The 288,358-nt window shown below is 39.3% G+C and overlaps 3 protein-coding genes and 1 long non-coding RNA gene across 7 annotated transcripts; 2 read left to right on the top strand and 2 right to left on the bottom strand.

Moving 5' to 3' along the window:
* The first annotated feature begins 6,009 nt into the window (after nucleotides 1-6,009).
* Socs2 (suppressor of cytokine signaling 2) lies at nucleotides 6,010-11,191 on the top strand. Of its 4 annotated transcripts, none has more exons than XM_046419270.2 (3): nucleotides 6,010-6,229; nucleotides 7,656-8,016; nucleotides 9,726-11,191. In XM_046419270.2, exons 2-3 carry the CDS (start codon nucleotides 7,878-7,880, stop codon nucleotides 10,181-10,183), a joined length of 597 nt encoding a protein of 198 aa, XP_046275226.1. In that variant the 5' UTR covers nucleotides 6,010-6,229; nucleotides 7,656-7,877; the 3' UTR covers nucleotides 10,184-11,191. The 4 variants fall into 4 exon arrangements, with proteins under 4 accessions (XP_046275226.1, XP_058427287.1, XP_046275228.1 ...); XM_058571304.1 differs by lacking the exon at nucleotides 6,010-6,229 and adding an exon at nucleotides 6,326-6,863; XM_046419272.2 differs by lacking the exon at nucleotides 6,010-6,229 and adding an exon at nucleotides 6,939-7,237.
* A 9,723-nt stretch (nucleotides 11,192-20,914) lies between these two features.
* Nucleotides 20,915-25,776, bottom strand: LOC124075707 (uncharacterized). The gene is made up of 4 exons (XR_006846142.1): nucleotides 25,351-25,776; nucleotides 24,841-24,951; nucleotides 22,522-23,192; nucleotides 20,915-21,122 (listed from the first exon to the last, which is right to left on the bottom strand). It is a non-coding gene; the product is annotated as an uncharacterized LOC124075707 (long non-coding RNA).
* A 12,453-nt stretch (nucleotides 25,777-38,229) lies between these two features.
* LOC124075719 (uncharacterized) lies at nucleotides 38,230-41,655 on the bottom strand. The gene is made up of 2 exons (XM_058571303.1): nucleotides 38,883-41,655; nucleotides 38,230-38,355 (listed from the first exon to the last, which is right to left on the bottom strand). Exon 1 carries the CDS (start codon nucleotides 41,650-41,652, stop codon nucleotides 38,926-38,928), a length of 2,727 nt encoding a protein of 908 aa, XP_058427286.1. The 5' UTR covers nucleotides 41,653-41,655; the 3' UTR covers nucleotides 38,230-38,355; nucleotides 38,883-38,925.
* A 61,687-nt stretch (nucleotides 41,656-103,342) lies between these two features.
* Nucleotides 103,343-266,875, top strand: Cradd (CASP2 and RIPK1 domain containing adaptor with death domain). Its single transcript, XM_046419389.2, has 3 exons — nucleotides 103,343-103,495; nucleotides 104,671-104,974; nucleotides 266,156-266,875. The coding sequence occupies exons 2-3, from the start codon at nucleotides 104,677-104,679 to the stop codon at nucleotides 266,455-266,457; spliced, it is 600 nt and encodes a 199-aa protein (XP_046275345.1). The 5' UTR covers nucleotides 103,343-103,495; nucleotides 104,671-104,676; the 3' UTR covers nucleotides 266,458-266,875.
* The last annotated feature ends 21,483 nt before the right edge of the window (nucleotides 266,876-288,358 follow it).

The raw sequence follows: 288,358 nt of genomic DNA, 5'->3' as shown, positions 1-288,358 counted from the left end.
ATGAATCTCTCACATGACCTTCACTATGTACTATTGTTATGGGGTCAGACTCATGGAATTTAAGGAGAAACTCCAAGAAAGACAAGCTCCTCTTGGTAGTACATTGGAGTGCAGAGTGTAAGCCAAAGAGTAAGCAGAGAAGCACATCTAAGCATTTGAAGATGAAAAAGTTAAAGTTCAAGCCAAAAAGAAGGTGGTGAACATTTTCCAGTTTGCTTATTTGAGGATGCATTAGACTCACTCTTTCCTAATAATTTTATATGGGGTGCCTACACTGAGGAGATAATGAATACAACAAACATAAACCTTGCTTATATTCTGGTAAAAGACAATCAACAAATATCAAATGAATAGCTATTATAATGTCAGGTAGTAGAAAGTATTACAATGATCAGAGGCTGGGGATGTAGCTCAGGGCAGAGCACTCACACAGCATACAGAAGCCTCTGGATTCAATCCGCAGCACTGCAAAAACTAAAATCAAGTGTTAGAATGAAAAGAAAAGCAGAAGAAATAAACAGTCACTGACAAGAGCTGCCATTTTATATAAAGTGGGGGAGGAAAAACCTCTCTGAGCAGGACCTGAGTGAAGTGGGGGAGCAACACCAGAAGAATATTGGGGAAAGAGCATTCCAGAAAGAGCAAGGACACAGGCCTCGAGGCAGGCTGGATGTATTAAGAAACAAGAAGACCAGAAGGTTAGAGCACTGTGGGGGAGGAGAAAGGAGAAAGAAAACCATCTTGCTCTGGTGCAATAGTGTCCTTTCCTATACCAGAGCCTTATAATTGAGGATCCTCTGACTGCACAGCCTAATTCCAATACAGAGAGTCCCATAGGACCCTGAAGGCAGACTTCATCTTGCAAGAGGATTTTACTGAAGACCATCTACTCACTTAAATGAGGGTTGCCACCTGATTTCAATAGGCCTCTGGGGATCCAGTCAGCTTCAGATTGTCAATTAACCCCGAAAATCTGTGCCTCTTGAACATTTTTTTTCTGCAGAAAAAAATTTTAGGCACATAAATGTATATAAGCCCAGTTAGGAAAATAGAAGAATAAAATAAGTCAGGTGTGAGAACCCAGCCTACTAAACACAGAGGAATATTCTTCACTTCGGTAGAGAAATACTCTCTTATAGACTTTGGGGTCTATCTTTCAGTTGCCCACTTCTGGTAGACACTTGGATCCAGAGAAATATTTTTCAATCATAAGAAAAAGAATGCAAGGGTGACAAATAGCAAGTCGTGCTCAGTGTTGGGAGGCCATGGGGAGGACTGGGGGGAAGGGTAGGGCATGTGCCTTCTAAACGGGACAGCTACTACTACTGCCCGGAGGGAATGGGACAGGTCTTATGGTTAAGAAGAGAAAGGAAAAATGGGGTCTCTAGATTTTACCAGAATTTCTGAGAAATCTGTGACTTCTATAGCATGGATAGCCACTGTACTAGAACATGACTTCCTTCCACTTCCATTAGTGGAAAGACCATGGGCGTACCATCCACCATGTTTTCAGGTTCCAGAAGTCTGGGGGAAAGCCATCTGCCTTGCTTCTCCTTATCCTCATTCCTGACTCAGAGCACCAAAGCTAATGGTATCTGCTCTTCTCAGTCTTCTTTTGCCCACTGGTAAATGTCCTCCATTATGGGGAGGGAGCACGTAGGACAATGTAAAAAGGAGCTGGCACTGAGAAGCCCAGGTGAAAAGTAGGAGGTTTGTTAAAGTAGAAGGAAGCTCTTTTTTTCCTCTTTCACTTCAGCATTCCAATGCTTGCCCTAAATACTTCCATACTAATCCACTGTACCCGTGAGAAGGCCTTTGGTTACAAGTTATAGAAACCCAAATCAAACCAGGTCAGGAAAAAATAAATTCACTGGCTCCTGTATGAAGTTCAAGGGGAGTACAGCATCAGTCACACTGGATTCAAGTGCACGGGAATCTTTCCCCATCACTCAAGCCTCTGCTTTGTTTTCTTTTCTGTTGCCTTCATTCTCTGACAGGTTCCCACTAAATGGTAAAAAGTTGACTTACATGGCTATTACTGCTTGTCTTTTCAGAGGGATAAAACTACTTCTCTTGCAGCATTTACATAAGATCCTGAAAAAAAAAAATCAGTTGCCCATGCAGGTTTGTGATACTGAATAAAGTCTCGTATCTGAGGGCACAAAGCATTCCTATGAGCTAGCCTAGGTCATATGCATGCCAGAAGAATGGGTTTCAGAATCACAGATAGTCGTCAGGGTGCTGTGTGTGTGGTAATGGTAGGGAGATGGCAAATTCTAAGAGGAAGGGGTGGTGGATGCTTGAAAGTATTATCTTCTGTTCACAAGTGCATCAGATATAGTTGTCAGAGATCATGCTATTGCACCCTCACCTCATGCTGTTCACTCCCTCCAAAACAAAATACCTTCTGTGAAACTCAGCAGGAGTTCAGTGTGGAGCCCTTGCCAATTCCAGTATCCATCTGACATTGCAAAACCAAATGTGTCTGGTTCTGGTTTGGCACACCAAGGAGGCTTTCAAGCCTTGGCTAGTCTTTAGTGTAGGCAATAGAAAACACTCTTCAGCTTTGTGACAGCTGCCCTCCCTTTCCTCCTCATGTAGAGTGGCAGCTTATTTCTGCAACTGTGAACACGCCCCACCCAACAGGACAGATATGTTCCTGAAAATCTAAGACCAAATGGAATCACTCTGAGGTGAGCAGCTTTGCTTTGTCATGTGGTCCTGCCTTGTCACAGTCTCAAAGTGACCATAGGCTGAAACCTCTCAAATTGTGAGTCAAAATCTATCTTTCCTCTTAACCGGTTGTTTATCTCAGGCATTTTATCACAGTGACAAGAAGCTATACAGTGCTTATTGGCTTCCCTGATCCCCTTCAGATGTGATGCAGCTATTTGGGTTGGACCAGGAAAGGGATGTGAAATGACCTAGTTTAAACAGACTCACTGTAACTACTCTGTTAGAAAGAGACTTTGGAGGGATCGGGAGGCTTTTCAAGAGACTGTTGCAGTTACCTGAGCAGAGGTTAATGGGTGGCTTGAACTGGTGTGCTGTGGACACGTGGCAAGCACTTCAATTCTGGATTTATTGTGAAATAAGAGTGGAAGGATTGGCCAATGGGTGGGATGTGGGATGTGTGAGAAAGAGTAGTCTATGATGACTCTAAGGCTTTTGACCTGAACAACTGAAGAGTGAAACTGATGTTTTCAGAAATGGGGAAAAGTGTAGGAAGAACGGCTTGTCTTTGTTTTTATTTATTTATTTATTTATTTATTTATTTACTTTTTTGAGGGAGTCATGAGGTCTCAACTTTGAAATTAGAGATGTAAGAAAATGTCGGAAAAGGACCTCTATGAAATTAGAGATGCCTATTAGACATCTGAAAGGTGATACTGAAGGGCAAACTTGAGGCTCAAGAGAAAGGTCCTTTGAGGGGCTGGGGTTGTGGCTCAGTGGTAGAGCAGTCACCTAGCATGTGTGAGGCACTGGGTTTGATCCTCAGTGCCACGTAAAAAATAAATAAAATAAAGGTATTATGTCCATCTACTACTAAAAAAAGAAGGGTCCTTTGAGATGAGTTCTAAGTCCCACAAACTCCATTCCACTCCACTCAGTTAGAGTAACTGAAGATATTGTCTCACATGGGATTTTGGAAAAATGATGACTATCAAAAATAATGGAAGCAGTCAGGTGTGGTGGCTCACACCTGTAATCCCTGTGGCTCAGGAGGCTGAAGCTAGAGGATTGTGAGTTCAAAGCCCAGCCTCAGCAAAAGTGAGGCACTAAGCAACTCAGTGAGACCCTGTCTCTAAATAATATACAAAATAGGGCTGGGGATGTGGCTCAGTGGTTAGGTGCCCCTGAGATCAATCCCTGGTACCCCAAACAAACAAAACTGTAAGCATATTAAAGAAAGTCAAATGTAAAAATTCATCCAGATCCTGCCACCCTAAAAACAGCTGCTTTCATTTCTCCACATTCCCTTTGGTTTTGCCCATATGTGTACACAATTGCATAGTGTTGTAATCATAACAAAGACACAATTTCATGTTCTACTTTTTTTCACTTGCATGATCCCATAAACATTTTCCTACACGGCTCCCATATGTATTTCTAGAGGTCTGGAAAGGCCAATAAAATGCTGGGCATCGCTGAGAAACATTTTAGAAGCAAAAATTTTAAAAAATCCTGTTTTGCTACAAAGCGTGGTGTTCCCACAGCTGGAAGATTCATTACAAATGACAATTAAATGGAATTAAATGTTTTATCTTTGTAAAAAATTTTGGACTAGCTTTTAACTTAACACTACAAATATGTAGGCACATTCTTCCTTCGGGATCCTGTACCAAGGAAGGAGAAATCATCTAAAATACTTTAGAATTAGGTGAATCCTAGTAGATGCAGTGATTCTGGAAGTTTATTTTGGTACAGAGAGGGAAAATGATTTGTGTAGGATTATTCACCTACTTTGTAGAGGGTTTTAAGTAGGGCTCAATTAGCTTCACCTTCTCCACCAAATATTAAAAACAAAACATGGCTCCATGCATACCACTCCATTGTTTACAAACCCGTTGGTTAGCTAAAAAATGCCCCCCTCCCAGAACTCACGTGCATATCATGTGCATAGAGTTTTCTAAAAAGCAGAAAAAATATTGAGGAAAAACATTGGTCCCTGACTCCCTATCCAAAGGCTGGGAGCTGGTTCACTCTTCCTCTCAGAGCCGGCAGGGGGGGCACCCGGCAAGGTTTGCAAGCTGCGCCTCCCCCACACCATCTCTGCCTTCCTCGCCCAACTTCCCCATAGCCACCGCTTCAACTAAAAATGGCCATTGACCTTTCAAGCTTTTGAGCAGTGATGCAATAGAATAGTATTTCAAAGAAAAAATGGTTATCGAAAATTTGGATCCGGTTTTTGCAGTGAGTCTTAATGGTTTTTAAGAAGTAGCTCATATTTAAAGTAGGTCACATTTCGGAGGTGGGGGTGCAGGCAGGGAAATGAGTTCCATTAAGGCCAGGTGGTCTCCAACAGGATGGGAAGTAAGGGTCCCGAGTGGGGAGGTAGTGCCGGGATACTTCCTAAATTCTCGTCCCCGGGCACCCGCCCTTCAAAAAAATCACAGCAACCATCAATAGTTGGGCACAGAAGGCCCGTCACCCGGCACTTTCCCGGAGCGCAGGTAAGGGAGCCTCTTCAGCAGCCAGGGCAGGTGAGCCGGGAGGGCCATTGGGCCTCCGGAAAGAGGCGACGGAGAAGAGCAGAGGAGGAAGGGAGGAGCCCTGTAGGGTTGGTGCGGGAGACTGCGAGCCTAAGAGCCAGTGGGTGGGGACTGAGAGCAGCCCGCGCGCCTTAAGGAGGCGCCTTACTCTGCCTGTTGGCAGCCTTCTGGGACTTGGGGTGTGGGGTTGGGGGGCTGCCTCCAGCTAGATCCCTTCGGTCCCCGGGGGTGGGCAGTAGCCTGCCCCCACCTAATCAGTATGTCGTAGAGGGCGAGTGGCCAGTTTCCGAGGAACCCACCCATCCTCTCCAGTTCCCCGTCCCCCCCCACCCCCCGCGTGCCGCCCCAACAAAGCGTGGCTTGGAGGGTAAAGTCAAGGAGGTGCCAAGAGGGTGGAAAAGAGGAACCCCCTCCCCGCAGAGGGGCGAGAACGACTACTATTCGCTGGATCAGGGTGCCCAGCTGACGCGGGTGGGGGTATGCTCTGGCCGCCAAAACTGGGCTGGCGATGGCCGGGAACTTCTCCCGCTGGCCCCCCAAGGACCCCGAGGTGTGGGGTCACTGGAGGGCGGAGTCTCAGGCATCCGTACCGCCGCTGTCCGCACCCGCGCGCTCTCAGCGATTCTCCCGTGAAGCCTGCGCATTAGGGCCGAGCCTCTTTAAAGCGGTAGCGGGGGCTGTGGTCACATGAGCCGGATTCCTGGAAAGTTCCTGGAAAGCGGCCTCCGCAGCCGCCGGGCGGGGCTCGAGCGGAGCGCGGAAGGGGGGGGGGCAGGCGGGGAGGTAGGGAGGCGCGTCGGACTGGGAAGTCGCGCGCACACACTGCTCTGGGGACAGACGTTTAACTCTTGCCAAGTCTCGCCGCCGCCGCGGCTCGTGGGCCTGAGTTTCCCTTGAAGCATGAGCCTCTTCGCCCGCAGCCACCAGCGCTGCGCGGGCCGCGGACAGTACGCGCCGGGGCCCGGGGCGCACAGCCTCAGGATCCTTGGAGTACGGAGCACGGGCGCTCGCGACAGGTACCGGTGTGGGGAGCTCCGCCCCGCGGAGAGTGGCTGGGGCGGGCGGCGGGGCGCGGCCGCGTGCGCGGGGAGCGACCGGCGGCGTTGGCTTCCGCAGTTTAGGGCGCTTATAGAGAGTTCGAGCAGCGGCTCCCGCAGCCTGTGGCTAGTGCCAGCTCTCTCCGGTACCTTCCCGGTGTCGGGGAGTCTCCAGAGTTTTATTTTATTTTGTTTACCCCCCTAAACTGCTATTCAAATGTCTAATCCTCCTAATAACCTGATCGCCCTCTCCTCCCCTTCAGCCTGCCTCCGCCCTTGCTCCTTCCTCCCTCCCTTTCTCCTTCCCCGTTCCTTGGTCGCTGCTGAAGGGAACATCGGTAGCTGCACGGGGGCAGAGGGTGTCGAAGCCTGGGGAGTGGGGTCGGGGATCGAGGTGATGATCCCTAGGATTTTTGTCTGCCCTCTGCACAGAGAAGTCCAGCCGCCTCCGCAGAGCCGGTCTCATCCCCAGGCATCTCGTTCCCAAATTAAACGTCAACAGGGGAAACTCAGGCGGACACCCCTCCTCTCCCGGGCCCCTCCCGGCTCCCCCGCCCCATGTCCGCTGGGGAGGCTGCCTGGTGCGGAGGCGGCGGCGGCAGCCGTGGCCGAGGTAAGGGCTCGGCGTTGGTTGTTAGCAAGTCCCGCCGCGCTCGCTGTTGCGGGCTCTGTGGCTGCCGCGCTCGGAGCTCCTGCCGGGGCTGCGCGCTCCGGCCGATTCCTCGACAGCGCTCTGGGCGGCTACAGCAGCAGCAGCCGTCTCTGTCCCGGAGCGACCGCCACGGGCTGTCCCTCACTCCTGTCCCGAGCGCCTACTAGGGAGCTGGTGGAAGGGAGCGAGGCAGCCTCCAGGCTGGGATGCGGCCGCTAGTGCACCTCCACACCCCCGGCTGGCGTCTCGGGCCCCGGGAGCCCCTTGGCGCTTTAGGGCGTGGAACCAGCTTTTGCTGGGTGCTTCCTCCCAGGGGCCCTCAGACTGCGCGAGGTGTAAGATGGAAATGCCATTTTGGGGAACGATCCTGCTCTTTCCTTTTTAAAAATTTCTACTTGTCCTTGACAAGAGCCTGTCCCCACTCGTCCCGCAGGTGACTCTTTGCTTTTCTTAGACTGCCAATTTGTGATTTCAGCAAGCAGCTCTGGGCGGGAAGACTCCTGGTTCATCCTTATCCCGTCTCCCCACCCCCCTTTTCCTCAGCCAACTCGGTCTTGGATCCTTGCTCTCTTTATCCATCTTTTCTCCTGAGCTGGGCCAGGGCGGTAACTGGATGCTTGGGGTTAAACAGTGCAGGAGCTTAGAGGCGGCGGAGTCCCCGGGATTTTCCACGTCTCTGTTTCCCCACCCCCACCCCAGCCACAGGGGTCCAGTTCAGACTGACCCAACTCCCGCCCCACTTTCTCTTCACAGGCGATCTGTGGGTAACCGCGTCTGCGGGAGATTTTACCATCCCTCCTCTGGGACTTGGGGAGAAAGAACCAGCAGCTCCCCAACCCCTCCCCCTCCGCCACCATTTCGGACACCCCGCAGGGACGCGTTTTGGAGTTCCCTCTGACTTCCAGGAAGGACGCGAGCCCCTCTGTGACTCCAGCTCAGGCGGCCACCTGTCTTTGCCGTGCTGACCCTTCTTCCATGACCCTGCGGTGCCTCGAGCCCTCCGGGAATGGCGCGGATGGGACGCGGAGCCAGTGGGGGACCGCTGGGTCAGCCGAGGAACCAGCCCCCGAGGCAGCACGCCTGGCGAAGGCCCTGCGTGAGCTGGGTCAAACAGGTAGGGAGCGGACTGGCCACTACGAGGCTGGGAGGGGGCGCCTCCCCAAATTTGCTGCTGCGGGCTGCGCGGGCGGGAGGCGCTGCCGGGAAGTGCGGACGAGGTGGGAAGCAAAGAATGGGTTGGAAACATGTTTCTCGCTTCCAGTCCCTGCTCCAGGACTGGGGACCTCGGAGAGGGATGCCCGCCCTCGTGGCTTCGGGTCCTTGGAAATGTGAAAGGAGACTGGTTCTGGAGCAACTAAAGGCTTGGGGAAGGGCAGAGCGCGAGCAGGGCTTCTTGGAAATAGCCTCTTCGAGCTCTGAAACCTACACTATTTTCCGCAGCAGCTCAGGGGTGGGCGCGCAGACTCGAACCCAGGCCAGAGAAAGCGCCCGGTGCCTCCCTTTCCTCAGGGTGCAAGGCGAGTGGTTGCTGCGCTCTTGCAGCCCCAGCTGCGTCTGGCTCCCAGGCGGGGCCGCCACTGCAGCCCAGGATTTTGGAGACCAAGTTCGGGGACTGACAAGCTGCGGTGAGGGCAGTTGCCCGGGAGCTTGGCCTCCAGGAGCAGCGCACCAGGGAATGGCTTGTTTTAAGGGCAGTCCCGTGCAGCGTGGCTTACTGTCGTTTCTCCAGCATCTACAAGACATTTTTAAAAAATATGTGCAAGTTATTCAGGCTTTTAAAATCTGGATCCTAAAATCTTACGTTTGAGGCACAGTTTAAGTTTTGGATAGCAATAGGCCAGGGGCGGGGGACAGAGGGAAAAATTCCCTCCCTTCGTGTTCCGGTCTTTCCCTACGGGTCATGGGCTTTCCCTTGGCCGGAGAGACCCGCCGATTACAAGTATCCTGGTTTAAAAAATAATAATATTTTTTGACGGGGGCGGGGGAAGCACATTGTTCAAACTTCTTAAATGCAAAATGTCTTTGAGTCATTTTTGAAAATGGGATGGGCCGGGGAGATGGCCGAAACAGATCAAATGGAGAATGCGGAGGAGACCAACGGTTGTGACTGAATTTGAATCAGGGCAAAGTCCACAAGAGTTTAGAGAAGATTATAAACCTGAAGTATCAATTGGGACTTCCCATTTCTCAATGACTGATGAGATAGTTGTAATCAGAGCAGCAAGCAAAAGCTATTGCAGGATAGCTGTACTTTTAAAATAAGTAAATAGTAGTGCTTTTGAGGGCTTTGAACAAGGGGCGCAGCCATTTAGGAGATTCTTTGGGGGAGAGTATAGGGGTGGCACCAACCATTCAAAAAACTTGCTTCTGATTTTAGTCTATTGGAATTACTGGAGTTGGGTTTTCCACTTTTTAAAAATATGGCTTTTATAGCTAATATCTAATTTATTTCTAATCTTTGTTTCAATGAAACAGTAATCAACTCATCATGCTCTGTCAGCCAGTGAGTCATACTGCAAATTTTTTTTGGCTTATTAGAAGAAAATCTTAACATAGTTTAAAGGACAACTACAGAAAGTTATTTTGAAAAGAAATAACACTGGCTCACAGTTTGTGTTCATAAAATAAAACGGACTCACATTTTCATTAAATTCCTACCAAAGGTATTTGTGGTAGCCCCTGGTAAACTTCCACTCACACGTATTTTTTTTTTTTTTTTTTTTAGAGCTAGAAAAATTACTGGCAAGTACGTCCCCTATTCTAAAAATTCTTATAATAACTATTTTACCCTCTTTTCTTTTTCTTTTTGAACAAAAACCCCAGGATGGTACTGGGGAAGTATGACTGTTAATGAAGCCAAAGAGAAATTAAAAGAGGCGCCAGAAGGAACTTTCTTGATTAGAGATAGTTCGCATTCAGACTACCTACTAACAATATCTGTTAAAACGTCAGCTGGACCAACTAATCTGCGAATTGAGTACCAAGATGGGAAATTCAGATTGGATTCTATCATATGTGTCAAGTCCAAGCTTAAGCAATTTGACAGTGTGGTTCATCTGATTGACTACTATGTTCAGATGTGCAAGGATAAGCGGTCGGGCCCAGAAGCCCCCCGGAATGGGACTGTTCACCTCTATCTGACCAAACCGCTCTACACATCTGCACCATCTCTTCAGCATCTCTGTCGACTCACCATTAACAAATGTACCGGTACCGTCTGGGGACTGCCTTTACCAACAAGACTAAAAGATTACTTGGAAGAATATAAATTCCAGGTATAAGTGTTTCTGTTTTTCTAAACATCATCATATAGAGTATCTCCAAATGCAGCTATGTAAGACAACACCAAAACTTGAGCGACTGGATAACTGCACAGAATTCTAAAAACAGCTGAAGTCAACCTAATTTAAATGTGTAAAGAGGTAGCTAGGTATTTAAAATTCCCCTAGATCTTTTCACCTGAGTGATGCTTCCTTTCCTAAGGCTGACCAAGATCAGTTGATCCTTTTAACTAAGAAATAAAATGCCCCAAGAAAAGGCTGAGGGAGCATTTTATCAGAATGCCTTGTCTTTCTGAAGTTCCTTTGCGTTAGGTCCAAGCTCCAAGCGCCAGTAACAAAGAGCTCCAGTGGAGTACTGAAGAAGCAAAAGGAACCAAGCTGATGCAGGCTTACCTTGAGTTTATATGCCTGATGATCAGTATCTTTAAGGACATTTTATATGTTGCATTCTGATGTACGTAGTTTTGTCGAACACATCATGCTTGTGAGTATTTATCCCTCATTTTATGCAATTAACCAAATCAACCAAAAAAAAAAAAGTGACCATGAGATCCTGTATTTGTCTTTTTACTACAGGTATGAACTCTCCTGTGAATGAGTATTGTAGTAACCCATTTCAAGGGAGCCTTATTTCAGAAATATTTCAAACTGGTGCAAATGGAAAAGACTTTATCTTTTCCTTTAAGGCTAAAGACAAGAATGTCATGCTCTACAGGTGCAACTCAATCTCTGTTAATAAAAACTAGTGTAGATATAGACATTTTACCCTTTGAAGTAGATGTGCCCCAAACTGTTGCCATTGATTTTTTTGGAAATGGCTTTAGAAATTTCCCAGTCCTTGAATTGTCTAACCACGGACATCAGCAGTTGTCTCCCTTCTACTGTGTAGAATACCTTGACTTAATTTTCTTCCAGATATAGGGGGATACCTGCCTGTTTTTCAAAGTGTTTATTTACTGCTGTTACTATTTGATTAGAATGTATTAAATAAAGAAAAAACTGACTTTTGCCAGTTGCACTTTTTCCTTTGAGTTGCAGAGAATGTATAACTTTTGTGGTAATTAACAGGGGTTGTCATAAAAACTTTTTATCAAGTGAAATAAGCCAAGTACTCAGCAAGGGGTAGAATGTAACCTCCCCTTCTCTGAAGTTAAGGGCTTCATCCGCCCTTTATATTATGGAAAGCATGGTTTAGAATTGCTAAGCAGCCTCGTACTGATGCCTTTTTTCCAAAACCTGGTTCGAATGCTTCCAAAATTGTCTTATGGCCGGGTTTTTTACAAATTGAGTAGGCTAACACTAAATAAAAATCAAAACTTTTGTGGCCACTTTATGTTTTTGCTACACAGTCTCGAGACTGTTGCAAAGGTATCATCTTTTCTGGAGTGCAGATATTATTCACTTGCCATCTTTTAAATGTTGCCTGCATAGTTACATACTAGGGTGTGGGCATTAGAAAAGTCAACCTGGTATGTCACATGTGTACCCCGAATGAACAGAAAATTCAGTTACAAATTATAGTAGAACTTGCTTATTGCATATCTTACCTTATTTTTATGAAGATCTTTAAAATCACAAAACAGTTTTATGCCTGGAAGGAAAACATACTATGCATATCTAAAGAGCCGAGCTGGACTTTTAGGGTCTGGTCTTATTATGGGATGTATCGTTTTCATTCGGATCTTTAGATTCTGTGCTTTTTTTCACATCCTCTCTCCCTCCCCCAGCACACATACACTCTGGCAAAGTTTGTCTAGTGTTGGATATTTGACTTCTGGCAAAACTTCCACATGATCAGTGCCAAAGGGCTTTGAGGAATTTCTTTAAAGGTCTTTCTTGGCGTTTCTTGGCGTTTCTGTTCTGATTGTTTAAAACTCTACCACTTCTCAGTTACTGGGAGTGAGGAGGCAGTAGCAGGGCCTGAGTACTGTGGAGTTGTGAAAATTCTGCATTATTGCTGGCAAGTGACGTGACTTAAAGTTAGAGGGCAACCTAGATTTCTCTAGAGTATGCTGTGGAACTGATTGCGTTATGCTTTAATCCTTCCTATTTCAAGTAAGCTGATAAGTGTCAAGAGACACTCTTTTTTTTTGTTTTGTTTTTACAATTTCTAGGCTCATTTGTTTATTAAGTTCCTTGTGCACCCGGTTCTTGGCACTTTACGTGCATTATCTCCTTTCATCTTCACAAGGATTGAATGAGCAAAGTACAGTGATTATAGGAGGTAAATATTTCTCCACCGATCCAGATGAACAAGTTAGCAGGCTATAAAAGGAACCTGGCCTTTTTATTCCTGCCTCAGTTGGAAGAGTATGGATACCTTAATTAGCGTGGGCTCTTTGGGATTCTAGTCAACATGAGTAGGTGGTTTTTTTCCCCTGAACTCTCCTGGAGGGAAAGCCCATAATAACTGGCATGAGGGGTGGATGGGGAAGGGGTTTACGTTTTTACTTGATGGCTGCTCTGATGCCAGTTACCAATTATCAATAGCCCTATTTTATATGCAGTGGGACAAAAAAAAAAAACATAAAATGTAAACTTGTCTAAATTAACCTTAACACAGCCTACAAAAATATTCAGTATTCTCTTTCTATAGAGGACAGTGTGGCATTGGTAAAGATAATTGTTACTATTATTATTTTTGTTGAAGAATATCATATATAGGATTTATATCCCCACAGAGTTAAAACTTCTGAACTGAGTTTCTGTTCCAAGCAGAGATGAGGCAGTTTTTTGTTGCCATTCCAGTGGGCACTGGCAAATAGCTTTTTAGGAACATGAAGATGTTTTCAGAACTTTGGTGGAGAAAAAAGACAGTTTGGCTTCCATGAGCCCAGAGTTCTTTTTGGTGTGTCAGTATGAAAGTTTCAACCTCATAGTCATTATGTAATCCAAATAGGTAACAGAATGGAACGGTTCTTTGAGTGTTTGTTTTCTTGGAAAGGATTTTCTCTACTTTTAGAAAGCTGTACCTTGTCAGGATGGTAGGAGACAGAGACGTCATCAAATAATCCAAGGGATGGAATGTTCTGAGACCAAACCGTGTCCTTCTGGGTTGTGGGTTTAGGTGCAGGGCAGGTGGGGGCTGAGTGGCTATGGGTCTAACAGCTGGGTTGAAGTCACTATCTCCCCTTTCCAGCAAAAGAATGTTACTCTAGGCCTTTCATTTCCTAAGAGGCCTGTATTCTCCTCTCCCAAGTTTTAATTTCCTAGAATTTTAAAGCTTTAAACCACTATTCAGATTGTAGTTAAGTCCTTTATTTTACCAAAGAAGACTTTCAGACCCAGAGACCTTAAGAGAAGGGCTTGCACACTTGTACACACACACACAACCCAGCCAGTAACCACAGAGTCGGTATTCAAACAGATCTTTGCCTCTTACGTTTAGTGTTTGTAAATACGGCACAATTCCACCCTCTGTTAAAATTGTCAATACTCTTTTTGGCTCCAGTTCTCTTCACATCATATTTTTCTCCCTCTGACATTCAGAAACCATGCCATTGGAATACCATGATGGAATACTTGGAGTTCTTGGCTCCTTTTGCCCCACTTTGAAGAATCAGCCTCTCTTCTAGGTTTCATGATGCCTTAATCCACATTAGTTTTGCATTAATTTTAATTCCTCAAGGTTTCCAATTGTTTGCTGTTTTAAAATCCCAAATCTCCCTTCCACGCTGTATGACGATCTCATATCTGCCTCAGCCAGATGTGACTCACACACAGCTGTGGATACCCTGGTGACTGCCCACCCTTATGTCCTCACCAGTGGAACCTGGTCTTGCCTTTGCTGACTCTCGGGCATAACGGCATAGTTAGTTCATGCCTGTTTTTCTCATTTTTAAATAAGTTGCTCTTAGCTCATCAGACACAGCCGTATTGTGCACCAGTGAAAGGGGGTAATTACATTCTACTTGAGGTGAGTAATTGACTGATTTAAAGACCTTAAGATTAAATCTGTCCCCCTCTAACCCCTTTGGTTCCCCTCAGGTCTTGAAACAAGTAGCCAGCCCCAAATGGCACACTTTGCGTGCTTTTATTTTTTGTTATTTAAAGTATCAGAATCTTCTTTTTCACTGTTGTGCTTTGTTTGAAAGGAACATGGCTCTCCATTCCTTCATTTTCTGCTTGTCTATACATAGAAATGACACTGCACTAGCTGTTTCACTTTGAGACATGCATGCTTTCCTTGTATTCACAGCTTTGCATATTTTTAATTTTTTTCCCATTTCTCCTCTAAGTGGCTTGAGTTTGTCATTTCACATTGTATAACAAATAATGACAGCTGTTGCTTGAGTAGGTAGCCTCCAAGTCCTGTCATCGCAAATGGTTGGAGAGTAGGTCAGCTAAACTCATGCAACAAAGTGGGATGAGCCCTCCTAACCCTTCCCCTGCTTGGATCCAGGGAGCCTTGATCAGCCAAGCATTGTCACAGAGAATGGGGCTCACTTCAATAAACATTTAGTGAGCCATAAAAATAAAACTGCTTTTGTAGACAACTCTGACTTTGAACTCCATTCTTTACTTATGGAAACTGACTTGCCCTAGAGGAGAGAACATGTTTTGATGGATTACTGTACTCCTGTGGCATTGCCACCATTAGATGCAGAAAGAAGAGAGAGTCAAGCCAGAGTCTCTGAGAGCAAAGGAAATATCCCCAGCTGCCGCCTTCTAAGCATAGGAGCACTTTGCTATGGTGGAGACTTTTTTTTTTTGCTAGTTAAACCATCATAAAACTTAATAAAATTTCCCAGATTGTCCCAGTTTCTAGCAGTTTTAAGATAAATTTTTATTTTTCTTTTGCTAAATGGTCTTTCCTTTCTGTTGGTTTGGTATCCCTTTTCTTATTTAGTTGCAGTCCAGAATGATGCACTGATCTTAAACATTCAGGAAAATATTTTCCATGTTGCATCTACCCAGAGAAGTTGTTTGATTTCCCAGTTTAACATTCTTTCTGCCATCTTGGTGAACTTGACTCTTTTTGGGTTCTTGAGCACAGCTTCTTTCTGTATCCTTCGGAGTAATGACCATTAATCCTGTATTCGGTCAGAAAGTGTGCTTGTACTTTGCAAATTTGATTAGGTTATCTGTTCTCAATTATCTGTAGTACTAAGAGATTGAGAGAGTGAGTTAACTGAAACCAATACAAATCTAGTCCATTATTTTCAACTTCCTCCCTAGTCTCTTTTGCTAAATCACTGTCAGGAATATCACCTGCTTCCCTGTTCTCTCTATTTTCCTTGTCCTTCACATGATAAAGATATTAATAAGAAAGAAAGTGACTAAAAAGATGTCAAGTCTGACAAGAATAAGGGAATGGCACTTCCTTGAATGTCCCGAGGGGCTCCCTAGAGCCAATCTCTAAATACTTCGAGATTTTGTGAGCTGAATACTTATGGAGAAATTATTGGTAAAATCCAATCAGTTATGGTGCAAACGTTTACATCTCAGAAATTGGCAAGTGCTGCAAGTTATTAAGACTTCCTGTTTTTCCTAGATTTGGTTTGGCCACGTAGCACTAGTGTAGGCATTATGTTCTCTTCAGTTATTGAGACCCGGCTAGCATAAGATCAATTTATCTGCGTCCTCCTTTGTACCAAGCCTAGTGCTTAGAATAGACTAGGAATGCACAATTTGAAGAATAATATTTTTTAAAAATTGTGCTTGTCTTGTGTTGGGCTATATTACCTTCGACTGGTGGACCAGGCCATCTTGATTCAGTTGTCCTTTCCTAGTTACTCAGTGGTTATCAGCAGATACCTTTTCAAGGTTTCTCACTAGGGAAGAACTGGATGTTCTCAAAGTCATACGACTAGTGATCACACCAACTCCTACCTCTAATGGGGATCAGGGTCTTTCTTTTAGCTGTATTTGTTCATTCCATTCCTTTCCTTTCTCCTTTCCTCCCTCCCTTCCTTCTCATCTGCTTTTCTCCCTCCCTTTTTCTCTTTTCTGGCAACATTGGATGCCTACTATATAACTCAAAAGGAATACAAAGAAGAGTACTCTTGGGCTGGGGTTGTGGTTCAGGGGTAGAACTCTTGCCTAGCATTTGTGAGGCATTGGGTTTGATCCCCAGCATCACATTAAAAAAAAAAAAAAAAAAAAAACCTAAATAAGCAAAATAAATGTACTGTGTGTATCTACAAGTAAAAACAAAACAAAACAAAAGAAGTATACTCTTATGTTAAGGGAGCTCTTATACCCTATGGGAAGAGATGGAGAGGAGAGCGACTTACATTTATTAAACAACTTGAGGGCTGGGGATGTGGCTCAAGCGGTAGCACGCTCGCCTGGCATGCGTGCGGCCCGGGTTGGATCCTCAGCACCACATACAAACAAAGATGTTGTGTCCACTGAAAACTAAAAAAAATAAAATAAATATTTAAAAAAAAAAAAACAACTTGATATAGCCCATACTTTGAATAACCATGCCATTGAATCCTCAAAATAACCTAGTGAGGTATTTATTACCCTCACTTTTTGAAAATAAAACTGAAGCTTGGAGATATAAAATATTATGCCAGTAAGTAAGATACTCATGATTGAAACCCAGCTTCTGCATTTCAGGATATCATGTTGTGTAGGAGATATAAGAATAATAAATTGCAGAAGACAGTGATAATAGCAATAATAATTACCTTGTAGACATGGTGCCATTGACTTGTCTTGAGGAGTTAGAGAAGAGAAGGCTTCAGAGGAAGGGAACTTGTGTCTGAATGTGAAGGAGCAGAAAGGAGTCTTCAGACCCATTCAGTAAGAAAGATTTTTTTGTCTGTAAGGCTGAAGAAGAAGGTAGAGGTGAGGCTTGTGGAAAGGCTGTCTAGTGAGTTGGGGCAGATCTTACAGAATCTGCTGAAAATCTTGGAATTTATCCTGGGGCAATAGGGATCTGCTAGAAAGCTTTGTAAACGAGAACTAGGTGTGTGTTTTTTTGTCATTGCTCTGGAAGCCCCTTGGCTTGGGACCAAGCATGGGCCGAGCTAAGGAGACTGGCTAGGTGTGAAGCCCGTGGGAAGGGAGGGCAGGGTGCTTGTGTAGAGAGTAGGGAAGGCCATGCAGGTGCTGACTCCCTTGTCTGAAGGCTCAGATTTGTCCTGGAGTTTGGGGCTGTGGGTCTCACAGATGAATGCTTCCTTTTGAAGACTGGCTCCCACTCTGGGCAGTTTGAGGTAACTGGCACAGATTCCATGCTCAGGAAACCAGGAAATGGTGCCACAGTGGGCACAATCCTAAACCTAGGAATTGGAAAATGCAGGGTCCGTTTCTGGTTGTTTGACCTTAGGCCAAACATTGAATCTCTCTGTAAGAAGAAGAGCTTGGAGCCTTCCTGCTTTTTGATCTCTTCCAGGGAGATAACCTCATCTGCCCAGATATGAAAGCACATTAGGGAAGGAGTAGGCGGAGGAGACCAAGTTCCACATTTCTGTGAAGTCTTGGTTTTGACTTACATTATAGGAAGGATTTGACCTCCTTGCCATGACAAGTTTTCATTTATTTTGAAAAAAAATAATAACTCCTTCCTTAACTCTGGACTGTTTCACAGCCAGAATCAGCTGATTCTTTTTTGTTATCCTGGTTAGAAAAAAAAAATTCGTGTTTCCTCCTGGCTGTGGGCCTTTGTGTACCACCCTGTAAGCAAAATTTGGACTTGGGTTTTTAGATCTTGGTTGCAATGGAAAAACAGGAATCTAATGTGTGTTGGCCATTTTCATAACCACTCTTTGGATTAATTTTCATCAGAAAGGGACCTGAAGGGCTTTCTTTGCTTTCTGCAACCTGGTCAATATAGATTTCGGCAAAGGATATGTTTTTTTTGCAAGTTATTTTTTCCATCTGCATAGATTATTCTAATTTCTGATTGATCTTCAAAGGACGGGGATACTATTGAGCTTCATTTTCATCTGTCAAGCAATTAACTTTAAAAAGTCAAGAAAACAAAAACTTTGAAATGTACTAAGGAAATTCCTACGTGCTTTGGTGAAGTTAAAAGTATCTTGGAGCACGAACGATCCTGCCTCAATCTAGTCATCATTTGTATTTGGACTTTCCAGAATCTAACTGGTGTTTTAGGTTGCCCAGGTGGATCTAGAACTCCTAGCTCAACTGATGATCCTCCCACCTCAGCCTCCCGAGTAGCTGGGACTACAGACATGTGTCCCCAGGTCCTGCAGGTCCTTGGCTTTCTCTTGCTTCCTCTCTTGCCATGTGATCTCTCTCCCACCACACACTCACTTCCCCCTTTTGCCATGAGGACTTCACCAGAAGCTGAGCAGATACTGAGACCTTTCTTTATAAATAACCTATGCTTAGATATTCTGTAACTGAAATAGAAGATGGACTAACAATGCAACAGCCAAGGAAGAGAGGGGAGGTGTGCAGAATGTCATAGGTACATTGTTGAGCCTATTCATGGCTAAAGGCTCCCCCAAGAGCTGGTTTGCTAAAAGCTCCCCAAAGACCTGGTTTGAAGCTGTGTTGGGTAGGCCACAGCATCCATTAGGTTCTAGGCCATGACAATGAGGCAGCCATCCTACAACAGATCAACTCTGGCTTCCACAGGACTGGCAGAAGCTAGGACACGAGGTAATGTCAGGCACTGCACTTGACACTTTCCACACAGGACCTCATTGAATGTTCCCAATAAATCACTGAAGTCTCCACTTTGGAGATAAGGAGATTGAAGGTGGAGGTTGCTCTGGAGGGACATGACCCTAGATCATTCAGATGTCCCTCACTGTCCCACTGTCCCCTGCTCACTGGCTGGCACATTATAAAATGGCACTGTCCAACTACGAGAGGGCTAGGTGAGAACTATTCATGATTTTAAAGGGTGAGCTGAGGTTTGAAGTCAAGCCAGTGTGACTCCAAAACCCATGGTTTTATTTACTCTTCTGTCCATTTTCTCAGTAAGCTTACAAATGATTTTAAGCTCTGAGGCCTACAGTCAGCGTGTACCCCAATATTGTACACTAGTCATATGTAGTTAGTATTTAGTCACATGGCTAATATTAAGAGGCTTAGATTCTGTCTGCCAAATTTCTAATTATGACAGTATGAGGACTTTGATTTCAGAAATAATACAAGATCTGCCCAAAGGTCAAATATTCAGTTTGGATGACTCTCTTACAGCCGAATTTGTGTCTTTTCCTCCCATCTCATTTCCTTTTCAACTTTAACCTGTGTAACCAAAGCCATCAATGTCTTCCCTGCCACACCCTTCTCTTCTTTGGAGGTAAACTTTATAAATTTGTGTCAGTCAGAATAGGTTGGATTATGCTGCAGAACAAATATCCCCTAATACTTGATGACTTAAAGCAACAAAGGTTTGTATCTTAAAATAACTAAGGTTCTTATATCTATTACATGTCTCTCATATGTTACCAGCATGACTCACATCTGTCACTCAAGAATGACAGATGGCTGGGCACTGTGGCACACACCTGTAATTCTGTAATCCCAGCAGTTTAGGAGGCTGAGACAGGAGGATCATGAGTCCAAAGCCAGCCTTGGCAATTTAGTGAGGTCCTAAGTTTTCTTTTCTTTTTTTTTTTTTTTTAAGAGAGAATTTTAATATTTATTTTTTAGTTTTCGGCAGACACAACATCTTTGTATGTGGTGCTGAGGATCGAACCGGGGCCAAACGCATGCCAGGCGAGCGCGCTACCACTTGAGCCACATCCCCAGCCCCTAAGTTTTCTTTTTGTAAATATAAAAAAGGGCTAGGGATGTGGCTCATGATTAAGCACTCCTGAGTTCAATCCCTGGTACCAAAAAGAAAAAAAAAAATGAACACAGGCTGATAAAGCAACTACCTCCTCCAGGTCTGGGGTGCCTAGCCGATGGGAAAAAGAAGCCAGAGGATCTCTTGCCAGCATTCAGATGTCCCTCACTGTCCCACTGTCCCATGCTCACTGGCTGGCACACTATAAAATGGCACTGTCCAACTATGAGGGGGTTAGGCGGCACAACCCTCCCTTGTGTCCAGGAGGAGAAAATATTTGGTGAGCCACAGAAATCCCCACCACTTGTACCATGCCATATATTCTTGGTCCCTTCTTTTTTCTTCCCTAATTTGGCTAATTTGACCTCAGCTAAATTGTGTAGGACACACATAGCCTCTTTAACTCTGACCCTACTTGTCTTCCAGTTTTTTCAAGTACTGCAAGAAACTGTCTTTCCTTTGTGTGAGTCATTGGTGAGCCCAAAGGAAAGATCCTGTCTTGCAGTGAAATTGTACATTACTAAAGAGCTTCTGAAACCACCCGACGTTCTTTCTGATCTCCACAAACATCTCTCTGAGCTCTCTCTCATCCCGCTGAAGTTAAAGCTGTCTTTCCTCCAGTGTCAATATTCAAGATAAATAAATTAGTGATGGTCACATTCACTGCTATTTAGTTTTTTCCCTTAATTGGCAATGGCATTGAGTAGTACTGTTTTCTATCAAACATGAAACCTTTCTAGGCACATCACAAATTAAATGAACTTTCATGATAAATTGATTCCTAATCACCAATTTTAATTTGCTTTTCAGAGAGATTGTATTTTAAATTCTAGATAACTGATTTATAAACCCTGTTTTGGAATAAGCTCTATTTCTTGGTTTGGGGTCTTTTTCTATAGCAAATTTCTGTATACTCATAATAATAAAATAAATGTGGTATTTTAATGGACAATTATCCTCTACTTTATTCGTGGGGGGTTGCTATCTTTGAAAAAAAGTTACACACAAAATCTACTTAATTTACAACTTTATTGAACACCTTCATTCTTCATTTTCAGTTTTCTACATTAACCCAGATTAGAAACTTAGCATTATTCATACCTCCTTCTTCATATTGATCTCTTTCATTTATTTAGTTATACATCCATTGGTTTATTTACTCAGATATTCAACACATATTTACTAAACATCTACTGGTGCCATGCACAAGACAGGGTCCTGGAGAAAATAAAAAAAAAAAAATTACTGAATTGACCTGAAGGAGATTCTGTGTAACAGGAGACACTGTGCCAGCAATTTTAGGATAGTTGTCTCCCTTATCTTTGTGTGATACATTCCAAGACCCCCAGGGGATGCTTGAAACTGTGCTGAACACTATATATACTATGTTATTTTTCCTATATATACATACCTATGATACAAGTTTAATTTTTAGTCACAGTATGAGATTAACAACTAATAAAAGTTATTTAAAATTTATAGTAGAATGCTTACCTACTATGCAAAAAAAAAAAAAAAAGAAGAAGAAAAAAAAAAAAAAAAGAAAGCCCTGTTCGACCATCAGCAACACACACATACACTCCAGAAAAAAACTTAGGAATTGTTATTTCTGAAATTTTCTATTTAATACTTTCAGACAGCAGATCAGTGAAACTTTAGATAAGGGAGGACCATTATACCATAACTTGATGGCTACAATGGAGGTAGTCAGCCCTCTGTATCTGTGGGTTCTGAATCTATGGATCTAACAATCACAGATAAACAATATTAGCTTTGGGGCTTTTTTTTTTTTTTTTTTTTTGTAGCAGGAATTGAACCCAGGGGGGTAGTTGACAAGTGAGCTACATCCCCCTTTTTATATTTTTATATAAAAAATATATGCTCCTTTTTTATATTTTTTATTTAGAGACAGAGTCTTGCTAAATTGTTTAGGGCTTCCCTAAGTTGCTGAAGCTGGTTTTGAACTCACAGTCCTCCTGCCTCAGCTGCTGGGATTATGTGTGCCATCACACCTGTCTTTGTCATTATTTCTAAACAATAAAGCATAACAACTATTTACATAGCATTTATGTTGTGTTAGGTATGATAAGTAATCTAAAGATGATTTAAGGCACACAGGAAGGTGTGTGTAAGTTATATGCAAATACTAGGGTATTTTATTTTATTTTTTTTTAAAGAGAGAGAGAATTTTAATATTTATTTTTTAGTTCTCGGCGGACACAACATCTTTGTTTGTATGTGGTGCTGAGGATCGAACCCGGGCCGCACGCATGCCAGGCGAGCGCGCTACCGCTTGAGCCACATCCCCAGCCCATAGGGTATTTTATATAAGGGACCTGAGCCATGTGAGGACTTGGGCATCCATGGGAGGTCCTGTGACCAGTTCCCCTCAGATACTCCAGGACAACCATATGCCCATAGAGGAATGGACACAGAGAACTACCTGGGTCTGGTTGGGGAAGTCAAGGAAGGCATCAGAGTGGAGGCAGCTTTTGACCTGAGGCATAGAGGATGAGGTGGCTGGCAAGCTGGGGGCGTGTGTGTGTGTGGGGGGGGGGGGGGCAGCGGACAGAGCATGGAGGGCTTTGCCTCCCTTTCAGAAGAGTTTGTATTATACCTGGGAAGTGAGAGAGCCATTGAAGGCTTTGAGGGTAAGAGTGACAGCATCAGATCTGGTGGCAAGGTGGAGGTTGTTCTGGAGGGACATGACCCTAGATCAGAGCTTCTTAACTGGGTGCCTGGACTTGCAAGGGATCCATGGACAGAATGCTTGGGATCTGTGAGCTTAAGTTGGAAAAAAGAATTATATTGTCATTGTCACTATCCTGTGACTGAAATTTAGTATTTCCTTTAAATATGAGTCTAGGCAACAGATCACAGTGGAATTAGCAGAAAATGTGAATTTATCACCTATAAAAATTGGGTATTTTGGTATATCATTACAGCTATTGAAGATATCTCAAAATAACCTGCTACACTTTTACTGAACTTAATATAGATATTAGATCTTGTACGTCTTGTTATTTGATGAATTAATAAACCTATGTACTATGTCACAACTTGAAAAATAAGTTGATATTTACATTTTAATACAATTCATATTTTGTACCTTATTTTATAATCCAAGCACCTTATTGTGAGAAGAGTTCCATAGGATGGGAAGTACTGCCAAAGGGGTCAACAAATGTCAAGAATTCATGCACCAGAGGAAGGTTAATGGTGAGGAGGTCTTTGCAGCTTGAGGCAGTGTTGGGGAGGATGAGGATGAGGAGGAATCTGTGGGAGATTCTGGAGACAATGAACTTATTGATAGATCAGGGACATGAAGCAGAGGGAGAGGTCCATCTGTACCCAGCTTCCCCTATCCGGTTTCGGGCTGGAGCAGTATTCTTCCTATGCTTATTACATCTGTTCCTTCTTTCCCATTGCTATCATTATTTACCTCTTAAACTTTTATGTAAGTAAAACACATAGCACAGTTTCAAAAATCAACTACCATGGAAAGACGTCATGAAAAGCAACCATCCTTGCTCCCCTCCTCTCTGCCCACCAGCCTACACTTTTTTGAACTTTATGGCATTCCCTTCTCTAACTAGAATGCAAAATCTGTGCAGGCAGCGCCTTATAATCTATAATCCCTACTGTATTTCTCACAGTAGGGGTTGAATAAATGACTATTAGACTTATGATTCCAAGGGCACTTCCTGTTTGGGGGTCACTGTGTACATCAATTATCAGTATGCATACTTTAGTTACACAAGTTCTGCCAACCTGGCAATCAGGAAAACTGTTCTTTGACCTAAATCCCCACGTTTTATGTCATTTGCTATCTCATAAAATAATATAGTTGCAAACAAAAAAAAATTCATTTTCATGGTCTCTCTCTCTCTCTCTCTCTCTCTCTCTCTATATATATATATATATATATATATATATATATTCAATATATGACAGTTAGTTTAGTGTGATGAGGAGTTAAATAATGCTATGTAATCTTAAACCTGAGGCTGAGAAGGTTGATTTGAGATTTCCACCCATTACTTTTACAATTTAAAATTTTGTTTTATTTTGCTGTTGCACGTTCTTGGTTGCAGCAGTTAATGTCAGGTATTGTCACTATCCTGTAACTGAAATTTAGTATTTCCTTTAAATGTGAGTCTAGGCAACAGATCACAGTAGAATTAGCTGAAAATGTGAATTTATCACCTATAAAAATCTGGTATTTTGGTATATCATTACAGCTGTTGACGTTGTAGACTGCAGATGTGGTGTAGCTGAGCACTTGGGTTGGCTCACTGCGATTCCTTACCATGCTCCTTGTGAGGTCCAGCAATGTATAGTTTTGTGGTCTGATGCATTTTGATGGTTGCCAGATAAAATTGATGTCTGGCACTTTTTCTAGGAAAAACACATTTAGACGTTTCCAAGCTGATTTGTAGGAACTTAGAGTTATTAGAACTTTGTGGCAAAACTTTTTCTCAAGTGGCAGAAGAAATAAAGGAACTTCAGTTTTGAGGGCTGTTAACAGCACCCTCTCTGACTGCCAAAGCTGAAAAAGTTGAAAGTACTGGATTGTTAATATGGACTTTTCCACAAAAATAAGCAAGGATTTGGATTTTTTTTTTCCACTGCAGGAAAATACAATGTTTGCTACCGACACAACACTGGTCCCCAAATTATTACAAAAAGGCACTTTTCCCTCTTTATTATCTAATAACATTTCCCACTCTGGTAACCTACTATTCTGGGTTGAACCTTGAGGTTTGATGGCTGTTTACTGTTCTTGCTGTTTTTTAAAGGCAGGGAGAGTGGAGGTTAGGAGAAACAGGTTTATTGAAGAGTTAGCTTCCCAGTGGAGACAAGCAAATCACAGTTCTTTCCTTCATTCGTATTATAAATATTTGAAGAAATATTATGAAGAAATGAGAGAGATTACCTGGTAATAGGACGAGTTTTTTCTCTTTACACTTAACTTGCCTCTTCCTTAACACCACGGTCTGTGTGGCAGGTTTTTACTTGTTTGGCAGTGCAGTTAAGCCTCAGGATACTGTTGAGCAAAATGACGATTTAAAAAAAGAAATGCTTTCAGAAATATATTTCCAAGTTTAAAGGGGTAAACATGTGAGATTTGGAAGAAGTATGCAAGCTCCAGACTTTGAAATTCAACTTTTTCAAAAGCCTTGACATTCACTTGCCAGTGTCATGAAGCCCAAGAAGAGAAAAACAAACAAATAAAAAAAAAAAAAACCCAAAAACTTTGATGCTTACTAAAAGGCGGTACAAAACCGAGGCTCAGCACGAGACTGGAAGCGGCTTGACCTTGTTTTGCATACACAAGAGCAGAATGAATTAGCCCGGGTAGATATTTCTAGGAACTAGTTAAGGGAGAATGCAGAAGACCGGAGTGAGGGGGGGAAAAGTGAGTCTGCGGGGAGAGGAATCTCACTTATGGTTTCCATTCTTTCCACTTGGAAATGGTCAACCCGAGCTCCTGCAGGGGCTGGCTCTAGCGTCTCGGACGTGCGTCCTGGCTGTCCAGAGGGAAGGGATCCGGGCGCCACTGGGCGATGCAGCCGAAGTTCTTTGTTTGCTGCGGTGCTGGAGCCGGGAGCCCAAAGGGGCGGTGGCGTGGCAGCTCCTCCCAGGCGCGTCCGGACGCGGCGCGGGTCTCCCAGAACCTTATGTAAGACGGCGTTGGAAGCAAGGGAACGTGGACAAACTGACCCAGGCGACGCGGTTGGTGTTGGAAGCGCACCAGATCCGAGTGGTGTGGAGAGCCCCCGGCTGGGATCAGCCTTTTGCTGTAGGGCTCCTGGGTTAACCTCTTCACGTGGCCGTCCTTAGCCGGCCTTGTAGGAGAATGTGGCTAGGCTCTGTGGCTTCCACCGACTGTCTCCTAGCAGAGCATCCGTTTTGCAAATTCAGGGTAAATAAGACTTTTTTTTTTTTTTTTTAATTTGCTAGTTTTTCAGTTAGAATGAAAGCAATAACATGCTCACGGTTTAAAATCTAGTCAGTTCAGAAGGGTACAAAGTACAGAACAAAATTGCCAAACCCGTCTCCGAAGATAACTATTCTAAATTTCTTTTTTTAAATTCTTTCAGAATGTTTTAATTAAGCTTCTGTTTTAATCGTGTTTTTTTTTTAAGCACACACAAATAGTATAGCACTATACATTCTGCTCTGAAATTTGCTTTTTAATTTGTTGTTTTGGATCTCTTTCTCTCTGTATACAGATATATAGATCTATATATATATACATGCATTTCTCTATATATACATGTACATCTTTATACATATAGCTATATAGATACACATAGACATATATATACGTGTATATAAATAATAAATTAATTATTTGCTAATTAATTGCCCTCAAAGAGCTTTATATACATATGCATACTGAGATAGATATACATATATATATGTAGATCAGTGTGTGTGTATCTATCTATCTATCTATCTATATCTATAGCTATATGTATAAAGATATACATGTATGCATACCTTTATGGTAACTTAAAGCCCTCCCTAATTCCTTTCAATAGCTTCATAATATTTCATTGTATGAATGCATTATTATTGAATAATCCCCTACCAGGGACATTTAGGTCATTTCCAATTTGGTGTAGTCTAAACCTCTGTGTTAAGGCTGCTGTGTGCTTATGGGAACATATATGTTGAATAAATTCCTAGCAGTGAACTCTTTGGGTCAAAGGGTAGGTGCACTTAACATGATAATGGGTATTTCCAAATTACATTCTAATTTATTATTTTGGGGTTAATTAAATTACCATCTTTCAAGCTGTAAACATAACAGAATTTTCCTTAAAATACTGTTCATTTTTTTTTAAGAACTATTTTTTAGTTGTAGATGGACACAATATCTCTATTTATTTTTATGTGATGCTGAGGATTGAACCCACTGCCTCACAGGAGTGAAGCAAGCATTCTACCACTAAGCTATAACCCCAGCCCAAAATACTGTTAATTTTTAAGCAGCATATTTAGTAATGAGATTAAATAAGCTTGTTTATTTGCTAATTAATGATGGAGTTGACCTTCAATATTATTGTACTTTCATTTATATCTCTATTCCAGAAAAAATGTCTCTGGAGTATTTAATGCACTGCCAGGGCCTATGGAACTAGCTGGAAGGCTGGCTGAGGGAGCAGCCTTGACAACCTCAGTTCCCGCATGGCATCACCGTGGACATGCAGGGCGGTGGGGCAGACACATGGCTTCATGCCTTGTCTGTGGTTTCAAAGAACTGACACTCTTTAGAAACCCTAGAGTAGAATTGGAGAAACATTTTAATATGTAATAATATCGTCTTCAATTAGTTCTGTTCAAAAAACATTAAACACAACTAGGTTGATAATTTCTCCTTTTCCAACGTCCCTACTCACTATCTCTTTATGCTAGTTTTCTGTCATCTCATTTTCACTCTCTGCTTCTTTTCATACCCACCACGAATCTATCCTCTGCACTTATTCTTGATACCAGTTCTAGGAACAACAAAGTTGATTTCCTACAACTCAAATGTGATTCTGGGGAGGGAATAAGCTTTGGCCGTCGTTATTGCCACAGTGAACTGACTGTTTCTAGATCTGGTCCCCAAAGGGGTATTTCATCTGCTTCTGACTCCAAAAGCTTTAATCATTCCACCTACACAGAAAATTTTATCTTCCCATTTTTTTTCATTTAAATTTTTATAGATATAACTTACTGTAGGTGAAATCAGATACCAAGACATAAATCAAATTCCAAAAAACTTGTGGTTCAAGTTACTATTAAATTGCTTCATAAATGATCACAATAGCACTCCAGATTGCCTTTTAAGATTATAGCCTACTTTTCAGGAAGTTGACAAGTATTTTATTTCCTAAATTGCCTGTTCACTTTCCTTGTTCACTGTCCTTGTTGTTCTAGACAGAAAATGGCCCTTTCCAAATCCAGCTCCTTCACTTTCAAAACTCATCTTAAGCAAAGACTCAGTTACATCAAAGCAGGGTCTGGGTGTTGGCAAAAAAAGGGAAAAAAAAAAAAACAAGCAAACAAACTAAAATAAAATACATTTCTCACTTAAGGTCTGAATCTCCGTAGCTTTGTAAACCATATCATACACAGATTTATGCCTTAAAATAAAGAAAATAAATCAGTAGGCATAGGAAGCCTGCCTTTGCAAAGCTCTTAATTTCAAACAAGTGTTTCCAGTAATGATTTAGAAGCCAGCAGGAAGAGAGGAGGTGAATGTGTTGTTGCAGGGTGTTGTCCCTAAATAGCATGTCCCTCACAACTGGCAGGAAGCACCTGGGGGATTATTTGCTTTAGAAATTTGGAGATAAATCTTTTTTTTTAAATAAGTGGAAAATTAATTGGTTTCTAACTTTCAGTGCCTTTAACATTTATAAAAATAATCTGAATTCTGATGGTAATGGGTTCAAGGTAATGATAATAATAATCTGATAATAATAATGCAAGTTAAGTAAAATGCATATCAATGTCAAGATAAGAAGTTGAAATTAGACATTTTAGCTTTAACTCTGAATCTGCTTTTCTTACTTTGACGGAGTTGACCTTCAATATTATTGTACTTTCATTTTTACAGCTCTTTACATATTCTGTAAAAAAGCTTAAAAGTGAAACAAAAATTTTTTAACCATTAAAAATTGTACTGCCCAACTTTCTTCATTTTTTAAGTTCATTCAAGACTTTAGAAGATATTTTTTCCCCCAGTGTAAACTTTAATCAACAATTTACCAAGGGAGTTCATAGAAATTTTTTTTTCTATTTTTTGTTTTTCACAAGAGGAAATGTTTTGGCTCTTTTTATTATTCTTATCTTATTCCTTTAGATATAATGCTTCTTTTCACCTTGAGGAGCTAATATAAAATTAATTTATTGTAGAGAACTCTTATTGTTGTAACAGCTGATAATATGAATACATATTTACCCACATTACTAGAAAGAAGGCTTCACAAGGGTTGGCAGGGGACTGGTGGCGCTTGAACAACAGGAATTAAGGGAGAGATTTGAACTTGTATGTGATTGATCTTTGTGTTTTAAATAAGAATTAAACAAGAATTTTATGCTTATGTAACCAGTACTTGAAGCAAGTTTTACTACATTTTGTTCATATGTCAAATTGAATAATCCGGTCAGAAACCCAGGGTACCGATTCTTCTTGTCAGCAATACTTTGAAAGTAGGGATTTATTGAGACTTCTTTTATTGCCTCAGCTTTATTACTTTTGCAAAATATGTGATGGGTATTAAGCTTGGATTTACTAGGGTACTTAAAAATCTTGTCAAAATGAAACTGTTTGAAAGTATTTGTGAGAGGGGTTGCTTTTGCTTTTGGAATCTTATTCATTACTGAAAATAAAATATGCTCAACTTTTTCATTTTTACAGCAGTCATTTATTTTACTGATTTCAAGCCAATAGTTAACTTTAGGAAATGCTTCACATATTTTAACTAATTTTGTGATTTAGCTTTTTAAAAATGAGGCACATTTTCAGCTTTACCCCCTTTTAGATACCTGATGTACGTATTGCTGAAGATATGTTGCTCTCTTTGCCATTGTAAATTCCGTTGAAAGATCAATTTCTTTTTTCTACCACTTTGTTGTTCAGATTTTGGAATTTCAAGAGGGTTTGTTGTCAACTTTAATGTACCTTTTGAGAAATAAAAATTGAGTCTCACATTTCTTGCCTGTGTGTGCCCCTTGAGCTGGAATGCTTTTCTTTGGCCAACTGAAAGAGGAGCCTGCTCCTTCTCTCACAGATTAAATCTGGTTTCTCTCGTTTTAAATTCATTTGGTTCATGCCAAAAAAAAAAAAAAAAAAGAAGTACCCTCTCCCTCCCTCCCTCCCCGCCCCTCTCTTTAAATTTTAAACAATCACAATCTATAGTCTTGCTGTAGTCTTTGGGAGCTTCGAGTGTTCAGCTATTTTTTGACTGTGTGTTTGGTTAATGTGATAGAGAGCCTGCATTCTTCTGGCATTTGATTTGTGATTATACCTTATCGCTGTCTACAGAATTACCCAAACAACATGAGCAATCTTGCCATTTTAGTTTACCTTACTTTTTTTTCATGTCCTTTAAGCTGGAATATAGTTCTTCTAGCTACTTTCTAACAGTGAAAAGAGGGCATAGGTAGTTGTAGGAATTTCGTGCAGTTTGCCTCACTCCTGTGCTGACCCGTACCTCAGAACCTTCCCATTTCACCCAGCACAAGAACCTAGTTATGTAGTTGGACAGAATCATGAACATGAGCATCCTTGGGACAAATAATCAGCATATGTGGAATCATTTCATAGGTTTGAGGCTGTGCTTCTCGATTTTTCCTTGAGCTCTTACAATCTGCCAAGTTTTATGCCAAGTTTGTTACATATATTGATTTGTGGCTCACAACACCATGTCTGGATTATAATCACTCTGTCCTCATTTGGCAGATGAGGAAACTGCAAAGAGGTGGAAGTAGAAGGCCATCCCTTTACTTCCTGGCAGAGTTGGGATTTGAAGTTGGGTTCTCTGATTTGGATATCTGACTTCAGATCAGGGATCTGAAGCCTTGTTTTACAGGTTGAGTCACTGACTGGGAAGTTATTGTTACAGAGTCCTTAGGAAGGGCCACTAAGGGACCTGGGCTCACAGCATTTGTGGACTTGACTGTTCAAAGAAAACTGCAGTGTCCACAGGCCTTTCTGCCCTAACACATACAAAAGAGGAAAATTGCTTTTCCTCTCATGAGCCTCTCTCTTGTCTGATCTGTGAAACAAATATTATTTTAAGTGGACCACATATCTCTCATATATATATTTAATATTTTTTTAGTTGTAGATGGACACAACATCTTTATTTTTATTTGTTTATTTTTATGTGGTCCTGGGGATCGAACCCAGGGCCTCACATGTGCGAGATAAGTGCTCTACCACTGAGCTACAACCCTAGCCCATAGGTAGATATTTTTAAATTTAAAAGAACTATAGATTGCTCAGGAAGGGATGAAGATGTCATGGAGAAGGGCTGTGCTCCCTTCACCCAGTTCCCTCCAGTGGTTACCCAACAGGTGACTGCCCTGGCAGACCAGACCACTGACTTTGGTATAAAGTGTATATACAGTTCTGGTCATTTTACCACTACTGAAGATCTGGTGACCACTACTGAAGCCAAGGTGCAGGGCTGTTCTGTCACCACTACCTTTCGCGAGCCATCCATGGGCTGTGTGTGTGAGCTATGTGCATTGGAGCTATACGGGGGGACAGGCCTGGCCTTGCACGCTGGTTGGGCTGTGCGAAGCAAGTGCGCCTCTCCTCTTGCTCTGCCAGTGATCCCACACAGCACCTGAGATGGGTGTGACTTGCCAAGATGTCAATCAATCTGCTGACCACAAGACATCACGAAGTAAGACTCCACCTTTGAAACCTATCCCCTACCATATTTGGTGAAGAAGATCCCATGGAATCTCCTTGTGTGTCCTTCCTATAAAAATAAAGAGATTACAGGTGCACGCTCTCTTTTTCCAGTGCCTTTCAGTGTGGAAGCTGACACTTAAGGTCACAGAGCTATCCTACCCTTGACTTGAAAACTACTTCTGTGTTGGTGATTTCTCACCATTTTCTAAGCTTAATGTTGTAGCTGGCTCTTTTGAACCCAGCTCATCTCCTCTGTGCCGGTAGCTGGTGAGAACTACCCATTCACTGCCACCCCACACACCTCGCCTCTGGCAGCCACTGACTCCAACTTCATCATTCTGTCATCTCAGATCTCTCCTTTAAAAAATAACTGCTTTTCAGGGGCTGCGGATATAGCTTAGTTGGTACAGTGCTTGCCTCACATGCATAAGGCCCTGGGTTCAATCCCCAGCACCACAAAAAATAAATAAATAAAAAATAACTGCTTTTCTTTTATTATGAAATATCTCAGTCAGAAGAGTACAGGGAAAACTGTAACAATACTTATGTAATATTACCACACAGATTTCATAAATCATGACAATTAATAAATGCTGTTATATGTCCTTCACAGATTCATTTTAAGGCCTCTGTCCAACTCTCTGATCCTACTGATCCCCCATGTTCCCCAGAGACAAATCCTCTCCCAGAGTTTTTGGATACCTTCCTGTCCGGGTTTTCATCTTTTACCACATCACTAGGCGTCTATAAACACTAGATAGTGCAGCTTTGTTAAGTTCAAAATTTTGTATAAATAAGCAACAAATATTCACGTGAGACCTAGTATGTGATAGACTCCACTCCTGACCTTGGAATGTGGTGAATAAGGCAAAACCCATGTCCTAAATATACAGATATATGAATAAAGGTAGATTTCTGTGTCTGGGTGAACATGATGAAATAGGATATTGTGGTTCAGGTTGGCAAGGGAGATGGGGACAAGACAGGTATGGCAGGGTACTGAGGAAGGGCCTTGCTCAAGATACTGTTTCAAATCAAATCTAAATGATAAGAAGGAACAGCAAGTGTTGGTGCCCTAACACAGAAACGATCTGGGTGTACTCAGGGAAGAGGGTGATGTGGCCGCAGCAGTGTGGAGACCAGGGAGGTGGCAGGAGGTGAGGTCAGAGGGGTAGAGTGTGCCAGAAGGAATGGCTGAAGAGGCAGCACTAAGCAATTTGGATCTTATTATGTGACTGCAGAGGGAAGCCAATGAAAGGTTTAAACCGGGATGTGGCATAGTTGTGGCACGGAGGATGGCATGCAAAGGGTTTAGAATGGGGTATAGGAAGAGACTATTTCAGTTCTCCAGGGGAGAGAGATCAACAGGGGACGATGGGTAATGCTTTCTCTTGAAGTGAAAATCTGGTCCATCACCTTATCTTCCTGCAATTTGCCTAAGACTTACTTAGGTTGATACCTTTAGATAAAGCTCATTCATTTAAATTGCTATGTAAATTTCAATCTGTAAGTATATAACTTAAAATCTATTCGTTCTCTTATTAGTAGATGTTAAAGTTTGTCTTTTTGCTCCTATACACAGTTCTACCTAAAAATCTCTTTATTATATATAGATCCTGTGGATAGATCTAAGAGTTTCTCTGGGGTAGACATCTGGCCATTGAACTGCAGAGGTCTTTTCAACATGCTGCTTGTCGACTTTGCCGGAGAGTTCAAAATTGTTCTCCAAGAGAGGTTGTTCCAATTTATAAGTCCCTAGCTATACGTGAGAATTTCCATTGCTTGCCTCCTCAATAGTTAGAATATGATTTTTAACCATTACCATTCTGATGGATACAAAATCATATGTCATTGTTATAATTTGCATTTCCTGGTTACTACTTACTTTTTTTTTTGAATCCCTTTATATTTCTTTCCTGAGAATTTCTTCTTCTTATACTCTGTCTACTCTCCTGTCAAACTATTTTTTTTCTTATTGAGTTGTGTGAATTTATATATTCTGGACAATAATCCTTTGTTGGATTTTATGCATTGATATATGTATTGAAAAAAAAACACTGTTGAAGTTTATGAGCTGAAATATTTCCTTCTAATTTTTAGCTTATCTTTCACTTTTTAAAATGATGGTTTTCATTAAAAATTTCACTGTGGTCAGATTTACCAGTGTTATTCTTTAGGTGTTTTCCTACCCTGAGGCCATAATAGTATTTAGATTTTGCTTTTCTTTCTTTTTTTTTAAATTGACCTAGAAAATACTTTTGCAAATGAGTTGGAGTATAGACTTTATTTATTTTTTTGTTTTTTTGCTTTTCCAAGTGGAAAACTAACTGGCCCAATGCCATTTATTGAATGGTGTTATCCTTTTCCTACTGATTTTCACTGTTATCTCTGTTCATGGATCAAGTCTTACCATAAGCATGTGTCTGTTTATGGCTCTTTATTCTGTTCTGCTGTTGCATTTGTCTGTCTCCACGCCAGTGCCATTCTTTTGTAATTACTGTAGCTTTATAATAAGCTTGTTATTCAGTGTGCTGAATTGTCTTTGTTCTTCCATGTCATCTTGGTTATTGTTGTTTCTTTACTTTTTGATATTAACTTAAGGATTAATATCATTGTCAATGCCACCGGGGGCAAACATATATGTTTTAATTGTATTTGAAATAGATCTTTAGATTCATTTGGGAAGAATTGCCATCTTTGAGCCTTCCCATTCCATGCATGAACATGGTATAGCCTTTCATTTTTGGATCTTTTTAAAAATTTTTTTATAGTAGATGGACATAATACCTTTATTTTATTTTTATGTGGTGCTGAGGATTGAACCCAGTGCCTCACATGTGCTAGGCAAGTGCCCTACCAACTGATCTATAACCCCAGCCCTCATTTTTGGATCTTTTATGTGCTTCAATGAAGTTTCATTCCATAAATGACCTTATATTTCCTTTGTTAGATCTTTTTATAAGTTCCTGAAAGTTTTTGTTGCTATTGTTAATGGAATCTTTTTTTTAAAAAAATTATATCTTATCATTTTTTCTGCTGGTATACAGGATCACTATTGACTTTGAGATATTCATTTGTACCAAGAAACCTTGCTGAAGTCTGATAGTAGAAGAGTCCTTGGAGATACACACACACACACACACACACACACACACATATATCTTTTCACAGTCACATGGCCTGCACATAACTTAGTTTTCCCCAAGTTCCAGCATTTAGATAATTTCTTTAAGCTCCTTCCAAACTCTTGGATCCATGATTCTATTTTTTTTTTTTTTTTTTTGGTACTGGTGATTGAACTCAGGGCCACTCAACCACTGAACCACATCCCCAGCCCTATTTTTATTTAGAGACAGGGTGTCACTGAGTTGCTTAGTACCTTGCTGTTGCTGAGGCTGGCTTTGAACTTGTGATCCTTCTGCCTCAGCCTCCCAAGCCACTGGGATTACAGGTGTGCATCACTGTGCCTGGCTATGATTCTATTTTGTATGTGTGTGTGTGTGTGTGTGTGTGTGTAAGAATTAATTACGAATTCTTTTTTTTTAAATTTATTTTAGTTGTCAATAGACTTTTATTGATTTAAATGTGGTGCTGAAAATCAAACCCAGCGCTTGCTAGGCAAGCGCTCTACCACTGAGCCACAACCCCAGCCCCAAGAATTACTCATTCTTGGTACCTTGTATTGTATCTTGTACTGCAATTTTTCTTTATTCTTGCTTCCTATTGCCTTCTCTATTATTTTTACTAGGATATTTTCATAAAATATCCTATGTCATATATGTTATATGTATGTTATATATATATGTATATATATAATTAATATATATATATATAATGATAAAAATGAAAATCTTTAAGCGATTAGATGCCCTTCATCACTTGGTGATGACTATCAGCATGTGACTATAGAATCATTGACAACATGTGACTCTAGACTGAAACACATACTAGATCTGATAAAGATTGGGCCAAGAAGAGATGAGAGATAGGAAAAGAAAACTGTCACTCCTCAGTATTGGTAGCATGCACACTTATACAAACACACACATCATATGGTGCAACCAATGGTGTGTATGTTTAAAATCATTTGTTACACAATATATTGTTATGAAAGCATGCTCTTACAAATGAAAAACCCATGAAATGAATTCAATTTCTACTGAAGTTTCAAAGGTATGTGACATATCTATAAGAGGAATGACATATCTATAAGAGGAATCATCTCTTCTTAGATAAACCCTCCAGACAAGGACAAGTTCAAGTCTGGGTGTTCCTAGGATGATAGCCAGGCTAGTTCTGCAGGATGGTTTGTAGCCCAATGCCCCGTTGCTGCTCAGCTCCCAGGAAGGACTTGCCTGCCTCGGAGCCCTGCATTCTAAGAGGCTTGCCTTGATGCTCTATGGGTGGTGGTGAAGGAAGGGTCACCACAAGCCTGTGAACTCATACAACTCATAGCCAGTTTGTCACCTGGGCTTCTGCCATCTTTGCCGCTTTCTGGGTGAAACAGCAAAGGAGAAGGGCCTGTTCCTCTTGGCAAGCTTCCTGAAGGGCCTGGCCTGTTGAATCTGTTGGGCCTGCTTTTTTGGGTTGTCCAAACCTCCATGGAACGAGGTCTAGTCAGGATGTGGTCTGAGCTGAGAGGCAGTTACAAGACTGTTTAGTTCACTGCCACCGAATCTACTTGGTCAGAGACCAAGTCATAGCTGTTCTCCAAAGCACTGAGAGTAAACACTGCCTCCTATTTTTAGTAGTTCATTGCTTGCAAAAATAGCTCGAAATCCAGACCTTGGAGTCTCAGCGGCCTTTAGCTTAACAGACCATCCCTGTGGTAACAACAACCTCATCAACAACAATAATCACCACTGACAGTTACTTGGGGTCACCATATGTAAGGTGTTGTGCTAAGTATTCTGTATGCATTGCCTGGTTTAATCCTCACACGGCTAGTCATTGTTATTATTCCTTTTGTTTTTAGATGGGAAAACCAAGACTCAGAAAGTTTAGGCCACGTGTCCCAAGTCACATAGCCCTTCAGAAGGCAGAGTCTAGGCCTGAGTCTAAATTATCTTAGCTTGACACCACAATTCATGGGTTTAGCCACTTCTCTTTCCCACCTTTCTATGTTCCAGAATGACACTGGTGATGGAATGTTTATTATATGGGACCTGGCCTATTTCCTCAAAGAACCTTAACTGGCAAATTGAACTCAAGTTAAATAATTAAGAAATTTTGTGTTTCTTACTGGTTTTATTTGTTTATTGTTAAATCATTGGATTTACAAATGATCTTGTTCTTCCCATCACGTTCCCTTTTTACATAGAAACTCAAAGACATTTTGCCAACACAGTATTATTTGGGGGGTAAATGCTTGACAATTTAAAGGATGCCCAACAACTGTGAGGCACACAGTCTTTAGATGACCAATAAAACCATCAGAGTATGAGCAAGCTCCAGGAGTGGAAGCAGGGGCTGCCTCTTCCTTGCTGATTGCTCTAGCAGAAAAATCAGGTTCAGGATCCTGTGTTTACTGAGATGATTGGCACACATTATGAGAGTAATTGTACCTGGAGAATTTCTGACTTAAATCTTGATTTGGTGTCTGTGTGATTCCCAAATAAAAACACATGGAATACCCAGCTGGAGACATGTATTTATTTCTAATTTGACATTGCTAAGAGGGACCATGGTGGTACTGTCCATTTCCTGGTGAGTCCACATTGGGTACGTGAGTGTATAAACATTTCTGTCATTTTGTGGCAAGGTGGGGTGTTAGGAGGTGGGCTCACAGAATACCTTCACCAGGAGCTGGCCTCAAAAGGGGCCTCAGGGGGCTGTACCTGTGCAAGAAGGGGGCTGTCACTTTCCAAACACATTCTTTTCTGACTCTTCTTCTGAACTCATAGATTCTCCAAAAACAAAACAAAAGAAAATTGAAACTTTTTGAAGTTATTTCTCTAATGGTGGTGGTGGGGGGAAATGTGGAAAATAGATGCTGTTCTTTTTTTTTTTTTAAGAGAGAGAGAGACAGAGAGTTTTTTAATATTTATTTTTTAGTGTTCGGCAGTGTCACGAGCAGCTTCTCAGCCTTGTCTGGTTACCAGGAGTTCCCTTCCGGATATCTGCACTGGACCCCGGACCGCGACGTACGCGAACACCAAGCACGAACTCGATTGCCTTTTGAAATGCTGGTTTATTCGCACACCACACAAAGCAATACACGAGGTGACTGGCTCACACTGCACGATCTTACTTTCAGGCGATGAGAGTTGATTGTGAGCAAATACATGGAGTTTCCCTCGCGCTTATATACTCTATATGTTTACAACAAACTTGTTTATGTCTAACTTATCTAACATAAGCACACTACCTAGTTACATCATCAACTTATCTAACATGGGCATACTATCTAGTCATCCTATAACCAAAACATGTTTACAACTAAAAAGTCACTTAGTCACTGCAAAGTCCAAAACAAGTCCAAAACAAGTCCTTTTGCTGATTCATGTTGTTTATTCGTCCTTGATGTTTACTCCTGTCATTCCACCCCCTTGATACGGAGGCGCCGATGGTACTGATGGTGCCGATGTATCAAAGCGACAAGTACGGTCCCCTGTCTTAGGTCGTCCATTCGGAAGTTGCCCGTCCTCGGGGAAACGTATGGGCTGTCGCGGCCCTGCAAACCAATCTTCAGATTGGAAGATGCAATCCACGGCATCCATGCAGCCACCGACCACACAGGAGTGCAGAAAAGGCTGAAGCATAGCACGAAACTCACAGCAGAAGGGAGCTTTCACTCTTGGGACGAAAAGTTGTTTCAATCGTAAATAAAGGTCCAAATCCAAATCCTTTACTAGATCCAAATCTATCACCAAATTGTGAACTATCATAAATGGATAATTAACATCTTTTTCAGAGAACATCGGAATTGGAGTCATCCGGTCCTTCCTGAATAATAGGTCGTTCCTCAGCTTGCGTCCTAATATCCGTTTGATGATTATCTGGTCCACAGACATAGTTCCTCAAGAAATTCTATAATATTAACCAATCTTAGGTAAGTGTTGATGATAATCCACATAAGTCCATAATTTAATAAAGTAAGGCTTACAAATGTTTCTTAAACATATGTCAAATAAAGATCTAGGAACATATGTATTCCTTTGTCTGCATTGCGAATTGATTCTACATAATACATTATCACCAAATAATAATGATCTATTATAGTTAAGTGAAATAAGTCCATTAACATAAAAAGCACCTGCATTAGAGTGTAAGGTTAATAAATCATGATCAGACTTCATCACTTCAGTGAACAATCCAAATAAAGTCTTAACACACAAATGTATATTATATCTACAATAAACATCACAATGCAAATTATTATCAGAAATACAATTCCAAACATGATTCAAAAACACACACAAAGAGGGCACTTGGCCTTCCAAGGTCCTATCCAGTGGACACCATGGTCCACTGCGTAAGGTTACTAGTCTACATAAAAGAGAAAAACGTTCCTGCCCAAACAGTGTATATGCACTATATAAAAACCATGTATTTACATGAAATTCGATGCAAAGATGACAATTTGCATAGTGCAACTGTTCAGAATAATTCCTCGATCTTTCCGTCCTTCTCCTTCTTAGATTTGATTTTCTTAGTGCCTTTCGCTTCATGGTCCCTGTAATGTTGAAGTTTATCCATTTTAATGTAAGTTTTCTTTCCTGCAGACTTATTAATCTTTAAACAAACCTTAATACATAATACAAATAATACAAAACAACATACATATAGCAATCCTTCCTTAAGCCAATGGAAAGGGTTCCATCTCATAATGCAACTAACATCTGCATGAACCAATTTTCTAAAGAAACCTACAAAACTACAATCATAAGTATACTGAAAGTCACGCGGAATCAAGTATCCGGAATCAACCAACATTTTAACTTTATGAGTTTCTCCTGAGAATCTTTGGAGAAGTTCAGTAGTTTGATTATGTACTGTCTCAATTTCCTTTCCCAATGAAGCATAAATGGACTTAGCTGCCTCCGTCGCCTTCATCATATGTTTATATTCTTCCGACAGAGGTGGCTGGGGCACAAAAGTATGTAACCCAAAAGTATGATTAGACAAATAAACCACCTGAGTCAGGACTCGTACATTTCTCGTGTTAGTAAAATTCAAACTCCTAAACAGATGTTTCTGAACGGTCAAATTCATATGTTCCATCATCATGACATTAGTATGTATATGGCAACCAGCATTCAGACTCAAAGAATCACTATAAGAAATGTTTTGCCATCGTTGAACCATGTACGGTTCAGGATAACAAGACAACATATTAAAATTCCCAAGATCTAACAAAGTAGCCTGAGGCATAGATATAGTTATATCAGAAGTCCTAGGTTCATCTGAGAAAAGATCATAGGCTATAACAGTTGTTTTACCTATCGCATAAGTGGCTTCACTAGGCACATAATATGACATATTGTCCCATTTTAACCAATAAAACTTATCAAATGGTATTATCCAATCTTTACCAATTTTCTTCGGTATAGCCTTAGTTGGATATCCTATTACAACCTTAGATGTCGACATTTGCCATAAATTAATCATACAGACACCAGTTTCACACCAAGAATCCTTTGTAGGATCTAATATGGTTATAGCTGATGCAGTTTCCATGCCTATGCCAGTTCTAAATAACAGTCTTATTTCTTCTAATCCCGCGGTGATCATTGCTTGCAAATGTTCACACTCCTGAGTTGCCTCCAATTGTTTCATACGCACATTCCATGATGCATCCATGGTCTCAATCACCTTACTTAATGAATCAACATGATGTTTCAAAAGTTCCTGTTCTGCAGAAAGTCTTTCCATAAGTAAAGATGCGGAGTGCAGATTTTTAGATAATTGTGAGATAACAAAGTTCTGTTTATTCTGAAGTCCTCGCAGAGCTGAAATTTCCACTCGAAGTTCCTCCGTCATTGCTCCAGCGATTGCTGCCCCCAAAGCTGCTCCGGCCAGGAAAGCGCCAATCGCTGCGAACTGCAAAGGTCTCCGTCCTGCTGCATTTCTTTGAACTGAATAAAACAAATCTGGCAACACAGTAGACTCAAAAGAAGGACATACAGTTTCACCTTTCAACAAATCACTAACAGACAATCGTAACACAATTGGCTGTACTTGTGGTTGTATCAAAAATCTAACTGGCTGATGTAGTAAAGGTAAAAATCCTGGAGCCTCTAAAGTCTTCATAAAATTACCGTCCTTTTCCTTGCGTGGGAAGAGGACCGCTCTTGGGAAATGGGCAGTAACCCATCCCCTGGTTTCATTAAATCCTCCCCTATCGATTAAACAAGGATTCAAAGAGGTCGGTTCCATGTAGCATTTCTGCATATCCATCTTTGTACTATATATAATATGATTACCTGCATGTGCATCAAACACATCAGTATTATTATGTAAAACATCATGTGTTACAATATCATAAAGATTCCATTCATTATTACTTCCTGGCAATAACATATACCAGTAATAAGGTAATTTTCCTGGATATATTTTACTAGACCAAGTAGAGAAATCCATTCCTTGTGTCAACCACCATTTCAGAGTTCTTCTATCTGCTACATCCACATGGTATCTAATTATAGTATCCCAGAGCTGTGCTCTAGGGCACCCAGTCTTCAATGACCAGTAGTCATCAGCATTTACCAGGTAAGTTTCTGTTTTGTAATTCACTAAAGTAACTTCATCCAAATCTGGTGGTACAAATGCAAGAGAATATACTGTTGGATGTAAAGTATAATCCCTCGTTTGTTTTTCCTCATTGCCTAATACAACATTACCACCTTCATAATGTTTGGAAACATTTCCAGTTATATTTACATCAAGAGGAATATCATAGTACGTGGAATCATTATGCATAATAGACCTATGAATACCAATCACATATTGCCATGAATGTGGAAACCATCTGCAAATAGATTTTTCCATAGCTAAACTAACATTTTTAGTGTCCACATAATTAGAATCAACTCCCATCCGGATTGACATATTATGGACATTCACTCTGATTTTGTCATCACTCAAATTAAACACGGGAATCAAAGTCCCAAAGAAATTATCATAAAACTTAAAGGTACAGTCTTCGCATTTATAATAAGGCCACTTTGAAGATTCTCCTTTAGATCCATTATAAGTATAATCTACCTGCAGAAATGTAACATTATAAAAGTGTTTTTCCAAAATATCCTTAGGTGTGACAACCAATACAGGTTGCCAGGACTGATTATCAAACCTATGCCACGTATTATTCACCTCAAGATGCATATGAGAGGCATTCAGATATACAGCATGAAGAGGATTCTGTACACAATTTTGTCTGCTAAAATTATAACACCATGTCCAATTAAATATATTATAATATTGTGTGTAGTTTTTCCACACTGTCTGGTTAACAATGTATTCGTCCACGGTGAATTTATAATCATGTAACCCTGGACTATGCACTCTCTGTCCCAATTTCGGGCCATCCACAATCTCTGAGAGGTCCCATTCATTATTGGCATTTTTAAAGACATACCTCCTTGTTTTGTTTTCAAATAATAGCCATCCAGAGTGATTAAACATTCCAAATTCAGGATGTAATACCCCAGTCGTCCTGTAAACTGGACCCAGCCTACAGGCCTGTGTGTGAATCTTATAAGTTACAGATGAATAATTACCAATTTTATAATAATATCTATATTGGCACCACTTAAGGAAGGTTGAATCAACAGGGAAGCAAACTCTACCAATAAATGCTTGTCCCTGTGTTCGGTTAAGCATATCTCCAAAAATGCTACGGATACAAACATACCCGATTTTATCCTTTATTTTAGGAGGCGTGGCCACGGGTTTAACCAAGTTATGGGTAAATGGCTGTGGTAAAGGGTCGGTCAACACAACAGGTGATCGCCAAGTGGCGGTACCTAAGGTATTGACTTTCCACCAATTATCTATAGTAAGATAAGATTGGTTCCGTATTTCTAAGGATCTATCAGGATTCTGTAGAATCTCGAACTTTCCATATATAGGTAAATTAGGAAAATCCGCTACACAAGATACATAATGGGTATAATTCAAATGAGTTCTGCTTTGCACATCTTCAATATATATAGACATATTCCTTTGTTTAGTGCTCATGGAATCTAGATACTGCTGTAACTCTTTTGGACACCATGTCCCGTAGGGTTCAACTAAAACTTGCGGCCATCTAGGCAATGGCCTAGCTCCTTGTAAATGTCTAGGCAATCCTTTCCACTCATCCAACATTTTCTTAGAATCATTATATGGCAACAAATTTATCCCCAACGTAGTTGTTCGTGGGGTTGTAGTTGTAAATTCATCAGAACCTTCTTCCTCTCCATCATCATATGAAGAATAGTCATATTCTTCATATTCATAATCGAATAAATTATAATCATTCTGTTTGTTGGACACCCAAACCTGAAAAGGCAGTGATGCAACATCCTTTTCTGCTGCTTTTATACATGTAAAGTCATTCTCTTCTGTAGACTCCTCAAAAGTATATACAGTAAGGTTTGGATTATTAAGCACTGCTGCTGTAGCATTATAGCTCTTAACTAAAGGTTTGCCTCCAAGTTTCCTATAATAATACACAAAATGTGGCTTATAAGACCACATATCCATAATCCCAGGTACCAGATGACATCGGAGGGGGTTAGTTTCATATTTATTAGAATATCCTCCATCCGCACTAGATCTAAACATTGGGCTATATACCCCAACTGTATTGATGTCCCAAAAATGGTCACACCCCTTAGGTGCGGAGTATTTGTTATAATGGTGGCAAAATGCATAATTATGATAAAACAAGTATCTAATAGCAGTAAAATTTTGTAGGAATTTGTTACTTCTCCAATATTGTGGTATTACTGCACAAGAATTATTACACTCTTGAAGTGAATGAGTGAAATTAATATAATTGAAGATCCAATCTTTGTAAGAATGCTTGGTCAGGTTAATGTTCCTGATACCAAAATAATATGGAGTTATAGTAGTAAAAGTAGTGGGAGTTGTAGTTTGATTTCCCATTACTGAATAGAACTGCAGGGCTATCAAAAGTAGCAAAAATAGCAAAAGTAACAAAGTCCTAGGTGCCATTACCAGAAACATAGTGTATAATTAAGTACATAACAGGGTAGCAAATCCCGTACCAACAATTTATGATACGTTTGGTTCACGTTAATATGGGTACAGTCAGCACCGTTGTGAATGTGTGAATGATTAAAACAAGTAGAACCATTCAAAAGAGCTGTCTGCCATTCGTTACAATAAAAATATCCACCCCAAAACAAGCAAGAATATACAATCAGGATAATAAAGCATATGTTAAACCAAACACACAAACGTTTACCTAGTGACAACATCTTGGCTTTTTACTAATCTGAGGTCCCCTTTTCCAGTTGATACCCATAGGGTATTTCCTTGTCCGTGTGATACAATCTCACCTTTAATCACAGAGTTATCTTTTCTGTTACGTATCCACACCTTATATGGTCTTATATTATCTGGGTTTGGGTCCCCGTCTGCCTGCACATCGATGTCCTTTTGGAATGTTTCCTCAAAGGGTGATCTCCTGTGCAGTCTTTGCCTAGAATTAAGTTCAAAAACTGCAATCAGTATTGCCTTGTCAAATGGCACATCTTGTCCTATCTGCCACAATTTAGTCTTTAATAATCCATTGAACCTTTCAATATTTCCTGCTGCTTGTGGATTATAGGCCAAATGAAAATCCCAATTAATTCCTAAAACGTCAGCTAATTTCTGAACATTTCTACCAGTAAAATGAGAACCCTGATCAGAAGTCACATTCCAAGGACATCCATATGCTGCACACCAGCTCCAAATAGTTTTCATAGTAGAGCTTTGATCTGCATGTCTACTTGCACATGCATGTCCCAATCCGGTACTACAATCTACCATAGTACACACATATTTTCCATTCTGCAAAGGACCAATATAATCAATTTGTACCTTCTCATTAAATCCTCTAGGGGATGGTCTATTGTGGGGTGGATCTCTCCGGAAACGTTGCACCGAGGATGCACATAGTTCACATCCAGATATCGCACGCTTACATGCTCCCCAGGTAACTTTTATATTTCTGCCCTGAAACCACTGGAACATTCCATGTGTTCCAATATGTCCTAATTCCTTATGCAATTGTCGGATCTCATCCTCCGAAATATCAGCATTCAATTCAGGAAGTTTTATATGCCAATTTGGGTCACGTTTCAACCGAATCTTTGTATCTGTTCTATCTAATATATTCCAAGGTGCCTTATTCACCAATTTTAGCCCTTCGGAGTCAAATTTACTCAATTTGTCTGCCACATCATTAAATTTAGATATTTCATCTGTACGTCCTGTGTGAGCATCAACGTGCGCTATCTTTACATGTATAGGTGCCTCCGCAAGAAATTTCCAAATATGTATTCCCCATACATCTTTTCCATTAATTTTATAATCAGATTCCTTCCACTTTGCAGACCATATGGCAATACCATTACAAACTGCCCATGAGTCCGAAAAAACGTGTATATACTTTTTCTTTTCATGGATAGATTGTTCAACGGCCAATTTTACTGCACAGAGCTCTGCTAACTGTGCTGAGGCATCCGAGCCTTCCTTCACTAAGATCTTATTATCACTTGGTCGATATGCCACAGCTTTCCATTTAGTGATATTTCCTACTACTTTACTTGATCCATCTGTGAACCATGCATTTTTATGAGAAGCAACTGCCCCCCATCTTCCAATAGGTTGTGTCTTTGGTTGTTTAACCTCTACCGGTACTTCTACCATAGGCTGAGCAAAAACTAATTCTGATAACCTTAATGTCTTATTATTCCCTGACACTGTTGCATCATTAATTATAGTTAACAAATACCATTTCCATTTCAACACTTTTTGTTCCATGGGTAAACCTCTAAAGTCTTCCTCCTTAGTTCGTACCCAATCCAAAATTGGTATCTGAGTTCTTAATGTAACTACTCTATTAGTTAAAACAAAACCTAGACTCTGTACCGCCGTATAAGCTGTCCACACTGTTTTTTCAAAGAAAGAGTACTTGTTTTCGGAAAAAGGAAATCTTTTGGAGTAAAACCCAACTGGTTTAGTCTGACTATTACTTTTAGTATATATGCCCCAATTTCCAAAGTCATTGGCATATATTATATCAATTACAATTTCTTCACCAGGTTGAGGTACATACAATTGGGTATATGTCTGAACATATTCCTTAGCTAATTCTAATGACTTTTTCTGTTCCGGTCCCCATACAAAGTCCGCAGCTTTCCTGCATACCCTGTGTATTGGAGCCAGAATCATTTGCAAATATGGAATATGTAATCTCCAATATCCCAAAATGCCCATCACCTGCTGAGCCTCTGTCTTGGTTTTTGGTGACTGTAAAGCCAAAATCTTATTTATCACTGCATCCGGAACCTTAGGTCCTTCTGTAGTCCACACCACCCCCAGATACTTAACTGACGTGGCTGGACCCTGAATTTTATCAGGATTGATGGACCATCCTTTTGACTTCAATAATGTAACTACCTCGTCCTTTACCTTATTTAACTCGGTCATATCTTTCCCAGCAATTAATATATCATCTACATATGACCATAACTTAGTAGTTCCTTTATCTTGAAAATCCTTTAACGTTTCTTGTAAAGTTACATGTGCTATAATTGGGCTATTTTTATATCCTTGTGGTAACCTCTTAAACCTATATTGTACTGATTCCCAAGTGAATGTAGTCAATTCTCTACTCTTAATATCTAATGGGATAGCGAAAAACATATCACTCAAATCTATAGCACAAAAACAAGTAGGTGAAAAATTTCTAATTTGAGCATAAATGGACTCTACATCTGGGAGAGTACCTGGCATAGAGGGGGTTACTTTATTTATATTCCTATAGTCTACCGTCAATCTCCACTTGCCATTAGGTTTCATAACAGGCCATACTGGACTGTTATATTTAAATGATGATGCCTTTTCTATTATATCTTTTTCCAACATTTCCTTTATTGTGGTGCTAATCTCTTCATGTCCTCCTTTAATAGGATACTGTTTAGTAAATACTGGTGGAGTATGGGGCAATTTTACTGGATCAATCTTTACTTGACTTAAAATTTTTGTTTCAAAACACTTCAATCTCTTCAAAGGTAACCATTCACCATATAATAACCTGAGTTCCTGAATTCCTAATACTCCATGTGGAACTTTGCCTACCAATACTTGTATTGTATAATCCAAATCATATATTTTAAATGTTACCCATTCTTTTCTCATTTCTGCACTATGTCCAGATACTCCTTGTACTATAACTTTTTCCTTAGCTGGTTTATTATTTACAAAATCATCTCTGACTATTGTTACCTCGCTTCCCGTATCTATCAGGAAGGAGTCTGTATATTCTTGATTATCAACTATAAATTTTAATTGTATGAACGGCCGGGTGTCTGGCCGTTTTGCCATCTGGGTGTTCCAAACCTCTGCATTGTTAAACCAAACCTTCTTCTTTGGCCCTGCACCTGACTTCCTCGCGGTACCGGCCTTTGTGGGTTCATTCTCCTTCCTATCTGTCTGTTGTTTACAGCAACATTTCCTTGTGTCCAGGCTTGTCCTGGTCGCACCTTTCTCCAGTCTTTGCCATTTCCCAACATATTTCTGTTTCTTGGGAGGCTCCGCTGGCCAGGCGGGCCTCCCAAACGGAAGTTTTTTGTCTGGTAACATTTAATATTTCCGTTACCATTTGTTGGAAAACAGACTGGGTTTCGGGCTTTAGCTTGAAATGTCATTGCAGCTTGAAATGACATTTTGTGCTCTTGTTGTAATTCTCGATGTTGCTTTAAGAACTCAACTACATCCCATAGGGTGTTGGCTCCAGCTAGCATGGTTGCCAACATCATTCTATGCTGTTCTGGTGCCCCTTTTATAATTATTCTCCTAAGCGCGGCTGTTAAGTGAGCACTTAAAGGGGATCCTTGAAACTGATTATAAATTTTGCTAAAAATAGCTAACTTCTTTACTATCTTAATCCCTTCACTGGGATTCTTCCACTGTACCTGGCCTTCAAAGACACCCCAATCTATATGTGGGATGGCCTCTGCCCAGGCTATTGCAATCCAATCCCAAAGTGTGCGTACCCTGTCAGGTTCCTCTTGTATAATCTTTGCTAAAGTGTCCGCAACACTCGGATTGTCTATCTGGATATTAACCACCTGCATCTCCTTGCCTGCGAGTCTTATAGACTCGCCTCCCTTACTATGAATTGTAAACAAAAAGTCTCCGTCGGTCTGACCTTTCTGTGAAAAATCTTGCCTTAACTGAACCATTTCAGGTCTAGTTAAGTCCCTAGTTTCAATAACTTGTTCCAACCCATCTGGGCGTCCCCGTCCGGGTGTGGATGTTTTAATTACTGAAACTGGCATGCTGGCCTTATCAGGAGCTTCCAGTTGGTTCAATATATCTTTCAAAAATGGGTTATTACTTCCATTTTTAAGGGCTTCTTTTACTAACCTTTTGCCTCTTAGCCTGTCATCATCTATATCATCTATAATTTTACATAATATTCCCGGGATTTCTTTCTTGTCAGCCCGTTCCATTATGGGCTTGACGGTCTGAGGATTACTTAATGTTACCTCAACTGTGGTTCCTTTCTGGAACTCAGGCATCTTTGCCTGAACAATTCTTTCAATACCTCGCCATGGCGATTGAGATTTTAATTCCTTTTGCTCGAGCTTTAGTTATCCTATTCTACATTTCTGCCTAAATCTTTTTATTACTTCCTTGAAGCCCATGTTGCTATTTTTAAGAGGATCCTCAGTTTAGCTATATGAATTTTCCAAGCAATAAACCCGTTTGTTTCTATCTTATAAGGTATCTGACTTATTCCCTGATGCCAGCTATATAGTGCCCAATTTTCTATCCTTTCCTTAAGCCACCCCATGCACAGGGACCACCGTCCTCCTAAGGATTTTGGTGGGGGCACTCCCCTTTCATTCCACCTTCAGCCTAGACGCCGGACGATCACGGTCATTCTAGGTTTTCAGTAGAAGAAATTGTGCATTGCCATGTGGGTTATATTTACCTGCTCCGGAGCTCTTCTTCCGTATCCTGCCGACTACGCCAACTGTCACGAGCAGCTTCTCAGCCTTGTCTGGTTACCAGGAGTTCCCTTCCGGATATCTGCACTGGACCCCGGACCGCGACGTACGCGAACACCAAGCACGAACTCGATTGCCTTTTGAAATGCTGGTTTATTCGCACACCACACAAAGCAATACACGAGGTGACTGGCTCACACTGCACGATCTTACTCTCAGGCGATGAGAGTTGATTGTGAGCAAATACATGGAGTTTCCCTCGCGCTTATATACTCTATATGTTTACAACAAACTTGTTTATGTCTAACTTATCTAACATAAGCACACTACCTAGTTACATCATCAACTTATCTAACATGGGCATACTATCTAGTCATCCTATAACCAAAACATGTTTACAACTAAAAAGTCACTTAGTCACTGCAAAGTCCAAAACAAGTCCAAAACAAGTCCTTTTGCTGATTCATGTTGTTTATTCGTCCTTGATGTTTACTCCTGTCAGGCAGACACAACATCTTTGTTTGTATGTGGTGCTGAGGATCGAACCCGGGCCCCACGCATGCCAGGCGAGTGCGCTACCGCTTGAGCCACATCCCCAGCCCTAGATGCTGTTCTTTCATGGATAAATGAAGTATAAATTAAGAGTGGGGAAATGCTTGAAAGTTGGTATTCCGATAATCTGCATTCTTATGCTCTTGACCAAAAAAGTGATTTATTTTATCTTAATCTAATAGTCGTATGCTCAAAAGATTTTATTAATCACCTGCAAAAATCAACTATAATAGCTACAATTAAAAGTTTTTCTGTCAGACATAGAAACTTATAGGTACAGTTAGGATTACCAAATATACCTGAACTCAGTGTTTTTTGTTTTTTTTTTAAATTTTTTATTGTTGGCTGTTCAAAACATTACATAGTTCTTGATATATCATATTTCACAATTTGATTCAAGTGGGTCATGAGCTCCCATTTTTACCCCATATACAGATTGCAGAATCACATCAGTTACACATCCATTGATTTACATATTGCCATACTAGTGTCTGTTGTATTCTGCTGCCTTTCCTATCCTCTACTATCCCCCCTCCCCTCCCCTCCCCTCCCCTCCCCTCTTCTCTCTCTGCTCCCTCTACTGACATTCGTTTGTCCCCCTTATATTATTTTTCCCCTTCCCCTCACTTCCTCTTGTATGTACTTTTGTATAACTCTGAGGGTCTCCTTCCATTTCCATGCATTTTCCCTTCTCTCTCCCTTTCCCTCCCACCTCTCATCCCTGTTTAATGTTAATCTTCTTCTCATGCTCTTCGACCCTACTCTGTTCTTAGTTACTCTCCTTATATCAAAGAAGACATTTGGCATTTGTTTTTTAGGGATTGGCTAGCTTCACTTAGCATAATCTGCTCTAATGCCATCCATTTCCCTGTAAATTCTATGATTTTGTCATTTTTTAATGCAGAGTAATACTCCATTGTGTATAAATGCCACATTTTCTTTATCCATTCATCCATTGAAGGGCATCTAGGTTGGTTCCACAGTCTAGCTATTGTGAATTGTGCTGCTATGAACATCGATGTAGCAGTGTCCCTGTAGCATGCTCTTTTTAGGTCTTTAGGGAATAGACCGAGAAGGGGAATAGCTGGGTCAAATGGTGGCTCCATTCCCAGCTTTCCAAGAAATCTCCATACTGCTTTCCAAATTGGCTGCACCAATTTGCAGTCCCACCAGCAATGTACAAGTGTACCCTTTTCCCCACATCCTCGCCAGCACTTGTTGTTGTTTGACTTCATAATGGCTGCCAATCTAACTGGAGTGAGATGGTATCTTAGGGTGGTTTTGATTTGCATTTCTCTGACTGCTAGAGATGGTGAGCATTTTTTCATGTACTTGTTGATTGATTGTATGTCCTCCTCTGAGAAGTGTCTGTTCAGGTCCTTGGCCCATTTGTTGATTGGGTTGTTTGTTCTCTTATTGTCTAATTTTTTGATGAACTCAGTGTTTTAAGAAAAAAACTGTAGCAAGTATTTTAGAAAGTTAGGCTTACATTTTTAAAATGTTTGGTTACCCATTAACATAACCATAACTGGGTAAGTTCAGAATCTTTGCATGTTGGACTTTTTTTTTTTTTTAGGTTGATTTCTTACATACACAGAGTAAAATATTTATGAAACAATCAGCCATGCCCTTACGCCCTCCCTATCTGCCAATGGTCTTGGTGATGTTAAAGACTTATTTTAAGTTATCTTACTATTAATTTAACATTATAATTATAATACATTTCAAATACACAAAAATAACAGAATAATAAGCATCAAATGCTACCATTACCCAAGTTTAACAAGGATGATTGTTATGGCATTATTTCTTAAAATTTCTTATTTGAAGTTAATTAATTAATTACTACAATTAATTTTTAAATTATAGTTGGACACAATACCTTTATTTTATTCATTTATTTTTATGTGGTGCTGAGGATCGAACCCAGGGCCTTGCACATGGTAGGTGAGCACTCTACCACTGAGCCCCAGCCTCAGCCCTATGGCATTGTTTTTAATAGTCTCTTGAATGATCAGGTTTCCAAGTGACGATTAGAGTATGCAATCAACTTAGGTAGGATCAAAAATTATCCCAAATATATCATCTATTGTTTATGGATACATATACTTCTTAAGAGGGGAGGATACTCAGCCACTTTTGAAGATTCATTATCTGTTGGGAATTGGAAGGATGAGACCAGGGCTTCAACCCTATCAGTGATGCTTTAAAAAAAAAAATCATCTGAAGTGAATAGGGAAAATGTTAACACTCGTTGATTTCGTTGATTCTTGGAGGTTTTAGTTATAACACATATGGTGAGATAATCTGACTCTTCAACAAGAAACTGGCACCTCAGAAATGTATCCCCCCCCCGCACTCCTGGCACACTTATAATTAATGCAAATAGATTGTATGCAGTGATCATAGGTGGATGCCTTTTGCATATATATCTGTTTATGAATATCATATGATCCAGAGAACAGGGGCCAAGGGAATGTACTTCAAATTGCCTTGCTCCTAATTTTATTCTGATTGTCTGATGCTCTTCTTAGGGATGGTAGAGGTAGAATTCATAACAACCACCATTGTCATAGGTGACATTTGCTGAATGCTTTATAACATGTCTTGTCACTTGCCAAGCATTTTATATGAGATATTAGTTGGGATATAGTTTCATCTGCTGTAACAGAGGCTCAAACTAATAGTGGCTTTCGCATGGTAAAATTTTATTTCTCATTCATACAAGAGTCTGAACATAAGCAATCCATGTCTGATCTGATGGCTTCAGATCCAAGCTCCTTTTCTCTTGTTGCTTGCCACTCCAGGGCATTGTCCTTATACTCATGGCCCAAGATGGCTCCTGGCTCTCCATTTCAACCTCTAATTGTTGCTCATATTTCACTGGCGAGAATTGAATCACATGAGCATATCTGGCTGCAAGAGAAGCTGGAAAATTTAGTCTTTGCTCTGTGTAGCCATGTATGGCAGCTATAAAAATTTAGGTTTCTATTCTTATAGAAGGAGAGGAGATGGATATTGGGGACTATTGGAAGTCTGTGCTGCAAGTGAATAGCTTCTGCTTATTCTCACAACACTAGGAGTCCAGCACAAATAACCCCATTCAATACATGAGAAAAAGAAAGATAAAGTTACCTGCCGATGGTCACACAATGAGTTCTTTCTGAAGCTGCTGGATGTGACTTTATTGTAGTTCCTTTTTGCATTTGCATCTAGTTTGCTGGACTCTAATACTAGGATCAGGGCTGAGAATCCTTGGCCTCCTGGAGATTGCCACAGCTCATCAGTGCTTGATTTCATCACACTATTTATTTAAAAGAGTCTCCCATGAAGGTGCTTTGTGGCATGTCCTCATGTTCTTTAGAGTTGAAAGCAAGCACACATTTAATTTTGATCAAAGAATTCTATGACACTCATTGAGCAATGGTTATTCCATTTGGATGTTGCCTAATTAGACCTGGGGACCTAGACCAGGGAAATGTCACTCTTTAGTTTGATTCAGATTATACCTGGCTTCTTGGTTAGGCTAGAAAATGTGTCCCCCCAAAATCTTCTTAATAAGAAGGAAATAGCTTACCAAAATATGCATCCTTTTTTTTGAGACTACTGTTGAAGGCCATAGACTATCTTCTAAAAATGAAATAGAAGGTGGCAGATTTTCTAGAAAGAATTTTATTTTAAAGAGAAAAAAAAGTAGTATTCAAACCAGATGTTGCTTTTGTACATCATCCAACAACTGGCATCTTCCACACAACAAAATTTGGCAAGAGGGTGACCCTTTCTTCTACCCAGATTACAATTTCCAACAGATGGCATGTGCTGAAAACAAAATTTGAAAAGGGAAACCTGGTTCCTGAAAGTTCACATATAACGTTTTTCAAGCTCACGCCAGATCAAATGAACACACCCCAGGAAAGACACACAGCCATACCTGCTGTAGATCTCTGCCTTTGGAAATGTTAGAAGTAGAAGTCTTTGCAGGGTTCAGGAGGGTCAGGATTAGGGGGAGGCCAGTGGGGCATGCGCTTCTGGCAGAAGAATCCACAAGGATGCCAAGACCCTCTGTAGTTGAAACAAACACTAACAATGCAATATTTTAAAAAATGAAAATAAGTGCAAAATAATCCACGATGGACAAACATCAACGTTTTAAATAAAGGCAGGCAGTTATTTCTGTTTGTTTTACCACCCTGCCTTGTTGTGCCATGGGAGCAACCATTTCCAATCAGGCCCAGGCTCCTGGCCCCCAAGAGGCCCCCCTCCATGTGGTGTGGGTTTATGAGAGTTGACAATTACGTGAACAGATTGGATCATGTGTGGTTTTATACATACCTGGGTCTTTTGTTTGTAGAGCCTTTATTAATTTTTCTCAGTTCAAAATACAGGAGGTTATTTCTATGAGTATAAATAGGAGTACACATTTTTCTTTTGCCTCAGTAAAAATATGTCTTATGTCTCCATAAGGCTCAGTTCAAGATTTCTGGAGAACCGGGGATATAGTGCAGTGGTAGAACATTTGCCTAACACGTGCCAGGCCCTTGGATTCAATCCCCAATAGCGCAGAGGGAAAAAAAACAAAAATTCTGGGAAGTCTGCCTTTCGTTCTAGATGGGCCACTGCTTAGCTGGGTTCTAATTCCAGGGCCATATCACTTACTGTTCATGTGATCTTGGTGCCTCATCTTTCTCTCTGTAAAGCTGAAGATAATTGTATTACCTTCTTTATATACATGAGGCACTTGGAACAGGGCCTGGCACCCTGCAAACGTCACAGTAGCCATGTAGAATTGTATAAGCCTTAGCAAATTTCAGGCTTATTTCTCACAATGTCACATCTTGTTTAATGATGTGCCCTCTTCCTTTCAGAATCATCTCCTGTCCCATTTGCAAACATCCCACACTCCTCGATGAGATGCATTCCACTCTTGAGGACATGTGGGTTTAATGGAACCAGGATAGGCTCTGGAAAGTGACATCCCTGAACCCCAAACCTTCAGCCTAATGAGTGATCCTTTAGGCAGGTTACTAACTTCCCCAAATCTTTTCTAGATGAGGATAAAAACATCTACCTCCTGGGAGACTCTGTAAGATCAGAGATGAAGGAGAGAGCTTTTATCCAAAGTTTGATCTGTGAAAGATGCTCAATAAAATTGGTTTGCTTTAAAGCAGTAATTCATAACTGCCCCCTAGGGATTTGTGTGAATCTCCAGTGGAATCTTCAAACATGTTGTCTACTATATTTTATTAATTTTAACATACCCATACAAGTTTTTAAATGTTGGTTTTCCAATTTTAGCACACACAAGAATCATGCAGAGTTAGGGTAACCAACTCATTTTAGGGTGCCCTGCATTTTCCAGGTTTAGCCCTGAAAATCCTTGCCCGAGGGCATTTGATTACCTGGGCAGTTGATTACATTTCCTGGAGGGTTTGTGCAAACACAGATTTCTGGGCCCCCACCTCCAGAGATTCTCATTCAGAGGGTTTGATTTGGAGTGCAGCCTGAAAATTTGCATTTTAAACAAAGCTCCCAGGTACTTCAGCCAGTTCGAGACTACACTGCCATGGATCAAATGTGTGTGTCCCTCCAAAATTCATACGTTGGAGAACACGAATGATCACATAAAGACCTTTTTGGGAGTGATAAGTCATGCGCCATTTTATCAAAGAGGTTGAAGGGAGCACACTAGGTCTTTATTGCCCTTCCACCTCTTCTTTCCTGTGAAGACACAGCATTTGTCCCTCTTTCCCCTCCACCATGCAAGGACCATCCCTGAAGCAGAGAACAGGCCTTTACCAAATCTTCTGGTACCTTGATCATAAACTTCCCAGCCTCCAAAAGTGTAAGCAATACATTTCTGTTGTTTATAAAATTACTTAATCTAAGATATTTTGTTATAGCAGCAGGAATAGACTAAGACACATTGTCAGAATACTTTCACCCTCTCACACTAATGTCCAGTCTTGCTCAATAAGTGTTGGTTTACATTAAAGCACTAATTTATAACTGTGCTATAGGGATTTGTGTTCCATTTTGAAAGATGAAGAACTCTACAGAATTTCTCATGGCCCTGGGACGTTGGTGTTACCACCTCCATTTTGTAGAAAAGAAAACGGAGACTTAGGAGGAATTTAGTAATTCACTTGAAGACACATAGCCAGGAAGTGACCCAGTCTCAGGTCTGACACCACAACAGTTTTCCTCAACATTCTCTCCTTAGACCACAGGTATCAGGGCTCAGTTCTCTTCCTTGGTCTGGAGGTACCCTAGTCCCCCAAGGCAGATGGGCTTCTGGCCCATCATTACCACAGATCTACAGTGGACAGAGCAGAGACTCAAATGGGACTGCTGCTATGCAAATTTTGCTTGCACATACCATTTCTAATTAAGCCACAAACTCATATCAAGACATGATTTTTGCTTTGCAGATTGTATTATCTCAATAGATTTTACACCATCAGACATAGAAGCCAGAGCTACTGAATTACCTACCAAAAAATTATCTTTAAAAAAATCCTCTTTCATTATAGTGCGGTTCTTGGCTGCCCTAAGTCATAATTTATTTTGATTCTGTTTTAGCACAGCTTTACTCAATTTCTGCAGTCCCCAAAATGCAGCCCTGCCAAATGAATGTAGGGATAAAACCAATCTAAGATTTTATTAAATTTTGTTCCAGTGATCAATACTATTATGGGTAAATTGGGTCAGGCTTGCTTTGATATTTGGTTTATATTGATCTTTTCTCTTTTTCATTTTTCACAAAGGAGGCCTAGGTCAGCTGGTCTTTTTGTTTTCCTCAAAAGCCTTTCCTCTGCTCAGAGAAGTGGTCATTTGGATCTTGGCCCCCATCAGCTCGTTCTATTTTTGACTAAACACCCAGTCAGGCCTTGTCATTCCTGGGATTGCAGCTTTGCCACGAGGCCCCGGGGAATGTTGTCCTTAGATACTGTGAGATACTAGAAGGACCCTGGGAGCAATACCTACCTCATGGGGTTCTGAAGCAAAATGAGGAGACATGTCTAGAATGTTGAACATGGCACCTGTGCCTATGGTGGATGCACAACCAAACCCTGCTCATTCTACATTCAAAAAGCTCTCCGATCTGCCATTTTCCCTTCACCTTCCCTCCCAATTCAGGGGCTCTGCACTGTGATTTCCTGCCTGAAATCCAACCCCACTCCCAGTGTAGGTTAATCACCATGTTGTATTTTATGGTACTATGTGACTCTCTTTTGAGGTACCAACCATGGTAGCATTATACATGTTTTTTCCCTGTGGTTATTTTATGACTTTCTTCTTCCTTGACCAGACTGCCTGTGGCGCGGGCTCTTAGGAGCCACTCAGACCAGCCTTCACATTGAATGCTGTTATTGTCCCAGCTGCAAGAAGTGTGGCTTTCAGCTGCTAGCCCCTGGCATGGCTTCAGCGGAAGACAGACGCCCTGCCCAAGTCCACGGCCCTTCCAGTGACTGATCTACACGGCAGTGCGAAGGCCTGGTTTTCTCACACACTGGGCACAACTCTGAAAGGTCACCATCTTTAGAACTCCTTGTGGGAATGGCCTAGTCTCCCTTTGAGTTGGTTTTATATTTTGACTTGGCCCTCTGTCCTTCCCTTCTTCCATGGGTGTTGATCTCAAGCCCACTCCTTAAGGCAACTGCTGCATTCTAAGCTATCTCAGAGTTGGCCTCCTGGGAGCTCATGGCAGGGTACCCTCAATAAAGGGAAGAAATGAATCCACATTTGCCAATTGTGTGTGTTCTCAGAGTCTCTCATTGTCCCTGGGACCAGTAGGATCTCTGTAGATACCTGGGAAACAAATGGATGAATCAATGGTGTTTGTATCACTGGTAATTAATTTGGGCTTTACATCTCATCCCCTCTCCTTTCTTCAAAGGGAATATAATTTCTGCACAAGAATTTCTTGTGTTACTACTATTCAGGGATCTATTTTCTTCCTTTTCATTCCCCTCTCTTTTCCCTTTCCCTCCTGCCCCTCCCTTTTCTGTTTCTCTGTCTAGCAATAGCTCTTAGATGGAGGGAAGAGAAAGCTTGAGGACAGGTGCTGAGAGATGGGGATGGGAAACAGCTAAATGAGTTTAGAGGCTAGTTCAGTATCGCTAGCGCTTTCAATCTGAGGAGCCCTGTGACAAGGGGTAATGCCCAAACAGGGGAAATCAATATCCCAAGGCTCTGCTAATTGCATGGCTGTCAGAAGGTATTTTCTCATTTTGAATGAGAAGAAAGAGCCTTTTAAAACAACAAAGCTACTGTATAAATAGAGAGAGAGAGAGAGAGAGAGAGAGAGAGCGCAAGCTTGCTCACATTTTGAGTCCACATGAAAAATGGTCTCTTTGTTATTAACTTCCCATCCCCGTGTATAGCCTACTGCATCTATGCTTGATTTTCTGCAGCCTGTTTTTTTTTTTTGTCCTTTTAATAGGCTTTTAGGAAAAAGTGCCATATTCAAAAGTACTCAGAATTCTGGATTTGAGACCTAGCTCTGCCGCTTCAGCAGCTGGGTACCCTCTCCGGCTTATTTCCTGATCTGGAAGGTGGGCATTTGTGAACCAATGCCAATAGCTGGACCATGGGGAGACTCAAGTGAGATAATGGATGTGAACAAGCTTTGAAAATTGTAGCAGCCTCCAAAGAGAAATTGTCACTGTTATTTAACCTTCAGTGAAACTGAGCTTGAAAGTTAAAGCTGGTACCCAAAAAGAAAAAAAACAAAAGCAAAAAAAAAAAAACAAACAATGCCCTTCAAAACTAAATATAGAGCTGGGCATAGTGGCTCACACCTGTAATCCCAGCAACTTGGGAGGCTGAGGCAGGAGGATCTCAAGTTCAAAACCAGCCTTGGTAACTTAGCAAGACCCTGTCTCTAAACAAACAAACAAATAAATAAATAAGGCTGGGGATGTAGCTCAGCACCTTTGTGTTTAATCCCTAGTACCAAAAACCAAACCAAACCAACCAAACAAAAACAAACAAACAAACAAAAAAAACAACTAAACATAAAGGCTTTTAAAAATTATGATTCCTCATTTTGCACAATGTTGGGAAAAGGCCTCTCTGTTTGCTCACATGATTAAGAATCAGCTGTCCTTGTAGTGAATTGGGGATGTTAGACTTCCATGGAGACAGGCCATTTTTTCATTTATTCATTGATACAGGATGGATTTGGGAAGGCACCTGTTCTCTGGAGCAGGGTTTTGGGTGGATCAGGTAGATGTCATTGTCACAGCCGAATTAGTTCCCCTATTTGTTTCTCTTCTAAGCCATCCCTGGTGTTCAGATGTAGCCTTCTTTTTCCTCTAAACGTGATGCTCTGAGAATTGACACCCTTAGGGATAAGCCCTCATCCTCCAGGCTGAGTGTGCAGGGGTCCATGATTTCCTTCGTGCAAAGCGATTTCCCTGAATACCTGCCTATTATTGCCTCATGTCTTGAGTTCATTTCTTCTTTGTAAAGAAGACAAACTGATGAGGATCCTTGGCGGGTGCAGAGGCTTCCAGGGGCTACTTCTTTAATGCTGACAGATTGTGAAGTCCTTACAATATTTGAGGGATGCAGAGATCTTAGAATTGTTTCACAATCAAAAGTGAGGACTTGGGAATGAGATGTGGCCAAATTTTCAACACAGATGTATCGATCTCTTGTGAACATTTTCGCATCAGGGGTGGGCTTTTAAGAGCCTTTGTCTTGGGTGCAAGGGTTTTCCTGAAGGGTGAGCTCTACATTCTATGTAGAACAAAGTGAAGTATGAATAAACAGACACAGCACCAACAGCACAATGCAAGCAGACCAATACTGCTCGTCCGACACTCTGGTCTTATATCTCCACGACCCTTTATAATTCTGGTAGACCCCGTGTAAATGTGGTACTGTGTTATTCCCCTGCTTAAAATCCTTCAATGGCTCTCCAGTGCCTCCGAGATAAAAATCTAGACTTGTTGGTTTGGCAGGGAGGCCCCTCCTGATCAGACCTGACCTCACCTCTTGCTCTTGCCCCATTTAAACTCCCAACTGCAGTTACTTGGAACAAATTGCAGTGTTCTGAGCTTGACCTAATTAGGTGCCTCCGTGGATGCTCTGTCTCTGCTTTTTGCACCAGGCTAATTTCTTCTCTTTCTTTTTTCAGGTCCTGTTCAGAATCTCTTTAGGGATGATTTCCCTGAATATCTCCTGATCGCCCCCTGCCCCGAGTCCCCACTGGGTTGGGTCCCCCTCTTCTGAGCTGCCTCTTGTTCTGCCAGAGCCCTTGACATTCTGCATTGTTCACCAGGGGTTCACTGGCCTGTGCCTCCCTCAGACTGTTCTCCTAGAGCACAAGGGCTATGCCTTGTTCATGGTTCATTCTCAGAGTCTAGTGCAGTGCTTGGGGTACAGGGGTTGTGGGGTCGTTGTTGGTTAGCTTTATCAGAGAATGGCTGCTTCAGATTCCATTCCCTCCTCTCCCTTGGCACCAGCCTCGCAGGCCTGTTTTTCCATGGCCTTACTGGGCAGGGATCCTGAAGAGTGGATGGAGAAGGCTGTGTCTAGGGTGGAACTTGTCCCTCTCAATTGGCTTCCCACACTGGCGGTTATAGCTCTACTGATCCCCATTTTAATCAAATTAAGGTATTGTCCTCTGGGAGGTGAAAAACGCCACATATAATTCACATAAGAAATTAGATATTAAAGTAGAAGGGACCTTGTCTGTTTTTAGGGTCTACTCTTTTCATTTTATGATCAGAAACCAGACTCAGGCCGAAAGACTCCCCCCTGCCCCCCCACCCCCCAGCTCTCATGGTTCATTAATGGCTGGAGAGGACATCTGTTGCTTTTGCCTGCTTTGTCCCTTCCCACTCTCAGTCCTGGCATTTTGGGTGGTGGTGACTTCATTCCCAATTCCAGGGTGAGCATGTGAATGAAGCTGAAAATCAGAAAATTGGAGCATATGTTCCTAAGGGGACAATCAAGGCCCCTAAGACTTGATTTCGGGACACCGGGAAAGAGAATTTCGTATACTTTCTTGGGATGGCTAGGAGGATGGGATGCAAATTTGGGACTGTTGAAAGCCATTTTTTCACTATAGGTGGAGAGCCGAGTGGTGCCGAGAGATGGAAAGAGTCTATCATCAATGACCCTAACACAGCTGTGACTGACTCCTGATCCCTATAGGAACTAATTACTGGGCTTTTGGGATTACTCTTTGCTAAGTTGAGTTCCCATCACCTTCAACTCATTAATCTAACTAATACAACATTAGAGCTAGAATTAGCCTCTCATCTCCCCAGTTCAGTGTTCTTTCCACTGCAGAGACCTCTGATTAAGCCAATACCACCCTTTGTCACATACCAGAAAGCAGAATTAGACAGAATGGGAGACACCAGGGCTATGTTTTGATGGGTAGGGTGTATGGCTCCAGTGAGGGGTTCTGGGGACCAACAGGAAGCACAGGTTTGCTGGGGCAATTGACAGGGGTTAGAATCAGCATGAACAAGATAATACGTCAAAACTAAATTTTGCCTGCTTCCCTGTTTTGACCCTGGCAGCCTAAAGGCCAAGGATCAAGGGCTGAGGTTGTAGCTCAGTGGTAGAGCGTTTGCTAGCATGTGTGAGGCACTGGGTTCAATTCTCAGCACCACATATAAATAAATAAAATCAAAGTCCATTGACTACTAAAAAATATTAAAAAAAACAAGGATCAAGGGGGTAGGTTGTTCCTGTGGAAGGGGAGGTACATACAACTAGAAGCTGGACTTTTCTTCTAGATTAATGAAAATGCCTTTTGGTCTGGACCTGGGAAAGCTGCTAGAGGGCAGAGTAGAAAAACAAATTCAAAAGCCAAAACATCACCCATTTTATTCTTAACATTTCATGACTCACCTAAAGGCGTGGGAAAATATTAGCAGAACAGCCTCAGCTACAATAAGTAAACATTCTACATACCCAGAATTACTGATGAGGCTGTGCTGGGCCCTGTCCATTGATCAGGACCTGGGAAAACAATGATATCACCATGATACACTTATTAGATTGCTTCATGCTTTGGAGATAAACTTGGTTTCTGAGATCACTTCTTCATTTCAGTGTCCGGGAAACAGGAACTAAAGCTCAGGGCCTGTCCATGGTGGGAATCCCATGCTGCCCACCTACAAGGATGGAATTTTTAGAGTTCTGCTTTATCGTGCTGTCCTCTCCTTGTATGCAGATGACGTTCAAAAGCAATCAAAACTAAACGGTGGTGGTTGAAGTCATGATAGTGGCTACTTTTGTGGGTATGGTGGTCACTTGGAGAGGACAGGAGAGGGATTCCTAAAGTTTTAGTGACCCTGAGTTCTCAAACTGTGTGCTGGCTACATGGAAATGTTCAGTTTGCAAATTTGTTGAGCTGTGTTGAGTGGTGTTCCTTTCTGGAGGCTGGTTTCAGTCCCATAAAAACACTACATTATGCCACATGCTGTCCTTGCAGGCAACCATTTCTCACCATGGAAGCCTTAGAAACAAAACTAAATGCAGACCGTTGAAATTAGGTGAGGATAATACTAAAGTGAGCATATAGATGATTGATCCAGAATATGTTTCTGTTAACTTAAAATAGGCAATCATCAAATTGAAAATACAAATTAATATATATATATATATATATATATATATATATATATATATATATATATACAGTACAGAGGCACAAAACTGTTATATATATATATAACAATGTTCCCAACTCATCAGGATCGAAGTGTAAGGTGATCACAAATCCACTGATATCTCTCCACTTCCAGTGCCTGCTGAGAGCACAGAAGGGGATATGGGAAGTGAACTACATTGACTGAGAGTTGGTGTATGTTTGAACCAGAACCCTGGGCTGCTTGTTTTATAAGGATAATGCACTGAGAGAAGGGGATCTTGGGCCAGATTGCCTTGTGGCAGACTCAGGTCCCTACTCCACATCTTCATGTCTGTATGACCAGAGCAAGTTACTAAACTTCTCTTCCTTACTTTATCTGCAAAGTGAGGTAAGGGTCACATCTCCTGCATAAAGTTGTTACAAGTCCCAAATCCATTCACACATGGGGACTAAATGGGTAAGGCAAGCAAAGTAGTGTCCGATGCACAGTAAGTGCATTACATTTTTTATTACTATTGCCATTCCTCAAATCGTTTTAGACTGATTTAATTTAGTTCCCTCCACAACTCTACGAGATAGGTCAGGGTTGAAAGTTGTCACCCTATAGGTTGAACTTGGCCTGCAGATGTGTTTTGTTTGGCCCACAGATTTTTCTTCTATTTAAGCCAACATCTAAAATTGAAGTTTTATATAAAAATCTGGATTTCTGGCTCTTCTTGAAAAGCCCTCATTGGCAGCAACCAGCCTGAGCTTACTGCCTCTGCCTTCTCTAGGTGGGGCTGCAGCTTGGTGGTATGCTGCAGAGCAGTGGGGATGATTGCCATGGTGAGTGATAGAAACCCCAGCTAATCACTCTTCAAGTGATGATCCCTACCAATTAAGAAGTCCAAGATAGCATCATGCTGGGTTCAGTACAGAGGCACAAAACTGTTTAAGAACCACCACTCCCCCGCCACTGATACTGCCACCTGTCTCTCCTCTGGCATCTTCAGCCGGTGAGCTTAGGTGTCCCTCCTCCTATCTACCAGTGCCTCCAAAGGTTCACATGTCACATGCAGACACACACCTGTGCAGCAAAGAAGAGTGTGTTTTTCCATTGGTGCTGTTTTCTTATAAGGAAAGTCCCAAATTGTAGCCAGTTTTGTCCTGACCTCGCCATTGGCCAACGTTGGCTCATATGCCAGTGCCCTTGTTGCAGGGGAGCAGAGGAAAGCTCATCTCACACTTTCTGCTGCTCTGAGAGGGAAGGCACGACCAGCCTACAGGAAGAAGAGGCAAGGGCAGCGAGCAGGCTGCCAAGCTGTCGGGCACAGCTCACCTGGCACAGCCAAAGGTGCACACCCAGCTTCCCCTACTCCCTTAGCTGCCTAGGGGCCACTGAACTTGTGGTTCCTAAGGAAGATATTGTTATTCCTGTTTTACAAATAAACTAGTAGTCCTAGAAAGTACATAATGTGTTCAATACAACTAATAATTGCTTAGAAGTTTGCCAGCCAAGTAGTAAAGCCTTTAACAAACAATAGTTACCAAATCTCCGTCTTAGGAGAGGTTTCAAGCATGATTAGTTTAGGTAGATTTTTTTTTTTTTAAGATCACTTTAGAGCTAAGGGGGTCGCTCAGAGGTACAGCACTTGCCTAACATGTACAAGGTCCTGGTTTGATCCCCAGCACCACAAATAAAAAAGTTGCATGTGGTTTTAATGGAGGCTAGGGAGGCCGAAGTAGCCCAGCCCTAAATTTAAAAAAGAAAATCATACTGAGTTCTTTAGAAAGGCTGACTTTGCTATTTAGAGTTTGAAATTCAACTGGGATATTTACTCTTGCATGGATAATCTATGGCATCAAGAATCAATTATGGTATCTCCAGATGCACGTGTAAGATGCTGTTTAGGAAGTGGCACAGAGACATGGCACTACCCTACAAGCATTTGCTGTGTCTGAATGTGTCTTCCAAAATTCATATGTTGAAACTTAATCACCAGTATGACAGTATTAAGAGATGCAGCTCAAAGGAGGTGATTAAGCCATGAAGGTGGAACTCTCATGAATAGGATTAGCAATTTCATAAAAAGGTTGCAGGGAAATAATATTTGAACCCTTTTTATCCTTCTATCCCCTCTGCCACATGAGGATTCAGTGTTCACGGTTCCATCTTAGAAGCAAAGACCCAGCCTTCGTTAGACATTAAATCTGCCAACACCTTCAAAACAACACCTTGACTTTTGGACTTCGCAGCCTCCAAAACTTTGAAAAATAAATTTCTATTATTATGCATTAGTCGGTCTCAGGTATTTTGTTATAGCAGCACAAATGGACTAAGGCAATTCTCAAGAGAGGTTTCTTGGTGGAAAAAAACATCTTGATTTATCAATTAAACATGGTGGCTACTGCTTCTTCCTGTTCTTTCTCAACTATAGTTCATGAGCTCCTTTTAGAATAAGCAGGTTGGAGCCCAGCCCTTCACGACTCCCCTGACATAATCTTTTTAAAGTATCTGAGCAGCAAGTGAAGACCCCACTTTCTCCACACCTTTGAGATCTCTTTCAAGATCCTTCGTCCTTTGCCTTTGCTCTGCCTGGTGATTTCCCAGGCTGAGTCATTCACTGACTATCTGGCCGTCTCCTGGGGGAACCAAATAGTTTTAAGCATTCACAGTGACTCATGTATCCTCACCAGTTTTTTAATTCATTTATTTATTTTTGTTGATGTAATGTGCGCGCACATACACGTGTGTGCCCTAAAAAGGAGTCTCTATGTCCTTGGTTATATAACACCAAACCTCCCCTTTCTGAGCACATGTCTTCGCTTGCATTTTAGTTTTCTACTCCATACAACTGAAATAAAGATCTAACTGTTTAATCTTCAACCAACTCTCAGGTTTAGCTGAGAGTATCAAATTCAGGATTCAGTCATACAAAGCTTCAGAACTGCTCGAGGAGAAAAGAATGCTATTGTCATTACTGTAAAAAGAAAACTCCTGGTCACTTAGCACACTGGGTAGTTGCTCTGCACCCTTTAAGTGTTCTAGCATCCGGGCCCTGCATCTGAAATCCCACGGAGAGGCTGACAGCTAGTGGCCACACCTTATTTCATTGTTTTAAAGCATCCCTGGAAATATAGGGTGCTCCAAAACCAAGAGGGAAAAAACCCAATGAAAGCAGCAATAGAAACAAGGGTGGACCCCAGAGTGAAGAGTCAGCACCCAGTTTTTAGCCTATTCTGCCAAAGGCTTGGTTCTTAGCTTGAGATCATTGCTTCGGGTTTCCTAGGGCATATTTAAAGGAAAAAGCACATCTTTTTGCTTATCCCACAGCTGCCATTTTTTTTTAGCAATGTCCTCCTTGAAGCCTTCATCTGGTCTTTGCTAAATGCAGACCTAAATCCAACAGGATGTCGTTTTTGCAGAATATGCTAAGCTCTCAATCCTAAGCATGGCACACCTTTCCAGCCGTGCCTTGCTGGCCTTCTTCCACCTGCACTGTAATCTCTTAACAGACTTGAAGTCCAGCATACCTCACAAATCATGCAGTTACCAACCAGGCCCAGACGCTCCAACCATCAGAGCCTCCAAACATGCTGTTCCCCTCTCAGAATGTCTTCTCCACCTCATCTCCCCGGAGAACTCCTGTGTATGCTTCAAGACCCAAGTCAAGCATCAAACCCCCTCCTAAAAGCACCAGAACTTTTGATCCACCCCTGTAACATGCGGGTGACTGTTACCACCCTCTCTTGACCTTAATGTCAGTCTCCCTGATATCTTGTTTTTTCTGAGAGGAAGGATGCTCACTGTTTTTTGAGTCTCAGCACTTTATCTCATGAAAAGTGTTTACTAAATATCCGTTGATGAGTAAGAAGTCATTTTGAAATATTTTTATGTGTCTCATAAAATCATGTGGTAAAAGTGAAATAGGAAATACAGAAGTATATAAAGAAGAAACTGCTAAAAACTATCTGCAAACTCATCAGAGTAAATCACTATTAAAAATTTAATTTTTAAGTTGGCTGTGGTGGTGTGGGCTTACAGTCCTGGTTACTTGAGGGGCCAGAGTGAGAAGATCACTTGGGCTCATGAGTCCAAGGCCAGCCTGAACAATATAGAGAGACTCCATTTAAAAAACAAAAAAACTTAAAATTTTTTCTCTCTAGGTATTTTTCTACATTTTAAAAAGAACAGCTTTGTTGATGTAACTTCTATACCATATACATCACCCATTCAGTGGACAATTAATTCAACGATTTTGAGCGTCGTCATAAAGTCGTACAACCATCACCACAATTAATTTTAGAACATGTTCACCCACTCATATCTGATCGCAATCGTCCTCTAATTCCCTCAACTTCACCCCTCCCATCATCTCAGCCACCATGTATCTATTTTCTGCCCTTTAGATTTGCTTATTTTGGAAAGTTCATAAGTGGAATCATTCATCATGTAGCCTTTTGTGCCTGACTTCTTTCACTTTAGAATAACATTTTCAAGGTTCCTTCATGTTATAGGCAGTCTCCGTACTTGACTCCTATCTATGGCCAAATAATCTTCCATTGCGTGGAGATAACCCATTTTGTTTATCTGTTCATCAGTTGATGGACTTTTGGGTTGTTTCTACTTTTTGGTTACAGTAATCAATACTGCTATGAACATTTATGTGTAAGTTTTTGTATAGATATATGTTTTTATTTCTTTTGAATATACATCTAGATGTAGGATTGATGGTCAAATGGTAATTCTGTTTGACCTTTTGAAGAACTTGTAGATTTTTTTCCAAAGCAGCTGTATCATTTTACATTCCCACCAACAGTGCACCAACTTTCCATTCTACACATCACCACCGATACTTAGGATCCTCCTGTCTTTTTTATTGTGACCATGCTAGTGGGCTTGAAGTGGTGTCTCACTATGGTTTTGTCTTGCATTTCCTTAATGGCTAATGATGTGGAGTATCTTCTTCAGTTTATTGAACATTTATATCTCTTCATTCTGATCTTAGGGGGGAAATATTCAGACTTTTTCTATTAAATATACTGTTACCTGTGAGTTTTTATCAGACTGAAGAAGTTCTTTTTTATCCCTTCTTTGTAGAGTATTTTTTTTTTAATGAAGGACTATTGGATTTTGTCAAATGCTCTTTCTGCATGTGTTGAGATAATCATGTGGACTTTGTCCTTTTGTTCTATTAATATTGTATATTACATTAATTTTTTTAATGGTAAACCAACCAGCATTCCTGGGGTAAATCTTACCTGGTCATAGTTTATAATTCTTTTTATACGTGGCTGGATCTGGTTTACTATTGTTTGTTGAGGATTTTGTATCTCTATTTATGAGGGACATTGGTTGGTCTGTACTTTTCTTTTGTTGTAATCTCCTTATCTTGTTGGGGTTTCAGTGTGGTACTCTCCTCATAGAATAAATTAGAAAGCTCCTCCTTGTCTCTTTTTGCTTTTTTAAAAAAAGTTTTTTGAAGAATTGGTATTAATTCTTTAAGAATTGGTAGAATTCACCAGTGAAGCCACCTGGAGCTGGGCTGTGTGTGTGTGTGTGTGTGTGTGTGTGTGTGTGTGTTAAAATCTCCGGTTGTTTTAAAAATGAAGGTTTTATTGTTATTCAGGTATATGAGTTCAGTAGACCAGGAGATGATCGCCATGAAAACAGTTCAGTTATTCACAGAAGACCAGAAAACACCTCCCAAAAGCTACATGGAGAAATAACAGGGTCAGTCAGGAGATAAAAGGACCCAGGGGACATGGGAGCTTTCTTGTGGTTTTCTGAGGGAGGGAATGGCCAGGCAGGGTGGGCAGGATTAGGACTGGCTAGTTTAAATGTTTTAAGGGCATATTTTTAACATTTTAGCATAAGTGTTGTCCACAAATTATCTGGTACCTGGCTCTGGGGTGATGAGGACATTAGAATAAAAACCCAAATGGAAGAATCCAACAGAGGAGGCCGGGAAGGTGTGGGCTCTGGTTTTTTTTTAGATTGCCTATGAAAGCTATTCTAAGTTTCCTCTAGGAATTGGCCAGCCTGAGATTGCCCTTCCCAGGACCCACAAGGTTTCAAAGCATCAGAAATACAGAAAGCAAAAAGGCGTGACTGGTGTATGAATTCTCTTTGTTGTTGGTCTGTTCACATTTCTTCCTGAATCGATTTCTTCTGAGTCAGTTTCAGTAGTGGGTATCTTTGTAGGAATTTGTTAATTTCATCTCTCATTTGTTGGTAAGCAGTCCTCATACTATTTCCTTATAATCCTTTTTAGTTTTCTGAGGTCAATAAGAATGACACTCTTTTCACTCCTAATTTTAGAAATATGACCTTTTGTTTTTTTTTCCCTCTGCCAGTCTTGCTAAGTGTCTGTCCCTAAGGTTGATCATTTCAAAGAATCAACTTCTGGTTTTGTTGATTTTCTTTATGGTTCGTTCTCTATTTCATTGATCTCCACTCTATTCTTATTTCCTTCTTCTAGCTCTGGATTTATTTTGCTCTGCTTTCTCCAGTGTCTTAAGAAGGAAGGTAGGGTTATAGCTTTGCCACTTTTTTTTTTTTAAATATTTTTCTCCCTTTCTAATATCGGTGTTGACAGCTACCAGTTCCCCTATAGGTGAAGTCTGAGTCGCATCTCATAAATGTTGGTATATTGGGCTTTCCTTTTCATTCATCTCAAAGTATTTTTTAATTTTCCTTGCGATTTTTTTTCTTTGACTCATTTGCTGTTTAGAAATATGTTAATTTCCAACATATTCATGGACTTTCTAGAATTTTTATTCTGCTATAGAGGTTTAATTTTATTCCATTGTGGCTACAGAATATGCTTGGCACAGTCTCAGTCCTTTTTTGAATTTATTGAAACTAACACATCATCTCTCCTAGAGCTTGTGCCTTGTGTACTTTGAGAAGAACGTGTGTTCTGCAGTTGTTGACTGAAGCCTGCTGTAGATATCTGTGGGGGCAGGTTGGCTGCCAGTGTTGTTCAAGTCTTCTATTTCCTTGTTGGCCTTCTGCCTAGTTCTATTAATTATTGAAATAGGAATTGGAACTATTAGTTTTGAAATGTAGAGTTCCTCACTCAGTTTTGTTAGTTCTTGCTTTACGTGTTTCGGGTCCCTATTCTTAAGTGCACCTATGTTTATGATTGTTATATCTTCCTGGTGGACTGACTTTGTTACCATTGTAAAATCTCCCTCTTTTCTCTGGTAACATTTGTAAAATATCTATTTTGTCTGATATTAGTATAGCCACTCTAGCTTTCTTATGGTCATTGCTTGTGTGGTGTATCTTTTTCTATCCTTTTACTTTCAACCTATTAGTATCTTTGAGGCTAATATGTGTCTCTTATAGACAGCAAATAGTTGGACCTTATTTTTTTCTATCCTGTCTGATAATTTTTAACTTTTGGTTGTATTACTAAATTCACTCATATTTACTATTATTCTTGTTAGGTTGGATTTGTGTCTGCCATCTTTCTTTTTGTTTTTAACCATCTTATTTCTTCTTTGTTTCTCTATGTTCTTTTGTTGCTTTCTTTTGCAATAAATGGCTATTTTCTAGTGTAACATTTAAATTCCTTTATTGATTTCTCTGCACTGCATTTTTAAATAATTAGTGGTTGCTCTGAGTCTTACCATATACATCTCAGTTTATAAGAACCGACTTCAGATTTTTATTAATTTAATAATACCAAAGTATAAAAATTTTATTCCTACATAATTCTATTCCCTCTTCCTCTTTTTGGTGCTGATTGTTATATATTATATGTGGTAGAAATTCAACAATGTATTGTTATAATTATTACTTTCTATCATCTTTTTAAAAATTAAAAACAGAATAATATGTAGTACTATCATATGAGAATACAGTTATAAAGTTTGTTACACTAACTTTATTCATTCTGGTTTTCTGTGTTCATTCTATTATATTTTAATTACCTTGTGGTGTCATTTCCTTAATCCAATACAATTTTGCTCCCATCCACTTGCTTTGTTGCTGTTACCATTAAATATATCACATTTCTGTGTGTCAGACCCTACAGTGCAATTATATGCATATTTTAAAAATACTTTTGTTTTATTTGTTCTAATTAGTTATACATGACAGTACAATGCTTTTTTTTTTTTTTTTTGTACCAGAGATTGAACTCAGGGGCATTAGACCACTGAGCCACATCTCCAGCCCTATTTTGTATTCTGTTTAGAGACAGGGTCTCACTGAGTTGCTTAGCACCTCATATTTGCTGAGGCTGGCTTTGAACTCTTGATCCTCCTGCCTCAGCCTCCTGAGCCTCTGAGTTTACAGGTGTGCACCACCGTGCCCAGTAGTAGAATGTATTTTGACACATCATACATAAATGAAGTATAACTTCTCATTCTTCTGGTTGTACATGGTATAGAGTTATACAGGTCACGTAATCATTTGTGCACATAGGGTAATAATGTCCAATTCATTCTACTATCATATCTACCCCCTTACCCCCTCCACTAACTTCATTCCCCTCTGTCTAGTCAAAATACCTCTAATCCCCCTACCCAACCCTTATTGTGAATTAGTTTCCACATATCAAAGAAAACATTTGGCCTTTGATTCTTTGGGATTGGCCTATTTCAATTAGCATAATATTTTCCAGTTCCATCCATTTACCAGCAAATGCCATAATTTCATTTATATTTAAGGCTGGATAATATTCCGTTGTGTATAATGCCACAGTTTCTTTATCCATTCATCTGTTGAAGGGCAACTAGGTTGGTTTCACTGCTTAGCTATTGTGAATTGAGCTGCTATATTATTGATGTGGCTGCGTCATTGTAGTATGCTGATCTTAAGTCCTTTGGGTATAAACCTAGGAGTGGGATGACTGTGTCAAATGGTGGTTCCATTCCAAGTTTTCATAGAAATCTCCATACTGCTTTCCAGAGTGGTTGCACCAATTTGTAGTCCCACCAGCAACGTATTAATGTTCATTTCCCCCACATCCTCACCAACATTTATTGTTGCTTGTATTCTTTAAAAAAATTTTTTGTAGTTGTAGATGGATAGCATACCTTTATTTTATTTGTTTATTTTTATGTGGTGCTGAGGATTGAACCCAGTGCCTCATGCGTGCTAGGCAAGCACTCTGCCCCTGAGCTATAGCCCTAGCCCCCCATTGCTTGTATTCTTGATGACTGCCATTCTAACTGGAGTGAGATGGAATCTCAGTGTAGTTTTGAATATACATATTGTTTTCTATGGTTGCTTTTAAAATCAGTGAAGAGAAGAAAGAAAAAGAAATATGTATTTATACTCTTTTAATTAGCCATGCGCTTACCTTTACTGGCACTGTGTGTGTGTGTGTGAGTGTGTGTGTGCTTGTAATCAAATTGTGTTTTCCTTTTCATACACAGAGGCTGACAGGGAGCACAAGAGAGGGGGAGATGTTTGTTTTTCTTTGTTTTGGTGCTGGTTTTAGTCTTACCTCAGTGGCATCATCTGGTTTGCCCTGTTTCTTACCTTGTGTTCTTCATTTAGTAACTTGTCTAAGGGATCTTTCCAAGTTGTAATTTGAAGCCATTCTTTTTTTAATTGTCACATAGAATTCTAGAGTCAGTTAACTGATATTTGTTGCGTCCCTACTACATTTCAAGACCCGGGGGGTTCGGGGGTTCAGGGGTTCGGAGACTATGTTCTTATGGAGCTTTACGACCACAGTATGGATGTACCAATGTATCAGTCCCATTTTGATGAGTATGTAGGTTCCCCGCAAGGACAGAGACTTACAAGAGGAATTACTGAGTCAGAAGTCTTTTGACATGTATCATGAAATTGCTTTCCAGGAAGTGGGAGCAGTTTCTATTCCCAGGAGGAGGATATGAGACTACTTGTTTGCTAATTTAGTAGATGGTAAATTTCAGTTTTAACTTGCATTTTATATATCACTAATGAGATTACATATTTTTTTCGTGTATATTGGATAATTGCATTTTCTCCGCAGGTTGTTAAATTTCTTTTGTCCATTTTCTAATAAGGTCTATTTTATGTTTTCTTATTTGTTTGCAAGCAATATATTGTGTATATTTTTGTTGAAAATACCCTTTACTATTTGCTTTTTGCGTCTATTTTTTTTGTAACTTTCTGATGGACTTTTTGTAAAGGTTTCATTTTATTTTATTATTTTTTTAAATATTTATAGACATTTATTTATTTATTTATTTATTTATTTTCGGTGCTGAGAATCAAACCCAGTGCCTCACACCTGCCAGGCAAGTGCACTACAGCTGAGCCCCAGCCCCAGCCCCTAAAGGTTTCAGTTTAATAAAATCAAAGCATTCATTTTTTTTCCCACTATCTTGTTGTTTCCTTTATTGCATTTGTGCTTTCCAAAATCAAGACAAGATATGTAATAATATATTGCCCTAGTTATTGGCTTCATTTTTAACATAAAACTTTCAAATGCATGTGAAAAAAAATTTATTGTAGGGAGTAATTTTTTGTATGAATATAATTTTTCCCCAAAATTATATTTATACAAATTTTAGAATAACTATTCCTTTATCTATCATATCTGATGCCACAGGGCTGTGTCTCCATTGATCCATGTGAGGCATTTCTCTTTATTTACAGTTTTTATTTTCATTACTGATTTCACTTCTATTTTATATACTCAATAGGCCCAGCTTGTTCCATATAGTCCTTGAATAATATGTACATTCGTATGAAGTGCATTGTTTGTTTTATGTGTTCAAAATGTACCTTCTGTGGTAAAATCCTACAGATTATTCTGTTTCTTACTGATCTGTTTTTCTAGGTGCTATAGTGTGGGCCTTAAATGTCCTCCAAAGGCTCATGTGTTCAAGGCTTGGTCTCTATATGGTGACATTATTGGGAGGTGGTGGAACCTTTAACAAGTGGGGCCAGGTGGAAGGAAGTTAAGTTGCTGTGGGGGATGCCCTTGAAAAGAATGTTGGAACCCTAGCCCCTTCCTCTCTCTTTGCTTCCCAGATGCCATGAGGAGAACATGTACTCCCACCATGTGGTACTACAGTGCTACAGGCTCAAAGCCACAGGGACACGCAACCCTGGACTGACATCTCTGAAACGGTGAGCCAACCTGAAATTCACCCTTTTTAAATTGACTGTCTCAAGTATTTTGTTTCACTGATGACATAACGCCTAGGGGTGTGTCTCTTTTGTTTGTCTTTTCAAATAATGCCTCTTTGGTTTAACAGTCTTCACTATTTTATTTCTGTGGTTACCTTTATTATTTCTTTCCCTTATACTTTTCCCTGGGCTGACTCATTCCCCACCCCTCCAAGTTCACAAAATTAAGAGTTCAGCTTATTCTTTTTCAATTTCTTGTTTTATTACAAATGTATTTAAAACTATAAACTCTCTTTTTTGGATATGACCTTGTGAATCATATTTCTTTTATATAGGATGTTCAATGTTGCTCAGTTTTAAGCATGATTTTAATGTTTCTTGTGATTCTGCTTCAACCCTGGGGGTTACTTTTTTTTAAAGACAATTTTATTCTAATTCTTTTTTTTTTTTTTTAAAGAGAGAGGGGAGGGAGGGAGGGGGAGAGAGAAAGGGGGGGGAATTTTTTAATATTTATTTTTTAGTTTTCGGCGGACACAACATCTTTGTTTGTATGTGGTGCTGAGGATCGAAACCGGGCCACATGCATGCCAGGCGAGCAAGCTACTGCTTGAGCCACATCCCCAGCCCCTGGGGGTTACTTTAGTAGAGTATATTTTGGCTTTCAGACATAAAGATTAACTTTAAATATCCTCTTGTTATGGATTTCTAATTTTATCAGAACAATATTGGTAAGATGTTAGCTTCTTGTAATTTATGAAGTTTTATATTTGTGATTAATTTTTATAAGTGTTCTGTATTTGCTTGGAAAGAATATGTGTTTAATTTTATTCCTTGTTTTTTTCAAGTGATCCATACATTTATTGCTTTTGTTTTGTTTTGTTTTTTGTTTATCAGTCTCTGAAAAGAATGTGTGAAATAGCCAACATTGTATGTACCTGTACTTCTTCCCATAGCTCTGCCAGCTGTTGCTGTATTTAGTGGAGAGATGTTTATGATTATTATGGTTTATTAAACTTTGTCCCTTTTTCTAATGCATAATGTCCCTCTTTATCCTTTGTGTTTTTTGGTCTTATATTCTACTTTGTCTGACCATAAGAGTTTCTGAGTAATTTACTTTCCTTTATATTTTGTTTATTTTGTAGCATACTTCTATATTTATTTCTCTTTTTAAAAGTGTTTTCAAATAATCTTTGTATGACAAACCTTTTGAGTCTTTTTTATTGTTTATTTCACATGTCCATACAAAGATAGTTTAGCTGGATATAAATTTCAACATAACTGCATTTAGGTGTTTTTTTCCCCTTAATTTTGTGTGGAATTCTATGAGAACTTTCAAGCTGAAAATATTTTCTGAATTCTGGTAATTCTCTGATATCCCTTTAAACATATTCTGCCCTCTGTGTGTTCTTTTTTTCCCCCTTTTCCGGGACTTCTATTGTATAGTGTTGACCATTTTATGTCTATCCTCCTGATTTCTTAAATTTCTTATATATTCTCATCTTTTTATTGCTTCTGGGTGTAACACAGCTAAGTTCATCAAACTCAATCTCCCAGCTCAGCAATTTATTCTTCATGCCTATTTCTTGGGTTGGTCATCTCAGTTATTGGGTTGTTATTTTTTAAGCTGTAAGAATTTTTTGTAACCAGGTTTTCCACTTGGTTCTTTCTTACTCTTAGTTCTTACGTCATTTTGCTAATATTGTCTCTCATTTGTTTGAAGATTTTGTTCTTATTCAGCATTTGTTAGTCTTTACATTAGTCTTGTTTTTGTTCTTTTTGTTGGATTTCTTTTATAGTGATATTCTTCAGGTATGTCATCTCTTTCCTCTATCTTTGGGCATATATTCCCCCTGGGAACATTAGTTTCCATCAATGGCAATGTGTACCTGGGAGTGGTTAGGTCTTGGGTTGTGGTGGGGTTCGGTCCTGGGAGTGGGCGGGGCTCCCTTGGCTCCTTCCCCCAGGTTGCTAATAGAGACAAGTTTTGAATCTCTTCTCAACAGGGGAATTGTTTTTTTATCCTCTTCTATTAGTACATAACTATGTATTTTTTTGATCAGAAACCTTCTATTCTAGGTTGACACACAGAAGTGACTTCCTGGGCTCACTTGAAAAGACAAGTAAATTAATCTTCATGTGAGCTCCCAAGAGCATTTATCGAAGGGAGGGCAGGTCCTGGAGTTTGAAATCAAAACCTCAGGTGATAAAGCAGGCAACAATTGGAGGAAGGATTCTTAGAAAAGCGATTTCCTTCACCTTAGGAGAGAATAACTGATGTTGAGAAAAACAGCAAAATTTCATGTTTGGTTCTGACGATAGCTACAACCCCTGAGCAGGCATCCTGTATTCATCAGCTTTTTACAAAATACCTAAGAGAAAATCAACTTACAAAGAGAAAAAGGTTACTTTGGCTTACAGTTTTGGAGGTTCCAGTCCATAGTTATTGGCCATTTTGCTTTTGGTCCTATAGTAAGGCAGCACAGCAAAACTGTTTGCCTCATAGTCAGGAAGAAAGAGAAAGGAAGAAGAGGATGGACCTGGGTCCTATAGACCCCTTCTGGGGCATACCCTCTCTAGTGACTTAGCTCATTCCCACTAGGCCCCACCTCTTAAAAATTCTACCAGATCCCAATAGCACAACCACAGGAACCAGACTTTCAACACACTCACATTTTGGGGATATTCAAGATCCAAGCTACAGCATATCCTGTTGCCTTTAGCCTCAGTGTTTTCATCTGGCAAATGGGGCCCTAACACTGACCTCAGAATACAGTTGTTAGAAACCTATGAGATAACATGTAAGGAGAGTTTCAAGCACCATGCCCAGTCCTTCATTGATGTTTAATAAAGTTCAATTTTGGCAAATCCTCAATCATTTTCTTTTTCACTGGAAAGTTAGAAGCATGGGGCCAGAAAATGAGTACCAGCCAGTTCCAGTGAGTGTGAACGCCTTTACCTTTCATTTACTATTTTTTTTTCCCTACTTCTATTCCAGCTGTGTTTCAGTTATTGCAAGTTAGGAACACCCAATCTGCAATCCCTTAGGTACAGGGGAATCTGAAATTCAAGGAATCCTTTACCACTGTTCCCGAGTACTTGAGTCCAAGCCCTCTTCCTTCTTGAATGTTCTTGTTTTGTCAAGTGCCCTGGTCCTAGAATGCAGAGGAGGTAAGTGAGGTGCGCATTGCATGCAAACCTTTGCAGCTTCTATTCTAGGAGTTCTATGGTGACTTTTCATTCTGTTTTTTTCCTTTCATTCTTCTACTCTTCTCCGACAAAACAGCTGCTATTGTCAGCTTTTCTCAGTCCTACTCTTGTGAACGTTGGGGACCATTCTGTTGTCAAAATCTTTGCAGCTGGCTCCCGGCTAGTATTTTGTAATCTATTCTGAAAAGTTTAATAGCCCCTGGTTTTTCAAGCCAGCTGTGTTTCCCATGTTAGAGATAATTGTGGGCGATGGTCAAGGCTTGGCCCAGCCCTGCGCTCCCTCTTTCCTTGTGTCTTTGAAAGGCACGGAGAATTCAGATTCCTAAGTTGACAGAATCTGACCATTTAGTGCTTTTCTGCTCGGTGTGACGATTGTCCTCGTGTTTACCTCATTTGTGGGCACCAATTTGTCCTTGAAATCTGTGTGATTTATTATTCTGATATGTGCGGGTGTTTTCTAAGTTGTCTTCTATTTTTATTTCTTTGCAAATGACCCTTAAGGAGTTCCAGACTTTTGACAGGGCACCAGACTTTAAATCTCAAGGACCAATAAAAAAGGGGGAAAAAAGGGGGAGGTTGGGGAAAACATTGTATTTTGCCATGTGTATAAGAGGAGGACAAATGCCATCTTCTGTCATAATCATTTCATTAAAGGTTATTTTAACATCAAAACTTGAAATAAAGGAAAGTCCCTTCAGTTGGTTGCATTTAAGAGAAACTGGCTACATGGTTCCTATTTCTTTCTTGGCTGGGGACTAGTAAAAACTTTCAAAACAACACTTGGGGAGCTGGTGATGTGGCTCAGTGGTAGAGTGCTTGCCTTGCATGTGCAAGGGCCAGGGTTCAATCCCCTAACACTGCAAAAGAAAAAAGATATTTGGGAAAGAATCCCTTAAGGGGTTCCATCTACTCTTTTAAAAAAAATTAGTTTTTAGTTGTAGCTGGACATAATACCTTTATTTTATTTATTTATTTTTATGTGGTGCTGAGGATCGAACCCAGGGCTTTGCACGTGCTAGGTGAGCACTCTACCGCTGAGCCACAATCCCAGCCCCATCCACACTCTTTTAACAGTTTGCTTTGAGCCTTTTCCGTTCTCTTTATTCTGCCAAGGTTGCTCCTACCTGGCGCCTTCCCCTCTCACTCCAGCAACATTTAGAGACCTTTCTCCAGGCAAGGCTTCAAGGCCACCCGGGAGAGCCTCTGACCATCAATTCTTAGCCTGAGTGTCAGAGGAGCTGTTGATAGAGAAGCCCCGCAGAGGCAGCAGCTGTTAGCTCTGAGAAAACACAGCCGCTGTGCACCGTTGTTCCAGAGTTATCTCATCATTCATTGTGCACAAAGGTGGCTTCCAGAGTTCTCCTTCATCCTTGTCCTTCTCCTCACCCACGCTGTGGGGACCCAATGCCTTTAATCTTGGTGCCATTACTCAAAGTCTTGGCCATTTGTCTTGCTTCTCTCCAGGGCTTTCTGCAAAGTCAGCGTCAGGCTCTGGAGTGTGGTCCAATGTCAAACAAAATGCAGTTCCTCTGCGGAGCCAGGATTTCTGTCCTTTTGGTTTTGATAATATTTCTTCCTTCATTCTGGCCAGAACCTCGGTAAAACTGTGAAGAAGATGAGGTGTCTGGTGTGCTTGGACTGTCCTCTCTGTACCTTTGATTCTATTCCCACGTACCCTTCTGGAGGGCTGGTGGCTTTATACTGTCACTCTCTCTTTCCCCAGATTGCCAAGCAATCCAATAAAACCACTCACACTAGGGGTTAGGGATCCTTGCACACAATGAAGTGGAAAGAGAGCCTAGCTTTGGAGTCCAGAGGATTTAAACCCAGTCATGGCTCTGCTGGCTTCTTGGGGGACTTAGGCAATACTTATCCTTTCTGAGACTCTGTTTCTTCCTCAGCAAAATGAGAATAAAAATGATAAGATTGACCTCACAGGTGAGAAGTAAAAATTGGATGAGATCCTCAAAGTGCTTTATAATCACAAAGTGTTTTGATGATCTGTTTGTCCTTTTCAGGGGTCGTAATTAGTAGAAACTTACCTGAGCTAGCTTAAAAATTTAGATTTGACTCATCAAGCCTCAAGATAGGCAAGATCAAGAGGGCAAAAATCCGAGTTCTTTGTCCCCACATACAGCAGATCTTACTTGAGTTGGAGTCTCTGGTTCTTCTTTTAGCCTTGTAGGCACAAAATGAGGTTAAGCTTTCCTAGCCTTCCTTGCATCTATGTTAACTGCCTGACCGAGATCTGGCAAATAGATTGTAGAAGATAGTGATACATGTCTTTCCCAGGTCTGGTTACAAAATGTCCCAAGTGACCTTTCATGTTCCCTCTTCCCCTCACCCCTCTCCTGGCTGGGATGCTGCCAGGGACATCTTGAAACCACAAGATGGTGGAGACAGATAGAAGGAGCCTGGATCCCTGAGTTACCACTTGGAGAGAGCTCAATGGGGAGCTGTCCAACCAAGCACATTACTTTGAACTTGGAGCGAGCAAGAAATAAGCTTGGATTGAGTCAAACCACTGAGGTTTGGGGTTGTTTCTTATAGAGGGTAGTCAGTCAGTCTTCCTAGACCATATCTCAAGTCTGCTGCTATCTGGCCCCTGTAGCATTTATCTCTCCTGGTTATATACCACTTTCTCTGGCTTTTATACATCTTAGCAGAAAAGGGGCCACCAGCAATAGCAACCAACTGACCTCTCCATTTAACAGATCAGCTTCATTACACTACAAATACTTAATTTCACATCCTTTGAGAAGCCTGAGCTAAGACCAGCTGGCACTGGCTGTCAATCCCTGAACCAATCAACATGAGGTTGTCCATGAGGATAAAAAGGAGGGGCAATTCCCCGGAAAAGCGGTGCTTTTCATCACCAGCCACGGAAAAGATCTAAATTCAAAATTCAAAGTAAGGTTTCTGCTGAATATGTATTGCTTTTGCATCATAGAATTGGACCATCATAAGTCAGACACTGTCTTTATGGGGAGAGGGGGTCATACTTCTCTTCTTATATACCCCAAAAGAATGAATCTCTAAGGATGGCTTTTCTCTTATCAGGTAATGATTTACTCTTAGGGGCTGGGTGGGTTTTCCCAACTGCCCTCATGTGGTTTTAATGCAGCATTATTACTCTTTAGTGTCATGAGGCACAGAGTTGGGTGCTACATATTCCGGCCTCTGGGCCACACCAGCATGGGGCCACCACCTTCATTTCTGCAGTAGGCAAGGAGTAAGAAGCATTATCTCATCCATTGGCGCTTGGAGTGTGATGCAAAGAAGTCCACAGAGTGACCTTGGGATGGTGCTGCTGTATATGTAGACAAAGATAGGAGTCTGATCTCCCTAAAGCATCTTGCTTGGAGTGTGCCTTCCTCTCTGCCTGGAGTAGTGCTTTTCCTTCTCCAGTAAATGATTCTAGCTCACATCAGGACTCAGCTCAAGTGCACCTTTAGACATGGCCCACCCACACTTGAAATTAGACCATTTGTCCTTTGTGCTCCATTATGACACCTAAATATGATTCATTTTTTTTTAGTAATATTTTCCCCCTTCAGTTGTATAAATCAAAAAGTGTTGACACTGGTTATGGTATGGACATAGATGAGTGCCCAAAGGTTCCTTCCCTTTCCCTTTGTTCTGGCTTCCTGTCTTGACAAGTGATCCCTCTCCCTCTCATGTTTTCTCCCACCATTATGATCACATCTTCCATGAGGTCCTGATGAGATCTGAGTTTATCCTGGTATCAGTATAAATGCTTGAGCCTCTAGAACTATAAGCTGAATAAACCTCTTTTTTAGTAATTTACCCAGCCTCAGGTATTTTGTTATAGTAATGTAAAACTGACTAATACAATGCTACAAACTTTGGAAAGTCCAAATAAGCACAAAAAATAAAATAAAAATCTCCCATTATTTCACTGTTTCAGGGGGGATATATGTATGTACATGTACACATAATTTATTTAAAATTTTTTTGATTTTATACTAACTTTTGTCTTTTAACTATATGTCATGAAGGATTTTCCATTCAGCTACAGTACAATTATTAAAAAGCATGTAATAGCTTATGGATGTCCCATAATTTGCTTATCCAAATCCTTATTAATGTAAAGTTATGATTCTAATTTTTTTTGTAGTAAATAATTATGAGATTAAACAGACCTATATATAAATCTTTGCCAACTTCCCTGATTATCTAAGATAAAATTCTCAGAAATAGAATTGCTTGGTCAAGGGTATGCAGATAAGATAAAAACAAGATGAGATAAAAAAGTGAGAAAGCAACAAGAGTTACTGTTTGGGGTCTCTTTCTAAGAAAGAACAAAACTGGGCTGGGGATGTTGTTCAGTGGTAGAGTGCTTTGCCTAGCATGTGCAGGCCCTGGGTTCGAATCCCTGAACCACAAAAAATAAAATTTTAAAAATTTTAAAAAGAAAGGAAAAATAAAAAGAAAGAAGAGAAACTTCAGAAAGAAAGAGAAAGAGCTTCCCAAGATTTCTCCTCCCTAGCTGATCTCTTGTGTCTCACAGACAGAATTGCATTACATGCATATATATGTAGAGACCAGGAATTGACAATGAAAGTTGGACTACATGATTGACTTAGATCACCCAGATGTGTCCTAAGGGTTTCAAAGTCTCAAAACAACATTTTCTTTTTCTTTTTTTTTTTTTTTTTTTGCTATTAAGGAAGATTTAGGAATAGATGAAGTCCAGGAACAAAGTTTAACAAATGTTTTAAAACATTTTCTAATTTGATAGCTGACAAATCCTTTCCTGTTGTCATCTTTGTTTACATTTTTCTTTGAGTCCCGGTGGGTGTAAACATTTTGTTCAAGTATCTGTTAGTCATGGTATTTCTTCTGTGATTTGCTGAATCATATTATTTCATGTATCATGCACAAAAGTACAACCTTTCAAAAGTGACTGGGTTTTATTGTTTGAATCCTACAGAGCCCCAAACCACATCTGACATGGTTGGCACAAGGTAAAGATTTGTCAGATAACAAATGTCTACATACACACAGGCCTACGCACAGTTCAGCGCATATTTTACAGTAATAAATAGGAGTAGGTGGGAGAGTGATTCACAGTGCAGACACTAAAAAGGTTGTGGAGAACAAACAAGGAAGCCTAGAAACCGAATACCAGATTTTCCCTGGACGAGTCAGGCAGGCGTGTCCACACTCAGACTCCTTCTCCGTTAGTTCAATGTGTTTTTCATTGGTGAGCATTTAAGTCAGTTTTTACAATGAACATTACAATGTCATCCTTGTTTAAGCAGAAAGAGTGCTGATGGGCTATTGGGGGCGGGGGGAAATCTATCACGAGAAAAAACCAAAACCCAGACATTAATTGTAGAATTGTTCACCCTGTGATCCTTTTGTTAATGAGTCCTGTGTAATTATCACCCCGTTTTATGAGTGTGAATTTGCAGTTAGAAGAAATTGGTCATGGTTTCTTATGGCTAAAATTATAGAACTCTAGAGAGCAAAGGCAAGAAATATCGGTCTATTGCCAGAGAAGTAATATGGTGAGTCATTGGTTTGAATCCTGAGGTTTATGGGAACTCAATAAGCAAGAGGAACTCTCAGAAACTTCTTTGGGAGGGAGGAGCATCGTTTGTCTTACACACCCAGGAACCTGAAGTTCTGAATGAGGAAAGTGAACAGATATTTATCTCACAATTAAAAAATTAAAAAGGAATATTTTTTTTGTTTAGGAGTGTAAAAACAAAGAATTATCTTCTATGGAGCCTTAAATAAATGAATTGATCTCCTTTATTATGTGACTAATGATCTCTATTAGCATATTGGTGAATCACCGCTACATGATTGACTTAGAATATGAATAATTATGAATAATTATGCAGCCTTTGGTTCATCAATAACCAATTACCTGGTTATGTTAACATAAAAACCTTCGTGTAGAAATAGTTATTTAGCATTGTCACAGTTGGTAATGCTACTAAATTGACTTTTACAATCATTTATCTGAATCTAACTCTAACAGTTCATGCTCATGGTTGGCTTTTCTTTTTTTTGGACCTCAGGGAAAGGATGCCTTAAATCACTCCGGCTTTTTTTTCTTTTTTCTTTTTCAATAGTTAAAAATTAAAATGACTATTGCAATAAAAGCTACTTGGATCATTCAAAGGCTGTGTGATTGATTACAAAATTATATAATTGGTTGCAAAAGTCTGTAAGCATCCTCCAAATCTTGACAAGAGGGCCATCGATGGCAATGACGAACTGATGGGAACCACAAGGAGGCACTTGTGGAAATTCATTTACCTTCCCTGGCATTCAGGTATGTGAAAAGACTACAATACTGGTAAGACAGGCCCTACGATCCTGCAGCCACAATCCTCTTCCTACCCACACATGAGTTTCTGACCATGGGTGGAATTCCCTGGAGCCCAAACCTGCTTGCTCATTTTATAATAATAGTCAGGGTATCAAGTTTGAACTGATATTATGGACAGAATGTTTGCATACCACCCCCCCACCAAAACAAACAAACAAATAAACAAACAAAAACCTCCATCTGTTGAAGCCCTAAGCACCAATTTGAAGGTGGTGCCTTGGGAAATAAATAGGGCTAAGTTAGGTCATGAGGTTGGGATCTTTACAATGGGATTAGTGTCCCTATGAAAAGAGGAGGAGCTTTCTCTGTGCTTTATGAAGACACAGTGAGAAGGTGACTGTCTATAAGCCAGGAAGAGCTTTTGCCAGGAACTAAATCGACTGGAACCTTCATCTTGGACTTTGAGGCCTCCAGAAGTGTGAGAAATTCCTGTTGCTTAACCCAGACAATCTCCTGTACTCATTTTATGAAGGCAGCCCAAGCAGCCTAAGAGACTTGAAGTTTAGGCTTCTGAGGATTTGATAAACAAATTGGATTTCTCAGAGATACTGTTTGATGGCCGAACATTTCTTCGTATTCATTCTTTCCTCATTTTTATCAATAATCATTATCACACCTCATCAGCAAGTTCATTACTTTATCAGATAAGTATTTATCAAGCATGTATTAATGTAGCTATTTTGGCCTTAAGCTCTGAATAGGGTACAAAGAAGAATGAGCATCCATCATTGTAATTGAAACTCTCAACTTTATACCTGAATTATTATTAAATAAATGATGACTGTCACAAAGGGGACTGAACTCAACTAGGTGCTGTGGGAATCCAGGGTGTAAGATTTTCAGAGGATTCTAGCAAAGCTTCTAAGATGTGAGACATTTGAGTTTCACTAAGTAATAAAAAATGTGTGTGAAAATTAATATTAATACCCTAATGTCATAGGTCATAAATTATGAAAAATATTAAGCATACAGAAAGTGCTATAATAGACTTGTATACGTCTGTGAAATAATACAAGTAACTTTTTTGTTGTTGTTGTTTTTAGATATCCCCCCTCACTTTTTATTTTGACTTTTAGAAATAAAATGTAATCATTACAGTTTTGGTCTTATCCTTCATCGCTTTATTATTCCTTACTCAGAAGTAATAAGCATCACTATACATGTTTCAGAATGCTTACTCATGGTAAATATGTACTTATAGTTTTGTTATATGTATGTTTTAATGCACATGATAGCATTCTTCTAAAACTTGCTGTTTTTGTGTACCCATGTTTTTGAAATTTATTCAGATGTTAATAGGTTGTTTCTCCACATTTTTTTTGGAGGGGCCATGAGTCAGTAACATAATGAATATATATATATATATATATATCTTGGGCACTTGAAGGCATATTCTCTATTTAGATGTCTGGAGCTAGACACTGGAGTTTTAAACACCATTCTAAAGAAATTCTTTGCATTTTAATCATTTCAAGAAGATGTTGTTCCTACTAGGAAGGTACTTCACCCTTGAACATGAACTGCAGCATGAACCTAGTTAATAACAGTAATAAAATAACCACAATCACTATTTATTGGCGATTTCCTGTGTGCCTGGTATTGGTACAAGTGATTTACCTGAATAAACTAACTTACCATTTGCAAAACATACATTTAATACATGATCAGGTAGATAATACTACCAGTTCTCTGAGTTCACAGCATTGGATTGGAGGAGACCAGCAGACATGGCTTTTTCTCACATCTCATTGGCCAGAGCTCAGTCATATGACCACACATAGCTGCAAAGGAGGCTGGGAAGCATCTTAAGCAGGGTGAGTATGTGCCCAGACAAAACTTGCTAGTTCCTTCACCAAAGACAAAAGAGGAGAACGGATATTAGGAAACAATTATAGTCTTTGTTTAAAAAATTAGTATTCATTTTTAAAGATGTAGAAAACTGAAGAACAGAGAATGAAATGACTTGTCCATAATCACTTAATTGGTAACTCGTGGACATGGTATTTAAGTTCTGTGTTTTTTGTTTGCTTGTTTGTTTTTGGTCTTGACAAGTCCAACAGTCTGTCCCATTATTAAACTCTCCAGGTTCAAAGCTATTCTTTTTTAAACAATCCATGAAGGAAATGTGATGTTGGTTTTCTATGATTTTTCTTACAGTTTTCATTGTTAAGAAAATATTTCTGGGAGCAAGTTAAGGTTCTATTTACTGCAGTTTCAAATCACTTGATTTTATTTAGCCAACAATATAAGACATAAAACACTTAGGGCTCAATGTCTGCTATTTGACCAGATCCTAAGCTCTCACTTGACTCCTCAAGGATCTTCTAAGAGTTCTTAACCTCTGGCAGATGGGAGTCATCCAATGATGTGGGACCAAGACAGACTGGTTCTTGCTTAGCTGTTTTGAATCCATTCCAAATAATGCTTCCTTGTCAATAACTTAGGATGTGTGATCATTACTGGGGTCATGCATTTTGGACATTAGTTGTTTGCAGAGCACTGCTTTTTTTTTTTTTTGGTGTACTCTATGTGTGGAGAAAGGGGAGGCACAGAATATTCAACAAGATCAAAAAAATCAAAGATCACTCTCCGTCCAACTGAGGGCTTTCCCTTTTGAGGCCAATGAGAACCACAGCTGGTCAGGATAAAAAAGAAGTTATCCCCAAGAAGGTAGTTTGAAGACAAAAGGAAATAATGACAAATAAGGAAAATGAAAAATGGCGAACTCCATTTGGTGTAAAATAGTTGGGTTATAGTGTATAATCCGAAATTGTGTTACCAACCAAACCAAGCCCAACCATAACTAAAAAATACATTTGAGTTATTTACCAACCAAGGGATCAACACAAAAGTTTGGATGATTTGGTAAGGATATGGATTTCTCAAAACTTTAATAAGGAGCGTTGAATATTTTAACAATAATCTTCTCAAGCTACCAAAAAGAAAAATAAAGGGTAAAAATGAGGAAAAAGTCAAGAATATGGTACATAAAACTAAAAATTACTCAGATACTATTGTGTCATGTTCACATATAGTTTTCATTACTATATTAAACATTTTTGAGTGTAAGCAAGAATGGCAATGGGATTCAAGTTACATGTATGACACTTTACAGTTTAAAAATTTTTAAACCATGTGCAGTGGTGCATGCCTGTAATCCCAGCAGCTTGGGAGGCTGAGGCAGGAGGATTGTGAGTGCAAAGTCAGACTCAGCAATGGTGAGGCACTAAGCAACTCATTGTGACCCTGACTCTAAAAAAAAAAAAAAATAACAAATAAGGGCTGGTGATGTCGCTTAGTGTCCCTGAGTTCAATTCCCAATGCCCAAATGAATAAATAAATATTTTTTTTCATGTGATTATTTCATTGGACACAGGTTGAAATCAAAAAGCAGTTCCACTCAGGAGCTCAAGATAAAAGGAGGAGGTAAAAGTAGCATAAAAGAATGTACTGAAGAAAGTGGGAAATATCCCCAGGGAAGGTGTAGGAAATTTAGAGAGAGATTATTGCAGTAGCCCCATAAGTAGTCTCCACATGTGTGAGACCTTGTCTTTGGCTTCGTAGCTCCAACCCTGCCCTTTTTTTTTTTTTTTTGGTACTGGGATTGAACTCAGGGGCATTTGACCACTGAGCCACATGCCCAGCCCTGTTTATTTTATTTTATTTAGAGACAGGGTCTCACTGAGTTGCTAAGCACCTCACCATTGCTGAGACTGGCTTTGAACTGAAGATCCTCCTGTCTCAGCCTCTTAAGCCACTGGGATTACAGGTGTGACCACTGTGCTCAACCAACCCTGCCCTTTGATGATCTCTTCTGTTTTGCAAGGAACTGGAAATCTGAAAACTACATTTTTCCTGGTTAGATTTAGCTAGGAATAGAAAACACTGGCTCGAGATTAGAATGTGCTTTTAATAATCGACTCCCAAAGCTGGCTGCTTGGTTAGGCGGGAGCCTCTGCCTTCGTGAGCTTTATGGTGTGTTGCTGGGGGTAGAACCCAGGCCTCCTGCATCCTAGGTTGGTGCTGAGCCAATGAGCTACAGTCCCAGCCCGCCCTCAGGAGCTTTAATCAAACAAAACTGGGTTTGCTTTTACTCAGGCCAACAAAACAAACAAAAGTGATTCAGCTGAGGTTGATCTTTCAGGTTCCTGACATGCTTTTTCACACTTTATCTGACTCTTCCATCAGAACTCCAGAATGGACAACCAGTGGTTTTTGTGTTTTTTTTTTTTTTTTTTTTGTGTGTGTGTGTTTCTAAGGAAAAATAGCTGATAAACAGATTGCGTCCCATAAGGCCCAGGCAGGCGAGTGCTAGTCCATTCAGTCTTTGCATAAAATGGGAAAGACTTCCATGAGAACAAAGTCCTAGGCCGGGATCACAGTTTGGCAAAGGGAGCACCGGCTGGGTTTCAGCACTCACTCACCTCCTTAGGTAGGTGTCTGTGTCCGTTGAATAGCCTGCACAACCTCACGTGGTTGGCCTGGGCCACACCTCAATCAGACTCGCTCAAGTTTACCACTGGGAACTTTATTCCTACCACAGAGGGATTTCCCTATGGCTGTGACTGGTACCATTTCATAGATACCCAGACAGACATTCATTTCTCCACTTATTCACTCATAAATAATATTAGATGTCTACTGTGTTCTTGGTTCTATGCCAGGCTCTTTTGAAACTAATGAGACAGGAAGTTCTTAAGATGATGATAACACAAAGGCTGGGGCTGGGCCTCAGGGGTAGAGTGCTTGCCCAGCATGTATGAGGCACCGGGTCTGATTCTCACCACCACATATAATAGAATAAAAAATAAAGGTCCATTGACAACTAAAAAAAATAAAAAATAAAAAAAGATGATGATAACACAGTCACCAGAGGTAGGTCAAGGCTTGCAGAGAAGTAACCTTTGTGTATGATAATGTTGAGAAAGGAGGTTCTGTGCTCCAGTTCTTTCCTTACCTGGGCCTCCACCTGCCTTCACCTTTACCTTCACCTTCAAGGCTTAGTCCCAGTTGTTTACAGTGCCATTTCTTGGCTTGAGGTCCTATTAGATCAGGTCTTGAGGACTGAAATGAGATCAAGTGTGGGATGGAAAGGTGAGCTTCCTGCAACTTAAGCCCTGCGGGTATGTTTCCATCCTAACTGGGTACCTCTCCTTCCACTTTATTTTTTCCTCCTCACCCCAGGGCTTGGTTGTTTTCTCCCTTTCCCACCACTGACAGCTTCTGGATGGTTTTTGCTTTAAAAAGTAGGTTTCGTTTTAGGGCTGCAGGTGTAGCTCAGGGGTAAAGAGTGTGCTTTGCATGCAGAAGGCCGGGGGTTCCATTTCCAGCACCACAAAATAAAAACAAAGAAACAAATACACAAACGTTATTGTATAGTTTTGAGGTTCACTATATGATGCTATGGGATACATATAGATAAATGGTTGCTATGATGAATCAGGTTGACATTTGTCATCTCAATAGTTACTTCTTGTGATAAAGAAACCTCCACTTTTTAATTGGTGCATTATAGTTGTACCTAATGGTGGGATTTGTTGTAATTTATTAGTGCATGAACACAATATAATAACATAATTTAATCAATATTATTCCCTAGTACACCCTCCCTCTCTCTTCTTCTTCTACCCTTGGTCTATTTCCTCTCTCCTACTGAAAATCTCCCTTTGATTTTCAAGAAATCCTCCTCACTTTCCTCTTCCTTTTTCTTCTCTTGCTTCCACATATAAGAGAAAACATACTGGCCTTGACCTTCTGAGTTTAACTTATTTTGATTAATGTAATGTTCTCAAATTCCATTGTTTTCCTACAAATGATAGAATTTTGTTTTTCTTTATGGCTGTATTAAACTCTACTGTGTATTTATATCCCGTTTTCTACATCAGACACCTAGGCTGCTTCCATAGTTTGGCTATTGTGAACCCGCGCTGCTATAGACATGGTTTACCAACACTCTCTGAAGCTGTGTGCCACGTGACTCTGCATGGTGTGCCTCCTACCACCAGGACCTGTGAGTAGAATAAGTTTGCTTGCCTGAGCCTCTTCTATGTCTCTTTTTGTGGTTGCCCCTGACTGTCTCATGAAAGAGCACTCCCTAGCCCAAGTCTGGTAATGAGGGGACCCCATCAGGCTTATCTTTAGTCTTCCAAACCTCCTAGAAAACATGATGACTCCTCTTGTGGTTTCCTGAGTGTGTGAGGGGATGTAGGGCAGGTGTGAAATCACACACTGTTATTTGCAGAATCTGGGGCACTTTACAAAAGCGCTGGAGATAAAATTCAAGGAACAGTTTCATCAGGATGGGCACAGGGTGTTACAAACGCAATCAGGGAGAAAGACTGGAGAGAATGTGAAACCATGCAACTCGGGGAGGTTATGTGATTCTGTGCTGTTTGGAAGTCAACATACTTACTTTCATGCAAATCATGTATCACTCTACAGGACTCACTGTTCAAAGATAATATAAAAAGAAATCCTTCTTTCTTTACCTTTGTCCCAGGAGACTTCCTGTTGGCTGAAAAGGCTGAGAGGAAAGGTATTCACAGAGGTTTATAAGCATGAATTAAAGCTTAGGGCTGTTCCCCAAGGACCATGTGGCCTGGAATTCAGCCTGCATTTATGAATAATGCAAAGAGACACCAGGGTGGACCTTGCTAATTCTACTCCACAGCACTCTCTTTTATTTAACCCAGACCTGGGTTTGTTTACTAGCAAGCTCATTAACCTTTGTGACTTCCTGTCCTCATCTGAAAATGAGGACAATAACAATTCCGACTTCACGGGACTGTTGTGACTATTGGAAGAGATAATGCATTTGAAGTGCCTGGCATATAGAGACACTTGATAAATGCCAGCTCTTCTTCGTTTCTACCTCCTCTGAATTCTTAAAAGGCTTTGCCTTGAGTGCCTCATCATTTGGTTGCTAATTGCATATTATCTTATGCAATTTTCGGTTGCTTCCAAGTAAATCTTTCTTACACATCACAGAATTTACCAAGGAGACACCATCTTAATAACAGTGTGTGATTTCACACCTGCCCTACATCCCCTCACACACTCAGGAAACCACAAGAGGAGTCATCATGTTTTCATCATGTTTGGAAGACTAAACCTGCTTTATGTTCTGCTTTATGGCGTATAAAGTTGGTCTGAAGATTTCTTTTCTATGCCTTTGAATTCTCCTCTTGCCCAACACAGGCAAAGTACTCTGCAATCCGTGTTAACTGATTGATGGCTCATTATCAGAAAGGCAACTCCCTCTGGAAGTTACTTCAATGAGTGTGAATCACAGAGTTACACTTTGAAGCAAGAGCATGGTGTATTTGCAACATCCTAAAAGAAAACTTGTCACCTTGAGAATTTTCAGTCCTCTAGATTCAATATAAAATGATTGTTAATTCTTTTTCATGAGAGCCCTGGGCTAAAGTTAAAAAGTACCAGTGGCACACTGTCCTTTGAAGAGGAAAGCACAATACTGTAATGGGTAGAGCCCATTGCTAAGCAACAGAATCAGGTCTAGACTGCACAGGAGCAAAAATTCTTCTTTGTTCAGTATGATGAAGAATCATCAAATGGAAAATGCTTAATAGAATCTTTACCTGCAACAATAGCACTCATTATTTTTCAAAGCACGAATCGGCAGTTGATAACTAATTTTTATGGGCATTTCTGACAATATCTCACAGCTTTATTTTCTAAATGAAGGATTTTTGAGGTGAAGTTTTCAGATAATCAATTTTATGGAAGGCTGACATCTGGATTAGAGTCACTGGTCCCTGTGTTCTTGGATTAATCTAGGATTATAAAAATCCATCTCAAATAATTTCAGTACTGGCTAATTCTGATAAGAATATGTTTGTCAGCGTAGCTTAAAACGTTGGTTCCCAGATAAGCATCTTCTGGGAACCTGTTAGAATGCAAATTCTTGAGCCCCATCCCAGGCGTATTGAGTAAGAAACACTGGGAGTGGGACCAGTTCTCTGCATTTTCTCAAACCCGCCAGGTGACTCAGATGCAGTTCAAGTTCTAAAACCACTGTGTTAGAGGATCTGGATCACTGTGTGAGACACACACGTACACAGGAAAGAGTTAATACAGTTTGTACTAGTGGCCCATTTGAACCAGTGTTGAACTGCTGAATCATTTTGAACTGAGGAAGAAATTTATTCTTGTGACTCAGACTGTAACCACAGAGAAAATAGCACATGAAATGAAGGAGACTCTTCAAGGTAGCCTTCCCTCGCTTCCTGCTAGAACCAGAGCTATCCATAAACACCTTCCACTTGCTTCCATACAATAAAAAGAAGGCACTACTTAATGAGGTCGTTTGTCCATCCAGTATTCATGGGGCCACTTCTGTGGGCCAGGCAGCCTGGCAGGTATTGCAAATAACTATTTGTAATGAAAAATGGCATTTTGCCCAGTTGACCATAATTTAGGCTTATGCAGAACTGGAGGAGACAGTCATTTCTTGAAGTTGGATATTTGAACAGACCAGAGTAATAGCCAAGAGGAATGTCAATAGTTAAGGTGTAGAAATATGTTAATGACATAGCTGTAACTTTGGTGGGTTAAAGATGGCCGCACATTCTTTTAACTGCCTCCTCTTGAGAGGCAGGGCCTATTTCTCTTCTTGGGTCTGTGCTGTGACTGCTTTATTGAGAGAAAATAACTGAAGGAACTCTGCAGTTTCAGCCCTAGGCTTGGAAGAAGACTGACAGCTTCTGCCCTGTTCTCTTGGAGCCCTGAGCTGCCATGTAAGACATTTGACTACCCTGCTGGAGGGAGCAGGGGCAGTGGCCTGAGATGACATGGAGAAGGAGAGAGGTTCTGCTGAGCCCAGCCTTTCAGGCAAGTTTAGGAATAAAGCCAGACAAGCTACCAGATGAACACCACCAAGTACCCCCTGACTGACACCACATGAAGCAGAAGAATTGCTCAGCCATGTCCTAAATTCCCAGCCTGCAAAGCTGCCAGGTGTATATAAAATGGTGGTTGCTTTGAGCCACTAAACTTGGCTGCCATTTGTCATGCAGCAATAGACAACTCTGCACTTGCAGCCACTGCTGACAGGGATGGAGAGTGTTCTGACATGAGTAAAGAGCAGGTCTCACAAGGAGTCAGGTAGAACGATATGGTACGACAAAGAGGAGCCGAAGCAGGATGCCGTAGAAGGAGACAGACCGCTCTAAGTTAGTGTTTCACCCAAAGCCAGTGAGGAGACCTGGGAAGCCAACACTGGAGTCACAGTGTTATTACAAAATGGTTCAGAGCTCAGGGTCTGCAGTGAGACCGTCATTACTGGCTGTACCCTCAGAAGACATGCTCGGGTTTGCTAAGATCCAAGTACTCCAGGGGTACAGCAGTTCCTGCCTGGTGTGAAGATGGCACGAGATGACCCACAGAGCAGTGCTTTATCCCAGTTCCTGGCCATGCAGGTTCTGGGCTGCTGGTCCTTACATTATTCCTGTCCCCTGCCCTGTTCTACCTGCTGGATTTTCTGGGCTTCAGGTTGCATGACTTCCTGTGAGTTCAGCCATTGAGGAAATGGCAGGGGGACAATGGCAATGCCAGGGAGGAGAAGCTGGGCTGTTATTCATATTCCCCAACCTTCTCTTTTAGCCTTTTTGTTGTCCATTTTCTATTTGTGATTTTCTGAATTGTTTTCCTTGTCAACCCTTTCTTTCTGAGGACACAGTCTTTCTTCTCATGTCCTGGGTTTATGTTGGATGGTCTCCATCCCTCTTGGCATCCAGGATTTTGTCTCCAGCCTTCCCTTCCTCCCAACCTCTCCCCCACTCCACCCCACTAAATTTCTAGACCTATAATCTACAGATGGGTTTCAGGTACTATGGGCTCCATCACCTCCCTGGACTCATGGTCTAAGAGGAATGCTTTTATTTTTCCATGGGCTCATCTATTTAAAAGGAGCAACTTGTACTTTATCCCGCACGTTCAACACTGTGTCGCATTAGGTTTCATGATCTTTCATCCACCCTGTTGCCAGAAATATCAAAAAGTTGATTTAATGTTAAGTCCTTAGTAAACCCTACCATGTTTATTCCAGGCTCTTGGTCATTTTGATGAATTCCTCCAGTTTTTAAAAGCTCCTCCTATGATCAGAATGTTTGTGTGCCCACACCCCAATCAATGTGTTGAAACCCAATCACTGATATGAAATTATTAAGAAGTAGGGCCTTCTGCAGGCGCTGCCCTCAGGAGTGGAATTGGAAGTCCTTTATAAAAGAGGCCTAGAGAGCAGGGCCATGGAAAGACCCTGGAAACAGGGTCTCACCAGACACCAAATCTCCTGGCACTTTGATCTTGAGCCTGCTGGCCACCATCCTATAAAAAATAAATTTCTGTTGTTTGTAAGTCACTCAATTTATGGTATTTTGTCCTGGCAGCCTAAAGGTACTGCAACAATTGGAAATTAAAATAAATGCTTCATGCACAATCCAGTGGGCAGATATGGGCAGTCACTTTTCTGGTGCCCAAGGTAGCAGATGGAATTTTGAGTGAAATAATCCTTTATGTAGAAGTATCCTTTAAATTATAGGCCCTTTAGCATTCTCGTTTTCTAGACACCAAATGTCAGGGGTTCTCCTTTATTGTTATGACAACCAAAAAAAAAAAAACTTCACATATTTCCAAATGCCAGAGTTTTCTGTTGAAAGCCACTGAGGGTGGGGGAAGAAAGTACCCATTCAGAGAATCCACCAGGAGAACCTTTCCTGTTTTGATGTGCTATAAATTGCAGTTGCATCTATGACAACTGATTTTCCAAGAGATCATTTATCAGGATTATACAGTAATTTTGTTTCTCCCTGTAGACACTAAGGTGAAATGGTGTCCATTGCTTATTGTACAGAAAACTGGTAACTCTGAAAAGTTCTAAAGGAAAAAAAATGTGAAGTCTAGAAGAAAAATATGTGCACATCAATATCGTACGCTTGGCTTCATTTTGAAAGACTGAAGTCACGTATATTATGAACTCAGGCAAAATGATGAAAAAGACCATCGCTGAGTTTTTGGTTTGATTGAGAATTGTATTTAGTAAATGATGTAATTTCATTCTAAAAGCTACTAGCCCCACAACCAGAGGTCACTTCACTTTTCTGTGCCTTGTTTTGTGAAATTATGGGCCACCTCTCAGTTCCTTTCTGTTTCCAGGATTCTGTGATTTTTTTTTTGATACTACATATCCTGCGCAGTATTTCCTATTTTTTAGTTTATTTTTAAGTTGTAGGTGAACACAATATCTTTATTTCATTTTTATGTGGTGCTGAGGATTGAAACCAGTGCCTCACATATGCTGGGTGAATACTCTACCACTGAGCCACAACCCCAGACCAAAGAATATTTTTGTGTGTGTGTGTGTGTGGGGATTGAAACCAAGGCCTTGTGCATGTGAGGCAAGCACTCTACCAACTGAGCTATATCCCCAGCCCTCCTATTTTTTCAAAGAATTATCACAGGCACTAGCTTCCTTGATCCTTACAAGAACCCAACCCTTGTATGTGTAAAAAGAAAAAAAAAATTTTGAGCATTAACTTTGGATACCTGAATCTTAGAAATCTTAGAAAACACTTAAGAATCATTGTATAGGTTCACAGCAGAATTATGCAGACTTTTAATAATTGACTATCTTTAAAAATGCTGTTTTGGATAACATCTGGCTGTGTTTATAGGGAAGAATGGTCTTGTATGGCCAAGTCTTGATGTCCAGGTGCTCTCAAGGTAAACTACACAAATGCTCCAACTTTCCAGGAGAGAGCCATGGAGCTCTGAGTTGAGGCTAAGCCTCCAAAACTTCTTTTCCTGGATGAATATTTCCAGGGGACTTGGCCAATCTGAAAAGAGCACATTATTTAAAAAAAAATTTTTTTTTAGATGTAGATGGACATGATATTTTTATTTACTTATATCTCTGTTGTGCTGAGGATTGAACCCAGTGCCTCACAAATGAGGGGCAAGTACTCTACCACTGAACTACAGCCCCACCCACAAGAGCACAATATCAATAGGCCAGTTAAAGAGCTTGAGAGTCTGAGATAAGACTGGCTTTTATTTTGATCCTGGCTTTGCCACTTAGCTACTTGATCTTACTTTATAAGGCTGTGAAAGGATAAAATAATGTGGAAAAATATTTATAGTTTTTTGCATATAGTAAATGTTCAATAATTATTAGCTAAAAAATTAGAGTAAGAACTGTTGAAGGAAATTGAGTAAGCTGGGTCTTGATGGATATGTTGCTTTACCTAAAAACCTGTGTTGTATTCTGCTTATTGTTTACGTTCGAATGTGTCTTAGGTTTATTCACTAATTGATTCATTGATTTCTTGATCCAAAAACTATTTATTGAGCAACTATTATGCGTCTGTTGTGCACACTGGAAACACAGTAGCAAACAGGATGGCAAAGGTCCCTGTTCTTATGGATGTACATTTTGATGGGGACAGAAAATATCCTCCTTCTCCCAAATGGAAAAAATAAAAAAATGGTAGTGAGCTGGTAATAACATTCTAAGAAAAAAATAAATCAAGGTGATAGGGTAGTCTGAGGGGCAGTTTTAGATTGTGTGTTCAAGGAAGCTCTCTGTATGAAGGTGACATTTGAGGTGTCACCTGAATGAAAAGATGGAGTAAAGTTCTGGAGTCCAAGCAAGATGTGATAGTGATTTAAGTGAGGATGGAGAGAAGTGACCGGACCAGGATCTGTTGTGGAGGAGCATCAATAGGACTTATTGACGGACTAGATGGAAGGTATGTGAGGGCCAGAGAGGACCTGGAGGACGACTCCCGCAGTTTTGGGCTCCATGGAATGGTGGCACCATCATTTACAGAAGTGGAGCCTGCTCGGGAGGAGTAGGAGGAGTAGGGGCGGGGAAGAGGGATTTAGAGTTGGGTGTGCAGGAGGTCACAGCTCAACATCTGGGAGCCCCCCCCCACCTTTCAGATAATATTTAATAAAAGTAGTTTGTATGAGAGTACTCAGAAAAAAATAGAGTTGGAAAAGAAAAGAGGTTCTAGGAGTATTCTTAAAATTTCAGGCACCTATAACTCAGAAAAAAACCCTTCATAATAATAAAATATAACCCTTTTAGAATTAGCCACACAGAAGTCACTTGATAGGAATTTGTGACTCTCTCACATTCTTTTGCATACTTAACTGGGGGCCAAAAATAAATCTGGCTTTTAACACACTGGTCTGTCCCTCATTCATTTGACCATATTTTGGAGAGTCTACTGCAAGGCACTCTATCAGGCAGTGTGCATACAATGAAATCAATGGGATGGTCATGTTGTTTTTTAAACATTATGGAGCACATGCTGTGTGCACAGTACTAGATGCTTTGAGTAGACAACGAATGGAAAATTGATTCTCGGGGCTGGGGATGTGGCTCAAGCGGTAGCGCGCTTGCCTGGCATGCGTGCGGCCTGGGTTCGATCCTCAGCACCACATACAAACAAAGATGTTGTGTCCGCCGAAAACTAAAAAAATAAATATTAAAATTCTCTCTCTCTCTCTCTCTAAAAAAAAAAAAGAAAAAAAATTGATTCTCTACTCAAAGAAAAGAGCCTAAACTGGAGAGGAAGAACATGCCAGTAAGGTTTACAAGGATAGTGTTTCTTTTTTTATTTCTGCGCATCTCTCTCTCTCTCTCTCTTTTTTTTTTTTTTTGTATTGGGGAATGAACCCAGGGCTGCTTAACCACTGAGCCACATCCTTCCTAAGTTGCTAAGGCTGGTTTTGAACACGTAGTCCTCCTGCCTCAGCCTCCCATGTCACTGGGATTGCAGGTGTGCACCACTATGCCTGGCTTGCATATCTGATATTCTTAGGCCATGAGGACAGATTCATAACTCCTCCTGTCTTCTCTCCACCCAAAGAAGTTGAGTTTCCTCTATTTCTGGTTGGTGGGAGGGCTTCTCTGGGTGGAGAGAAGAATATTTTTGTCCATGTTATACTTCTAGTTAATTGGTACTTCAAGCATGCCAGCATTTATAGTTTTCTGGGGAGAAGAGATGTAAAGAATGCAATAGCACTTCTAATGGCTTGTTTCTTTTCCCTGTTCAAACAAACACAGTCCCTGCTTTAACACGGGTATTCACTATTGGTTTGGAACTCTATATACTTCCCGTATAGCTAGTGTGTGGATTGGATGCAGGCTTACTCAACAGCAGCCTTTTCTGGGCTGATTGTATTTGCTTTATTAAGATGCAGCTGAACCTTTTGGTGGCTTGTTGTCAGAAAGAACAGCTTAGCATCAATTATGCTGAAACAAGAACCATTATATTTAGCAGTCATTGTCTAGTTTTTAAATGGACTTTATTAAATAACCCCAGATAAAAGCTTAGTTCATTCAACCGCTTGGTACATTTACTGATAAGTCATCCTGGCAGACCCACGATGATGTAATTCTACTTCGAAAGATATCCTCAGTAGGGTTCATGGCGAAGAGTTCATTTGTGCTCAATTCGATCAGTTGATAATGGCAATATTCAGGGGAGTGTCACAATGATTTCTTTATGCTTTATGCTGCCAAATTCTGTGCATATTCCTAAACAGGCCATATTCCTAAGCAGGTTCAAACATTTTTTTTTTCATTATTGTCACCAATATACTTAACCTAAACAAGTTAAAGGAGGATAAGTTTATTTTGGCTCAGGTTCCAGAGGTGTCAGTCCATGGCTGGCTGACTCCATTGCTTTGGATCTGAGGTGAGGCAGCATACCATGGCGGAAGGGCATGGCTGAGAAAGCTGCTCAGCCCATGGCAGCCAGGAAGCAGAGGGTGAGAGAGAAAGGCATGGGGGATAAGAAAAACCTTTCCAGTGCCCTCCTCTGGTAACCTACATCCTTCCACCATCTATAGTTCCCATCACCTCCCAGTCGTCCATTCTTCCATCAGTGGATTAATCCACTGATGAGGTTAAAACTGTTCCGAATGCATCATTTCCCAAGTCTCCCCTCTGAACATTGCTGCACTGGAGAACAAAGCTTCAACACACAGGTCTCTGGAGGCACTTCCTATCCAAACCATAACATTGTTCATTAAGAAATACCTTAAGGCTAGGGATGTGGCTCAAGCGGTAGCGCGCTCGCCTGGCATGCGTTCGGCCCGGGTTCGATCCTCAGCACCACATACAAACAAAGATGTTGTGTCTGCCAAGAACTAAAAATATATAAATAAATATTAAAAAAAAAAAGAAAAGAAATACCTTAGATCATTCCCCTAGGAGCAGTGCAACGAGTTTCTATGTCATTCACTTGAACAAGAATGGAAGGTTAGCTACTCAATTGTTTGCCATAGAAGAAGTCTGTCTCTGTAATTTGGATGTGGAATGTACCTGGAAGCCTTGAGCCCCAATGGTGGTGTTATTGGAAGGTGGTGGAAATTTTAGGAATGGAGCCTACTTGGAGGAAGCAAGTCACTGGGGGTGTGTCTTGGAAGGGTTTATTTTGTCCTTAGCCCCTTTAGTATGCTTTCTGCATATCTCTTTGCTTCCTGGCTGTCATGAGGTGAGCAGCCTCCTCCTTCACACTGTCCTGCTGCCATGATGTTCTGCCTCACTTCAGGCCCAAAGCAATGCACTGAGCACGGGCTGAAACCTCTGAAACTGTGATCCAAAATAAACCTTTCCTCTTCTAAGTTGATTTTCTCAGGTATTGTGTCACAGCAATGGAAAGCTGATTAATACATTCTCCTTTATGTCCCCTATCTGAAGCATATGGATTTCTCTTTAATCAATGATACGTGATGTTAGCCTAGCAGATGTTCAGCAGAGAAATTAAAAATTAAACTTTGCCATTCAGAATATTTAAGTTTAGTTGTTACTCAGTGCTTAAGAGGGTCTAAATGGCATCCATTTATTAGTTTCTTTTAGTCACTGGATTTAGTTATACCACCAGAAAGTCAATACCTGGACTGCATCATCTTGTGCTTTATATTGGGTTAGTATTAGAAGTGTCATTTGAAGAATCTTTAGTATCTTATGCAAAACAACACAAGAAAATCACAGTTTGTTAATTTATCTGATGTTCCTTATATAAAGAGTCATATATAAATTCCTGCTTGAATGGCTGGGGGTATAGCTCAGTGGTACAGCGCTTGCCTAGCATGCACGAAGCCCTGGGTTCCATTCCAACACCACCCAAAACAGAACAAAGAAACAAATTCCTTCTTGAAACTAGTTCCAGAGAAATCTTAATCCCTTTACATGGCTCTATATATTTTCCTTCCTTGAGAGGTGGGAACTCTATACAAAGCCACACATATTTTACTCTTTTTCCATGAAGGCCAGTTAATTAAGGAATTTATTCTGTCATCTGCTAATATCTTTAGGTGTCCTCATATTTTAAATTAAGTATTTCAGGTTTCTTATTCATTTTTTGGGGGGGATGGGGATGTTCAAGGGGTTGAACCCAGGGGCAGTCTACCCCTGAGCTACATCCCCAGCCCATCTTAAAAATTTGAGACAGAATTTCATTAAATTGCTGAGGCTGGCCTCAAAGTTGTGATCCTCCTGCCTAAGCCTCCTGAGTTGCTGGGATTATGGGCATATGCCACTGTGCCAACTCTCATTCCTCTCTTAAAAGTGTGCAGCACAGCTTTATAACTACCGTAAGTCTTTTTGAATAATAAAAAAGAAGAGGTCATCTACTCAAATAGCCTTTCTCTGAAAACTCAATCAAAATCAATCAGCTCCCTGTCCCTAGGCCCCTGACCACTTTTTCTTATCAAAGCATTCTTCCTTCATTGCACCTAAACAATTTATAATTATTACTTTTAATTGGTTTCCTTTTGTATTTTTTTGTTTCTTCTGCCTGGGCTCCAAACTCCATGAAGACAGAAATTGTGTCTCTTTCTTAGTATGCTCTCTCTAGATGACTCCAGCATGTAATAAATGCTCCATAAAAACTTGTTGCTGGGGGCTGGGGATGTGGCTCAAGCGGTAGCGCACTCGCCTAGCATGCGTGCGGCCTGGGTTCGATCCTCAGCACCACATACAAACAAAGACATTGTGTCCGACGAAAGCTAAAAAAGAAATATTAAAAAATTCTCTAAAACAAAAAAAAACAACAACAAAAAACCTTGTTGCTGCCAAATTATCAATAAATTGTAACTATCCTAGCATTATCAATCATTAAAAGTCTTATAGCATTGTATTTCAAACTTCCAGCATTAACTTTTTTGGTGAATTAAACTTCCAGCATTAACTCATTGGGGAATTAAACTAGAACATGATAATGTGCATAATAATTCTTTGGCTCATTTGAAAGGTTTGCAATTTAGGTTTTTGTGAATAGTCCTAGGTGTTTTGCAAAAAGTAATAATTTAGATGAAAAGGGGATATTGCAGAATTAAAAGAACCATCAGGATTCACAACCTAGTAAACTAATAATGAATGAGTACAGGTGATGCAGATAACATGGTCATCCACAGCACAATGCTTCCATCAAAAGTCACAGAAAAAGATAAGAAGATAGTTAAGATGAAATGGGAAATAAGAATTTAGACCCAGAAATATTCATTTCTTCCTTCTATGGGCAAGGCCTTCCTAGTCTTGCTTTTCTCCTCCTCCAAATTGCCCTCTTTTGTTCTTTCCCTTCCTTAAATTGTCAGATCTCCTTAGTCTCCTCTAATCTGTGACAATTTCTGTTTTTCCTTTTCCTCATGGCCTTGAGCTATTTGAAGATTTATTGTCGGATATTTTGTAGAATGTCTCCAAATTTGGGTGTGTCCAGTATTTTCTAATGAAAGATTGAGGTTACAAATTTTGTGGAAGAATACAAAGGAAGTGATACGCCCTTTTTGTCACATCATATCAGAGTACATGACATCTATATGAGTTATTATCAGGGATCTTTAACCTTCGTTGTTTGGTTATGGTGATGTATGGTCATCAGTTTTCCATTACTGTAACAAAACATTTGCGATAATTGACTTAAAAAGAGGAAGGGTTTATTTTGGCCTGTGGTATTAGAAGTTTCAGTCCATGGTGAGTTATCCCATTGTTTCTGGGCCTGCATCCAGGCAGCACATCACGGTGGAAGCATGTATCAGAGGAAGCTACTTACCTCATAGCCAGGATGCCAAAGAAAGAACAGAAGAGACTGAGGTCCCACAGTCTTCTTTGGGGGCACACCCTTAATTATGTAAGGGCTCCCATTAGGCCTCATATTCACCACCTCCCACAGCTCAGAGGCTGAGCACCAAGCCTCCAACGCACGGTCTTCACGGGTTAGGATCCATAGTGTAGTAGGTGATGTTGGCCAGCCTTCTCTACTATAAAGGTTTTTCCCCTTTCTTTCTATACCTTGTTTGATGTGTGTGAAATATTTTTTAAACTCAAGGGTTTAAAAGTTGTTTTATTTAGTTTCCAAACTTATGGGATTCTGGAAGTTATCCTCTTGTTAAAATTTTGAATTTTATTGAATAATGCCAAAGTACATTGTTTGTATGTTACTGATCATTTGGAATTCATTGAAGTTTCTTTGTGGCCTAATTCATGATCTATTTTTGTAAATACTTCAAGTGTGCTGCTTGAACAAAAAATCTGTTTTTGTCCATAGCTTAATTTCCACATCTATGAAATAGGAAGAACCAAAAATATCCAACTCCTTTTATTTTTGGAAGGTTGCAAAACCAAGGATCAAATTGAAAGAGAAAAAACATTACATTTGTTCTTTTTGACTCTCTTGAGAACTCACAATGGGTATATCTTGACACAAATAAACATAATAGAAGTGTAAAAGGAAGTATCTGTCCTTCCTGAAAGTGGGTTCATTACCGTTGATAACAGGTGCTTAATCCTCTATGGGGGCTCAGTTACAGCCTACAGAGAGGAACTGGCCAGAGTGGGGAAGTAACCACCTGTGAGAGTGAGCCTGGTCTGTGGTTTCTCAGAGACCCACTAGCCGTGGATATTTATATAAACAAGCTGAACCTTTGGTGTGTTGCTGAGAAGGATAACAATGTGCTGAGGTGGAGTGGGGTCCTTCAGCAGGCTGGTGGGTAGCAGTTGGACAGTCACTCAGAGTGCCAGGCTAGTTGCTTAGGAGGTAGTGTGGACACACATCCACAGGAGAGGAATTTGATGGTCAAGGGCTTCTTCTTAGGGATTTAATTTAGAGTCAAATGACTAGCCCTTACCATAAGGATGCCATGCCCCTAAACTATAGCCTAAGTCTTTTATTCTCTCTTGCCCTTTTTTCTTTTCTTCCATAAACCCTCGTGGACCTTACTGTTTTCTCCCCACCCTCTCCTGGACATGACCATCAGTGCTCACTTCCTAGTTCCAAGGAGATCTTGAGCTTTGCCAAATGCCATGAGTCACCAAGACATATTTAAAACTTCACAAGGGTATTTATTATGCTATTTTTTTTCAACTTTTCTATTTGTTTGAAAACTGCCAAAGTTTACACTTGGAAAAAATACATTTGTTTTTCCATTACAAAAAGTTAGTAATCCTTAGCTATTGGTAATCATGCAAGAGGTCTCTATTGTATCTGGATGAAGACCAAGAATGTTGCTAACACCTGTTCACATATAGAAAAGGAAAGGACAACAATTGAGAGCAACAGGATTATCTGCAAATTATATTTTTGGCTCTTATTAGAAAAATAGACTCTGCACTATACAGGGCTGTGTGTGTACTGGAAAGAGCCTGAAATCAGAGTGATGTGATTAGAATTCAGATTTTGCTTTATATTGGCTGTGAGATATTGGCTGAGACAACTGATTATTTCTGATTCCAGTCTGTACATAGAATACTTGCTGCCTTTGTAAAAATATTGTCACATTGTATACTATAGTAACACTGTAAACTGAATACAATTATTAGAAGGTTTCAAAGAGGGAGGTTTAGAATTGTTCTCCACTGATTTGCTCACACAGATATTGTCATCTTCCACCAGAGGTGTTGGTTGTGAAAAATGTGTGTAAAAAGAACCTTTGCAATTTTTTTTCTGTTATTGTCAACCAATTTTTAGCAGAACGTGACTTTCTGTATATATCATCCAATTGATTTTGAAATGAATGAATTTATTGATCGGCCATCTCATTTCATAAAGGAATCTGAGGAAGAAAACTTGAATTGACATTCTCGTATCTCTTTATATTTGGGTCATGCATGTTGTCTTGCTTTCCAGATTAAAAATGTGCTGAATGCAGATTGGTCCTCAGCATCAACCTCTCCTCATTTTAGTACACCTCTCTGTTTCCAAGATGGAAAGCATTTGCCCTAGACATCCTTGCCGCTTTTGTTCTCCCTGTGAATTGGCCTCACCAACTGCTTACAGGTGCAGGTGCTGTTCTGATGCTGCTGGAAAATACATAAAACAATCGAAAGAGCATATTTTTCTGCACCGGTGGTCCAGTGCTCATTTAATTGCTCAGTCACTGTTGAGGGAGGTTGGAGACGAGGAAGAGGAATAACAACTTCCAGAGTCCATCTTCTGACTGCGGCCAAGAGCTGATTTGGCAGTGTTGTCTGCAGAGTCATCCTTCGATCCTCAGCCCTCCGCCAGCCTTTCCAGTGATTCTGAGCATCTCCCATTCCTTCTAGGTCTAGAGTATCCAGCTGATTGCTGCCACGGAATCCATCTGACTTGTCCGCTCTGTGGCCAAAAAACCCTGTTGAGGTCAAGAAATGACCTTGCATTTTAGAGGTGGGGAACAGATTCTAAATGCATAAGTAAAAAAAAGTTTTAATAAAGCAATTATATGTGTTATAGGTAATAATAAAGCTGGAAAGGACCCGAGCATAGATAAATGTGGCTGTGTTGACGTTTTAAACGCAGTAGTCAGGGAAGACTTTGCTGCTAAAGTGACGTTTGACCTGCCTCTCATGGCAATTGTGTGCAAGGCCCGGGTGGAGTTAACTGTGTTAAGATGCAATGACCCATTTACTCCTAGGTTATCTAAGTTGTTTTCCATTTTCAGGCGGGCGTATTGTTTACCCACAGCAAACATGGCAGGAAAAACTTCAAACTGACCCTGGAGCCCTCAAAAATGATGGCCACTTCCTGTGCTTGCCCTCAACAAAGATGGCGGCAATACTTCCTGTTTAGGGATTTCGCCTTCAACAAAGATGGTGCTTATGGTACAGGTTTCCTAACAGTCTGGATTCCGGTTGTAGTTTTTTTTTTTTTTTTTAAAGCTACGTGTTTGCAGACGTAAGTAACAGGAATCCATTTTTTTTTTTTTTTAATTTCTCGAATGCCCCGCGCTGTGGCTTTGGGCCCTGGGTGGCTCTCTCGCCTTCTTAACTTGTTCTGGTTTCTGAGCCGGGTCAGGGTTGGGGTGGCGGTGCCGGGTCCCGTTCTCCCCTCGGTCCGATGTGAAGATCCTTCCGCGGTTCAAGTTGCCCCGAAAAATCTCTCACAGTTCGTTTTGTGTGTGACACAATAATAAAGATTTCAGTTGCCGAGGCCGGGAGTTTTTTTTTTTTTTTTTAAGTTCCAAATGAGCGCTCGAAGGCAAATACGGACCCGCTCCTCCTCACCTGCCCGCCCCCGCCCCGGGGAGCTGAGGAGCGCGGGGCCCGGCGCTGGGAGCCCCGTCCGCCCCCTCCGCGCCACACAGGCTACATCGCCACCGCCCAGCCGCCTCAGTCGCTAGCGACCGTCAAAACCTGGGTGGCTTCTGCCCAGTGTCGGCGTGTGGCCTTTTAAAAATTATTATTATTAAGGAGAATAACTCACTAAATGCCCCGTGCGTGTGTGGCCAGGGCAGTGCTGTGATGGAGATTCGGACTGCATAAGGTTTATTGTATACTGGACACATGCAATAAATATATTGCTTGTAAGTGACGATGGTGTAAAGGCCTTTTCTCTTAGTGAAAAAGATCCTTAAACTCATTGGTACCTCTGGTTTCTGTCCTCCACTCCCGTTGCTTGTCAGGTTCTGCAGATGCCCGTGGTCATTTTTGGAAATTTGCAGTGATGGTGGCGGGCAATCTCTGATGAAGGCACTGTTAGGAGAAAAACACCGTTTCTTCTCTAAAACGTGTTAAAATAAAATGCCGCTCTGTAATCCTTGCATACACATTTTTTAAGACTTTTTAAGCAAAGTCTCTGACCTGCTTTTTGGTCAGATCTCTTTATGGAAAGAGGACCTCATTATGTAAAAAGCAGAAACAGAAAAGATGATTCATCTCCACTGTTGTTCCTTGCTTTGGGACGCATCTGAAGTTAACTTGGCTTGTTTTAACAGCCTTGTAGTAAACACCATGGCCTGATATTCAGCATGCTAAGTTTCAAAAATCGGTCAGTTGTTAACACTGCAGCAACTACCTCTAGGGGTGCATCAGCATTCCTATAATCTGAGCCATGGTTTTGTCTCTTTCCAGGGGGAAATGGAGGCCAGAGACAAGCAAGTGCTCCGCTCTCTCCGCCTGGAGCTGGGTGCAGAGGTACTGGTGGAGGGACTGGTTCTTCAGTACCTTTACCAGGAAGGAATCTTGACAGAAAACCATGTCCAAGAAATCAAAGCTCAAGCCACAGGCCTCCGGAAAACAATGCTGCTGCTGGATATCCTCCCCTCTAGGGGTCCAAAAGCATTTGATACCTTCCTAGATTCCCTGCAGGAGTTTCCCTGGGTGAAGGAGAAGCTGGAGAAGGCAAGAGAAGAAGCTGTCATTGAGCTGCCTGCAGGTAGGCCTCCAAAGGATCACTTCAAACCAGCTCCGAAATTGTTGGCACTTACACCTTTTGGATTGGAAATTAATGTGGGCAGGGGTCAGTGGTTCATGCAAGTGAGTAAAGAGTTTGGAAGGAATAGGGTGAGGAGGTGGCAACGTAGGAGAGGAAGAATGGACCATGACTGAGAGGTTGTGGAGGGAGCTCAGAGTCCATTTAGAAATGCTTCCAGGGAAACTTGGCAAGTCACTTGGGAGGCATGTTCTCATCAGAGAGCCAGGTCATATCTCAGCCCTTGGCATCAGGAGCCATTTGGAAAGTGCAGATGGGAAAGCAGGCTTTGGCCTGCTGATAACTGATTTGGGGGTGCCAGAGCTGCCAGCTGGAAAAGGTCAGATTCATGGAGGAGGAGACAGCCTCTAAGAAGGCATGCCCTGCACCTGTCCCCTGGGCTGTCCTACAGGGCCAAAGGGGATTGTTTTGAAGACTGACTGACTTTGTTTTTAAAGGCTATTGGTTTAAAGTGTCCTTTTTGGTTTGGCTCTGTTCACATATCTGTAGTATTTAATTTGGTAAGGGCAATACTTTGGGGAGGGTCTCATTTTGATTTTAAGAATTGAAAGCAGTAGAAAAGAAAAAGTGCTGGTGCTGTTGGCTTAGCTTGTGGCAGGAAGATGCGGTATGAAACATTTGTTCCTTTTTAACAGCTCTCATCACCCCTACCTTTTACAAAGATCGAGGAACAGAGAAATGAACAATTAAAAATGATAATTTTTTTTTTCAATACTGGGGATTGAACCCAGGACCTTGTATATGCCAGGTGCACACTCTACCATGGAAGTACATCCTCAGCCCAGGCTGGCCCCCTGAGCTTGTGATCCTCCTGCTATTAGTCTCTTGGTAGCTGGGATTGCAGGCATGTGGCAAAAAAGAATAAAATTTTATAAGAGAATTGAAAGTTGACTTGCAGATTTTTAACAGAAAATTAAGTGAATCTGAAGAAATGAAAATGGGAATTATGCTTCTACTCATGATGTACAGCAGTACAAAATGATCTTTTTTGTATTAAGTATTTTGATAGTGAAAGGCTTTCGGTTTGCCAGTTTTGTTGTTTCCTACTATGTGCTGCCAGGAGGAACCTCTAAGTCAAATACCAGGAAAGCACCAATAATTTTTTAACATCTTCCCAATCCTACATTTATGTTTTGCTTTCACTAAATGTAGAGATGTCTTAGATACTTGGCTTGGTTTTAATTTTGTAAGGACAATCCAAACTGAGTTACAGATTTTCTTAGCAGAGCTAATATATCAGCATCCTCTGGAGTTTCTGACACAGTGATTATTAAAACTACTCAAAGTCAGTGGTCCCTAGACTTTGTTGTTGCTGGTTTTTAAATAGGAGTATAGCTAGTTTAAAAATATGCTACTAATACGAGACCACTTTTATTGCTTTTATTTTTATTACATCATCTTTTGAATGATTTTTTTTTCAGATCACATGGTATTAAATAATCATAATTCTTCTTTTTTCATTAATGACGTATGTCTGAATCTTTGACCAGCATGAGATAATCAGTTAGGAAGACTGATAAAAATCTCAGTGGAAAAAACAAAAATATTTTTATTCCTAGCTTGACTAAATTACATGTAAATGTATGGTTTAGGCTTTTTGAAATACTGAAAATGGCTGGCCTTGGAGGACCACGGATGTTCTTAGCATGGACTGTGCTTACAAAATTAAATGCTCTAGCTGTCTGAACATATCCAAGCTAATGTATCTTAAGATGTTTCTACTAATTTACTGAAAGCAGAACACATAACTCAGGATTGGGGAGATGTTAAAAAATTATTGGTGCTTTCCTGGTATTTGACTTAGAGGTTCCTCCTGGCAGCACATAGTTGGAAACAACAAACCAGGGGAATCGAAAGCCTTTCACTATCAAAACATTTAATTATATGATCATTATAGGTGATGTAAATAGTATTGCTGCACCTCTTTTGTGGAAGTGTGACCCCCATTTCCTCAGATTCATTCAGACAGCAAGAAGCAGTTAAGACAGTTTCTACTACATGAAAGTTACAGAGAAACTGAGGGAAAAATAGGTTTTTGAAAGCAAGCAGAATGAAGCAGTATATAGTGGAGAAAAACTGTGCATATATGTGTGTTGAAGTTTAGAAATATAAGGTTTTCCTCAAAGTTTGTTAATTTTGTAGAAGGGGTCAAATGGAGAGATAGTGTGGCTTAGAAAGAAACAGTATTTGTAATTGTTTTCCTTTTTATTGAGTAACACTGCTATTGAAAAAAGTATTCTGAAGCAGAGGTTTGATTTATGTATGTCTCTGTATACCTTCCACCATAACAATTACATACATTCATTTTTTAGATAGGTGTTTTTATTAAATGTTGACTATTTAAAATAATATTATAAAATATAAGTAATATTTGAAGAATAAGGTAAAGTAAACATCTGTCTTCTCATCACTCAGTTTAAGAAAAATATGACAATTGTTTTGAGAATCCCTGGTGCTCCTTTCCAGTCCCCTCCTTTTTAACCCTCACTCACTGGTAGACCCTGAATTTGGAGTTTGTTGTTCATTCTCTTCCTCACTTTGTAGTTTCCATATCATGGAAATCACTTTTAAAATCTGCAAGTCGTTGAAGAATATAGTATGTATGGGTTCTAGTGGTAAATGTGTGGATATGTATATGTGGATATTTAATGTGTAGGAGGGAAGGGATGGAACCAAATGATATATTTTAAAGGAGTTGACAGTTAATAACCTTCTTGCTTAAGACATTAAAGTAATTAATTTCATAGCAATATTTTAAATCTTAAATTAAGTTGGAATTTAATGAATTGGAAACCTAGGGAGTTTTTTTGTTTGTTTGTTTTTTATTGCTTTTTTTTTTTTGTTTTTAAATTCTGGATGACTATCAGAGGTATAATTCCTTCCAATTTAATGTCTCTGGAAAAAAGCAGATAAACCCAGAAGGCTATTTCCTAGGACCTCAGGGCTTCTCCAGCATTGTAACAGAGAGTTTTAACAAGCTTTGCAGTAGGCCACTTACATTGTTGTAGTGGCATCTTTGATCTTTGAGGAACTGGACTGTGGGAAAATGTGGTGCTTCTGTCTGAATGTATATGATTCACCGCCTCTTACTTTTCACTCATTTTGGTTGCAATCATTAATTTGTTTGTATGGATTTCTTGGCCTTCTCTTCAGAGGCCTTGAGAACCTGAGAAGGAGTGGCCTTCTCTCTAGGCAAGAGATTGATCCTCTTTAAGAATGAACTGATTTTAAGTTTTCTTGTTGTGTTCTTCTAGCAGATTCTTGGTTTTCCCTTTGTTTATTTAATTTTTATTTTTCATTTATCAATTTTGAACTGTCTCAGACTTTTTTTTTTTGGTGGGGGGGAGGTAATCCTGGTTAGTTGCTTATTTGTGTGCTGGATGTAGTTCTTTAGTGAATTGTATCTTGTTCTCCTTTTATTCTTCCACACCACCCCCACAACACACACCCAGGGAATCCTAAAACATAAAAGCAAACAAACAAAAAACTAAAACCTTTGATTTTTTTCAGAATCTGCCTAGGTCTCCCAATCTCTGTTAATTAAAAAAAAAAAAAAAAAGGCTAAGACATAAATGGATGACTTTTTTTTTTTTTTAAACCCTATAAGGATTCTTACCTTTTAAAAGGGAAATTCTGACGATAAAATGACTTAATCTGTGTTGACACTGTGGAAGGAACACTTTACAGCATGTCCCTCTCTGGCCAAGGTCACATACTAGATATTAGATCAGCTGGACATCCTTTCTGGACTCCTGTCCTATCATTTTAGGAGATGGGGACAGTGTGGTATGTGAGTGTGAGCAGCCTGTGCCAGCCTGGCTTCCCACTCCCTGTGGGTCCTGCCTGCCCTGACCACTCACTCCAGTGCCTGGGCTCATCTGAATCTGGAAAGGTTTATCCGCAACTCCAGCCGCACTGTCTGGTGAGACTTGGCCTCACGGCAGAGCGGCCTCTGGGCCATGGGACCTGTTTTCCCTAGGTTGGCCCTGGCTGTGGGACTAGGTCTCTGCCAAGATTTTCACTTACCAGTCTGCCTAGTAACCCTGCCTTTTACCCCAGTCTTCCTTTAGACTTGGGAGTTTTGTTTTTTAGTTTTTCTCTCCTCCCTCTCTTGATTCTTGCTTTATGTATTCTTAGCCACTGTCAAGAGTGAAGGACAGATCTCTGGGACACAGTTCAGCGCCTCCTGTAATGAGCACCAGACACCTCAGCACTTGAGCCTGCTGGAGTGGCTGTCCTGAGACTGTCACTTGTTCAGCAGGTTTTCCCCAAGGACCCTATGCCCCAGACTGCCTGGCTGTCCTCACTGGCACGGTGTTCAGGGCTCTGGCTGGTCTCTTTTCCTCCTGCCTATGGCTCCAGGGCTCAGCTTGTCCCTTGTGGAACTGTTCTTGAATAGTCATGCTGAGCCACCTCAGCTGCCACCTGAGATGCACTCTGGCTCTGAGGTATACACTTGGAGGCATCAGCAGTTACTAAGCGCTCGTGGCAGACTTATAGACATTGTAATAGGCTCATTAGAGAAATTTCTAGCTCGGGATTCTTCTTGTAGGATCCTGCAGTCATGCCGCATAACTGAGCCTGCTCTGCATAATTTCTGTATTGATCTCAGTTTATCTCCCTGTGGGCTGTCCAGGCTCTTCACTGTGGCTGAGTAGTGCTCACCTGTGGCATCGTGTGTGTGAAGGGAGAACACCTGATCAGTTTCTACCATGTGCTAGATGTCCGGTGCCAATGGTATAGCAGTAACCAAAACAAAGTCCCTGCTCTCCTGGAGCTCTGTGGTTCTGGGGGGAGAGGGTAAAGAACTGGGGACAAACCATAAGCAAATGAATAAATAACCTATCTGGTGGTGATGAATGCTGTGAAGAGTGTGTGTGGGAGTGAGGGTGGCCAGGGAAGCCTCTCTGATGTGGGGACACTGGGTGGAGACCTGACTTCTGTGACAGAGTGGCCCGCAAGGACACAGGAACTAGAGTGGGAGCATGGGTGACAGTGTGGCTAGATAAGACACCATCCTCACAGAAATGAACCACATTCCATATTTGCGTAGGCTCAGTCACCACTGTTTGTTGTGCTTCCTGTTGTACAGACATGACCTTGGCTGCTATTAAGATGATTCGAGATGATTTGTGGACATGGGATTAAATAATGCTTAATCACACAATGGGAATGCGTTTGCCTTTTACTTCTGTTATAGTCTTGGAAAGAATGATCAGAGGTTCTCATGCTTAAGGCCTTCTGTTGGCCTTAAATAATTAGCTAGAATTTAGTTGTATTGCTTTTCTTGTGTGTGTCAGGGGAGTATCAATTTTAATGGGTTCCTTTCATTCAGGGCAAGTTCCTATTAAAAATACATTATTTTTATTTAACCAGTTAAGTCCCAGGATTTCCAATTCTATGATTATCTCAGTGAAATTGACATAGATACATTAAAATAGGTTGGAAATAATAATTTAGAGTTTACATATATTATTAATTACTGTTGCTATATTACATTGGCATTTTTCCATTATGCTAATTTCCATATTATTATATTACATAATTAGACCATATATTATATACAATGTTTAAGTTTTTAAAAGTGTTCCACAGCTGGGACAATGGGACAAACTGGATTAATTAAGCACAAATGAGTGAACAGAGGCCTAGTGATGTAGCCCAGTGGTAAAACACTTGCCAACATGTTCAAGTCCCAGATTTGAACCTCAGTACCAAAAAAAAAAAAAAAGGAGAGAGACAACATAAAGAAAAATACTAAAAACATAATAGGAAGCCCTGGGGACATGGCAAGGAGTGTGAAGGTGCTTTTCATGTGTTCCCATGTGTACAGTGTGGCAGGAGTTCGGGGAGGAGCCGGGACCTGGCTGGCGTGGTGAGGGCGAGAGGGCTCTGGCTTTGTTCAGATGCAGACGCTGCTGCTCTCAAGGCACTTTCAGTTTTGCCCAGGCAGTTTATGCGAAGTGACAGGAACTGGTTAAGCTTATTAGTAGAATTACTAAGTTTATAAGTTTCTAAATGTTAAACACATGTATCTGCTGCTGTAACAGTCAGCAAGATGGAGCCAGATTCTGGTGTTATGGAATTTGGGAGCTGGGAGGGACTCAAAGATCATCTAATTTTTCTCTGAGCAAACAGAGGCCTAGGAGATTAAGTCAGCTTGCCCACGATCACACAGTTAGTTGATGTAATTTATTGCTGGGACTGGAATCCCAGCCTCCCAAATCTTGATTTAGGACTTTTCCTGCCTCGAAATCTTGGCTCCCCACTGCGTTTGAAATGGAATTGTATTATGCTGTAGTGTTAATAATTGAAAGAGGTTTTTAAAAAATTGTACTAATGTGTTTTTTTTATTTTAAGGGGAAAATTTTCAAGGGCTTTTAGAGGTATACTGGGATGAGGTTTTACTAAAATATCTTATTTTTATTGGTGCTAATTTTAATCATTAAAAAATGATGATAGTTTAGTAGTGCATCTTATCAGAAGTTTTTTTCTCAGCTTCTGCAAGGCTGACATAAAGGAAGAGCGGAAGACTTTTATCGAGTATTTATGAGACTGATGAAATAATGCATCTGTTGGCAGCTAATTGCAGCTCTTTCTAGGAATAGTGAACCATGTGACAGGTCTTGCCCCAGCAGGGATGCCTCTGTTTCACTTAAAAAAATGGATTTAATGTTCTTTTTGCTTAGAAAGTCTGACTGTGACTTTTTCCTCCCTCCTGTGGATGTATGGACCATTTGGCTACATCAATCACCCTGTTGACCTCAGGGTTGATTTAGCTCAGTCTTTCTGGCTGTGTACTGGAATCACCTGGGGAACTTTTAAAAAGTTCTGATGCTCAGACTCTGCTGTAGGCCAATCCTTTACAAAATCTTTGAAAGTGGGGCCTGGACAATGTAGCATAGATAATGCACACACTTGTGTTTGCAAACGTAGGCACAAACACAAATACCTCAGGAGGTTATTTTAAAATACAACCCAGGGTTAAGAACCTTGAGATCTGACCAGCTGATTAGGTAGGTGGCTCTTTGCTCACTTACTGCTCCCCAACTATGGGCTTCCCAAAGCTGTGCTCTTACTTAAAGAGTTGTTTTTGTTTTCAGGTGTGAGGATGTAGAGGGTGGTAGAAATGGAGGTGTAGAAGGATATTAGTTTGCAAATGTTTTTCCCTCTTGAATTTCTTGAACACTGTTGCTTAAGAATGTTTCAGAATGTTGGACCCCATAATGTTGGTAGTGAAGACACTACCAACACTAAAATCCATTAGTGCTCTATGAGGAATGGGGTGTACAGGCTGGATGCACATAAGAACAAAATTGTAGGTTTTTGCATTAGCTGGAGAAATTGAATTGGGGGCATTATTTTCATTTTACCTGTTCACATTGTGTGGTAGTTGCAAAAACTCAAAATACTTTGTGTTCTGTGGATCAAACTGTGTCCAAATGGAGACAAACCCACCAATGAAGAAGGAGTTGGATGCTTTATATCTGTTGGAACTTTTATTTGTTCTCAGATATAAGCTGAGCTGAAGGTGGCTTGAGAATAGATGAGAAGAAAGAGACAGATGGCCTCTGGTCAGAGTGCAACTGGCCTAGTCTCTCCTTCCGCAGGGTGGTCAGACAGGCTGTCTGCCAAGATTTTGTTTGAATTAAAAATGAGTTCAGCTGGTGTGGTGGTGCACACCTGTGCGGGCAGGAGGAGTTCGAGTTCAAAGCCAACCTCGGCAAAAAATCGAGATGTTAAGCAACTCAGATCCTGTCTCTAAATAAAGTACAAAATATGGCTGGAGATGTGGCTCAGTGGCCAAGTGCCCCTGAGTTCAACTCCTGGTACCGGGAAAAAAAAATGAGTTTTAGTATTTCTTGTATCTCACCAAGAACCTCAGATGTCATTGGTAAAATAATTGTATTTAAGGGGGCCCTACTGTGTGCCAGGTACCCTTCTAAGTCCTTTGCATTTATTTATACATTTAATAAATAATAATAACTTGATGAGGTCGGTTATTCCCTCATTAGATGAGAAAATGTAGACATAGAGATATTAAATATTTTTCTGAAAAAGACACACTGTAGTTAGTAGAGAGTATTTGGAATCCAGGCACTTTGACTTCAAAGCCTGCTAACTCATATCCTATAAAAATATTTGCTCATAATTCACCTTTCTCCCCTCCCAAATTCTGATAACCTTAGGCTGCTCCAGAGCCCATCATTAGTAGCTCTCCCTCCTCCCTCCCCAGTCTTGCCTGGTTGCACACCTGAGGGGCTTGGCTGCTTTCTCTTTCCTGCCTGTTGTCCTGAGGTTCATTCCTGCCCGGTATCTCCCTCTCCCCCTCTCCCTCATTTTACCCTTATTTTGGCTGGGAGGTTAGGGTATAATGTAAGCCTACCTGGGGTCAAGGAAGGGTCTGTGTCTCTCCCATCCCAGCTGCTACCTTGAGAATAAAAGAAGATTAAATCTCAACTGTGATGAGGGGACAGTGAATTGGTCCCTCTGGCAATAGAATCAGCCCCACTTTTGCAGTTCTTGAATCCTGCTGCCTAAAGCTGTCCGTTCAGCCACCAGCTTTTCTGGTGCTGCTGCTTCAGTTTCAGTGCATGCTTAGTGAGGTGGTGACACTTTTTTGGGGGGTATGGTTCATACATGCGGGCCGCTGCAGCTAGCTGCAGGAATGCCTGCTTTGCTTAGTGTTAACAGGCAGCTGTGTTCATACTTGTTCCTCAGTTTGGGCAAAAGGAGAGTGCCCTTGGAGGGCAATTCCCTAAGGAGGGTGAAAAAGGAATGTGTTGTGTTTTTCCAAACATTATATTTTAATTGAAGAAGCAATGTAACATGAAGAAGAAGTTTGGGGCAGGTTTCAGTCCTAGGCTTTCTTTTGATAATGTTATAAAAGAAACCTTAACTCCTTGAGAGAAGTGCCAGGTTGATAATTCCTGGAAATGTTCAGGTTCTATTTACACTTAGCACCATGGCAGAGAGGGTGGCAACGCTGTTACCAGAATAACACCGCTGAGCTGAGATGTCATAACTGGCTGGAAAGGAAATAGGAATAAACAAACTTAGTTTCCCCCGCACTCTCACTCAGTACGCAACACAGAATGCTTCTGGGACCAAATGTGCGGGAGTCCTCCCCCATCCCAAGCAAGCTGAGCTGCTGCACGGACACCAGCTGGTGTCCTCTAATTCAGTTAAATTCTGACACCGTCTACCTGGTGGTAGTATCTGATCCCTCAGTTGAGATTGCTAAGTACCTAAGACTGCCCCTGTTTTTAATGCCAGTCGCAAGTTTGTTCCTCTGGCTTTAAATTAGGGTCACCATTTACTCCCTTCTTGGGTTTAATTAATTTGCTGGGGCTACTTGTGGAACTCAGGGAACCATGCTTGCCCGTGTATTATGTTAGGAAGGACGCACAGGCTGAGGTGTGAAGAAGGGGCATAGAGATTCTAAGGATTTTAGGAGTTGTATACCAGGAAAAGAGTGAAGACAATATATATATTTTTGACATCACAGTGGCAAGTGAGAAGCTTGTGATTTTGTCTTTTTATTTATTTACTAATTTTTATTATTATTTCTTTTGCAGTGCTGAGGAGCAAATCCAGGGCTTTCTGCTTGCTAGGCAAGTGCTCTACCACTAAGCTACACCCTCAGTCCTGGCTTGTGGTTTTAGAGCCTAAATATTAATCTCTAAAAGCACCTCTCCATTCTACCATTTGTTGGTATGCTGCCCAGGTGCAGAGTGGTAATGGTGAGATTGTTACAGAGAATACAGAGCAGGTGGACTGTGTCTGCTGGGACTTGTCCTGTCGCTATAACTATAGGTTAGAGCTGGAAAGGATCTTAGAGACCCTTCTTTATAGATGAGGGAAGGAAGGGATGTAACCAAGTCTAACAGTATGTAGAGTTCTTTGGTTTTAGCAGTAGAACTTTATGCTAATATAAACAAAAATAAAAATTTCTCTGAAGTTTACCGGATAGTTCCCAACTTTGAAGGAATGGCCAAAATTGCAGGAGTCAATAAGGGCAGGAATGAGGCAGCAAGGGAGAGTTAAGGCCACTGGGATGAGTATCTCCAGTCAAGTTTCTCCATTGTGCCCTGCCTCAGGATTCAAAGACTGTGAGCCAAGTTTGGAGCAAGCTAGGTCCTCATAAACCTTTTCAAAATCAGAATGCTTTGGAGAAAAAGAATAGATTGAAAATAGGGTTGATATAGAGAGGAGGTTAGAAAGAATCTGAATTAAGTACTGGGTTAAGTGTCACACACTTATTTGATATATAGAAACTCACTCTATCCTCATAATAAATCTTGGAGGTAGGTACTATTATCTTCATTTGCATTTTACAGGTGAGTAGACTAAGATGTTAGATAAATTGTGCAGGTTCACACACTGAGGTAGTAACAGGCCTGGGCTTTGAAGACCAACAGTCCAGACCACACTTCTCATCACTACACTGTCTTATTTTACCTCTAAGACCTGTTCGTGGTTCTGAGTAGGTCACATGTCCTAGGTTACCTGACTTAGGCTAGCACTGCTTCCTTATTTTCTGACCCCTTTCTTGCCTTAGGTCTCACATGTAGCCAACATTCTCATTGTGTGTATGTCAGTGTCTGTTTGTCACACTCTCTTTTTAACAGTTTACCAAATGAAAGATTAAAAAAAAATACCAAAGATGATAAAAGACTTCTCTATGTGATTTAACAAAATAGAGACATTGAATGAGATGCCATGGAAATGTTTTATTTGTTTAGTTTTTAAACTTATCTCTTCACTTTCAATCTCTTTTTTTATTAGTCATGTATTGATGCTATGGGCAAATGTGCCTTTTTAGGTCTTTGTATTTGAGCCTTTTTATTTCTTCACTGTGGCTAACTGCTTTGGTTAGGACTTTTAGTATTATGTTGAATGAAAGTGGTGAGAGAGAGCATCCTTGTCTTGTTCTTGATGGTAGAAGAAAAGCTTTTAAATTCCCATTGTTGAATATGATGTTAGCTATGTGTTTGTCACATGTGGCTCTTATTATGTTGTGGTACAATCTTTCTATTCCTAATATGTTGAGTTGTTGTCATGAAAAGATGTTGAATTTTGTCAAATTCTTTCACTGCCATCTACTGAAACAATCATATGATTTTTGTTCTTTGTTCTGTTGATGTGTATTACATTTATCGATTGGCATATGTTAACCATCCTTGCATTCCCTTAACCCTGGTGAATTGATCCTTGTAATGTGTTGTTGACATTGATTTGCTAGTATTTTTGATTTGTGCATTTATATTCATCAGGGATGTTGGGCTAACTTTCTTTTCTTATCTCTTCAATAAATGGCATTGGGACAAATTAAAAGCACAGTGATATATTACCTCATACCTATTAGAATGACTATGATCAAAAAGATAAAAGGTAAATATTGGAGGAGTATGATCTTGTTAGTGGGAATGTAAATTAATAAATCATTATGGAGAACAATATGGAAATCCCTCAGAAAATTAAACTAGAACTACTGTACAACCCAACAATCCTACTACTGCCATCTACTGAAATCTGTATCCAAAGGAAATCAGTATGTCAAAGAGATATCATTGCAGCATTATTCACAATAATCAAGATATGGAATCGACCTGAGTATCCATCAGCAAATGAGTTGATAAAGAAAATATGGTAGATATACACAATTGAATACTATTCAGCCTTTAAAAAGGAAATACTATCATTTTAAACATTAAAGTTTTTTTTTTTTTTTGTTATCAGGGATTGAACCCAGGGACATTTAACCATTGAGCCACATGTCAGCCCTTTTGTTATTTTGAGACAGGGTCTTGCTAAGTTGCTTAGGACCTTGCTAAGTTATTGAGGCTGGCTTTGAACTTGTGATCCTCCTGCCTCAGCCTCCCAAGCCTCTGGAATTACAGGCTTGTTGGAAATCCTATAATTTATGGCAATGTGCATGAACCTAGAGGATATCATTCTAATAAGCCAAACACAGAAAGACAAATATATCATGATCTCATGTATATGTGGAATCTGAAAAAGTTAAAATCTTAGAAGGAGAAAATAGCATGGTGGTTACTAGGGCCTGGGAGAGAGGTGGTTGGGGAGATGTTGCTCAAAGAATTAAAAAAAAAAAAAAGGAGGAAAAGGTTCAAGAGGTTAGTTGTATAACCTGGTGACTATAATTAATACTGTATTAAATTCTTGAAAAATCACAGAAGGTAAATTTTAAGTGTCCTAACCCTAAAAATATGATAAGTATATAAGGTAATGCATATGTTAATTATCTCAACCCCTCCACAATGTGTATATGCTATGGTCTGAATGTTTCCTAAAATTCCTGTGTTAAAACTTAATGCACAATCTGGTGGTGTTAAGTAGTAGGGCCTTTGAGGATGTGACTTGAGGGAACTAGCATAAGTTGTTTTGCCCTTCCACCTTGTGCCATGTGAGGGTGCAGTGCTGGCCCCTCCTGCCATGTGAAGATGCCATGAGAAGGATCTCACCAGGCTCAGTGCAGGCACCCTGACCTTGATTTCTCAGCCTCCAGAACTGTGAGAAGTACATGTCTATTCTTTAACTGGGGGCAGTGGCACACACCTGTAATCCCAGCAATTTGAGAGTCTGAGGCAGGAGGATTGGAAGTTCAAGATCAGCCTCCACAATTTACTGAGACCCTGTCTCAAAATAGAAAATAAAAAGGGCTAGGAAAGTGGCTTAGTGGTAAAGTGCCCCTACTTTCGAACCCCAGTATTGCCAAAAAAAATTTAAAAAATAGAAAACTAAAAATTCTATCATTTGTAAATGACCCAGTCTGTGGCATTTTGTCATAGAAGCATAAACAGACTAAGATAGTATATATATTTCAGATCACCATGTTATTTATAATAAATATATGAATGTTTATTTTTCAATTAATATCAATTTTAAAAGATAACACTGTTCATAATAAATTAATAATGAAGTATAACAGAAATATTTGGAATTGGGTTTTTCTTGTTTTTATTTTTGAAATCTCAAAACATGAGTTTTAACTGCAGGGAAGAAAAATATCTTTTCCTCAGTTATCCCAGCTTCATGGCTGAAGCCCCTGGAACAAAAAAGAGACAAGAGAAAAGCATACCACTTATTTCGCTGTAAGTTTATATGACACAGAAGCCTTCGTAAGGAAATGAAGACTTGGAGAAATGAACTTGTATATTTTGGTGCTTGCTGATGACTGTGGGCAGTTGTGGAGGAGCATGGCGGGATGCAGGATGATCTAATAGCAATGAGCAGGGCGCCTGTCCTCGTTTTCCTCTGTATCTTCGGAGACATGGATGCTCCCTTCCCTTGGGTATTGGGAGGGTCTTACACACTAGGCTCTGACAGCCTGCTTCAGGGAAGGTCAGAAAGTCCTGGGTTTTATGACTTGCTTCAGGGAAGCAGCCAGGGGAAAGGTAAGAGTGACCTGCCTGCTTCCACTGTTTTCTCAGATTGAATGGTGCTGTGCTTAGGGGTAGTGTCTTCTGCACCCTATCATCATCACCAGAAGAATTTCCATTTTAGAAGCTCTCTCTAAACTCTAGTCATTTCCAGAAAGTTATTATTTACTTGACACTAATGCTGACATCTGGAATTTTTTACATGATACCAAATAAAGAAGAACATTTAGAAGATTATATGTGTGTGCATGTGAAAAAATATTGCTTTTCTTCAGAGAGTAAAACTTCTGAAACAACTCGAAGTAGTCTTTTCAAATTATTATCAAGGCCTGTTGCTATTTCAGTGAGCAGAGGGTTGGGGTGGGGAATACTGGACTTAAATGACCTTCTCCAAGTGCCTCTTAAGGAACTATGAAGAGTATTTTTCACTCTGCTGTTTAAAGTATTTTTCTGTTTATCTTTCTATGAGTATTCTATTTCAAAGTGTTTCACTAGATTATTATATAACCTGATTTTTTCAATGTCTCCTGTTTGTATACTTTTAAATATTAAATTTCAAAATCTTTTCATTGTTTTCCACAAGCTGTTAGATTATAGATGATTAAGCTTTTGCCAGTGGCATTTAAAAATATACTTGTTTCCCTCCAGTAGACTAGATTTATAAATGTGCGGGTATTCTGGGTAGCAGACTTTTTTCTCCTCACCCTTGGAAGGACATTCCTGATGACTTTTTTCATTAAATCATAGAGTGTATTTCAAAGAGACTTAAATCTTTGACAGAATAATCATATCCCTTCTCCCGTGCTCTGTAGTTCCCAATTCAACACCACAAAGCATTGTGGGTAGCAGGATAGGCTGTAGATGGCAGTGGAAAGAGCTTCAGCCCAGCCAGGGTGTATTGAATAGCCACTATAACCAGGAATTAAACAGGCACAGAAGTTAATCAGGCGTAATTCCTGCCCAGAAGGTACCCCAGATGACTAAGATAATAGAGTCAAGAGCAGAGCAGAGCTGGCTGTGTAGTAGGCCTTCAGAGAGCATCAGTTGTTGGTCTTATCATGAGATGGGTCATCATTCTTTTTTTGTTGTTATCATTAGATGGAACTGAAGAGCTGAGCTATGCAAATTCACCAAGGTTGGACACACAGGGGAGGGTGGGTTTGTGGGGTTATGTTTGTCTCACATTTACTGAGCACTTACTGTGACCTAGCTCCTTTAAGTGCTTTTGTTTAAAAGCATGAGGTTGATACTATTGCTGTTCCCATTTTTCAGAAGAGGAAGCGGAGACCCAGCCCAGGACCACACAGCATTCCATTCTGTGAAATGCTCTGTAAGCATTTGGAGATGTGGTTCTAGACTCAAGATAAAGTTCTGCTTCTACCTTTTATCTGCTGTATTATTTTTTTTCCTCTAAATTTAAATCTCTTCATGTGTAAAAGAGATGCTTCCTGCTCATCTCCATTGGTAAAGTAAGATTAAATGAAAGGACATGTGAATGAATCTTCTAGAACTTAGAGTGCTGTGTAAACAGAGGCAGTATTTTTCATGTTGTCTGATACTCTGCAGTAGACACTTTCTCCCTTGTCTCTCCTCTGGCCTTTTTCCTCTCTGTTCATGAAGCTCCTAGAGGATTTGATTTCAGAATGAGGCTCCCACCCACCTTTTTTGTAGAAACTTCCTGGATATCATTGTTTGACTCGTACTCCTTTTTCAGTCACTGAAGATGACTTTTATTTCCTTGGGTTTTCATAATTGTCCTTTTCCTATTTCAACACAGTGAGTCATTGTTCATGCTACATCATTTGACTTAAGCTCCTTGCAGCAGAGACCTTTGGTAAAGTTCAGGGATGTTATTTAGGTGGCTGATTGCTATCTTGGCACTGAGAATCATTCTTTTTCTTTCTTGCTATTGCTTCACCTCCTCTCATCTCCATTATCTGTTTTTTTTTTTTTTTTTTTTTTTTTAAAGCAGGGTCTCATTAAGTTGCCCAGATTGATCTGGAACTCACAATCTTCCTTCCTCAGCCTTCCAAGTATATGGGATTACAGGTGTGTGCTTCCATGGCTGGACACTGTTATCTTCTTGTAGGACCACCATCATATATGTGGTCTGTTCTTGTTAAAACATTATCATGTGATGCATGACTGTACAGTCACATATTGAGGTACTGGGAGATAGGGCTGCATCATATGAATTGGGAGGACACATAAGTCATCCATGACACTGCTGTGATAATGGAGCCAGGGGAATGAGACCCACAACCTAGGCCTCAGCACTGTAGAGCTACCAGCACTCAGTGCCAGCCTGGGAGAACTGCAGGCATGAAACTCCAAGGACACAGGGAAAAGACAGGGATGCCTGAATCTTTGGGAACCCAGATCCCCCAGGCATGTCCCTGTCTTTCTCCTGGAGTGAAAGGTTTTTCTGGAGTTATAAAGCTTAATGTTGTTTTTCCTATTGGGTTTTGGACTTATTTGGAACCAGTTTCCTCTCTTCACTCCCATTTTTCCCTTTCAAATAGAAATGTTTGTCTTATGCCTGTGACACTATTGTTATTTTGGGAGTAGATACCTTGTTTTGATTTCACAGGCTCGTGGCTAGAGTGAATTTGCCCCAGGATGAATCGTGCCTTGATCCTCATCCATATCTGATTCAGATGAGGCTCTAGGCGTTAGACGTTTGAGTTGGTGCTAGAAGGAGTTAAGACTTTGGGGCTATTGGGATGGAATGAATGTATTTCTCATTTAAGAAGGATATGAATTTTGGGGACCATGGGCAAAATGCTGTGGTTTGAATGTGGCTCTCTAAAGCTTCTGTGTTGGAAACAATCTCCAAATTTATATATTACTGGGGTTTAGAGTGGAGGCCTTTGAAGATAATGAGGTTTGGATGAAGTCATGGGGGTGGAGCCTCCTTGGGGCATTAGTTGCTTTATATGGAGAGGAAGAAAGACCTGAACTGGCAGACTTTCTCTATCTCACACATGATACCCTTTGCCATGTTATGATTCAGCAAGAAGGTAAGGACCACATGCCATGAAGATGCTGGTGTCATGCTGTTAGACTTCCAAGCCTCTAGAACCATGTGCCAAATAAAAGTCTATTTTTTAATAAATTACATAGTCCTAGGCATTTTGTTATAGCAACAGAAAATAGACTTAAGAAACCAGTTCCTATGGGTTTTAACTGGATCTTTTTTTTTTTCCCCATCTTTTCCTGGATAGCCAGCAGATATAATAACTCTATTTAATCCTCCATAAAAGCAACTCTTTGTCAGTTCTTAGTGGCTGCTGTTTTTTGCTGCACGTCAGCCATTAGCCATTCATTTTATCAGACTATTTTCTATCCCAGGCAATTTCTAACTTGTCTGCCTAGTTATGAATCCATTTTGTCACCATTATTAGTAATTATTGTAATAATGAATTTCACCTGAGAAAATGCTTCTTGTCTTCTTTATGGCTGGAAATTCTAGTCTTGTAGGCCCATGTTAGATACAGGAGTAGGTCGAGAGGTCAGAGCCCTTGAAGCCCAGCTCTGCCCAGGGCCAAATCTTCTAAAGATGAAGGAAATTCTAAGACTGAAAATTTGAAGCTTTCAGGGTTGAGCCCTTTGAACTCATATGCTCAGAAACATAGCCCAAAACCAAACCAGAAACCACCTCTCTAACATTTGCATACCCAGTGGACTTCCAACATCAGGACTGCTCTTGCCTGGATAACAGAAAGTTTTGTGCACACGGTAGCTTTGGTTCTTAAATTCTGGGCTCCTCCATTTTTATGATGTTCTACTTTCATAGCCCATTCCCTGAGCCAGGTGCCCTAGAGACATGGCCTCCTTCTTTTTTTGTTGTTTTTACCACAAGGCAGGCAGGTATGGCCAGGAGACACAACTCTGCTTATACCTCTATGAAAGTGATTCTTTGGCATTTCTTAGTGGCTGCTGTGTTTTGCCAGCTGTTAACTATTCATTTTATCAGACTAGTCTCTATCTCACTCATTCCCATGCGTTTCTCTTGTTCTGTGGCATATTTTGATTTCACTGTCTCCTCCTTCCTTTTAGAAACAAACTCAACGGTTTTTAAACTAAGTTCAATTTTTTATTGCCACCTTGCCTTTGGGATATGTAGCACAGAGGTTAGAAAACTATAGCCCATGGCCACATCTGTCTACTACCTGGTTTTGTATGGCCTATTAGCTAAGAATGGTTTTCACTTCCCCTTCTCCCCCCAGTGCAGGGACTCATTTCCAGAGCCTTGCACATGTTAGGCAAACACTCTACCACTGAGCTACACCTCTTGTCCAATTTTCACATTTTTAAATGGTTGAAAAAGAAAGAGAAAGATGATTTCATGATGTCTGAAAAATCACGATATTCACATTTTAGTGTCTGTAAATAAAATTTTATTGGAACACAGCCATGCTTATTTGTGAACGTTGTCTCCAGCCACTTTCACACTATACTGGCAGATTTGAGTAGTTGCAGTAGAGCTTTTGTGGCCCACAAACCCGGAGATACTTACTATCTGGTCATTTATAGAAAGTCTGTTCACCTTTGGTATAGTATGAGAAGGACTAGGGGGAAAAATGGCTTTTCCAAGAAAGCTGTTGAGTTTTTCTGATGACAAGAATCAGCTTTCTTTGCTTTTCTTTTTTCCTTTTTTTTTTTTTTTTGGTGCCTAACAAAGTTCTGGATTAAAGCTACTGCTTAGTTTTAAAATTGTTTGGAGAATCAAAAGAGGGTAAACTTTCCCTGTTGAAAGTATGCCATTATCTTTGCCACTTCTTTTGAATTAAATTTGCCAGAAGAGATTTGTCATAGCAGGCCCATTGAACCTTTTCTTTTATTTCTAAAATTGTACATAAGAGATAAACAATTAGGTAAATTAACAGATAAAACTCCTTTGTATTTTGCACATTCACACGAGGATTTCATTTCAGCTTATCGTGTGTACTTACTCATGGTTTAATCTCAAGATTTTTAAGTATTGGGGTTATGAGATAATGTAGCATTTAAGTACTAACCACAAGAAGAGTTAAGCAAGGTTTACAATCATGAAGCATTTACCTTTTGTTCCCGTCTATTAGGTGTTTTGTGTATTTTTTTTCTAACTTTTCATCATGTCTTTGAAGGAAATCATTTGTCATTGAAACTCAAACCTCCTGACAAGTAATGCCAAGCAAGGGTAAGAATTCCTTCCTATTCCCTGAGATAGCCATTGTACTGTTTCTATTATTCAGAAGTATAGCTATATTGGGTTTCTCAATCCTCTAAGGAATTTGTTAACATTTTGAGTGCTCACAGAGTGATTTGGGCTCTAAAAGACACCAAAGGATTACATCAGAAATAGCAGTGAGAGCCCTTGTCCTTCAAGGAGTGTAGTTGGTATGGAGAGAGGGCTGACATGCTTATGAACCTCTTCTTTTTTGCAGTGCTGGAGATTGAACCCAGTGCCTCAAACGCTCCTGCGTGTGAATTTCTGGAAATTTAACAACAGCCTGCAAATAGATACCAGTGAATGAATGGAGTTCCAACAGAGCTTGCACTCATGCATGTGAGCGCATGCATGCATGCACACACACACTACAAAGTTTGTAGTTAGTTTTCAGACTAGCTGATGTGGCTGCTCCTCAGTTATCAGAAGCCAAGGCTCCTTCTGTTTTTATGCTTTGCCATCCTTAACACATGACTTCCATTCTCAAGGTCGTCTCATGGTCCTAAATAGTTGCTGGAGCCTTTACCCCCTTGTCCCTTATGGGATAAGTGCTAACAGAGAAGGGAGATTGAGAGAGAAGACAAAATGGGAGAATAAGTGGAAAAGAAATTGGTCATGCTGCTCCCTAGGACCAGAGTTTTGTTCAAATCCTGATTCTTCGACCTTTTGGAGAGCATAGAGTCCCTAGGAGACTACAATTTTTGAAGATTCCAACTTATTGGGATGATGATCCAGTTAATAAAGTGTTGCACTTTCTATTCTTGGAAAAGAAGGAAGATACCTAGACCTGGATCTATCTTAGAGTAAGAGAGAGGAGTCATCAATTTTTTTCCTCTGGACATGACTACTCTGTTACATCTCTTAAGTGTGCATTTACTTGATCTCTTCGTTTGGCTATAATTCCCTTTTCCACTCATTTTCCAATCTCTACCATCTTCTCCTAGAAGCCTTTCTATATTCTACCCAATGGGAATATTTTTTTTCCTTCTTTGGAGTGTCATAGCCTTTTCTCCATCTTTTGTTATAGTCACATGTAAATTTAAGAACTCTTCCTAACCCTCCCTCACCATCAAGTGCCAACTCATCCAGTTAACTCAGGGACCACATCTTACTAACATCTTCCATAGCTATCACAGAACCTTTTACAGAGTAGGTTCTTGATTGAGTGAGTTCTGTGAAGGAAGGCCAGCAAAAAGACTCAAATGAAGAACTGTTGAGTTTGGACAGAAGGAGGCAGTTACAGGTAAGAATGAGTTGATGAATTATTTTGTTATCTAGGCATTGGATTTGGGCTTGCTGAAGTAGGGTAGAGAGGCTTCAGTGTAAGGAATTGGCCTAGGGAGGAAACCATCACTCCCAGAGAGTTTGGCTTTATTAACTGCCCTGCATCCACCAGGTTTCCCCAGATCTTAGGTGACATAGAGACTTCCCTTCTGTTTCTCACCTTAACTGAGAAACTTGAGTTGGCTTCAGGTTGGTGCTGCTGCTGGACCTGATAATGACAGGGTTTGGGAGGAACTGGGAGACTCATATCTGTGGTCTGGCTCTGCATAGTATAATGCTCACCCTGCTGTTACTCCTGTTAGAGTAAACAGTTCAACCTGTACTTGAACTCTTGTTATTGTCTTCTTGGCCCCAGGCTTCTTAGAGCACTATTCACACAATCCTACCACCTACCACCTCTAATCTTTCTACCACTCCTTCCCTACCTTCCCCAACAACTCTTTTCAGGCAAGAATGCCTTATGGATACTATGAATGGGGGTGGAGCCGCCTGCTTTTATCAGTGTTGATAGTGCTTTGCAGGACTATTGAGAGCAGTGGCCCTGGACAAAAATCAATTTTACTAGGGATTGAACCAAGGGGTACTCTACTATTGAGGTATATCCCCAGCCATTTTAATTTTTTTTTTTTACAATTTTGAGACAGTTGGCCAGGCTATCTTCAAACTTGTGATCCTTTTGCCTCAGCTTCCTGAGGAGCTAGGATTCCGGTGTGTGCCACTGTGCCCTGCTCAAAAATCACCTTTTAAAAGTTCCATTCTGATTCATTACACAGATGGCTTAAATAATTTATGTAGTTTTGTTCCATCCACTCAGGAACCAAAAACATAGACATATTATTGTTTTTGAACAGCATTTCACACTTTATATAGACTTCCAGAGCCAGCAAGCGCAGATTTTGGCTCCCAGATGGCGATTGCACGCCTACTGTATTTTCATGTGTGGGAGAAAGCAGACCCCATTAGACTCTGGTTACCTTCAGAAAAGACAAAAAGGCAGGTCTCTTTGCCCACTAAAGAAACAAGTGCCAATTAGGTTTGCTTTCTAAAAAATGTTTCTTTTAATTTAAAGACATTTTGAATAAAAATTGTGGTATAATCAAAGAACTAGAAATCAGTTGCGCTAGGCTCAAATTTTGATTGTTTTCTACTGGGTCCAAGTCCTGGGGCAAGTTTTTTGTTTTCAAATAATTTTTTACTTTGAAATAATGTAAGGTAAGAAGTTGCAAAAATAGTACAGAGAGTTCCCAGGTATCCTTCATTCAATTTCCCTTGGGGATAACATTATGTTGTCAAAACCAGGAAATAAACATTCATACAATACTAGCCACTCAAGAGCAGACTTTATTGGGATCATTTTTACATGTATTCTGTGTGTGTGTGTGTGTGTGTGTGTGTGTGTGTGTAAAATTCTGTGAAATTGTATTATATGTTTAAATTCACCTGTACTTTTGATTTTTTAAAAGTCATGTTTGTTGAGATATAATTTATATATGGTACAATTTATCCCATTTAGTTTTATAGTTGTATGAATTTTGATAACACAAATATAAAAATGACTATATATATATATATATATATATATATATGGATTTATAATACTACTGACAAGATACAGAATGTTATCTTGACAAGATAACAATGTTATCTTGTTCTCCTTTACTTCTTTTTTTTTAAAAACAAATAGGGAAATTAATTTTGATATATTTTTATTTAACCCAATGGATTACCAACATAATTTGCAAAGAAAACAATTGTTAGTAAGATATTTTATGTTCATTTTCTTTCTCCTAGTAATTCTTTGGAATCTAATGTCTATTTAACACATAGCACACCTCAATTCAGACTAGACACATTTCAAATACTCAGTGGCCTCATGTAACCAATGGCTGCCAGATTGGCTCATTTCTCCGTCTTTCACCTTTTGGTGAGACATATGCTGTAGGCTGCATGGTAAGTCCCCTTGTTATGTGGTTTCTTGTTGAGTTCTATCAGAAAGGGACAACAAAGAGATGATCTTAGAATATACAAGAGTAGAGCCAGGTGTTTTATTCCTCCTTGTAAGACTCTGCTAGACTATGAGTTGGTTTCTACATGCTTTTGGTGGGAATAACTTCAGTTAGGTCATCTTCTCCTACAAGTTTTTCATAATGGCTCTCTCTTATTTCACTTCCTAGCTCTCCAAGTTTACAGAAGGAAAGGTGCTTCACAAAATTTGTTAGTTACCCTCAACCTTGCCTTTACCTTTATAAATACCTTATTAAACAATTTTTATTCTGATTGATCTTTTTCATCCTTGAAACTTGAATAATGGATTTTAAATTATAAGAGAGTATGTACCTCATCTCATATCACAGGCAACGTATATACACATACCAAATTAATTATATATTAAAATATAAAATGCTAATAAAACTTTTAAAGAACATATTTGTATAACTTTGTGAAGAGAAATGGAAAACCAAAAATATGAAATAAACAAAAACCTGAAAAATTAGATGATATTGTAGTTAAAATTTTTAAGTGTAAAAATTTATCAAAAAGAGTTGAAAGATGGGCTGGGGATGTGGCTCAAGCAGTAGCGCGCTCCTGGCATGCGTGCGGCCCGGGTTTGATCCTCAGCACCACATACAAGCAAAGATGTTGTGTCCGCCGAAAACTAAAAAATAAATATTAAAAAATTCTCTCTCTCTCTCTTTTTTAAAAAAAAGAGTTGAAAGAGACATGAATTGTATTACAGATCATTTTTGTTTATTTTTGATATTTAGCTTGACTTGGTTTCTCCTTTGGTTGGCTTTTCCTTTATTGTAGTTCTTCTCTTTGCAGATTTTCATTGTTGTTTTTTATTTCCTTCTCATGGAATATTTTGCCAAGAATGTCCTGTAGTGCAGGCTTTCTTGCTGTAAATTTTTTTAGCTTTTGTTTATCATGGAGTTTATTTCATTGTCAAATTTGAAGCTTAATTTTGCTGGATATAGGATTCTTGGTTGGCATCCATTATCTTTCAGAGCTTGGTATGTGTTGTTCCAGGATCTTCTAGCTTTGAGAGTCTGGGTTGAAAAATCTGCTGAGATTCAAATTCATCTTCCCTTCCTTATAGGTAATCTGATTTTTCTCTCTTGCGGCCTTTAAGATTCTATCCTTATTCTTAGGCATTTTCATTATAATGTATCTTGATGTAGATCTGTTGTAATTTTGTACATTTGGTGTCCTATAGGCCTCTTGTATTTGATTTTCCAGTTCATTCTTCATGCTTCGGAAATTTTCTGCTATTATTTCATTGAAGAGATTGTGCATTCCTTTGGTTTGAATCACTGAACCTTCCTCTATCCCAATAAATATTAAATTTGGTCTTTTGATGGTATCCCATAGTTCTTGAATATTCTGTTCATGGTTTCTTACCATCTTCACTGTGAGGTCAACTTTATTTTCAAGATTATATATTTTGTCTTTATTGTCTGAGGTCTTAACTTCCAAGTGATCTAGTCTGTTGGTGATGCTATCTATTGAGTTTTTTAATTAGCTTATTGTTTCTTTCATTTCAAGGATTTCTATTTGTTTTTCCCCCCAGTATCTCTATCTCTTTCTTGAAGTAATCTCTTACAACTTGTATTTGTTCTCTTATCTCTTTGTCGGAGTGATTGATTTTTGCTGTATATGCTCACTTAGGTCATTCTTTAATTCCCAAATCATTTTAGTTATGTATATTCTGAACTCCTCCTCTGACATTTCACCTCCTTTGCTATCTATGGATTCTATTTTGTAGTATCTTGGTTTGTTTGGGGCACTTTCCTCCCTTGTTTTTTCATGATGTCTATGAGTCTTCCTCTCTTGCAGTGTAGATTTGAGGTATGACAGCATCTGCCCTATTGTCTTATAGTGTCCTTATAGGTTACCAATACCTCACTTTTAAGGGAAAGATCAATATTACAGCACTCAAGGTACCCAACGTGCAGCCAAAAATCAGTTAACTTCTATTTTTACATTTACAGTTTTGTCACTATTTTCAGAAATGATGAGTTTGGTTATCTTCTACCTTGTAGTCAATAGGTTTGTGTAATGATTTACAGTTTCTAATGATAGAAGGGGGATTTGGGGTTGGCTGAGATGTTTATGAGGTAGGATGTGAGAATATGGAGTTATTAGATTATATGACAAGTGAGAAGGGTAATCATAAGAAGTTGGCTGTTAGTTGGAGAAATAAGAGGGAGGCAACCCCATGCAAGACTCCCTGTTACCTCAGCAACAGGATAACTGTTAGCACCTCTAGCAGAGACACCTTTGGTGCAACCAGGCCCACAGGGACCTTGATGATATCCTACCAGGTCCTTATTGTTGTCCTTAATATAAGCGGTGATATCCCAGTTTTGTGGTGGTGGCAACCTCAAGTCTATATGTACCCTGATGTTAGGCTGTGGTACCACGCTTTGGTGAATAAGGAACCTCAGTATGGGGTGGCTCCTCCAGATTTCCCGCCCTAGTGTGGCCTGCTTTTGATTTTTAAATGCTCATTTATCTTGAAATTTTGGGGAGTCTTTGTGTGAATGAGTAGTAATAGCAAAATTGGAGATTATTTAACATGGAAATCTCCATTTAATACTCTTAACTCAAAGACTTTTGGATTAGAAAATAGAAAGTCAGGTTCTAATTCAAGGTCCCCAATTAGCCAGTTATTCATCTTTGGTTAAGTTATTTATATGTTAGTACATCACATCCTCGTTTTTGAAACAAAGGAGCAACACCAAGCAGAAATCTGAATTTCATTTTTTTCTTCCCTAAACCTCCTCATGTATACTGCATTTCAAATGGCACTACTGTTGACTCAGTTGTTCTAGCTCTAAACCTAGGAATTTATACTTGTTTCCTTTGCTGCACCTGTCATCACTCCCAATGTTCATTCTGTTAGCAAGCCTTCTAGAGCATTCCCCAAATCTGCTTGGACTAATACAGTAGCCTCCACGTGTTCTCCCCTCCTATCAGTTTTCCACACAGCAACTCAAATCATCTTTTTAAAGTTAAAAAAAAAAAAAATCAGCCAGGCACAGTGGCACATGCCTGTAATCCTAATGATCAGGAGGATGATGCAGGAGGATTGTGAGATCAAAGCCAGCCTCAGCAACTCAGCAAGGCCCTGAGCAACTCAGCCAAATCCTGTCTCTAGATAAAATATTAAAAGGGCTGGAGATGTGGTTCAGTGGTTAAGCCCCCCTGGGTTCAATCCCAGTATCCACCCCCTCAAAAAAAAATCAGATCATGTTATTTCTCTTCTTAAAACCCCTCTCTGATGGCTTCACATTGCACTGAGGATAAAACTGGAGCTCCTCACTGGAGCCCTTGAGGTTGTGATCTGAAGGTTCCTGCTGTTCTCTAGTCTCAAAGTCATTTTCACTCACACTCACTATTCTCCAGCCATATGGGCTCCTGTGTCCATTCAGTCACGTAGGCAGGTGTGCCTGCTTGTGCCACTGATCTAGCTGCTCCTCTCTCTGCTACACTCTGCTGCTCATTTTGCTTTGCTAAGTATCCCCCATAGTCATTTCATTGTCAGGCTTCTTCAGTGAGGCTTCCTGGATGGATCCAGACCCAAGTCACTTTTCATCACATCATCCTGTTTTTCTTCCACAGCATGCAGCACTGTCTGCTGTTATCCTCTGTGCTAGATTGCACTTGGTTGTTCTTTGGCCAGCAGATTAACTTTCCCTAGGTTGCAAGTTCTTGCAAAGTAGGGCTGCCTCAGCTGCCTGGTTTGCCCTGCATGCCTGGAGCCCAGGAGGGCGCCTGATACAAAGAAGGCATCAATAATCCCTTGTTGAGCAGTTGCATTAATAATCCCTTGTTGACCAGATAATCATAAAGATTCTTGAAATCAAAAAATAATAATGGATTAAGTGAAATAATTTGATGTTTCAAATTATTAATTTTTTTCCATATTTGGGATTCTGAAGGGAACATTATAATTAAATGTACTATAGGTTTCCTTTTATTTTTGTATCAATAAAGTTTTTTTTTTTTTTTTAAATTGTTGTTGTTTCTTTGTTTGTTTTTTCCTGAGGCAGAACCATTTTGAGATGGAGAAGGTAAGTTCTCTGTCCCCTGGTGCCTCCTGTCTGCCTGAACATTTTAGACCATATTTGTAACTTGAAGAGATAAATTTGAAATACATTCATTTCCTCTATTAGCTGTGCTTTTGTATTAGATGAGTAGGGTGTGACTTTCTTGGTTATATAGAAGATACAAGAAACTTAATATCATGCGATTTGACATTTAGCCAAACTTATTTTCATTTTAAACCTAAATGTCTTCCTTTTCTTTTGAGTTTAACACATAAATAATTGTTCCCAGAGCTGAAAGTAACAGAGCTACTAGGATTCTTACTTAAAAAGAACAAGATTTATGCCCTCTGTTTCATTTCTTAAATTCCTGTTTAGCTTCCATTTTGTTGATTGTCAGAGCCACGTAACTAAAATGCCACTAAATTTATTTTGATGGCAATACCAGCCACTTTTTTTTTGCGTGGAGGGGGGAAATGGAATACAGTGTAGGAATACAAATTCATGTTTTTAGATACTGATCCTTCTGAGTTGATGACTTACTGCTATTAGTGGAATGGTTTCTATGTGAAGGAGATGGCTAGTCTTTTATTAAATATTCTTATTAGAGGATAATAATTTTTCTCTAATTAAATTTTCTGTAGTGTTTTGAAAACTACACATACCCAGATAGCCTCCAGTGATACAATTGTTGACATTTTATTTTATGGTTTTATTATTGTTATTGCTAATGAATGAATTTTCAAACAAATATGTACTTAGCAAATTGGAAGACATTTTCCCTTAAAAGCATTTTGCCATTTTTACATTATTATTCCCTTAGCTTTTAGGGTGTTTTCTTGAGTTGTCACTTCCTTTTATTGGTTCTTAAAAAATATTATACCAATGATGTGTGTGAATTCATATTGTGAAAAATGAGAATGATAGAATAAGTAGATATACTTCAGTATAGCAGTTTCTATGAAAAATTGATGCCTTAAATCATTTGCTACCAAAATTTGTTTCTTTTGTGTTGCCTTCATTCCCCTCCTTGGGTCCCTTAATGGTTCTTTTTTTTTTTTTTTTTTTTTTGAGCACCAAATACGGTTCAAAGAAGGTAGTATGGGAAAAGAAAGAGGGGGAATATAATTATTGAGTGTACTGCTTTCCCAGAAGCCTCTCATTCATAGAGCCTGAAAAGACTGTTCTTGGCAAAAGTGATATTCATATACTAGTAGCTCCCTGTCCATATTTGGAGCTTTTGTTTTCACAGTACAACTTCTTTGTACAAACAAAAACATGTTCTAAAGAAGAAGATTTTTGCAATTGAGGGTTTTCCATTCTGGTAATATTGACTGAGAGTAATTTCAGAAATTTCTACCATTGCATACAGACATTATTTAGTGGTTGGATCTTGTCATCTTTGTGACAGAATTGCATATTACATTATATCTTAAGTCCCATCCTTGTTTTTAAGGTAGTGTGATAAATTATTTTCTTGCCTGCAGGGTGACTGAATAAAAAATTACATTTAATATGCCCAGTAGCTTAATTTTGTGACCTGATTAATCCAAACGGATACTATGGTTTTGTCTTGGATAAATTTCATGTGACCTACAAGTATGTTAGTATGACTGATTCAGGGAATTCATTGAGTCATCTAAAATGAACCAAATCCCTGGGGAGAGTAATCACTGGACATTGAACATACCTTGGATTGTTACTTTTACAAGTGTTTGGGCGGGAGGCACTCTACTGAGTTATCAGCTAGGAGTGATGCTGCATGATGATTCTCATTTTTCGTTTCATAATGTGCAGTGTTACAAACAATTTCCAAAACTGATATATTAAAACTACCACTTAATTTTGTTCATTATTTCAAGGGTTAGGATTTCAGAAAGGACTCTGCTGAACATTTTGTCTCAAATCTGCCTGGTGTCAGCTGAGGCTGGAGGATCCACTTCTAAGATGACTTCTTCACTCCAGTGGCTGGTGCCTAGCTGAGATGGCCAGTTGATGCTGGCTCTTGGAGGGGTGCTAGCCAAGTTCTTGATCTGAGCACTAACTTGTGGTCTCTCCATGTGGCTTAGGTTTCTCATAGCACGGAAGTTTAAGTTTTTCAAAGGTGTGGACAGAAGTTTTAAGGTTCGAGGCTTCTTGTGACACAGCCTCATATGTCAGAACACTGTTTTTTTGCATGTTTTTGGTCAAGTAAGTTTCCAAGATCAACCCAGACTCAAGGTGGTGGAGGGAGGGATGGAATTATCCTCCAACTTTCACTGGGAAAAATAAAGAATTTGATGTCACCATTAATTGCTGATGATGAAGTCACATCAAATAGCATTTATTTAATAGGAATTGATATTCCTACTGAGGTTCATGTGGTTTAAAATATTAAATACTAAAAAGTATTTAATATAAGTGGACCCCTTTCCAAGTGTATAGCCTTCACTTAAACAAAAAGTCTGATGTAATTTATCCTAGTCATTTGATGATGGAAACCCTAAACACTTTTAGGCATGACTGTAATCTCAAAATATCTAGAAAGTTATCAGTCTCTGAGTCACTGTGTAAATTAATTTGTAGAGAGTTCAGAGGAATCATAGATCTTACAGCTGGAAAGGACTTTTAAGAGATTACATCATTATTGTCACCTTCCAAAAAGATTTATTGAGTATCTATTATCTATGTCCTGGGTACACAGAGGAGAATATTACAAATTTTTGCCCTTGAGGCAGAGTTGAGGAAAATATAACTGTTGTATGAGAGATTAATGGAAATCTATGGAATATAGACTAACCAGTGAATAAAAGCACAAGTAGGAGAAATGATCAATAGAAGTTGGGTTAGGGTTGGAAAAGGCTATAAGGAGATATCACACTGAAAAACATGAAATTCAAAGTGTTGGCCATTAACTACAAGTTCTTCTGAAATCTGGATCTCTGTCCCCCTCTAATCTCTACTACCTATCTTAGTCTGTTTTGTATTATAATAAAATACCTGAGGTTGGGTACTTTCTAAAGCAAAAAAGTTTATTTACCTCATAGTTATGAAGGTTTGGGAGCATGGGATTGGCATCTGGTGAGAGTCTCATGGCAAGGGTGCAAGAGATAGTGGCAAGAGTAATTAAGGGGAGGTGCCAATTTCCCTTGTAACAACCCGCTGTTGTAGGAACTAATTCAGTCCTACACAACTTGGATTAATCTCATCTGAGGTTGGCGCCCCCATGACTTGATTGCCTTCCATTAAGCCCTGACTCTTAGGCCCTGACTCTCTGGGGACCAAGCTTCAAGGACATTAAACCCTTGGGAGACAAACCATGCCCAAACCACAGCACAAACTTTCTCTTTCTCACACATTGGCCTTCCTCCTTAAATGTGCAGGCATTTCAGGATCTTTACACTCACTTATTTCTCTGCCTGGGAAACTCTTTCCCCAGATATTTCCATGGTTCATTTTCACATTTCCTTCAGATCTCTAGTCACCTGTGCCCTTCTCCAGCCTTCTCTGATTTCTCTGAATATGTTTTATCTTTCGTCACTGGATATCTCCATGGAGGTCATTGTTGCCTTGTTCATTATTGTGTACACATAAAATAGTGCTGATAATGGGTGCCCAGTAAAATATGGACAAATGTATGGATGAATAGATAATGTGGAACTTTGAAACAGTATCTGTTTGGACTGCTATAACAAAATACTGGGAACTTGGTAGCTTACAAACACCAGAAATTATCACAATTCTAGAGGCTAGGAAGTCCAAGAGACTTGAGCAGATTTGATGTCTGTTGAGGTCCCATGTCCTGGTCCATAGATGGCTTCTTCTGTGTCTTCATATAACATAAGGGTCAAGGCAGCACTCTGAGGCTTCTCTGATACTAATTCATTCATGAGGGTATAGCCCTGATGACCTAACCACCTTCCAAAGTCACCTCCACTTAATACCATCACATTGGTATTTAGATTTCAACACATGAAGATGGGGGAGATGAGAACATTCAGACTACAGCACAGGACTAGGACTTAGTGGAGTGGAGAACAAGTGATACTGCCAGCTGCTGTAAGGTAGCTATGCACAGCTCTGTATGGTAGGCCCTGTAGTGGGGCTTGCACAGGGAGTGGTTCATTTTAAGTAGAATAGCAAGATCATGCCTAGTAGCATTTATTAGAGAACCTGTCAGCCCTGAGACATATTCTGCAGCATACCTTTTCTTTGATTTTTATCCTGTTCATAGTTTCAACTGGATTATCCTACCTTTTGTCTTAACCTGTTGAAATTGTACATGAATGTCCCAATGTCCCAAAACTCAGTGACTTAAAACAAATTTTTTTTTTTTTTTAATTTCTCACAATTTTGTGTGTTGGCTGGGCTCTGCTGACTGGCTCTTCAGTTCCATGTGGTGCAGCTAATGTCACCAATACAGCAAATGCTATGAGTTTCAGTACTCACCTGGGACTAGAATGTCAAAGAGTTTTGTTCCTATGGACTGTTTAGTCATTCCACAATATTAGTAGGATGTTCACAGATAATCTGCCCCAGGATGCTTAGATATTCATTAGTATTGTCTTTTCCATGAGAAGCAGGGACTATTAGTAAAGCCCTTGGCCTTGGGGTATTATTTGAACCATATGCTTTTGAATTGTAAATTGTTGATTGAGAAAACTGCTTTGAACTTTTTGGGTGTCATTGAGCAGCAGCTGAAAAGTGATCATGGATTATTTGACCCTAGTTTTCTGCTTTACTTGCGATTTATGTGGTGTTATACCAATTCCTCTGAGTTGAGCAGAGATTGGAATCAGAATTCAAAGGGATCTAAAGGGAGGTTCTGGAGTCTTCCTGGAATCTCACTGTAACCTCAAAGAAATGATTCTATTAGCACAGCAAATAACAGAAAAGAGGCAAAAAAAGAAGAGCCACGAACAAGCCGGTTGCTCTGAGCTGATGGTATAGCGTACAGAGGGAAGCTCGAACTACTCCACTGGCATCTTCTCTGCCCTCACTGGCTTCTTTGATTCCATTCTTGTCCCCCACAGTTCATTTCTCACTGAGCAATAAGAGGGATCTTTTAAAAACTTAAATCAGATCATCTTATTCCTCAGCTTAAAATACCCCAGTGTTTTCATTCTACTTGTAATAAAATATGGGCTCTTGATCATAAATTAGCTCCTATTCAGCCTCTCCAGCCTCTCTTCTTGCTATTCTCCCTTCCCTCTTTATGTTTTAGCCACATTTTATTTCTTTCTGTTCTTGGAGCCCTCTAGGTTGATCCTGCCAGGTTCGTCCCATCCTAGGGCCCTTGTACTTGCTGTTCCCTCTCTGGAACACTCTGCTCCTGGATCTCCGTGTGAATGGCTCTTCATTCTACCCTCAGCCCACATGACCTCAGAGAGACCTTTCCTAACCTCCCAGACTATAATAGTACATCAGGAGCTCTCCTTCCTACCCCAGCCCTGTCTCTCTGTTCTCTTCTTAGCACTGATGCTCTCTCGTTTCTCGGTTTTCCTCATGTGTAAAGGTGGGATTGATAATAACTGTACATACTTCATAGAGTTGTTAAGATTAGTTCATCTTTAGAAGAGTTAACTGGCACATGATATACTCTCAAATGTTAGCTATATTACATCACTTTTTAATACCTGAAATTGTCTAGTTAATTGTGTGTCACCTATCACTGGAGTGACTGCTCTTTGCAGGCAAGGGTTGCTCTTGCCTGTCTTCTTCTTAACTCATCTGTATTCCCAGGAAGACTTCAGAACCTCTCTTGCCAAGTATAACAGACCTTCAGCAAGTACTTGTAAAAATCAACAGTTGAAAGGCAGGAATTGTTGTATTGAACTGGCCAGAAAAATTACAGGCAACATGGAAATAGGGCTTGAGAAAGTTGAATGAATTGTTAAAAAAAAAAAAAAAGTTTAATTGTTCAAAATGGGCTCAGGGTTATCAATCCAGAAGTAGTAGTCTGTTCCAGGACAGAAAGAACTTGGAGATAATTTATTATTAATTTAAATTTTTATGAAATTTTGAAAAGTGGGAAAGTGTTGGAATTATGAATATGTATAAATGCAAGTCTGGTTTTCAAGAGTGAGGAATATGGGCTTAAAAACTAGACTGGGAGCTTTATGCTACTTGTGGGTAGAGTTCTAAAATGGATTATTAAGAGGATGTTTGTTTAAGTAGAGAAAAGAAGCATTAGAGAAAAGAGGTCTGGAGAAATGAATTGACTTTTTTCAGGTCACCATTGAGTATAGTGGCAGAATTGAGATGGGATTAGAGACCCTTTGATGCCAGACCAGTGTTCTTTTTGCCCCAATGTTTTCAGTCTGGGATTTTAGAGCTCCTGAGATTCAATGCAAAGTAGAATATTTTTATGTGTTTTTTTTTTTTATTTTGAATACAAACTTTTAAAAAAGCCACTTTTGAAAGTGACTTCTCATTTGGGGTACACTGACCCCTGGAAGTTCAAGAGCATATTCGTAGGGGTCCATGAGATTTAATTCTTCTCCCCATTCCTTTAGAAGAAGAGGTCTGTTTAATACTATAGGTTAAGAAACTTAGCAGCAATATGTTCCACCCAGTTTTCTGATTAACTGAACACTGCCTGATTGTCTGCAGAAAACAGAATCTTTTATTGCAGTGGACATTTGCTGTTCAATCTATAGCCTCTAGCCACATGTGACTGTTGAGCATGAACAGTGTAGTGGCTCCAAATTAATTTGTGCTAAAACACAACGTACACATTAGATTTCAAAGACTTAGTGCAAAAATGTAAATATCTCATGAGTTCATTTCTGAGTATCTGTTGAAATAATATTTTTGATTCCTTTTAAGATGTAGCCACTATAAGATTTCAAATTATACATGTGAATTGCATTCATCTGAACCTGCTGCCTTTCTCAGGAGGAAACGTTGAAGGAACTGTTGAACACCACTGAATACATGAGGTCATGTGACACTTGCCTTCAACTATTTGAAAATGGCTCTCATTCACAAAAGATTAGTTCTAGTTTGTATTTCTTGGAAGATAGAATGAAGACAATGAATGGAAAAGTTAGGTTAAGATAAGATAGACCTTTCTAAAATAGTTCTCCAAAGATGATATGGGCTTCTTTTAGAGATAGTGAATTTCTTATCACTATACGTAATTCAAGCAGAGGCAAACTAGCTGCTTAGCATGGGGTTATTCAGAGAGTGATGAGATGACTAAAATTAATGCCTTTCTAATCAGAGTATTTCTACTGCCCTAAAAATCCTCAGTGCTCTAACTGTTCATCCCTCCTTCCTCCCTGGCAGCCATTAATCTTTTTACCGTCTCCATGGTTTTGCCTTTCCTGAATGTCATGTAGTTGGAATCATCCAGTATATATCCTTTTTAGATTGGTTTCTTTCACTTGGTAATAGGCATTTAAATTTTCCTCGTGTCTTTTCATGAATTATTAGCTCATTTCTTTTTTAGTGATGAATAATACTCCATTGTCTGGATATACCACAGTTTTATTATCTATTCACTTACTAAAGGATACTTCATTTGCTTCTAAATTTTGACAGTTATGAATAAAGCTGCTATAAACATCCATGTGCAATTTTTTTGTGATATTTTTAGTTTATTTATGGTTGCTGGATTATATGGTAAGAGTATGTTTAATTCCATAAGGAATTATAAAACTATCTTCCATAGTGATTGTGTTGGTTTGCATTCCCACCACATCAGTACAGGTACTTGGGCCTAATTTTTAATCAAGTTGTTCCTTTGCATATTGTTGAATTTTAAGAGTCCTTTGTATATTTAGGATACTAGTCCTTTATCAAATGTATCTTTTGCAAATGTATTTTTCAGATCTGTCACTTGTCTCATTCTCTTGACAGTGTCTTTTGCAGAGCAGACATTTTTCCCCCCTATTATTGGGGATTGAACCCAGTACCTTGCACATGCTAGGAAGGTGTTGTACCGCTGAGCTACTTGTGGGTAGAGTTCTAAAATGGACCATCTCCAGACTTCAGAGCAGCCATTTTTTTTGGAACTGGGGGGTCAAACCCAGGGCTTTGCAAATACAATATGAGGCAGACACTTTGCCACTGACCTACATCCCAGCCCTAACCAAGATCAGCAGCCTTTTTAATGAAATCCAACTTACCAATTTTTTCTTTCATGGATCATACTTTTGGTGTTATATATAAAAAGTTATTGCCATAAGTATGACCACCTAGATTTTCTCTAATTTAATTAAATTAATTAATTTATTTTGGTGGTGCTGGGGATCCCGCCAGGTCCTTGCATATGCTAGGCAAATGCTCTACCTTTGAGCCATCCTCCAGCCCTTTGCTGTGTTTTCTTTTGGGAGTTTTATAGTTTTTACATTTCAGTTTATGGTCTGTTTCATGTTAATTTTTTCCTACTTTTTTATTGGTGCATTACAGTTGTACATACTGATGGGGTTTATTGTTACATATTTTAGTACATTCCCATATTAATTTTTGTGAAGAGCATATGATCTATATTTAGGTTTTATTTTTTCATATATGTCCAGTTGTTCCAGCACCATTTGTTGAAAGGGCTGTTGGCTCCATTGTATTGCCTTTGCTTCACTTGCTTTCACTGTGAAAGGTCGGTTAACTGTATTTACTTGGGTCTATTTCTGGGCTCTCTACTCTAATCCATTGACCTGATCATCTGTTTGTTTGCTAACACCATATTATCTTGATGACTGTAGCTGTGTAGTAAGTCTTAAAGTTGAATAATGTCAGTTCTCTAATTTTGCTCCTCTTTAACATTGGGTTATCTGTTCTGGGTTTTTTCCTTTCTACATAAACTTTAGAATCATTTTATCAACATCTACAAAATAACTGAGATTTTGATTGGAACTGCACTGAATCTATAGATCAAGTTGGGAATAGCTGCCTCCTTGAAAGCATTGAGTCCATAAACATGAACTCTCTCTCCATTTCTTCAGTACTACTTTGGTTTCTTTCATCACATTTTTTTGTCATTTTCCTCACATTTATCATATATATATTTTGTTAGATTTATATTATACTTAACTATTACATTTTGGAGAAGGGCTAATGTAAAAGGTGATTTTTTAAAATTTCAAATTCACTTGTTTATTCGGGTATACAGGAAAGTAATTGCCTTTTGTATATTAACCTTTTACCTTGAATTGTGTTATAATTGCCTGTTGGTTCTGGGAGTTTTTGTTGATTCTTTTGGATTTTCTTAGTAGATATTCATGTCATCTGCAAACAAAGACAGTTTTATTTCTTTTTCCCAGTCTGTGTACACCTTTTTCTTTTTCTTGTCTTTTGCATCAGCTGGAGCTCCAGAACAATGTAGAAAAGCAGTAGTTAGAGGGGACTTCCTTGCCTCATTTCTATCTTATGGGCAGGTTTATTACTATTAGGTATTATATTAGCTTTAGGAGTTTGGTAGATGATCTTCATTAGGTTGAGGAAGCTAGCTCCCTCCTCTTCCTAGTTGCTGAGAGTTTTATGATGAGTGGGTATTGGATTTTATTGAATGCTCTTTTTGCACCTAGTGATATGATTGTGTGATTTTTATTTAGCCTGTTAATGTGACAAATTACATTAATTGATTTCATATATTGTACTAGCCCTGCATACTTTGGATAAATTTCACTCAGTTTTGGGCTATTTTTTTATATTGTTGAATTTGATTTGTTAATATTTTATTGAGAATTTTTATATCTGTGTTCACAAGAGAAATTGGTGTACAATTTCCTTTTCTTGTAATGGTCTTTTTCTGGTTTTGGTTTTAGGTGACACTGACCTTATAGAATGAGTTAGGAAGTATTCCCAGTGCTTCTGTTTTTTGATAGAGATGTATAAAATTGGTATAATTTCTTCCTTAAGTTTTTGATAGAATTCACCATATAACCAATCTCAGCTTGATGTTTTTATTATTAGTATGTTATTTTATATTAATATATGAAAAGTTATTAAATATTGACTCAATTTCTTTAATACATACAGGCCTATCCAGATTGTCTTTTTGTGTGTGTGTGAGTTTTGGCAGATTGTACCTTTCAGTGAATTGATTCATTTCGTATTTTCTCAAATTTGTTGGCATAGAATTGTTTATAATATTTCTTTATTATCCTTTTGATGTCTATCAGATCTTTAGTGATACCCCCTTCTTCATTTCTGCTCTTAGTAATTTGTGATCTCTCTCCTTTGTTCTTAGTTTGCCCGGCTAGAGGATTATTAAGTTTATGGATCTTTTCAAACAACCTTTTGATTTTGTTGATTTGCTCTGTTAATTTCCTGTTTTCAGTTTTATTGATTTCTGCTCTAATTTTTATTATTTATTTTCCTTTGCTTACTTTGATTTAATTTGCTTTTCTTTTTCTAATTTCCATAGTTGAACCTTTATGTTATTTATCTTAGATCTTTCTTCTTTTCTAATATGGGAATACAATGCTTTGCATTTCCCCATAAGCACTACTTTTACTTCATCCCACAAATTTTGATGTTTTCTATTTTTATTTAGTTCAAAAATATTTTAAATTTTCTCTTGTAAGTTCTTCCTTGGCCTGTGTGTTATTTAGAAGGGTGTTCCTTAATCTCCAAGTATTTGGGGATTTTTCAGCTATCGTATCTTTGTGTTACCAGTTTCTAGGTTAATTCTACTGTGGTGTGACTGCAGACTTTGTATGATTCCTATTCTTTCAAATTTATTAGCATGGGTTTATGGCCCCAAATGTGGTTGAGCTTGGAGAATATCTCATGTGAATTTGAAAAGAATGCATAATCTGCTGTTGTTTGATGAACTAGTATGTACATGCCAATTATATCTGATTGGTGGTATGTTTAGTTCATTTATATCCTTACCGCTTTTCTGTCTGTGGTTCTATTAGTTTTTGTCTGATATTTTTTTGAAATATATATACACACACACACACACACACATACACACTTAGTTGTCAATGGACCTTTATTTTATTTGTTTATATGTGGTGCTGAGAATGAAATCAAACCCATTGTGTCACACATGCTAGGCAAGCACTCTACCACTGAGCTACAACCCCAGCCCTGTTTGATACGTTTTAGGCACATGTACATTAAGGATTGTTATATCATCTTGGAGTATTGACCTTTATATCATTATGTAATGACCTTCTTTATCCCTGATAACTGTGCTTGCTTTGTAGTGTGCTCTGTCTGAAATAACTGTAGCTATTCCTACTTTCTTTTGATTAATGTTAGCATGGCATATCTTTCTTCATCCATTTTCATCTACATATGTTTTTGTATCAAAAGTGAGTTTCTTGGCTTTGGGTTTTTGGCCCACTTGGCAATCTCTATCTTATAATTGGTATAGTTAGACCATTGATATTGCAGGTGATTTTTTTATATAATTGGATTAATATCTGCCATATTTGTTACTATGCTTTATTTATTGTCTTTGGGGTTTTTTTTGGTTGTTGTTTCTGTCTTTATCTTCCACACTTTTTCTGCCTTTTGTGGTTTAATGTTTAATCATTTTATGGTTTTCTCTTTCTTTGTTTTCTTAGCATTATCAATTATACTTTTTTTCCTTTTAATTTCTTTTAGTGATTTCTCTAGAGTTTGTAGGATATATTTACAACAACTGTATACTGACTGCTTTATAGGTGGTGCAAGTACCTTGTAATAACAAAACCTTCCTAAATCCTTTCTCCTGTCCCTTTTATTATTGCTGTCATTTATTTCACTTATACATAAGCATATATAATAATTTATAAATAACCACACAAAATCAAATACATTTAAAAATTTTTTTTGTAGTTGTAGATAAACAGAATGCCTTTATTGAATTTCCGTGAATATGACTCTAGTATTAATGTAGTGATAAGGTGTATGAGAGGAGGGGAACATTCTGTAGTCCTGTGATTATGTCTCAGTCTTTTAGTGAGCCTGTGTCTCTGGTCTGGGGATTTCACAGGTATTCCTTAGTTTTTTCTTCTTTTTAGGTGGGAGAAGGTGGTTGAGTTGGGCTGGAATTGGGTGTTTCCCTTCCCATAGGTCATTTATGCTTTGAAAAACCTCCTGCAGGTTAGGCTCTGGTTAACTAGTTTCTGCTGAGTACAAGCCTTTTTAAGAAGAACTCAATTGTATGGCATATTTCAGAATGGTGCATCCTTGCCTCCAAGATGCTGGAGTCTCAAGGGGAATTTTCTAAGGTTTCTGTTGTAGTGTGTTGTTTCTCTGTGTCTACCTGTCTTTCTCCAGTTTGGGGGGCAGTGGTTGCTCTGTGATCTCATTCCTCTTACAGATCTAAGAAAAATTGTTGATTTTTCACTTTGTCAGTCTTTTACTGGTTTCAACATTGGCACCCGGTAGGCAAGCTCCTTGCTTACCTGTAGAATCAGAAATCAAAAGTCTCTTGACCTTCCATGTTTTGCCTTTGAAAAAATAAAATGGTGGTATTTTTATTTCAGGACACTATTTGAATTTTCTGTTATGCGAACAACATAATGTAGATTATTATTATTTTAAAAAATTTTAGTTGTTATGGACCTTTATTTTATGTATTTATGTGTGGTGCTGAGAATCGAACCCAATGCCTCACACATGCTAGGCAAGTGCTTTGCCACTGAGCTACAACCCAGCCCCTAATGTAGATTATTTTTATTCCCAGTAAGTGATAAGACACATTGGCTATAATACTATCTTGAATCTTTTGAAGATAGTAGTAGACATTTTGTTACAAAGGAATTTTGAGCAGATTAAATGTGACAGGTGTCTGTAAGGAAGCTTTGTTTATAAAAAGTTTTTAGTTGTAGATGGACACATACCTTTATTTTATTTATTTATGTGGTGCTGAGGATTGAACTCAGTGCCTCACACATGTGAGGCAGGCGTTCCGCCACTGAGCCACAACCCAGCCCTGGAAGCCTTGTCTTTCGGCTCACTCTGTGTTGACTTGTACTTCACTCTCAGTGCCCTGTGCTTTCTCTCCTTCCCTCCCTTGGTTCTGTGTTGCCCAGGTTGGGCTCAAGCTTGCAATCTTTCTCTCTCAGGCTCCCAAGTAGCTACCATTGCCTGACTTGTGCTTTTCTTTTGAAACCAGTGTTCCACTGTAAGTATCAGTGGGAAAATGTTTAAGAATAAAAGAATTTTAAACCACTGTGATCAGCAGCAGCATTCAGCTCAGTTTCTGAGTACCAGTTGTCACCATGTGCTGCACATACTCCTTTGATTTGTAGTTACATATTCTTAAACTTGTTTTGTTTTGAAGGAAAAAAAAATACTAATTGATTTTAAAAAACAGAAGTCAAACCAGACACCACTATTGTCTTTATAAAGACTCAAGGTCTCCACCCCATGCAGTCTTGCCCCTCTCCTCCCACCTAAATCCCTCATAAACTATTTTGAGAAATGCTGCTACTGCTGCTGGTGTAATAGTATTTGTACCCAGAGCATGGATATAAAAAGTTGGAAATATATAAGAGATTCAGATTTTGTTGCAGAGGAGAAATTGACTTGTGAAGTATTGTAATGTAAAATTGGTGTGTTGAAAATGGAAATAACTTGATATATTAAACAGTGGTTTAAGGGTCCATTTGAGATTAGAAGCTGGAGACATTTATTTTGACCTTTTACTATGAAGAGAATTTGAATAGGAAGCTAGCTGATTGTGGAGTGCTTCCCTGTCCCTTCCACTATTACAATACTCACACACACACACACACACACACACACACCTATTTTCTATTAATCTTCAAAAACCTCTCTCTATAAAATAGGTATTTTCCCATTTTACAGATGAGGAAGCTTAGAGAGGTAAACTTTATCCCGGTTCTCAAAGTTAGCACACCATGGGGCTGTTATTCAAACTGAGGGCTCTGTGGGGCATTGTGGTGCACGCCTATAATTCCAGTGGCCCAGGAGGCTGAGGTAGGAGGATCACGGGTTTGAAGCCAGCCTTAGCAACTTAGCGAGGCTGTAATCAACCTAGTGAGACCCTGTTTCAAAATAAAAAATAAAAAGGACTGAGGATGTGGCTCAGTGGCTAACTGCCCCTGGGTTCAATCCCTGGTACAAAACAAAAACCACCCAAACCAAAAAACCCTAGGACTCACTTCAAGACCAATGATTCTCCTACTGATGAACCTGAAATGTTTCCCAAAGTCTGCCACTGTAATTGTTTATGTGGTTAATGTTCATGAATTGGCAAAGAAGTAAATTATTATTAAATGACTTTCTCAACTTTGTTAGGCCTATTTGAGATCATGTATTATTAATTTGGGTTAATAAATGTATTTTTACATTTAACTATATGTTTGATCTTTTTCAGGTCTTGCTTTTTATAGTTGAAAACCAAAGTTTACTAGAACTTTCTTGTTGGAGGAGTACTTCTCTAATCTGAAAAACCTTAATTAGATTTATAAATATATACTTTGGCCATGAAGTATAAGGAGCCAAAATTTGTTATTTTCTTCTCATTTTTTTTTTTTGCTATAAATTTTAATAGGTAGAATTCTGGTTCTAGTGGCAGAAAAGAACAAGTGGCAATTTGTGCATTGTAGAATTTGAGATTAGACTGATAAAGAAGATGGTCTACTATAGCACAAAAGTTAATAGAAAGGAATAGAGCTGTCATCAAAAACAGGGAGGCATCATCTTTAGCATTTGGCCATCTCAGTTTCATGATAACATGAAGAAGCAGGAACCTTGGAATTGCTCTTTTTTATATTCCATTCCTGGATAATTACCAACTATACTCAGATTTTGAAAGGACCTTTTATTTTGAGATTGTATTTTTCAGCAACAACTCTTATTATCCTATTACGCAATTTGCCTTATTTATGATTCTCAGGTGGGAAAACTTTCAGCCTCTGCAATTGAAAAGATCACCCTGATTGAGCATTTTGTGGTTGAGCAAGCAGGGTTCAAGACAGGTGAATTCTTTCCAGATGTGCTTCTGAATAACTGAACAGATCCCTGGGGTCTCTTCAGTAATAACACAAGTGACTGCGTATCCTTGCTCTCTTCCTCCATGCATGGCTTCCTGTCATCACTCTGCCAAGGGCCCTTTAGTTGAAGGATGATTACACAGTTAATATAGAGCTGATGAGGAATAAGTAGTTTATCCAAGGGGTGAGTCTCTGAGCTTTGCTAGTCCTGTTTATTTGGGTACCACAACCTGTCACTATCCAGGAGACACACAGCAGCTCCACAATCATTTGCTTTATTATCATTTTCAACATGAAATGGAACCATTTCTTCCTGGTACATAATGTCCCTGTATAAAAATAAGTGGTAGCACTTGATGAGCTTTAAAGAGTTTAGAGCCAGACTAATTAGCAACTGAAGTTGCAAAGATTCCACTTGGCACTAACGGCGCCTCTTCTGAGGTTATTCAAGCAGATGAGGGGATGGGAATGGTGGCTTCTTGATTCACAATGCCTAGTTCCCAACTTAGTGACAGGCAAGCCAAGATAGCTGAGACAGGAGGAGAGGCCAGCAAGCCAGATGGATTTGCTGCCACACTCAGACATGGAAGACGGAGTGCACTCAGCTTTGTATTAATGGCATTTTCCAGGTCTGAAAGACTCTATGCAGCATCTGGAGGTGCCTGCATGCATCATCAAGCATGTTGAAGGGGGAAACTGAGACCTACCCCAAGCGTCAGCTCTTTAGGAAGTTTTCTCTGACAATAGTCTGTACTCCTGGAGGTGAACTTTGTGGTATTCTCTTGTGTGTTTCTTTAACACAAAACATGTGTTATTATATTCTACTTATATGTTTCCTTGTTTACCTCCCCTCTGGACTGTGAACTCTTGAAGACAAGAATACTTGTCTTTGAATGTTCACTGCCTAGAATACATTATGTGCTTCACAAATGTTTGTTGAATAAAGGAAATAGTAATATTCAGCTCCTTCCTTCCACACAGCCCTGTTCCTATTCCTAGGAAAAATTACACTATATCAGATACCTATCATTAATAGACAGAACTAACAGAATATGGTAGCACAGTTGAAAGATAAGGGTGATTATAAAATACGTAGGAATAAAATTAATAAGAAATGAGCAGGACCTAATTGAGGTTCATAAAAGGATATTTGAATCAATAAACATACTGTGTTCATTAGTTAAGAGTCGATATAGTAAATATGTCAATCTCTCTTTTGTTCCTTTTATTCTAAAATTTAATGCAATTCCAACATAGATTGCAATGTAATTAGTATTCTATAGAATTTGATGAAATGCTTCTAAAATATTGCTTTAGAGACTTGTGAAGAATGAAAAATGGACAATTTTATCTCGTCAAATATTAAAACATTAGAAAATATAGAAAAGAACAATGAATGGTTAAACAAAGTAAGAAATTGGAAGCCAGTATGATCTGGATACCAAAACTTGTCAGACACTGAAAGAAAAATTGCAGACTTCATGAGCATAGGTATAACCTTATTAGAATATTAGCAAGCAGAATCCAGCAAAATAGAAAATTGATAATATATCAATACCAAATGGGGTTGTTTTCATCAGCTTGTTTGTTGCTGTGACTAAAAGACTCAACCAGAACAACAGTAGAGGAGGAAAGGTTTATTTGAGGGCTCATGGTTTTAGAGGTCTTAGTCTATAAAAGGCCAGCTCCACTCCTCAGGGCTTGAGGTGAGGCTAAACATTATGGTGGAAGAATATGGTGGAGGGAAGCAGCTCACATTATGATCAGAACGGGGGGAGGGGGCGGAGAGAGAAAGAGAGAGAAAGAGAGACTCCACTCACCAGATACAAATATACACCCAAAGCCACACGCCAATTCCCACCTCCTCCAGCCATATCCTATCACTTCAGTTACCACTCAGTTAATCCCTATCAGGGGATTAAATCACTTGATTGGGTTAAGACTCATACAATCCAATAATTTTTCCTCACAACCTTCTTGCACTGCCTCACACTTGAGCTTTGGGGGACACCTCACATCCAAACCATAATAGGGTTTATCCCCAAAACATAAGATTGGTTTGGCATTTGAAAGTCAATGTAATTTATCATATTACAGAATAAAGAGAAAATAGAATGGGCTAGGTATAATAGGAAGTCTAGCAGCAGACTTGAATATGTATGACAACCTAGGACAGATCTACAGTCCTTTATGAGACATCAGGATCAGCCAAGTTTCCAACTTAAGGGTATTTAGCAGTATCTCATCATAATAAGTTTCATATGTGCTTCCACAGCAAAACCATGAACGGTGACACTCAGTGGGGTAAAGACCAGAAATAGTCTCTTGTTAGCTCAAATCAAGTTTTGGTTCCAAAGTGAATTATAACAACAAACTACAAAATTATCAACTTTGTAAATCTTTGTAAACATGAAACCATTAGCAGAAACCAAAGGAGTTTTAAAAAAGAGATAGGTTCGATTTAGCTATGTAAAAATTAACTTTTCTATAATAGAAAACCCCATAATTAAGGTGAAGAACTAATTTCAATGAAGAAAAAACGTTGGTCACATACATAGCAGCCAAAGGGTTATTGCCCATAATTTTTAAAGAGCTCATACAGGTAAATAAACAAAATATGAATTCTGTAGCACAAAAACCAAGTGTAGCAAAAGGCAGTTAGCAAGAGAAGCAACACAGATGGCTGGCAGTACTCCATTACCATCAGGACAACCGCCATTTACTAGCAGTTACCATTTACTCAGTTGGCCAGGCACTGGGCTAAGGGCTTTACATTTAATACTTAAGAAAACACTGAGCCAGGTGCAGTTATTTACAGTTTGCCATGAGGACAGTCCAGTTTAGGGAATTAAAGCAGCTTGTACTAGATCACACATTTAGCAGGACTGTTGTAACCGAGGATTATCCTCCTCCAAAGCTCTTGCTTACTGTCTCTCCAGATCTTTATACTTAGGAAGAGAAAATGCAGTGGATGCAATCAGAAGTTACCATTTTGTTTTATCTATCTGATTAGCAACAAATTGGCAGTGACTTTAAAAAAGTACTCATAACTAGGGGCGGTGAAGCCTGCACTCTCACATACTGCTGGTGGAAGTGTTAGTTGGAATGGTCTTTCTGGAAGGCTCTTTGAAAATATGTGTCAAAAGTGAGATCCTTTGACATAGTGTATTTCTAAGAATTTGAAGGGATTAGTTTGACAAATACTTGTATGTAAAAGGATGTTCATTCCTGTATTGTTTTAAAAGCAAAGACCAAAAGAAACTTGTCCATCAATGAAAGATTGGTTAAATCAGTTGTGGTAGAATTGAAGATGTAGAGTTATATTTATTATTAGTTTTTAAAAATATTGATCCTCAGTTACAACTGAACAGAAAACAAAGCAGGTTGTCAAAACAAAGCAAAACAAAGCAGGTTGCCAAACAGTATATATGGCATGGCTGTATATTTGAAAAACTCATGTAGGCTCATACACCAGGAAACAAAATCTGGGGATGCTGTGCAATCATGTTAACAGTGGGTGCAGAAGAAATACATTTTCTTCTTTTTTTTTCCTGCAATATCTATTGATGTATTTTCATTGTATGCATATACAATATGTGTATACTATAGCTGAAAAAGCTTTTTGTAATTTTTCATACCGATGGAACATCCCAACTTGAGGATAAATACACGATTTGGGGATGCCATTCAAGTCTGCATATTTACTTTTGCTTTTGTTTAGGTTCTGCTAGATAAGGAAAGAATGCTTTTGTTTCATTCTTTGAGAATGGTTGACACAGGCATGCACTCACATATTCACTTTATTTCCTGCATGTTTTTCCAAGAATTAATGGGTACCTTTTTCACCATTATGTTTAAATTAGTAGTTTGCCAGCTATTTGCTGTTCAAGTCCAGTTAGTGTAAAAGGTACCTGAGAGAAGCTCTCAATAGATATAAGGAAGTCCTGTTCGTTTTCCCAATCGGTAGATCAACAAGGGCAGGTCTCTTATTGGAGACCTTCTTTATTGCAAATGAAAAATGTAAAAGTTGTCTTAACAAATATAACTGATTCCCTGAGGAATCTTTTGCTTTAGAGAAGCATTTTTTCTAATAGGGAGACAGTCATATTGGGAATATCTCAAAAGACTTGATAGAACCTATGAAATTGATTATGAAACAATGACAGCCAGTATTTTATTTGGCATGTGACCAATTTGCACAGTGACTTTAAACATCATCCTGGCTACTCAGAGGACATTGTTTAATGATAAGAATTATGGACTAATTAATAGCGTGCATTTTGAGAGTGTCTCTGAAGATTTGAATAGACAGGAGTTCCATTTGATTGAACTAGTAATTTTAGAAATAGATTTCTAAATTGCTTACCAAATGAAAAAGGGAAACACATGTAGCAAAAATGCTGGTTTTAGATCGTTCTAAAGGCCATTTGGGGGAACAGAACAAGGTGACAATCTTTGAGAAAATGGTTAGTAATTGGCTCTTTTGAGACAGTCTTAATGCCGCAGTTATTTCAAATTATCTTTAAAATGGTTTGTTGACCCTGTCCTTCTGTTTTGACATTCACTTTTGAAGGCCTACAAGTTATACTGATAGTGTTTGAATAGTGGGACTCTTGTGTAAGGTTAAGAGGGTACATTTTGGAGTCAGACAAACCAGGGTTAAAATTCAGCCAGGCTCTACCATTTAGTAGTTTGAGTGCTGGCAAGTTTGAGTCTAACTTCAGCATCTTCATCTCAAAAGTACCAATCTTACAGGGTTATTGAGGATTAAATTAAATAATTTTGTAAAGAATTCAGTGCCTTATGTGTGTATATAAAATGTATAAAATATATATATATATCATAGTAGCTGTCAAATAATGTGGAATGAACTAGTAATATTAGTGAATTAATGATATATCTCTTGCCTTTGAAGCCAGCTTCTTATGTTCCTAATGCTGATATTAGAAATAAGAATAGTATGACTTATGGAAAGAATACTAGATCTAGAACCAGAGAGACCTAGGTTTAAATTAAGACTATTTATGCCAACAGGGGGACTTGTTGGGAGAGTGGTATATAGAGTGGTATATCTGTATAAAGTGCTTAGCAAGCACCAGGTACATGTAACAGCTCAAAACATTTTAGCTCCCCTTTTCTACTTCTCTCCCTTTGGTCCAATCCAAGAAAGACTCTTGGGGAATATGGTAAATACATCATTGAAATAGAGAAAGAGAACTTCAGGCAAGAATCATTGCAATAGAGCCATGACTTGTATTTACCAAGGCAAACAAGACCCTGGGATGCTTAAACTGTAGTATAGTACATTTGTTTGGGGACTGGAAAATAATGTTCTTATTCTTCTTGTCTACAGTCTATTACTGGAAAAGTGGGACCTAATTGATGTTTGAAGCTTTTAGGTTCAAAAACTTTGTTTTAACCTCCATTATTTGTTTTACCCATCTTACTTACAAATATCACCTTATAAATAACACTTATAAATATCTCTTCCTCCAGTTATTTCTTTTATTCTGTTCTTTTCAGCAATTTCTCTCTTCTCTTTCCACCCATGCCAATTCGAATAGTTATGTGGGGGTGTGTTAAATGTTGATAGACTCACTATGTTCCTTCAGTCCATGCTGATTTCTTTTAGGTTGTGACTATGGGTAGGCCACTTATTCTCCAGTCACCACCTCCTACCCGTGATCTAATTGTGATACAGAGATCCGGGAAGTATGACTAGTTTTTCTTTCTTCTGTGAGCCGTTGGTGGACTTGTTAGGAGAGCCAGCCATTGGTTTTAGACAACAACATGAGAGTCTTAGGCTCAACCATCATGATCTATGTATACTCTGTACCAGGCTTATTATGGTTAAAAACTAGAAATCATTTTACAACCACAACAGTTGAGTTCTTTTATAGAACTTACTATATTGTGCAAAATATGGAAGGCACTGGGGATACAACAATAATTAGGTCCTCAAGGAATTATGAGTTCAGTAGAGGCAACAGACACATAAACAAATATGGTATTGTCTGGTAGGGGCAGCATAGGTCTATGTACAAGGGACAGAGGAGGCAGTGATGACTACTTGGATCTGAGGCAGTGGAGGGAGCTGGCATAGCTATTGAAGAATAAAGCAGAATTTGCTATGTGAACAAGGTTGGAGGGGATTAGTACACAGAAAGACAGAGCAACATGGACCAGCAGAGCTTGTACAAGGATCTCCAAGTATAGAGATACCATCATATTGTTAAGGGTGAAATCTGCAGTGCCATGGTAGGCTGTAAAATCTCTTTTCTCTGCAGTCTCAAAAATAAAAACGATATTTTTGGATATCGTTTGGGTGGTACTTTTGCTAGAGGTAGAGGTATATACTTCATATGGCAGATAAAAGCCAGTGATTATTATACACACTGAGATTATAGTACTTAATTTAGAAGGACTCAAACTTTGCACTTACTAATCTGCACTCAGTAGGTACAGTTTCCAAGTCACCTAACTGCGGCAGTCTGGTGCATGCAGCTCTGAGGTTCTTAGTGAAATAAATGCCATCATGAAAAGCACTGCAAATTCTGTATCACTCTTTCTCCATTAGACAGGTGTTTTCCTTTGGAGCAGGGGTAGTTCCCAGGGAATCAGTGTAGTAGTCAGAAGAAAAATGAAGGTGTTTTCGTCTCTTCCACCCTGGCTGCCTGAGAGTGAAATGGAACCGTGGGTATTGTCTACCTTTAAATCATCCATGCTGCCTGTTCCACGGCCTTCACAGGCCAGGGAACTGGTAGTCAGTTTATAGTTCTAAGAACTGGAGCAGGACTGCTGTGCTTGCAGTTGCATGCTTTTTATGGAACCAGGAATGTTGTTTAGGGAATTTAGGCAGCTGAACCTGACACATTAGCAATTTGGACTGAGGTAAAATTTTGGGGTAAGAAAATATAGCTCATCGCTCGTCATATAAACCCATTTGAGTATTTAGGTGGCTGAGGGGAAGGCTTGGGGGTATTCTGAAGGCAAGCGGGAGTTTCCCAAACAGCTCCCTCTCTGTTCATTTTTACTGTAAGAGCTGCATTTAACTAGGCTGACCACGTGGCCTGTTTTGAAAAGGGCAGTCATGTTCTTCTGCTGCTTCTTAGCTGTTTTGTTAGTTGGAGCAAAACAACAGCGCCGCTCATTTATTTTGCAGGGTTAGAGGAAAAAGGGCTGGCTGAAGAATGGGGTGGGAAGCTGGAGGAGAGAGGAGGGGCCAAAAGCGTCAGACTGTGGGGACTGAGGACCTGAAGGAGGCCCTGTGGCCTCAGGCATGCCTGGAACTCTGCCTTTTAGAAGCCTGTTGACAATCTCATCCTAATTTAACCTTCTGTGGAATTCTTCCATGAGATGCGGTTGAGAGAGCCGGCCCACCCTGTTGTGAAGTGTACCCACAGAGTGGGCAAGTGGGCCCGGAAGAGAACTGGGACAACACAGGAGGCAGAAATCCCCACTCTTGAGAAACACCCTCAGCACCTGCCTCACCCTGCTGCTGTCCCTGCCCCCCCCAACCAGCTTCGGCCCAAACTAAAACTGATGTCATCCTAGCCTGGGCTGATTCTTTCTTGTGCATAAAATGCCAGTCTGCTGTTTTATCTTCATGAACAGCAGAAACTGTACTTCTTTGCAGACAAATCACAAAAAGATAACAGGGACCAGATTCAAATGAATAAAAATTATTAGTAAGTTTAAGAGTCTGGCTTTAAGAAAAAGAAAGAAGGATGAGATGGGCAGGGAGGCAAGAATGAAGGGAGAGGGCCTTTTTTTCTTTTTGTTGTTTTTAAATTAGTTGAGAGGGTCATCTTATCAGCCTTAAAAATGTATCTTTAGGGGAAACCATCATTTAGGTTACTGGTAGTTTCTTTCTTCATCATTCTAAATTTTCCTTAAAGTGTGACTTTGAAATGTTAACAGCGAGTTTGGGAAAAGAGAACACACCACACACACACACACACACACACACACACACACACACACACACACGTACACACATACATACATACATACATACGTTTACACCCCCCTCCGCACCCTCATTCTTCTCACAGCAGACTACACAAGGAATATGACTCTGAAGACACTTGCACTGAACTATTCTAACTGACTTGGCAGTGGTGAAGGCCTAGGAGGAAGTGTAGTGCCATGGGATGGGCAGCTGCCACCGAGAAGAACCATGCTGGCTCTATCTCTGTCCTCCGCCCAGATGATGAGAGGTGACTTTGAGCAGTGATCAACGTAATCTCTTCTTTTAAAAAGTGTATATCTTGTTTATTTTCAATAAAGATTTAAAGTTGGTACCTATTCATCTAAACAGGATATGTAGAAAAAGCACAATATTAAAAAAGCTAATATAATGTATTATTTAGGTTTTATTAAATTATTCTGTTTGTAGGGTAAGCTGATCCAATGGACTAAATTTGCCTAAACTACTGAGATTGCATTCTCTAACTTATATTGAAACTGGAGGATTTCTTCTTTTTTTTTTAATCTATTAAGATTAAATATATAAATCGTTCTAGAAAAATATAATACAAGAATCAAGGCTGTCTCCTGGTATTGGTGGTTTCTATTGTTTTGGTTTTCAGAGTTGTGACAATGTCATTGGATTTTAAGAATTCAGAAAGATAAATAAAAGTAAAACTTACCGCCTTGAAATGGGAAAAGGAAAGAGCCTGTGGGTAGTCTTCTATTTTTAAGGTAGTCATTCTTTCTTAAAAATAGAAAAAAATTTTTTTTCATTTATTAAGGAAAAAAACCTAGTCTATATTTTTTTAATTAACACAAATATCAGTATTTTATAGGGAGAATATTACTAATCATTGTGGGGGCTACTAAGTACAATTCTGCTTTTGGTCTGTTGTGAATATGCCTTCTATTTTCTTCTTCCCTAGGAATCACCATTTTTAATTGTAAGAGGGCTTTTATCAAAACATTTGAATAATTTATTTTGGAGCACCTAACTTTAGAAGATGTTTAATGATTTTTATAGCATAAAATACAAACTTTTTTTAATTTTAGGAAACAAATCATAAATTAAACCTCTATTGGGGAAATTTGGACAAAGATTCAACAGTCTATAGAAGGAAATATATTTAAGATTGTGTATATTTTTTTACGACAGGGTATATGGATTTGGAGTTGTAACTAGTAATAACGTTATCTGTTTAGAAATGACTTAAAAAAATAGGGGGAAAAAATCCCCCAATCAGATCGGGTGCTTTCTAGGTATTAACTTTGTGGGCTGAAATTAGATAGTGAAACAGGATAATCAGAATAACTTCTTTCTCAACATATAAATATTTCTCCTTTTTTTTTTTTAACATTTCAGTCAGTTATGAAGAAATCCCAGAAATGAGGTACTAGACTGGCTACATAAAAGGAATTCTGAGGTTGTAAACTGTTCCGATTTCCTATGATATTACGATTTTTCCCCCCCAAAATAATTTTTCATGGGGATCGTTAAATATATTAATTTTTCATAGTTTTCCATAATGCTGTGGTTATCAAAGTTATTTTTTTTAACATTTTTTTTAAAAAAGGTATCTGAGTGAATTTATTTTTGTTTGTGATCATTTTTGTTTGTTATTGTGATTAATATGTGAAAGTAAGGTAAATTCTAGTCTTAGAATATACAAGTATATTTCTGTGAAAGCCATGTTCCTGTCATCAAGACCTAACTAGGAAACGTAGCAGTCATACTTGATCATTCGTAATCATTTTGAAAGTCTCTGATCATTTTTTTTAAAGCCAGCTTTTTAAATGTTATCTGTCAGGTTATTTATTCTTGTTACAGTAGTTTAGTTATTTTTTGTGTAACTATAGTTCTTCCCAAATAGTTAGAAATAAAATCAGCATTATTTGTGATAAAAATGTATGTACATTTAATAATTTTGTTATATATAACACTTAGTACCTGTTGAAAGCTGTTTGACTTTCGGTTTTAAAAGAGCTCTCTAGTTTGGTGAGGCTGCAAAGATTCCGGCTTTCTCTGCGGCCTGCCAGCCAAATAATTTTTGCAGCGTTTTTTCTTTGCTTTCTTATAAACATTTAAAAAATCATACTTGCATTTCCTTAAGGACAGCCATTAAACTAGAAAGCACTGAAGTTATTATGAAATTGCTCTTTGTTTTTTCATACATCAGGGAGGAATGATAGATTTTGTGTATCCTCTGTGAGTTGTTAAAACAGAAATACTTAGGGTTGCTATTCTCCTGGAGTTGCATTCTTACCTTATTTCAGATGAAATGATTTCGTCAGACTATGTATCTTTTAAGTGAGTTTTGTTGCTTTAGTGCTCGGGCAAAGATATTTACTTTTATTTTTGTGTACAGTATCTTCTAAGGCACTTCTGCCCTATCTGGTGTGCCCAGATTTGGGATAGGCATAGAAGACTCTCAGGATGGCAAGTTATTGTCTGATTTTCTAGAAAGCACGATACCTGTAAAATAGGTCCCTCTTTAAAGATTATCAAGAGAAAAAGAAGTTAAAATGTCAAGGAAGGTGCGACTACAGTAAAAACTTTTTTTTTTCTTCTGTAAACTCCTGATGTCTCATAGGAAGCTTTGGAGCTTATTCTCAGCTAACAGAATAATTTAAATATGAAAGATGCCATGAAAATGAAATATAGTCTGTTTAAGGCCCACTGTTCTTAAGGCGTGTGGTTATTAATCTTGGTTTGAATCAACAAATTATGTAGTACCTTATTCATTTGCATAGAAAGGGTTGAAGGACGTTGGTTCGGTTTTAGCACGAAGAGGCTGATTTAAGTATTACAAGCCTTTCTGCTTCTGTTTGTGACTCTCTGGAAATGCTATTAGTTTTATTGTGTTGTGTTCTCATGGCTATGGTCAAAGTAAATAGGTTTAGGTATAAAACAGACATTTTCCTCTCACTAAAATGAGGGGACTGGACGTGCCTTTTACTAGGCTCTTTCCAGACGGAATCTCCGACTCTGAACTCAGTGTTAGCTCCGCACTCCACCTTTCTTACAGTGCACTCCACGACTTCAGTTATCTGATTTGCAAGTCAATGTTGTGGAAAGTTCTCTATTGTAATGCAGAAACTCAGCCTCAGGTCCTTGCTGATAGCAACCACCCAAAGGTACCCTTGGACCACCTCGGAAAGAAAAATCTTTTTAAAAGATGGCAAACTGCTTTCAGTTCGCCTCAGATGAAAGTCTTGAGCTGCATCTGGCAGAGCTGGGTAATCCAATCTATTTTAATGCAAAGATTTTCCGAGAAGGCAGGAAACCGTCAAGGGGAAGGCTTTCAGGCATCTGCTGTTTCGTTTCCAGATCCCTTGTGTTAATTTAATGTTTCTAGGGAACCGGGCTCTTGCTTTTTCTCGGAATCCCTCCTCTAGGAACTGGGGAGTGCGGTGGCGCTGTGCAAGCGGTAGATCATCCAGAGGGTTGGTCCGGGCGCGCGGCGCGTCCCCGCAACCAGGGCGCAGCCCCTGGACCCGCAGCTCTCGCCCGCCCCTGCCGCGGCGCGGAGTGGCGCCCGGGGACTGAACGTTGGAAAGGGTTGTTTGTTTGCATGAGTCTCCTTTGGCCCAAGGGAAAGGTAAATAATTGACAGGCGCGTCCCCACTCTGCTCAAACGAGGGAAACTCAGCCCTGTCTCACCGAAAATCCAGCCCAACTGGAACCTGAGTGAAACACAGATCTTGCATAAATACTCGCATTTGGGTCTGGGAAAGAAAACACGGGGAAATTGGCCTTTCTGACGATAACCCACTTGAGTAAACCAGAAATCACGGGTTGCCGGGAAATTTCTTGTCATATGCATGAACCGGCTTTTTGTTTGGAAGGGGCAAACCATGCTAGTGGAGTCAGGTGTTTGCGCCATTGGAGATCAGTGACAGGTTGTGTGCCAGGTCACTTTCACCAGGGCCAGAGGCGGGCCAGGTCTCTTCCCTCCTGCGGTTCTCATCTCCCGCCTCACACCAGGAGGCCCCCCAAACTTCACTTTTGAAAACGAGTCCTGCAGAATTATAGATAAAAGTCTGCTTTTATAACATAGTTTCGTTTTAGTATATAGTATGTTATTTCCGTTTAGACATTGTAATGCTAATAATTCACTATGCTGAGAGAATTGTCCTGGACACCTGACATTAAAATTTATTGAGTTCACATGGCTTTTAGAATACTAGTGACTTAAGTGACTCTGTTAACTCCAGTATTCTGTTATTAAGTTGATGGCATCACAGAATTTTGGAGATAGAGGAGAGTGTAGGGGTTATTTAGGTCAATTTTTCTATGAAATTCTAGGAAACATTTTTACAGTTCTGAGTATTTGAGGCAGCCCATTCCACTGCTAGAGAACTCTAATTATTATAATGTTATTCCTACATCAAATAGAATTATCTCTGTGTTCTTGTTCTCCTTTAAATAATAAAAGGCTAAAATTATTTTCCACATTTGAGTGAGGGTGATATATACTTGAAGACAAATTAGATTACTCAGGTCTTACATTCACATTTGGACTCCAAATTCTTGCTTTATGTTTTATGAATCTTTTTTTGTACTACTTAGAAACAATGGCAAGATTTCTGATTTTAAGGTAATGCTTGAGAGTATGCTATAAAATATCAGATTGACAATATTTTTTATTTGAAAAAATTTTTGGTTTCACACATCCTGGTCTGTTAAGATAGTTTCATTTTGTTTGTGTTTTGGTTTCTGTATAATTGATTTGGCAGAAATAAATAAAGATAAATGAGTTTAACAACTTGGGTGCTCACTTTTAGTTCTTTTTATTTACCCCTTGTATTTGCTACCATAGCATGTTGTCAAAAAGTTAAAGATTTTCAACAATACCCTCTTATTTTCTTACTCTTTTTGTGGGTTAGAAGTTGGGGCACAGTGTGCTCTTCTGGGTTCTCTGCTCAGGATCTCATAAAGCCAAAATCAAGGTAGCAGCAGGCCTGAACTCTTACCTTTAGGTCCTGGCAGATAATCCATTTTTAGGCTCATTGGCCAAATTTAACCTCAGGTGGGTGTTGGATTCTGAGTGGAGTCTCATTTCCTTGCTGTTAGCTGGGGTCTTCTAGAGGCCACCTGCCTCCAGCATCAAAGCCAGAAATAGCATGTGGAATTAGCTTCAAGTTGCCATGCCTTCTCTTTCTGGACACCTGACATTAAAATTTATTGAGTTCACATGGCTTTTAGAATACTAGTGACTTAAGTGACTCTATTTTTTAAAAGGCTTTTAAAAGACTCATATGATTACATTGAACACACTTGAATGATCCAGCTTAATCTCTCTAGTTGACTGATTAGTATCCTAAATTATATCTGTAAAGTTCCTTCACAGCAGTTACCTAGATAAGTGCTTGCTTGAATAACCAGGGATGGAACTTTTGGGGAATTTTGGGGATATTTTCCTGGCATTCTTTTTATCACACCTCTCTAGGTACAAATTTCCTGTGATGGTAGCTGCCATTTATCGTTTTAAAGAGATTTAAAACATTTTAATGATAAAATTTTTGCAAGGTAAAATTAAAATTACAAATGCAGATAACACCGAATATTATAATTTTTAGAGGTTTAATACTATAATAAAAATTCATCATAAGTAGTTGTTTTTTAAACTCAAACTTCTACCTTGACATATATTCTCAATCTTGTTTTATTTTTGGTATCATAATAAAATTGCATCAGATAGAAGTCAGTTTATAGTACCAACGTGCTCTCCTTTTCTGTCTCTGTTATAATAACAACACTTGCATTTTTAAAAGAATGGTTTTTATTTGTACTCTGATTTCAGCCTTGGGGAGTTTTTGATGTACTTAAATATAATTCTACTAGAATCCAGTTTTGGATTGGTCCCCTGACCTAGCTGCCACCTACTCATACCTAAAATAAACTTGAAACTTCCTAGTTGTAGGGCACTTGTAAACACCTCTTGGTGTCTTGCAGAGCTCTTAAATCTTAAAGGAGGGCAGGCTCACTTACTAATTTACTGCTTCTAAAACTTGAATACCATTTGTTACCTAAACTCGTTTTTTCTTCTCAGAATTTGGTGGTGGTATAGGGGATAGAATCCAGGGCTTTACATCTTAGCGGGGTCTCTACCACTGAGCTACACCCTCAGCCCTTCTTTTAGAAATGTTAATATACTACTATTCTGAAGTGTGAGTTAGACACAGGAAAATTCTGGTGCCTCAGAATTATAAAAGAAAAGAATGATCAACAAACATATCCAAGGATAGAACAGAAAGCTCTTAGGGGTTTCAAGAATACTCTCTAGGATGCTCCCCTCTTTTTCCAGTATTTCTGTGTCTTCCAGTAACTCCAATAAGTGGGAGGCTCAGAGCAAGAAGTGGGGATCTCACAGTGTTGTGCTCAGAAGTGGTGCTCTGGGAAGTGACCCATGATCTGGAGATTCGAGGTGGAAGTCCAAGCAGCAAGTGTGCCACACCTGAACTTGGAGCCTCCTCAGCCCTCAGGGAATGTGATGATCAGATCTTAGCCCTGTTTCTTGGTGGCTGTGTACATTTAAGAAACTTGCAACATGACTGGGAGCCTTCTTTTGCTTCCCCTAATTTATGATTATTTTCATGTAATGAATGATGGTCGTGAGCATTTTGGTACAGAAGGCTTTAATTCTGGCCCAGTATCTATAATTAGTGAAGTAGAACGATTTAGAGTTCTGTTATTGCTGAAGTTTTTACAATTGAAAGTAAATGGATTCATGTCAGTATATTAGTAAGTATACAATTACTTATTTGTCTATTTATCCATACTCCACCTTATTACAAAAAAGTGTTGAGGAAATTTACACACTCCCACACCACCAATTGGAGTAAATAGATAAAGAAATTAAGGTGAAAGGAAAGTAAGACTAAGAGAAAAATAAAAAGACCAGAATGGGCAGGGTTAGAATTTTAAACTAGATGTACTAGAGCTAGGCTACAAATTTGGCCTTTTTTTTTTTTCCTGACAACCAAAACAAAAAGGGAGAAAAATAATCAGCTACCAGATTCATTTTATTCAGATGATGATTATAAGAAGAGTGGGATTATCCCTCAAACTCATATTGAAAGGGAGACATTGATGTTTTCCTTTTCGACGCTGTGATATTCCAACATGTTCCCAGCACGGACAGATCTAAGAAGACTTCTTGAAGACACGAAGATTTTGTGGGCTTAGGAAACAGAACCAGTTTTATTTTTTTTTTCCAGAATGAAAACCTTTGTCATGAAGATTTCTTTTTCAGTTGTACACTTTTATCTGGTTAGTTTCCAGCTCATGAATTTATAATATTCTGAAGTTCATTTTCAAGTTACTAGTTTGAAATTAATTATATATTTTCCCAAAGAAATGATGTTGTCTACAAACTAATTTCAGATTTATGATGAACACAAGACTCAGAGAGGTTCAAATCTGAATAAATATATGTTTATAATTCTGTATTCAAAAGCTTTGAAGCTGGATTTTGCTGAATTCAGATTTTTAAATTTAATTCTTTTTTAAAGAAGAATAATGTTGTGCATTTACCAATTATTACATAGCACGACAGTGTGGTCTGGAGCATGATCCTATAATCAAACCCATTAATATATTTGCAGTGAAACTGATGAATATTCACACTCCGTTGGATAAATAAAAACTGTAAATAGCCTTATGTCAGCTCAGGTCAGGTTTTGTCACCAAATGAATCCAGGCCCAGGGAGTTCAGGTCAGGTCAGGTTTTGCTGCCAAATGAATTATGAAAAAACCCCTTTTTTTTTTTTTTTAACCTTTGGGGATTTCAGATTAGCAGATCTCTATTAAACTTATTTTTTTCTTTTTTAAATAAGAAAACCACTGGTATTATAAATCCTAAACACAATGTAATGTCATTTTATGGAAAAATATATCAAATTCATATTATTCCTATCTATGAAGCCATCACTCTATAGCAGCCCTGCAGTAGGGGTGAAGTGTTTTCAACAGGCTGGATGGAGTCTACGGTAGCTCCAGGGAGAGAGAACCTCAGGTGTCCAGAGGCCAAGCACTGGGAGGCCATGCTGGGGAGGCAAGAGGGCAGGGGCAGGGCTTTCTTTCCTGTATCCATGTAGGGCAGAGAGTATGGCAGTGGTATCAGGTAACCTTTTACCTCCCCTCTTCTGCTCTTTCCCCAAACTGCCTGTCAGGTCATCAGGAGGTGCCAAAATGATATAGCTTTTGAAAGTAGGCAAGCCTAGGCCTCAATCTTGGCTTTGGTCTCCTCTAGCAGGGGACCCTAAGATGGTTCGACTTGAGAAATGGGGAGAAAAGGAATTTTCTATTTATCTACCTACCTACCTATCTCCAGTTTGCTTGCTTCCTAGGGTGGTTGAGAAGATTCAGTGCAGTGTACAGTGATAGTCGTGCCACAAGGAATGGGTGTGCGTTCTCATTGCTGTCCCTCTCATACTTTTCAGTAGTTTTCTACTCTTTCCCCCTGAACACTGAGCAGCAGGGAGCTAGTTGCCATGAGGGAAGAAGAGAAACTCCTTAGACAGTGAGAACCACATCACGCCACCGGAAGTGATCTATCTGCAAGGGCATGAAGGCCCCAAGTGCAGACATTTGTATCTCACCTGACCAAGGCATCTAGCCCCCTTTGGAGCCTGGTTTTAGTCTTTGTAAACTACAGGACTTAGAAGTTTCTGGAAGAAAGAATAATCTGCAATCTCTTGTGGGAGTTGAGGCTTGCCTGAAGCTGTTGCAGCCATGAAAGCAGTAAGTCCTCCAGGAATCTACTAGAAGTTACACAACTATTCTGGGGTTTTAGAATAAGCCTCTTTTGGTGCCATCCTAGTTCTTCAAATTAACTGCATCTGTTCTTTCAATAATCTTATGTATTTCATGAATCCAGGCACTATTCTGGGAATATAATTGTTAACAACCTAGGCGAGATCTCTGCTGTCCTGGTATGTTTGAAAATAACAAGACAGGGAGGTGAGGGAAAGTGTGTCTGAGGAAGTGATAGTGAAGCTGACACCTGAAGGATGAGTAGGCTTTAGCCACCCAGGAGCATTCTAGATAAATGAGCCAGGAAGTCCATAGGACCTAGGAAGGGGAGAAGCTTGGTGTGTTCCAGAACCTGTCTGAAAATCATGTTTGTTATTAGAACTTCATGAGAAAGAGGGAAGATCAGGGGCTGAGCCAGACCATGCTGAGCCTTGTAAGCCCTGCACAGGAGCGTGGATTTTATTCAAGGAATGAGAAGCCTCTGAAGCTTTTCATGAAGAATTGGCAGAGTGCTGGGCTCCTTTGGTAATATTTCAGTGTTTCCCTTGTTTTTAACTCAAATGTAAATGATTTGAAGTCATTTGTTCCTCTTTATTTTTTTAGCTTTTCTTTTTAATGAACTGTCATCATTAATTAGCTTTTTGGTGAAAGAACACATGAATAGTTACCTCTGTAATACTGAGTAATTTTTCAATTATCTGTTTTTTTACTTTCTACTATGATTTGTTTTTCTGCTGTGGGTTTAGCCTGTTTGTCTTTCAGCACACCCCTCCTTGGCGTACTTTCTCTTTTTAAGCCTTTCTTTTCTCTTCCCAGTTTTGGAACCGTGATAGCCTTTCTTGTGTGCATCTATTTATTTCGTGACCTTTAGGGCCATTCTTTCTTGGCTGTGTGCTGCTTTGCTTTATAGAACTTGGTTCAATACCACAAATCTAACACAGCTCCAGTACTCAGTAGATAGTGGCAAAAGTGGATTTTTGTGATGAAAATGAGGACAGCACATCATGTTTCTGTCCTTAAGCAGACTACTGTCTAAGGAGGGCTACTTCAGAACCCAAATGTTTGCCAGTGGTTGGCAGAGAACTCTAATAACAGAGGGACGGGAAGGGAACTTTGAGAGTATAAATTTGATATCAAACCTAAGATCTAGCCTCTGTTCTGGCTTTTTAATTTGTTGAGTTCTTCAGGGAGAGAAAATTTCATTATCTTTATGGACAACTGAATCAGGTTTTATTCACATTGAGGAAAAATTATCTAAAACTTGATAATAATAAAACAAGATGAAGGTTACTGTTGAGCATGAGGGTCATCTGATTCTCTACCTAATGTACCTTTGTTTTATTGACTGTTTGCTATTAATTAGTATCTAGATTCTGTAAAGTTGATGTAACACAAATGATTTTTGACAGATAAAAAAGATAATCTCAAAGGTCATGTTTTATTGCCTTAGAGAATATTAACCAGTTTTTGTATATAATATAGAATCTTGATCTAGTATTCTTTTTTTAAATTGTCCTTATGTATCAGGTTTTTTGCCATCTTGCTGTCTTTAATATAAGTTTTGACATGTACTCACTATATATTTGAAGGTTAATTATATTTTTACCTTTTTGAAAATTATATTTTGACATTCAAATTCAGTGAAGTCCTTAGACATGAATGTACATGTCCCTGTCCAAATTACCTAATTACATACTGCTATGTAATTTCTGAATGGAAACATCATAGATGTCATAATAAGGGAATTATAATATGATAGAGAGGTAAAATTCCACTTACAAGAAACCTGTACTTTAATTTAAAAGGTTCTCCAAAGGCGTCTGTCCCTGTAGAAATTCAGTGTAAACAATCTTAATGAATTTGAGGTCAGTCTAAGGGAAAGCTCTAATTGAACTGAACTGGCAGTATGCAGGTGTCTCCTGTATCTTTTTCTTTTCTTTTCTTTCTTTCCTTTTATTTTTTTGTCCCATACTCTGTTTTGTAGGAAAAATAAATATATAAGTAAGTATACTTGGGACATTTCACAGATACACATCTTGCTTTTTTTTTTTTGCTTTAAAATAAAGGCATGAACGAATTAAAGAAAAAAATACATACTGGTTGTTTACCAAAAAGAATCACTAGACCAATAACATAAAGTCACGAAGCACAGATCACAAAAACCTCACCAATCACATTTGGAAGTTTAGCCCTGACTGGTGCTTATTTTCCCAAAGATACTTTACTTACAATGAAGGTGGTTGTTAGAATAATTCTAAAGAACAGACAATAAAGATGTCAGCTAACAAACTTATATATTGAACATAGTTTAAAATTGTAATCCACCTTCCTTGATTCGTCCAGCATCCTTGATTCCCCTTGCCTTCTACTTTTCTTTTTAAGTACTATTTATTGTCTAAAACACTCAATAATTTACTTATGCTCATTATTTATTGAGTGTCCCAGCACTCCTATCAAGTAATGGCACAGGTCAGGTATCCTTCTCTCTCTTGTTCACTGATATATCTCAAGTGTCAATTACAGTGCACATAATATATGCTCAATGAATACTTGTTGATGAATTCAGGGAATGGCTTTCCATAGATTCCATGGTTTTAAGACTAGTTAAGATAGTTGCAGTGGCACATACCTGAAATCCAAGCTGTTAGGGGGCAGAAGCAGGAGGATTGTAATTTCAAGGCTATCCTGACAACTTAGTGAGACCCTGACTCCAAATAAAAAATGAAAAGGGCTGGGATGTAGCTTAGTGGTAGAGTGCTTGCCTAGCCTGTATAAGGCCCTGGGTTCCATTAAAAAAAAAAAAAATGAGTTAAACTATGATCCAGATAGTGTTCCCATTTCTAGGATAGAATCTTTACTAAAAGAAATGATTGTTGTAAGACCCTGGGTGAACTGAACCAGATCACATGTAAGCCACCTGGGAACCCCTGTACTGTAGCCTGTCTTAGAACACATGAACATACCATTCTCAGACCTTGAGGACCCACCACACTGTTAATGAAAGGAAGCAAGAGAGAGCCTGGATCCCTAAGGCCTTGAACAGAGCTGGTGTAAACTGCCCTTATCACGGCCTTTCTTGTTCACTGCTATATCCTCAGCATTTAGGATAGGACCTAGTATGCAGTAGGTACTCAATAAATATTTCTTTAATGAAGAAGGACTAAGTCCTTCCAAGCAGCAGGCAGCCTTTGTGTATAGAAAAGGGAGGAGCAACCCAAAAAGGACCAGAGGAAAACGCAGATGTGAACATGAAACCTTAACTTCTTGGCTTGTCAGGTACCCAGGGAACTTCTGGTGAGGACCCAGAACCTCCTTACTTCCTCCACTCAGGAAGACTTCCTTCCTTCTCCTGGCTACCTGCAGGTGGGAAGCCTTGAGTGCCCTCTTGAGGCTGAACACACCACCCATAGAAATCATTCAACTTGAACAGAAAATAAGTAAACTTAGCCAGTCAGTATATTTGCTCACTTTATTGCCATTGTTCTGGAAGAATGAATTTTTCATCTAAGGAATTTTTAAGCAGCATTATGTAAGAACATTCTAGCCATTTTTTTGAATAGCTACCAAACTTAGCATAGACTTTTATTTTTGTTATTTTTTAAAAAAATTGTTTTAATTAGTTATATATGACAGTAGAATGTATTTTGACACATCATACATAAATGAAGTAACTTCTCATTCTTCTGGTTGTACATGATGTAGAGTGACACAGGTCATGTAATCATTGTATGCACATAGGGTACTAATGTCTGATTTACTCTACAATCATTCCTATACCCAAACATTCTCCCCTATCTAATCCAAAGTACCTCTCCTCTTCTGCCTTATTGTGAATCAGCATCTGCATATCAAAGAAAACATTTGGCCTTTGGTTCTTTAGGAGTGGCTTATTTTGCTTAGCATGATATTCTCCAGTTTTATTCATTGACCAGCAAATGCCGTAATTTCATTCTTTAAGGCTGAGTAATATTCCATTGTGTATATATGCCACAATTTCTTTATCCATTATCTGTTGAAGGGCACCTATACATTTTTGTTGAAATTTTTAGTGAAATGTATTATATATATTAGGAACACCATCTAGCATTTTCTTACTAGTTCAGGGTCATTTTGGAAATATTGTGCTCTAATATGGTGAATACACTTTGGATCTTCTCCAAGTGGAGTTTTTGCTGAAGCTCACATGTTATTATTTCTTTGAATCCTCACGTCTGCTTCTCATAGTCTAGCTGTCTCCTCCTGTCTGGTAGTTGATTAGTGTTCATTTTCTAATGTTCTCCACGTGGCTTCCCCAAGAGTTCCCAGTGCTCCAAATAATTTTCTCTGATTATATGTAGAAAAATAGATGACTTTACTAGGTTCATCTAAGTATGAAGGAGTTTTAATATATGGGCTTTGTGATATCTATGAGTCTCCTCTTGTCTGTCCCACCTCTAGTTCTTCTCAGCAGTATTTGGAGAGTTGGGCTCATTAGACATGTGGCTTCTGGATAAGAGAGCTATTTTTGACTCTTATAGTTTTTATGTTTCAGATTTTCAAAGTAGCAGGATATTACTGCTAACAATGTGCTGTAGTTTTAGACCATTTTCCCCAACCTGGTTTGCATCAGATTGTGAGGTAGAGAAAATAACATCCGGATGTTGTTTGTCCAGCCTCTCCATTTCTGCAGGAAGAGAAAGGGAAGAAAAAAACGTATAGGGGGGGAGTTCATAACCCACTTGAATCAAAGTGTGAAATATTATATATCAAGAACTATGTAATGTTTTGAACAACCAACAATAAAAAAATTTTAAAAAATAATAAAGGTTACTGACTCACACACAAAAAAAGTATAGGGGAATGCTGTGATCTACAGATAGTTTTGAAAGATTACTCTGGCTTTTGAGTAGGAAAATGACTTGTATCCACATCAAAATACCCATGATATTCTTCACAGAACTAGAAAAAAAAAAACAGTCCTTAAATTCATTTGGAAGAATATGAGATCCAGAATCGCTTTAGCAATTCTGAGCAAGAAGAGCAATGCAGGAGGCATCCCAATGCCTGATCTCAAAATTGTATGACAAAGCTATAGTAACACACAGCATTGTATTAGCATCAAAACAGACATGAAGGCCAATAGAATAGAGTAGAAGACACAAAGACATCCCAACGTGCCCAAAATATATGTTGGAGAAAGGATAGCCTTTTCAACAAGTGCCGGGAAAATTGGATATCCATATGTAGAAGATGAAACTAGATCTCTGTCACTCACCCTGCACAAAAGTAGGATCAAAGTGGATCAAAGACTTAGAAATTAGATCAGAAACTTTGCGACTGATAGAAGAGAACCTAGGGTCACCACTGCATCATATTAGTGCAGGCACTGACTTTTTAAAGAAGATCCTTAAAGCTCAAGAAACAATACCAAGAATCAATAAGGGGGATGCTGTAGAATTAAAAAGCATCTGCATAGTGAAGGAAACAAGAACATGAAGAAAGAGCCACAGAACAGGAGAAAATCTTTGCCAACTACACCTCTGACAGGGGATTAATAGCTAGAACATATAAAGAACTCAAAAAGCTTAACACAAATAAATAAATAGCTGACCAATAAATGGGCAAAAGAACTAAATGGACATTTCTCAAAAGGAGGAACACAAATGGAGGCTGAGGTTGTGGCTCAGTGGTAGAGCACTTGCCTCGCACATATGAGGCACTGGGTTCCATCCTCAGCACCACATAAAAATAAATAAATAAATAAAATAAAGACATTGTGTCTATCTACAACTATTTTAAAAAGTGTTTTAATTAATATTAAAAATATTAAAAGAAGAAACTCAAATGGCCCCAAAATATATGAAAAATTGAAATTGATTGAAATATTTTTGCAATGAGGGAAATGCAAATCAAAACCATACTAAGATTTCATCTCACACTAGTCAGAATACCAATAATCAAGAATACTAATAATAATAAATGCTGGCAAGCATGTGAGAGAAAAGGTGCGCTCATACAGTGTTGGTGGGACTGCAGATAGAAAACAGAATGGAGATACCTCAAAATATTATGAATGGAACCACCATATGACCCAGCTATCCAGCTCCTTGGTATTTATACAGAAGAAACAAAATCAGTATACTATAGGGATACAGCTACATCAGTATTTATAGCAGCACAGTTCATAATAGCCGTGTTATGAAACCAGCCTAGATGACCCCCCATAGATGAATGGATTATGAAAATGTGGGGTGTGTTGTGTGTGTGTGTGTGTGTGTATGTGTAATGAAGTTTTACTCAGACATAAAGAAGAATGAAGTTATAGCATTTCCTATAAATGGATGGAAATGGAGAACATCAGGCTAACTAAATTAAGCCAGACAGAGAAAATGAAGGATTGGATTTTTTCCCTCATGTGTGGAAGCTAGAGTAAAATAAGGGGTGGGGGGCAATTAGATATCATAAAATAATTAGATATCATAAAAGCATGGGGTGGGGGACAATTAGATATCATAAAGATATAGGGAAGGTCAGTGTAGATCAGGAGGGAGGAGGGATGGGAAAGGGGAGGATATGTGGAATGAATTTAACAAAATCATGCTATGCATATATGTAAATGTACCACAGGGAATTCCAACTTTATATGTAAAAAGTACCAATCAAAAATAAATAAATAAATGAGCAAAAGATAGATTGAGGAAAGAGAATAAGGGGAGGGAAGTGGGGGGAAAGTAGGGAGGCAGGGGAACAGGACTGAAATGGCATAAATCAAATCCCATGCATGTATGACTTTGTCAGAATGAACCAGCCACTATGTATAACTATAATGCTATAATAAAATTTTTTTAACTAAATAAATGATAAACCTTAAAAGAAAAAAATGGATTATAGAGGAGAAAGGAGGAAGCAGGGCATCTGTTGAGGAGGACATGGCAGTTGCCACATGAGTGATGATGGCAGCTTGGACAAGGTGACAGTGGTGCAGATGGTGAGGCATGGCTGGACTCAGCCTACATGGGAGGCAGAGCCACAGGACCGAACTTTGGGCCTAAAGGATTTCCTGATGCATGCCCCTATTAGCAGAGTTTAGCAACGTGTGTTCACACTTTACATTTGGTTTTGGTAAGGAGTGAAGTGTATTACTCTCGTTGCCACTATTGTTACCATGGTTGGATTTGCTCCCAAAGGTACATTAGGTTGATTTCCTTAAAAACTGTGGTGTTTCTAAACAAACGCCGACCCCCCCCCCCAATTAGAATTAACTGGAATTCCAGTTAACTGGAATGGCCTTGTTTCTAAACAAGGCCCCCCTTTGATCAAGAAGATAATAAGAATAATGGGGCAGGGGGTATTCCATGCCCATTGCTAAACACATGTTCTTGTAAATCTTTGGAATCAGACTACAGATTCTAATCTTAAAACACTTAGATTTCTTGCCCCTGGGGTCCCTGCAGGGACTAAGTGTTTTGTTTTAATTCTAAATGTTTCTCATAGAATACTTAGAAATAAAAATTGACTAATTTCTTTTAAAGATACTTATTGTTTGTAGCAGCTTTGAATAAAATAAGATCACTTCTGTATTTCAGAGTTTTAAATATAGTGGAATTTTTTATGTTTGGTATTTTTTACGTTTGGTATTATTCAATTGGTAAGCAAAGTTGTTTGTTATTAACTATTTACATGAAAATTTTATAATTAGGTTTAGATTTGATAAATTTTAATCTGACATTACTTTATTTTTAAAAAAATATTTCTTAGCTGTCAATGGACCTTTGTTTTATTTATTTATATGCAGTGCTGAGAATTGAACCCAGTGCCTCTCACATGCTAGGCAAGCACTCTACCACTGAGCTACAACACCAGCCCCTGATACTACTTTATATTGGTTTATATCCAAAGGCTTCATTAAGATCTTTGGGATACACAGTTTAACATCAGGAGTATAGTAGTATATTGTTTTCTTATAAGAAAGAAAAATGTGGAAACCTGAGGCTAGGGCTGTTCACAGCTAAATTTTATGAAATCAAATAAGTTCTCATTATCATTTTGCTGCCGTTATTTGTTGTGCTCTTGTAGTACCTTGTTTCTTCTGAGCTATCCTCACAGGGGTTTCCAGGAATTCAAGGACTAAGAAATATTTTACTAAGAATTTGAAATACTGAGGCATTTAATTTTGTGGGAGTGTAGAGTGTTTTATTACTTTTCAAGTTTGAGGACCTGCAGAATAGAGAAGTGTATTGTGTTACACAACGTGCTAGTTATAAATATGTTTACTTTTATTGCACATGATGTAACTGGAATGGGAAAAAAAAACACAGAAATAATCATTGTTGATATAATCTTGGCTTGGAGGTGAGGGGCACATGGAGTGGGGAAGAACAGCCTAAGAGGAGAAGAAAGTCTGTCACCAATTATAGTAAAGTTATTACAATTAAAAAGAATTACATTAATAATAATAAAAACTTCACCTAAATTTCCTGAAAATTTATAAACTATTTCTGTCTTTGTTTTCTTAGGTACTTGATAAAGGAAAAAAGTTCTCCTTGAATTCTTTAGTTGAAAAGCTAATTACTTCGCTCTCTGAATCTCTTCCCCTTTCATTCTGTTCCCCAGAGAGTATTATTTGGCTGTTTTGAAATCATTTCTGTTCTCCGCTTAGTTGCACTTTGCCCACTGAGAGCCTTTGCCCATCTTATTCTTTCTTTTCCTTTGTCCCACTGCTGACTTTACTCTCTTTTTCTACAGCCTAGGAAAAAACTTGTTAACCATGACATTCTCTTCTAGGAACCAACTAAAAATCCACTTTGTAGAATTCTATCTCAGTCTAATCCCAGAAAGACAAGCAAGAGGAAATACAAGAAAACACAGAGCTAAATTCAACAAAAGTTGCCAAAGGAAAATGGGAAAACAACAAAGATTGTTCATTGGATTTCCAGGAACATAAATTATTGGTATTCTGGTCTTTTCAAAATAAACTTTGATCTGGAGCTGACCCCTTTGCTAGTTACTCTCATCTGATGCTGGGATGAGATGATCTTGTTTGATTTGTCAAGGTCAGCCTGCTAATTGTGGGTATGTAGACTAACACGGCCTCTAGAGAAGTAGAGAATACTAGTCATTTGTCAGTCTGGGCCCCAAAGAAAAAATACCACTAAAGTATGGGGAGGATGTTTATTAAAATAGAAAGAAGAAAAAGAGGGGAAAATATAGAAATGTTGACTTAAAGTATTAGGAGAAGCCCGGGCCTTACTGCTGTGGTTGGATAAGTGTCCCCCAGAGGTGAAAACAAAGATATTGGAAACATTTAATGGGAGTTCTGAAGAAAATTACTTCATGTATTTGTAGAGACTAGGAATTAGACAAGATTCTTTGGCATTCACTCATCCACCCATCCATCACATGCCAGGCATTCTGTCAGGAACTGAGGGTATAGTGGCGAACAATGCAGACATGGCCACCACCTTCAAGGAGCTTCTCTGCTAAGAGAGACACAAAACAAGCATGAAAAGTGGTAGTTAGAGGTTGTAAAAAGGGCTTTGAAGGAAATAGTGGTAGACAGAGAAGGGGGACATGCCTTCTTTGGGATGGTCTGGGAAGGCTCCCTGAGGAGGGCTGTTTCAGGAATCATCTGAATAATGAGAAGGAGTCGTCTATTCTGGGGAGAGAGGAGGGACGATTGCCCTGGTCAGAGGGCACAGCATGTGCCAAGGCCCTGAGGGAAAGTGGCTGGCCCCCAGAAGCAGCAGGAGTGGGCAAGTGGGAAATGGAAGGTGAACCAAGAGGGTGGTGGCCCTGGAACCAACAAGTTGGCTTTTACTCTAGGCCTAGGTGAAAATCACCAGAAAGGGTGTATATTGTTGGGATTTTGCATTTAAAAGTCTAGTCTGTCTGCTCTACATAGAATATATTTCAGGAGACCAGAGTGAAAATATGGAAGTCACAATAAAATCTCCATACTGCAGCAAGGGAAATAAAGTATTAGGAAGTTATGGAATTAGGAGGTGTGTTATGAACATGTTACTATTTTATCTCAGCTTTTAAGAATGGTTGGAATTTTGACAAGCAGAGATTTGGAGAGAAGCGAGATTTCTAGAGCAAAGGGCAGGATGACCAAGGAGTGGGGGGTGAGTTGCAAAAGGTGAGTTTGGAAAAGGGGCCACTTACTTGGTGTGATAAAGGGGAGAGTGTATGTGAAGAGAGAAGCATACCTTTCTGCCCAGTCATCAAAGGTCTTGAGGGCCAGGCCGCATTTTTAGGAGTTTAACTAATAAACCTAGACTGTACGTTCATTACTTTATCTTGGCATGTTTTGTATGCATGGGAGAGCCTGCTGGTTTGTTGTTTTTGTTTTGCAGAACAATTAGCTATATTGTTAATTCCCAGTGCCCATTGTATGTAAGAGAAAATAAGATGTCTGTGATTTTGGAATCTTCCTATAATTTGCCCGAACCCATAGCTGCTGGCCTTTCACACCTTCTTTCACAACATGCTGAGCCATAGTGTAGATTTGTGATGGTGGCTCCTCAGTCGGAACTTACAAACTGACATTTGAGCAAGATCTAAGGATGAACAAAGGCTGTTCAGGAAGATGGGCCTGCAGCGCAAGGGTCGCAAGGTGGGCATGGGAGACGGGGAGGGACAACTGCTATGACTGAGGTCCAGGGAGTGAGGCAGGAAGTGGTGGGTAATGAGACCAGGTAGGTCAGTAGTGTCCTTAGTCCTGACTATACACTGTAGTCATCTTGATGGCTCAGGCCAAATCGCAGGCCAATTAGAATTTCAGTGGTAGGATCCAGTCTTCAGCATTTTTAAAAAATTCCCCAGGTGCCTCTCATGTGAGTTTGAATATATTCTGATTATACTGGGAAACTTGGAGGGGAGAGAGATGAGCAGATGATCAGATTTTTATTTTTAATCAGGTCATTTTGAGACTGTGTATAGTGTGAAGCATAGCAGAGCAGGATAAAGGGTGTTTCCAGGGAAACCAGTTCAGAGACCCCAGTAGTGATCTGGGCAAGAGACCAACTAAGAGAGGGTGGCTAAGAAAGGTGGCTCTGAAGGATACTGTGAGAAGTGGTTACTTCAGGAAGTGGGGAGTAAGGCTAAGAGAAATCAAAGATGACTGGGACCCAAACCAGTGGGTGGGTGGAGTGGCCATTTATTGAATTAGGGGCTAATTGAAGAAAGAGCAGGGAGAGGGGAGGAGGATGAGTTGGCCTGAATTGTCACTCCCTTCCCATTGTCCCCTGGCAGACTCCTGTAAGATGCAGCTCATCTGGCAGACCCTGACTTCCTTCAACTCTTTAAGTTCATACTTTTATTACAGCACTATTAGGTTTCACTGCCTAGTAGGGCTTCTCTGACTTATTTTCAGCAAAATTCACTGTGTGACCAAGTTGGTATTATGAACACTAGTTTCATTTTGTGACAAATAGGAATGAAGGGGAAAATTCTCAGTAATTTTCGCAATTTTAATTCTATTGCTCAGTATGCTTTTGGCCCTGATGGATTTCTTGCTGATTTTAAGAAAAAAAAAAATCTGCCCATGCTTTTAATATAAAGGAGGAGTGGATGAATACTGTGATTTCAGAAAATTGCAGTGTCTCTTTGGAGGATGAGCTTTGCTTCTCTGCCATCTTCTGTGCTTTGTTTCTTCCCAACCTGAAAGGAAACACTACCCTACCACAATAAAAACAGAAAACAAAGATCCAATTTTGCAGAAAGTAAAAGCCCAATAAGCTTAAAATAAATTTGAAAAGGTTAATAAGTTGGAACCTTTTTAAGCTAAAGAAAGAATTCGTTGTCTTTAGAGTAACAGTCTGTCTCCTCCTGCATAATGGTATACTCTGAATAAAGATATCTGCAGGCATTGTGATCAGCTGCAGAGACTACTCTCTATCCAGCAAGTGATTAATCCCTAAGTGTTTGTTGCCTCCAGTTCTGGGATAGGACTAAGGGCAATAAAGAATTCAGGAGGCTTGTTCCTTGCCTGTCTTTTTTTTCCCCCAGCTTTTTTAATTTTAAAAATTAATACATTATAATTATACATAATAGGGGATACATTGTGATATTCATAGGTGCATATAGTATAATTGGATCAGTCTCCTCCTTCAGTACCTCCCCTTTTGCTCTTCTCCCTCTTCCTCTACTCTACCTTCTGATTTCATGGGACCCTTGCTCCTCACACTTTTTAACCCTTTTTTCTTCTCCCCATCCATATATGAGAGAAAACATGCAACTCTTGGCTTTCTGAGTGAGATTTATTTCGCTTAACATAATGCTCTCAAGTTCCATCCATTTTCCTGCAAATGACACACTTTTGTTCTTCTTTTAAGGCTTAATAAAACATGTGGTACATATATGCCACATTTTATTTATCCATTCATCTGTTGATGGACACCTATGGTAATTCCATAACTTGATTATTGTGAATTGTGCAGCTGTAAACATCAGTATGCATGTATCATTATAATATGCTGACTTTAATTCTTTTAGATAAATATCAAGGGGTGGTATAGGTGGGTCATATGGTGGTTCCATTCCTAGTTTTTTGAGGAACCTACATAATGATTTCCATAGTGATTGTACTAATTTATAATCCCACCTACATTGTAAGCCTCCCGGCCCATATCCTTGCCAGCATTTATTATTTGTATTTTGATGATTGCCATTCTAACTGGAATAAGAAGAAATCTCAGTATAGTTTTGATTTGCATTTTCCTGATTGCTAAAGATGTTGATCTTTTTAAAAAAAATTGTCAGCTCTTTGTATTAATTATTTTGAGTTATCTATTTAGTTCATTTGCCCATTTATTGATTGGGTTATTTGGATATTTGATGTCAAGTTTTTAAAATTCTTTATATATTCTGAAGATCAATCCTTTGTCTGAAGAATTGCTGGCAAAGATTTTCTCCCCTTTTAGGGTCTGTCTCTTCATCCTTTTGTTTCCCTTGTTGTGCAGAACTTTTTAATTTGATGCCATCCTATTTATTAACTCTTGGTATCAATTCCTGAGCTTTAGAAATCCAATTGAAGAAGTTGTTGCCTGTGTCTAAATGTTGGAGTGTTAAGCCTGTTTTCTTCTAACATTTGCAAAGTTTCTGGTCTAATTCTTATGTCTGTCATCAATTTTGAATTGCCTTTTATGCAGGGTGAGAAATAGGAATCTAGTCATATATATATATATATATATATATATATATATATATATCCAGTTTTCCCAGCACTATTTATTAAAAAGGCTTTTCTCTAACATGTTTTTGGTGTCTGTCAAGGATCCCAGGGTTTGTCTCTGTGTCTTCTATTCTACTGGTCTATGTGTCTGTTTTTACATAAGTACCATGCTGTTTTTGTTGCTATAGCTCTGAAGTATAATTTAAATTCGGGTATTGTGGTGCCTCCAGCAGTCTGTTTTGTTTAGAATTGCTTTCACTATTCTGGGTCCTTTATTCTTCCAAATGAATTTTAGGACCATTTTTTTCTAGTTCTGTGAAGAATGTCATTGGTATTTTGATGAGGATTGCATTGAATCTGTGTATTGTTTGGGGGAAGGGGACCATTTTAGCAATATTAATTCTGCCTATTTAAGAACACCTGTCTTTCTATTGTCTAGGGTCTTCTTCAGTTTCTCTCTTCAGTGTCCTGCAATTTTCACTGTAGAAGTATTTCATCTTTATTATTTTTTATACCTTTATTCACTTATTTTTATGTGGTGCTGAGGATCGAGCCCAGGGCCTCACTTGCGCTAGGCAAATGCTCTACCGCTGAGCCACAACCCCAGCCCCAGTATTGTATTTTTTGAGATTATTGTGAATGGAATTATTTTCCTGATATCTTTTTCAGTGGATTAACTATTGTATAGAAAACTATTGATTTTTGTGTGTTGATTTTGTATTCTGGTGCTTTACTGAGTTCTAGAATCTTTTGGTGGAGTTTTTTGAGATCTTCTAAGTATAAGAATTATCATCTGTAAACAGGAATAATTTGACATCTTCCTTTCCTTTTTGTATCCCCTGTATTTCCTTCTCTGGCTAAAATTTCAAGTATTATATTGAAGAACAGTGGTGAAAATAGACATCCTTGTCTTGTTCCTGATTTTTTTATGTCCCTTGCCTTTAAGATATTTATAATCTATTAGAGTTATGCTTGACTTTCTTGAGCCAATTAACAATAATATTAGATTTAACTAAAAGCTTAGTTATTAAGATGAGACCAATGGACATTCAGAAAAAGGGGAGGTCAGGAAGAAAATCCATGGCTCTCAAATATTTGGATCTATCAAGACAGAATTTAAGGTGGAGTTTAAATAAAATGCAGACCTTTATTTAATATAATGTTAATATTTAAGATGTCGTTATATTGAACTACATACATATCTATGCACAAGTTAAAAACGCCAAAGGTCTCCTTTCAACTCTTGTCCCCAGTCCATCGGTTTCCCTTTCCAGAGGCAGTATTGCAAATCATATCTTATAATCTCTCCCACATTTAATGTCATCCTTTTTCATAATGAAATTAATTAAATGTCATCATTTAAAAATATTATCTCTTTCCAAATGTTAAAACTGTAAACAGGTGAGCAAAACAAAACAAAGTCAGCTTTGCTGTTGGCAGGCCATAGCAGTATGGTCTAAATACTGGTGGAGAACAACACATGAGTAAGATTTGCTTTTCTTGAGATATTTGCTTTCACACTGATTAGAATATTGGTAGTTAGAAAGTGAACAACTCTGAACAACTCTGAACCCTCTGAATATTATTATTCTCTAATATTAATATTCTCTAATATTAATAACATGGTGTTGAATACTTTACCTGCTAGAACGCCATATCTGTTTCCTCTAATCTCTTCAAAAGCTCTTCAAGGTGGGTCTTTTCTTCCTGGGACTCATGCTGACCTCTAAACTCGATCATTTCCCACCTACTAATCATGGAATCTTGAGCAAGTGAGTCCTTCAGAATTAGGACCATGGTAATATCTACCCGAAAGCTTTAAATGAACTAATTAAGCATAAAGCACTTACAACAGAGGCCAGTCCAAAGTAGACTTTCCTTTGCTATTCTTTTTCTTAGTCCCACCCTGTCCTCCCTCTCTACTGTCTTTGTGCCTAGAATATAAATGCTGTGTCTGTGACTTCCATCTTGAAACCTCAAGGCAGAGATTGAAAGGAGATTCACTGAGATGTTTAGCAGTGTCTGCTGCCTGTACTTGTGGCCACCTTAAAACGAGAAAAATAAACCATTTATTTAGGTTGCTCTGTCATTCATACAACCCAGAAACAGGTAACCCCAGGGTTTCCTTCTGGTTTGTAGAGCTGGTTGGATGGTTGTGCTCTTGGCTGACAAAGGACATACAGAGTAGGGGTTTCTTAGTCTTTCCTTTATTGATGCATTTTCATAAAGTCCTCTAAGTTTCAGATATCATGTCATTTCTTCATGTGCTTTCAAAATTTTTCTTTTTTTTCCTTCTTTTAGATTTTTCATGGAATGAGTATTATAACAATTTTTTTTTCCTAATTGTGGAGCTCTTTGTGATATTTAGTAAGTGTGTGTGTGTGTGTGTGTGTGTGTGTGTCTGTCTGTCTGTCTTTACAGGGAGCAGAATATCTACAATATATAATATTTTCTCTTATCTCTCCTAATATTTTTTCACAAATTTTTATGCCAAAGGAAATTATCTTTATGTAATCCAGCTTTCTGTGAGTGTGATAAAGAGGATAAATACCTCACATGAATGAAAGGCATTCATGTAATCTTGAATTAGTTGGGAAATAAATTCCCATGGAGAAATGAACTTAAGTGGTAAATTTAGCTAATTCAGAAATTCTAAACTGTCTTTTTCTACCCCCCTCCCCCCACCCCTTACTGGGAAAGTAGTTGAGATGGGGCTAAATGGACATTTTAAAATCTTGAGCATGATTATAAATCAGAAATATAACATGTAGTTTAGGGCCATTCCATAGAGAGAGAGAAAAAAAACTCAATATGTTTGAAATTAATGATTAGATTGATGTGCTTGTTATGCCTGAAGGCAAAGAGTATTTTAGCCCAGATTGCATGCTGCTCCGGGAGTAAAGAAAGGGCTTTCTGAACAGTTATTCAGAGAGAGGTCAAGAGGGAATTACTGATTTTCATTTTTAATGGAAGTTTTTTTTGGAGGGGCACCAGGGATGGAACTCAGGGGCACTCGACTACTCACCTATATCCCTGGCCCTATTTTGTATTTTATTTAGAGACAGGATCTCACTGATTAATGGAAGTTTTAATAATTAGTGATAGTAATGTATTTTGTATAGCACTTTGGTAGTTTATTCCGTTCCTGAGAATGCACAGTTCATTTGTCCTTCTGTGAGGTAGACAGGGCAGATGTTATTATCTCCATTTCGTAGATGAGAAGAGTGAAATCCAAGAAGTCTACCTGACATCATCTCATTCTAGAGCAGTACTTGTTCTAGTAAATACCAATGTTCATGGTGCCCGAAGGTAGTATCCACAGTGTAGCTGTGTGAGAAGGAGGCAAACCTCTTTACTGAGGGTGAGAGGTGAATGGGCTCCTGGATGTGCCTTCCTAGGATTTCATTAGAGGTTGGCAATATAAAAAGTAGAACTCCAGTCACATCTGTGAGTGAGAACCAAAAGATGTTGGACTGTATTAATCAGCTTTCTGTCACCATGACAAAATACCTGAGATGGTTAACTTATAATGAGAAAAGGGTTATTTTGGGCTCATAGTTCCAGAAGTTTCAGTCCATGGTCAGTTACTTGACCCTGTTACTTTGGGCTTATGGTGGAATAAATCTTTATGGTGGCAGTGTATGTTAGAGGAGGTCTGTTTACCTCATGTAAATGGAAAACAAGAGAGAGAGAAGGAGGAGGGGCTGGTATCCCAACATCCTCTTCAAGTGTATACCGCCAGTGAACTAATTCCTTCCACTAGGCCCCACCTCTTTTTTTAAAAAAATTGTTATTAGTCATTGATGGACGTTTATTTAATTTATTTGTTTGTATATGGTGCTGAGAATTGAAGCCAGGGCCTCACACATGCCAGACAAGCACTCCACCACTGGGCCACACCCCAGCCCCATGCCCCACCTCTTAAAGCTCCCACCACCTCCTAGTAATGCCACAAGCTGAAGATCAAGCTTTAAGACATTGATATTCCAGATCCAAACTGTAGCATAGACCAAGCATGATCAGTTTGTCCTCACTTTTTTTTCTAGTAAAATTTATTTGTGTTCTGTTAGCATTCTTTGTAAAACTATTAGGTGTGACAGATTGAAGAACAAAATTATGGGGGGAAACTTTCCAATAAGAATGTCTCATTTATCAACTTATTTTCTGTGCATTAGTCAAGGACTTTCATGTATGGTTTTAGCAGAATGCCTTGGTCCAGATTGAGGAACTGCAACTAGTAATCCTTCAGGTATAGTTTAAGAACCATTAGTTTAACGGAGGCATTTTGTAAGTGATTGAAATGGACATTCCTTAAAGAGGTAGCTTATTGCCTTCTGAGGAATATTTGTTTATAATTTTCAATAATTCATGTTTGAAGGAAAAGCATTATATAAGAAACCTAGTTTTTGAGAGATAGCTTGTAAATATGATCAAAACATCTGCTAGTTCCACATGTCATCATTCATCCTCTGACAGCTTAAATCAGCCAAGTTACTAAGTCTCTGGTTTAACTTGGGACTTTCTCCCCCCCTCAAGCCTTCCCTAGTGAGTCTTAAGATTCTGGACCCTGGCTCAGCAGATAGGCCATCCCACTGTGCATGTTTCCTGTGCCCGTCCCCAAGCCCCAACCCTGGTGTAATTACAGTGTCTTTTGCTACACATGATGTAACCAAAAATGGGCAATCTTTTAAAGATGGGAATGTAATAAGGGAATACTCAATGTAATTAAAAGAGATTGCTTTTTCTGATTAAAGTGAAACCTAAAAGATTCTCAATTATTGCCTATAACAATATACTTTTTTGGAGTTTCCCACTGGGCTGTATTATTTGACTTGACCTTTGGCCACTTTGGGACTTTTCCCTGGTTGCTGTCCTGTAGTCCATTATTGAATTTGCAAAGCTTGTAATGCTTCTTTCTAGTTTTCATTCTACCTTTGGTTGAAGTTAAAACTAACTTTAAGGTGAAACTCGTCCTGGTGAGGGTGGTTATGTCTCACTCTTTCATAGGTATTACCTCCTGCCCCACTCCAAAAGATGTTTTGGGTGCAGATTACATCAGTTATCCTTTGCTGAAAGGTGGAGAGTTGAACCTTCTAGAATGTCAGCCCTGTGAGGACAGTGGACTTGTTTTATTCATCTCTCAAAAAATTCCTCGGCCAAAGGAGTTCTCAATTCCAGGCCCAGACAGTGCCTGGAACAGGGTAGAGGAAAAAAGCTTCCTGTGAAGACTCCCTACAGATGGTGGCTCAAGTTACAGGTCTGTGTGGTAAGGACTCCTCGGTCAAGCAGCAGATTCTAGGATGGGCCTGCACACATTTCCAGGATTCTCTCCTTCTCCTGTGTGTCCAACCAGACAAAGGCCTTGTCCTGTCAGTGTGACTGGTCCTAGGCAGAAAGCACATTGCCTGTGCTCTCTAAAATATTAAATCTAACATTCACATAGTTTTGGTTTCCTCAAGTTTTTTTTGTATTCCAAGTTCCAGTCATATGTCTAGGTAATCCCCAAAATCTTTTTTTTTTTTTTTTTTTTTTTTTTAGTACTTTCCTTCTAGAGATTGGATGAAATGTTAAACTACTGGTTTCTATTCTTTGTTTTCCTTTAGTCTCAGTTTGAGTCCCTTCTTAGGTCAGAAGCTTTAGATTCTACAGGAATCACACTAATGCTCACAGCACCTGTTTGCAGTAGGTGGCATTATCCCCATTTTACAGACATACCCAAGGATGTGCATGCACTCATAAGTGGCAGAGCTGGCATTTAAATCTTAGCTACTTCATTTAGAAGTCTTAGTTCACACTGTGTTAGAGGAAGGCATCTACTTCCAATAGCTGCCATCGTTCTTCAAGAGGATGGTATAGAGTGCTCTTAGAACAAGGTTCTTGTGACTTGAAATGATGTGGTTTTTATATGTATAATCAATATAAGTCCTCTGAAGAAACACACACACAAGCAAATTCAATTAAACACCACCAGAAACTCCTTCAGTTAAGCTAAACTAGTTTTAATATTTCAGAATATATCCTTCCATATTACTTAAGCAAAAAAATTAAGTATATACATTAGAAACACTCTTAAGGCTAAATATATTCTGCTAACACATTTCTCTTCAGTATATTCAAAGTCATGTGCTTACTTAGAGCCACTTGTTTTTTTCTTAGTTCTGTTTATGCCAATTGAATTTATTACTGTAATTATGAAATCTAATTAAATATTACATAAACCAATGAAATGTGAGTGTAAAAATAGAGTTGTAAAAATTTAGTTGTTTATTCTCCGCTAAAATTAGGTTGAATGCTTTTAGCAAAATATAAAGATGAAACGCTAAAACAATTGTTCTGGACTTCACAGTGGGAGGAATAATTGTGAAAGATTTGAAAAGAAATATTAAAAGTCATGAAGGATTTAACATTCATATTGCTTCACATAATTAAATTTTGCCTATGTTACAGATATTAAAACTGAAAATAGAGAAGAAGATGGATTATGGATATTGTTTATGGAGATGGTGTGGAATTCTAGTGAGCAAATATTGAAGTCTTTAGTGTTAAGTCAAAATAAAATGTTTTAGGTTTTTTTTTTTTTAAATGAAACCTTACTTTCACTACCTTTTAAGGGGAAGCAATTTTTGATCCTAAATGTATTAGGTAAGAATGATTCTGCTGGGTTGGTGGTGCATGCTTCTAATCCCAGTGGCTCGGGAGGCTGAGGCAGGAGGATCTTGAGTTCAAACTAGCCTCCACAAAATCGAGGTACTAAGCAACTCAGTGAGACCCTATCTCTAAATAAAATACAAAATAGGTCTGGGGATGTTGCTCAGTGGCCAAGTGCCCTGCAGTTCAATCCCCAGTACCAAAAAAAAAAAAAAAAAAGAATGATTTACTCTATATATCTCAAAAGAGAATTATATAATGTGCTAAGCAGCTTTTTTTTCCATTTAATATATTATGGACATGCTTCCAAGACAATAATATATATTAAAATATTTATGTATTTTATGACATACATTTTTTTATTGGTTGTTCAAAACATTACAAAGCTCTTGACATATCATATTTCATATATTAGATTCAAGTAGGTTATGAACTCCCATTTTTACCCCACATATGACATACATATGACATACACTATGACATACATTCAGAAAAGTATACAGATCCTAAGTGTATGGCTCATTGAATGGATCATAAAGTGAACACATCCATGTAACCCCCAGCCAGATCAATAAACATTTCTTAGAAGCCTCCCATAGCCTCTTCCTCTCCACCAGAAATAATGACTGTTGTGAATCTAATACTTCAGCATCTTTTTCTGAACTTTATGTGAATGAAATGTATATAATTTTTTGTTTTGACTTACTTAACATTTGTTTGTGAGATTCATTCTTTTTAACATGTTTATTATTTCGTTGTCATTGCTGTATATTATTCCACTGAAAGAACATGCCACAGTGTTTACCCATTCTGTTGTTGATGGCCATTGGGATTGTTTACGGTTTGGGACTATTATGAAAAATACTGCTGTGAACGTTTTCATATGTGTCTGCTGGCATGATGTGTAGGTTTTTAAGTTGTCAGTTGTATATGCCTAGGAGTGGAAGTGGAGGATCATGTTAAATTTAGACGCTACTGCCAAAGTGGTTGCACAACTTTACAACCCTGTCATTAATATATATGAGTATCTATTGCTGTACATCTTGACAACATTTGGTATTGTCATCTTACTGATTTTTTATCTAATCTTGTGATTTTCATTTTCATTTCCTGATAGCTAATGAGGTTGAACATTTTTTTATAGGTTTGTTAACCAGTTGGGTATCTCGGCGGGTGGACTTGAAGTTCTTAAGTCTCTTGCTCATTTTCTAAAGAATTGTTGGACCTTTTCTTACTTACTTGTACTATATATATCCTAGATATAAGTTCATTTGTTGCCTATATGTATTAGAAATATCTTCTCCCATTCTGTGGCTGGCCTTTATAATTATTCCCTTAATAGGATTAGTGAGGTTCCCAATTTTAATGTTCAATTTACCAATCTTTTCTTTGTCAGTGTTTTTTGAATTCTGTATACGACATCTTTGTCATGAAGATATACTCTGTGTAATCTTCTGTCAACTTTATTATTTTAACCTTTCACATTTAGATTTGCAATTCACACAGTATTAATTTTTGTGTATGGCGAGAAGTTAGGGTTAAGTTTCATTTTATTCCACATTTGTCCCTACTTGTGAAGCAGCCTTTATCAAAAGACTATTCATTTCTCTTTGCAGTGCCACCTTTTTTTCTTAAGTCAAGTATCCACATGTGCATGGGTCCAGTTCTGGACTCTGTTTTCTTGCATTTTTGTATTTTTCTTGTGCTAATGTATGAGTCGATTACTATAATTTAATAATCTGAAGACTAGCTTTTTTTGCTAGTTCCTGAAGATTCTTATTTGTTTTTGTCTTTTTGCCAGTTCCTGAAGATTCTTTTTTGTTTTTGACCTTCACATTTCCAAATAAGCTGAGAAGCAGCTTGTCAGCTTCTCAAATATAGACACATCCAGAGATTTGCAAGAATATTTACGGATTATTTTGAATCTCTAGATCAATTGTTTTTATAATCAAATCAATACGAGAAATGATATCTTTTCAGTGTTGAGCTTTGCAATTCGAGTATATGCAATATCTTTTCATATATGTGGGTCTTCTCTAACTTATATTTTAGTTATTTAGCTTTAACATATTTTTTAATGGCTACAGAATACTTTATGGGTAACATCAAAATGTACTTAATCCCTTTGGTGCTGTAAACTTAAGTTGTTTGTATTTTGTTTCATTGTTATAAAAAGTGTGATCTTGAACATTTATAGTACCTTTCTATCTTCTTGGAATTGACTCCTGAAACTGAAGTTTCTATATTATACAGCATGCACCTTCTTCTTCCCCTATGAATTATATCATTTTAAACTTTCCTCAAGTTACAACAGGTTCCACTCTTGTGAATCTGAAGAATGAGTATTTTTTTTAAAAAATAGAACTTTCTATTTAGATAGAAAAAAACAATAAAACTCATTGTATAGTCAATTTGACTCTATTATTACTAGTGATATTCAACAAGTTTTGATTTGGCCATGTGTAGTTATTTTGTGAGTATCCTGTTCACGGATTTGTTTAGTATATATATTTTTTTCTTATTAATTACTAAGTATTCTTTACATATCATAGATAATAACCCCTTGAAACATATATTTATGAAACAAGTCTGTGCAGTATACTTTTGTTACTGAAGTGGGCCTTTGCAGAAGAGAAAAGAAAATCCTCCTTGGCCTATTCAAATTATGATTATTTATCAAATGTTTATATCCTTCAGGTACTTAGCAATATCATAACAATAATGTGCTTACTATCAGGGACTATCAGCAGTTAGATAAAATAGAAAAAAGTAATATAAAATTGTTCTTTGAGGTAACCTAATTTGTGAAATATTCATCCTAATGAACAACTTTCTGGCTCTATGATTTGTGGGTTTGTTCTAATTTGCATGACTCCTTTACAACTGATTTATTCCTTAAAAAAATTAAGTTAGTTTTCTTTTTTAACTATTCAGAGTGTTTGTGGTTATTAGCTTCTAGGGCAGTAGGCTTCTGTCTCTGGTCTTGATAGTCTTTATGAGCTCGTTAGCCACTGTTCTGGTAAAAGTCATTTTGATCTGTGATGAAGGCATAGCATTAAAAGTGTACTGAAGTGGAAAATCTTTATTTCGGACCTTTGGTTAAAATACACTCTTCACAAAAGAGGCAGTATGAATTTGCATTGCAAATGATAGCTTATTTCTTTTTAGGACTCTTGAAGTCAAGTAATTTAATTATGTCTCTGCCATAACCTTTCATCTTCCTCTGCAAGGGAACTTTTTCTTCTGACACTTCATATTGGAAGCTGGTCTTCTTATCCCCAGAATTAATTAACATGCAAATACTTGTCTAGAGACATGGGAACACTGCTTTTTCAATTAGCATTTAAATGTCACTCTTAATGATGTTAGATTGACTCTTTTAATGGAAAATTAAAATGGTATAGTTGTCTCCTGCTTATTTCCTAAAGTGTATTATTGATATTTCTGATGATCTGGTCTTAATAGGATCTTTAATCTTCCATGATCACAAGTTAATTGAGTCAGGTTCAGGATCAGGGTTGAGCGCAGCAAAGCCAGGTCCTGGCTTTCCCTTGCTTCTGGTTTCCTGGTAGGTGCTTGCCTTGGCTTGCACTGCTTCTCAGTAACAAGTTTATTTAAGCAGGAGCAGCCCTGTAGGAACTGTTAGCAACAAATAGAAGAACCTAGGAGCAAGGAGAGCCATAGTGTCCCAAAGAATACAGATGAACTTTGGAGTTAGAGATCCATAGGTTCAAATCTTACCTGTGCCACTTTGAAATTGTGTGATGTTGAGCAAAACGCTTTCCTTCTCTCTCCTCATCCATAAAATATAAACAGTGACATCTACTATCCAGGTTGTTAGGAGGGTTAAATGTGATAATATATGTAAAGTCACATACATGTAAATCAGAGTGGGCTAGCTGTTACATACAAGTCTACACACTTGTTTTTGTGTAATTGGTGTAGAGAACTTTGGCTGGTTGTGGCTAAGCCTTAAGAAAAATGAAAAAAAAAATTGACAAACAAAACAATTATCAAGTTTCCACAGATATTAGTAGTTAATTGTGGGTATGAGGGTGGGGAGAGCTCTGCTCCATGAAAACATTCAGGAACCCAGACTTCTTTCATCTAATGGTCTTGCCATTTCATAAGGCCTTGGAATCCTCCATTGGATCATCTGTCTCTGGCTGGCATGGGGAGCATGGTGGATTGCCCAGAAGACTTTGTAGCCCAGTCTGAAGGTGGGGCATACCCCTTCCACATATCCCGGGGGCCAAGTGGAAACAGGGCTTATCTAATGTCTATCCTGCCGAGGGCCGGCCTTCCTGAGGATGTAGTAGAAGTCAGACTCTGTTGGTGCTTTCCATTTAGGGGTTAGAATCAGGGTTTCTAGGAATCAATGATGAAATGGGAATGTTGGTTCCCAGCACTCCCAGCTCCTCTTTGATGCACCTCTTCTCTCCTTGGCATTCATTTTCTCACACCCTCCATTAACTTGTTCACAGTTGGGTATCAGAGGACTCCTGAAGGAGCATTTGTGTTATTTTAAAATATACATTTTAAATACTAAAAGTATTCTAGCAATTCATTTATACAAACTGGATATAAAATACAAAGTAATTATCCCTTTCTATCAAATTTCTATTTAAAAAAAAATCTTTGGGGCTGGGGTTGTGGCTCAGTGGTAGAGCGCTTGCCTAGTACATGTGATGAGGTACTTAGTTTGATCATCTTGGTAGACTTTTTCTGTGGACATTCAAGCACACACGTTTAAAAAAATATATATATTTTTTAGTTATTGATAGACCTTTATTTTATTTATTTATATGTGGTGCTGAGAATTGAACCCAGTGCCTCACACATGCCAGGAAAGTGCGGAAGCACACACTTTTTTTTTTTTATAAGTAGATATATTTAGTGTATGCATTTTCTGTATTTGGTTTCTTTAATATATGGAATAGCTTTTCATACTAATACTTAGTTCTACCTTATTATTATTTTTAAATCAACAGAATAGTAGTCCACTGTACTACTTTTCCATGATTCTTACTGAACAATCTTTATTTCCATAATCTTTACTCTTTACTATACACTGTGCTGCACCGAACATCCTTGCAGCCATCTGCAAGCTTCTTAGGGGGTTATATGTAGAGAACTTGTAATAGAATTCTTAGGTTAAAGAGTGTATGTATTTTATTTATTTATTTGGGTACCTGGGATTGAACTCAGGGGCACTCAACCACTGTGCCACATCCGCAGCCCTATTTTATTTAGAGACAGGGTCTCTAAATAAAATAGGGCTGAGTTGCTTAGTGTCTCACTTTTGCTGAGGCTAGCTTTGAATTTGCAATCCTCCTGTGTCAGTCTCCCCAGCCAATGGGATTACAGGTGTGTGCCACCGCTCCTGTCATGTATTTTATTTTTTTAAAATTAATTGTTTATTTATATATGACAGTGGAATGCATTACAATTCTTATTACATATATAGAGCACAGTTTTTCATATCTCTGGTTGTATACAAAGTATATTCACACCAATTCATGTCTTCATACATGTACTTTGGATAATAATGTCCATCACATTCCACCACCATTTCTAACCCCATGCCTCCTCCCTTCCCCTCCCACCCCTCTGCCCTATCTGTTCCTCCCACGCTCCCCCTCCCTACCCCACTATGAATCAGCCTCCTTATATTAGAGAAAACATTCCACATTTATTTTTTTGGGATTGGCTATCTTCACTTAGCATTATATTCTTTAACTTCATCTATTTACCTGCAAATGCCATGATTTTATTCTCTTTTATTGCTGAGTAATATTCCATTGTGTATGTATGCCACATTTTTTTTTTATCCATTCATCTGTTGAAGGTCATCTAGGTTGGTTCCACAGTTTAGCTATTTTTGATAGCTAGTAGGAATTGTCCTCCTAAAACAATTATAGGTTGTACTTATTTTCTTCCATCCACAGTGCATGTGAATGACTGTTTACCAAGTATTTTTCTTTTTAAAGATAATCATGAACTTAAGGGCAGAAAAGAAGAGACAGGAGAGAGGCTGCTATAAGAATGGTGACCAAGATCTGTAAAAACATGTATTCACAAAAAACTTGTACATAGCAGCTTTGTTCACAGCAGCCATAATGTGGAAACAACCCAAAGGTTCATCAACTGTTGAGTGGATAAACATAGCTTGATATGTACCAATCAGGGAATATTATAAAACTACAGCATGGATGAGCCTTGAAAACATTATGCTAAATGTAAAAAGCCAGTCACAAAACACCACATATATTTTATATGAAATGTAATAGGCAAATCCACAGGGACAGAAAGTAGATTAATAGTTGCTTAGGGGATTTGGGAAGTAACTACTCATGAACACAGGGTTTCTTTTGGGGTTGATGAAAATATTCTAAAATTAGGTTGTGGTGGTTGCACAACTCTGAATATATTAAAAATCATTGAATTGCACATTTTAAATGGGTGAATTTTATGATGTGTGGATTTCAGGTCAATAAAACTATTTTAAGAAATACATGGTAGCAGAATGCATGGATTGGGATGTAAAGGTAAAGGTGTATCTATATTATTGGGTGTGGGACAGACCCGAAGTCAGTATCACAGCCAGTGTGGCAGCAAGTTTGCTGGGGGCATGCATTCACCTGGGCTAGGCTGAGCCTAGTGTTCAGGGACTGATGCCAGGCAGCTCCAGGGTGGATCACGTGCCCCTCCTTCCCCAGCAGAGCAGAGAAACAAGGCAGTTAATGCCATGCAGTAGTCAGGGTCGGAACTGAGGTTACTACCCTGAATTACTACCCCTTGTTCTCGTTCAGTCCTTCGAATACACAGAAGATACTGTTCTGGAAGGCAGTAATAGTTTCCTCTGCTGACCTAGAAATGCCTGCTGTGCTTCAACATCTGGAAAAGGAAGGTCAGAGAGAGGAAGCTGAGCTCAGCTGCTGAGTCAAGGAAAAAGGAGGAAAACCTAGGGTCACAGACAAAGATGAGGCCCTTGTTGGTAACTAAGCATAATCAGTTTTAAATTCAGAAATTAAGCTTTTTCTACATAATGCAAGTAACTGTTCTTTTGGAATGTGTTTGCTAGTAAATATCAGGATAAGAATGATTCAAAGGAAGTTAGCATTCTAAGTGAACTCTGAATTGTGCTGATAGATAAAATTGAGGTCAAGTCAAGGGAATAGGATTAATTTTGCAGTGTACTGACAATTAAAGGAAAGTCCACACACCTTCCCGTTGAAGCCCGTTTTGTCACATGATGGTGGATTTTGAACACTGTGTTTACTTCTCATTCCTCACCATCCTGGCTGGCTCTGTGGCCCTGTGACTCTGTAGAACAGGATCTGTCAAACCATAACATTCAAATCTTAATTACTTTCAGATCTGAAGTTTTCAACTTCAGAAAGCACTGAGGTCTCCATGGTTTCATTTGCAGATTAATTATTTTTAGCAGCTGCTGCTGGTTTTGAAGCAGTTTACCTTAGAAACCCAGGATAGTGTGTATATGCTCACTATTGACCTAATAGCCAAGTTATTCTGGGCAAGGCAGAAGTCTTTTTTTATTATATTTTATTTATTACTCTAAATGTGTTTTATTTTTTAAAAAACTTCATTTAGGACTATATATTGATCTTTGTTCTTGATTAGGATGTAGAGGATGTAGAGAGAAATCTCAACCACTTTTAAACATTTCCAAGAAGTAACTTTTCCGCTGATTTTATTTTGAAATGCTGAAGAATCTTTAACAGTGAGAGAAAATTTGGTGGATGATTCAATGTGAGAGAGAAAGGAGGGGAGTGATTCTGGCACATGCGTGCTGGTTGAATGACTGGTGGATATTTTTATATTTATTGCTATTCTTAGTCTAAGGCCTTTGGCTAACTAGGGAGTAACTAAGCTTAGTTATACTTATCAGTCTTAGAGATTTTACTTTTAATATGTTAAATGTTTAGGCCTTTGGGAAAACTTCCTATGCCTTGCTGATTGTTGAAATGAGGTCCCTCTCTGGGGTCATTTCCTCTCATTCAATAAATGAAGAATATGGGCTGGGGTTGTGGCTCAGTGGTAGAGCGCTCGCCCACATGCGTGAGGCACTGGGTTCAATCCTTAGTACTGCTTAAGTAAATAAAATACAGGTATTGTGTTCACCTACAACTAAAAAAATACAAATTTTAAAAATAATAAATGAAGAATAAAATTTTGGTTTGTTAAACTGTAAGATAATTAAAATTATTTTTAATTTCTGGCCATTAGCCAACTGGAAACCACTACACACAGCCACACAGGGTTTTTGTTTATGGTTAATTTCTCTTGAGTGTATTTTCAAGACAATAAGTTATGGCCTATATTAGAAGTCCTTTTTGTGTTCTTGCGTTAAGATTCTGGAAATAGCTACAGATTCATAGGACTCAAAAATATAAGAGCAAGGTGTTTTCACCACTTGGGGCTGGGGGTATAAACTTTCATCCTTTGCCAACCCCTTTAAAATTTGTGACTGAACTTCAAAGCACATCTTGTTCTCTTGTCAGTGGAGCCAAAACATTTTAATTATGCCTGAACAACTGTTGCAGGTTATTATCAACGAGTGAGTAAGAGTTTTACTTTGCTGGTTTATAATACTGCACATACTTAGATTCAGCTAAATATCAAAATTGACACAAGCCAATATATAGAGTCAATGGTAAGGACTTTAATTCTCCCAAAGGCTGGTAGAATTTCAATTTTCATTTTCAATTTCTTTCAATCCATAGAAAGCAAAAGGTTTCCTGTCATTTTCTTTTTTAAAACCACAGATTCTGGAAGCATTGAGATGGAAATGCCCTCTGAACATAGTTCTAACCAATGCAAAAACCATTTTTTGAGGTAGGATTGATAAAATCCTTGGGAGGGAATAATGACCGTATTGTTTGGTAACTGAAAAGAAAGGAAAGTTGGGCATAACCAAATAGTAATAATGATGTTTAAAAAATATATTTCAGAGAAAACACAAGTATTTTTCAGTGTCTAGAGACTTGAAAGGATGGTACAAAAAGTGAAAAAGGGAAATACAAAGAAATAAAAGAGGAAAATTCTTATAGTAAACTCACAATATTTTTGGATGAGCACATAAAAGGAAAGGGAATGATTTTAAGAACAAGGAATTTTTTGATTGCCTTGGATATTAAGAGAATGTACAGAAACCTGAAAGACAAGCACACGGTCAAGGGCAATTTCAGAGGAGTGGCATAAACCAGTAAAGAAATATCTGCAAAACTCAAGTTCGGACCAAGCTGAGGCTGGAGAGAATGCTAAAGACAACAGAAAAGAGATCTTTAAAGCTATATTCAAAACAAGAACAAGTAAAGGCTAAGCTCATTGCTTGGGGCAGAGGAATAATGTTAACATATGATGGAAAGCAGACCTACTCAATTCTTTGGCTTCTCTCTTTATCAAAGAGTGATCTTTAAACTGGAATGTATAACGTAAACATGGTTAAGAATAAATTGAAGCAGGGAAGATAGGTAACAATAATATAGTTACAACTACAGTTTGGTGAGTTTTTACTCAGAACTGAGTACCATAAAAGAGATTTTAGTTACTTTTTTCTAGTACTTATAGAGACTGCACATGGTAGGTATTATTGCTATCATTGCTGTTTTATAAAGGAGAAAATTGAGACTCAGGAAGATTTTATAACAGGCCTGGAATTAACATAGCTAGCAAGTGATGTGCTACGATTTGGTTCAGGACTGACCAATCCCTTTGAAGCTTCAAAGTCTGGTTCTTTTGACTAGACACTCTGACTCCCATGCCTATCAGCCCCAAGTTTTTAAACAGGATTGTGTTTTTCAGTTTAAATTATATTTTAAGTACATCAACACACACAGACCTAGAAGATGGTATTGAAGAACCATAGTGTGTAATGATCACTGAAATGAGGAAAATCAACATGATATAAAACAAAGACATCTTGATTTCTTTCTTAAAGGTTCACTTGGGACTGTATAAGGCCAAGAGCTTGATGTTAATGCTTGGCAAAGCTGAGATTGTGTTAGCAAATGATTTTCGAAAAGTTGAAAATGAAAGAAAGGATCCTTAGGAGGCAGCATTGTCTCATAAAGCAGGCCAAATTAGAACCCACCCCCACCGCCCTTTCTCCCTTTCTTATGTAACTTGTGCCCCCCTCCCCCAGGAGAGCTAATGGATTATGAACAAGTGAATCAATCTGGGATATTCATATTTGGTTGAACTACTTTATGCAGATTATTGATTTAGACAGGTTTTATGGAAATAAAAATAATACATTATGTCATTACTCTTGTCTTTCCGTATAACAGCTCTATCAAAAAAAGGAAGTAAGTTTTGGCCTGAATTGTTCTTAGTGAACCCATGGAGTTTCCTGGTATTTATTGCTATTCAAGTACTTATGAATCATCTAGGTCAGCATTGTTCAAGCTATATTCTGAGGAACTTTAAGGTTGGAAAAGTAAATAGATGTCATTGCTTCAAGCAGTTTGGGAAATGCTGACCCATGTAATCATTTGTTCTTAAACTTCACTAGGGATAGACATTAAGATCCTTTGTTTATGATTTAGAGAATCAAAGTCTTCCATCTTTTTCAAAATCTGAACATGATTTGTTTGCCTTCTCTTTAATTTCTCAGAATGTTCCATATCTTTGTGCATATCCGTCAGTTCTTTTAGCATCCTAGAATGTAATTTATCATGGCTTGGTGACTTGAATGCCTTTACAGTAGCTAGTCACATTCTTACTTATTTGGGGCTTTACTTCCTATTTATGCTTTATCTTTTGAGGCTTGAGGAAAAATTAGGCATGCTGTGTTCAATAGCTTAAGGTAGGAACAGTAATTTGAAGTTGCATATAGATTTCACATCAATTTAATGAAGTACCTTTTAATTGGTAAATTCAAACAGAGATTATATTATCTGTGTCACAGATATAAAGAGGACATTCATACATCAGATGGAATGTTAGAGAAGATGACCTTCTGACTCTTAATATTCTATGAATATGGACATTTCTGTTTCATACATAGTCAAAACATGGAATAGCCCTTGGGTACTGTCAAAATCTTGGAAATCAAAAGCTACTTTGTTATGGTACAGTTATTACCCGAGAAAAGCATGTACAGCCTCAAGTTCTGATAGTATTTGCTGTCTTGATTATTCAAAGGGAATGGGCAGTTGGGTAATGGATCTGTTTCAAGGACCCTTGAATTTGTTATGGTGAAACTGTGCTGTTCTTTCATGATTCAAGAGTACAATGATTGGATATCACTACTGTCTTCTCTTCCAATGGCACTGTTCTCTGTGGGTTCTTAAAAATTGATCTTCAAAGAAGAAAAATCAAATTTTGGTTAAGAAGCTGTTTGCTCTGCTGAGATCTAAATTTTGCAGAATTTTGAAATAAAATGGAATTAATCTTGCCCATAGGTAGTTTGGAAGAAATGTTTGTGAGGTTTTTCCCTCCTTCCTTCCTTCCTTCCTTCCTTCCTTCCTTCCTTCCTTCCTTCCTTCCTTTTTCTTCTTTCTTTCTTTCTTTCTTTTACTAGAACAAAGAGCTATAGTCAGTGTTTACTTTTTCAAAACAAATAGTGGTTCTTTGAAAATAGCTCATTTTCCCATAGTAATGAATAAATTACCTAAAGTAATAGGATTAACAGGATTATATTTTACTGTCAAAACAAAACATTGCCAGGAGTTATTGCTGCTCTTCAGGACCAGACTTGAGTAAATTCCGTGGCAATGTTAGCATTTGAAGAATATAAGAAGGAATAGTTTTATATTGCTCCTGTACACTTAATGCTTAACAATACAAAATAAACAAAGGACCACTAAAATATGACTGCTGTTGAATAAAATTGCATGAAAAGTAATGTTGGAGTAACCATCTTGTGATCTTGCCTGACTATAAGAACTGAGGGACATTGATTATAGACACAAAATCTGTCCCTTTCCCCCTCACCTGTTTCTTCTTCCACCTGTTGGATCTTTGGCGCACACACACCACTTTTCAAAGTATACTTAAACTCTGCTCATCTTACAAAATGTTCAGCCTTCACCTTTTTAACCCTTTGGTGGAATCTTAACTCATTTCTTGCTTTGTGTATCATAACTTATCTTTGCCTCCCCAGTTTCTTTACAGAGCAGGTCTGAAGTTATCCCTCTTTTCTTCTAGAGAAGCACCACTGAGTCTGAGGCTCTGGAGGCAGAATGCCAGGATTGAAATCCTGACTTTGGCTGCTTCCTAGCTGGGTGACCTTGGGAGAGTTACCTGTGTGTCTCAATTTCCTAACTTGAAAATAAGAATAGTACCAATATCACAGGATTGTAGACTTAGAACATGCAAGAGTGCTTAAAGTAAAAAGTAAAACCTTTAATATATACTGATAGTATTGAATAAAGACCAACAATCTCATGCATGTTAAGACTAATCCATGAACTACTTGGCTTTTCCTGGTCTTTTGCTTCCTTCTTCTCCTTCCCCTTTGTCCTCCTCTCTTCTGTCTGCTCCTCGGGTCTGTCTCCACCTTCAAGACTTTATCTTTGTCCTCTACCCTACTCCTTGGACTGGGCTAATCCTCTCTGTTCATATAAACCTCCCTTACAGGTCTTTAAGAGCTTTCAAAAATAATTTTTTCTTCATGGATGCTTTCTTACTATGAGGAAGAGACGTGAGTCATTCCCCTGCTTGAACCTTTTCTAAACATACAACTTTGCCTTACCAGAACACGATGGCATTGACATATATATGTGAAAAAGATTGATTTTTACTTCGTGCTGTGTACAAAATGTGTGTTTAGAAGATCAACATTCTTTTAGTAAAGGGTATTCTTTTTATTTGGGCCTGTCCTGAGCCCACAGTTCATAGAGAATAGGGGCTTTGCTTTACAGCACCCTAGCCCAGTGGCATCTGCCCATCTATAAGTAGTAAATTTCTTTTTGGTGATTCAGAGAAGAGGTAATATAAATTCAATTATTTACCAAATACTTGGCCCCTCACATGCATTCTAAAAATGGATGTTTAATACTCTGCTCTGATCTAACAGTTACAAAGTCAGCTAAAGCTTTCTCATCTTGCATCAAGGGAATTTTAATTTCTCTACAACTTAGGTGAATGTTGACCAAAGATATTTCTCCAGATTAGAAATAGAAAATATCCATGCTTCTTTCCACCCATCCAGCCATCCCCCTTTCCTTTTGGAAGTTTTCATCTTTATCTCTACTTATTGTTTGACCGTACCTGTACTGAAAGCCCTGTATTGAAGAATGACTTTGTCGATTAGAAGGTAGGGACTGTTCTGGATGGTTAAAAAAAAATCCACTTAATAGTGCATATCTGGAAAAAATGACAAAAATTACAGCAGTTTTGCTTGTCATTTAAAAAATAAACACATTTGGGACCTGTCTGGATTCATTGACTTTACAGAACCAGACTGAAAGTACATCATGCACTAAATTATGACAGAACAAATTCTTCTTTTAGGACATTTATGGTGGGTTGGGCTTTTCTTTTATTCCATCTTTCTGTGTGTCTCATTACTGGCAAGGAATTTTGAAGCATCAAGCTTTTCCTACGTACGTATAAAGATAATCAAAGCTCTCTCTCAGTGGCCTCCAGCTATTTTTCTTTCCCATGTTGGAACTAATCCTTGTCAGGACTGCTTTTTGGTATTCTAGACAGAGGTAGGTATTCCTAAAGAGCTGTATATGTGTTATAAAGGAGACCTTTTGGATACTGATGGCCAGTTTCTTTTAGAAAATCCGTCAAGGGGCTGGGGTTGTGGCTCAGTGGTAGAGTGCTTGCCTAGGATGTGTGAGGCACTGGGTTCAATCCTCAGCACCACATGTAAATAAATAAAATAAAGGTTCATTGACAACTAAACAATATTTAAAAAAAAGAAAATCCTTCAAAAAAGAATGAATGAGTAAATGAATAAATGCAGGTGTTTTGTCGGGGAAAGATAGGTCTTACTTTTTACTTTAAGTTTGAGTGGGGAGGTAGCACATTTGTTAGGAAGAAGATGGAGATACTGCTTGAGCCTATTGCTGGAAGTTAAACTGCTCTCTTATACATAATTGAAATTGGATTTCTCAATAATCCTGTCAAGTCGATAGGGAAGCTTATTATCCCTAAAATAAAAAGAGCCATTCTTTTTTTTTTTATAGAACAATTTTTTTTTTTAGAGAGAGAATTTTAATATTTATTTTTTAGTTTTTGGCGTACCCAACATCTTTGTATGTGGTGCTGAGGATCGAACCCGGGCCGCATGCATGCCAGACAAGAGCGCTACCGCTTGAGCCACATCCCCAGCCCCCAAAAGAGCCATTCTTAAAGAAACCAGAGCTTATTGGGTTGGCTCCCTCCCATCTCATGACTGAACCCAGAGTCCATCTTGTTATTTTAAGTACAGTGCTTTCCTTACTAGATCAGGAAATTTCACATTTGATTATCCAGAAGGTTTGAGGTCAGTCTGAGAAATTCACACTTTTGACACACACCTCAGGAGACACTGATGCAGGTATGTACTGGACCACATTTTTAAAAACTCACTCTATGCCATATTGTACCCTGGGTTTCAACTTCTTTTTAATTAAGTATAATATATTGAAAATATAGACTTAAGATGTTATGTTTAACTTATGAGAACTGAAAATGATAAATTCACTTAAGCATTGTGCCCAAATCCAAAATGATACACAGACGAGGTTATTAATTACAACCCTATTTGTAATAGCCAAAGACCAGAAATCTTTCAAATATCAGGAACAGAATGGTTGAATAAATGATAGTATATTTATACAAAGGAATAATATGCACTTAGAATAAAGAATGAGGAAAATTACATTTTTTTTGCCATGAATAGATTTAGGGATCTATTATTAAACGATAAAAGTAAAGTAGAAAGGAGTATTTATATAGTATATTACTGTTAGCATAAGAAAGAAAGGAAAATACAAATATATATTTGTGTATATATACACACATATTTGTTTAAGAAAAGAAAGGAAACATAAATACGAAGCTAATAAAAATGGCCACCTGGCTATCTTGTATCGGGTTGCCCTTGGATCCCTGGCTGCTTCAGTGTCCCTGGTGGGTTTACCAGCAGTGGCCTAGCAGAAAAATAAGAAAAGATGTGTGAATATATTCAGGTCACTGAAAATGAGAATAACAAACCCATTTAAATGCTAGCAGAAGATGATGGGACAGTGTTGCTGTCCATGGTTACAGCCCAGCTTCTAGGGGCCAATGGGTTACACTACGCAAATTCAGTAAGAAGAATTCTGTGGACCTTTGATACAGAGGAATCTAGTATATGTTGTCAACTATCCCAAAGGTAACAGAAGAAAAATGGTTTGATATAGGTGCTTCTATCAGCACCAAAAGTGAATAGAACAGTATAGTGACATCTGATTTGATAGTGTTGAGCCTTGTATGGAAAATAGATCTGGTGCCTTTGGAGAAGTTCTTATGATGCAGGTCATGAAAGATATTAAAATTGGTCATTCAAAAGCATTTGGCTTTTTTTGTTTAAACAATAGGAAATCTAGGGGAAAGTATTATTATAGACATCCGATCGCTAAATGACGGTGTGACTTTAAACTTCTTAATTCTCAGCAAAGCCCAGATGAGACATTGAGAAACACAAAGATGGTTGTTGGACATTATATAAAGAACATGACTGCCAATGTGGCAGTTTGTTAGTTAAATGCAGAAAAGTGGAAGATGTTTTTACTCCCAGACTCCTCAGGGGTTTTGCCTTTGTAATGTTATCAGATGGTCAGGTTGCTCAGTCTCTTCTTGGAGAGAAAGTGATCATCGAAAGCATAGTATACATATATCCAGTGTCATACCTAAGCACAACAGCAATACCCAGTGGAAGGGAGAGGGCTGGCGTCAGGGTGGAGAGAAACTTTGGTGCTTTCAGCATTATCCCAGCAATAAGGCTGTGGCCTAGGCACAGTTGGGGTATGAGGAGTATGTGATCTAGTGAGCAGAACCAGTTCAACCCATTAGGAAATAACCAAAACCAAGGCAACATGCAGTGGGGGAACCAAATTAGGTGTTTGGTTGCAGAAATAACTCTTACGGTGGTTCTGATTTCATTGTCACAATTGGTTGGGAATGAGCACCAAATGTAGGGCTGAAAATCATCTAGCTTGGGAATGTGGACAGTTTTGCATGGTTGGTTGGTAAAAAAATGGTGGGAAGTCAAATGTTTCTAAATTCATGGTGAGTATATTGTAAGATATGTGTGTACTATGCATTTTCAAAGTAGGTTGTTCAGTGTGGAGTACATCAACAGTATTTGTTACTTTTTTTTTTTTTTTTTTTAGAAAAGTGGAAGAGCTAAAGGAGTTTTATAAGTCTCATAACCTAAAGGGTTGAAATATTGAGAGGTTGAAAGTGAACTGTAGTTTGTCTGATTGATATCCAAAGTTTTTGCCTCTATTATTTTATCCCTGGACTTGTCAAGAGAATTATTTACATCTCAAAAGTGAAAACCATTGATTAGAACTGCATTCTTTTCTCTTTGTTTTAATTTTAATCCCATCATATGGATTTTTTCCTTAGGAAAACCTCCTGGGAGATCAAGGTGGAAAAGGAAAAAGGTTATCTGTAGGATGGGGTAGAACAGTGGCTAGGGACTAAAATGGAAGTTAGATCTCTCTGATATGTATTTGTTATGGTGTAGATAGGAGATGTCCCCCAAAAGCTTATATGTGTGAAAGAGTGCCAAAAAGTTAAGAGATGAAATGACTGGCTTATGAGAACTTTAGCCTAATCAGTGCATTAATTCATTGGGTTTAATTGGGTAGTAATAACTGAAGGCAGATAGGTTATGGCTGGAAGAGGAGGGTCACTGTGGGATGTGCTTTTGGGGGTTATATTTTGTCCCTCGTGAACAGCATACTCTCTGTGCTTCCTAGCAGCCACATCCTGAGCTGCTTTCATCCACCACACTCTTCCTCCATGAATGTCTGCTTCACCGTGGCCTCTGAACAGTGGGGCTGGCTGTCTATGGACCTCTGAAACTGTGAGCACCAAGTAAACTTTTTCTACTCTGAAATTGTTTTTGTCAGGTCTTTTGGTCATAGCAGTGAAAAAGCTGACTAAAGTAGTACTGTTTTATAGTTTTGGTCTTTGACCCATATAAATACTGTGTATAATTAAATTTAAAAGGAAAAGGAAAATCAGACCCCTTTAAGCAACATAAATAGACAAATATAATGGTATATCCCAGTGACTTTGAAATACAATATTTTGACTTCACATCCCTTATGGGTTATAGCCTAAGGCAAAATGAAAAATGGTCACAAGGAATTCTTTTTAAATCCTTCAATAGTTCATTTTTTTCTTTTTTTATTGGCACATTATAATTATACATAATGGTAGGATTTGTTATAATAGATTCATAATATATTATGTTAATATAATATATTGTGCATTCAATAAAACAGTATAATTTGATTAATTTTATTCCCCAGTACCTCCCCTTTCCCTTCCCTCCCTCCCCCTGATCCCCTTCCTCTATTCTACTGGTCTCCTTCTTTTTTTCTTTAATTTGTTGTAATTAGTTATACATGATAGTAGAATGCATTTTGATACATTGTACACAAATGGAACACAACTTCTCATCCCCTGGTTATACATGTTACAGAGTCACACCAGTAGGATCACAAGGAATTCTTAAACTGTATCAGTAATCTTATCATTAATTTATATTAGTATTACCAATTATAAATAAGTAATTAGGTCAGTGCCGCTAGGAACCAAGTTTCTGTGTAAGACAAAAGGTTTAAGTATATGCTCAAAAGAATGATAATGCAATCATCCTTTCATTTAAATAAGGGACATCAGTATGAATGCATGATTTATATTATGAAATATGTCCACTGAGCATATAAACAAAGATAACTCAGAAGCAGTGACAGCACAATAGCATTTAGTTCCTCTGCTGCCCAGATTGTGGCCTCTAAATAACCTTTCTCACTAAGAGGATTCAGAGCTCCTTGAGGAAATGGCTCATTCTAGGTCTGGAATGGGAAACTCACAGAATGACCCTGAGACATCTGGAATCTGAAAGTCATCAAAGAGACTACTGGGATCATGCCAAAATGATTCAGAAACCAACCTGAAGGGGCTCCAAGGGGACCAAAAATGGGGGGGGGACAATTTGAGCATCAGATGGTTTGAAATATATATTTTTAAAAATGTTATTTAACACACAACAAAACAAAAACCCAGACTCATTTGTCAGTTCTGTAGTTGGGAAGGTATCAAGTCATTCTTCTGAAAATGGATACACACACACTACACACACACACACACACACACACACACACATGGAAATCTAGCACCCACTCTTGCTTTCTCATGTAGACTACTTCATGGTAAGTTCTTTATAGAGAATTATAGGTTATAAATGCAAAAGGATACTAGAAATTTTAAAAAACCCACGATTTTGTAACATCTAAAGAAATAATGGAGCCCTTAGGCAACAACCATTATTTAATGCTAAAATCATTAGCTAAAATTGGAGCTTTGTAATGGAGAATCAGGCTAATAACATTTGAACCCACTGATCAGTCATCACCAAAAGTGGGACAACTGAACATTATGCTCCTCCAACATGATCTGATAAAAAAAAAAAAAAACAAGCACCACCTGTGAAGTATTCTTACCCATACCCTTGCCTCCTGCAGGGTTGAACCACAATCTCATTGAATATCTGTATCTATACTGGACCCAGCTTAATCCATGGGGGGTCCCTCTAAGACCCCCAGTGGATATCTGAACTGTGGATAGTACTGATCCCCATATATTATGTTTTTCCTTTATATATATAATTCATTAATAATAATGAGCTAGAACAATTATAACAGTATACTATAATGAAAATTATGTGAATGTGCATTCTCTCTCAAAATATTTTATTGTACTGTTCTCACCCTTCTGAAGTTTTCTTTTTTTGTGGTACCGCTGATTGATCCTAGGGCCCTCAGGCTTGCTAGGCAAGTGCTCCACCACTGAGCTACATTCCTTGCTCTAGCTTGAATGTATTTTAATTTCTTCACAATTTCAAAGAGAGAAGATTTGTTCTTATATGGATCTTAGCAATCTCAACATATTTTATTCTTATCAAGTTGAGAGCTTTCACTTTTTCACCTATCTCTCTAACGGTACTTTGATATAATGATGGCACTCTGATAACCAATATGGCTACTGGCTAATGGGCATACAGCATCCTAGGTGAGTAGAACAGCATAAGACTTTATTATACTACTCAGAATGGCACATAATTTAAAACTTATAAAAATTTTTTATTTCTGAAAATTTCCATTTAATAATTTCAGACTGTTGTTTTAATTTTTTTATTTGTTTTTTTTAGCTGTACATGACAGTAGGAATGTATTTTGTCACATATACATACATGGAGTATAGCTTATTTTAATTAGGATCCCATTCTTCTGGTTGTACATGATATGGAATTTCACTGGTGGTATATTCATATATGAGCATAGGAAAGTTATATCTGATTATTTCTATCTTTCCTATTCCCATCCCCCCTCTCCCCTTCATTCCCCTTTGTCTAATTTACTGAAATTCTATTCTTCCTCTGCTGTCCTTGTTGTGTTTTAGCATCCACATATCAGAGAGAACATTTGTCCTTTGGTTTTAGGGATTAGCTTATTTTACTTAGCATGATAGTGTTCAGAACCATCCATTTGCTGGCAAAAGTCAAAATGTCATTCTTTTTTATGGCTGAGTACTGTTCCATTGTGTACATATACCACATATTCTTTATCCATTCATCTGTTGAAGGGACTTAGGTTTGCTTCCATAGCTTAGCTATTGTGAATTGAACTGCTATAAACATTGATGTGGCTGCATTACTGTAGTATGCTGATTTTAAGTTCTTTAGATATATACTGAGGAGTGGAATAGCTGGGTCAAATGTTGGTTCCATTCCAAGTTTTCTGAGGAATCTCCATACTGATTTCCAGAGTGGTTGCACCAATTAGCAATGACACTAGCAATGTATGAGTGAACCTTTTTCCGCATGTCCTTGCCAACACTTATTGTTACTTATATTCTTGATAATTGCCATTCTGACTGGAGTAAGGTGGAATCTGAATGTAGTTTTAATCTAAATTTCTCTAATTGCTAAAGATGTCAACAATTTTTTCATATATTTGTTGACCATTTTTATTTCTTCTAAGAAGTGCCTATTCAGTTCCTTTGCCCATTTATTGACTGGGTTGTTTGTTTTTTTGATGTTTAAGTTTTTTTAGTTCTTTTTATATCTTAGAGATTAAGGCTCTATCTGAGGTGCAGGTGGCCAAGATTTTCTCCCATTCTGTAGGCTCTCTCTTCACATTCTTGATTGTTTCCTTTGTTGTGAAGAAGCATTTTAGTTGGATCCTGTTCCATTTATTGGTTCTTAATTTTATTTTTTGTGCTTTAGGAGTCAGTCGAGGAAGTTGGTTCCTAAGTCAGCATGATGGAGAGTTGGGCCCACGTTTTCTTCTAATAGGCGCAGGTTCTCTGGTCTATATCTAGGTCCCTCATCCACTTTGAGTTGATTTTTGGTGCAGGGGTTCAGTTCCATTCTGCCACATATGGATTTCCAGTTTCCCAGCACTATTTGTTGAAGAGCTATCTTTTCTCCAATGTATGTTTATCGCACCTTTGTCTAGTATGAGATACCTGTATTTATGTGGGTTTGTCTCTGTTGGCTGGGGGTAATTGAAACCACCGAAAATGAAACTACTCCAAGTAAGAGGGACTTCTGTATCAGTTTACAGGAAATACAGGAGACAGAGGAACATGCTAAATACCACGGGATATAAATCAGCCAACATCTCAATATAGGAATATCCACAAAACAAATGAGCCAATTCCTTCAGCAAATAAATGTAATGAGAAAAAAGTAGGGAGGGGGAACTGTTACATGACTTAAGAGACCTATAAACCAAGTGCAGGTATGAACCTTGTTTGGAACATGATTCATACAAGCTAACTACACAAATACCTTTCTTTTTTTAAACAATAGTAGAAAATGGAATACACTCCATTTATTACATGTTGTTAAGGGATTCTTGATAATTTTTTGAGTCTATTAATGATATTACAATTATTTTTAATAGGCCTTACCTATTTAGAAACACTAATGAATTGATAAAATGCCTAAGATTTTCTTAAAAAAAAACTCCACAGAAAGATAAAAAGTATGTATAGGGAAATAAATGAAATCAAAATATCGTAATTGTTTAGGTTTTGTGATGGGTTCATGGAGTTCTTTACACTTTTCTCTGTATTTCATATGAAAAAGTTCTATAATGAAACAATCAAGTTTTGCTAGTTGAAAGGCAGAATCTTGGCAGAGGCCTGAGTTAAACCACTATTTGCTTAACTAGGAAAGTAACTGCTACTCACTCAATCTTCTTCCTCCCCTCCCTTTTATATTCTCTTCATTCTTTCTGCTCCCTCAGAAATCATCAGTTTTAGCCATAAGCTGTGGCACACTCCTATAATCCCAGCTGCATGGACGGCTGAGGAAGGGAGATCGTGACAAGACCAGTGTAGGTGACTTCATGATGCCCTGTTTCAAAATAAAAATTTTTGAAAAGGGCTAGGGATATAGCACCGGGGTAGAGCACCTGCCTAGCATGTGCAAGGCTCTGGGTTCAGTTCCCATTATTTAAAAAAAAATCATTTACTAAGCCACATTTTATGCGAGGCACCATTGTGGTGCCAGCAGTCTTCCAAGATACGTTACTATTGAATTCTCATTTTATAGACAAGGAAAAGGAAGCGGTGTGTGTGTGTGTGTGTGTGTATGTGTGTGTGTTAAGTTTCTTGCTCACTGTTAGTCAAATTTCTGTTGCTGTGACAAAAATATTGAGATAATCAACTCACAAGAGGGAAAGATTTATTTTGGCTCCTGTTTTCAAGGGTTTTAGCCCATGGTCACTTAGGCCATCACTTTAGACCTGTGGTGGCATAGTACATGCTGGCTGGAGCCAGGGTCCCAATATTCCCCTCAAGGGCATGCCTCAAGTCACCTAGCAACTTCCTTCCACTAGGCCTCACCTCTTAAAGTCCCACTACCTCCCAGTGGTGCCACAAGCTCCTGACCATGCCTAACTACGAAAATAACTGCTACTTTAATACATGGTTCTTTAATACATGGTTCTTGGGAGGATATTTAAGGTCCAAATCATAATAACACCCACAGGCCCATCTGCTTGTCTCCAAAATCTGAACTTTTGTGCATTATATTCTGCTGGTTCCTAAGGTTAGTCCTTTGATTTTATGATTTAAATTCTTTTTGGTTTTTTGTTTGTTTGTTTATGTGTAAATCTTAAATGATGAGTAAATAAGAACAAATGAAGTGAAACAGCATATTCATTTCTTGTGTGTGAGAAAGATGATGGTATCATAATAATCATAAAGACCTAATAGAAGGCAAGCAGTGATAAAAGTGAAATATGTAGCAACTTTCTGTGAATTCATGAGTAAAACCCTATAAATTGTAACTGTAAAGTAAAAAATAACATTTACTTATGTGTGTACTTCAACAGGATATATTTGATAATCTTTCTGGTAGAAAGTGAGAAAGCCACTTGACCCAGACTCCTTGCACGGCAGCCTGAGAAAAATGTCTGATTGCATTTTTCTTGTGTTTGTAAAATACTTCTAGGACCATCACAATGAAGAAAGTCTCTACAATGTCAAAGCAAACAGACAAATAAAATCCTGAGCTTCCCCTTGCCAGTATGTACTTTCTTTCCTGCAAAATTATTTTGGCTTTCTTAAAACCTGGGTGTGCCTGTGGGCATGAACAGGCCTCGCTGTCATCTGTCGTGTGTCATGCTCTAGATGTCAGAAGTAGCAGTCATCAGTCAAGGAAGTGTAGCAAGCCACCCGCTGAATTCTTGCTGCAGGGTGTGTGAGATTCATACCTTCTGCTTTACAAGATTTAGTGTGACTTTGCTAAACACCCGCAGTGCAGTACTTCATGGCTGGTCTCACATAATAATTTGTGCCCTACAGATATATAACTGGGTCTTAGGAAATTATACTAATGGGTCTGACATTGTTGTTTCCTTCAAGAATCAGGGCACTAAATATAATCAAGCTGAATGAAAAAATTTTACTCACATCAGAGGCCAGCAAGGGTATGAAAAAATGGATGAAAATAACTGTTGCTAGTATTTATTGAGTCTTCCTCTATGCCATGTGCTGTGCTAAGCCCTATAAATACTTAATCACATTTAGCCTCTCTGTAATCCCATTTTATAGCTGAGGTGGGTGAATCACAAAAAGGCTAAGTGACTTGCCTAAAGTTGCACAGTTAGAGGTATAGCTGAGCTCTAAACCTTTGTCATCTGACTCCAGAGCCTTTGCTCTCTATTCACTATGTAGTCAGTGTCAGCTCTTGGAGGAGAATACTCTGTGATCCCCCACTGCCATGTTTTGGCCTCAAGGGGTTTCTAGAGCATCTTCAAAATGTTTGTTCTGTGCCAGAATTCCATTTTTCAATTTTACTTGATATTTGATAATATTTCTGGAGCCAATCAGAAAGAGATGAAGACTTGGATTGACAGGGCACACAGGGCAAATCTCTGGCAGAGTTGATCTTAGAACACAGAGTGCAGAGTGATATACTCCCTCTAGTGGGACAGCCACTTGGTCTGCCTACCTTGCAAGATAGTTAAAGGACATCAGAATAGATATATTCAAGACTACCAGAAAGAAAGTGGGTCAGACATGAAATGAAAACAAATGACAAAGAAATACCATTTTGCTATAAATATCAAAATAAGAATCTGCCTGCTTAATAAAGAGGTGTCCATTCTTTATTGATTTATTAGAAAAACAGTCTTCTTACTTTGAAATTCTAAATTTCTTCAAGCATATCTCATTATTAGTATGATGTACTTTCCTCAAAAAAATGATATTTTGACAAATGCAGTTTCTGGCTTCAGTCACATACAGAAACATTGAAATGAGTAAAACATGGTATTCTTTTAAAAATAGCAGCTATATTTAATAATGCATATGTTCCCAACCACCTCTAAAAATAATTTGCAGTAGGCAAGTTATTTGCTTATTTATTTATTTATTTATTTGGTATCTTTTTCTGGTTTGGGAGAGGAAGTTTTTAAATATAAATTTGATAAGCTTAGTACTTTTAGGAACAACAAGAAGAAAAATTTGCAAGCTTATGTAATTGGAATATGCTTTACTATTTATGTAATAATTGAAGATGATTCAAGCTGATTTTCTCTGACTAACATCAGAAATGAAAATAAAAATCATGTCTGCTCCAGAGGATAGCAGGCTTGAGTCACCCACTGGTATGTGTGACCTATGAGTCACTCATGGTGTGTGTCTTCCTCAGTTTCTTGATCCCCTGACCTGTGGGCCTGAAGTCAAAAACTGCTTTACTGGAGACTGGAGCTTCCTTCATAGCTTCTTTTCCCCTCCAGTATTCAACCACGTATGCAGGTAGCTCCTGGCAGAGCAGAAATAGGAGATCAAGGGTAGATATGTATAAACAGAGTGATTTATTCACAGGAGACCTTTGCTAAATGAAAGAAAATAGATTTGAAACTGTGGCAGTATTTGCAGTGTTTTCAGAAATGCAAGCTCATGATAGTCATTTCAAAGGGAAATGTGAAGGGATAGTGATACCCCACTTCATAGGTTATTAACTCAAACCAAATGTTTGTTTACCAGTGAGAATTTGGGTAGCAAAGCAGACGAGAATAACATTTAGGGTCTAGTCCTACAGTGTGTGACCACAAACTAGTCACTTAACACTTGCCTTAGATTATAATATAAAGGGGTTATACTTCTTATTGGTGATTATGTCCAACATCATCTAAAAGGCCTGATTGTAAATTCCCAAGAAATATAAGGCAAGACAGGAAAAGTGGAACATTGGTCTTGGTTTTTGCCTTAAAGTATTAGAGAGGCAGCAGGGACTAGCAGGGGTCATAGACCCATATGCTTGGTCTTTGTAGACAAATGAGAGACTGAATTTGTGGAGGTATAAATCCCTATTTTGTGTAAAATTCCTTATTTCCAACATTGGCAAGTCATTCATTTTTTATCAAACTACTATTTTAGGCCACATGTGGCTGGTTTGGTTGATGGGGCTTTTGCTTTAGACTCCTGGTACCTACTCCTCATTTTACAGGTAAGGGAAAAGGCTTTGAGTTCTGGGAGACCTGAACTTAAACTTTAGTCCTACCCTCTAGTGAATATGTAAGCTTATACATCTATATTTCCTGAAGTTTCAAATTTCTTTACCTATAGAAATGAGAATGGTAGTACCTCTTTCTTAGGATTCACAGGTAATATGGTATTTAATATATACTATGCACCTTCTAAATGTAAATTCCATTACCTTTGTGATAGATATAGAGCCAAAATAATTTTTTTCTTTTTTATCTTGTTGGCCATTTGCTCACAATTTAAAGAAGAGTAGATGCCGGTGGTTTTTCATGGATTCTGAAATCTCTTCAATTTATATTTTATTCTAAAAGTTTTTGTCTTTAAGGGACACCACATGGAGGAATAAGTTTGACATTTGCAGTGGATGTAGAAGGCAGTAAAATTAAATAGATGTGTCAGTTGCCCTTTTGAGGTGGAATTCCTAAAGCAGCAAAACTCACCTTTGACAATGAGGAAAACAAGATAGTATTGCTTCCTTTGGAAAAACGTCTAGTGGATGATACTGTGATTGATGGTGAATCTATAGTTTGATTACTGCTATAGGGGATGTATTTGGAAGGCATTTGCTATGTGTCCTACTGTGTGCTGGGCCCTATGCCAGGGGAATAATAACATCATGACTAAGACATAATGGAATTGTTACTTATAAGGTTGTCTTGGCTTTTTTTTAAAAAAAGATTCAGATTGCAATTTGTGCAGAATTGTGTAGGCAGTTGTCTTGAGAGGCTACATACATCTTTCAGTAATGCTACAGTTGCTTAAGATATCTCTGAAATCTCTCTTTGGAATTTTCTTTTAGAGCTGTTGGCACATTTTTCTAAAGATTTTTTTTTTTTACACTGCTAGTATTTATTCTTAGAAGGTGGATTTGATTAAGGACACTGGCCAAGAGCTGTTTAGTGATAAGTCAGCTTCGTAGGTAGTGATCAAACTGGCTAGAGTAGTTTTTGTTAAAAATGAGCCAGGATCATAAAGTAGTATGACAGGTTTTCTTGTATGTCACATAATATGATTATAGAGATAAAGGGATTCCAAAGGCACTTTGTACTATTTTTTATTTTTATTTTTTATTTTTTGCCGGTCTCTCTAGCTTTCTAACAGCCCTGTTTCACTGCTTTGCAGTGAATGGTACTCGTGCACGTGAGCCTGTAAAAGAGCCCATACTTACCTTCTGGCACAGTTTTGTTTTTGTTTTTCCTTTTCAAATTTGTTGTATCAAGCTCAGAAATAGATTTCCTCCAAGTAAAGGAAACCAGATCCACTCTCAGAACTTAAATGGAAAGAAATGCATGTTTATACCAAGTTCTTCAACTCTCTAACTGGAAAGGATCTCCTCATTGTTGACTATGAGTATTGTGCCATGACTTAGGGATAAGCACATTTCCCATCAGAGTGACTAACATTAGAATTAAAGTGTTGTGTGGGGTGGTCTGTGGACCTCATTCACACATTCATTCATTCCACAAATATCTTTTGAGGGCTACTTCATGGCAGGCAGCATCAGGCCCTTGTGGCAGTGTGGCCGGTGATGATATGAGCGTGCTTTACCTAGAGTAGCCTGATTTTCAAGACTACAAAAACTAAAAACATAACTATTATATGATCCAGCAATCCCAGTTCAAGGTACATATCCCAGAATTGAAATCAGTTGCTGAAGAGACATCTGCACTCCCATTCACAACAGCCACGATATATAACTAAGAGCCCATTGTAGACAAATCGCTTTTTTTAATGTGGTATGTATATGTACCAAGGATACTATTTAGCTTTTTGAAAGAAAGAAATCCTACCTTTTGTGACAACATGGATGACCCTGGAAGACAATATGTTAAGGGGAAAAAAGCCAGGTACAGAAAGACAAATGATTCATGACATAACTTACACATGAAATCTAAAAGAGTTAAATTCATAGAAGCATAGAGCAGGATGGTGGTTGCCAAGGGTCAGGTGGCTATGGTTGGGGAGATGTTGGTCAAAGGGTGTAAAATTTTACTTGGACAGGAGAAATAAGTTTTTGAGAATTATTGCACAGCATGGTAACTATATTTAATGGTATAATTTTTAATTTATATTGCTGAGAGAAGATTTTGAATATTCATACCACAAAATTGTAAATATGAGAGGTGATGGATACATTAATTAGCTGTGTGAAAATGTGTTTTACCCTATAACATATACAATTATTTATCAATTAATTTGATAATATAAAATAAATACCATATAGTTTTAAAATAAAGAGGGAAGAAAATAATAAAAATGGTGATACAGTATTTTTCTGTCTCAAGACTGGCTTCTAGGAAAAGTTCTGCAGTGGCCCAAACTAGTTGAGTTTTTTTCATTTAGCTTTGTTATTCTGCATTAAATTTCCAATTATGAGGTATTCTGATAAGGACTTTAGTAATAAAATATTTCTGAGAATCTTAAGATGTTAGTAGCCATAAACAAGCAGCCAAAATTTTTTTCAAAGCATTTTTCTCCTCATACATAGCTGGGAGTAGAAGGAATAATTTTTTGTGGGGGAGGGGTACCAGGGATTGAACTCAGGGGCACTCAACCACTGAGCCACATCCCCATTCCTATTTTGTATTTTATTTAGAGATAGGGTCTCACTGAATTGCTTAGCACCTGGCCATTGCTGATACTGGCTTTGAACTTGTGATCCTCCTGCCTCAGCCTCCCAAGCCACTGGGATTACAGGCATGTGCCACCATGTTCAGCGAATTATTCATTTTTGAAGAACAGAATACATCAGGGGAAAATTGGTCTGATGAATATTATAATAAAATCCTCAGGATAAAATCAGGTGTTGGTGACTCTCCGCCCACATATATACAACCCCTTATTTCATAAAGTTCTTGTGTCTGGTCCAGTATACTGGGAGGGATTCAGATCTCACTGCTTTGTGCACCAAATAGATCCAAGATCCAGAATTCAGTCTAGTACTCTTAAGTAGATAGTTTGGTTATTCTATGAGTTGAATAGATTTTAGTATAAAGCTAGCCACCATGTAGGAATGCTATCAGATTTACCACTTAAAAAGGTTTTAAATTAATTACATGTTAATGATTTTCAAATTCTCCTCTTACAACCCTGGAATCATGAACTGTAATAGTTTGTAGCAATTGTTGTTGTAGCAATATTTTCAGTAGGAAAATAGAGAATTTAAAATATGTAAGGTACTATTTTCAGTTATGGATATTCACTTATTTAGGTAATTGAAACAGGTATTATTATTATTTCCACTTACAGACAAAGAAACTGAGAAACAGAAAAGTAACTTCCCAAGTTCACATAGGTAGTAAATAGAAATACCTTGATTTGAACTTAGTCACTCTAGATTCGTTTATGCTCTTAACTGCTATACCAACTCAATAGGACTGAGATTTACGTAGCTAAAATAAAATTTTAAAGCCTCCCCAATCTATAGAAGAAGTTTACAACATATAAAATTTTCTAACTTTTAAGTTTTTCTGTAAAACTTTGTATCTTTGTATCCAAGATAATCAGTGAATGAGTAAGTTGCAAATTAATTAAACCAATTAATTAATAATTCAAATATGTATTACTACATACCGAGGATTTAGCCAAACAACATTTAGTAAACTAAATTGTTGGTGGGTAAGTAATTTGTAATTAAAAAGCAAGCATAGGGGAAAGGCAAGCCATAAGCACCTCAGAATATGCATGGTGACTAGGCATTTTCCCCAATTTACAGAATTTCTAGCTGCTTGTGTGTTGTTCTGGGGCCACACATCAACAGGGCCAGGCATTGTGTCCCAAAGACAGTTATTGCAAACTCTAGGAACATACTAGTTTTAGTAATCCTAAATAGTTTCCTTGATAAGCTATGTTACTTATTCATGCACAAATATTACTTAAAAAAAAAGTATAAAATCAGACAGAAGACAATGAACTTGGGCTTTCCCCATCCATTAGAACCAGTGGATCAATTGCCATCAGTTTGTGCTCGCCTGAAAACCCCTGTTGGCTTCACAAAGGACTATGGGCTATAGTTTGAGAATCCTCACTTTAAAAGAAGAATAAAGGGGTTGGAGGTATAGTTCATTCATAGAGTGCTTGCTTAGTGTATATAAGGACCTGGGTCCAAATCTCAGCACCACAAAAGAGAGAGAGGGGACAGGGAGACAGAGACAGAGACACACCTAAAAGAGAATAAAGATTATGATTTTCTTGAAATACTTTGTTTAAGCAATAAATAGAGCTGGAATTTTCTTGGTGAAAGTATTGTATAACAGGTTTTCTGTTTTCCTTTTGCACAACAAACAGTATTTCTCAGTCAAAAATAATTTTCCTTTGGGGCTGGGGATGTGGCTCAAGCGGTAACGCACTCGCCTGGCATGTGCAGGGCGCTGGGTTCGATCCTCAGCACCACATAAAAATAAAAATAAAGATGTTGTATCTACCGAAAACTAAAAAAATAAATATTAAAAAATTCCCTCTCTCTCTTTCTCTCTCTCTTAAAAAAATAATTTTCCTTAAAATGACTGTAGAACTTACTTCAAAGTAGTCCTATGGGTAGGGAGTTGGGAATGAGTTGGGGAATGGATGAGAGAATTGTAGTGAGGAGTTGACAGTTGTCAAAACTGGGTGACATGAGGTTCTTTAAGCTCTTCTATTTTTTTGTATCTTTGAAAATAAAAAATTAACAACAACAAAAACCTTCTTTGACTCCTATCCTGCTTCTTTGGTTTTCCTGCTTGCCTTTAAAGCAGAGCTTCTAGAAATAACTGTCTTAATGCCACATTTCTGCATCCTCATCCTCCATTCCTGGCTCAGCCCACTTCATTTGACTGTCATCCCCACCAGCTCACTGAAGTCAAGACCTTGACTTTCACCAAGGTCATGGAGCACCTCCTCCATATGGTTAATTCTCTCTTCTCATGTTACTTGACTTTCAGCATCATTTGATATAAGAGGCCACTTTTTTTTTTCTTGGAATATTTTCTTTTCTTGGATGATGTCAACTCACACTTTCTTAGTTTTTCTGCACTGTCCCTTTAATCTAAGACACACTTGTTTCTTATCTTTCTTTGCCGATTTTTACTTGTCAGTTTGTTCCTTCCTTTTCTTTCTATTTTTCTTTTCCTCTAGAAACAACCCATAAATTTTTAGTAAATCAACTTCTAGAAAGACTGTTTCCCAAACTTGGTTATATAACTGAAAGCTTCATTCAAATCCTAATTTTAAAGTGATAATGGAGCAGCCTTTGTAAAAATAAGCTAACTCAAGGACAAGGATGTCTTGACCATTAGACTGAAACAGGCTAAGGTGTTCTAGGGATGTGAACAGATTCTAGTATTCCCTTAGGAGGGATGTTCCTGACAGAGATCTACTGATCAGCACTTCAGGAATCTTCTAGGTGAGGGATAAGTTGGAATTTATTCATTTATCTACTATCAAATGAGTGTAGTAATTGCTATCTGTGTCTACATGAGTGGTTGGGAGGATAAGTTGTTGTCGATGTTTTTCCCAAGGATTTTTTGGACTTTTTCTCAAAGAATTATATCTCAAAAAAATTTATGTAAAGCTAAGGAACATTTTTCTGTCACAGCAAATCATTTTGTAATTGACATTCTTTTGCATAGTATAAATAAAAACCTGTTCTTTTTTCGGGATCATATGGATATCATAAGTATTAAGCATTTACTTTTAGATCAATGAAAATATTTCTGTGGGCCTAGACCTTTCCTTCCTTGTCAAGATTAAAATTCTTCTCATGAAGTTTATTTGAAGCAACCTTCCCCGCCCCAATTTCCTAAGGCCCTGGGGTCACTCAGTCTTTTGACATTAATGATTTTCATTTTCCTGGTTCTTATGCCCCTCTGCTTTAGTAGACCCCCGCCTTTTACAGAGCTCTCTTCTGCCCTTAGCCGAGTCTCAGAGGTTCATGAGCAGCTTAGGCCTGAGACCATGTGATGTGTCCCTGTGCCACCTCTGCCACCTTCCCAGGCTGCTGTCATATCTGCTTGGCACAGCTGCTGCTTCTGCTGGGATCAGCCCCTCCCCTTACGTATAAATGTGAGGAGGTGAGGAAAGGGAAAACACTGTTGTCAGATCATCTGAATCAAAATCTACTTTATGGAAATGATCTTGGGAGAAACACCTTGATGAGTGCTTAAGGAAAAAAGTAAAGCCCCCAAATCCTGGATGTTGGCAGAGTTGCTCTGTGTGAGTCAAGGGAAAGCATTTATTGATTGTTCAGAGAGTGAGGGGGAATGCATGCTGGCACAAAAGAGAAGGGACAAAGCATTAAATAAGTGGCCCAAGACCTCAGAGGGACCATGTTCAACTGTTCTTCATGGTCTCCAGGCTTTTCTGAGAAGTCTCCTCTGCCTGTGCATGCTGGCACGGAGTAGGTTTCAGGGGATGAACTTGGGCTTGAGAGCATTCATATCACAGTCAATAAGGTGAAGCCTAGAGACGGTATTCGTGCAACCAGGAGCTGGGAACCGAAGGAATCCTTGAGCACATAGTCTCCCCAAAATGTTGGAAGGCTTTGGGTTTCCAGAAGCTATAGAGTTGGTAGAAATTTGAGCCACATTTTCTTACATCTTGTAGGGCAGTAAGAGTCTAAGCTAACATCTGGGCTATGTCTTGATGGTACACGACAAAATTTTCTTAAATGGTACTATATGCCATGAATATGTACAAATGCTATTATAAATAGAAACCTGTTCGTTTTTCAGGATCATATGGATATTATAATATTAAGCATTTAATTTTAAGCACTGTCTTCCTCCTTAAGCTTCACCTGAGACTCCTGGTAAAACACAGTTACTCTTCTCTGATCCCATAGCATTTCCTCAGTTTTAACACTTGACATATTATTCATAATTGGTAGTATGTATTTTTCTTTGTTTCCGAGGAGAATATATTTTTACTGAAGGCAGGAAACTTTGTTTTGTCTGTATTTTGTGGCCTCCCCCAAATATTTGCTGAATGAATGTCATTGGGACTGTGAGCAAAGGTATACTAGAAGCAGAAATGTGTTTATTTTATTTTCTTAGAATGAAGTGTAAGAGAAGAGATAATGTTCTAAGCATTTCACGGGTGTTAACTCATCAAATTCTTATAACCCTATGGCATAATAATCATTAGTGCCAGCTCTCCCCCACCCCAATTTTAGAGGTGAAGAAACAGGCCCACAGAGGTCAAGTGACTTGCTCAAAGTTAGTAAGTGGCAGAGTCAGATCTAAACTCCAGAGTGTGGTCCCTTGAGAATTATTCTTCCACTGTAAGGATGGAAGAGACTTCAGCTCCTGAACACCTGAAATCCGGCAAGTCATAGCCGTTACTGTATAATATTACCAAAAAGCCAAAGGGAACCATGTGGCTTCCTCCTTTGTGAGCTCTTTCCCTCCATTGTGCCCTTTCGTAGTTCTCCAATGGCGAGGACCTGCTAGTCTGAGGAAACCAGGCCAAGGAATCCTGAGTAGTCTTCCTCCTGAGGCCAGAGAAACCCGTTCAAGCCAGCAGCCAGCCTCCCCACGACACCCATGGTTTGCAGCCTGGCTCTAGCCTCAGGAGCACTGGGCCCTCTTACAGCTGTTTGGAAGAAAAAGGTATAAATAGAATTCTCAAAGAAGGGAGAGAGGAAGAGGGAAGAAGGGGAGGGAGAAAGGGCGTTTTTTTTCTACTTGACTATATTTTGGTTTTCTTATATTAAAACAGGGGTTTGAACTATATTATCCTTCTTAAATTGGGGTCTAAGGACCCAAAGCATATAAAAATTATATGAGAACTAGGTATTTTTATTTGAACATTTAAATAAAAAATTAATATAACTTTTTTTTTAGGGGGGGTGATCTTCTAATAGAGCCCTGCCTCTTTGAGTTTCTGAAGTTGTGTCTGGGTTTGTGGCTGAGATGAGAGCAAGTCACATACAGCAGCCACCTTCTGAATTTGTATTCATTGTATACTACAACCCAACACACACACATACACACACACACGTACAAATGCAATAAAATCCCCCACGCCCACTCCAGTTGTGACCCACCATTGGACTACCACCTTCGGTTAGACAGATCTAGCATTTCATTGTGTGTCTGGGCTACATTTTGCTTTTGCAGTGGAAATGTTCCATTGAAAGACATTATATAGAATAAATCTTAGGTGTCTTAAATTAATCAAACCTTTGACTTCAGATTATGAGAATAACAACAACAAAAGGCATAAAATAATGAACAATTGCCAAGAAAATCACAGGTAGCTAAAAATCTTTGAATCAGAAACCACACACCAAGAAAAGGGCAAATCAGAATTTCTTTGTTGTGGCAACAGAGGTTTTGCATTAGTTCAATAAACAGTTGTATCAAAACCACCTGTACCAAAACAACTAGTGCCATATTTATTTACTTTGCAAGCAGAACTAGTCCATGGATCCCACCTTGGACTATGTCAGCTTACAACAGTTCATTAGTAGAAAATGTCGTAATGAGTACTCAGTAATGGCTTTTTCATTAAACATAATCTATTTGGGGGTACATTGTATTAGAGTTCTCCAGAGAAACAGAGCCAGTAGGTAGGTAGGTAGGTAGGTAGGTAGATAGAGAGTTGGCTCAAGTGATTTTTGGGGACTTAGAAGTTGCCTGGAAGCTGGAGAACCAGGAAAGTTGGTTGTGTCATTTAGTGGGAGGGTGAGGTGAGGAGGAGAGGATGGTGTAAGTCCCAGTCAGAGTCAGAAAGTGACAACATCTAAAGGGTACAGATTAGCGTCCCAGGGCAGGAGAAGACAGATGTCCTACAGAAAATTTGTACTTTCTTGCCTTTGTTTCATTCTGACCCTCTGCATTGGAGGATTCTCACCCACATTATGAGGGTGGTCTTTACTCTCTTGAGTTAAATGCTAATCTTTTCCAGTAACACCCTTACAGATACATCCCTTGCAAGTAATATTTTACTAGCTATCTGGGCATCCCTTAACCTCAAGTTGACACTTAAAATTAATCATCACATCCACTACTAAAGTGGCTGGATCACATATCTTATACAATTCTACACATTCTGGATTTGTGTGAGTTTATTTTTGTGGTGTTGTTTAATACGTTTTTCTGTTCTCTGTGTTTCCTGTAAGCTAATAGTTTGGTCTAGAGGCTTGATTAAATTCAGGTTAAGTATTTCAGACAAAAATACTTCATAGGTAGTGTTGCACACTTTTTTTTTTTTCTTCTAAGGATAAGCTATTTTTGATAAATCACAACAGTGGAAACAGTAATCTATAATTACATATTTTTAAAAGTCTAGTTTTCAACTGTGAGCAAGACAGGTGTCATCGGGGGAGCCTCAAAACAGGAGTGCTGGTGCGCAGTCCTTTGCCACTGGACACACACCTCAGCCACTGCACTTTCAAATGTGTCACATCAAGAGGCACCTAAGTCTGACAGTCCCATTTGGAATGCTTGTAAGACTAATCTGTGGGTTCAGACATTTTAAGCTTCATCTCTGTTATAAATTTCCCTATCAGTTGTTCACATATGGTTTACTGTCCACTGGTGGTCACTGCCAAGTTCTAGTATTTCATGAAGAATATGTAACATGGTGGTTTTCTATTTCCTACATTCCTTCTGTATCTGTTAACTGACACATCCTCAACTGTTTGGTTACCCAAGATGTATTTCTTTGGCCCTATTCTAAATCAAGACTCTCTGAACTATGTCTCATCAGTAATTGTCACCTCTGTGTGAAAACAGAGTATCCTTAGGTATCAGTGACCTAGCAGCCAGCAGGATTGTGGGCTAAGCTGCTAAGCTTAAGTGTCCAATGGCCAACCTGGCCATGGCTGCTTCTCCTCCTCATGTAGAAAGGACCAGCTTTTTAACAAGCTGCAAGAGCTGTGGGTTGGAGACATATTTGCCCTGTGGATAAATGTATCATTTTAGGGCCCTTTTAGCATTCTCTGTGATCTACTGATCTCCTGAGATGGTGGGGAAAACACCTTTCAGAACTATTCTCAGGGAGACCATCTGTTTTTTTGTAATCTGTAGAACAAATCAAGATACTGCTGTCAAAATAGCCTTATCCCTAACTTAACTTCCTTTTTAAAATCCCTTCAACTCCCACGCTGCCTGCTTTGGGCAGGAACAGACCCTCCAGGAAATGTGGTGGGTCTTTATCTTGCTTACTGAGGGACTTTTGGTGGGGGCTCTGAATGCTCCAGGAGGTTTCTACAGCCATCCTTTTCTCTGTTTAAAAGATTTCCCAGGAGTAAGGAGGCTGCAAGTCTAGGAGTAGCCTGGAACTCTCCATGGTATCAGTACTTGAAGGGAGGAAGGAAGAAGAGAAAAGAACTGGGCATCTTAAATGGTAGCCTTTAGCCTCAAGTGCCAGTTTTATTTTAGAGATAAAATGCCATGCTTCAGAGCCATCAATGTAATTGTTAGGATTGACAACTTCTGGAAGTCAGATTATTAAGTTCTGGGAGGAGACTAGAGTAGATCAGGGTGATTTCTGAGATTACCAGCTGTTCACCAACATAGATTTCCTCTTCTTCCTGACATACAGCCAGACTGGAATTCCCAGCCTTCCTTTCAATTAAGGAAAACCGAGATCTAGTCAATGGGATAGGAATAGATAAGTGTATGTCACTTCTGGGCTGGTTCATGAAAACCTCCCCATGATGTATGTGCCTTCATGTTCCTTTTCTCTTTGTACTGGATGGAGTGGAGGCAGCAGCCTCCAGAACATCCTTGGAAGTCAGCAGCCTCCATCAGCCAGGTCCTTGATTGCATGGAGGAGGCCCAGCCTCCAGCCAGTTCATCTGCTCAGTCCGTTTGTGAGCAACAAAAGCAATATCTAGTGTATTTAAGCCTACCTTAACAAATGCAGTTTTTCTCTTAGATGCCATCCCCCATCCACCTTTTAGCACATTTTAACACCAAGAATCTAAAAAGCATCCCCAAAGCTGTAGGTCGACTGCCAACCAACTGTTAGTAAGTCTTAACTCAAATCTATCTATCCTGGCATTCTGAGAGTCAGAAGTCCCAAATTACTTCCAGCTGAAATGGAAAATAAACAAAACAGAAACTTATCTGTGGTAGGCAGGATAATACCTCCCAACAAAGATGTCCAGGTCTTACTCCATCAAATCTATAAATATGTTTCTTTACATGGCAAAAAGGACTTTGCAGATGTGATTAAGGGTTTTGATCTTGAGATGGGGAGATTGTCCTATTATTTAGTTAGGCCCAATCTAATCACAAGAAAAAATTCAAAAAGGGAAACAGAATAGTGAGTCAAGAGATATATAGGGATTTGACTTCCTGTTGTGGCATTGAAGAAGGAGAAGGGGCCATGAACCAAGGAATGCAGGCAGCCTCTGGAAGATAGAAAAGATAAGGAAAGGGAAACCCCCCCAGAGCCTCCAGAAAGGAAGACAGGCCTGTTGATTCCTTGATTTTAGCTCAGTGAGACCCATATCAGGCTTCTGACCTGTAACTGTAAGATAACAATTTTAAGTCATTGCATTTGTGATCATTTGTTATGGTAGCAACAGCAAACAAATATTTCATCTCACACAAGACACTTGAGTAAAAAGTTATACATCTGCACAGTAGGCACATTTAAAGGCCCTCCATGTATGATTCCAAATAAGTGGATGTTGGAATTTTATAGCCAGATGTAGACCAGGTATCCAAGGGGAACTTCTGCATTTTCATCTTAATGCTCTGGCAAGTGTTGACATATCCAGACTATGAGATTTTGTTGGAGCTAAAGAAGTCCCCACAGCTCAGGAGAACAATGAAATGCAGCCCTGGGTGTCTGCTGGTGCCATGGTGTACTCATTAGGATGAGCTGCTAATACTGTGGTCAGGCCCTTGGGCAAGTGACACAAGTAAGATTTTGTTTCCTTCTAAATCACCATCCCTACTGTTGAAATGTGGCTAGCTGGTTTATCTCCCAATTAGTGTCATCCTTCTAATTCACAACCAGCAAAACAGTTGGAAAATAAAACCTCATGCCTGGGTGCTGGGAGGGAGGGATGGGAGGAAGAGAGGAAGTGAACACATTGTTAGGAACCAGAGCTAAATGGAAGACTGAGATTCAGATCCTGTCCAAGTTTGCCCAAGGACTCAGTGTTTGACATGCATTAACCTCTCTGATCCTAAGTTTCTCAGAATTCTGGGAAGGTGATTAATCATACCTACTGTACAAAGGTGCAGAATTAATAATGAATTAATAGATGGTAGTTAAGGACAATGAGTAAGCCATGCATAATCGTTACTGCTTTTAAGATTTCTCCAAATACACTCGAGTTTCTTTTTAAGGGCTGTGATGAGTTCAGTTCAAATCATTTTTGAGTTAGACACCAGATATCTTCTATGCTGAACCTTCTTAAAGCTGTCGTAATTTCCTTATAGCTATAATCCAATTCTGAAGATCAAATCATGTTGTCTAAGCACATAGCCATTGCAGTTTCTCTGTCTTACCATACGTGGGAATCATGTAATTTAGAGTTTAGAGTTCAGCACTGAGGTCCAGAAATATTTCTAAGTCCCCTTTTTTCTTAATATATCTGCGATATAACTCTAACAAGAAATAGAAAACCATTAAAGTATGGAAATTACATTGAAGGGGCATATACAGTCTAATTTGTTTGTTTTTATTTTTAATTGGTTAATTTAAATAAATTCACACATTCATTAAAAAGACTTTCCATTTCTTTATAGTCAGTTTTTCTGTTTCCTTTTTTGAGCTAGTCTCAGAATCTGTTAGCTAAAGTGCTCTTTTCTCCTACCCAATGCATTCAGTCATTCTGTGAAAAGGAACACAGTGTTTTCTTTCTAAATCAATCAATCAATCAAAAAAGATAGCTAACTAATGTAGGGGGAAGAAACCCCACAAATTCCCGGAAGAAATATGTATTAGCAAGACCACTCAACATCTGCATTAATGTATTATGTAAAACTATGCGCCACTGCTTACTGCACGTATTTTCTACCCTGGGCAGCAGCCTGCTTCTTGCTCCTGAAACAGTGCATACAAGAGCCTTGGCAATGGTGTATCTGTTGGGCGGAAAGGTGGAGGCATGGAGGAGGCATGGATTATAAGAATGCTGCATAGAACTCAGTTCCTTCACAGATTTCCTAGAGATGTTTGGCTGGACAAAATGCAGCAAGTCTCTAAAGGACGCTGTGATTTCTGAGGCCCAGTGAAGGAAAGAACTGTGAGTGAGCTGCGGTGTCTTTCAGCGTTGGCCATGGCCGCCACTGGTAATGAGCTGACGAGACATTTCAGTGTGTCTTTCTGCTTTGGGAAAATTTCCAGGCACATGTGTTTTCTTTTACTGGCTGAAAATGTCCATTACCATTAGACAGGTGCAGCTGACCTTTATTAAAAAAACAAGAGGCAGAGTGACACGTGGTCATTCTGTGTTCTTCTGGTGGTTTGGAAACCAGCCACGTGTCTTTGGCCCACCAAACAAACCCTTTCTGCTTCTCTTCTGCTCTTCTGTAGATCAGTGCTATTCAAACTTTTTTGCTAACTACTCCCTGAATGTTTTTAAAACTATGTACTTCCTCACTTTTTTAACTTGACATCTAAATGTGTTCATTATTTTAAAAATAAGAATAGAAAACATTGCACATTTCAAAAGTTGAAATAAGCCAAAGGTGATTGTGTATGGAATGTTTTGTGATATGATTTGATAAAATAGATTTAATGATCTGAATGAATAAGATGTTAAATGTAAACAAAATCCATAAAAGTCTTGTATGTAGTCATCATCCAGCCCATCTTAAAATATCTGATGGTTCCACAAAACACTGCAGTGACTTTAGGAATAATCTGTACCATTTTTCTATAGTATCTTGTTCTGAATTCAGAACTTCCCAATACTGACAGAACTCACTCTTAGAGATTTGTTTGTGGTACAGGGAGAGACAGAAGGTCCTGAGACTTAACCCAATATTTCAAATCATTTAGGGCAGCACCCACATAAGATTTGAGATATGTGAGTGATAGAAATTTTTTTGAAGAGTGGAATAAAGAATACTGTTCATGTCCAAAAACTCTTGTGCACTTTAGAAAAGAAAATATGGAAGTTGAGGATATAAAGACTTATTTAATTTTATATATATCCCTTTTCTTTGGAAAGTTCATAGTTCATTTGAAGATGGTTGAAAATAGATCACAGATCCCCAGTACATTAGTCAGCTTTGTGTTGCCACAGTGAAACGCCAGAGGTGACCAACTTATAATGAGAAAAGCTTTATTTAGCTTGCACTTTGGGAGGTTCAAATCCAAATGGCATAGTACAGGCCAAGTGAGGGCTGTCCTTGACTGCATCACTTCATGGCACATGAAGATGACAATGGTGGAAGTGGGTGTTAGGAGTAAGTGATCACATCTTTTTTTTTTTTTTTTGAGAGAGAGAGAGAGAAATTTTTAACATTTATTTTTTAGTTTTCGGTGGACACAACATCTTTGTTTGTATGTGGTGCTGAGGATCGAACCCAGGCCGCACACATGCCAGGTGAGCCCGCTTGAGCCACATCCTCAGCCCTTATTCATTTATTTATATGTGGTGCTAAGAATCGAACCCAGTGCCTCGCACCTGCTAGGCAAGCTCTCTACCACTGAGCCACAACCCCAGCCCAAGTGATCACATCTTAAACCTGCATCAGAAAGATGACTGGGTGGGGCCAAACTCAGGCTTTTATAACAACCTTCTCAATAACTGCCACCCCAGGACCCAGTACCTCCCAGTAGGTCCTACTCCTTAAGGTCCAGTGCACCTCCCTTTCACTATTATAGTTTGAATCTAGAATGTTCCCAAAAGGCTCACATGTTGGTACCCAGATGTTGGTGCTATTATGAAGAGGTGGAAACTTAATGGGATGGAGCCTAGTTGGAGAAAGTGGGTCACTGGGGGCATGCCCTTGAAGGGTTACATTGGCACCATGGCTCCTTTCTCTCTCTCCCTCTCTCTATTTCTTGGCATCCATGAGGTGAGCAGCTTTGCCCCACCACAACTTTCTGCCATGCCACTGTGCCTTGGCCAGGCCCACAGTAATGGTGTCAGCAAACATTGACTAAAACATCTGAAACCATGAGCCAAAATAAACCTGTTTTCCTTTAAGTTGATTTTCTTAGGTATTTTGTCACAGTACAGAAAATTGATTAACATAACCACATCCTGGTGACAGAAACTTTAACATACAGACTTTTGGGGATATAGGCAGTTGAATCATCATGGCATCCAATAAATAGGAGGAACATAGAAGGGGTGGAAAATGTGGGCTGAGAGAAGGAATAGGGATGCTCCATTTAAGTGCTGCAGGTCAAGTATTTTGAGAGTACACAGTCTCGTTCTGGGTGTAGACACTTACCTCCAACGAAGATGAAGGGGAACTTCCTCCAAAGTAGCAGGCTCAGATTACTGATAGCATCAGCCCCCTCAATTTCTTCAAACTGATGAATCATGAAACAGAGAACCAACCCTCCAGACTACTATCTGAAGCATTTATTGAGTATCTACTATGTGTTAGGCACTGCCCTAGATACTAGAGATACTTTAATCATCAAAGGTCTACATTTGTGAAGTTGGGAGCAGGGAGGTAAAGAGACAGAAAGTCAGCACATCTGTGAGAACACATGGGATAAGAGATAAATGCTGTGATGGAAACGAATATCACGTAAGTGATAAAACTGGACCGTTACCCCAGCTTTGCAGAAATAGCTTCTCAGAGAAGGTAGCATTTAAGCTGAGACTTAAAGTCATCCATGTAAAAATCAGTCTTTATATTCATCAGCCAGCAAATATTTATTATGTGCCATTAAGAATTGTAATGCAGGGCTGGGGATGTGGCTCAAGCGGTAGCGCGCTTGCCTGGCATGTATGCAGCCCGGGTTCGATCCTCAGCACCACATGCAAACAAAGATGTTGTGTCTGCCGAAAATTAAAACAATAAATATTAAAAAAAATTCTCTCTCTCTCTCTTTAAAAAAAGAAAAATTGTAATGCAAAAATAAATAAATAAATATTAAAAAAAATATTTATTGTGTGCCTATGTGCTAGGCACTGATTAGGTACTTGATTGATATTGGAAAACAGGCAGAGATCTTTGCCTGAGGATCTGACATCCTAACTCGGTGGCAGAGGGACAGAAAATAAAATAAAACTAATAATTATAAGATAAAAAAAAATAATTATAGTAAATAATGTGGTATATTAGGCGGTGCATAGTGTTACGCAAAAAAAGAAAAAGTACGAAGCAAACTAAGGTCAATAGGCAGCATGGGGGTGCGATTTTAATTAGGGCTCTGGCAAGCCATCACAGAGCATGTGTCCTGTAAGCAAAGACGCGAATGAGGTGGAAGACTTAACTGTGTATTAGAGGCTGTGAAAGCGAGAGAGCCAGCAAAAGGCCCTACATTGGAAACATGACTCACTCATGTAAAGAATGTGGCTGGTGTTAGCACAGGAGGTTAGAGAAGGTCACCAGAGATCAAATGATCTAGACTGTGTAGTCTGTTGGGAGGATTGTGTGTTTTCTCTCTGAGCAAAATGAGAAGCCATTGCAGTGTTTTGAGGCAAGGAGTGGCACAATCTGACACAGGCTTCACCGGGATCATGCTGGCTGTTGTGTGGAGAACAGATGCCTGAGAGCAAGAGTAGAGCTCAGAGCCCTGTAAGAGGCTGAGTAATCCAGGTACAGAATGAGGTGGTTTGAGTCAGAAGCTAACAGTGGAGGTGGTGTTGGACTCTAATGCACACTGAAGCTAGAGCGCCGTGATCTCCTGTCAGATGGGAATGGGGTGTGGATGCCAGGGAAGAGGCAAGTTTTTGATTTTGACCTGAGCAATCGGAAGGATAGAATTGCATCAGCTGAGATGGGAAGGCCTGTACAGAGCAGGTTCTGGGATGAAGATTAAGGGGAAGCATTCTAGGCAGAGGAAATTTTTTTGTCTTGAATTAAAAAAGTGTTACTAAACTTTATTCACTTAAAGAAAATACCCATGTCCAAACTGCTGGGAGAAAGTAGGAATTTTTCAATCCCTAGGTCTATCAGATTCTGTCAAGGTCTATCAGAGTTAGTTCTTAACTCTCTTTCTTCTACCCTCTGCTTCTTCCCTGGCTATGCCTTACTGCATAGGGATTGTGAGGGTGAGCTTTGAATAATGATTCTTGTGTCTGGTCCTGAGTCTTCATGGCCTGTTCACATTCATAAATCATTTCTCTCTCTCTCCGGAGTTTCTTAGTGTCTCCGACCCTTATAAATACCCTGGTGGAAATACAGAGTTCTAACCATGTCATGCAGCTTTCTGTTTTCTGCTACCTTGGTCCCCAAATTTAATTGTTGCAACATGTTTGAACATGTCCTGGCTTCTCAGTCCTTGAGATTGCCGTTATAGTTGAGCTTCTGTTCCCCGTACTGTGGTTGGAAATGACAGTTGGGCAGAGGACTGGGCCAATGTAAGTTCTTCCAACCAATTTGTTTCCTTTTAAGGATTAGGATCCTGCCTATTTCCTAGTACTCCAAAAGAGCATTAACTTACTTATATATTTTGTCTTTATATGTTATTGTTTATGGCAGGAAAGGAAGTTCTTTAGTACGTATGCCATCCTGGCTGGAAGCAGCTCCCTAAGGCTATAGATTTTTCACAATTATATATATTTCTTGTGCTGTACTAAAGATTTTAAAACAAATTCTGTATGTACTGAAGGTATACAATGTGATGTTGAAGGTATACAATGTGATTTTTTAATATCCATTTACCTAGTGGGATGCTTGCTATATATAAGAAAATTAACGAGTCCATCTCCTCACATAGGGACCATTTTTTTTTGGTGAGTGGTAAGAGTGCTTGATATTTACTCACTCAGCAAACTTCTAGTTAAAATAAAATATCATTCGCTATGGTCATCAAAAAAAAAAAAAAATACCCATGGAGATCTTCAATTGAACCTGATTTCCAAAATGGGGAGATGGCAGAAAAAGGGTAAAGAGAAACAAAGGAGTTAGAAAAAAATAAATAAATAAGGAATTCTGTAGATGTTTTGCTCAGGGGAATATCTAAATACCTAAATATAATCTTAATATCTAATATACTCTAGGTTTATTTTGAATTTTGAACTTAAATGTGTTTAAAATTCATCAATCAAATAAAAATAGAGTGCATGACTTTCAATAGAGTGAAAACATGCAATCAAAATTTAGTTCACTAAAAATCAAAATGGAAAAGAAAATGACAAGAAATTATGGTCAGTAAAAAAATGTTGAGTAAAACAGCAGGTCTGAGCAAGAACATATTGATAATAGATGGGGAAATTCCCCTTTATACTGTGGAGGCTATCTGATTAGAGACTCTTCTTCCTCTTCCTGCCATGCCTAGTAAAATTGGGATGGTTACAAAATATCTGCCTAAAACAAAATGGCAAAGAAAGGTTTAAAATAAAGGAGTGGGCCATGCACAATGGCACAGGCCTGTAATCCCAGTGACCCAGGAGGCTGTGGCAGGATGATCTCAAGTTTAAGGCCTGGGCAACCTAGAAAGACCCTGACTCAAAAAAGATGGCGGGGTGAGGGGTGGCTGGAAATGTAGCTCAGTGATAGAACATCCCTGGCTTTCAATTCCCAGTACTAACAACAATGCAACAAAAGGATTGGAAAAAATATACAAGGCAAACAAAAACAATGGTGGTAGCAAGTATAACAATATTAGAACAAAATAGATTTCAAGGTGAAAAGTATCAAATATAATAGTGATATTTCATATTGGTATTCTGAGAAATACAAAGATTAGTTGGGTGCTTAATAAGAATCTAAGCTTTGGGGAAGGTTGTCTCACCGGCTTTGGGAGGATGGGAATGATGGTAATTGGTTATTTGATACTTGTCAAGAAGTTCTTCTGTATAAAGTTAACAAAGCAGGGAAAAGGTTATTAAAGAAATATGAGCATTAGAGAGGTTTAAAGGGAAAAGCCAGGAAACCCACCATTTAGGAATTTGCTGGTCTCTGCTATTCCATTCAGTGCGGTAGTTGTTTAGCTTTATCCCTTACCAGTCCTGATTGATAAAGAAGCAACATTCTTCCCAAGGAAGAGGCATAGGCCACCTCATTTGACAGTAAGGAATTCTAGGTCCCAGTGATTCTGCAGGATGACAGATACAAGGGAATCCAATTGATTTGTAAAGTCAGTACCAAATCAGTGACTTCATTGGATATCTTCAGTAAACTGTGCTGACAGTTTTTGTAGTGGTTATCAGAGGTTCCTAATCCCGCTGTTCCTGAGCTAATCCCTGCAGAAATCTCTAGCACTGTGAGTAAGAGAATAAACTGAAGGGCTCTTTTATGTCTGGTGTGTGCCATTATTGGGAAAGTCAAACTTTGGTTGTTGGGTAAAACATCAATTTGAGGAGTAAGGAAGACCAAGGTACAGAGGCCAGTCAAATTTTGGGGAGGCAGGGGTGTGTATGAGCCTCACAAAGGAAAAAAATGCCTCAAAATTTGGGGGGCACCAGGGCTGTGCATTCCTAGTTTTTTTGAGGAATCTCCATGCTTTCCAGAGTGGTTGCACTAATTTGTAGTCCTACCAACAAAGTGTGAGTGTGCCTTTTCCCCCTCATCCTTGCCAACATTTATTGTTACTTGTGTTCTTGATAATTGCCATTCTGACTGGAATGAGATGATATGTAGTTTTAATTTGCATTTCCCTAATTGCTAGAGATGTTGAACATTTTTTCATATATTTGTTGACAATTTGCAGTTCTTTTGAGGTGTCTGTTTAGTTCTTTTGCCCATTTATTGATTGGCTATTTTGGGCTTTTTGGCGTTAAGTTGTTTTGAGTTCTTTGTATATTCTGGATATTAACGCCCTATCTGAGGAGCAGGTGGCAAAGATTTTTCTCCCGTTCTGTAGGCTCTCTCTTCACACTCTTAATTGTTTCAGTTGCTGTGCAGAAGCTTTTTAATAAGATACCATCTCACTTATTGATTTTAAATTTTATTTCTTGTGCTTCAGGAGGCTTGTTAAGGAAGTTGGTTCCTTTGCTGACGTGAAGTGTTGTACCTACATTTTGTCCTAGCAAGTGCAGTTTCTGGTCTAATTCCTAGGTCTTTGATCCATTGAGTTGAGTTTTGTGCAGAGTGAGAAATAGAAGTTAAATTCCATTTTTATTTTTTTAATTCTTCTTATTTATATATGAGAGCAGAATGCATTACAATGCTTATTACACATATAGAGCACAATTTTTCATATCTTTGGTGTTTACAAAGTATATTCTTTCCAGTTTTCCTAGCATCATTTGTTAAAAAGGCTATCTTTTCTCCAATATATGTTTTTGGCTCCTTTGTCTAATGAGATAACTGTATATATGTGCGTTTGTCTCTGGTTCTTCTATTCTATTCTATTGGTCTTCATGCCTGTTTTAATGCCAGTGCCCTGATGTTTTTGTTACTATAGCTCTGGAGTATAATATGAAGTCCAGTATTGTGATGCCTCCAGCTTCTTTCCTCTCATTAAGGATTGCTTTGGCTATTCTGGGCCTCTTATTTTTCCAAATGAATTTCATAACTGTTTTTTTCTGGTTGTTTGAAGAATGTCATTGGAATTTTGATAGGGATTGCATTGATTCTGTTTAATGTCTTTGGTATTATGACCATTTTGATAATATTAATTCTGCCTATCCAAGAACATGGGAGGCCTTTTCATCTTCTAAAGTCTTTTACAAGTTCTTCTTTAATGTTATGTAGTTTTATTGTAGAAGTCCTTCACCTCTTTTATTATATTGATCCCCCTAATTGTTTGTTTGTTTGTTTATTTATTTATTTATTGTGTGTGTGTGTGTGTGCGCGCACGCGTGCACGCGAGCGTGTTTTGAGGTTATTGTTACACTTCATTCTCACAGAGTAAGAGGAAATCCTTTGTCAGACTCCAGCTTTCAATTTTTTTTTTGCCTCAACTATGTGTTTTCTGCTATTTGTTTTATTTTAATAATTGTATTTTTATTTTCAAGAATTTTTAATTGTTCCTTTTTATGAATCCAATACCTTCTTGAATCTCTTTGATAATATTTTATACATATTTCTACTTGTACCTTTTAGTGTTGTTTGTTTTCAAGGATATTTAGCAATCATTTTTAAAGCTGTGAAGTCTGCACTAGGTTGACAAAGCAGGTGGTAGAAATATCTATTGTAGAATTTTGATTCAGGTTTTATGTTAGTTGTGTTTGTAGAACTTAAGGAGAAATGGTAAAAGATGTGTATCTTGATTTCTGAGAATAAAATAAATATAAGCAAATTCCATTCTATTTGTTTTGGCAACAAGAATAAAACTGAGGCTCAAGTAATACAAAGGAATCCTGATAAAAACAAAATCATGAGATTATACCATGATATAACAAGTAGGTGATCTGGAAAATGTCTTAGCCTTTGGGAAAGTAGATATTTAAATTAGCTTATAGTGGCCAGACTTGTTTTTCTCACCCAAATTTGATATATTCCAAGAAGCTAGTAGTTAAATTTTATAGTAATATTGTTTTCTGCACTGATTTTGTATCTTTACTGTTTAGAATTTTAGGAACTTTGATTTTTTTCTGAAATATTTGTTGGAGTCATTAAAGTTAGATTTTTCAAATTCAACTTTTACTATAAAACTTTATGCTTTAAAACTTTATGCTTATAAAACCTTGATGCTTTTCATCATCTTAAAGAAATGATTAACTAACCACTGATCAAGAAAACAAAAAAGTATTTAATGAGGCTCTTTGCTTTGTATCAATATGGAAGGAATAAATATTTGAGGCCTACACTGCTCCTGAGAAGCAGGCACTCAAGGACTGTGGGTTGAGTCCTAGAGCACAGTGACAGTGCAGAGCCCAGAGAGCCGCGGGGTTGAATACAAGCCAGTCTTTCAGAGGGCACAGGGGTCAAGATGAGAGAAACCAAAGCCATCTCATCAAAGGAACAAAGAATAGAAGCACAGAGCAGAAGACTGAAATAGAGCTGGCAGATCTGGAGCCGTGGAATGAGAGGGCTGGCAAAGCTGAGAACCAGTGCTTTCCTGTAGTGATCTTCAAGCACAGATGTGTGAGCTGGTCATCTCTGCTTAATAGTGCAGATGTGCTGTGTAAAAATGAGGAATTAAAATGTATACCCATAAGCTGCTTACTCCTACTCCATAAATATAGGGCCCTCTCCTTAGATGGTTTTGGTTTCACTAATGGAATAGGAATGAGACCCAGAAGCTTTTGTAGTCTATAGTTGTCTTTCAAGGAAATGAAGATGAAATAAGTCAGTAAGTATTTATTATCTGGAAATGTTTTATGAATTTGATACTATGCAGCATGCACTCTTTAGAGCTGTGCATTTCATTTCTTCAGGATCTAGGTTTTAGAAAGTCTATAGAGCCTCATGGTTTGGAAACAAAGTTTTAAAAGCTCAGTGTTACTGGTACTTGGTTCTCAAAATTCCATCATGGAACAAATTAGTTCACAAAACTTAGAAAGGAATTTGAAATGTATCTAATGTTATAAAAATTATTTTATTTTTAAATTTAAAATTAATTTTTCTATTTTTATCAGTCATTCATTTCTATAAGAGGTTCATGAGGAAGGGGAGGAAAAATTTGAAAGAATGAATTTAGACAAATGTATTTAAGAGATTTTTTCATAAAAGGAAGATTGTATCCTGATTGGGCAGTATAAGTATTCAGTATTTTGAGTAAGGGACACCATGTCTTTGTAGTAAATCTGATTGAGTATCTTCTCTTGAAATTATCCAACTCCCTTTTACTCCACCACTGTACCCACCCTATTTCTCAGGAGGCCAGTGAGACTAGAAATTATTCACAAGTGGATTCATCTTTATGCGTCTACATTGTACCTTAACACTGCAGCTCTCTGTGACTTTACCTGATACATTTCCAGTCCTTGATCATCTTTGAATGAATCAGTGCCACTGAGTAGCTGAGCCCCATTAATATTGTGCTTCTCCAGGTTTGCTCTGAAGAACCCTGACCTCAAACTGAACAGTGGCTCTAGGACAGTCCAATAAGGTAGACCACAGTGGCTCATCTCAAGCACAAAATTTTTGTAAAACCTTCTTTTCATCTTGAACATTTTTGTGAATCTTAACTTCTCTCCATAATGTATTCAGATGTTTTAATATAAAAATTATTATTTAGTTAAACTGATCCCCCAGGAAAATGTACAATGTCAATCCTATTGCAGGATGCTCTGGAGTATCCCCCAAAGGCCCAGAGGTTAAAGGCTCAGTCCTTACATTGGTTCTGTTGGGAGATGGTGGAACCTTTGAGAGGTGAGGCCTAGTATAAGGAAGTGAGATTACTGGGGACATGCCCTTGAAGGGGGTATTGGTATCCTGCCCCCTTCCTGTCTCTGCTTCCTGGACACTTCATGGTGGCCAGGGCTCCTCTGCCTCATGCTCCTGCCATGATGTACTGTGCTGTCACAGGCCCAAAGCAAAGGGCCAAGTGACCATGGACTGAAACTATCAACCAGAATAAACCTTTCCTCCTTTTAAAAATGATTTCCTCAGGCATTTTGTGACAATAATGGAGAACTGATTCATATTGTATATGCACCTATGCTCAAGGTGGTGGCTCTGCCATGTTTGTGGAACATGGGTGTATTTAGAATACTAGATTGGAAATGGAGATATTGGGGTTCTAGACCTATTTCCATAGATTAGGTGTATGACCTTAAGCAAATCATTTAACTTATTGATGCCTATTTTCTTTTTTATAATTTGGGAGAGGAAAGAGGTAATTAGTCAACTGGTAATCACAAAAACTCTTCTTTCCTATCATAATATAATGACATATAATCTGGAATGCTAGACCCATGGCTCCTTAGGCCTTGTATTGCTGTACTTTATAGTCTAGAAAGACCATCATGTACACACTGCTGCCCTTAGCTCTTTACTACTGTGTCATTATAGTCAAGATTTTTAAATATTGAAAATAAAGAATGAATAAGCTTCCTGGTATGGATGATTTACACATTATTCTACTTTTCCTTTTCTGTGTAGCTAAAAAGGGAACTAAACCCATAGCCCTCCCTTGGCAGGTAAACACGTGGGCATAAGATCTCCATTAATTTGGTCTGTTTTCATTTTTGCCAGTCTCATCCTTTCCTCTCAATTTATGTCCTCCCTGATAGAAATATAGTGACTTCTTCAAGTGGTAGCCAAAAATATAACCTTCTCAACCAACAGCTGAAAAGTTGTATAAACTTTTTAAAGAAATAACTGTCAGCAAAGGACTTTGCTTCTAGGCTGTCCAAATTGCTATATGAAGTACACTCCCTACATTAACCAGATCATATTAACCATGAGAACAAGCATCACTCCTCTTGTTAAGCTTCTTAAGCTACCTCTCCGGGCTGTACTGAACTGTATTTCTTGAATTAGGACACTCTGTGCCCTCTTTGAAAGCTGGTGTGACTAATGTAGCTGGAATTGCTAAGAGGAGAAGAGAGAAAGGGAAAGAATTGTTGTGCTTTAAGAATGAGAAATTTCACGAGGCCTTTGGGGAATACATTATGGCTGATACATGTATTATTACATAGCAAATATCACTCTGTGCCTTGCAGATGGTGGGATGGTCTACATATCTCAAGGTCATATTAAGTAAGTACCAAGATTGTCCTCAAATGCAGTCCTGACTATGGGCTCAGGCTTGCCATCCCCACCCCCACCCCTATCACTGCCTGTCTTTCCTCCCTGACACCTACCATGTACAATGTGATGATCAGTTAATTGAGGTGCAAGTATATTTGGATCTTTGTCAGGTTGAGAATGTAAGTGATCTCAGATCACATCTCAAAACTGCAATGTAAAACTCCCTGCCTTGAGCATTTTAGGTGACTAATTCTCTTAGTTGAGTTTTTAGGTGTGAATCTGTGACACTCATCTTTAGTTGTGTCTGGCATTAGGGATGCCAGGGACTCTCTTCCTTAGTCTCCTATCCTAGAACTGCCAACTGCTGGTACTCCAGTTCTCTGAAAGAAGCCCTGAATTCAAAAACCTTTTGTTGACAGGCTTTTGGTTAGACATTCCTAGCTCAGCTTAAGATTTTTGACTTCATTATGGGCAAAACTGATACATATTTAGTGAAACTGTACTTTGAATTTTGAATTTTGATCTTTTCCTTGGCTAACCATGTTTTTAAAATGCTCTCTTGAGAGGGTAGGCTTTGGAAATTCTCTTTTGAGAGGGTGGTTCAGTGGCAGAAGCACTTGCCTGGTATTTGTGAAGCCCTTGGTCTAATTCCCAGCAATACACACACACACACACACACACACACACAGAGGAACAAGAGCTGTATTCAGATGTAGGTGCATCTAGCGCCTGCCCTCTGCAGATTCACAGAGCCTTTCAGCTCCTCCCTGATACCTGGCTTTAGACCAGGACAGGGACATTAATATGTGCAGTGGAGGTTGGCTACATGCACCATCAAATGACGTTTCCCTGGATGAATTTTGGGATTGCTTGGGAGGCAAGTGGTATAGAAAGAAGAGGAGGTCTGAAAGTTTGATCAACCCAAATTTGAATCCCAACATTAGTCCTCACTCAGCTTTGTGACTTCAGACAAGTTATTTGATATCCTGGAATTTCCGTTTTCTCATCTGAGCAACCAGTATAAAATACATAAACTGAAGGGCTGCCAGAGATTAGACAATAAGAAGGCAGAGTGGTTCAGGCACTTAAATATGATCTTACGATATGATCTAGCAGTTGAAAATATATATCCACATAAAAACCTGCACAAGGATGTTTATATATATTTTATTCATAATAGCCCAAACTTGGAAACAACCAAGATGCCCCTCAGTAATTGAATGGATAAGACTGTGGCACATCTATAAGATTATTATTATGATTATTTAGTGATAAAAAATGAGCTACAGCCAGAAAGAAGAAATGAAATAATGATATTTGCCAGTAAATGCTAAGTGAAATTAGCTAAACTCAGAAAATCAAGGGTTGAATGTTTTCTCTCATACGTGAAAGCTATAGGAAAATAAGGGAAAGAAGGCTGTGGGGAAGGAGATCAGATATCATAACTACATAGGGGAGATCAGAGGGAGGGAGGGAGGATGGGAAAGAGGAGGAAATGTGGAATGAGTTTAACGAAATCATGTTATATGCACACATAAATATACCAAAGAGAATTTCACCTTTATGTATATATAGAAAGTACCAATCAAAAATAAATAAGTAAATGAGCAGAAGGAAAAACCAGTACAGCAGAGTAAGGAGAACAGGGCGGAGGAGGAGAGGAGGAAAATTTGCAGGGAGGGAAATGGGATTGAAATCAAATTCCTTACATGTGTTATTTTGTCAAAATGAGCCCAACTACTATGTATAATTACAGTGCTTTAATGAAAAAGAAAACTATCAAGACATGAAAAAGTATGGAGAACAACAAGTGCATATTGATAGATGAAAGAAGCCAGCCTGAAAAGGTCACCCAGTGTGATTCTAACTATGTGATGTTCTAGAAAAGACAAAACTATAAAAACAGTAAAAAGATCGGTAGTTGCCAGGGGCACGAAAGGAAGGGTGAGGGATGAACAGGTGAAGCATGGGGGATTTTTAGAGCAGCAACACTGTTTCATATGATACTATAACTGTGGACAAATGACATTGTGCATTTGTCAAAACCTACAGAATGTACACCACAAAGAATGAACTCTTTATATATAAACTATGGACTTTAGTAAATAAAAAAAATTTCTAAAAATAGATTAAACAGGATGATGTATACAAACTACCACTCAACTAATTAGACTTGGTATTCTCAGCAGTGGATATTATTTTATTCTTACTCTAAGTTTCAATAAAGTTATTTAGGCATAGTTTCTATTTGGGTTAGATATATCAATTTAATTAAATGTGATACTATAGCCTGGTACAGTAGCTCATTCCCAGCAATGCAGGAGGCTGAAGCAGGAAGATTGCAAGTTTGAGGCCAGACTCTTCAACTTAGTGAGACCTGGTCTGAATAAAAGAGGGGGGTTGGTGTTATTGTTATTTAAAAATTTAACTGTTTACCAAATGAAAATTAGCTTCCCTTTATAACCGCAGATTGCTTCAAAGAAAGATAATATTTTCTCCCCTGTTGCCTATCTTATGGCAAGTTAATGAAAGTTTGTTGCCAGATCCAAGGAAAGCAAACTGGCTCATGCATGAGTTTTATTTTAGTCACCATGACTTACAGTTGGTGTGAAGTTTGGATCTGGACTTGGTTACTTATAATGCAGTTGCAATATACTGCATCTTGAGTAAATTTTTGCCAGATCTTGTACTATTTTGTAAAATGCTAACTTTAATCAAGAATCGCTCCAGTATAGTATCCTTGTTTGTCCTGGGTGAAGTTTTTCCTCTTGTGTATCAGTGTTTTATCTGGTTCAAATTAATATATGAAGAAAAGTCAGGAAATATAAATTTAAGTAAAATGTTAAGTCATAAAAGAATTATATCTTAAAGCATTAAGACGATGCACAAAAATCTTTGCCAACGTCTGATAGAGCAGAAGGGATTATATAGTTAAATAAGAACTAATGACGATTTCGTAACTGGACCTCTTGTGTGTCGGCAACCCTTTCCTTTTAGATGCTGAGAACCTAGCCATGCAAAAACTTCTGAAGTGTCCAAATCCAACAAAACTTGAATCCAGTGCAACCATGTGGAAGTTGTCAAGAACATAGAATAAATAGTCTTTGGGCTTTTTACAAAGCACTAAAAACGAAATGCTATATTTATGTCTTTATCTTCCACCTTCTTGCTCGGCAGCTTTTCTTGGCTCACTTCAAAGCCATCAAATTACAAGTAATTAGGACAAGTTGAGACAGAAGCTTCCTTTCTCTTTCCATGGTATTTTCTTTGTCCTTTATATATCTGTGCCTATACATTTTCTAACACACCCATATTCTATTCTATATGCCTATTGATGAACTTGTGCCCAGTTCACTTCATTTCTTCTGTCCTACTTCAGTCACTACTTTAGGTTGAGTTCTCAGATTTACACTCTGGGGTGCACATGATCTTAAAGCCAAGGGGCCCTCAGTGGTCCTAGTGCCAGCAACAAGGGGCACTTGCTGACATGGCATAGGCTTGGCCTGGGTTCTGTGGATATTAAAGAACTAGTGGCCTGGGGAAGGGTATGGAACTGAGCAGTGGAAAGAAGCAGGATTTGCTTAGAGCTGCTGAGGCAAAGGGAAGATTTGTGTTCAGGGCAAGGCAGAGCTACCCTCTTTCCCAGCTGCTGAGAGTGCCACAGAATAGGAATTGACTCGAAGCCAGAGAATTGACTACTCCCAGACTGGAAGCCCAAACTGAGGGGTGAGGTGGTTGGGGCAAACTAGGGCAGCAGAGGTGATCATCAGAGCCTGGTAGCCTGCAAAGGTTTCTCAGCTGCCTGATGATTCCCTGCTGGGCCAGTGCCAGCCACAAAGCACAAGCCACACTTTGGAGCTGACTGTAGACATGTTTTCTTCCCATGACTGCTGTCATTCAAAGGGGATCTAGTTTCTTGAGGTAAGTATATTATAACCACAGGGAACACACAGTCTGCTGCTGGGCAAGACAAGGTGAGCCCTCTAAGGAACTGACGGATTTCCCACTCTGAGGCAGGAAGTTTGGGAAGAGAGGAGATGGAAAGGGACCAACTTCACCTTGTTCATACAGGTTTTGAATGAGATGAGTGGAGTCCATATTCTCCCCAAGGTATAAAAGGCTCAGGTGGCATAATCCAGTGGAAATTGAGCTCAGCTATAATTTAACTGGTCTGAGGGAGCTAAATATTTCCTTTGTTCCATCAGGAATCCTAGAATTCTATGTAGGCAGCAAAGGCCAAGGCTCTGAAAGTACACATTGCAGTTGGAGGCAGAGGGTTGCAAATAGTCCAGCTTCTGCTGTGACATCTAGAAGCTTTGGGTACATAAGAGGATGTGGCCTCCGGAGCCTGGCACTGGCAGCAAGGAGACCCAGCTTCTCCATCATGTCAGCCTTTCTCCAAGCCTCTGGCTTCAGTTATCAGCTGAGGCCCTGGGCAGGGCATCTCCCAAGACAAGTCTCTTTTTGAATTTTCGTTTATTTATTTGGCTTGGTTTTTGTTTTTTTCCTCCAAAGTCAGTTACTTGACTCTGACCCTCATGCTAATGACTCAGGAGAAAACATAAGTACTACTAAAAAAAATCTAGTTTTTCTGACAATCCATTTGCAGCCGAAGTTCCTCTCCAGGACAAGGCATTTTCCTTCCCCCACCCCAATGGTAGAACTGAGGGGTGTCCTACCACTGAGCTGTATCTCCAGCTTTTTTTATTTTTTGTTTTGACAGGGTCTCACTAAGTTGCCCAGAGTGGCCTCAAACTTGCTATCCTCTTGCCTCACCTCCTGATCTCAGCTTGGGATTACAGGTGTGTATGCCACCAAGCCCAGCTAAAGAAGTCAGTTTTATAACATGAAATAGAACCAACTGATTAGACTATCGCTGATATTTAGATTTAGATCTGAAGGGGGCATGATCTAAGGGGGCATATCATGCAAAAATCCAGCCTCCCTTCTGCATTCCTTCCTCTACACTCCCCAGCTCCTTCCTGGGGCAGGCCTTATGCTTCTGCAAGTCAGATCATACCCTTTTCTTCTACAGGTTAGATTGTCTGAGACCTTCATTTCCTGAATGGGGCTGTACCTGCCGTGCAGGCCAGGTGACCATGTCTTCTGGTTAGACTCCCTTCCTAGGCCAGTTTTGCCTGGCGTGACAATGGGTGGGAGGCAGTAAGAAGCATAGCAGTAGGAATGAGAGAGCCCAGCAGGGAGGACTTAGGGGTATGCTGAGTTAGAAAGACCTGCATTCTCCAGAGGGGAACACATGCAGGGGGCTGTGACATGGGGGTGGGAACTACCCAGTGACAGCAGTAAAGAGAATTCCCTGACCCGTGACAGGGAGCAGATCTGAGTTCTCTCTGACCCCTCCCAGGCCCTGGGGAACTGGACAGGAAGGAAACCACAGGATGAGCGGTGAAGTGGGACTCTGCTGCAAAAAATACTCCAAAAAGAGAATGACCAAAATCACTGTGAGAGATAGCCTGGCTCCCAGCAGCCAGGCCATAACTCAAGGTCATCGTATCATATGGTGCAGCCAAGAAAGGTGCCTTCCAGTTTCAATGCTGCGATCTAGAGACAGTACTGGCAAAGATCTGGAGCGAGAAGGAACAATTAGCCAATTCATTATGTTGACATTTCTAGCCATAAGGCCAGTATTTTACAAAATAAGGCCTTTACCCTTAATTAGGGTTGTGACAGATAAAAGTATATTCCCAGCTGACTCATGTTACCCACGTGGGCAGGCCTATTATCCCCAGTTGGCCTGTCCTGTCCATATATGAGGGCCTGCTCTGTGTGTGCACTCTTGGCAGCTTTGTAAAGGATTCAGAAGGAATAAACACAGGGCCTGCTTCCTGCCCTTCGTCCAGAAGAGAAGGCCCATTCATACGAACTGTCTAAGCCAGCAAACCTTGGTGGCTCAAGAGCAGGAAAATAAAGCTAATGGGGTGGGGGGTGGGGTTGCATCTAAAAACCAGTTCAAGTGAGGAAAATGTTAATGAGTCTAGAAACCAGTTCAGATGAGAAACAATGTTATTTAGTATGGAAGAAGAGAGACCAAAAGGAGCCATGATCACCTCAGGTGTTTGATGAGACTAGGGAATGCAGTGTGCGATGGTGAAAAGCAGGGCTCAGGAGCTGGATTGCTGGAGTCCAAATTCTAGTTAATGTTCTTCTGATCATGTGACCTTGGGCATGTCTGTGTCTCAGTTTCCTTTGTAAATAAGTGATTCTGGGCATGGAGGTGCATGCCTATGTAGCCCTGTCCAGCATGGGCTGCTGAACCAGGATCACTCAAGTGAATTTGAGGTGACATGAAAAGACCATGCAGACAGGGCTGGGGTTGTGGCACAGTGGTAGAGCGCTCACCTCGCATGTGTGAGACCCAGATTCCATCCTCAGCACCACATAAGAATAAAAAATAAAAATATTGTGCCCATGTATAACTAAAAAAATATTTTTTTAAAAAAGACCATGCAGACATGGAAATACCTTTTTTGGGGCATCAGGATAGCTTCCCTGGCTCCCAGCCTCAAGCTCCCACAAAGGGAGGCAAGAGAAAAACATGAGAAGCCGGTGAGAAAGAGGGGCACATTCTGAGGATCGGCTTTTATTTCTAGGGGGAGCTAATCCATGGAACATTCTATCCAAAAAAGGGCAAAAGGGTAGGATTACAACAAACAGGTGGGTGTAACCCAACCCCATCGGGTGACGCCCACTCCCAGAGTTGCACCTTTCTTATGTGAGTGGAGGTAGAGTTCACTTGCATTGCTGGATGCAATGCCAGTCCAGTACCTCTTTACTCAGGACTTAAAGGTGTCTAGTTATCTTTGATGCCTCCTGTCTGCCTTGCCCCATATTTAACCAGTCGCCAGCAGATGTCCATGTTACTTCTTTGGTGTCTTTAGAACCCATCTACTTTAGCTCCTGTCCAGGGCAGCCCCGACATATCTGCAATCCCAGCAACTCAGGAGGATGAGGGAGGAGGATGGTAAGTTTAAGACCAGCCTCAGCAACCTTGTCTCAAAATCAAAAATAAAAAGGGCTGGGGATGTAGCCCCTGGATAAAATTCCCAGTACCAAAGAAGAAGAAGAAAAAGAAAAAGAAAAGTAAGGCTAATATGATCTCTGTCTCCTAGGGGTATTGTGAGAATGGAGCAGGTTGATGCATTACACGTACAGCAGTGCCTGACAGGGTAAGCATGACCTAAATGCTTACTGCTATGTACAGGAAGGTAGGGGTCAGATAACCAAAGTAGAATCAGTGGTGAAAAATCTACCTCCATTTATAGGTTAACTTCTTTTGAAATTAAATTTACCCAATGAAGGACCTTGAAAAATAATGAGTAAAGAAAGCTGTAGATTTGGAATGGAATTATTCTCAAATCCAGACCCACAGGGGTTGTGCATGTTGAGTCATCTACTTGAAATTTCCATTTTGATATCTGTCAGGCACCTCACTCTTTTTTTTTTTTTTTTTTTGTACTGGGAATTGAACCAGGGACACTTAACCACAGAGCCACATCTCTAGCCCTTTTTTTACATTTTATTTAGAGACAGGGTCTTGCTGAATTGCTTAGGGCCTCACTAAGTTGCTGATTCTGGCTTTGAACTTGTGATCCTCCTGCCTCAGCCTCCCGAGCCCCTGGGATTACAGGTGTGCTCCACTGGGCCCAGCAAACACCTCACTCTTAACATGCTCAAAATGCATCACTGACCACACTTCTACCTGCTTCTCCCGTCATCCTCTCCATTTCAATACCGGCAGTGGCAAGACCAGCCAAGAGAGAAACTTGATCGCTAGTTATCTTTGATGCCTCCCTTCTGCCTTGCCCCATATTTAACCAGTCACCAGCAGATGTCCATATTACCTCTTTGGTGTCTTTAGAACCCATCTACTTTTGTCTGCAGCCACTGCCTCCATCCTGGGTCAAGACTCACCATCATCTCTCCTCTGTACCCCTGCAGTAACTTTCTAACTGGTCTCCCTGTTTTGTTCCTGCCTCAAGGCCAGAAAACCTATAAGGCACCTTAGAATAGGAAAATTACACTCACCCCTGAGAATCTGCAGCCCCAGGTAGAGTGGCTACTCCCTTGTCACTCAGTGGACACCCTTGTGCTTTGCACATCTGCTCAACCATATGCAGTAGTCCTTTCCAGTTAATTCTTTAACAACAGTTGGAATGATCTTATTAAAGTAGAAATTGGACCTTGCCACTCTTCTCTTCAGTATCACCCCCATCCCTAGTCTTTCATGGCTTTCTATTGCTCTTTAGCTGAGATCAAATCCCAGGTCTGTCCTGTCTACAGTCCCAAACTGTATCCTTTCTGGCTTTGTCCTCAAATAGCCATTGATCAGTAGGAGATTATGCTATAAAATGTGGTCTGGAGCAGGTGGAAGAATGTTATCTCTTAAAGAGAGCTTAGAGACACAGTCTAGTGCAGAGGTACAGACTAAACAGGGCTATAACCAGCCGGAACAGACATTTTATTCGCTCACATAGCATCTTTTTTTTAATATTTATTTTTTAGTTATAGATGGACACAATATCTTTATTTTATGTGGTGCTGAGGATCGAAACCAGGGCCTCACACGTGCTAGGTGAGAGCTCTACCGCTGAGCCATAACCCCAGCCCTCACATAGCATCTTTAAAATTTTTAAATTAGTTTACACTATTTTAAATTAAGGGATGTTACCTAAAATCTGAATTTGTGGCTTCTCCTTAAAGATTAGGAGATGTGGAGACATTGACCCTCCTTCTCCCAGATGACAGTCAACTGCTTCCGAGTGGCTACTGTCCCCTTAAGGTGGGGCATGCCTTTCTCATTCGCCCCACCCTATTGCTCCATATTTTAAACTTATTTATATTTTCTCCTAGGCCTGTGTGGGCATTTGCACTTTCAGTCCCAAAGTTGGTTCCAGCCCTTCACTTTACAGGTGTGGAAGGTGGGGCCAGAAAGGTACGGCCAGAAAGGTGGCACATGAGACTCTAGTTCTTGCACAGGGTCATGGAGCACCTCATGGTGTCCACCTCCCAGTTCCCTGCTCTCTCTACTGGAAACACACAACACAGCCTGCTTAGTTATTCTTCCTACTGTGTTCGCTAACCAATGTCCCTTATGTTGTTTTGTTTATATCTGTGGCTAAGTGAAAATCAGAACATATGGTCTAGGTAGCCTCCATAGTGTGAGAAGAATACCCCCTACTTTGTGCAAGACTGTAGCCCAAATATAAAAAGTGGAAAAATAGCAGGGATTGAAAATGACAGGGAAGATAAAATCTGGATCCAGCCTCTTCCTTTGCAGTGTTCAAGGAAGGTGGAGAGTGGGTGGGGTTGCCATCTTTTCAGGAAATGGAGAGGTAGACAGCAATGAGTCAGTAACAGGAAAAGGACAGGGGGGCGCATCTTGGGGCTCAGTGCTCCCTACCACGCTGCCACTCCCTGCGAGTTCATGTGGGCAGATAGATCACTGAAATGTGGCAGGTTTGCACTTTGCCTTGGTGAACAGTGGCTTTAATTTATTAAGAGGAACTGCAGTGGATCATAGCCCCAGAGCCTTGAGTCGGATGGATGAAGTCTTCCATGTTCCTTAGAGAAGAGGGATACATGATGCCCTAGGCGTGGGTCTCCTGACTACCGCATTGTCTTTGTATCACAAGGGACCAGTGCCATGAAGCTGAGAGACAAGACTGTTGAGTGTTGTGAGGACTCTAGGCCTCGTCTTTGTGGCAACTCTGGGCTCCTTCTTAGATAAACTGTAGAGAGGCAGGCTGTTTTTGCAGAGGAGAGAGGAGTGATGAGATGAATTCCCAAAGAGAAGCCATGGGAGGGAGCTTGGCGCATTCACCTTTTGGATTTTGTTTCTGTTCTCTTTTTTATTTCCTATTGGAGTTCAGAAATGTTTAATGATACATAATAGTATTTCCTTTATCTGTATTCAAGTGTATCCAAGAATGTCTGCATATATTAACAGTCTCTAATGATTAAAGCAATGTAATTAGAAGAAATATTTTCCTCTAGACATAGATGTAGAAATCAAATTCTCTCTTTCAGTCTCTGATCATTGCTCAAAAATGGAAATCAGATTTATGATTTCATGGATTGTCATCTCCGTACAACAGCACACTAACGAACATGATGATTTATGCAAATGAAATGTACTCATTTAAGAATAGGCTCACATTGTTGATTTTATTTCTAGCATCCAAGGGTGCTTATCTGTTTTCCTTCCTTAGAAAAAAAGAGTAACAGATCAATAACACCATCCCTTTTCACCCTTTACCCTTAGACAAATAATTTTTAAAAATTAACTCTACTAATGAGGTATTTCCATTAATTGGTTAGATCAACAGGCATAGAAAGGTGTTGTCTTCTAAGAATTCTCTGCTACTGAGCTCTTTCAGCCACAGAATGGGGGTTCATCACACACCTCTTCAGTTCAGGCATTTATTTCATTGGGAGTATGAATCCATTGTTAGCCTCATCTTTGTCTTTTTAGAAGTGTGAGGCACTTTTCCCTTGCATTTGGGTGGCTCATGAAAGAATGGAATGTGCAAGGCTAGTCTACCAGCAGGTAGTGGAGTTGGGATATGGAGAGGGGAACAGAGGATCAAAAAGTAGAGCTGTTGGAATGGAGGGGTCCCCAGAGATTTGCAGAAGGAGCTCCCACCAGAAAAGCCCAGCTGTGCCGAGCTGGGCAGTTGTCTAATAGCAGCGCATCTGCATTCAAAGCAACTTGGGAACAACTGCTGTCTGCAGCAAAAATGTGGACTTGTGGAGAACACCGTGACCCAAACTGACAAAATAATAAAATAGGTGGTGTTTCCTCAGTGAGTGGAAAGTTGCTTTTCACCATGTTCCAAAACATTGGCTCCAATTGGGTATGTGAGGTGTTTTTATTTGTGATCCCTGCATTGATTTTCCTGGAAACCTCCATTCAAGTCCACAGCTGCATTAGGCTCACCTCCCTCTCACCTCCAGGCTGCTGTGGGACGCACCCCTTTCTCATTTCCAGCCTCTCAGCATACTCTCAGATGCTTCCAGTAATTGATTGTGCAAAACACAAAACCAAAAGCAGATGGGACATATGCAGATAAGCTGTTTTGTTTTTCATCCCTATGATTTCCTAGGTTTGATAGCACTTCAATTTTCTAACCGTAAAAGCTGCTTCTGTGCTCTTTGGAACACACACTCAGAAGTGCTGCCGGGAAGGAGGCTGAAAGTATATGACGTGGGGTTTTCTGTTGTATTGTTTTGTTTGTTTCTTTCTTTTAAAAAGAAGTACCTTGCTGTTGAAGGAAGAAATTTTAAAAATTACTTTGCAGAGTGTGTTTGTCTAAGTTCAGATGACTTATGGATCTACCAGTGCTGCTCAGTTTACAATGGGATTAGGTCCTGATAAATCCATCCTAAGTTAAAAACATCCCAAGTCACCAGTGTGTGAATACACCTGGACCCGGAGCATCACAGATTGGGAGCAGAGTCAGTTGTAAAGCATCGGGTATTTCCTCTGGTGATCATGTGGCTGGCTGGGAGCTACTGCCTGCTACTGCCTGGTATCTCAAGAGGATCGTACCACATATTGCTAGCCCAGAAAAAGATCCAAATTCGAAATGTGAATTGTGGTTTGTTTCTGCTGAAAACATGTCACTTTTGTCCCACTGTAAAGTCAAAAAATCAGAAATTGGGAACCATCTGTAGTATGTTAAACCTGAAGACTAGTTTAGAATGACATATGGCTGAAACTAAAATCCAGTTTTCTATTGAGGAGTATTCCTGACGGCCCTGACTCTAGGAAGCCATAGAATTCATTTACCAACATTTAGATGCTGTTTGTGGTATGTGCATCCCCTGTGTGGGGAAGAGTGTCCAAGGAATGTGACTGACCCAGGAGGTAGAAGCTGCCACTGGAGCTAGGAGTGGTGGCGCAAACCTAGAATTCCAGTTTCTCAGGAGGCTGAGCCAGGAGGATCATGAGTTCAAAGCCCACCTCAGCAAAGGCAAGGCACCAAGCAACTTAGTGAGCCCCTGTCTCTAAATAAAATACAAAATTAGCCTGGGGATGCGGTCAGTGGTTGAGTGCCCCTGAGTTTAACCGCTAGTACAAAAAAGAAAGAAAGAAAGAAAGAAAGAAGCAGCAGCAGCTGCCACCTGATTAGAATAAAACATGCCATGTGGGGGTGGCGAGGAAGAGGAGAAGATCTTAGGTGTCTCTTCAGATGCACCTGTCTTTTTGTCAATTAAATGTTCTTTTCAGTCAGATGAACATTACGGGCACATAATTGCAGGTGGTTTGTTGCAATTCAAACATGAAAATAAGTGTTTGTTGTTGCTGTTACTTGTGACAGTGCATCTACCCACAGAACTGACCAGATTGTTTCTTTCTGGGATCCTCAGGCTGAAGAATGAATTATGAAAGTGTTCTCTGCTGTTTTGTCTTTCCCCATTGGCTGCAGACTTAACCATTCAGTAGGTGTCCCTGGGTGTCTGCACACTTTGCGTTTTATACTCTAGCCGGCCTGGAATTACTGTCCAATAATCCTCTTTCTCTCTCGGGATTCATCACCATTCATCAAATCAGATAGAGACATAGCAGAGCACAGAGGCTCCTCTGGAAGAACACAGACTGAGCTAGACAGACCTGGATCTGAAACCAGACTAGGTCCCTTACTATTCTATTCAGCATCTCCTAAAATTGATGACCCCTTTATAAAAAGATGATGATGGCTATCTTGTGGTGGTGGCTTAATGAGTACAAGTGTTTCCATTGTCTCCCCTTTTCCTGTTTTAAAATGAAACAAAGAGGGAACCAGAGAGGCTGTTAGAAACTGTTTCTAAGCTTGGAGCAGAGCATTTGTTTCTTTAGTCACACACTGGAGAAGGGGATGATTCTCTTGCTTCTCTCTGTTATCTACCCAGTAGCTAGGAGAGAAAATGTAGGGCTGGCTGACCGTCAGCTGAGGAATAATTGTATTAGGCTAGGAGAACCTGTTTTGCACAGCTTTCTTAATCCCTTTCTGGTAAAACAAAGGGCCATGGCACCAAGGAAGGGCAAGCAAGATGTCGTGCACCCCTCCCTGACATTATCAGACCCTTCCCTGCCAGGGAGGGTAGGCATAGCCAGGGGTCCTCTCTGCCTCCTCCTTCCACTCTCTAATTGCTTTGTTTTTCCACTGCTAAAAGCACAGTTCCTTGGAAGTGAACACGTGAGACAAATACACCCCTAGACTCTGACGAGTATTTATAGAACTTGGTGCTTTTATTTTCTCTTCTACCTGTGAAGTGCACGAGTGGAAGGCTAAACTGTCTTCAGGAAAATCTGAAAGCCAAGAACTTATTAGCATGCTTGACACCTGCCCCTGTGAGGAGCTTCTGAAGCCAGGGATATTCTTTGTAACTGAGGTCCATCTGTTGCACAGGTTTTTAATTCAGATATTCTTCCTTCTCAAGCCAAAGCAAAGAGAGCAGCCAATTTTGTGGAAAGATCTCTTTAATAAGAAACGAATAAAACTATCAATGCTAAATAAAATAGACCACTGTGAAACTTGGGTTAAATCCCACAGGGAAGAGTATGCGAGATTAACTGCATTATATAACAAGACCGCCTTTAGTAGCTGGCACGGCTCTCTTTGTTGTTCCAAGGGAAAAGCAGCCAAGGCTGGAACCAAAGCACATGATATTATTTTAAAGTGCTGCAGCCTCTGGAATTTTTCCTCTGAGAGATGTCAGGAATCAGAGTTTTACTGTGATTTATGGTTGTTTTAAATGTTTAATACTTTTTACATTTTCAAAGCTATACCCTCTGCTTCCAGCAGACCACGGGTATGTTTCTTTGCTTTGAAAGATACTTTTCAAATGGGAAGTTTTAAAAGTATATAAAAAGGAGGTTTCACAGTACTAGGTATTCGAGTGATTTCAAATGCATGAAAGGGATGAGGCTATAAAGTCAGGGCCCACAAGCCTTTCCCCAGATGCTTGCGAAGACCCAACAGGGAGGTTGCTGGGGAGGTTCCCCAGTGGCACCTTCCCTCAGCCAGCCACACTGGGCCACACTCTCCTGGACCTCAGCGCTCACTGTCAGGTGTGGCTGGCAATCAATCTTTAGGTGAAATACCTTTTTTTTTTTAGATCAGAAATGAGAGAATGTTGTCAGTTTTGTACCACTCAGTCTAATAATTAGATAGAAACTGTACATGGTGTTAATGACGGCACTGGGCCAGCATGCAGTGCTGTGGAAGGTCCAGGAAAGAGACCTCACACAGTGACGTGGGGTGGGGAGCAAGAAGGGTACAGCACAGCTGAGTATTTTTAAATAAACAAAACCAGCTTTACTGAGGTATAATTGGCATGCAATAAACTGCACATATTTTTAGTGTACAGTTTGAGTTTTGACACATGTAATTACCATCACCACCATCAGAATAATGAACATATCTGTCATCTCCAAAACTTTTCTCATGGCCCTTTTAATTCCTTCTCCCCATCACCCCCAGCCCCAGGCAAACCTTGATCTGTTCTCTGTCATTATATGTTAGTTCATTTCTTAGAATTTCACATAAATGGAAATTTCACATAAAAGTCCTACAGTACTTTTTGTCTGGCTTCTTTTACTCACCCTAAATATTTTTAGATTCATCCATGTTGAAGAGTGTGTCAGTATTTTGGTCCTTTTTATCAAATAGCAGCATTTCATTATACAGCTGTACCACAGTTGGTTTATTTGTTCACCTGTTGATGGACACTTGTGTCTGGGCTATTATAAATAAAACTGCTGTAAACGTTTTTGTAGAAGCCTTTGTAGGGACATAGGCTTCTTTTCTCTGCAGTAAATACTTAGAAGTAGCATGGCAGGTCTGTGTCGTAGGTATATGTTTAGCTTATACTGCTAAACTTTTTCAAAGTAATTTTCCCATTTCATGATCCTACCAGCAGTGTACGAGAGTTCCGGTCCCTCCATAGCTTTGCCAATATTGTGTATCAGTCTTCTGAATTTCTATCTTTTTTTTCAGAGTAGTAAGACCACAACATGAGATTTGTACCGTGCAATATTAACTGCAGGCAGAGTGGTGAACAGCAGATCCTGGAGCTTACTTATCTTGTTGAACTAAAGCTACACCTGTTGAACAGTAATTCCCCCCGGTTCCTGGTCACCACTCTTCTCTCTCTTCTTCTAAATTTGACCATTTTAGATACCTCTTTTAAGTTGAATCATGCAGTATTTATCCTTCTGTGGCTGGAAAACTGTCTAAGATGAATAAAGTGGTACTCCATTATGGTTTTAATTTGCATTTCTCTAATGACTAATGTCAGATGTCTTTTCATATATTTACTTACCATCCATGTATCATCTTAGCCAAAGTGCTGTCTAAATATTTGCCCATTTAAAAAAAAATTAAATTAAACTTGAGGATGGTTTGTATATATTATGTACAGGTCCTTTGTAAGATATATAGAGAAGTGTACATGTGTGTATCTATATCTAACCTATATGATTTGCAAATATTTCCTCCTAGTCTGTGGTTTATCTTTTATTTTCTTACCAATGTTTTTCAAAGAACAAAAGTATTAAACGTCTAGTTTATCATCCATTCTTTTATGGATAATGCTTTTGGTGTCATTTTAAGCAATCTTAGAAATGTGTTTTCTTCTAGAAGTTTTATAATGTTAGGTTTTCTCTTGAGGTCTATGATCCATTTGAGCTCGTGTTGAGGAATGTTATGAGGAATGGGTGGAAATTCTCTCTTATGGGTATGTGCAAATGGATTGCCACTTGCTTTAGCATCATTTGTTGAAAAGACTATCTTTTTCCACTGAAGTGGCCTTGCACCTTTGTCAAAATAAGTTGTCCATATTGGTGTGGATGTATTTCTGGACTTCATCTGTCCCTTTGAGCTCTTTGTCTTGTTTCTGTAGCTTTAGCACACATCTTGAAATTAGTACTGTAATTCTTCTTACTTTTTTGGTGTTCAAAATTATTTTGGCTATTCTGGTTCTTCATATTTCCTTATAAACTTTGGAATCATCTTGTCAGTTTCTATTTTAATATATTCTGAGATTTTGATTGGGAGTAATTGGGCTTTTAGGAGGATGTGTCCAATGGGAGGAAACACATTTTTTTTTAAATCTGAACAACTGACATTTTGAAACCAATACAGTATTTAAAACATTTTCCACAGCTTTGCTCCCAAGTTTATTGAAAACCCACCTGTACAAAATGGTGTCATTGGATGCCAAAGAATACAAGGAAAAATAAAATGTCCTAATTCTGGTCCTTATTCCCTATGATTTCACCCTTTTTTCATCTCTCCCAGAGAGGGAAGGAGTAAAGACAGTTGTCTCAGGCAGCCTTTGACTCCTGGGAGGCATCTGAGGGTACTAGGGAGGGGCTGTGCTGTCTCAAGTGAGAAGGGGCCTTTGCTGCGCTCACCTCTGATTCAAGGCTCATCCAGCAAGCGTTACACCAGCATAGGATTCTTCCCCCATTATTTGGTACAGGAAGTGCAGATCAAATCCCTATGAGGCCTGCGAGCTTCTGGACAAGGGAAAGCAGCCGGGCAGCTGAGCTTTCCATGCATGGTGGGAGAGAGTGGATGTTGCAGGGTAACCAGCATGAGGATGACTCTAGTAAGCTGACAAGCAAAGCCACAAATCTGGAATCCTGTGAAACCTCCCAATTTTCAAATGCTGTCTCTGTAGTTTTTTGACTTATGTAGGCCAAACAAAACACATCTGTGGGCCAAATTCAATTCATTGGCTACTAAAGTGCAGCCTCTGATGGATGGGCTCTTTTATTTGCTTTCGGGGTCAGCTTTTTCATCAGCTCCCTAAAGAAGTTATTTCAACATTGCTTATTGAGCACTGATAATGTGCCAGGAAGTGCTTGGTGCCCAGGAAATCCCTCAGGGGTGGTAGGACCCTTCCTCTCCTGGACTCTAAGGCTTCTGCTTATTGGACTTAAGTGTACCATAGAGAAGCATCTCAGTGCCACCTCCCACTTTCTCCCCTGAATTTGCCCTTTCATTTCAGGTCTTCCAAGAAGGGCATGAGTGATTATGCTTGGAAGCCTCCCAGCAGGCTTCTTTGAGGAGACAACGTATGAGTTGCTGATTGTACAGTAGAAATTAGCCAGCTGAATACGTGCACAAGAACAGTGCTAGTCAGACTTCTGGTTGCTGCCTATTAGTGGAACACAAAATCAATCAGTGGTTGCTAGCCCAGGATTAAAATAAAATAAAATAGGATAGAATGTAGTAAACCTACGTATTTGTTGTTTTAGTTAACTTTTCTTTCAGTTTCACACACACACACACACACATGTGTACACATGCTTCTAATACATTTGTATCTTTTAAAAGAAATTACTGGTTAAAAATATAGAAAAGAACTGTCTGCAAATTTTTTTATTTTTGAGAATGCTAACAAGGGGAGTAAAAGAAGATTTTATTAGATAGGAGCCTATGTTATGTCTGAGAGCCTTTCATAACGTGCACCAAATTGTTAACTTCAGCGACTTATTTGCACCTATAAGTAGGGACCTAATATCTGCTAGGAAAGGATGTGCAAGCTGCTGTTACTGACCGAGCTTCATCACCAGCTAATGGTAAGAGTAAGAAATTACTTTAATTCCCTTGACTTTATTTCCTGTACAACCTTAGTGAGTCGTCAGAAAGCTGGTACTGAAGTCTAGATTCCTCATAGGTGCTTTAGGCAGTCCCCAAACCATTTTCATAATTGGCTCCATTTGCCCACTGCTGTATCATTAGTGTCTAAAGTGTGCATCAATTAATATTGGCTCTATTAACATATATCTTCAGAGTGTCATTGCATTTTATGGGAAATGAGGCACATTTGAATCAGTCAATAAAAATTATCACTGAAGTCTCACTCTAGGCACAAAATTTGAAATGTTACAAATCCTTGAAAATTGAAAGTTTATCAAGAATCACAAAATTCCAAAGCCAAGAGGAATTCTCAACTGTGCCTCCTGTATTTTGTCAGGTGAGCTTTGCATTATGTGAGATCTTAGGAATGCAGTGCCTTCGTGAATTGTAGTGTTTTTTTTGTTCTTTTAAAATTCTGAAAAGATATTTTCTAGGAGACATTATCTATCAGACATTGTGCTAGATACTAGCTATGAACAAGAGAGACACAGTTCCCATCATCCTACTCACTGCTCAAGGTAGTCTGAGCCACGTGCTGAGTTGATACTTACAGGTTACATTTTTGGGCAGACCCTGCATTCAGGCTTTAATGCATCTCCATGCATATAATATGCAGTCAGTCATTGATCTGGAAATAGTCTGTGGTTATTGCAAATTCTGCAAGAATGTTGTTTTCCTTGTTTCTGATTCCAAATTTATGTGTTAATGGAACTAAGATTGCTCTCAGTTTTTTCTTTAGTTTTGTTTTGCTTGGGTCATATTGCATTCACAAATAAAACATCTGAACTTTTCCTCCTCGACTGCTTTAAGCTACATTGAAAACATTCTGTACTTTTATAATTGATTTTTAAAAAACTGATAATAAGATAGCACATTTATACAAAACATAATAAATCTTGTTAATATCATTCCATCAATCTATTGAAAATATTTTGATTGTTTATTATGTCAGTGATCATATCAACTGTCCTTTCCAGCTTTGAGAAGGCAGCAAATTAAAAAGCCTGCTTCTTTAGCTGGGCTCCATCGTGCACACCTGTAATCCCAGCGGCTCAGGAGGCTGAGGCAGGAGGATCTCAAATTCAAAGCCAGCCTCAGCAAAAGCGAGAAACCTTGTCACTAAATAAAATACAAAATAGGGCTGGGATGTTGCTCAGTGGTTGAGTGCCCTTGAGTTCAATCCTGGGTACAAAAAAAAAAAAAAAAAGCTTGCTTCTCTCTCTCCCTCTAGAAGCTGATAAGAGGACTGAATATTTCATTGTTAAGATCGGTGTTGTGTCATAGCTTTGAAGGATTTTGCTTGGCAATTTTACATGGCCTTCATGGCCTTCAGACTTTTTTCCCTTTGGCCTTACTGCCAAGGCACTCAACCAGCTCAACTCCATCAAAGAAATGTGCTTTTGATGCCTGAAGTCAACAGCCTTCTGCCCTCTGAGCACTACTGATGGTCTTACCCTTCTTCTAGTTAGGTTTACGACTAATATGGAAAACTTAAATCTGTCAGATTTGTTATTTATAATTTATAATATGCAATTGAAGCCTCTTAAACTCTCTCTTTAATTTTTGACTGCACAGGAAACAACAGCAAGGGTAATTTAACTATAGGGCCAAGCTTATTTTTTTTTAGTTTGTGTTTAGATATCAGTTTAAAAATATATATATTTATATATTTATATTTATATATATACATACACACATATATGTATACATCTGTATGTATATATATTTATTTGATATTAAAAATGAAAATAAAGTTATAGATACTTTAAAATTATTATTATTTTTTAATTTGGAGAACAGTCAGAGGGAAATAATATGATTAAGAATTTGTTTTCACTTTTTAGAAAAGGAGAAAAACTCAAAACTTTACGTGATATAACTTTCATATAAAGGAATCATTAAAGTCTTTTGCAGTTAGCTTGGGAAGAAGCAGTGTTGTCATTAATGAGTATTAACACCAGTTACATAATGTGTTGTGATATAGTCCCAAGGCATTTTGGAATTCGGTCTCTCAACAACCACACTCTGCTTTTGATTTCAAGGTAGTTTTAAAGTACATGTTTCTATAAACCAAGTAATTTTTGCCATCTGCCTCTGAATTTGTGATTGAGCAATATTAGAAGCAGGGTCACATTTATGACTTTCATGGGCTGAGGCCCTTTGAGGGCCCTTCTTCCCTAATATAATTTTTTTTTGTTATGACTATGTTGGTATAAAGATGAATATATTAATATTATCTATTCCAATGTTTTCTTTGACCTAAAGTTCATTTTTTCTTCTGGTTATAAAAGAAATTTTAAAATTTTTACAGTGCTCCTCCAAAAGTATTGTGAGCCCTAAGCACTGTCTTAGTGGATAAGTTAGCCCTAATTACAAGCTTTTTTTCTTCTTCTTCTTCTTTTCAGTTTTTAAAATTGCACTTTTGTATTTTAATGTCCATATCTTTTTAATAAGGGGAAAATCCACTCCACATCCATAAGAGCATCTCTATTAAACTCAATAAGCATCTGCATATTTGGTAGGAATGAGCTGAATTATCCCCAATCTGTATCAGCCACTATTCTGAATAAATGATAAAAGTTTATAAAAGCTTGGTAAAACAGAAATATAGGTCCTTTACCTAACTGATTCACACCAACTGCATGGCCTGACATTCTGTAGCTTTTGTGAGCTCTCCAATGGGTAAATTAGCATTTACCCATTTTTATTTTTTGACAGTTTATAATGATCATGAAATATCATATTTCTCCACCTTTATTCCCCCTTCCTTTCTATAGCAGTACAAAAACTTACTTTCAGCACTCAGTGATCTAAAGGCTTAATGATAAAAGGTTAGTGGTGTTCTAATGGTTTAATGATAAAAGGTTAGTTAATGTTATTTCTCATTCAGATTCTCATGACTTTGTTATAAAAATGATGCACACTCATTTATCCAAGAAAAGTAGAAAAAAAGTCACAAATCCTATCAATCAGAAGTAAGGCTTAGGCTAGGGATATAGCTCAGTGCTAGAGCACTTGCCTAGTGTGCATGATGGCCTGGGTTCCATCTTCAGCACCATGAAAAAGAAAAACAGAAATAAGCTTCATTAGCATTAAGTGAACATTTGTCTAAGTGTGTTTACAAATGGGAGATGGATGGGTGGGTGGATGGATGGTAGCATACACAGAAAGAGCTAGCCAGCTAGACAAAAGTGCTTTCACAAAACTGGGATGAGAAATTATAGTTATGCCTGAGTGGTTAAAGTGATAGACTACAAAAGTGAGATTATATGATATGTGCTAATTTTTAAATTTAAAAATCATTACATTTAATTTTAGTAGAATTTAACTAGAGAAAAAGAAACTAAATGAGAATTAAAGAATTTCTGAATTTTGAATAAACATTTTTTCCACAGTAAGAATTTTTTTATGTGTATATATATATATATATATATATATATATATATATATATATATATATAAGGTTAAGAAAAGAGATGATGAAGAACTTGCTGGTTTGGGTTTTATGTTTTTCCTCTTGTAAGTTTCTGTGGTAGACACAACTGTTGTTATTCACACAGTTCTTGCCCCCTTCTGGGACAGAAGAGAATCGTACTTCCTCACTCTCTTCAAGTTAGGTATGACCTTGTGACTTATTTAGCCACAAATGTGAGCAGAAATGACAAGTGTCACTTATGAATGGATGTGTTCAGTCTCCAGTCTCCAGTCCCTCACCCTTTCTTCTCCTGCCTCAGTGAGCTGGATACTCATGTTCCTGCAGGAGGTCATATGAGCAGTGCACATGGCCCTGCCGTGGAGGGTACTGGAGTGAGAAACGAATTTGTCAACTCACTGATGTCCACGACTTGGTCTTAGACATAGATAGCTTAAAGGACTGTCCTACCATTTCCTTGTTAGACCATAGTGTTCTCCCTGCCATGATAATGGGATCATAGGCACACTCACTCTTTCCTTTCTCCCCTTCTAGATGCCTGTGTATTACACTGTTATTTTCACATAGTCAAGGTCAAGGTATATAATATTTATGTTCTATTCCATAATCCAATCTTGATTTTCATTTGTTTTTATTTTCATATTGTCAGGGTATAGAATGTTATATTCTGTTCAATTTACAGTTGATTTTATAATTGAGTTCAGTGCCCAGTACTGATCTGTTACTGATTCTGAGAGGCAGATCAAGGGTTTAGTGGAGATAGAACTTTCCACCGCAGAGGAGAGATTTTCGTCATTTGCATTGTTTAGAAATGCTGACACATGGCTGTATGAAAAGCAACTGACTTTTAGTGGGGTTGATGCTGATTTTAAATTCTCTCTCTATAATTCTTCCCTTGTGGCCTGCATTTGAAGCAAGCCTTTCACCTCCCCCCATTGCTAGGCTGCTGCTGGTACCTGTGTTTTACTTACTGCACTGACTAGATTGTCAAGACTTTTAATGGAGGGTTCATGAAAGGTGAATTTCTGAAGTTTTTTCATGTGCAAGAATCCTTTATATATGAATATGATCTTGGCTAGAAATGATAGTCAAATACTATGCTTTATTCCCTTAGAATTTTGGAGGAATTGCTTCTTAACCTTCAGCACTTAAAGCATGGTTGAAATTTAACCAGGTTATGTCTCATAGTTGATTATTCCTTATCTATTTTTCCTAAAAACAGAGTGTGCTCTTTTGACTTATTCTATTACTTATTCGTTTTAAGGATATTTTCTTATATTAGATCTTTGAATATTTGGGTCTGAGTTTTCTGCTTCAGGGATGCCCATTAACCTTTAAAGGGATGACATTTTTCCCTTCACAATATGTATCAATGTTACCTATAATTTCTGCCTTTTATCTCTGATTCCTTCAAACCTTTCTGAAGTACAGTTTGGGGCCATATTAATTTTATATTAACTTCATAATGATGTGGTTTTGGTCATTGATTTGTGATTTTAGTCTGGTCAGATTCTTTCTAGATTTCACATTTTGTTATGTGATTGTCTTATAGCTCTAGTTTCACTTGTTCCTGTTCTCTTATTAAGTTGTTTCTGTAACACAAAATACTTTGTCTTATTTCTTGGGGATTGTGGATTTTGCGTTTTGGCCATTTTTTCTTCCACAAAACATGCCCTTCTTCAGCTATTTGTTATAACAGCATGTTACTCAACAGCCACGCCCTTTCATTCCATCTTGCTACTATGTCCAGCCTTCAGTGCTCTGATCCCCTGCTATTACTTCTTTTTGACCCCCTTCCAGCCCCAGTGTTTCCGCTGGAGAACCGGGCATTTCTGTCCATTGCCTTCTGCTTATCTGCACATAAGGCAGAGCAGTGAGGGGGAGCTGAGGAGCTGAGCTCAGCAGTTGTTTATGAGGGAGCTGCGCTGAACTGCCTGCGTCCTGCACTCTCTCCTGAGACACAGGAGGCGTTTATTCATTCTGCCAGAGAGGTCAGTCCTTGCTGTGCACAGATCTGGTCTCCCCATCCCTCCATGTTGCAGTTACATCTTCATCCTTACAGTCAAGGAAAATGATCAAGAAGCCCCACTTCATTTGTCCCACTTCAGATTTTGAGGATTTTAGAGTAAATCTCTTAGAATTGAGTTTTGCTGAATAATTGATCCAATTTCAGGAGGGTAGGAATTGGAAGGTGATTCTGCCATCTTTTCTGATGGGCTTCTTTATTATTGCCTTTGTTCATTTCCTTAGGTACTGGGGGATGGAGATGTGGGATCAGGCCTCTCTCTACCCTATTTACCCTGAAATCATCTTAAGTTCTTTCTCTTTTCAAATTAAACATGGATGTGGGAGGGGGAAGTTCATTGTGGCCTAGTTCAGTACCGAAGGGGTATCTCTAACCTTGACAATATTTTACTATTTGAAATCATCCTTTTTTAAATTTTTTATTCACTCCTAGAATATGCAGTTTCTATGATTTTTAAGTGCTAAGTGAACTAAAAGTAGGAGCACTTGGTAACACTGTAGCTATAGAAAGCAGAGCTAAGTGAATATGTTAGAATTGTAATAATTTATTCCTTTTAATTTATTTCTCTATCCAACAAATCTCCAGTGAGTGACTGCTATGTGCAAGGCACTGTTCTGGCTGCCTGGAATACATCACTGAGCAAAAATTGACAGAGCTCCCCTACCAAGGTGGAGTTTACATTCCATTAGGAATGAAAACAGGGAGAGTGGGGGCGTGGTGGACAGCAACATAGTAGAGCACATCTGTAAAATATACCGTAGGCTACAAGTTGATGTGTGGACAAGGAGAATCAGAGTGGAATGGGAGTTGCAACTGAGAAAGAGGGTTACAACTGTTGAGAAAATGGATAGGAGAGTGTTTTGGGGAAAGGGCTCTGTGGCCCAAGGCTGGCTGGTGCAGGAGGAACGACATACTGATGGAGCTGTGTCAGGTCTGTGCAAGAGTGTGAGAAATGACTGGTCCAGCAAGTTGTAACATGAACTACTGAAGTTTATTATACAGTTTGGAAAAAATTTACTGTACCAGAGACTCATTTCACTGTCCCCCCCATACTCCCACACTCCCCCCACAGAAGGAAACCCTATGTGTGATCCTCACATTTCACAAAGTAGAATCAAATAAGCAAAAATCATTACTAAAAGCCCCAAAGCTTAGTTCCATCTTAGAAAACATGTAGAGAAAATTGATGCAATAAAAAATGATTAATTGCTGATGTAATGGGAAGTCAAAAGATAGTAAGATGTTGCATCTAAATGAAGCCTTGGACTTCATCTGGTTTTCTTTTGCAAATGAGAAAACAGTCTAAGAGGCTAAATGACTTATTCCAAGCTATATGGCTAGCTAGTGGCAGATTCAAATTTAGATAGTGCCCAGGCCTGCTTGTCCTTAGCCAAAGGGTGTCCAATCTGCCTCCTGCCTGCTAATTCGGTGAGAACTCCATTATTGCTAGCAATTTTGTTGTTGACCTTCCCAGACTTGACAGTCAAATGAAGTTTTCCTTACAATAAGTAGGATTTATTTGTATTTTGCAACATGGCCTTGTTCTTTGGAGGAGAGTGTCACTTCATCATCCTGGAAATTGGTTTTAGAGAGACCAGTTGAAGAAATCAACTGGTCTTCTCCACCTCCCTGGAAAACCCAGATTGTTCCCTGTGATTATCTATCACAACAAGGACTTCTAATTAGTTCTTTTTTGAAGGTGTCTTTCTTTTCTTTCCAGGGAACCAGTCCCTCAGCCAAGATATTTCTGTAGAGCCAGTGCCCTTGGGGACCAAGGTTAACACAGGAGTCCTGGGAGGTGGCAGTCACATTAGCTTGCCCAGCCTGAAACACCCTCCACCCCACCCCACAAACCAGATCAGCTCCCATGCTGTCAGCCCTAGGGAGGATCACGAGACAGCTGAGTTATGGTGTGTTCTCACCTTCCCTCTGTCCCTTCCTTCATCCCTTATTTCCTTCCTTTCCTGCCCTTTTTCCCCTTTCATACCCTTCAATTTATGGCATATTGTATTTCATTAACTGATCTATGAAAATCTTGTCTCTCTCATTCATTTATGACTTTCATTTTTATTGCCATTCCCTGCCTCCCGCCATAGGTAACTTATTATCTATTTTTATAAGTGGTGTTTTGAACATTATTTTTAATTTTATTTGTTATAGATCTCATTCTTTTCCTTACATTTTTGGCTCTGTACCACATTTAAAAAAATTTTTTTTAATTGTTGATAGACCTTTATTTTATTTATATGAGGTGCTGAGACTCGATCCCACTTGCTTCACATATGCCAGGCAAGTGCACTACCGCTGAGCTGCAGCCCCAGCCGCCCCTGTACCACATTTAGTCCATCCTTTTCTAACTCTGCCAGTATTCCTAGGACACTTTCAGATTTCTTTATCTCTTCCACCAATGATGGCCTCTTAGATTGCTTCAATCTCCTTTCTTCCAACAATGTTACCTCATATAAAAAGCTCCATACACAAGCCTCATGAATCTGCATGAGCAGAGAAATATAAAGACTGTGAAATAAACTGTATATAAAGTATACATTACATTCCAAAACAGGATTGCTGAGTTAAAGAGTATATGTATACTTGCTAGCACAAATAATGAAATGTTGTACACGACAGCCTTATATGTGCATGTTATGGGTCTTTTTCAGAAATGTTCTTCGATGTTTATAACTAGGAACAATATAGTACATTCAGTTTACCCACACTGCCAGCTTGCTATCTAAAATGACTGCCTCATCTTCATTACCACCAGCAGTGTATAAATCTCCCTGTATCACATCCCAGCCCAAACTTGGAAGCTTTTGGTTTCTGTGCACCAAAAGTGATTTATCATTGTTTCCATTTTAGTTTATTAAATTTTTGCATTTCAGCATCTCTTCATTTGTTGCTTTGAGAATTCCTCTAATTTGAATCAACTATTCATACCGGTGTCTTTTCCTGTGTGGTTTATCTTTCCAGTTGGTCTTCAACAGTACCTTATATATTCCAAATAGTAGTCTGTTGTTGGTGTTAGATGATATCAAGTGTCTTTCCCCATTTTTCTCTGTCAACTTAGATCATGGTCTCTTTTGTTGAGCAGAAATCTTTAATTTTGATGTGAAAAAATTCATCTTTGGGGGAATTCATTTAAAAAAATCACTTCCCGCCACAGTTTATAATGATATTCTCACATTATTTTCCACTTTGTATAGTTTCATCTTTCATGTTTGGGCCTTTGTCCTTGTGGAATCTAGCCACTAGATGTTTAAAGAATGATGTCAAAGCCACGTTTTCTTTTTCTCTTTATAATAATAGCTTCTACCAGTTTGAAGAAACTCCTTTTTCCATTCTGGAATTTTAATTGTCATTATATAAGAATGATCATCTTTATGTTATATGATAATGTCATCCTACCTAGCACATGAATGACCCTCCTTTTATTCAGTTCTTGCTTTAAATTTTTGAAATTTTAATAAAAAATTTCCCGTTGAGACCTTATACAGCCTTTAGTAGTTTAATTACGAAATCCTTTATACTTCTTATGCTTATTTTATTTTGTATTTTATTATTGCTAGAATGTTGAAATTTGGTTTTGTCAGGTTTTGTTTTAAGTTGATCTTGTAGCTGACAATTTTGTGTAATCTTATTCGAATGGATTGTTAATTCTGGTCTTTTTATGGTCATATTATCTGAAAAAAGTGATAGTTTTACCTCTTCCTTTCAAATGCTTATATCTGATTTCTTCTTCTTTCTCTCTACCATTTGACAAGCCCTCCAGTACCGTATTAGTGGTAGAGGGCGTCTTTGTCTTGTTCTCATTCTTAAAGGAAATACATTTAGAGGTTCTCCGTTAACTGAAGTGCTCATGGAACCTTATCACAATTTTCACCAAGTTAAGAAAGCTCCTCATAATCTGAAAATTTGTTAAGAAATACTTTTTAAATCATAGGCATTAATTGTCAAATGCTTTTTTGCACCTATTAAGATAATGACTTTCTTTTTTAGTCTATTGGTATGTTGACTTAAATGGTAGAGTTTATGATACTGAAAATTATTTTAAGCCTGGGATAAGTTCTATTTTTTTGTGATATGTTATTTTAAATATATATTTAAATAATAACAAATTATAAAATATTGTTTTTACTTCTGAAATTATAACTGAATCAAGACTATAATTTTTCATGCATTCCTTCTGTCCTGTTTGGAATAAACATCGTGGTAACCTCATAAAATCAGTTAAGTAACTTTTTTCTTTTTCTATTTTTTAAACTTCTTGCATAAGATATGATTTTGATGTTATTGTTGTTGTTAGAGAGAAAAAGTTTGTTCTGGTTCAACGTTTCAGAGGTTCAGTCCATGGTCAGCTAACTCCATTGCTCTTGGCCCAAGGTGCAGAAGATAGATAATTAAATGAACCTTCAATAAAGCTCACTTGTAAAACCCTCTGGGCCTAGGGCTCTTTGGCAGGGGAGGGTTTGTTTGCCATTCCAATATATTTAATACTTTGGTCTATTCAAGTTTTTAATATTTTTCTTGCACCAGTTTCTAGCACTTGTGAGTGTTTAGAGATCATTTCCCAGCAAATTTATATTCCTCCTATCCTGTCAGAAGACTTAATTCCCTATCCTTTTGGTTTTGGGTGTAGCCATGTGTTTTGCTTTGATGAATGGAACATTAGTGGACTTGACATGAGCTGAGGTCTTAAATGTCCTTGAGGAAGGGGCTTGCTTTTGACTCTTAAAACATGGCTGCACTGGAAGGGTACTCTAGAGCTTAGCTCAACTCTTTTTATAGTCCATCAAACCTGAAGCATGGGACACTTCCGTCAGTAACAGTGGCTTACAGCCAACTAAGTTGGGCAATTGATACATGACCAGACTTTCCAGAGAAATGTGTGTAGTTTTTTAAAGTGCTAGACCATGTCCAATTGAGTTACTGTGATAAAGAATTCATATCCACTAAAATATCTCTAGTCATATTGTAAAATATCTAAAGTTTTAAAAGAAGTATTATAGTTTAAAACCTTCCTATTATTCTAGACCTCTTGCTGCAGATTCAGCTGACTCTCTTAACAGATGTTTATATGCCTGCCATGCATTGCTCAGTCCTTGGTCTTTAGCCTCTGAATGGTGCTTTTGAACCCTGTGCAGTTCCTCTTCTCAGGTCCCCTTTAAGGTGGCCACATATCATGGAATGCAGAGTAGAAAGGGGAGGTTGACCATTTAGATGCTAGTTCACACAGAGCACTATGTCCTGCCAGGAGTAGATAGGGAGTCCTTCTGCACTACAGGAAGAGATGACTTTATTTATGGAATGAAAAATCAGAAATTCAAAGCTACTGGAAATGGTGAGTTGGAAACTTGACTTGGAAGACCTTTTAACCTCAAGATTATGACCAGTTACTGGAAAAGTGTACATCAATTTCCCTTTTGTGTTCAGCAGGAGCTAAAGGTTTGGAGAGGGAGCTGCAGAGGTAGAAGACATGATCTCTGCCCATAAGGAGCTTGGGTGGCAGCAATGCTAAATATAAAACATGGAAAAGTTATGTTTGAAACTTTTAGACCTGACTCTAAATGCAATAGGAATTAGAAAGGAGACTTTTAGTTTTGAGGCCAGAATAGCTGTTGATAAATATGAATGAGGGTAGAGGAGATAGTTGGAGAAAGAGGGGCAAACTATGTCATTTTCATTCATGTAATGATCCCAGAGATGGGGATGGAGGGGTGAGAGAGTAAGTGGAGGGGATGGGAGGGCTAGTGGCCACCCCATTCCGTAAGTGGATCCTTGGCTTGTGGTAGGTGGGTTTTCAGCATATATTGTTCTTTTTAAACCAGGTAAGTTTTAGCTTCACTGAAAATGAGATTAAAAGATGGCATGAAAGATTTAGGATCTGTATAAGGGAGAACATTTTGTCCATATTTAGAAGTTTTAGGCACCACAGTGTCTCATGATTCTTAATCAGGGATAAGGCAGGGGTGCTGAAGGCCTGTGAGGTGTAGGGGACACCCTGCACAGCATGAAGTCTGCCTAGAATCCATTGGTGCACCTTGAACACCCACTGGCTTCCCCGTCCACCATTATTTGGGTTCCACTCGTACAGTTTTTGCACATCCATGTACCACCTGTACCATTAATTTAATGTTTTTCTTTAAATTTACTTTTTCTTTTTAATTGACTTTTTGCCATTCTATACCTGGTCTTTAATTTACATATTTTAACCCTAGTGATCTTGGGTTTTAAATGCTATTTATAGTTTTCTCCCCCGTATTAAAATAGATATGACTCTTATAATGCAGAGCATTTCATCTACCTAATATGAACATACACATCACTAATGGTATGTATTAGCTTTGAAAAACAGTGGCCCGGTGGTCACACTGGATCAATTTGTAGCTTGGGCTCATTTTACATAGTGTATCCTTAGAAGTTGACACTAAAGCCTTAGGACTCATTTTTAAGTAACCTTGTATTCAGCAGAATACACAAGTTAAAAGGGCCTCATGAGGATACTTTTCCAGATAGAGGTCAGATGGCACAGACAGCTGCTCTTGCCTCTTGGTGTATGTAAAGCTGTCTGGTTGGAAGGGCTCCATTTGCCTGGCAGGCGAGTGTGTATGTGCCAGTCATCTTGGCCCAGGGTGTCTATAGACTTCTATCTGCTCCCAGTTACCTTCTCCCTCTGCGGACATGGCACTATTCTCAGAGGGTATGTGACCCTGAAAGTGTGGAAGAATCAGAGCAAAGTCTGTCCTTACTGCCAGACAATTGGCTTACAGCATCTGTTGCATTGAGAGTTGGCCGAGAGAGTGAGAAAGATGACTGACGACAGGGCCACAGAGCAGCAGGAACACAGGCGCTCCCTCCCCCACTGCAGTGAACTGAACTGAAAAGCAGTCACAAACAAAAACGGACCTTGCCCCCAATTCACCAGCAGCCAGTAAACTAACAAACAAAAAGGCAATTACGCTTTGTGCCAAGCCCCATGACAAGTGGTGGGCAGGGAAGAAAACACCCCGACTCGGCTGCTCAGAAGCAGTTCTGGGGAAAGAAGGTGAGGAATTCTATTTAATTTAATTCTATTTCATTTTTATTTGAAATTGTGGTAAAATATGTATAACTTGGAATTTAATTTGTAGCCATTTTAAAACACACAATTCAGAAGCGTTAAGTACATTCACATTGTTCTTAGCACATTTCCAAAGTTGTTAACCATCTTGCAAAACTGAAACTCCATATCTGTTAAACACTGACCCCTTGCTCCTCCATCAGCCCACAGCAGCCACCATTTTCCGCTACTCTAGATACCTCATATGAGTAGCATCACATGGTATTTGTCCTTTTGCAACTGGCTCATTTCATTTAGCATAATGGCCTCGAGGTTGACCAATGTCGGAGCACATGTTAGAATTCCTTCCCTTTTAAGTTTGAGTAATAATTCTGCTATATGTATTTACCACATTTTGTTTATCCATTCATCACGGAATGAAGCAACTTGGGTTGCTTCCATCTCCTGGCTATTATGTTTAATGCTGCGATAAGCATGGTGTACACTATCTCTTCAAGCCCCTTTTAAAATTATTTTGGGTATATATCCATAGTTGAATTGCTGGTTCATATACTAGTTCTATTTTTTTATTTTTTGAGGAACTACCATAGTGTTTTCTATTTTCCACAGCAAGTATACCATTGACGCTCCCACCAACAGTGCACAAGGTTCCAATTTCCCCACCTCCTCATCAGTACTTGCTAGGTCTGTCTTTTTGGCAGTAGCCTTCCTAATGTATATGAAATGGAATGGAATTTTTCAAAGAGCCAAGAGAAGAATTAGAGCAAAAACACAATTCCAGATTAGAACCAGAAAAAAAATAACAAAATACAAAAAACAGAGGTAGATGAAAGTCAAGTGAATAGCCTAGGGGGAAATTGTAAGATGACCTCAGGGGGGAGATTAAAGCAATAAGAGAGAAAAGAGTCATGGAGGATAGACAAAGCCATCCAACAGGCAGAGCAGAAAAAGAATGCAAAGATTTAACACAGGGAGGTTTTCTGAAAGGAAGAAAGAACTGAATCTTTGGTCAGATGGTCTTATCACATACCAGGAAAAGCAGATCTAGACGAGCAAAGATATGCCCTGATATAAAGCTTCAGTGTTTTGTACCCCACAAAGAGAAAGCAAGTTACACAAAATATTAGGGGTACCAGAACTCTCCATACTGGCATTCCCTACCATAAAGTAGGAACAAGGTCTACAAACTTGTAAGGGGGAATAAAATTATTTAAATAATATAAAATTATATTTATAATTTAAAAATAAAATATTAAAAGTAACTTTAAAGTTGCTTTTCTAAATATGAGTTATTATTCCAATGAAGGCAATAAGTAGACAATCTTAAACTAAAAAATCTCAGGGAATATTGCAACCATGAACATTTCTTGAATAAAACTATCTGTGAGGAAAGTGACCAGTTGACACAAATCAGAAAAACAGACCCAGGAGCAGGAAAGCCATGATTGAAAAGCAGTAACAACAACAGAAACAGCGGTGAGCTTTCAAACCATTGTAGTCTTAAACAACTTGGGAGCAAGGAGCTGTAGCTTATTGTCACAGAGACATAAAAATGGTAGTACCTTACAAAAAAATGATACAAGCAACAAAAGACAAGAGGTGTGAGGAAGAATGAGAGGGAATATAAAGTGTTTATTATAAAGCGTGGAAAGAAAACATTTGGTTAAACTCTTAAAATTTTCATAATTTATCTCCATTAAATTGTGCATGTGTATTTTTAAGTAGTTCATTGCTAGTCAGAAAATATTCAGTTTTATGTCTGCTTTTTTTCTTCTGTTAAATTTAAACAAAAATCAAATAGCTCTTATTAGGGAAAAACTCTTAGATATCAATGATCTCATTTAGAATGATAATATATCTGTCCTTCTAATAGCATATGTGCATAAAGAGATATTCAGAATGATGTTCAGCACCTAAATACAACGATGAGATATTGGTTGATTTGCTTTCCTCATTGTAATTTTGCTTTCCTTGAATTTTTAAATGCACTCATTTTTATAAAACCTCCCACATTTTTACAAACGCCAAAAAATTATACTGTTCATATGAAACATTGCTTAATATTATCATCATGATTGTAATTGCCTCTTAGTCAGTTTCTCATTGCATTGTTGATAGTAGCTGAGATAAAGGAGTCAGCCTACTGCATACCAACAGATGAATGAGTGAAAAAAATGTGATGTGTATATACATAACCGAGTATTATTCAGCCATAAATAAGAATGACAATCTGTCATTTGTAGCACAATAGATAGGACTGGAGGGTGTTAAGTGAAAGAAGCCAGACATGAAAAGAAAGCACTGCATGTTCTCTCCCATATGTGGAAGATAACAATCAACCCCAAAGTAGGATTGTGATCACTAGAGAATAGGAAGAGGGTGGGAAGGGAGAAGGGAAAAGGGTGGTTGGGTTTGATCAGTGCACTCTGTATACAGGTCTGGAAATATCAACTGAACCCATCAATATGTATAATTAGTGTGTGTTAATATTTTTTTTAGTTAAATCATGGTGTTGACAAACACCAGAAAAAGTTCTTGGCAATATTTTTGCAACTAATCCCTGAGGTATTGGCAACTAGCAGCCTAGAGGCCAAAGGCAGGGCGGTGGGAACAGCAGCTCTTCTTACAGGATGCCTTTTGCCTTCTTATTGAGTCATAAATCAAAACAGTAGTCTGGGGAGCGTGAGGTGGATTGACCCGAATCCCCACGATGCCGGTGGGTAGCAAGTGCAGCACCCTGTGCCCCGTGCAAGTATCTGAACCTGGCTTGAGCCAGGGCCATCAGCATCACATTTGTTCCCTCTGACACTATACCTGGTGCCACGCGCTCCCCTGCTCCCTGTGTGCTCTCCACATACTTTCCTCTGATGGGAGGCATGGCTCTCCCCTTTCGCCCACCTCCCCTTCCTCTTGTTCAGGGCTTTGCCTTAACCTCCTTCCTTTGGAGAGCCTCTGGCCACACTAGGACAGGATCCCCTTTGGAGTAACAGAGGGCACTGCTTGTTGGTGTCAGACACTTATAACTCACTGTCACATGTGTTAGCAGATAGGAAGCTAATTTAGGAAGTGCAAGGTCAAGTTTTCTCCTTGCCCCTGAGCCCAGAAGAGAAACAGAAGGGTAGCCAGGACGGGTAACTACACTCTAGTGGCCTCTGCTGCTACCACGGGCCCCACTATCCTCCCTTCCCTTGCAGACTCGACAGTTTATTTTGTCTCAGCAGGCCTCTTGGCTCCTGCTTCGCCAGCTGCACCTGTTCATGTTTGAGCCATCGGGAGAGAGGGCTGTTGGCTTTAGGCCTTACCCCCACCTGCACCCATGTGAGCCCTTCCTGCAGGGAGGAGCATTCACAGCCCAGGACCAAGCCCCACTGCTGGCCCACAGGCCAGTGCCAGGGAAACTGGGGCCTGGACAGACATTTCTAAGTTCCCTCCAGAACTCCTGGCTTGGCCTCTGACAAAAGAGATGGAAGTGAAAACAGTTTGCTGCTAGCAGCATGTACAAGGTCATCCTCCATGTATGTTTTATATATAAAAGAAAGGAAATAGACCAGATTATTGTTTTCAAACTTGCCATGGTGAACACTCTCAAGATGCTAGGCGGTATTTCTTAAGCCCTGACACACCAAGGCTAGGAGCCCCACCATGAGCCGTTGTCTTGGCTGCCCACCTTTCTGTCTCTGCCTCCTGAAGTGTCTGTCGCGTGTTTCACCTGTGTGTCTTTTTCTCCTCAGGTGATCGGACGCCTGGGCTCCCCTCACACATCCTCAACAGCTCCCCGTCAGACAGGCAGATCAACCAGCTGGCCCAGAGGCTGGGCCCCGAGTGGGAGCCTGTGGTGCTGTCACTGGGACTGTCCCAGACGGATATCTACCGCTGTAAGGCCAACCACCCCCACAACGTGCAGTCACAGGTGGTGGAGGCCTTCGTCCGCTGGCGGCAGCGCTTCGGGAAGCAGGCCACCTTCCTGAGCTTGCACAAGGGCCTGGAGGCCATGGAGGTGGACCCCTCGGTGCTCCAGCACATGCTGGAGTGACGCCATCCCGTCAGCACTGGGGAGGGGCCCAAGTCACTCGTGCTGAATCCTGACTCGCTCAGAGCAGGTGGATTTTTGTTTTTTCTTTTCACTGATCCTTAGATGGAGAGAGAAAACAGTTTCTACTTGACTTTACCTAAAAAGCCAAATTACTCAGCAGATCTCCTACATTGGTTCAACAATTGATTGTTTTTAATTGCTTAAAGATTGTGTTTTAATTGTAGTTTTTAACTGTTCGGTTGTGTTTTAATAGACCAGTAAATCATAGTGGTCAAAAAAAAAAAAAAACAACCACCATGTTATCACATCACATGCAGGTGTCCCACATATAAAACTCCACCCTCATGTTGCCTGGAAACTGAACTGTGGACTTTGCTATTCATAATGATGATGATAATAAACAGTGAATTACTATACATATACTGTGCTCCTTTCATGAGAAAGTGTGGTGTTTTTTCCTCATTCTTATATTGCAGAGATTAAGAGAAGAGAATTGATAGTAATAATGAAATGCTTACTTTCCCCAGTCAACATAAACAGCTCAGGCAGGATGTCCATATTAAACATGAGACACCAAAGCTCCCTGCAAAGACCAGTTCAAGTGCCAGCATGCACACCCGAGCCCTTCATCTTTAAAAGATTGCTTAAGAAAATCTTGTGCTGTTTATTTAAAACATTAAATTAGGGCAAAAGGGAGACTGTGGTCTTTCCATTAAGGCGGTCATGACTGAAGTGTGTTCCTGAGGAGAGCGATGGAGTCGTCTCATCTCACTTATCGCAACGTGTTGTTTATGAAATGCTTTCCTCTTTTCAAGGCTTTTTCTGATATGTGATCTCATCTGGTCCTCTCAACAATTCTGTGAGCAGATATACAATAGTGGTTGGCCTCCTCCTACAGAGAGATTGACAGCTGGCGTGAGTGAGCTAGAATGCGCCATGTGGCTTCTCTTCCTTTCCCTCTTGCTTGCTCAAAAGGGACAGGAAGAGTCCTGCTCCCACCTACTAGCTGCATTGCCTTCAGCAAGTTACTTGCCCTCCCTAAGCCTCGGTTTCCTCATTTGTAGAATGGGGAAATGACTGTACTCACCTCCAAGATCTCCCTGATGATTAAAGTAACAAAGTCTAGGCTCATCTAGAGCCTAGAGTAGTCAGCTCTTGGAAAATGGTATCTGTTCATTTGCTGCCATGGTGGAACATGTAGTTCACAAAGTGAAGAGTGCCTGAAGATGAGACTCAGAGGGGGAACTATGCCAATGCATTTAATTACCAACCTTTAAAATATGTGATTTTATTAACTCTACAATGGATCCAAATGAGAAAAGCACAAGCGAAAATTCCCTATCCGTGATCTGTCTTCATCAATAATTGGGCCATCTATTTAATGCTTTTTTTTCCAACAGGGAAAAAAATGTATACTTTTTATCTCCTTACATTATGAAGACAAGTATATAAAGTGGTAGAGTTGAACAAGAAGCAGGTACTCAAAAAGGTGACCATGGTGTGTTGACATCCTGTCAGTCATCTGGTATCCATATCCCCTTTACTAGAAAGATCAGTTATTCCACAGCTCATTCATTCAATGAATGTGGTCCCAGAGGATCATCTACTAGCCTTATCAGCTCTAATTTTCCATCTTATCACTCAGCCAATAATTCATTATCTTGTAAGCCTCTCATACTTTTGTCCACATCCCTATACCCAGTGATAGGCTGTACTTCTATGGCATCTTCAATAAATTGCTTGTCATTTTGAATCTTGGACTCATTATTTGGCTCTCTTCCCCCTGGATTTCATAATAGAGAGTTGCTTTAGCTTTTGTTCTCACCACTCAGTCACATTTATGGATGAGTGAATGTAGGTGGGCTCTGCTGTGTCTGGCTATCTGGCATCTTAGAAGTGGGTCTGATGATTAGCTGTATCTTGCACCCACCATTTGTAAGGAATCTGTCATGCACAAAGACACTTCTGTGCTCTGCCAGTAGTGAGAGACAATTAGTGAAGAATAAGGCTGTGAAGCGCTGACAGGGTCAAGGGGGCCATTAGAGCTCTGGCTTGTTGCCTTTAACAAGCAGGGTGTCTCCCCCTCCAAATGGCAGCCTCAACTCCCTGGGCCTGCTCATGTTCCTGCTGAAGTTCTGCAAAGTGGGAGAACAGAGCAGCTGAATCCCTGCCTCATTTTTACCCCTGGCTGTGAAGATCAGTGATTCTACATAGCGTCTGCCGGCCTCCCAAGAGAATTAAGGAGGTGAGCTGCCTGCAAGAATTCCATGTGTTTTTGCGTGGAAGAATATTCTACAATTCCAGAGTCTGTCTATCCCCAAGAAAATTATCGATAAGTGTAGTGGGGCAGCAGGGCATTTGCAGAGATTAAAGAAACAACAAAATGTCAACAGTCTTCCTCCACCTTAGATTGGGGTGTTGCAGGGGGGTAAGTATGTGCAAGTGTGTGCATGCAAACATGAGTGCCTTCTAATGCTTTCAAATCTGTAACTTTTATTGAATTATCAACACAAGTAAAGTCCACATTCATTGCATCTGTTTGTAAAAAAGGAACAATGAATTATGGGGGGTGGGGAATAAGAACTATCCATATCCCCATCTTCCAAAGGTAACCTGTTAGATTCAGCTTTGCTCTGTCGTCCAGCAAGTTTTTCTGCCTGCACATTCTTTTAATAACAAGAATGGGGGGTTTATTGTACATGCTGCTGTATTGTACATGTTTCCTTCAGTACCACTCTGTTCCCACACCAGTGGTTTCCCACATCCTTTGTGTTTGGAACACATGTTCAAGTCTCATAGTTTTAGCAACCTTTGAAGAGATTAGAAGCCACTTCACCAAAGGCGATCACCATCAAAACATCCACCACTCCACTTTTTTGCTTGGTCCCCCTTTAGCACCACGTCCCTGTCCGAGTGTAGCTCTTTACTGCCCGTATTTTGTACTCTGATGCCCTCAAGTAAGAAAGCTGTAAAAAGAGCTAGGGATGTAGCTCAGTTTGTCCCCACTATGGCAGCCTTAACAACAAAATTGATGGCACACTTCTAAAGGGTTGGTAGACCTGTTTGCTACAATCCTACACCATAGCAGCAGCACGCCTCTCCTATACATAAATATGCCACTCCTTATTGTCCCCTTCCCAATTGAGCGGATCTTTAGTTTTTCTTTGCTTTTTCATTATTATGTACAATGATGTAGGCAGGCTTAGTGATGCACACTTGTAATTACAGCTACAGGGGAGGCTGAGACAGGAGGATCCAAGTTTAAGGCAAGTCTGTGTAACATAGTGACCCCTCTGTCTCAAAATTATAAAAGTGTAAAAAGGGCTGGGGATTGGCTCAGTGCTAGAGCATTTGCCTCGTACATGTGAGGCCCTGGTTCAATACCCAGCCCTGCAATAAACAAACAATGATGCAAGGGAAGTCTCCATTGCAAAATGTCAACATTCATCGAGGGTACAATGAACCGGATCCCTGTTTTGTTTAACTCCAAACATGTTTTAATTTTGTTACCAATTAGATCATATTATAGCAAACAACCCCAACATGTATTGGCTTCAAACAACAAATGTGCTGGCTTAACACATTGTCACCCAGCCAATAATTCATTATCTTGTAAACCTCTCATACTTTTGTCCACATCCCTAAACCCAGTGATAGACTGCACTTCTATGGCATCTTCAATAAACTGCTTGTCATTTTGAATCTTGGACTTACTATTTTGCTCTTTTCCCTCTGGATTTCATAATAGAGAGTTGCTTTAGCTTTTGTTCTCACCACTCAGAGCCACATTTATGGATGAGTGAGTGTAGGTGGGTTTAACACTTAGCTCACACTTAACTCAGGGTTCTGTGAGCAGCCTGGGCTGTTGGTGGAGGCCAATTCAGCTGACCTCTGCTGGGCTGGTTTGTGAATCTGTGGTCGGCTGAGGCTGGATGACCCAGAGTGGCCCCACTTGTGTGTCTGGCAAGGGGCAGGCATCTGCCTGGGGCCACAGAGGTGTCTAGGTCACGTGCTCTTACCCATCAGGCTTGCCCAGACTTCCTCATTTGGTGGTGGCAGCAAAGGTCACACAGGCAGCAAGAAGCAAGCCCTGGTTTGGCCTCCACTGGCCAAACTCTCTTTAAGCCTCTGTTGGCATTCCTTTTGCTAATATCCTGTTGGCCACGGGCAGTCACATGGGCAGCTGAGGGTCAATGTAGGAGAGCTCTACTCAAAGGCATGGAGAGAGGAGGGGAATAATTGGAGTCCTCTTTATGCAATCTACCACAGCCCATATTTTAAAACTGAGATTTCTGGCCCTATTGAAAAACAAAGTTTGGCTGCTCTGGTTCCCCCTCCTGATATCACTGGGCAAGCCCTTCCCAGCATGTCACCATCTCTCCAGTGACAGACCACTGTCCTCTACCCACCTCCTTCCTGTTTTTGCTTACGATCTGTCTCTAGAAATAGAGCCAGGATGATTCTTGGGATAAACTCCTACTAGGAAAATTTCTGGGTTTAAAGTTGCACATTTTTAAAAACTACTTTTGACTTTTTAAAACTTTTTCAAGTCAACGTTTTTGTTTTTTTGTTTTTTTTGTCCAGGAAAATATAAGCAATCTGGTTTTTAAAACCATTTAGCCCCCACTAGGCTTTAGTGGCCCGCTGTGAAAGTTGCTGTTGGGGCATGTGTGCACATCCAGCCCCACGCTCTCCTGAGGCAGCAGGAGGAATCTGCCTTCACCCCTTCCTCTGGGAATCCCCCCACTCCAAGTGGTAGTTTGGGATGGAGGCTCCTTTCATTTAGTTGTTCAGAGAGGCTACTATAATCCAGTCTGTCCGCTAAGTGGGGAGGTGAAAAGATGACCAATAAAAAAATCCCTGCCTCCTGGGGCTCATGGTTTGACCAGTGAGTCAGACACGAATCCAGCATGATGGGATCAAGGCCATACCTGAGTAAGCAGAACAGAGAAGGAACAGAGTGGAACCGTGGGAACAGAGGAGAACTGATTCCTTTGCCTTGCTTCTCAGGTGGTGGGAGGCCTGGGAAATTATAAGGCTCCACCACTCAGGCAACTTTGTACCTTTTTGTGCAAATTTCCTCACATGTAAAATGTGTCATAATAGTGCTCACATATGTTTGCAGTGAGAATCCCATGAGCTAAAAGGTGCTGGGGATTGGCTCAGTGTCTGGCACAGAAAATGTTTCACTAGATCATTGAGCTGGATTATTTTTAGTTCTTGGGATTTTTTTTTTCCTAATATTCTTCACCCTCCCAGGACTCTGAGGAGTTTGAGGGTAAAGCCACCTTTTGCTAGGGTCTACGGAACAGCAATGGAAAGTGCATAGTCCTTCAGTGCATTATCAGGACTCTAAAGACCTATGAACTGGTACCACATATTCAGAATCTGGGTGGGAGTCTGATCCAACACTTGGCACTCATTTAATGAATCCCGACAGCCATGGCACAAATTCTTGCTGATTACAAAACACTGCCCAAGTTACTGGAGATCCAAAGATAAATAAGACATAGTCCCTGCCCCACAGGGTCTCAGCCTGCTGGGGAAACAAGAGCCAGCAACTATGACACTGTTTGGCCAACACAGAAGAGGGAGCAGTTATGTTGGCCACACAGGAGGTGACACTTCTAGTGAGCTTTTGTAAGTTCTGCCCAAGTTAGTGTATTAGTCCCTGTGATGTTGTAGATATGAAATGTCCCTCAAAAGCTCATGTGAGACAGTGCAAGAATTTTCAGAGGTGAAATTATTAGATTATGAGTGTTATAACTTCATCCGTGGATTAATCCTCTGATACTGATTAATTGGGTGGTAACTGTAGGCATGTAGGGTGTGGCTGGATGAAGTGGATCATGGGGGTGTGACTTTGGGATTGATATTTTGTCCCTGGTTATCGGAACTCTCTTTATTTCCTGGTCACCATGACCTGAGCTGTGACCCTGCACTGTGCCCTTCTGCCATGATGTCTTGCCTCACCTTGGGCCCAGAGGTATGGAGTTAGCCGACCATGGGCTGAACCTCTGAAACTGTGAGCCAAAATAAACTTTTGCTCCTCTAAGTCACTCTTGCCTTTTGATCACAGCGATACAAAGCTGACTCAAACGGTCCCCTTAGGGGAGATTAATGGACACTAGAATTCCATTTAATTTATTCTACATCCAGTTTGACAAATGACATCCCTTGCCACAGCTCTGCAAAATGAATATACCTCCAAAAGGCTGTCTCAAAGCAATTTTTTTTTAAACAAAACCTAGTGACAAATGTTGTCCTCTTCAGTACCTCAAGACAGCAGTGATATGAAGAAGCATGTGGTTTGTTTCACCACAGTGCAATCAGGATCAGACTTCAGGTTTTAGACATTAGGAATATTTTTGGATTTTTCTTTATGTCATCCTTAGACTTTCTTCCTCTAAGACTCCAACAAACTCAAACTAGATGTTGCTGGCCTACAGGGAATGTTTTTAGTAAAATAATTTTCTATTTACTTCTTAGAACTACAAACAGCTCAGGAGAACAGGGACGTCTATCTTGTTGGCATTTACTGTTCTTATAGGAAAATTAAATTCTTATGAGGTTACGGTTCAGTGAGCCAATTTAGCTTTGTCTTTGCTTTGTTAAAACTTGTGCAGAACATATGGCAATAATTCTGGTAGCTATTGTTAATTCCAAGCACAGCCATGACATCCAGGTTTAATACTTAAAAAGAAAAAGAAAAAAAAAAGCAGACCCAACATCTGGGTAATATTCACATGTTTCCACTGCGTTTTCACATTTTATCTCTAGCCAGTGTTGTTTTAGAGTATCAAGTTGCATTCTTGATGGGGAATTGTTATGGAAAATATAAAACGAGTTGGTTTTAACAAATAATTACTAGTCTTTCTCTTGATGACATGTAACCCTCCCCTTGTCAGCTTCTAGAAAACAAATTGATTTTGTGAGGCCTTTGCCAATAGCAAAGGTCTTGGCATGACTTAGCTCACTGCTGATCCTGGGTCCAGGCTGAATGCCTACATATGCTTACTAATGAAGCCCAATCACAGATGGCAGTGAACTTTCTGCTCCTGATACATGCCTTGGCCAAGTATGAGGGGATCTGTCTAGAGGAGGTTTCTTTGAAGGCCCAGAATATCTGTATTAGACAGTGGTTCTTTTTCATCAGAGGACTTGAATATCTCCCTTTAAGAATATTAGAAAACTATGGAAACTTTCTTTAGAAAAACGTATGTGTGTGCACACACAAAACATTTGGCATGTAATTTTGAAGGGATTCCCAGTAATGCAATTTGTTCATTCCCCCGAACCCCAAATCTAAAAATTAGCAATAGGCCTCTGACACCAAATTTCATCAAAACCTCGACCTGAGTAGTCTTGTTTGGGTTTTAAATAGTATTTGGAGGCTTTGTGACCAATGGAATGGAGTCAAATATTTCTGTCAAACTATATAAGGATGTGAATCAGTATGAAGACCTGACCCTGCATTTAGAACAAAGGTGGAGCCCTTTTTCTAAATCCTGGTCTTCATGCAGCTGATCACAGACCTTTTCCCCTATGGGAGGGTGGGCTGGTGGTCCTCCTGGCCCCACCTCTTGGAAAGGTAGGAGCTTGTAAACATGCCATGTATGACAATGTCTAGTTTCCAGGGACTTCTGAGTCCACTTCACCTCTTTAGAACCAGCGTCCCTACATGGGGAAGGAATGAGTCTTTTGTGCCTAACCCATGGAGGAAAGTTGATTTCACGGGGAAATGATATAGAGCTGCATTTATATGCTGGGAAGTTACTTCCAGCAAGGTCTTTTTGTCCAGCCATCTGCTTGAGTCAAGTTTTTGACAGCCTCTGGAAGTAGTAATTATTCCTACTCTGAAGCTGAGCTCTGTGCTGGCTCTCTGCTGAGGGAGTGGACCCTTTGCTTACCCGTTGTCTATTGTCAAGAATCCTTTTGTCACTCAATATTCAGCTGCTGATTTTCCAGTGGACACTTTATCTTTGAGGCTATAAATAAACCCTCCCAAGACAAGTCGCCTCTTTATAAAAGTACAAAAGACAAAACACACTAGTCAATCTGGATATGATTTTATTCAAGCTGTTGCAGTTCAAGAACATTTGTTATTGAGGAATGTCTTAAAGAAAAGGAAGGAGACTTGGCTTTTATGGAGGCATATTAACAAGGGATTCTTTATCTCCGAGAGGAAGGATGGAGATGGGTCTTAGAATATTTGAGGGCTGGGTCATCCATTGTGGTAGTTAGTTGTGTTTTTTGTTTTGCTTTATTGTTTAGTTTGTTTTTTGAAACACAAAAGGGGATTACAGTTCTTTTAAATTTGTTGATTGACCCAAAATATTCATGAATTACACTGTGATATTTTACAATGTGATGTTTTGATTTATCACAGTAAGTAGTGACCAACTCATGGTAATTAACATATCCATCACCTTAAACTTTCTCCCTTAATCATCCAAGCTCTCAGGGAGTCCAAGGATCAAAAAAAGTTTAACTTTATTAAAAGGCATGTCTTTTTGAACTTTTAATGGCTTAGTTGTGTTTTTCCCCCTGAGGGCTGTGTGCTGGGAGCTTGGTCCTCCTGGGGTGCTGACCAACCTGCTGCAATGTTTAAGAGGTGAACCCCGTGGGAGGTCCTTGCCTTGAGGGCTCTGCCCTCAGAAGAAGTTATGGCCCTTCTTGTGGGACCCTGAATTCCTTAGAGAATAAGTTGTTAAAAGAGCAAGCTCAGCCTCTGAATTGAGCCCTGAATTGATCTCTGGTTTCTTCCAGTGATGAGAGTCTCCCTCTCACGACTCTCCTGCCTGTATGCAGGGGACTGCATTGACACTTATGCTAGCTCCTTATTTAATCTGGGTAAAGAAAAACAAATGGCCTGCGTGACCACAGATAAATAAGAGGAAAGGAAACAAAGCTGTTCTTACCTTCCTAGAGACCCCGAGAATGAGGGAACAATTTTCAGGTAGGCCAACCAAGGACCCTTTTCCTGTAACTTACAGAATGTGTCGGGCTTGAACAGGTGGCGGGGATCTAGCAGTCAATGCAACAGTCCAGAATTTCAGCCCCATGGAGTTCCCTGCCATAGAGAAACATAATGTCATAAAGGGCAGGGAGGGACAGCAGAAGGAGTGACACAGCCTGAAGTCAAAGGAGACCTCAAAGAAGGGTCAGAAGGAAAAATCTGAAGGAGGAGAAGCAGGAGCCACACTGAGGCCCTAGCAGAGGCAGCAGTATAAGGTGAAAGTCCTGAGGTGGAGGCTGTTAAAATAACTAATTGGGATGCCATTAGGCTGCGTGGACCCCAGCACCCGGGTTTCCTGCGTAAGACCAAAACCCAACACAGGAAAAAAGTAAAGCCGAACTTAAACTTGACCATCAGAAACCACCAACTATCTTTTACCTAGAGTCTTTACCAATCCGGAACTGCCAACTAACCGCAAAACAGAGCCTTTCCACCTTAACCAACCAGGTGTCTTCTCTCTCTGCTACCATGAACTCCTCATGGGTTCCCCTCTTCCTGCCTCGGTGGGGCTGCAGCTTCTGGCAGCCTGGAGCTGCTTCCTCCATGAGTGGTTGACATGCACTTGTTAAAATGTCAACCTAAGTGTATCCTTTAACAGAACTTTTCAAGTATTTGCAAGGAATATGAAGGAGGCCAGGGTGGCCAGAGTGCAGGGGGCAAAAGGGAGAGCAGTGGGGGCTGGGGGCTGAGAGCTGGGGGAGCCGAGGGTGCAGAGTGGTGTGGACAGTTCTGATCTTGGATTCTACTCAGGGGGGATGGAAGGTGCGGGTGGTTTGGGGCAGAGGCATGGTGTCTTCTACCCATCTTCAAAGGATCACCCTAGCCAACGTTTTAAGAACACTGAAACAGGAAACCAGAGAGCACGCTGTTGCCCTGTTCTCCAGAAGACTGGGCTCCAGTCAAGGTGGTCATGGTGGAGTGTGAGGGATGCTGTGCTTTACTGCTCAGGTCCCTTCAGGAGTGAAAGGCCAGGCCTCCAGCAGGTGACAGGGTTCTGGCTAAGGGCCTTCTGCTGTCAGCCATCTTCATGAATTGCCTCTGAGGAAGAGCTTGTCTTGTCCAATAGTGTCCCCCTTCCCAGAGACAGCCTGCAAGAAGTGATCTGTCAGCGAAGGGTGCAAAGGTCTGGCTCCTCACCTCTGCGCAAGAGAACTCCTAAAGGACCTCCCAGCCCAGAGGTCCTCAGGGAGTCAGCTCAGGCCTTGGTGGTGGAGTCGCGTCACAGCCTATTGTCTTCCTCTGTCCAAGCCTCTTTTCTCCCTTTATTAAGGCATTCATGCCAAGAGCACCCCTTGGTAAACTTTCTGTCCCCTGAACTCCATTTCAGAATCAGCTTCCAGGGGTGCGCAACTAGCAGCATTGAGGTGGTGGACAGGGGTCAGGTTCTGAAGACATTTCAACACGTTTTGGATGTGATATTTCAAGAGAAAATTCAATTATGATACAGAAGTTTTGTCCTAAAAAAATGGAAGGGTGAATCATTATTGAATGACCTGAGAAAGACCACTGGAAAGCAGAATTTTGTGTGTGTTGTTGGGACAGGGATGTGGGAATAGAGGAGGAAGATAGGGCATATATTAGAAATAAAACAAACTCAGGGTTTAGAGATGTAGATCAGTGGTAGAGTGTGTGTTTAGCATACCCAGGCCCTGGGTTCAATCCTCAGCACTGCCCCCAAAACAACTTGGGGTATGTGACTCAGTAGTGAAGCATGTGCCTAGTATATACAAGGCCTTGGGTTCAGTCCCCAGTGTGTGTGATCACGCAAACACACACACACACACACACAGAGCACACACACTGAATATGTAGTAAAAGTTCCAATATCATTTCCAGAAACACAATCTTAACTTTGACTTTGAATACCTCCAACATTACACAGTTATATAGGTAAAATCTGTTGCATTGCTATTTCATTTAATTTGAGAAACATCAAAGTAATTAGTTACAGAAAATGAAAATACCCATGTTCAATCATTGTTCAGTAGTTGTTAAATCATAGAGATCTAGGGTCTAAGTGGCTTTACCATGGAAAAAGGCTAGCCATTGGTACATCCACCATATTTTTTTTTATCTACAAGAACTTTATAATCCATAGTACAGTCATGGGCTCCCATGAGCTTTTAAAAAGAAGCAAAGCTTTTTGCAAACTATATATATCACATACCCTGAGGCTAATCCTAACATAATCTTGAAGTAAATCCCAATGACATGACACCACCTTGTGCAGGTACAGTTCTGAGAAAATTCACAGTGAAGAGCAAGTTCATCAGAGAGGCCTGAGGTCAAGGAGATGAAACTTGAGCTGGGGCTTGACCAAGCTGGTAGAAGTGGAAAGTCTGGGGAGAATTTCAGAGGAAAGAGAATCAGAGAAGGCCCAGTGGTGAAGACTGGGAAGACGTACACTAGCATAGTTGTGACCAGCCTGCCTCCCGTAAAGTGAGGTTGACTAAATCAGGTGGGGCCAGTGAGAGGACTTTTAAAACCAGCCCAGGAGTTTGGATTTTACCTTTGAGATTACCAGGGAAATAGAAGAAATCTCAAAACCTTTAAGGCACCAACATGCACTGCGAATTTTCAAAAAGGAAATGTGCAATATTTCCCAAACTTATTTAATATTAGAACCTTTCTTTGCATGACTCCATCTATTAATATCTTTGGAAAGATTTATTCTACAGACACATTGAGGTAGAGGCCATTCAACCTTGAAAGACTCACAGGTAGCAAAAATAACCAGGAGTTTTTTAAAGGTTACAAAACAGTGTCTTGGGTGATATGCAAACATTAATTTATTCTTCTTCTCCCACAACTTATCCACACTGTTAATAACACGTTATATTATGGGACACTCGGAAAGGGAGACATGGTTTTCTGGAACCTTCTTTTCCTTCTTTAATGGTTGATAATCTGTCACATTTTTTATCATGACTCTAGTCTCCTTGCAAAATTTGAGTTGGTGTTGTACAGCATTTAGTTCACGCAGTAAGTGCTTGTTCTTCAGCAGGCAGGGGACACTCTCAGGACATTTCCAGATGCCAGGTGGCAGCTATCTGATGAGCACGAAGGAACTGGTTTTGTTCCAAGTGGGGAAAGCTCTCTGTTGCCTTAGACATTCTTTCTCTGTCCCTACTCTTGCCAGAACTTTCTATGTTTTGGTATCATCTCACTTGGGTTCTCTTGTGCTGACTCTGGTGCCTTCCCCACTAAAACACCTGGTAATTGAACTTGGCTTTTATCTTCCCTTCATTCTACTTCAAAAAATATATCAAAAAATGGGCATCCAGCAAGTCTTTAACCTTGGTTTAGCCACATGCCCCAACCAGGAATGGTACAAAATCCTCCAGTCCTCTGCTGGGTGGCTTTTGAAAATGTTTTGAGGAATTTTTTGGAGGGGGATTATCACCATGCATTGATGGGAAGACAGGAGTGGCTCTATTGCTATGTGAGGGGCAGGGACTGGGGACAGTAGGTATACTTCATTATCCATGATAATCCTACACATGAAAAGCTAATCTACCCAAAATACCAGTGATGCCCCAGTGATAACTTCTATATGGTCATTTAGATACAACTTTAACATCTATGCCATTATTAGTTTACTATTTTTCTTTAAATTAACTCACTTTAAAAATTTTTTTTCTTTACTTCAAGCAATAGTTTATTTGAAAAAAATGAGTCAATATTGTTCTTTATGTATTTTAGAGTACACATAACAATAAATACCAAATGACTAACATAAAATATGGTTTTTTAAGTTTGGGAACACTGGGCCCATCTTATGACCACATATCTTGTTGGGCTTATGTACATTTAGCTTTATATATATTTTTCTCCTGAATGTTTTCTCTTTTGAAAGGATAAGCAAGTACCACTGATAGACTCTTCAGTATGAGCATTACAAGAGCAAAGGTCGCATATTTAATTCCACAAAAAGATAATTTGTTTTATATAAAGAAGCCTATTCCCCTGGCAAGGACGGTATCTTTGACCCAAGTCAATGGCCTCTTTGCTGGTTCCAAAGCCAAAGATAAAATGAGGCTCACTTGGCCTTTACCCCTTGAAATGTAGGCTTGGCGAGATTAGGCCTATGTCTTGGGACCCTACCTTTCCTAACGCAAAGTCTGACACTTCATGGTTCATCAAAGTCTCCACAAATGATTGAAAGCCTGAACAAATGAATGTGTGCTTCCCCCACAATCCTGGACAAATAATGAAGGACTATTGCCATAGACTCAAAAATGTCTCACACACATTTCTTAGGTAAGTTATATAACTTCTATATAACTGCTATAACTTCTCTCTGCTTTCAGTGTCTTTATCTCTGAAATAGTGGTAATAGTAGAACCAACCTCATAGCACTGTTTTGAATAGTCAGTGAGATGCTGATTAGAAAGTCAGGCACAGGATATACACTATGGAAACATTTGATAAATGAATGAATGAATGAATGAATGAAGGCTACCTGGCTTGTACTTAGGTTTTCAGTGTTTGTTGAAAAAGCAAATCAACAAATGCTGAGCTATTATGTTCCTACACTCTACATCCTTGTGCAAAGCTGTCCCCAGGGGCAGCAGCAGATGCTGAAGCAGAACATCCTGACCTCTAGTGAGGGAGTTCCAGTTCAGTTTTGAGCACAGAAAGAGCTTTTCCAGAGCACAGAACCTAGGGAAACGGCCCCCACCCCCAGTTACTGGCTGCACAGGAACTGGTATTTATTTAGAGCAATGCTAGAACATGTCCAATTAACTAAATTCCTGCTCCGTCTCACCTGACTCATTCTGCAGGAATGCAACAAGGACTTAGAGGCTGCTTTTACTAAAAACACGGACTCTTCACTTGAGCCTGCAAAAGTGGAAAACTTGCCATCTCTGCCTCCATTTTGCATCTGTCTCTTTTGCTCTGAGTCATCTTGGATTCCAGGAACAACAGGTCTGACCCATAAACATCTTGTGAGGAGTTGAAACTACCCCTCCCCACAGGCGATAGCAACTTTCTGCCCCACCTGACCAATCCTGAGAGAATGGTAAATCAGACCAAGACACCTTGACTATTTGTACTTCTGGTCTACCCTGTCTATGTAATCTGGGAGCTCATGTCAGGATCCCCTGAAGACAGGGCTGGAAACTCTGGTCCACTGTCTTCTCAGTAGAGCCATGCTAATTAAAGTTTCTGTGTTTCACCATTTTGTTTGTTTGTTTGTTTGGTTGGTTGGTTTTTGGGGCAAGTGGCCAAGTCTTCTTTGTTGGGACCCCCAGAGTTGGGCCTCTGGCTTAGGACTCTGGTAACAGTAACTAAGTATTTCTACACAACGAGCATGGAGATGCAGGGAAGGGGGGACAGGAAAAGAAGCAGCAGACGTGGAGCATCTGTTAGGCACCACATACATAGAAGGGAGTCAGACTGTTAGAAATACTGGGGTGCTGTGATCAATCAAGCATGCTCAGAAGTAGTTCGGTGAGGCAAACAATTTCTGCAGAAGGGCGAGCTACCAAAGAAAATCTAGCAAGCAAGCACACTTGGGCAGGCAGTTTGCCTGTTTTTAGCCCTATACAGACCTGCTCCCTTCTCTGATAGGAGGACCTCAGGGTTCAGTCTATGCAATTGGCTAATTTCAAAATTGGGAAGGGGTATAGCTAAAATGGCTACGATTGATCTCAAAATGTCTATATTTGGATCTGACATCCCAATTAAGGCTAAATACTATATTTTGAAAATGGATCACCAAACTTGCCATTTCCTACACAAGTATGTTGTGTCATTTAATCCTCTGAAATTCTGGGAGTCAGGGTCTTAGCCTTATTTCCTTTATTTTATAGACTGGAAAACCAATCTTCTAAGAAGTTAACTCAGCATGGTCATTTGGTTAAAATACAAAGCAGTACCCACATTTGAACTCAGAGTCATTTTAGCTGTTTTCTATAAACCCCCTGATGTACTGCCAAGGGGGTTTCTCAGAATGGGTATTGTAGCTGCACTTCAAAATGTGCCCAGCCAACCAGCTGGATTTTTGGTGTCAGGATCTCTCTTGTCATTGTTACAGAGAATTAGCAAATGACATTAATTAAATAGATGATCTTTACCAGCTCCCACCTGCCACCAGCCATCAAGTTCATGTGAAACAGCAGCACAAAGGAAAGTTATAGTCACTGCCCTGTGGGATTTAGTCAGCACCCAAGATAACTCCATCTGAGACAGTCTGGACCGAGTGCAGCATAGGTTTTTAAATAGACTGTGTCTCATGACTAAAGGGAAAGAGCCATTCAAGACCTTGCTTGAACAACCTTTTGCATAAGAAAGTACAGGAAAAGTTGGATTCTCAGCAAAAAAAAAAAAAAAGAGAGACCTATTTCTCTGAGCAGGTGGATCCCACATTTCATGTTGGCAATACTGATTTTAGAGAAATGATTTAAATTTTCCTTTTCCCAAAATTATGAAGGCGAATACTATGATACTGTCTCAGTATCTGTGTGGTCCAGGGAGTGTTCTGACTTTATTCAACCATACAACATGTGAACTCCTCCTTGACTTGAATCCTCTTTGCTCTCCATCTCCACCCGGATCCCTCTCTTCTGTCCCCAGGGAGTTTATGCCAAAACTATTTTCAAAGTAAAATGTCATTAGCCTATTCTACCCTCTGAGGAATAATCCTTCTGCCCTTGAGAGATGACTGTTACTGCATCCTGCTTTCCAAACAATCTTATTAAGTCATTCACAGGATTGGGAAATGGCCTATCATCTGAATTTGTTAATTCTGGTGAAGATTATCTGAGGTCACTGTTGGTCAATCTGAAGTCTGAGCTCCCAAATAAAAGTCAGAGAATTCCCTTCCCAGCTCCATTGTCTGTGAAATAAACCAGGATAGTCTCCCCTGTAATGTAGGACTTGCTTGGGCAGTAATGGTCTTGAAGTCACCTAACTTGTCCTTTGCATATTAGCTTCTTGTTCCTCCTCTTTGACCAACGTTTTAAATTCTAAAGAAAAGCAGTCCCTAAATGATTAAGGTATTAATTGCTAGAGTTAGCTATTCCTAAGAAAAGGCACAAGAAAAACATGGGTTGTGAGACCTCCTAATCTATCTTAATGTAGATTTCCATAACCAAGAACAGCTGGTGACCTTCATATAAGTTCAGAATGTGTATTAAGGAAATTGACCACTGCAGGATTAAGGATTACTCTGGTGCCCACCCATTTGTGGCTAAAAACACACCTCTTTAAATTTCCCATACAAGTTCTTTGCTTACAGTCACTAGCTAAGATGGTATGTCCAAGACAGGAGTCTGATATCTTCCAACTTGCTGGCTTGTGGCCAATAAGGCTCTTTCCTTTCCAATTACTTTGTTTCTTGAGTCCCTGGTTTCATGGGTGACAGCTGAACCAGACTTTTTACCATTACAGTCTCAGCATTTAAGCTTCATAGTGAGAGTTTCAGGCACAGACCTGTGTGTAGATGCTGTAACTGCTGGAATTTCCAGGCCCAACAGCACCAGCTGTTGGCACCGATGGGTAGGAAAAATGAAAGAGAGAAATAATTTTCTCTTCACATTTTCATAGTTCCTAGTTGAGAATGGACCCCTGTCACAAAAAGGCAGATTAACAAGAGAGAAAAACAATAAAAGTTTAATAACATGGATACATGGGAGATGCTCAGGAAAAAGTGAGTCAGTCTCAAAAACATTGCTTTGAGTTCAGGCTTAAATTCCATGTCTCCAGAACAAAGAAAGAAGGGTGTAAGGTTCTGCCTGATTATGACAAGGTGGTTTGGAAATGCACTATAAACAAGCAAGATTTCTTGTGCAGATTGAAATCACTGCCTTCTCCAATGCTGTGAATTTCTAAGCATTTAGAGTCATTCTTCCCTTCTTGATGCAGAGAGGAAGTACTTTTACAAACAGAGATTTCCTTCATACATGTAAATTCTCAGAAGTTTTCAGCGTTTTTCTTCTGTCTGCAGTTTTCCAAAATAACCAGCTCAAGATAATCCTTATGTGAAAGAGGCATATGTGGAGTGATGTATTCTGATGTTCCACAGTCATATTTTCGAGTGGCATGCCCTGAATCCCATCAGTACCTCACATCAAGCTACCATGATTTCCTTTTCTTTTTAACTCAAGGAATGTCTCCAAGGTTTACTTCTCACTTGCTACTTCAAACTTTCCTGCTCTTATCTGATTCATTTAGTCATTCAATCAACAATTGCTTTTAGTACATTCTATGTGCCAGACAAGGTAAACCCAGGTGAGGGCTACCATGGTGAAAAAACCAAACAGGTCCTGTCCCCATGGCGTTTGTGATCTCCTGACAGGTTATAAACTAAGTGATAAGCAGCAAGCTCTGAGAGCATATTGAAAGGAGGTGTAACCTCACCTGAGGAGTCACAAGGCTCCTGCAAGGATGCTCTGGATCCCCTGTCTGCCTCATGGCTTCAGGACAGATTCTGGACTTCCCTCATCTTTCAGTCATTCCATTTTGGTGGCTCAGTTGGATGGTCGATTTGGCTACTGGGTCCTTTTCTCTGATTCCTCCCTCTTGGTAACACTTCTTGGCTCCATAAACTACAACCAAAAGAGACAGGGTGAAGGTGATCAAAGATCAGGTTTTTGTTGTTGTTTTAAACAGTTGCTACTTGATATCTAGAGAATCAACTCTTTTTCCCAACCTTTGTGTTGGATTTTTAATTCATGCCATAATATTTTTAATTTTCAAAATTCCCTGGTTATAGAAATATTCCATCTTGAAACTGCATCTTATTGCTTCATGTTTGCACTATATTTTCTTGGCTGTTGGATAGTTTTTATATAATTTCTGTTTTCTCTAATTTTCTTTCTTTTTTAGTCTATGTCTTAGTACATTTTCTGTTGCTGATAATGCAATACCACGGGTAAGTTATAAAGCAAAGTAGTTCATTTGCCTCATGGTTCTATTCCAAGGCTGAGGTGCTTCATCCAGTGACGACTTTCTAGTTGGCAGAGCCTCAAGGTGATTCAGGGCATCACATATAAGAGATAGGGAGCAAAAGTGTGTGTCTTGCTCTCCTTCCCTCTTCTTATACAGGGTTTCCACCCTGATGACCTTGTCTAATCCTACTCCTCCCAAATGCCTTATCTCTAAACACCATAGTTGGACTAAGTTTCTACCTTCTTAATACTTCACAATGGTATTAAGTTTCAGCATAAATTTTGGAAGGGACAAATCATACTCCAGTCGTAGTACTCTGCCTTTCTTCTTAGAAGATTTCTCCAAATATCTGATGATCCTTGACTGTTTATTTGTATTTAAAATGAGACACTAAGAATCTTAATGAGACTCTCTATTGTGGGTGGGACTTGAAGAGCATCACATCACTTGGAGGTTGATTAAGGCTGGGCTCTTTCATTGGATAACTCTATTATCTGTATCTTTAGATCTTTGCTTTTGGTTTGTTAGATGTGGTCCAAGAAGAATCTTCTAAGATCCTGCAGTTTTTTGGGAACCAAGTAAACCAAGAGGACCGCAAACTATAGGGCAAGTTTTCAATATTTGTTAGTTAATCATCCCTTTTTTCAAATGTTCACTACCCTCAACTGTGCCATAAGGAGACTCAGAAACCTGGTATTATTCTGTACAGAGTGTGAATCCCCTTTTTCTGCTAAGGTAAAAGAGAGTTAGTCACCTAGTCATACAAAGTTTTTTAAAAAGAGGATTTGGGGGAGGGCTACCTGCCTCTTAGACTTCTGTCTTCCCCTTTACTCCAAGCAATAAACATGCTGGTTGTAATTATTAATACTTTGTGGTTTTACTTTGGAAAACGGGCAACTACTTACCTTGTTCACCTATAACATAGCTGTCCTGGACCTACTAGGTCGTTGGTCTTGCTTCTGTTTTCTGAGTCACAACATTTTATAGCTATCATCCTACTTCTCTTTTCCTTTTTGGGTTTGTAGCAAAACAAAACAAGACCTATGATATCAGTTAGCGAAGATTCAGACAAAGTAGAGGAAAATATGTTTAATCTTCTATCTTTAAAGTGCATTTGACTCTTGCTTCATATACATTTTACTGAGAAAATGTTCCAGTATGCAATTTACTTTCTTAATGATTATTTTTTAAAAGTGAAGAAAATAGAAGGCAATAGCAGTAATTTTGAAGAAATGTTACAGCATTTCTTACTGATAAAGTATTTTTGAGTCAGTGTTGCGGGATATGGATCAACTGAAATTGTAGTGACCTTAATTCACAAATATAAAATGGTCTGTTTTATATTTTAGGGAACAATATAGCTTTCAAAGGTAAATGAAGGAATGCAATGGGAATGAGGTAAATTGTATTTGTGGTAGAGGAACACTAAGAATTAAGTTCTAGGCTAGGTTGAACTGGGACTGATGTTTCACCACTAAAATCAGAGAATGCATGCCGCACGCGGAACCCGCATTGTTTCTGAGAGGAGGCCCAAGGACAGAATTGCTTGCTTATTCAATGGCTGAACTATAGTGTTGGGAAATTAGAAGGGCAATTTTGAGTTGCTCAAAATCAAGATTGAGAACAGAAAAGAAAGCTTGATAATCCCCCTTTTTTGGAATGCTACATGTGTGGTTTGTGCTTATGGAAAAGATTTCAAAGATTAATAATATCCAATGTTGTTAAAATTATGAAGAAATAGGCAATTACATGTAACGTGGGGAGCATATATTTGTATGGCCTTTGTTAAAGAGCAATTGGTGATTGCAGGTGGTTCTCTGTATCCTTGGTTCTCACATCCATGGATTTAACTAGCTTTGGATGGGAAATATTTGGAAAAAAGTTGCATTGTTCTGAACACATATAGATTTTATTTCCTTGGCATTATTCCCTAAATAAATCTGTTTACATAGCATTTACATTATAAGTTTATTATAATTACTCTAGAGATGATTTAAAGTATTTGGGAGGTTCAGCTTAAGTTATATGCAAATATTAACCATTTTATATAAGGGACTTGATTATTTGTGGATTGTGGCATCTATGGGGGCAGGGCTGGAATCAATGCTCTGTAGATACCAATGAATGGTTTTATATATTAAAATTGAAAGTGTAGATTTACTTTGACTTAGCAAGCCAATTTGTACAAATAATTATACAGGAAAGACTGAAAAGTTAGTGTTTAGGAATGTTCATTGTGTCATTACTTGTAATAGGGAAAACTAAATAATAAAAGTGTGCTTTATTGAGGAATACTTAAACTCATGATGCTACAGACCCAAATATGACTGGTCTCTTGTGGTCTATTCTTCAAAAGAAACTGACTTAACCTCTTTTTTAAAACATTAGAAGAAATCTAATTTAGACCACATCTTCATTTAACAATTTACTTTTGTTTCACTGCCTTATTGTTGAATACTTAGAGAACCATATATCAGGAAAAAATATATAAAGTTGGTTAATATATGATTCACAGAATATCTGAAATGTGTTCATTCTTTGATGTCGAAAAATAGAATATACAGCATGACTGACCTCATTTATATGTAAAAAGCAACAACAACAAACCACAGGCTTTCAGCCTCAAGTAATTGAAGATTAGTTTGTATCAGACTAAACCTCCTGCTGAAAATAACAATAAACTCAGAACACATTTGTAATTATATATGAGTGCTAAAAAAAGAACCAAAAGGCAGACACAAACTGGAGAAGAAATAATCCACATTAAACACTTTTCCCTTGCACACATTCACAAGTCTGTACAACATAGACTTATTCAACTGAAGAATTAGGTTGAAATATAAGATTGCTCAAATGTATGATATGTCAAGATCATTGTATTGTCTTGAGCAACTAATAAAAAAAAAGAAAAAGAAAAATAAGATTGCCAGAGCAACTAGAAATTGCAGGCAAGAAATCCAGAACTTTAGGATAATAGAGGGGAAGATCCCAGATTTATGTACAAAATCTTCTCAAAATCTTGGCTGACTTTTTAGCTGCAAATTTACATGGCAAAACTCCAAAGAGCATAGCAGAAAACAAAAATTGGAAGACTGAAAATGCTGAACAGATATTTCAGCCGTTTCCTGGTGCTCAGGAGACAGCATTAGAAGCTAAATCTCTCCAAATCAGGGGGGCTTGGTAAATATCTCTTGCGTTTCATCTATGTGGTAGAAGCATCATGTTTTATATGTAAGGACCACATCCCAGGATTATGGACTATCTTTTAGGGCTAAGAACAAGAATAAAATATAACCAGCTTAACAAAACCTATACAGGATGAAGGTTGTCCTTGAGAAACTTAGCTGCCTGATAGAACAAAACCAAATACTAATCAGAGCTAGATAACAGAGTTAAAATTTCTACAATGTCCAACATACGATCAAAGTTACTGAACACATGAAGAAGTAGAAAAATGTCATCAGAATGAAAAGAAGAAAATCTCCCAGAAAATAAAGGGATACCCACAGATAAAGCAGATGTTAGAATCAGCACATAAGGACTGTAAATTACTATTATTAAAATGTGTTGAAGAATTCATAGTATAGCTGGGTATACTATGTGAAGATATGGAGATTTCAGAAAAGATATGAAAATGATTTATAGAGAGAAAGAACCAAATGGAAATTTCAAAACTGAAAAATACACTCTGAGAACTGAAAAAAATAAATAAATAAAATACCAGTCAGTATGCTCTGATGTCCACACGAGGATGAGATCACCTAGCAGAGCCTTCTCAGAACATATCCCCATCATTAAATGAACACACACCCTCTAACACACACACACACACACACACACACACACATATACCTTAGTTTGTGTTTGTATCTGGAAGCTTATATACAGAAGTTGTCTATGGAAGTTTGGTTTTCAGATACATCATGAATATAAAGTCTATGTATATCTATCTCTTCCTTCTTATCTGGGTGACTCTCATTTTTCTTC

Source organism: Marmota monax, unplaced genomic scaffold (assembly GCF_021218885.2).
Source record: "Marmota monax isolate L192 unplaced genomic scaffold, Marmota_monax_Labrador192_F-V1.1 WCK01_AAM20220418_F8-fsc00036, whole genome shotgun sequence".
NCBI lineage: Eukaryota > Metazoa > Chordata > Mammalia > Rodentia > Sciuridae > Marmota > Marmota monax.
Note: the sequence above shows the minus strand (reverse complement) of the source record. Positions and strands in the feature narration are given on the sequence as shown.

Coding starts and splice junctions, on each gene's coding strand:
- Socs2 (XM_046419270.2), top strand. CDS start 7,878: ATGACCCTGCGGTGCCTCGAGCCCTCCGGGAATGGCGCGGATGGGACG. Junction 8,017..9,725: donor GCGTGAGCTGGGTCAAACAG/GTAGGGAGCGGA, acceptor CAAAAACCCCAG/GATGGTACTGGGGAAGTATG.
- LOC124075719 (XM_058571303.1), bottom strand. CDS start 41,652: ATGCATCTTGAGGTGAATAATACGTGGCATAGGTTTGATAATCAGTCC.
- Cradd (XM_046419389.2), top strand. CDS start 104,677: ATGGAGGCCAGAGACAAGCAAGTGCTCCGCTCTCTCCGCCTGGAGCTG. Junction 104,975..266,155: donor TGTCATTGAGCTGCCTGCAG/GTAGGCCTCCAA, acceptor TTTTCTCCTCAG/GTGATCGGACGCCTGGGCTC.